General features: G+C 37.3%; 1 long non-coding RNA gene across 1 annotated transcript; it reads left to right on the forward strand.

Moving 5' to 3' along the window:
- Positions 1 to 6,025: 6,025 nt before the first annotated feature.
- Positions 6,026 to 179,225, forward strand: LOC122241469. Its single transcript, XR_006221638.1, has 3 exons — positions 6,026 to 6,110; positions 151,097 to 151,218; positions 179,161 to 179,225. It is a non-coding gene; the product is annotated as an uncharacterized LOC122241469 (long non-coding RNA).
- The last annotated feature ends 109,133 nt before the right edge of the window (positions 179,226 to 288,358 follow it).

Consider the following 288,358-nt stretch of genomic DNA (forward strand, 5'->3'; position numbering starts at 1 on the left):
CAGGGGAATCAATGAAACCAAAAGAAACGGCCACAGGAAAATAAAAATTAAACGGGAGATAAAGAATGATGTCCTCAAATATTGGAAATACTCCTCACCCAACAAAAGCTCCTTTGTATTGTTTTGCTAAAGCTGACTGTAATTTCGATGTTTCATAAAAATTTAAGTGGAGATTTTCTTTCCGTGGTAGACATAAATCTCCTGGAGGAAAGATTTTATATGTACTTCCAATTTTGTGGTGCTAAGAAAACAAAGAACAGGTGAAGATTTTACTGCAGGTAATTTTGTAAATTATTAAAGAAAAAAACCTCCCACAGCCATGCCATAAACACACTCTCTATCAAAAACTAAAATAGCAAATCAACAATACCTTTTTTTAGGTACGATACTCAAACCCTAAACTAGAAATAAAACTGCCTATAAATATTTACTGGTGAGATGACTCTGTGATAATAAATAGCTCTTTCAAACCAATGCAGAAAATATCAAAATACTGAAATACACCTGTGACTAAATATGTAAAAGAAGCACAATCTAATATATGCAGCTCATATCAATGTGCATGCTAAGGCTTTGTTGAAAACTGCATCTTTGAGATTTTAAATTATTTAAGGGGCATAAAATAATTCATTACAAATCTGCTTTTAAGAAGTACAGAATTAGATGTGTAATGGGTTCATTCATAAAGTTTAGGAGGCAAGTTTAGGAACATTTTTATTAATTTTTTTAATATGGCATATGCACAGCTCAGGGAAGTTCTTTTCCATGTGTGGGAAACAATATCTACACTTGGCAGTTTGCTGGCTTCCACCAAAGAAAGAACACTTGGCAAAAAGAAATATGGCTTGAAAGAAATGGAAAGGCTCTGTGACTGGTTGATCAACATTTTTATCTTTTGACACAAAAATTTATTGCAGTAGATTGTTTATTCCCTCAAGTCTTAGAGAACCATAAAAGGAAATTATACTTGAGCTTCATTTTATTGCTAGGAATAGTTTAATGCTGAGAGTATGTGTCCTACTTTGGTCAAGAACCTACTGGCGCTTTTCTATCAAGTGGAACTGTTATTCCAATGACCTAAACCTAAAACATCTTATAGGACTGTGGCAGAATTCTGGAGAAACTGGACATACACCGAGTGTGAGAAAGAGAGTCAAAGGAAGGCAGTGTAACAGAGAAAAGACACAGACCGGGAGCGGAGGCAGAGAAAGGCAAGGGGGAAGAGATAGAGACAGAGAGAGACAGGGGTGGAAAAATCTTCCTGGTGAGCTACCAAGGGTCTAATTGTTGCTTTCAAAGTTAATTTAACAATCTTTGCCAAGGTAGCATGAATTTAATGTAATTGGTGGCCTGATTCCCATTTTTGGTTATCATACAATTATGAATATAAGTTTAGGAATTATGTCAGTCTCTTGCTCACCATTTTTATCTTTGGATTTCTCTGCACAGCAGAAGAGCTTAAAAGACAACAGAAATTTCAAAAGAAGCTCACTCTGCACCTCCCTGCTATCCCTCCCCAGAATGAAGCACGTTACTCGGTGGTTTACCTAAAAACCCAGCGGCCAAAGCTTATTAATGTGAAATCAATCTAGTGCCTGGCTCACTCATGCCTCTGGGAATCTCATCAGATGTTGGCAGTCATGGTATTTGAAGAGAGTACTACAGCTGCTCTGGTAAGGATCCCACGCAGCCTGGTGCCAACGTGAGTTAATCTGTCTGTGGTTTCCTCCAATCTAGGGTTACCTTTAGAGCATCCTAATTGGGGTACTTCACCTCATTCTTCCTTCCTATTACCTGCCAATGCATAGGTTAGCCAAAAGACCAAGAGGAAGTCCCACAGGCTACTCCAGACAATCTATGTGAAGCTGGCTCTCGTGCACGTCACAGAGTAGCTAGTGTTACACTGAAATGGAATTGCTCTTTGCGTGCTTTAGAGGAAGTGGTTTAGAGTCTAGAAATAGGAACTGCTACACTCTATACTGTCCTTATGGATATTCCCTGGTTCCAGTAATATGTTCATAAATTCCAAGTGACACCCCTAAAACCACTCGGTCCTGCTAAAATCTCAGGGTACACTGATGCTATGAGTAGGGTACAAACAATAAGCACAGTGAGGAGATTCATTTTCACTATGAGAAGGTCAATCCTGTTCCATGCTTTTCATATAGACAATGCCTTTTAACTTTATTCTCTGACCAGTTGTATTGGAGGATTGACTTTCTTTGGTTTTGCTTTTTCTCACACAGATTTCACTGGTTTATGAAGTCTCCTTTATGTGGGAAAGGTATTGGGAAATTTTCTCATGTTCCCATTTAAAAAATGGCACCCAAATTCCACACTCGTCTTTGAAACTTATATTCTAGAAATTTCTCCTGTAGTTAAAATTTCAGGCTAATCTGTCTTTGCCCACACTGCTCTGTCTACAAATCCTTCTTTTCTTGGCATGTCTGGCCACACCTACTCATGTTTTAGACTTGGTTTTGGTTTCGCCTTTTCCTAACATCTGTTCTGACTAGCCTCCTCTCTCTACTTCTTACCTGCTAGCATAGATACTTCTACCTCCTATACACTTCCCAGGATGGAGCTTTTTTTTTTTTTTTTTTTTTAATTTTATTACTTTCTAAATTTACCTCCAAATTAGTTAGCATAGAGTGCAACAATGATCTCAGGAGTAGATTCCTTAATGCCCCTTACCCATTTAGCCCATCCCCTCTCCCACACCCCCTCCAGCCACCCTCTGTTTGTTCTCCATATTTATGAGTCTCTTATGCTTTGTCCCCCTCCCTGTTTTTATATTATTTTTGCTTCCCTTCCCTTATGTTCATCTGTTCTATGTCTTAAAGTCCTCATACGAGTGAAGTCATATGATTTGTGTTTCTCTGACTAATTTCACTTAGCATAATACCCTCTAGTTCCATCCATGTAGTTGCAAATGGCAAGATTTCATTCTTTTTGAAAGCTGAGTAATACTCCATTGTGTGTATATATATATATATATATATATATATATATATATATATATATACCACATCTTCTTTATCTGTTCCATCCATTGATGGACATTGGGCTCTTTCCATACTTTGGCTATTGTTGATGGTGTTGCTATAAACATTGGGGTGCGTGTGTCCCTTCAAAACAGCACAGCTGTATCCTTTGGATAAATACCTAGTAGTGCAATTGCTGGGTCATAGGGTAGTTCTATTTTTAATTTTTTGAGGAACCTCCATACTGTTTTCCATAGTGGCTACACTAGTTTGCATTCCCATGGAGCTCTTGATTCCTCAAGGCACAGGCTGTTATCTTATAAGTATTTGCATTTCCATTATATGACCAGGAACATAATAGGTGTTCAACAAAATGAATGGATGAATGAAAAAAATGGGAAGAGTTTAGGCTTGGTGTCAATCAGATCAGTGTGTGAAAACCTAACTTTTTCTCTTATTAGCTATGTGACTTTGAGCAAATTACTGTATGTTTCTTAGTTTCATTCAAAGCATTTTTGAAATGGGATTAATAATAATACCTGCTTCCTAGAGTTCTTCTAAAGATTAAATAAGATAAATATATCAAGCTTCTAGCACCTAACAAGCACAAAAGTGAAGTCCTTCTTCTCCTGTGAATATATAAATGTGTGAATTTGTGTTTGTGGGACAGATATTGAAATAACCACGGTCAGTGGAAGGAAGCATCTATAAACCTGGCATTTTGGTCTTTTTAGGAAATCTCTGCTCCTATCTTCCTCTCACCATGGGGGTCCTTTTCTCATGATTATGTGCAATGTTTGTGTAGTTGAATAAACTTTTGGATTTAGTGACTTATCATTAATGCTTGAAAGGGCTCTGATTGGCTTTCCCATTCCTAAACTGGTGAGTTAAAAATTAATGTACTTAACTGTCTTTAGTCATTTATTTCAAAGATGATATTTGACTATTATGTTTTTAATTTCACAAATGTCACGATCAATTTTCTTGTCATCTCCAAAACTTATTCTTTCATGGGTGACTTCTGGAAATGTTTATTATTTGACTGACGGTATTTGGAAGGTAATAATAATAAGAAATAATCAGTAATACTCAAAATGAAGCTAGAGAGGAAATGTTTTAAAAGTAAAAATAAAAAAAATGTGAATTTTAAAAATGTTTTATTCAACAATGAAGGCATCCAAACTATCTGAGAGATTTAATGGCTCATCTTATATCTACTGAGAAGAAAGAAATAATCTATTCAAATGTGGCCCTGAATGCAGAATAGGAAAGATACAAAGCTTTATAATATTTCAAGCATCTTTAGTTTGTGTTCTGGAAAGCAGAGATGGGGCTTTAAATTGTTCATTGAAAATGGTTTTTTTTTTCTTTTTCTTTTGTATTAAAAGAATTTTATTTAATTTATTTGAATTAAAAAATCTCAATTCACTTCCTACCAACCTCTACTCCTATCCCTGCCTCTTGCAACCACCAGTCTGTTTTCTGTATCTAAGAGCTTATGTGTTTTGTTGTTGTTGTTTTAGATTCCATGTATAAGAGAGATAAAACAGTATCTGTCTTTCTCTGTGTGAGTTATTTCACTTAACATAATGCTCTTGCTCTTGACGTTCATGCATGTTGTTGCAAATGGTAAGATGTTATTCTTTTTTATGGCTGAATAATATTCCTGTGTGTGTGTGTGTATGTGTGTGTGTGTGTGCATGTGACTGTAAGATACATATATCTCACAGTTTCTTTATCCATCCATCCTTGGATGGACACTTAGGCTGTTTCTATACTGTATTGTTTGCTCTGTGACTTTTATTTTTAAGTTTATTTATTTTGAGAGAGAGAGAGTGAAAGTGGGGAAGAGAGAGAGAGAGAGGGAGAGAGAGAATCCCAAGCAGGATCCACACCACCAGTGCAGAGCCAGATGTGGGGCATGAACCTAGGAACCTGGAGATCACGACCTGAGCCAAAGTTCAGCGCTTAACCAACTGAGCCACCCAGGCGCCCTTTCTCTGTGACTTCTATTTGGTACTTTCTTATATTCCCCACCTCTGCTGAAGTTCTCACTGCCTTTATACATTGTTCTCCCCCGTTCAGTGAGCACCAATCAGGGCTCCAGACCAGGGTGTAGAAGCTCCTTTCTGGGACATACCGGTGAGCTGCAGCAGAGCAGAGTGCCAAGATGGCATCCACAGCCTACATCCCTTTACAGCACCTCCAAATGCCACTGGACGTGTGCCATACCTGAAGCATTCTTCTTAGTCGGACGCTCCAGGACAAGCCAAGTGGCCTCTTTCACAGAAAGACTGGAGTGTGCCTCAGTCCGCTGTCTGTGCAGTGAGTGCCCTGGCGATGGCAGCCTGCCGAAGACCAGTCCTCTGATTGCCACAGTCCGGTGGCACCCAGGAATGCAAGCCCCTTCAGCCGCCAGAGCCAGGAGATCCAGGGTGCCCCCTGGGGCTCAACCTTTGGGGAAAGCTGCCCTCCAGGAGAGGCTGTCATTGTGGCAGGGCAGAGGGTGAGCGGAAGATAGTGCCTGCCCCTTGAGCACTCTGGAACGGATTACAGTCAGCCCGGAGATGTTTAATAAGAAGCCTACCCCTCCGGCCACAGCCAGGGTAATTAGTTCACAGGTCTCCTTCACAGAAAGACCCACCTCCTGGGTCTGTTGCCTCTTGCTGTGCCTCACTGAGACCAGCTGTTAAATCTCTCTCTCTCTGTTCGGTACAATCTTATGAGACCCAGGAGTGTAAAAATCCTGCTGGCCGCTAGAGCCAGGCAACGGAGAAGTGTCCTCTGGCAGCAGTCACAAAAAATGGGCACAACACCCAGGGGTATAAGTTCCTTTCCCAGTGGCACTGGTTATTCCAGGGTTGTTACCAGGAACGCAAGCTCCCCGGGCCTCCAGGAGATAAAAAAAAAAAAAAAAAAAAAAAAAAAAGCGACCCCTAGCGGGCAGGCGCTGTAAAGCCTCCTTCCGCGGGAGGCGCCAGTTCTGGCGCAGGCTCGCGAGCGCGAGCGAAGATGGCGCCTGCTAGCGTCCGCGTGGAGAGTGTTCGGTCCAGCCGCCGCCCGGAAGTGGAAGTATGTGTTGAATTACAGGCCTGCCCCCTCGGACCATGGATTTCATAGAAGCAGGTGAGCCTCCTTCGCTTTAAGTCTGGGTGTGAAATCGATCAGCCGCCTCTGAGTTGGGCCCTGCGGTGGGTGCGTCCCAGCATGGGATGTGGGAACCCTTTAAGAGCCCTTACTCAGATTGCCACGCTTCTGTGGCACTTGGGGCAGGAGACAAAGGCCTTCACAGTTAGATGTTTTGGGCAACTTATCTCTCAAGTGCATGTCTTAAATTTGGGGGCACTCCATGTGGTGTTCAAACCCTTTGCTCCTCAGGGAAGAGCTTGGGGTTTTGAGTTTCCTCCGGGTGGGGGTCACTGCTCCAGGGGTGGCGTTTATGGTGAGATTTTGTTCCAGCCTCTCCTACCTCCTTTGAAGTACTTTTCTTCTCATGTGTTCCATGCGTATTCATCATTCAGCCAGAATTTAAGTTTTTATTTTTTTTATTTTTTTGAAAAAAAAATTTTTTTTTAACGTTTTTTTATTTTTGAGACAGAGAGAGACAGAGCATGAACGGGGGAGGGGCAGAGAGAGAGGGAGACACAGAATCGGAAGCAGGCTCCAGGCTCCGAGCCATCAGCCCAGAGCCCGACGCGGGGCTCGAACTCACGGACCGCGAGATCGTGACCTGAGCTGAAGTCGGACGCTTAACCGACTGAGCCACCCAGGCGCCCCAGAATTTAGGTTTTTAAATTTAATTTTTATTTAATTAATTTTTTTTTTTTTTTGAGAGAGAGAGAACCAGTGGGAGAAAGAGAGAGGGAGACAGAATCCCAAGCAGGAAGTGGGGGGGGGGGGGGGAGAGAAAGAGAGAGAGAAAGAGAGAGAGAGAATCCCAAGCAGGCTCCAGGGTCTGAGCTGTGGGCACAAAGCCTGACACGGGGCTCGAACTCATGGACCAGGATCATGACCTGCGCGGATGTTGGACGCTCAACCGACCGAGCCACCCAGGCGCCCGTGGCGTTTAGGTTTTAAAGAGGACATTGTTCCATTTGTAGCTGTAGACTCAGCACATCTGTGGGAGAAGTGAGTTGAGGATCTTCCTACATCGCTTCTGGAACTTTGCATCTACAGTGGAAAATATTGGAAAACAAGTCTGAATAATAAGAACTAATAATAAATACTTGCAATTACAGAGCATCTTTCATCCCAACATCTTAAGGAGTTTAGTATTTTTCCCAAAGGCACTGTTTAATGCTCCTTTCATGCAGTTGACTTACAGCACACTGACGTGGTGAATCAGAGGCAAAATAGCACCTAACATTGAAAAGATTGAGCCACTGTCTCAGGCGCCTGGGTGGCTTAGTGGGTTAAGGGTTTGTGGGTTGGAGTCCGGCATGGGGCCCTGTGCTGACAGCTTAGAGCCTGGAACCTGCTTCAGATTCTGTGTCTTTCTTCTCTCTCTGCCCCTCCCTTGCTCGCTCTCTGTCCCTCAAAAATAAATAAACGTTAAAAAAATTAAAAAGAAAAAAAAATGAGCCACTTTAGCAAGACCAAACACAAAGCTCATTCTAGTAAACTCTGCTTTTTTTTTTTTTCTTTTTAGGAAATACTGTTTTTTTTAGAAGCTAATAAAGCCAGCCAAAACTTTTAGCCTCTTCCTACAGTCAGTGCTTTGCAACTTGGACTAGTAATTTTTGTTGCCATGTTGAGTCAGATTCTTCATTTTTATGCACAATCATGGCCCTTCTCTTTGGTGGCCCACTGGGACATATATTAATCATTTTTTAATAGCCCATTAGGTGTAGTCATATCCTGTGGCAACCAGGTCTCTATTAATTTCAAAGTCTTTAGCTTTATGCAGCATATCTAATACATCTGCTTAGGTAAAGAATGAGCTTGGAAATAAAGGTGAAAACAGTGTTTTTTAAGTTTTCACTAGATCATACGACTTTTTGGGAGTGAAAGGCAATACCTTAAACTGTGTGTTAAATATATAGACTATAATAGGATCATTATTACAAGTAAATGCCAGGAGACTATTGAAATCATAGTGGCTAGTTCACCATCTATGTAATAGATACAAAGTATGAATAAATATACATACATTATGGTTCCTATTTAGACCTCAGTAAACCTGTTTCTAATAAATAACAGTTTTGCTACATCAAGATGGCTCCCTTTTTTCTGAAACCTGATTCCTAGACTGCATAATGCTTAATATTTACAAATGGGATATGGTATATATTAAATTTGGGCATGGTAGTAACAATTGGGTTCTAAAGAGAATTGGCATTTATTGGACATTGCCGTGCCTGGCACATCATTTCAGATAATTGTCACAATGAGACATTGGAATTATTTTCGAGATTTGAGATAAGGAACTTGAGTTTCAGAGCAGCAAATGATCTAATTGACTGTATGATGTGTCCAAGATTATTCAGTTAATACATTAAGACTAGCTGAAATTTTTCTTTGTGATCAAGGAATTTTCTAAATGTAATACAATCTAAAAGAAATAAAATTTAAACTTTAAAGTAATCAAAATTTAAATTACTTTAGCGTTTTGCTCTACAACTAGTCTGGAAACTTCAAAGTGGCAAGGACTATGTCTGCCTTATTTATCATTGAATCCAAATGCCTACCCAGTACCTGGCACAGATTAGGTGAATAAATATATGTAGAATAAATTAATGCCATCATTTATGGTCATGCCTGTCACCTTATAAATGACCACACATGCAGATATTTTCTAAGTTGAGTTATGCCTTGATTTTATCCTCTAGGGAGAAATAAAGCTCGTATATTATGCTAGAAATATCAGAACAAATCAATCTTCATAAATTAAATGAAACATTGTTGCTCCTTTTGAGAAGGCTCACCATGTTTCTGATGGATTGCACACTAGTACAATTTCAATTTCATGAAATCAGCAGATACTGCTTTGTTGCTATGCCGGATGGTAGTTACATAAAGATGAATAAAATAGTGGTCCTATCCACAGTAACTGGCATGACATAAAGGAAAACAATTGGATACAATTGGATACAAAACAATTGGATACAAAAAAAAAAGGTACTATGAACCTGTGACCTAGGACATATTATTTAGCTTATTCCAGACTTAATTTTCTTATTTTTCTTATTAACTGTTTACTTTCATTATGTTAGAAGTGTCTCTTATAAGTTGCATATCTCAGAATTTTGTTTTAATCTGTATGGTATTTTAATTTTATTTGGAGAGCTTAGGCAGTTTACTTTGGTATAGTTGAATTGTTTCTGTTTTTTATTTTGTGCTTTCCATTTGTCCTTTTTTTCTGTTACTTTTTTTTATTATGGCTTTTTTTTTAGAGCAGTTTTAGGTTGACAGAAAAATTCAAGGAAAGATGCAAAGATTTCCCGTATACCTCTTGTTTCCACACGGACATAGCTTCCTCTATTATCAACATCCTCCACCAGAGTGGTACATTTGTTATAATTGGTGAACTTAAGATGACACATCATAATTACCCAAAGTCCACAGTTTACATTATGATTCATTCTTTCTGTTGTGAATTCTATGAGTTTGGATAAATGGACAGTGGCATGTATCCCTCTGTTACTTTTCTCTTGCTCCTTTTTTGCCTTAATTAATTTATTTTTTGTACTGGATGAGTTTCCATCTGACGCTGCCCTCCCTCTTCATCACCAGTCTCTCTCCCCAAATCTTTCTCCTTTCTTCCTTCGTTAGAAATTGTACAGTTTATATTTATTCCCTTAGTGGTTTCATAACTGTTTTAAAATGCATACTTAACTGACTCTAAAGTTATTTAATATTTTACCCGTTGCTCAAGCAATAAAAAGATTTTAGAAGGCATTAACTCTTATCAGCTCCTTCCCAACTTAACATGCCTTTGTTTGAAGTATTTTCCACTTAGCTTGATTCTTGATGCCTCCACATTCAGCAAATTAGTCATTATCATTTTTTTAATATAGTATTTTATTAGCCTGGGTTCCCCAGGAAACAGAGCCTAAGACAAAAGTTTACAAGCAAGTAGTTTATCTGAGATGGTGGACCGAAATAAGGAAGGCAGGAGGGACAGTATAAATACAGGTTATTGAATTAACCACTCTTAGAGGTGAGTGGGTGTGCAATCTCTTAGTACCATAGGATGAACCTCACTGAATGAGTGTCAGATTGTCCATTTTGGGGAACAAGTGGGGGAAATTATTCATGGGTTACTAGTCCCCATTGGTCAGAAGTTCTGTTTATCCTTTGAGGCATTAATTACTTGCTAGCCCTGGGTTAAGCATGGGTAAGAATTCCCAGGGCAGGAAGTGAAACGTGCAGTGTTGTCAGGCTACAGCTGTGTGAAGTTGATTAAAATCTGCATACATTTGGCTGGTGCAGCTCTGGCTTGAATAAAAGGTTTGCCCAAGAAAATTTGAAGAGGCACACAAGAAATGTCCAACTCAACATTTCTTCTTCCTTCTTGATCATTTCCTTCTGTTTGAAGAAGATCCTTTGCAGTTTCCCTTAGTGAAGGTCTTTTTGTGGTAAAAATATCAGGTTTCATTTTTCTAAGAATGTCTATTTCTTCGCCCCTTCCCAGTTCTTGAAAGATTGCTTCCTTCCATATTTCAACATAGATAAAACTCTATGCTGAAAGTTAGTGTCTCCCCAAACTTCGAAGATACTATTTTACCGTCTAGATTCTATTGGTGATATAGAAAAGTCAGCCATCAGTTTAATTGCATTGTTTGTTTGTAGTAGAGCTGCCATTTTTCTCTGGTTGCATTTAGATCCTCTTCTTCATTTTGTACCCTACAGTTTCATTCTGATTTATCTAGGTGTGATGTCCTTATAATTTCGTGTATGGGGTTTTCCTGCATCTGACTGCTAATATTGTTTTTTTTTAAATTTTTTTTTTAAGGTTTATGTATTTTTGAGAGACAGAGAGACAGAGCACAAGTGGGGGAGGGGCAGAGAGAGGGAGACACAGAATCTGAAGCACAGATTCTGTCAGCACAGAGCCCGATGTGGGACTTGAACTCACGAACAGCGAGATCATGACCTCAGCCGAAGTCGGATGCTCAACCAGCTGAGCCACCCAGGTGCCCCATGACTGCTAATATTGTTTCATCAATTCTGAAAATTCCTCTGCCATTATATCTTTGAATATTGTCTCTTTCCATTTTTTTCCATTAATTCTATCTGGAACTTTGATTAGATTGTCTCATTTTTATTTTTGTGAATCTGTTTCCATATTTTCTATTTCTTTGTTCCTCTAGAGCGTGTTCTGGATGCTTTATAAAAAAATGATCTCCAGTTCACTAATTCTCCCTGCAGTGCTATCTATTCTTCTGTTTAATGCATCCATTAGTTCCTTTAACTTAAGTAATATATTTTTAATTTATAGAAGTTCTATTTTGATTCTTTTTCAAATATGTTTGGTCATTCTTTTTAATCACTCATTTCACTGATCAATTTTCATGATTTTCTTCCTTTTTAAAAAAAATTTAGGGGCACGACTTCAGCTCAGGTCTGATCTCACTGTTTGTGAGTTCAACCCCCACATCAGGCTCTGTGCTGACAGCTCAGAGCCTCTAGTCCACTTCAGACTCTGTGTCTCCCTCTCTCTCTGACCACCCCCCACTCACACTCTGTCTCTGTATCTCTCTCTCAAAAATAAATAAACATTAAAAAAAATTTAAACAGCAGTGTTATTCACTTTCTATGTTGTATATAATTGTCAATTCCTGAAGTCCTTCTTCCTGAAGGCCTATATCTTATTTCTGCTATTTCTCCTGATTCTTGTCAATGGTGTCTTCTCTTCAGGTATGTTTTGTGATTTCATTTTTTAATTTTTACTGTGGGTAGTCTATTTTCCTTATATATTCAGTGCTATTTTCCAAACACCTGGTTGACATCTTTTAGAGAGGATATATATTTGCTTCTGGCAGTTATTTGTTGGCACTAGCAACTCTGGATCATTTTATATTAAATTACCCACTTTTGATATGTTATGATCATATAGGTAAACAAAAAGTTGGATCACCAGCCTGTATGTGGGACAGTTGCATTTACAAATGGTTAGGAGAAATCTATTTCCTCCACCCAGAGACAAGTTGATGGCAAGAAAGTCTCTTTGCTAACTACCACCATACAGCATATTCATTGCAAGTTTACTCTTGCGTTGAGGATAGAGACCTTTGGGATTCCATTCAATGCAGGCATCTTCTACTAGATCATTTGCCTTGAACCACCCTCAATTTTACTTCCTATCTGCATCTGTGAAAGATGAAGCCCAAGATTTCCAAGGCTTGGCAAAAACTCTTGGGGCAAAAGTGAACTTTTGGATCTACTTTATTCCAGGGTTCTTTTACTTTGTTTTTATGGATTTTTTATGGATTTTTAAAAATATTATGCCTGCTTAATAATACATTAAGTCAATAGGGTTTTATATTTTCTCTAACATCTTAGTTGTTTCAATCAGGAAAATTTAGAGATAGGAATATATTCTTTATATTGTTATAAATAATTGTTGCCTTCCATTTTTTCCCCCTAAATGTATATTTTAATCATTGAAACTCAATTTAATCACCCCCATTCTCTTCTATCTGGTACACTTTCTTCTCCAGGTTGTTCTTCCTTTCTTTCCCTTATTCTGTTTCTCTGCTTTAACTATCCTTTCTGTTTCCTAGTAAAATAAAAATTGGAAAGAATCTAGTATCAACGATTTACACTTGGTGATAGATTGATTTATTACATTTTAATGTAGTTTTAATCTTTCAGTCACTTACCTTTTACATATCCCTTTCTGTTATATAAAAAGAGGACTTTCTCTTGTTTGCTGACATTTAAAATTCTTTTAATAGGGGACAAATTGCTTTTGGACACGAATACTACTGAATCTCATTTTCCACAAGTCTGTGCTGATGGTAAATGTAATTTAATATTTTTTTACTATAATAATAACTCCCTTTTGTTGAACCCTTGGTATTTTCTGGGTACCATGCTACATGCTTTACCTACCTAATCTCAGATTTTCAAACCACCTGGTAAATTAAATACTATTGCCTTTATTTTTTTGATGAGGAAGACTAAGGCTCCAGTGGGTGAGGTCATTTAGCTCAGTTTTTTTTTTTTTTTTTTTTTTTTGCCAGGCTTACACAGTTAGTGAGATTCCCCCTCTGGCTAGTCTGGTCCCCAAACCTGTTTTCTCTTTTCACTATCCCCCACTGTGTCTCTTGAGTAGCTGTACTTATAAAAACTGTCTCATGATCTCTCTCCCCTTGGATGACTGCTAATGTTTATGGGAAAAATGAGAGGGCTTAGTTTTAGTTGTTTCTGGGTGACTTACTTCTAGGTTCTGAGTAGAGCCTAGAAGTTTTGAGATGAGGATATTGGGCCATATATATCTTGGCTATACATGTTTCTTCCAATGACTGGAAGCCTGTGTGATAAGTTTTCTGCTTTTAGACTCCCTCAAACCCAAATTTTATCCTCCTTTTGCCATAAGATCTTTGAATCATAATTTTTTTTCTAGAACATGTAATATTATTTCAGTTAGTGTTGTTGATATGATCAGACCATAATTGGCTCCTTTACTGGCATACCAGAATATATCCCTAATGTCTCATATATTTTGGGCTCTGGTAATAAAGTTTCTGACGATAAAGTGTGCTGTTTGAGCCTAACTTCTTATGCTTCTTAATAGAAGTATTACTCTGCTTCCCTAACAAAATCCCTTTTGTATGAAAGCCAAGATGGACTGGCCCTGTGCTGAAATCTGCTGTATTCACTCCAGAGTGGTTCCAGAGCATTGCTTTTTAAATTCAGTCATTGACTCATGCTGTCTTATCCCCTCAGGCAAATGAGGGCAGTGCCTAGCTTCTCAGGGTAGATGGGAAAGCCAATTAAATGCTTTGTATTTCTAAGACAAACTATTGTAAGTCAAGCTACCTTGATTATAAAGAAGTTTATTACATTTTTCAAAGAACACACTTAAATAAAGAGTAGAAATTATATTTAGCATGTACAGTTTATATAAATGCAATATTAAACTATGTGTATGTAAACATCTGTATAATGGAAAATACCGTATGGTTGCAACTCCCATCTTTTGGAGTAACATCTTCTAAGCTGGTTACCTACTTAGCTATTTTCTGTTTTCTAAGGAACGTGAGACAGACAGAAAAATCAAAGGTGGGAAAACTTGAGATTAGACAATGGAGAGCATTCTCTGAGGGGTGACACATGTGCCCCGTTGTGTTTTCAGTGATCATGTGCAAGAGTACTGGGACAACTCTCAGAAAAGGCAGTGATTAGCCAAAATGGCAAATTTGGCTCTGCGGTATTTTGGCTGTTCAAAATGGATGTTATTCATTTAATTTATGTTATTCATTTAATGAATGGTGTACATATTCTGTCTTGGCAACTGGGGATTCAAAGATGATTAAGATGCAGTTGTTACCAAGGGAGAGATATGGCACTAAGTTACAGTAAAGCGGGGTAAGCTCTTCACTAAACTACAGACTGAAGAGTGGGATGAAGGGAAAATTCTGTCTAGGGATATTAGGGAAGGTGAAAGCAGATTACTATGAGTAAACATTTACTGTAATACTAAAATAAAATCCGCTGCTGTTTGTTGTATGATTGGGTGCTGTGCCTAGCAATAGACCCACATTTAATTCCCTTGGTTTCAATTCAGGGAAAACAAAGGAAACAAAATCCAGTGCAACCAAAACCGTTAAAATTCAAACCCTAATGTGTGTGTGGAAGGAGGAAGAAAACTCCATTTTGTGTTCCACCCTTTTCTCCTCTGGCCCTCAAACCTCTCAAGTGGGAGTTCAACCTGCGACATGGCATGCTTGACACTGATTCTAACCAAGCTGTAAAACAGAGCATCACAGGCATTTGATTCATTATTGGCATGCTTTCTGTCCTGTTTGCACAAGGCAGTTCCTCTCATTAGGGTGACATCCACCCACATCAAAGGAAAGAAGAAAGCCCATGACTCTTTACACACCTTCCTGAAGGGCATCTCCTCCTTTCTATTCCCTTTCTCGGTTCTGTTGAGCTAGGGCACTTTGAAGCCTTGCCTCACTGACCAGAATTCCTCAATTTGGTGGATCATAGGAATTTTTCTCCATTCAAATGTCTGGCAGGAAATGCATTAAGACTTTATGGGAAGTCTGCCAAAAATACCTTTTTTAGTGTGGGGTATTTCAAAGAGGAATTGAAGCTGCTAATTTTAGCCCATTCCCAAGCGAACATGTTTGCATGGTCCCAGGTGATGGCCTTAGTTGTCTGTTGATAAAACAAAGGCAAGAGGCTGTTAGTGGTCTGAGTGTCAGGATTTTGCTGCACTTGTGCTGTGGCCCATGCTGGGTGGCCGTCTTCCCTTAGATGAGACTGATGTAGCATCTTGTATCTCTGACTGGAGGAGACCTGGAACAGGAAAGGACATTATAGGATGTAAATAAAGGTCCACTTATCAGATATTTATTTTCAGAGGGATACGTGAGACAGTTCATTGCTTGTCTCCAGAGTCTCAATGTCTTCTTCTAACAAAAGCTGGGTGTTTGGATGAACTTTAAAGCTTCCTGAGTTTTGATGTGGTGCTGAAACAGAAGCTTTGATGCTTCAAGCTGCTGACTGCAGAGGAAATGTAGGGTTTAAAGCTTATCAGCAGATGTACAGAACATATGATATCCAGAAAATTTTCTCTCCATAGTAGAAACACTGGGGATTCCTTAGGTTCTGTGGAAGCAAAGGGCAGACTCAATATGTTACACTGAGTACTTAAGGGCTGGTGTCTGACCCCCCATTGTGCCTCAGCTCCCAGCATCCCCTCCCCTACTCCCAGGTTTTCACCAGCGATGGGGAACATTGTGTACCAAGGCATTTGCCCGTTTGATTTTCCTTTGTTTAAATGTTCGTTTGTTTGCTTTGGTTTTTGGTTTTTGTTTTTTGTTTTTGTCCTGGCATATTAGGTTTGTAGGGCTGCTATAACAAAGTACTGCAAACTATATGGCTTTAAACAACAGAATTCTATTTTCTCACAGTTTTAGAGACTAGAAGTCTGAAATCAAGGGGTTGGTAGGGCCCTGAGCCCTCTGAAACCTGTAGGGGAATTTTTTGCCTTTTCCTAGCTTCTCCTGGTTTGCTGGCAAGTTTGGTGTTCCTTGGTCTATAGATGCATCACTCCAATCCTCCATGTTTCCATGGTGTTCTCTTTGAGTGTCTTCACATCTTCTCTGTGTGCCCATCTGTCTCTATGTCCAGTTTCCCCAGTCACACTGGATACAGGTCTACCTTAATGACCTCCTTTTAACTTGATTATCTCTGTAAAGACTCTATTACTAAATAACTCCAAACTCTGAGGTAGTGGGTGTTAGGACTTCAAAATATCTTTTTTTAAGGGGATACAGTTTAACCCATAATACCTGGCTGGTATCTCCTGTGACTACTCAGCTTCTAAGCAATCTTTATGATCCCTCAAGCTGAGGTTAAATATCTTTTCTGTGAACTTCTTTAGTGCTTCATATGTTCCCTATAATGGGATTTAGTATACTGTATTGCTTGCTTAATTGTCTGTCTTCCCCAATAAGTGGTCAATGTCTTAAAGCCGAGGACTGTATTCTGTATCCCTAAGAGTTAGCACTGTGCCTGGCATGTAGGGAGCACTCACTGAACTCACACCAACATGATAGGAAGCGAGAAAAAAAATTCTACAGTTGTGAGTTGGCAAAATATTTAGCATTTACAGTGATATTTGTATTAAATAAGAAAAGAGCCTGCCAATTTCCTAAGTAAGTTATTTGATCTGAAAATGACCCAGTGACTATAATTGGGGAGGTGACTGTGCAATGAGTCAGAATCAAATTGGAGAAGTGAGAGGGGTGGATTGAGCATTTCCATAGCCCCTGTTATAGAAGATGAATTGGACAGGGCTCTGGGACAAGTGTCTCTGTAATAATGGGGTGTGTGGGAATGAATGCTGTTGGGGTGGTTAGAGCATGGAGCAGCTAGTCCAAACAGCTGGCTTCTATTCCCGACTCACCCTGGATTCACTGTGACCTCCGGCAAGTCACTTACCTTCTGACGCTCTTTTAAGTGAGCTTTAAAATTAGGGTGGCAGTTGTGACCATGTAAACATATGGGATGTGATGAGAACTGATTTTTAGGATAGGCTTTAAAGAGATTTTCCTGAAAGCTATTATATACTTTAAATGTGATGAACAGTGTGAACTGGTAAACTGGTAATGTGAGCTAAAATTTAAAAAGGTAAACTAATTTGAATGAGTAGATTCAACTTCAGTGAGTTTAGAAGCAAATGTCTCCCCCACCCTCTGGTTAATAAAGCCAAAGGTATAGAAGGCAAACTACTTTATAGGAAAAAAAAAAAAAAAAAAAAAAAAGATTCATCCCAAACTTCCTTTTTTCCCCTTGATCTGTTTGGTTTCTTTCTATAACAAGTTAACTGGAAAGTTGATCCTTGAAGAGAGGCTGGATGGAAACCAAAATAGCAGAAGTGGGGAGTGTAAGGGAAGCACAGTTGACTTCCCCATTCCCTGGAGGATTTTGGCCATGAAAATAGAAGTAGACACTACACTCTATTCTCTGCATGAATTTCAGAGGAAAGTAGCAGAAGCAGTTCCCCAGCTTCTGTTTGTGAGTTTCTGTGGTGGTACTGTTGTCGGAAAGGGTGCTGGCAGCCAGGGTGTTCAACGTTGTGCTTGTAGGGAAGTTTATGTTAAATTATTAAATTAAACCTAGACATTTGAGAAGATGGTGGGATGGAATTGGTAGAAATTATAGAAGTGTTCCTAAAGCCTCCAGTTTCTCTCTCCTTAGACCTCCCCTAAGCTGCCAGTGGGTGCTAGGGAGGATAAGAGGAATATATGCAACAGAAACATACATGTAGATGCATCCCAACTGAGAATTGATGCTCGCTCGTTCTTTTGGAGCATTTGGAAGGAAATAACCAATACCCTTGAATTCCTGCAACAAGGTTGCTGATTTCCTCTAGAACTAGAAGTCTAGTCATTTGATCCATAAATCTAAATGCAGCCATTGACTAACCACTGTATTCTCTGCAGTGTGTTAAGTGGTGTGGGACTAGTCCAAAAGGGAAGAGTAAGAAAGTATGAGATGTCAAACTGTTTATAATTGGTTTATTGTGACTAGCTGTAATAGAAAGAAACAATTGTAGGATAATCCAGGAAATATAAATTCTGTGATAAATTATGAGATGGTAGTAAGTTTGTAGCTGGTTAGGAAAGGAGAGACGTATGGAGAGACCTTTATGGATTTAAGAAGAGTATGGAAAATGTGAAACTTCAGCTGGACCTTGAGGGAGATTTGAGTAGGCAGAGGGGAGGGCTAGGCCAAGGATGGCAAACACAGGTCTTTGCACACTTATTGTCTCCTCCTCCGTCCATGGCAGACATTGTTAATCAGTCACCCCATAGTAGATGCGACTTTCCTTGGAGAACTATTCACATGCTGCTGTCTTAGATTAATTTAACAAATTGATTAATTTTCCTTCCATACTATAGTCTACTATAAAGGTTAAGCCTTGTTTATCTCTGGATCTAAAGGACAGGGAAGAGGGTCATTGTGGCAACCTAGACGTGCACTGCTGGGTCGCACCTCAAGAAAGAACTACCCCATCAACTGTGAGGAGTAGTTAGCTGATAATTTCCAGTTGTAATGCTTTAGGGATCTGCCTGCACATATCATTTTAGCCAAGGTCAAGCTCTTCTGTGCAGTCCCCAGCCAGGGACTGAGCATGGTGGGGACTCTTGGGCTTGCCCATATCTGCTGTATTCCAGACATCTATAAAGGGCAGTGTTTGCCCTGGAGCTCCCCATTAGGTTAGGTTGGCTCAGGGTCAGGTCTGCAGTGCAGTCTGAGACTCTCTGCCCAGTCCTGCTTCCTCCTCCTCCATCTTTCACTGGCAATATCTGCCAGTTAACCTCTTGCATTCCCAATGCAGTTTCAGTGTCTGCTGGCAGAAGGATTTGCATTGACTCCGCAAAAGTCTATGGGATTGAATCGAGTTGGTAATAATAGGTCAACCATTTTGTTCCATCTGGTTCCCAGTTAAGACTTCATTCTTTCATTTAGCAAACATTCTGAGTCCAGTGTTTTGGAATCTGAGATACATGTTGGAAATTCAAAGATGACTAAGGCTTTGGATAAGATAGACTCACATATGTAGAAACTGGGACATAAGAGATGAGCAATTTGTTCAAGACCAGTCTCCTAACTGGCCAGCTGCGTTTCTAATCCTAAAAGGGGTTTTGGTTCCAGAGTAGCTATCTGTAACAGACACAGTGGAACTGGTGAAGTTAAATGCCTTGTGTCTTGTATTACTTTGTTCTAGTTCAGAACTCCCAGTAGGGAATTCTTTGGAAGACTAATCCCTCAGGTGTGCTTCATGGAATGAACATGTTAAATATATTAAAATAGGTTTCTTGATTGTGAGAGTCATTTATATTCTAAGATACCCTATGCATTTGTTAGAGCAGGTCAAGTAGCCAAGGTTTCGAAACTTACGCGGTTCAGCAATTGTTTTACAGTATACCTTTGAGGAATGCTGTCCTGCCCAGTTAAATCAATTGATGGTCTATTACTACCAGCAAGAGCTAACATTTTCTATCTGCTAACCACTGCAATCCTGTGAAGGAGGCATTAGTATTGATCCCATTTTTTAGATGAGGAACTGGGGCACAGAGGATTAAGTAACTTGCTGAAGCTACACATAGATGGGCAGTAGAGCCATGCCCTGCCCTACTACCCTGCACTCTCCTGCCTCCCAGTGTCTTTGATGTGCGGAGACCAGTGAGTTGGCCTCTTTCGGAGAGGAGGGGACATATGACTGAAATTCACCAAGGACACAGAAGAGTGCACGTGAAAGAATTACAACTGTTTTGCTCATTCAGAGGGACTGTGGGTTTTGGGCAATTAAGTGAGACATATGCACAAAAGGTCTGAAAAGAAGGTTGGTTTGGATGATGTTTAGTGGGAGGGCTGAGCAGGCAAGCATTAATGCTTCCATCTGGCAGTCTGGCAAAGATGGGTTCTCTCTTCTGAGGGCATGGCTAGGGCTGATTCTCTTTTCTCCATTGCCCCTCCCTGACCTGTTTCCGTCCTCTCTTCTGTTTTACAGTGCCCCGACCCTCTGTTCCTTGTACCCCAGCACATACAGTAAGATAGAAGCTGACAGATATAGTAAGAGCAAGGGCTTTACAGTTAGACACCTGGATTTATATCTTCACTGTATCACTTGCCAATTGTTCAAGTTACTTAATCTTTTTAAGCCTCAGTTTTCACAAGTAACAAGGTGCTATAAAAAATGTCTACATCATAAGATTATTGTAACGATTCAGGAAAATAATATATGTAAAGTACTTAGTACATAGTGGCACTTAGTAAATGGTATTTGGCTGTAAAGTCTTATCGCTCTAGCTGTTTCTGAAATTAAATAGTGACCTCTTAAACTGAATATCCTTCCAAATGTAAGAGGGAAAAATATCTAATTTCAGGCACCATGCAGGTAGTAGGGAAAGGAGGGAATATTTTGCAAGGGGGTGGATGGCTTTTAGACCCTTGCCAAATAAACTCCTTACATGCATGATTACTATATATAACTCTCCCCTGTAAAGGGGTGGGGCAGCTTTGGTTTATTTTGTGGTGACTTGAGGCACCACAGGACCAGGTAATATGCATATGCTTAGTGGGCTTGCTGGTCCTTGGCTTGTGTTTTCTTAAGACTCTCTACTGTCACCTCAATACCTTGCTGGTAATTTGAGTCTTTGAAGAGGCAGACAATGAGGGTTTTAGTTAGCTCTAATGTCTATTCTGTGGCTTTATTTGCCTCTTTCCCAGAGATTGAGCATTTGTGTCTACGGGCATAAGATCGATTGCTGCATTGTGTGGCGGAAATGAAAAGGAAACATTCTTTCTTTCCTCTGGAGCTTGTGCTGGGCATTGGCTGTAGTCAGTGGCCTTGTCTGAGTGGGCACATGCCATGAGCCCGTGAACATGGCAACTGTAATTGCACACTTATCTCAGAGACAAAAAATAAATGAAGTTTCTATCAAATTTATTCAGATGGCTCTCAAAATGCCACATTTCATGTACCAATTTGATGTGTAGAAACTAGAAAGTAACTATGAATGCTTTGTTAGGGAAATTGCTTCAGCACAAATTGAGTCCTCTTTTTTTTTTTTTTTTTTTTTTAAATCCAGCCACAGTAACTAATAGCTTAAGATATAAGATAAAAATAACGTATTTTGTAATTAATATTTTAATTTACTAAGAAGGGAACTAAATGGTGACTAGACTTCTCTTCCCCTTGATAATAATGAACCCAGGCAATTTCAAACGAAGGAGAGCAGCCAGGAGTTTAATACCTTTGATTAAGAACATGTTTCCACAGTGGCTATTATGTTCCTATTTAAAAGAGCAAAACAAAACTCAGGCTTATTTTATTTTGGAACTGCAGGGGGTCTTATGGCATCAAAAGAAGAGGAGAAAATGTTTAAGGATAATTAAAGGCAATTTGCCTCATCAGGCCTTTTTCCTCCTCCTTTTTCCTCTTCTCCCCACAATACTTGTAATTGCTGCTTCAGTGACCTGAGGATTTTTTTTTTTTTTCCTTCAAGTAACTTGCCTATTTGGCTGTTGCCCACACTTATAATTGACTGCATAAATCAATGAATCTCCATTAGTTCATTTAAAAAAAAAAAAAAACACAACAGAAAAACAGAACATGAGTTACTCCCTGTCTTATCATGTTGGCTAGTTAGACATCAGGAAAGCCAGAGGCAAGAAATGAATTACACGTGTTAATTCATTTCATGTCCGGAAGAACGCCATGCAGTCCCTGAGATAGAATGGGAAACCAGAGCAGCTTGCTTAGGGTCCCACTGCTTAGGGTGAGATGGGAACCCTAAGCTTTGTTTTCACTTTATTACCTCTGCAAGTTAGGCTGTCTGTTTCTATATTCATTTAAAAACTTTCCACTTAGAATTTTCATTGGTTCCTTCAATTTGAATGCCACTGGCATGCATTTAAGCGTATAGCACTTAGGTTGCAAAAAGTGAACTTGGCGACTCCTAGAAAAGGCGAAAAGGCATTGTGGAAAGTCATTCACAGCAGCTCCCCTGGGGACTGAGAAAACTCAGTCACCTCTGGGAAATTTTTAGCTAAAGTTTTAAAATAACAGGACCCAGGGTAGGAACTGAGCTCCAAAGTGTTTTAATTCGAGATTATGTTTTCGACTCTGAAAATGGTTAGAAAATGGCATCACACTCCCAAATAAAGTGACCTCCTGGGAAAAAAATGATCTGCAAACTTTTGACCTCAAAGTTTGCACAGGTTTCCTTTGAACTCAGGTAAATTGAACAGTGTGGACCAAAGTGTCACATGCTAAGTAAGTGCCAGAAAAATGCTAAATTAAGTTAAGGATTAAGTTGTATGTTATGATAGGAAAACCCACAATGGCCACGGCCAATGGTAGTTGTACTGCTGGTTTGCGGAAGGGGCAGCATAGGAGATGTAGGGGCAAAGAATAATGGTTGCATATTAATTCTTCAACTAGATAGAATATGGAAGAAAAAGGGGGCAGGGTGAATCTCAGTCTCACCAAATATGTGAGCCTCAGAGAAGAAGTAGTATCATCCTTCTTCCAGAGTTATTTTCTGCCAGCAACTCCCTGCCATCCCCAAACACACAACCACACAAACTTCTGACCAATGGGGTGCACAGTTTGAAGTTTCAGGGTTTTCTATTTTTGTTTTTACTGCTTTGATTTTCAGCTCCATTTTATACACAGAAACAGCCAACTATTTGCATATAAAGCTCATTTATTCCAAATTCTGATTTTGAAAGAACTTAGAATATTAAAGATAAAGGAAGGTTTTGGAGAGTAAAACAGACAAGAGGCTTGGGGGAATTCCTAGAATGCCCTGGGGTCAGACCTTCCTCCTTAGATTCTAGGGATAAGGAGGTAGGGGCATGTTAGCTGTGGCATCCTCAGAGAGAGAGAAAGCAGAGTGAACCAGAATCTCTGTTCTTCCACTGTCCTTTATTCTATGCCCTAGGAGATGTTTTCAACCCCTACAATCCTGTAAAACATTTTATATCTACTGAGTTTCTGACTGCTTGGATCAAAGTTAACCCAGCTGTATTTTGAGGAAACAGTCAAGACGCTAAGATGAGTCAGAATTGTAGGTAAACTTGTGGGTTGAGAAGTTAAGATACTGTTTGAATGATAAACTGGAAATGAAATAGAAAATTGTAAGACTGAATTAATTTTGAAGTTCCATGCTTCCTAAGTTTCATGTGGTGTTGGAGAAAAGTATCTTTGGGCAGAGTGGTGGATCCATTCCTGCAGACTGACTGTTTTCTGCCCCGCCGGCCCCATTGCCTAGGATTCTCCTTTTTGCTCATCCAGTCACATTGGCCATCTTTCTGCTCCTCCGACATGGCAGCCTCCTGCACATCCAGCCCTGGCATGCACTGTGTCCTTAGCCTAGGACATTTCCTCTGGATCCTTGCAATTCTCTTTTGGGATCAATTTCTGCTCATCTGTCAGGTGACTAATTAAAATGTTTCTTGTTTTATTCTTGGACCTTTTAATATTTTTCTTTATAGAACATATAAACGTAATTGAAAATCACTTGTGAAATTCCTACTTTAATATCAGTCTCTCTTTATAGATTATAGGAGTTGTGAGGATAGAGGCTGTAATTATCTTGTTTACCATCATATAGTAGTTCTAGGCCAGAGCCAGTTCTTGGTAAATCATTACTGTATGAATTAATGTATGACTGGTATTAGGCTTCAAAAATAGGATGAAGCTGCCGGAGGCAACTGACATGGAAGCCACATACCGGTATTGAGGATGAACTAGACTATAGGATTCTAAATACTATAAATGGAGGAATATGAGTGTTGAACATATACTGAATAGTGAAGAGTACTGGGGAGAAAGAATACGAGCCATGCTGACCCTCTGATATTTTTGGCAGAGAACAAAGACTAAGGTTTACCTAGGATCATTATGTGGAAGGTAATGGGAAGGGGACTGGTGGGTTGAATCAGTTTAATGCTACCTTATTAAAAGTCTGTGCTATCAAACATGCTATTCATGGTGACCTAAGTTCTTCAATTTCTTGACCTTCTAACAAGACTGGGAGCTATGGATTCAGAGTTATCTGTCCACACACATAGAATGCAATACTTCTCATCCTTCTGGATTTCTCTGGTACCTAAGATTCCATAACCTTCTCCAGGAAATTTTCTGAGTCATGTACCCTTTCTCTGGAACCCCATATATCTGTAATTGCATGTATGTATTTGTTTGTTTCCTCTACTAGACTGCAAGCTTCTTAATGGTAGTGATCTTTTTATTTACCTATATGTTTTCATGACTAGCTTAGTGCTTAGCATTAGATACCCGAGTAATGTTTGGCAAACTCAATGGAATTAAACTCACTTTATTAATTAAATATTCATTTCCTTTTGCTAAGTACATAAGTTGGTCGGGAAATGGTTAAATATATATCCATAGAAGGGTACCTAGCAGAGCAGGTCATGTGGTCAAACTTCATAAAGTTTGTTGTTTGGCTAGTTTTAGCCACAGATACTTTGGTGAAAAAAATCACCTCATCATTGCAATGTGTTTGTATAGCATCTTACATTGAGTCTCTTTACCCAATCCTTGAATCTTGGCTGGTTTTGGAATTTGCTTTGGCTAATAGAATGTGGCAAAGATGATGGTGTGTCAGTTCCAAGTCTATATCTTCCCTCTGCTCTCTTGAAACACTGTGCACTTACTTTGTGAACAAGTCTAGGCAGCCATTCCAGCTGAGGTCATCCTAGACCAACTGGATCCCAGCTGACCTGGCAGCTGAGCACAGATGCATTGATTGAATCCAGCTAAGACCAGAACTGCCCACCTATGCACAGCCCAAATTGCTGACCTACAGAATTGTGAGCTAAATAAATGGTTGTTTTTAAAAAACCATTAAATTTTGGGGTTACCATGCAGTAGAAGTTAATTATCATAGATGTTACTTTTAATTTGTGAAATTACAATAACTGATGCTATATTTTGCTAAGATGATGGGTAGTGAGATCTGACTGATGCATCGGGCATTTTTTAGAAAGCAGAGTCCCAGATGGAATGACCTGGGCAGTGGAAGACATGAGACATTAGATACCATGAGTGGGAGTTGGAAATTGGGGAATGACCAGTGACTAAATAAATAGGGAGAACTCATGAGGCATCTCATAAAGAGTGCAAGCTTCCTCAAAATTAGAGGTGATTCCAGGGGACAGATAAACCATACAGGTAAAATGATTGATGACTTGGCACTCAGTGTAGGCAAGCCATGCCATGCACAGTGCTGGAAGAAATCTATGTGACTTAGTGATAATTGTAGCCTGGTAGTATTTGGAAAGAATAAACATGGTAAGCATATCATTAAAAGCATGGGATAAAAACTAGGAGTGATTTTAAGAAAAGAGAATTTAGGAGCAATGTTTATAAGGATGAAGAATGTCAATAGCCCTTTCAGTGTGGAGTGTGGAGGTCTGAACTTTCTGTCATTATCACTGCCTGGCTTTGAGAAAGTCAGTGAGCCTCGGATTCTTCAAATGGAGATTTGGTTCCTGAAACTATTTCATAGAGTCAAATAAAACAACAGACAGGAACACAGTTACTTGTAGAGAGCTAGAACAATGGTTCTTCATGTCTAAAGTTGATATTGGAAATTATAACTAGGTAATTTTGAATGATCAGCTCATGGAAGGTCATAAAGGAATTTTTTTTTTTAAATCCACGACTTCCATCATTTATGTCAGCCTCCCCCATTGTCCTTCCCTCACCTCTTTCCAGAACAATCTTGCTTACTACAGAGAGTGGCAAAGCCTTCGTTTTGCTGAAGTTGAAATGTTCAGTCACCCTGTGAAACAGGGTGATGATGCACCTTCACCTGTTTTTGAATGTTTTTGGTTTTATATTCCTGTGACATGCTCAAGGCCACAGGATTGCAAAGGTATGTTAGAGAATAGAAGTGTTCAATGCTGTTTTATTACCTGATCTTTTGGGGTTAATTTCTTTTTAAAATTTTGGGGCAAAGAAGGCATGATTTAGAAGATTTCTCCTCTGTATTTTTAATTCCCATTAGTTCATTGGCTTCATGGTTCTTCTGCCCCTTGAGTCATGATATCCATTGCTTCAGGGGGAGGGCAGGACCCTGCTAAGAACAAAGGAGACAATGTTCAGTTTTTTGAATTCCAAAACATGCTCTTGAAGCTAATTTCAGAGACAACAGTTGTGAAAAACCAAGGCATTTGCTTGCAATACCTAGATTTGTTGAAAGAGAAATCAGAAGCTTTGCTTTAAATATTAACTATTCCTTTAAAATATTAAGAAGTTATAGGACTGAAGGGAAAAGATTTACTATACGCCACAGAATACAGAATATGCAGAGTGTAACACAAAGTTAATTTTCCAGTATACTGGAAAGAAAAAAAAAAACTGGTGGGGGGGAGAAGCGTGGAGGGAAAGAGTGAGAGGAAAGCAAGAATCCTGAGCCCTGAATTCGGGCTGGTTCCTGGGCCTGCGTGGGCTGGAGACCCCAGATGACTTTAACATCATTGACAAAAGGGAGCTTGGTTCTCAACATCTTGCCTAGAACTCTGAATGGAGATGATTGCCTTAAAGGGGGCATCCTCAGTAGAGCAGAAATTATGGTGTTATGTGTGTTTCAGATGACCAGGCCTGAGTTAGCCCATTCTCAAGTGTCCCTTGAACACAGGACATACAGGAAAGTTCCTAAAATTCTTAAAATTTGAAGCAAAGGACAGTATTAAGAATTAGAAAATAGCATGTCTACCAGGAGGCTGCCACAGCTTAAATTGGAAACTATAGATTGGATAGGCCCCAAAGCAGGGGCCACATGTGGATGGATGTAGCTAAATCTTAGAATGTCAGTTGTGTATGTTAGTGCTAACTAAGGTGAGTGATTGAAGCTATTTGCTACGTGAAAGCTTTCACCTCTATGCTAAGGAATCAGACCACAGATATTGGCATCACACAGTTTGGTGCAGTGATGGATATGGTTGGTTCTTAGACATTAAGCAAGAGCAGGATATCCTTTCTCTAATTACAGGACAATTAATAAGCCCCTTAGAGGTAGGAGAATGATGTTGGAGGAAAACCTTGAATTTGACTATCCAGAAGATATTAAGCTTAAAAAGGAAGGGTCTAAGTTACTTTGCAATAGGAAGATCTAGTTTTTGCTGCTGTCATCAGTGGAAATGAAGCCTCATAAGTATGATGAGTCAAGTTTTATATCATATATAAGTTTTGATTCCACAATGCCACTATTCAGAGGCATTTGGGTGCATGGATCAATTTGGCTTCCTGATGTGGGTTAACCCCTTCTTTCCTTGTACTCCTTCTAAAACCACTCTCTGCATTGCATTATGTGTGAATATGTCTGTCTCCACCACTTGACTCTAATCTTTATGATGGCAGGGATCACATCTCCTTCTTTTTATATTTTTAGCTGCTGGCACAGGGTCTAGCATGTAGTTATCTCTCAAGAAATATCTGTTGAATAAGTCCATAAATCCATGAGGAGAAACCAGTTGGGTAAATTGTGAATATTTTTACAAAAAAACTATCTAGGATTCTAGAAGTTCTGATGATTCTTGCTTTATCAGACTCAACTGACTATTTTGTCTGTGTTGTGAAAACATACCCTGTTTATTAATTATGGAATGCCTACTATGTGCATCCCTCTAAGCACCTTTCATGTAGAAACTGTTTAATACTCCCAAGGATCGTATGATGTTGGCCTTCCTGTCCTCATTTTATTGATGAGGAGACTGAAATCTGAAGAGGTTAAGAACTTGACCTAAGATTCCAGAGCCACTAAGTGCACCAGCCAGGATATGAGTCTGGCTCTAGCCTGTGTTCTCAGCTACTACATAGATATGTCTCTAAATGTATATGAATGTCCTCATATGGAAGTAGTTAGAAAATTTGTACAGATGGTCCTCAACTTACAATGGTTTGACTTAGGATTTTTTGACTTTGTGATGATGAAAAAGCTATATGCAGTCAGCAGAAACTGTATTTCAAACTTTGAATTGTCACCTTTTCCTAGGATAGTAATACACAGTATGACACTCCCATGATGCTGACCAGCATATGTCATACTGTCACACTTTCATACTAAGACACATTGCACCAGATGGACCTAATAGATATATTCAGAACATTCCATCCCCAAACAGTATAATATACATTCTTTTGAAGTGCACATGGAACATACTCCAGAATAGATCATATATTAGGCCAAAAAATCAAGTCTCAATAAATTAAAAAAAGATTGAAATGATATCATGCATGTGTCCAACTATAATGATAGGAAATTAGAAATCAATCACAAAAAAATATGGAAAGACACAAATACATGAAGGTTAAACCATGAATGAGTCAACCAAGAAATCAAGGAGAAGATAAAAAAATACATGGAGACAAATGAAAACGAAAACACAGTAGTCCAAAATCTTTGGGATGCAGTAAAAGCTGTTCTCAGAAGGAATATTATAGCAATACAGGCCTACATCAAGAAATAAGACAAATCTAAAATAAAAAGCCTAGCCTTATATCTGAAGGGGTTAGCAAAAGAAGAACAAAGCCCAAAGCCGGTAGAAGAAAGGAAAATCGTAAATATTAGAGCAGAAATAAATTAACTAGAGACTAAACAGAAACAATGGAACAGATCAGTGAAACCAGGAGCTGGTTATTTGAAAAGATAAACAAAATTGATAAACCTTTAACCAGACTCAACAAGAAAAAGAGAGAAGACTCAAATAAAATCAGAAATGAAAGATAAATAACAACCAATACCACAGAACAAAGGGTTTTAAGAGAACACTATCAAAAATTATATGCTAAAAAAATGGACAACCCAGAAGAAATGGATAAATTCCTAGAAACATATAACCTTCCAAAACTGAATCAAGAAGAAATAGAAAATTTGGACAGACTGATTACTGGCAGTGAAATTGAATCAGTAGTAAACAACCTCCCAACAAACAAAAGTCTAGGACCAGATGGTATCACAAGTGAATTCTATAAAACCCTTAAAGAAGACTTAATACTTATTCTTCTCAAACTTTTCCAAAAATTAGGTGGAAGGAGAGCTCCCAAATTCATTCTACAAGGCAAGCATTATCCTGATACCAAAACCAGGTAAATACACAACAAATAAAGGAACTATATAGGCCAATATGTCTGATGAGGATAGATGCAAAAATCCTCAGCAAAATATTAGCACATTGAATCTGCCAATACATTAAAAATTTCATTCATTACAATCAAGTGGGATTTACAAGGGTGGTTCAGTATTTGCAAACTAGTCATCGTGATATGTTACATTAACAAGAAAAAGGATAAAACCCATATAATCATCTCAATAAATGCAGCAAAAGCATTTGACAAAGTACACCATCCATTCATGATAAAAACTGTCAACAAAGGTTTGGAGGCAATGTACCTCAACATAATAAAGGCCGTATATGAAAACCTCACAGCTAACATCATGCTCAATGGTGAAAAACTGAGAGCCTTTCCTCTGAGATCAGGTACGAGACAAAGATGTCCACTCATATCTCTTTTATTCAACATAATGCTAGAAGACCTCATCATAGCAATCAGAAAGAAAAAAAAAAAACCAACATCCAGATTGGTAAGAAAGAAGTAAAACTTCCACTCTTTGCAGATGACATGATACTATATATACATACATACATATATATATATATATATATAACCCTAAAGACCCCACCAAAAACCTATGAGAATTGAATAAATGATTTTAGTAAAAGTCTCAGGATACAAAGTTTTTGTTTTTTTTTAACCTGAGTTATAATTGATTTTTTAAAAAATATAATTTATTGTCAAATTGGCTTACATACAACACCCTTTGCTCATCCCATAAGTGCCTTCCTCAATGCCCATCACCCACTTTCCCCTCTCCCCCACCCCTCCATCCACCCTCAGTTTGTTCTCTGTATTTAAGGGTCTCTTGTGGTTTGCCTCCCTTCCTCTCTGTTTGTAACTATTTTTTTTTCCTCTTCCCTTCCCCCATGGTCTTCTGTTAAGTTTCTTAAGATCCACATATGAGTGAAAACATATGATATCTGTCCTTCTTTATCTGACTTACTTCACTCAACATAATACCTTCAGTTCCATCCATGTTGCTGTGAATGGCATGATTTCATTCTTTTTCGTTGCCAAGTAGTATTCCATTATATATATAAACCACATCTTCTTTATCCATTCGTTAGTTGATGGACATTTAGGTTCTTTCCATAATTTGGCTATTGTTGAAAGTGCTGCTGTAAACACTGGGGTACATGTACCCCTATGCATCAGCACTACTGGCAGGATACAAAGATAATAGGCAGAAATCTGTGCTATTTTTATACACTAATAATGAAGCAGCAGAAAGAGAAATTAAGAAAACAATCCCATTTACTGTTGCACCAAAAATAATAAAATACTTAGGAATAAACGTAACCTAGGAAATGAAAGACCTATACTCCAAAAACTAGAAAACATTGATCTGATGAACTGAACATGACACGGACACATGGAAAGATATTCCATGCTCATGGACTGGAAGAACCAATATTGTTTATGTGTCTATATGACCCAAAGCAATCTACAGATTTACTGCAATCCCTATCAAAATACCAACAGCAGTTTTTTTTTTACAGATGTAGAAAAATAATACTAAAATTTGTATGGAAGAACAAAAGACTCCAAATAGCCAAAGCAGTCTTGAGAAATAAGAATAAAACTGGAGGTATCACAATCCCAGATTTCAAGATATACTACAAAGCTGTAGTACTCAAAACAGTATGGTACTGACACAAAAATAGACACGTAGATCAATGGAACAGAATAGAGAGTCCAGAAAGAAAACCACTATTATATGGTCCATTAATCTATGACAAAGGAGGCAATAGTATACAGTGGGGAAAAGAAACTCTTTTCAATAAGTGGTACTAGGAAAACTAGACAGTTACATGTAAAAAAAAAAGAAACTGGACCACTTTCTAATACCACCTATGAAAATAAACTCAAAATGGATTAAAGACCTAAATGTGAGACTTGAAACCATAAAACACCTGGAAGAAAACATAGTAATTTCTTTGACATCAACCATACAAGCATTTTTCGAGATATGTTTTTTCAAACAAGTAAAACAAAAGCAAAATTGAATTATTGGGACTATACCAAAATAAAAAGTTTTTGAAAGTGAAGGAAACCATTAACAAAACAAAACAAAAACCAACCTATTGAATGGGAGAAGATATTTGCAAATGATGTATCCAATAAGGAGTTAATGTCCAAAATATATAAAGAACTCAACACCCAAAACAAATTACCCAATTAAAAATGGGCACAGGACCTGAACGGACATTTTTTCTAAAGAAGATATACAGATGGCTAATAGATACATGAAAAGATGCTCAACATCACTAATCATCAGGGAAATGCAAATTAAAACCACAGTAAGATATCACCTTCTACCTGTCAGAATGGCTAGAATCAAAATCACAAGAAATAACAAGTGTTGGCAAGAATATGGGGAAAAAGGAACCCATATGCAGTTGGTGGGAATATAAATTGGTGCAGCCACTGTGGAAAAAAGTATAGTTTTTAAGTATAGTTTTAAAAGTATAGGAAAAAAGTTACCCCCAAAATTAAAGATAGCATTATTACATGATTCAGTAATTCCATTATGGGATATTTACTCAAAGAAAACAAAGATACTAATTTAAAAAGATAGAGGCACCCCTATGTTTATTGCAGCATTGTTTACAATAGCTAAGATATGAAAACAACCCAAGTGCTCATCCATAGATGAATGGATAAAGACAAAGATACACACACACACACACACACACACACACACATATATACACATATATATATGGATATATATATATCCATATGTTTTTATTCATATGTGGAATTTAATAAACAAAACAAAGAAAAAAAAGAGAAAAACAAAAACCAGGCTCTTAAATATAGAGAACAAACTGGTGGTTGCCAAGAGTGGAAGTGGGTTGGGGAGGGGTGAAATGGATAAAGGAGGTCAAGAATGCACTGAGTAATCATTGAATTGTTGAATCATTCTAATATAACACTGTGTATTAATTATAATTAAAAAAAGGAGTGGGAGGTATTAAAGTAAAAAAGTACTACTGGGATTAATGTCAAGGTTGGCTTGTTCTTTTTAAACATTTTTTTAAAATTTATTTTTGGAGAGAGAGAATGTGCATGATTGGGGGAGAGGGGCAGAGGGAGTGAGAGAGAATCCTAAGCAGGCTCCATGCTCAGTGCAGAGTCAGATGTGGGGCTTGATCCTGCAACCCTGGGATCATGACCTGAGCCCAAATCAGGAGTCAGATGCTCAACCAACTGAGCCACCCAGGCACCTGCCTTGTTTGTTCTTTCAAATGTCTTTATGAGGTCTGACAGGGGCACTGAGCCCTGTTCTGTAGTCCCTTCTGTGTGTTTCCTCTTGCCTAAAAAGTGGCTGTGGTCTCCTACACCACCACATTCTGGGAAGAGCCCTGGTTCTGTTCATTTAGTAGGGCCCTTTAGGGGAGAAAGAAGGAGTAGGGAACCCATGAAGGTGGCACTACAGACTTGGGTAGCCTGCCCCTGCTCCAGTACCTTTTGGGAATGCACCTATCAGTGGAGACGGGCTCAGGATGGGGCTGGGCACTTGGATCATCTGACTTCTTTCCTCCTTAGCAGAGTGTGGAGTAGAGTGAATATCTGTCTGTCTGCATAAGTCCAGGGGTAGCCTGTCATTCTGAGGGACTGTTCTGATTTGTGTGTGTTGAGTCTGACTGAGACAATGAATGGTTGGCAGAGGATTGGGAATCTGTATATGTATTAAGAGACTATAGGGATCTACAGCAAATTTTTGAGATGATTCTGGAAAACACAACTAGCTCTTTGGATTTACTCCAGTACAAAGTAGAAAACTGGTCTTTAGTATTTGGGGGTTACCTCAGTATGGCTTTGGGCTGTGCTATGCCAATAGGCACCAGTGTGAGTGTAGTTGATTGTTATGTGGTTTGCTTGGTCTGTGTGAGTGCCATATTGCCTGTGTCATGTGTTGAAGGTCACCCCTGGCCTTAGGAAAAGAATGAATGTTGTCAAAACTGAACTAGTTCTATGAGAATATATTGAGAGACAGTCTTTGTTTTGCTTCTAATTTTTTTTTTTTCATAATTTTTCTAGTTTCACTGTAGGAAGGTAATAAACATCAAAGCTGGCACAGTCAATGATCCCTTTCCAGAGATATGACCAGACAAGCCTCCTTTCATTGGGCTCTTGGGGAAAGTACATTCCCAGGAGGGGGAGAGGAACATTAAACCATGTGTCACTCATTCTACAGGAATGGAAATGTTGGTTCCTCTGGTTATAATAATTCAGAGATTAAATGTTGGACATGTGACTGCAGGAAGGCTATGATTTGTTTCTTAAATCATAAAATCTTGTTTCTATTTCTCATCCTATATGCATGTCCTTTGGAAAGCCTTCTAACTTGTCCAGTGTGCCGTTGTATGGAATTGTCAGTGAGTTTGTGGGTTTCTCCATAAATCATGTCACATAGAGACTGCTTTCATAAGCCAGTCTCCCCACCTGGCCACAATGCCCTGAAAAAAGAATGTGCTTTGTTACCTGTGATTGGAAGCTTCCAAATCGGTCTTGGCTATTTTCTATTACTTAGGTCCTTCTAACTTTCCCTTAGCTATTATAAAAAAGTTGCCTTTACTAGGCTCACCAGCATCTGGTGCCCTGCAACTTTATCAGATGGAATACTCACTAATCATTTTCAATTGTGTAAAGGTTTGGGACCTGACTTCTGATAACCTGTAATACTCAGGGCCACAACTGCCTTTTATTTTCCTGCCTACTTGTCACATCCTACTTGTTGGAACATAATATTTGTGGCTTGCAGAATCCCAAACCTAACCAAGTGATGGATGTACTTCCGATGATTAATCCACATCTCTATGTAGTTTTAAGTCTATTGCTTTTCGATTGATTTGTGCTGAGGTTTAAGCAACTAACTGAATGGCTCCTAAGGCTTGATTCCTAACCGTAATACTTTTCCTGGGTGTTTGGGTCTAAATTCTCTTGAACTCTCTGCTGTCACCACAGAGCCTGATGTGGGGCTAGAACTCAGGAACCATGAGATCATAACATGGGCTGAAACCAAGAGTTGGATGCTTAACTGACTGAGCCACCCAGGAGCCCCTGTTCCTTTTTTTTTTTTTTTTTTTTTTAAGGATCTATGCACGTTGCTTTGATCAAATCTCTTCTGTTGTTTCTAATTGCCACACGATGCTCCATATTGTGCATTCAACATGTTGACTCATTCATTTCCCCAGTGATGGACACAGGTTGCTTCCAGTATCTCCTTCCCCATTCACACCTATCACTGCAATGAAATGTCCAAGGTAAATATGTTTACTAATTGAGTGACAGGTTTTCTTCTTTAACATGTCTTTTGTATGCTTATGAAAAACTGAATTTATGAGATAAATTTTAGTTTTTGTTTCAATTCCTTTTTACCCTTTAAAAAATCGTTTAATATTTTACATAATGCTCCAAGGTTTAAAGGTTACTTATAGATTAGTTGTGCCCTTTGCTCAAAATTGATCTGTTTTCTCTTCTTGCTTAAATTCACAATTATCATAGTTTTCTGTTGTGTTCACTGGATGACCTGTATGTTTGAGAGAATAATTCAGTTTGCATTTTTGTCATGGTAACAGTACCATTTCTGTAATAATTCAAAATGTAAATTAACAAAATCCAATACTACAATAAACAGTCAGTGAAAATCTGTAGAAGGTTATAGATACCATTAAAAAATTCTATGAAAAAAATTCTTTTCATGACAGAGAGAATGGCTAGAAGATGTGTTTTTTCACATATTTTTGTCTTAAAATTTTTGTCTTAAAAAACCTATCTGTTAGCTATGCCATGGGTGGCTAACCCTGTGGTTCAATATTTTCCTACTCTCTAGAATACCAAGCCCACAGTAAACTGAAAATAATGAATGTAGCTCTATTCATGAAAAAAATTTTTTTACAATTCTATTTTGGAGAGGAATCCATGGAACTGTGAGATTTTTGCCTCGTGCAAAGCTATCTTCTTAGCTAAGCTGCTAGAGGTGAGTTATGGAGCACACAGTGTCTTATGATCTTCAGCAGCTCTGGTTTTGGCAGGTTGTATTAGGATTATGTGCCTGACCAACCCAACTATGTACAGACTGAGTTGTGATTTGCAAAGGAACCCCAAAGACCTGCTTGGTTTGGTTCCAGAGAGGTGCTACCGTAAATGGTTAGCTGGACTAATTAATTAGATCATCTGTACAGGGGTTCTTAAAACACAGAGAAAGACTCTCATAATGGAATAAAAAGAAACAGCTGATAAAGAAATAAAGTTGTTTAAAAAAGAGAATAATAGGTTCATTTAATTTCTGTGGCATCCTAAAGAAGATTCCATCTTTCCTTAGACATATTAACATATTGAGACAGTTTTCTGTGTGTGATTCTATTCTTAGAACATGCATTTAACAAAAAACCAAACACAATTGTAGATAATATCATATAAGAAGCCAAAAACCAAAGTTAAAGTGGTAATGAGAACAAAGTAGATTCTAATTTTAGTTATTTATATTGTTAAGTATAAGTAAATAAAGAGGTTATTGAACTAATGAAAACATATTGGAACTCTGAGTGGCTATAAAGGAAATGACATATTCAGCTCTGATTATGTCCATGTGTTTAAAATGGAAGGAACTGACTTTTTGAATACAACAGCTATTGAACTCTGCACTTGGGACACTATAATATGCTGATGGAAAGTAAGGATATTGCCTGAGGTAGAAAAGCTTGAAAGTGGTGGAGGTATGTATCACAGACAGTAATAGTAACCAAATATCTCTGTATTCAACTATATTTTACAGCCTGCTTGTAGTTACATTTTGTGGTGAGTTCTGGTCAATGGCCTGGATGTGCATCGATGTGACATGTGTCATCTCCAGACTCTGATAGTCATGATCAGTTGTGAATTCTTTCTGCTCTTTCTTTGCCTATCTTGGAGATCCTGGGAGCCATGTAGTGAGATATGGAACCACAAAATAGAACTTGGGAAGTGAACTTCCCTGGAGAGTATCTAGACTGGCAGAGAGTTTGTGAGAATGGATCATAAACTTTTATATAGAGAGTGACTGAGATTCTTGAGGTTGCTTATTACTGCCAGGCTCATACTGGGTAGGATTTGAATCCTAGGAAATCTATTTTACTAGAAATGTTATGCTCTTACACTGCATTATATTGGTTTAAACAAAGTGGAGGTCTCTGAGATAGAGGAGTTTCAGCTTTGTCATCTCAAGAAATGGGGAAAATGAACTAAACCTAATAGGAGTGTTGTAAAAGCTAAATGAAGTAACTTTTAAAATGTAGGTTTTATGGGGTGCCTGGGCGGCTCAGGTCATGATCTCATGGCTCATGAGTTTGAACCCCATGATGGGCTCTGTGCTGACAGCTTGGAGCCTGGAGCCTGCATTAGATTCTGTGTCTCCCTCTCTCTCTGCTCCTCCCCTGCTTGTGAGTGCACTCTCTCTCTCAAAAATAAATAAACAATAAAAATTTTTTTTAAATGTAGGTTTTTATTTTTACTCATTTGCCGTGGGGCCAATGGATCAGGATCTGCCACTGAAAAGATAGTTTGTTACTTGCAGTTCCCAAGAGGAGCAGGTGCCCACCATGCATGGCCACATGGGGAAGCGCCAGGGCTGGTCAGACAGTGGAGGGGGTGAGGGGCAAGAGACTTTATTTATGGGGTGTACTATCAATGTAATCTATCTCTGTATTGTGAAGAGATTCTTCAAAAATATGTTGTTGATTATACTTGCTTCTTTTTTTTAAAGTCCTAAATTTAGGGGTGCCTGGGTGGCTCAGGGGGCGCCTGGGTGGGTCGGTCAGTTAAATGTCTGACTTTGGCTCAGATCATAATGTTGTGGTTCCTGAGTTCGAGCCCTGCATCAGGCTTTGTGCTGACAGCATAGAGCCTAGAACCTACTTCGGATTCTGTGTCTGCCTTCCCCGCTCATGCCCTACCCACCTCCAAAAAAAAAACAAAAAACAAAAAAACAAACAAACATTAAAAAAATTCAAAAATAAAAAAGAATAAAGCCCTAAATTTACTCATGCTTTTCATGCTGTTTGTGTCACTCTAACCTCCACGTTTATGAGAATTTATCCTATTTATTTTGTAGGTCTCTGTGAATGATATTTCTTCTGGAAGATGCGTCCTTAGTCCCATGCATCTCATCCCCATCCTGCACTCCTTTTCCTATCAGGCTGGCGTGAAGGGCCTCCTACGCATCCACACATATTTCTGCTTTCCACTTCTGTTGAAGTTATAAGCATATATGATAGGAAACTTAAGCTTCTCTGTTGACATCACTCCTACCTGGTGTTGGAATTTCATATTTGTCTGTACACACTCATTAGCCAGGAAGCCACATGATGGTGGAGAGATTTTGAGGACTCTCTCTAGTCAACATTAATTCCCCTACTGTAAGCACTCATAGCTCCTATACTTCTCCATTATAACTCTGACCATTTTTCATGATAATTTTCATCCTGTCTTCAACTGTTGGCTCCAAAAGAGCCCCCAAAAATCTTTTTTATGGCTACAATTCTAGCACTGGTGCATATGGTCCATGATTAGTGCATGTTTGAGGCATGCCTGACTAGCAGGACTTGAATCTTATTCTTCATACTTAAAAACAATGCCTGGACCACTAGTGATGCATAGTACAAGTTGTTTGAATAAAAGCAAGTATAAATATTCATAAAAATCCTCCAAGGCACATACCTTATAAGGACTTTTTAGGGTGAACAAATAGATGCTCAGGAAATGAAGACTTACTTGCCCAAGATGCTCAACAAGATGGAAGCATAGTTGGCTCCAATGCTTCTTTTCCCTCTGATGATGCTAAGTCTTAATGAGCAGGCCAATTTGACAGCAGTGGAGCATTTCAGTGCTTGTCAGATTTTAGTGTGCATACAAGTCATCTGAGAATCTTGATCAGATGCAAATTCTGAGTTAGTAGGTCTGAAATGGGGTCTGAGATCCTGCATTTCTAACAAGCTCCCAGGTGATGGCCATGGTGCTGGCACAGTGACCACGCTTTGAGTAGCAAAGATAAAGATCACCCACAGATTAATTTTCCTATCATATATGCTTATAACTCAACAGAAAATAAAGTAGAAATAAAAAAATAATCAGTGTAAAGGCTTCTTGTTATTAAGGGAAGCAGTATTGGGGCGCCTGGGTGGCGCAGTCGGTTAAGCGTCCGACTTCAGCCAGGTCACGATCTCGCGGTCCGTGAGTTCGAGCCCCGCGTCAGGCTCTGGGCTGATGGCTCGGAGCCTGGAGCCTGTTCCCGATCCTGTGTCTCCCTCTCTCTCTGCCCCTCCCCCGTTCATGCTCTGTCTCTCTCTGTCCCAAAAATAAATAAAAAACGTTGAAAAAAAAAAATTAAAAAAAAAAAAAAAAAGGGAAGCAGTATTTAAGCAAGATTAGTTGTCTAAATGGATAAAATTCAATAGACAATTGTTCAACTCTATGTAATTTTGCTGCTGGGAAGAGAGGGTATATAATTCTGAAGCCAGGTCCTTGTTTTTGTTCCATCTTCAGTAAGAAGTTGAAAACAACACAATTTCAGTCTAGATGAACTCTAAGTTTTATAATGGACTTCTTCTGTGGTGGTACAGTCTCATTGTCTTAGGGTAGCTGCCCTGGAAAACAGATTTTGAGACAGAATTGTCTGTAGGAGGTTTACTGGGAAGCAAGGGAAGCAGGATGGCTATAGGGAGAATTGCAGCATAATGCATTTGCAGCAGAGTTCTGGCTAATCTTTTGGGCAACTTTGGAACTGCAGTGGCCCTCATAGCTGTCCCAAATCATGGCAAGAGGGCTGGGTCTTCATACCCCTAGTGAAAAAGTCTTTGGGTGCAGACTGCCACCCCAGGAGAGGTATCACTTTGACCAAGGGTGATTCATGGAAAGGTACTCAGAGTGGGCGATCAGCAGCCTCACATCCAGAAACAGGGAGTGGGAGCTTTGGCACAGAGGGGGGTCCCACAGCATCACACATTGTTTCTAGTACTTAGGCAGATATAATAAATATCTTCAGTCCCATCTCTGGGTTTTATAAACATTGCTCTGTAGATTCTCCAGAGAAATAGGCATTTTTGATGCAAAGAATTGGAGGTCACTAGAAAAGAGTAAGAACAGGGAGACTGAATTAGACAGCAGTATTCTACTACTTAGCTCTACTGTTAGCCATATTCAGAGCCCTCTGAAATAATTACAACTACAAAAATTTCATTAAACTCACACCATGTCTATTGGATCCACCCACATGTCTGCCTCTTATATTTTTCTAACTTTTCCCTTCTCAGTTTCTCCATTATAAAATGTGGACTTTCAAACAGATGATCTATAAAATCCCAGACAGTTTTAATAAAATTCTGATTATATAACTTTTTCATTCTAAATCCCTGCCCTTATCAACTGGCTCAGAGAACAGAAACTTGGCTTAATCCAAAAATGTTTTTTTGCCCACAAATGTCTATTCCAAGAAGCAAGAAATACCTAAAAAGAAAAGAACGATTGGAATAAATGTGGATCCTTTTATATCACACATCTCTTTTAAATTAAAAAATCAAATTAAAATTTATTTTAACTTCATAAACAATTTGGAATATAGAGAAAACAAAAGAAAACAATTTTAAATTTACACTTAATTATATTTTCTCTTTCTACTTTCTATATACTTTATATGGATGCAAATTTGCATCCTGTTTTCTTTTTTTATTTAATGTTGAATGTCCAAAGAATTCCCTTATGTACTGAATGGTTTTTTTTGTAATTAAATTTAAATATATTTATATTATTTTACACAAAATAAATTAGAATTTATTTAACACTTCTAGCTTGGGAGATTTCTCTTTTTTAAAAAATTTTGCTTAATGGATATGGTTTTGTCCACAACTTCTTCCTAAAATTTAGATGATGTCTTAAGATAGAATCCCAGAAGTAGAAAATGAAGCAGGTTTTAAACTTAAGGGAAAACAGTGAAGATGATCAGAGCACAGAAGAGGTGAAGCCCTAAAAGATACTGTTTTACCAATAGGGTCTGCCTTCTTCTCTATGTCAGTTTGAGGATGACATTTATTAATGACCGGACCACAATCTGATTGTTTTACATGGTCCAAGAATGGCAGTAAATATAAAACTATTTTAATAGAGAAGAAAAGGAAAGAAAGAAAGAAGGGAGGAAGAAGGTACAAAAGAATACACAAATCTGGGTTATCCTTACACATTTATGGGTTTTGTAAATTGATCTTCCAGTTTCCCCTTAACTAAATGACACTTACCTCATTTTGGGGGAACATAGTCAAACAATATTGCTTTGTACTCTATTTTTGCAAAAGTCTTTGTGTGGTGAACAAGGAGGTGGATTATGGGAGTCATTCTATACCTCAGGCAGAATATTATTCTAATATGTGGTTTGGAACTGGGGTGTGAAATTCTCCTTCATTGGAGAGTTACAGGAGAATGGAATGTTATTTCTCATTTGGGAACACAATTTTGGAAGAAGAATGATCCACTTCTCAAAACAAAGCCTCTTCCACTTCTAAAAATTAAAAAAACTAAAGCAAAAGGGCAAACTCTTAGATTTCATCTTCTATTTTTCTTTTTCTCTTATCAAAACTCCCTTGTGTTCTACTAAATAATCTTTTTTTTTCAGTATATCTGTGTCCCTATTTCTCAGTTCCCTTGTTTTTCTCCCTCTTTTATTTCTATTTGTCAAAGGTGACCAGCAATAGCAGCTAACCTTTGAAAAATAGCCTGGGAAAATTTCCAAGATGCCTAGCCATAGGTAATTTCATGGGTTCCCTCTGCCTACCTGGTAGAAATAACAAGTTAACCCCAGGGCCACTGGGTGATGTCTAATTACTTTTTGGCATAGCTCAACCAAAGCATGAACACTCTTAGCAGAATTTGGACTTGGTATTTGTGGATGTACAGTTTACTGTTCGTAAATGTTCTTAACTTAGGTCAATGCAAGTCAGCCCAGAGAAGTAAAATTAGCATCAGAAAAGATATATATAATAGTAAGCTAGTGGTCATCCTACCATTGGCTGTCATTCTGTGGCTCTTAGAGGGAGAGTAGGCTTAGGAGGGCTAAGACAAGCAGGCACCATGATTGTGAATTTTTTTTCAGCAGCTGCAGATAACTTCCTTTGAGCAGAGCATGTAAGCCCTTAGAGTTTCAGTTTATGGCTCTGTAAAAATGAGTCCAACAATACTAACTGACCTCTCAAGTGATCTAGTGGAGTACTAATAAAAAATTATGGAAAGCAAATATCAAGTACTAGACAAACATTTAGGGGATAATTTTCTTCTGTTTAATGGTTTTGAGTTCCTGGACTTTTCTTTTTTCTGACTAATCTTTTCCTTCTCTGCATCCACTTTTGTATGCCAAGGGCAGTGCCTCAACACTGACTGAACCTTTTGTAATGGAGGTATCTGCTCTTCTTCTGTAATGTTTCTAGCATGCAGCCTGTAACATGCCCACAAGTGACCTAATTCACTATTATGAAACTCAGGAGTGTGCATTTTCAATAGAGCAAGTAGCACAGGAACCAGTGTCCACACACCTTGCTACTTATATGAATCAATCCAGAAAAAATACTTGAAACTGGTCGTATCACATTTGAAATCATTTGGATTCTAGGAAATGCTTATTTCTGAAGTTTTCATTGATTTATTCATTCAACTATTATATATTAAGCTTCCGATTGTATTCTTTGCTTTTCAGTTATAGGAATTTCGGATGTAGCAGTAAAGAAGAGAAGTAAGGTCTATGCTCTTAGTTGAGAAATGTATACATTAACAAGTAAACAAATTCTACAACAGTTAAAAGAAAGCTATAAGTGCTATCAAGTTAGTAAAATGGGGTTGTATGAGACCCTAAGAAAGGGGAGAGCTCCTTGGATTAGGTGTCAAGGAAGATTCCTTGAGGAGTGGTGACAGCTGCTCTGAGACCTGAGTGATAAGGAAACAAACCATCAGATGAGATATTTCCATCTGCTGCCACCACCGCATCTATCCACCTAGTGAACTCTGTCCTCCTTCCTGGTGCTGTGGATGAGCTCCCCCTGCTTGTCTCCCTCACTTGTCAACTGGATTATATCCTCTTTCCTACTCAAGGGAATCGTACAGCAATCATTTCTTTGATGTGCTGCAAAACCAGATTTTTACTTTCTCGTGGTTCATTCCCATTGATAACATAGGCATATTGTAATTTTTTGTTTTCTATCCTAAGAAATGCTCTGACTCTGCATCCCTCACCAGTTACCACCTCAATATCCATTCCCTTTTACTGGAGATTTCTTAAAATCTTTCCTCTTTGTCTTTGCCACTCTACTTTTGGAGTCATTCCAATACTGTTTTCACCTCCAGCACTCATTGAAGCAGTTCTTATCAGGTTCACTGATAATTACAACCTTGATAAAGCCTGTGATTATCTAAACTTGACCTATCAGTAGCAGTTGACAGAGTCCATCACTCTCCTTTTCAAAGTACCTTCAGCGGACATACAGGATACTGCACCTACTAGAATTCCTGTTCCACACACTGCCTGGTCCCTTCCACATCCTTTGATAGCTTCCTCTTTTCTTCTCTAGATTTTTGAGTTCTCTGTTTGCTCAGCTCTCACATTTTTCCTCTTCTCCATCTATACTTACCATTTAGGTAATTTCATAGATTTAAATTCTATCTCTGTGTTGGTGACTCCAAATATATCCCTCCAGGATGGAGGTCCAAACTCTTATATTCAAGTGGTTGCCTGATATGTCCAAATGCAAGCCTAATGGTATTTTAGCTTAGCATGTCCTCCCCCACCCCCCAGAAAAAAAAAAAAATCCCTGTAGCCTTAGAAACTGATTTGTCCCTTTGACCAAAAGGGGAAAGATGGGAGAAGAAACAGTTTTGTGATAGACACCAAAGCATTCAGTTTTGGACTACTGTATCTGGAGTCATTAGTCATGTTGGGCAAAATTTCAAATGATTGCCAGGGCCAAGTTAAAGAATTGGGAGAATGTGTCTGTAACATTCATGCAGTATAGCTGTCAAAGATAGGATTTTTGTCCTCCTCTGACAAGTATGATCTTGGGAATCTAGAAAAGAAAAAAAGATTTGTTGTTCTTATAGTTGTTGTTTTTGGTGTATTTATATACTATTTTTGAAATAGCCTGTGTCATTTGGTGCAAGAAATATATGATAAATAGATTTGCATATCTTATTACAGTATAAGCATCTATATCATTCATATCATTTTAAGTATTTGTTGAATCCAAATAATCATTAACATTTTGATAGATACTGAAATATCAAATACTATGATGTTGTATCTGATAGCAAAAAACTTACAATCTCTTAAGAACTATAAAGCAAGTACCATTATAAACAGAAATAGTAGTAGGTATTTCGACCACTTTGACATGAATAAGTTTTAGCCCTAGATACTGATAAATATCAGGAGGCAATACTCTTATGTTACTCGAAGGGTACGAAATTTGCTATTTTAAGTCAGTTTAACTAAAACATCTCCTAAAATAATTCAACAGAGACAAAAACTGTCTAATAGGCCAAATTTAGATAGTCTCTTGGTTCATTATAAAAATTAAATTGCTTTATATTGGTTAGATTGATATTGAATATGATAGTCAATTTGAAAATGTCAGGGGGAAATTCAGAAAATCAAACTTGTAAGGCATATATCCCATGCATTTCTAATTAGAGAATTATTGTGTATCCTATTTCTATTTAACACAAAACAAAACAGCATTAACAGTTTCCTGCATAAAAAGATTTAAGGTAAATAAAGAAATGAGAAATTTCTATATAGGTGAGCTTGCTCCTTTTAATTATAATTTTTAAAGGAAAAAGCCAATTAGAGTGCATTGAGCTTAGAAAAACCAAAACATTTGGATACCACACTTGTGTGTGTGTTTTAAATGTGTTAAGTTGCCCAAGTTTATGAGCCCAGAACAAACACAATTAAAACCACTGGGGAAAAACTCTTAAGGAGCTATTTTGAGATACATACAACTTTTAATAAGTCAACAGTTGATATATTCAGGACACTTTGCTTATAGGGACATATGGTTTCAAGGGGATGAAATGGGGACTGAGGAAATGTGGGGACAGAAAAGTTTATAACCATTGGCCAGCATGTGTGTCACTTCTGTCATTCTTGATACTGGGGCCGTGGCTTATATTTACAGTTTTGGCCACTTGGCTAAATAAACTGAGAATCACCAGCTGCTAAATCATATACACTGTCTCATTGATTTTCTGGTGGAATCCTCATTAGGTTTATTTTTGGGGAGCAATGTACCTTCCCCTTCTCCCTTTCTGCATCTCGTGGGTATGCAAACAACACTGAATTCTCCTGGAAATGATTCCTTAGCTCTGAGCCAGCAACGAGAACTCTCAACTTTCTCTTGTGATAAATATCTCCCTCAGTCCTCCTTAGTGACTTTTCATCTCTGGTGCTGTCCTGGCAGCCCTCTTGACATCTGCTTCAACACACTGCTTCCTGTCTCAGGAGGGAAGCTGGGAGTTTTGATTTGTAAAGGGGTGCTTTTCACTGAAGCCAGAGTTCCTTTGTGACTTTCCTGTATATTCTTATCTGTCTCTGGAAATGTGATCTGCATGATAGATGTGAACAAATGAGTGGAGTGATGTGCAATTTCTTCTCTCTGGATCATCAGTTTTTCCCTATTTGACTGGCAAATTTGCAGGTTTCTCCAGAGCTGACACTTTGAGTGGGAAAGGAAGAAGTGAGTCCCAGGCTGTAGCTGGCTGGAAGCCTGTAGTGGGCCAAATGTTACTATACATGTTGGAAATGCATCATGTAAAAGAAGAACATTCTTTCCAGGTTGTGCTTTTATCAAACTGCCATTTGCCTCTCCCACTGTCCCTGTCCCACTTCTGTTGGAAGCTCTATTTTTGTCCTTCCTCTCATTCGTCCCAGAGAGACCTAGTCAAACATCATGAAAAAGCTTTGGGAAATGAAAATGCCTTCAACTGAGAGGGCTAATCAGCAGGGATCCAAGATTTCAAATCTCTGCCAGGAAGTGGCTTCAGATGCTTGGAGCCTGAAGATGGAAAATCCTAACCCTTGGTGTTGCTTCAGGGTCCAGCAAGCAGGGAGGGAATTCCCATAAAACAGCTGCGGTCACTGCAGAGTGCACAGGGTTAACTGGGACCTGACTGCGATTGGCCAGCATGCTTCCACCTACCAAACTGGGTGATTGCGGGTTCTGACCTGAGTCTCTCCTCCATCCTTGTGACTTCCTGTGCTTAATTGTAAATTATCTTTCCTTCTCTCATTTTCCATTTTCCTTGTGTCAGTGAAGCGATTCAAAGAAAAGTGCTGGGACTGAGCTCTCATCGGAAAAACAAAAACAAAACAGTGCTCAGTGCGTATGAGTGCTTGTTCATGCCGCATGCTGGCGGGCACTGGGGCTGGTGACATTAGGGAGCTTGTTAACTTCAAATCTTCTTCGTTTTATATTTTTTTGGTGATACATTTTATAGAAACCCACCCCGGGGAGAGAAGGGCCAGTTGCCTCTTTATTACACTGTACAAGAGCCACATTAGCGTTCCAGTCTATATATTATGAAATTAAGTGGATACCCTTGGGGTTAATTCCTTGTTGTAATTGTAATGAAAAGAAACAATTTCTAACCCTCCATTTAAGATCTATAACTATTAAAATCCACTAGTCTTGGTGACTCCTGGGGCCAGTGGAGTGCTTCAGTGTGTATGAAAAAGGGCACTCCTACAGTGTCCAATATCAGTAATTTAAAAAGTAACAACCTCCAAGTGGGAAAACTAACAAATGAGTTTTCCATTTAGCCCCTCCCCGCTGTTTACCCATGGTGTGTTATATTCATCAACTGTGTGAAATTATATGCATATTAAAATTATGGGCCTGGGTTTTAGGATTTCGGTTGGACCAGGGGAGGGAAAGGGTACAGTGTAATTTTCTTCAGGATAAAATTTAGAGGGAATCATCATAAAGAATGGAATTGAAAGAATTGGGAAAAAGGACCATGTTCCTCCAAGGAAACCAGTACCTTCTTTGCTCTTCTGCCTCCTCCAGAGCCTCTTCTGCTTATCTTAGAGTAGTTTCAACACATGCTTTCAATTGCAAATGGATACATGTGTTCCTTTATCGTATTTAGCCTGCTAGAATTCAGTGTATTGTTAGTGGCAAAAAAAATGTACATTCTGCATATGACATCTGATTTAATTTCTTTATTAGAGCTATTACAGCCATTAAAACACCAAATTTACTAGTGTATTATCATCTGACACAGCGTAAATCACTGGTTGGTACATGCACAGGGGACGATGACAATAATTTAAAATAAAAGAAAGGGACGTTTCCGTTCATAATAGAGTTAGTGTATGAAAAAGAATGAGACTTTGTGAGGCTTCTAAGATTTCTGGTGGGAGTTCTTTTTAATAAATGTATTTGTTCAGTTGTGGTTGACATGATCATAGCTCTTTTTATTTCTCTCCTTTCACTCATCATAATATGAACTGCTTCAGAAGAAAGGAAAAGTAGTTGCATGCTTGACAGAAAAGGAGCAAACTAAGAAATAATTGTATTAAAAATTTTTATCTGTTGCCTCAAGAAATGTGATGAAAAGTTCCATTTAGAGATTTTTCTTTTTGATAATGCATTGCATTGCATGTCACAACTTATTGGTGACAAATTTTATTTTGGGCGAATAGTCCCTGTTAATTCATGCAGCATAGCTCCTGGTGACTTTATGTATGTATGTGTGTGTGAGGTGTCTCAGAATGCTCATGAAAAGTCATTACTCCTCTATTGTTCTCATTCCATTTGCAAATCTCGTTGTTCCCAAATTTGTCTCCTATGTAGTCATTTCAGAATGCCAGCAGAGGGCTGGTAATGGCCCATCATGTCTAGGTCAGTGGCTTGTATCCGAACCAGGCAGGTGGTCTGAGTGAAATTAGCAGGCCTGTCTCACAATTCAGTTCCCAGCTTTCCCAGGTCCATTTGATCAAAACATTTACTAGTTTTTTTTTTTTTTTTTGTAAGTTTATTTATTTATTTTGAGAGTGAGAGAGTGAGAAAGAGTGAGAGCCTGAGCAGGGGAGGAGCAGAGAGGGAGGGAGGGAGAGAATCCCAAACAGGCTCTGAGCTCACAGTGCAGGGCTCAATGAGGGCTTGATCCCACAACTCTGGGATCATAACCGAAACTGAATTCAAGAGTCGCGTGCTTAACTGACTGAGCCACCCAGGAGCCCCACATTTTTCCAGTCTTCTGACTGAACATCCCACTTGTCCCTAATTGGCCACATTGGAAAGAAGCTTTTAAGATGCTCAAACATGAATATGGCACTGTAAAGGAGAACTGCTTTGCCTTGAGGCTACTGGGAGTGCCTAACTCCTGATATGATAGATTATTTTTTATTTTTAATTATTTTGAAACAATTTTAGACTTACACGAATTTGCAAAAACTGTGCAGAAAGTTCTCATGCACCCTTCACCCAGCTTCCCCTGATATTAAAACTTACTTAACCATGGCACAATTGTTAAAACTACTAGCATACTATTAAATTATTTATAGTTTTTTTTTTTCAAATTCAAGATTATTCAGATGTCATTGGTTTTCCCCATAGTGTATTTTTTTTTCTGTTCCAGGATCCAATCCAGGATATCTACATTGCAGTTAATTATGATTTCTTCTTAGTCTCCTCCAATCTGTGACAGATCTTCAGTCTTTCCTTATCTTTCATAACCTTGATATTTTTTCAGAGTACTGCTCAGTATTTTGTGGAATGTTTCTTGAATTTGATTTGTCTGCTTTGAACTTTGTTTTTACATCATTAGATTAAGGTTATGCATTTTGGGCAAACATACCATAGACATGACATGTATGTTATATGCAGAATACATGATGTGGCTAAGTCTTGTTACTGGTGATATTGATCATGATCACTTGGTTAAGGTAATGTCTGCTGGGTTTCTCTACTGTAAAGTCACTATTTTTCCTTATATAGTAATTTCAGTATTCAAAATTTTAAAGTGTTTGCAAGGAGGTATGTGTTTGTATGTGTATTTCAAGGAGGAAAAGGAGGAGCTGCCCTTCTCTCTAAGTCTTATCTTTAAGTAATCCTAATATATTTTTTTCACAAGCTGCATTTTGCAATCCAGTTAGTATTGTAGAAACTCAAATAATTGATGTAAAATCATCCTTGGGCTGTGGCCCTACAATAAGAACTGTAATAATCACAGAGCATGTGAACAATGCAAGCTTGGCTTGCACTTGGAGGCAAGGACTCTGTGAACCTGGTCAGTGGCAGATGTTGGCATTAATTTCTGGGGTAGGTAGATGAGTGAAATATAGAGTGATTTGAGCTGTGTTTCTGAGATCACTTTCATTTCACTGATTTGTGTTTTGTTTTGTTTTTGTTTTTGTTTTTGTTTTTTTTTTTTTGTTTTCCCATATGTTTCTTTTTCTCACTCTGTGTTGTGAGCTGTAGGAGGTTGGGGATTGTAAACCAATATGGTCCATAACCTTGATTGGGTCTGCAAGGTTCCTTTAACCTTGTCACATAACATATTCACAAGTTCCAGAAAATAGAATGTGGACATCTTGGAGCCCTCCCACATTTGCTGGGATACTGAGTGAGACTAACATTGTTAGTAGGAAACTAACAATATGAGTAATAGAAAGAACAGCAGGACGCAGTGACCTCTTTCTACTGTTTTTTGAGGGCCTGTAACATGCTAGTTGCTTGTGCTTGGTATTTTATATGTTATATATATGAAGAGTTCTATTCTCTGTTTTTCAGACATGGAAACTAAGGATTGGAGGGCTTCTGTAATTTACATAGCTGATAGATGGCGGTTAGAATTTTATTCTTTGATTTTCCTACCTAACCTCTTCTCCCCACTTTTCAAAATTTTGATCTAATACTTATGGAAAAGAAAACAAATAGGATGGTAAGTTTTCCCTCTAGCTCAATCCCCATTCTGCTTCTCTGTTATCCATCATCTATTTCTATTATCTGCCTATCTATTAAACAATAGGCTTGGAAGCCTTGGAATGGCAAATCAGAACCCAAAGGTGAAAATAGTCATGGATAGGTCAAATGAACTATAAATTGAGAAAATAAAAATAAATAATGTTGTTAATATTTTAAGTGACAAGATACATATGAGAGAAATAGAAACATTGAACTTCCCTTTCAGGGGTTGTAAGTCTTCAACAGTCATGTTTGCCTCTTCAAATTACATAGGTCACCTTGGAGCTGGGATAGATCTGGAACTGAATTACTAAAGGAACTTAATTATAAAGTTAATGTTATTGCAATTGATTATTATTGGGCCATGGAAAGAAAAAATTCTGAGAGATCATAAATCCAGAGAAAGTTATAACCACATTAAAAATTTGCATCAAGTTGTTATGGAAACTCATAGAAATGCTCCCAAAGGAGGTTAGAACCATAGGTTCATGTAATTATTACAACTAAAGTTATATTTATCAGAATGAGCAAAATGTTCTTCCTTTTGGACCAGAGCACTGAAACATCAGGACTTCCCCTCTTAGTTTTTCCTGTTTTTGCTGGGCTATGCCTTCTATGTCTACCTGGCACTATTGACATCCTCAGGGGCTGGCAATGGGTAAAATCTATCCAACCACTGAATAAAGATCCTTCAGAGAGCAGCTAACAGATTATGTGTCAGATCATTCCTGCCTCTGATATTCTGCCAGATCAACTAGATAGGGAACTTTAGATATCTAAAGGCTGCCTTTCATTCGTGGTCCCTTTATTCAGGGCATAATATTTCTGACATATATTTCAGCTATTGGAAATTGTCTCAATTTCCAAATACTAGGGCTGCAAAGTTCTCTTGCAGTTTTCCTAAGTGCTTCTTACTCCCCAGTGTGTGTGTGTGTGTGTGTGTGTGTGTGTGTGTGTGTGTGTTTAATCTTCAGATCTTCTTCAGTGAAACTTTTGATAAATGACCTTTTTTTTATATTGAAATTTAAACACTGCTTATGCATAATTTAGATTAATCCCCTCTTCCCTTTTCACATGTATATGTACAGCTTGTTTGATCTTTAAACTGGCCACTCCATTCAACAAAATCAAGTGGTTGATGATTATGTTTTTCTAAATTGACTAGCCAACTCAGTCAAACAAGATTATGTTTACTGTACATGCAGACATCGCTCAACAAATCTATAAAATTAAGAGAGCCAAACCCTTCTCCTATGCAAGGGTGACTATATTAATCAAATTTCTCTGGAAAAAACAGAACTAATAAGATGTAAAATATAAAGAAAGAGACTTATTATGAGGAATTGGCTCATGTGATTATGGAGCCTGGCAAGTTCTAAGATCTGCAGGGTGAGCTGGCAAGTTGGAGATGCAGGAGAGCCAATGATGTAGTTTCAGTCTGAGTCCAAAGGTCTGAGAACCGCGATAGTGGAGGTTGTATTTCCTGTCCAAAGGGTGGTAGACTTAAGACCCAGGAAATGGTGATGTTTCAGTTTGAATGCAAAGTCAAAAAAGAAGCCAGCATTCTAGTTTAAAGGTCATTAGGTGGGAAGAATTTTGTCATTGAGGGGAGGGTCAGCTTTTGTGTTCTGTTCAGGCCTATGATTGAACAAGGCCCACCCACATTCTGTGGGGCAATGTACTTTACCACCCAGTCTGCTGATCCAGATGTTAATTTTACCCCAAAACACCCTCACAGACACACACAGAATTATGTTTGACCAAATATCTGGACACCCATGGCCCAGGCAAATTGACACATAAAATTAACCGTCACAGTGTCTAGAAGTTATTTTAAAGTGTTTAAAAACATTATGTTTTGCTAGTTATGAACTCAATCCCAGTACACTGTCCAGGGAACCCCTTTTTTTCCTGTAAACATTAGAATATGTGACAGAGTTCAGGTAACCACCAGTAATGGAGGGGACAATGAATGGCAAGATATTTGCTTCCTCATTCCACATGAATCTCAAGGACTAACACAAAATTTGCTCTGCTCTATTGAAACCCCAGAGGCAGAGTATCTGGTCCCTATAGGCAGTGATATTTCCTAGTTTATAATTCCTTCTCAGAGTAACCCTGTATTCTTGATGAGCCACATTTGCATGGTGGCTCTATCTGGTGCCTGGAAATCCTTTTGTGTATGCCTCTGCCTGTGACTCCACTGGCTCATACTGCTGGCTCTTTGTCATTCTGTTGACATCTGAGGAGAGAGCACCATGGGTCCTGTACCTAAATGCTGCAGAAATGATGATTAGAGGGAGAAACATCAGTGAGTCATTGTGGAAAATGATCTTCCTGTAAGTAATAAGGAGAAATGTGTTGTTGCAGCTTATAAGCCCAACCATAGCATCAAGACCCCAACTATTTAAAGTACACCTGATAGTTTTCAAAAGAAGAGATGAGCTCAGTGGGATTCCTGGGTGTTACGCATTTGATTTTAAATGGGTTTTGTGGGAAAAAATACCTTTTGGTTATTTTAAAGAGTTTAAGGTGCTAAGGAAATTACATCTTATTTGTAAATATTAAGCTTTTGAATATTCTGCCTACATTTTCAACATTTTAATTCATTTATGTTTGTCAATCAACTTATCTTCTTCCTTAGAGTACTTTATTAGTGATTATTTTAGAGCATTAAAACCCATATTCCCACAGTTCTACCACCTAAACACAACTTCTCTTTATGATCCTATCAAAAATTTTATTTGTATTCTGTATGATTCTGTATAACTGTAGTAAAAATTCATATCTTTTTAAGGCTTTTTTTTTTTTTTTTTTTTTTTTTTTAGTCTGGCCCTATTGAAAGTCTTTATTTTACCTTTGGAACAATTTTCTATTCCATCTCCAATTTTATTCAGTGTCAGCCATGATGATACGGTAAAACTGGTGTGTGTGATAAGCAAGGAGTCTCTGTTACTTCCACTATTTGAAATAACTATTAGGTGAAGACTCTGCTATTATAGAGGCAAACAAAATACTTTGAAGGACTCATTCAGTCAAATAAGTTTATTGAGCTAAGTAGAGTAATAGTCTTATAAAATATTATATTTATGCATATATACAATATAAAATATTTTAAAAATATACTTTTATGGAAAATATGTCATATGCTGAAATACCTTCTGGTTTAGCCTTTGGGATGGGCTATTTTAATAAAAAAAATAAGCTTTCAAAAATAGTCTTTTCGAAAGGAATATGGTAGACCCTGTATTCTATTTTTAAGGCAGTTTTAAGCTGTTCTCATGACCATTATTAAAGTGCCCAGGTCCAGTGATGTCAGTGTACCTAGTTAAGAAAGACAAGTGTGTTAATGCCTCTAAATTGGTAAATATATTTTAATAAAACATATTTAGATTTTGTAACTTGGTGCCAGAGGATGTCATTGAAGATGGAAACATATGGCCATCACTGGCATCTGGATAAGGGCCCTGAAGTTTTAAAATCCTCATGCTTCCTGCATAAACTGAGCTCTGAGAAGGGAAATGAAGGAATTATCCTTCCTTGATACCCCAGAGTATGGCACTATCAAGTGCATTATGGTGATTTTATACCTCCTCAAGAGGATCATTAGTCTATTTCTCTACAAAAATTTTTATGTTTTTTAATGTACATCAGTGTGGAAGGAATATCTAACTAACCTATTTATAAGGATCATAAAAATTGTTTTTCCTCTTAAAATTACATTATAAAAATGAATCTTCCCAGTGCTTTCTTGCTGGATGTTTTCAAGATTTTTTCCTTTTGTGAAACATTTATTTTCTCTTAAAAAAATATTTGCCACTTTACTTGTCTTTTCTCATTAAGGGAAAAAGAACAATTTTAAGAGTGGTTTGAAAAGAGAGCAAGCTCCCAAATTATCTCCAGACACAGTGATTTAACCCTCATCTACCTGGAAAATCTTGTACAAACTACAATAGGAACAGTTTTCCTATTCAGAACTAAAGATAAATCTCCATAGTTACAGTGTAAAAGAATCACTAAAAAGGTTTAAAAGTTCTAAATTGGCAGTAAGCTAATCACGTAAAAGACTCAGTCTTATTCCTTTTCCAAGCCTGCCTAAAATGCTTGATTTACTCCCATATTATGAGTACATTGTAATAAATACACATCCCCTAAGGAATTAACTTTCTGCTGTGACTTTTTGGGAGTTGCTGTGTTATTAAGTGATAGATAATGTGTATACATGTGTATATGCTAGGATGCTCAAGTTATGCTGTAGTAACAAACTATCTCGAATTCTCATTGGCCAAATGCATCAAAATTTATTTCTCTCCCAGTGCAGGGCAATAGGGAGCACTGCTCATTGCGGTCTCTCAGCAACTCAGGCGATGGAGCTTTCCAGTGCCACCAGTGCAGGATTTAATTTTACAGCCATGCCAGAAAGCAAGGAAATGCTAAGTGAAACAGAACAAAACAAAAAAACACAAAAAATGGTGAGATATCCTAAGGCTACACACAAGAGTTCCCAGTGGATAAAGGTGGAAAAATTTGAGCAAAAAAAGTGTTTTTTTAATTAAAAAAAGAGAATCTCACTGTCAGCACAGAGCCCGATGTGGGGCTTAACTCATGAATTATGAGATCATTACCTGAGCCGAAATCAAGAGTCGGTAGCTCAACCTACTAAGCCACCCAGGCACCTCCCAATTTTTTTTTTTTTTTTGTTAGCGTATTTCATTACTTTCTGGAGTATTGCAGAGATTAATCCTCTAGAAGATTGAGTTACCAGTCCAAATTTTCCATCTGCTGAAAGAACTTGAATTACTTCTTTCTTTTAATTTTTTAATTTTTATTTATTTTTGGGCAGGAAAGAGAAGGAGAGAGAGCTAGGCAAGGCAGAGAGAAAGAGAGAGAGAGAAGAGAGAGAGAGAGAGAGAGGGAGAGAGAGAGAGAATCCCAAGCAGGCTCCCCACTGTCAGCACGGAGCCTGACGTGGTGCTTGAACTCAGGAACGGTGAGATCATGACCTGAGCTGAAACCAAGAGTCTGATGCTTAATTGACAGAATCACCCAGGAACCCCTGGATTATTTCAATTATGTTTCTCTTTCTGTTTTGCTGGTTGGTCTTTACTTTCTGAGAAAGATTGGAAGGTGTGAAAGTGCCTGTCAGATCTAAGTTGATCATTTAAAACTGCCACTGACTTGAAGTGTAGTCAACAACAAAAGTCCTTTTCCTAGAAGAGACTACAGATACCAAAAGGGAAAATATTCTAGGAGAGACTACCGAGGGGCCCCTGGGTGGCTCAGTCGGTTGAGCGCCCAACTTCGGCTCAGGTCATGATCTCACAGTTCGTGAGTTCAAGCCCTGCATCGGGCTCCATGCTGACAGCTCAGAGCCTGGAGCCTGCTTTGGATTCTGTGTCTCCCTCTCTCTGCCCCTCCCCTGCTCATGCTTTGTCTTTCTCTCTCTCTCTCTCTCTCTCTCCCTCTCTCAAAAATAATTAAAAACATTAAAAAAAATAAAATAAAATAGAAGAGACTACCGATGCCAAAAGGGAAAAGTGCTGAAAGACCTAGTTTGGCTAAGATAGTTGTTTTCTCCCTGTAAAGACTACCTTCTAGCAGTGGCATTTGTAGGAATAACAATCTCTTAATCTCTTCCACTGTCGAGAATGTTTCCAGGCAAAGGAAACCTAACCTATATTAAGATATTAAGTGCATTGATTGCTGTTTTTCTGATATGGCATGTTATTCTATTAATTTAGCTTCTATGTAGGATGTATCAGTACTGCAATTCAATATATTATGAATAATAATGATAATTTTTATATTTGCTCTGGAGGGCTAAGGTTTTTTTTTTTTAATCATTCCTCCATTTTTGTGGGAACACCAGTAGAAGGCAATCTCTTGCTGTCTCTGTAACAAAGAAACTAATTGCTAAAGCTGTTCATATAAATGAAAGGCTCTTTATCAAGTATGCACTTCAATTGTGATTTGGTTTTGTTGCCATAGCATGGACTGTCACTATCAGCTTGGGTCATAAAGCCTTTGGATAACTGGTAGACAGTCATCACCACCAATCTGGGCTATGTTTTAATTGTCAGTTCAGGCCTAGAGAGCACTGACTTGCTCTCCATCTGCCAGCAGATCTCCTTAGGCATGAAACTATCACTGCTATTGGAATACATAATTTCTGATGCAAAAATATTAGACGTATACCAAAGAGGCATGAAATAAAGTGACTTTTATTTTAAGTGAGATAAGGGACATTGAATGGAAACAGTGAGGAAAGGTCAAAAACAGTAGGGTTTCTTGTTTACAGGCAAAACAGTTCAGAGCTACTTCACACTGGAGAGTGCTCTTGGAATTGGATGAGAAGAGACAAGAGCTAGGAATAGACTCTCAGGCCTGCAAACAAACATTTTCTGGAGAGATTTATTCTTCCATTTGTGCCGTAGAAAAGTGAAGGGAACGTGGCAGAATGTGTACTATCAGTTGGTTTCCTCCATAGCTGAATCCCACATCATTAAGGGCCTTGGAAATACAACAGCATTTTATATTGGCTGCTAAGTTGTACTCATAGCCAGCACAGGGAACAAAGGTTTTGGGTAAATGTGTTCTTGGCGGCATATGCTGCCTTGTAAGAAGGTTGATGTTTTCCACACCAGATAAAAATTCTCTGTGGCCACCTGTGCCATATGCCATTACCAATCCCCTCAGCTCTAGGACCCCTTTAGCCAGTACAAAAGACCTCTTTACTATCATTGGAATTCAAAAGACTTGAAAGGCCTCCAGGAGGCACTATAGAGAAACTGCAGTTAGAATTAAATACCTTTTAGTTGAGGAGAACCAGTTTCACACTGGTCTCTGAACTTGGAAATCTTAGCATTTTTCCCCCAGGAGATAGGGTATTGAAATCAGATTGCTGAAGCTGTGTTACATGAATGAGAGCTTAAAAAAAGATTAAAGAAGTTTAAGGCAAAGTTCAGATATATCTTTACTATCTTCCTCAGCACATTGACACAAAGGATTAAATACAGTTTAACAGAAAAGTGGAAAAATGATTTTAATAGAATATGGTCAGAATTTGGGAACTCAAGGATTGTTATCTGTATTCCTGAAAGTAGAATATTTTCACATAAAATTGAGAAGTCATTGAAGTTGTATTCTTCTGTAATGACATACAGAAAAATCCCTATTTATTTTGACCTGAGAAGAGTTAGGAAAAAAAAAAATCTCTCCTAGGAACCAATATCTTATTTCATTTTCTTCTTGAGTCACAATCACACCTGATTTACTGTTAACATCTACTGGTGGCCGAGGTTGTTACACAGCCCTGAGCTGTGCTTAAAGTATCTTTTATAGTAACCACAGACTTAATAAAATAAATATTCCTAACTGATATTAGTATAACTGGGTTGAAAAAAAATCCAAACTGTTGAAGATAAAACGCTTAATATCTAATGCATGTGTGATTGAGAATTTAAATGAATTTGCTTTCCTGGTACTTACTATTAAAAATTAAATTAAGACCAAGATGACACTTTAAGACATTGTACTTTGACGGTACTTGGTAGAGGGAAAAAAGGTCCCCCAAGTGCCTAACTTGAAGAGCCCCATGAGATTCTGAGAAATATACTTTTTGAATACTTCAACTTATAGTGTCTTTTCAGTACTCAATTAGCATAATTTGACACAATTATGGGTATAAACATTTTATAGGCACTTGGTAGGAGTGTCAAAAAAGTGTTGATTTCCATCCACTTATATTGGCAACACTCACCTAGTTCTAGCATGACACTTGAATGAGCAGTGAAATATGCTCCCTACTATTAATAAAATTCAAAGCATATTTCATCTTGACACCACATCACAAGTTTGACACTGCGGTTCCTCTCTGTGGAATTTGAGTCATGGAGACATCCCCTTGCTACATCCCCATCTCAACTAGATGATAATTTGATTCAGACTATTTCAATACATGCCAATATGTATATCTCCCATGCAAAATGGAGGCATGCCCACAGAGAAAAGAAGGTATAACTGACAGGTCAACATCATTTTTGTGAAGTTGTACCTTAGTGGTTTAAAAAAAATATTTAAGTATGACTTTTACCAATTCTCCTTTTCTCACGCTTTATTAACAGGACTTTCCAGAATATGAAGTTGCATGAAACAAATAAATTATTCTTAAATGTCTTAATAAAATTCTATTTTTTAATGGATTGCTTTTTAAAACTTCAATCATGGGAGAGATAAGATAAGCAACTGTAAAGCATTTCCAAATCCAGCAGCATGAGGATTTATTGACATTGGCAACTTTGTACAAGTGTTTGGTTTGAGTTGCCATTTTCTAAACAGTCAGACCTTTGTGTGTATGTGTATTACCAAAATGCTGGAAGAGAAAAAAAAAATGAATGTTAAGTACAAGAAATATGGGAGAGAAACTCAATTATTAGGAAAAAGAGGATAAAAATGATGAGTTATGCACTCTTTCAGCTCTGTTTTCCTTCGTGGTTAATCATTTCAGGTTTCCCAGGATTGAGATGAAGTCCATTTGTTTTGGCACCATTTTCCTTGTGATTTAGCAGCTCTGATTAAAATTTATGGCTAATAAAAATAATCTGATTCATCTTAATACTATTGAAAATAGAAAAGAAGCTCCATCTCAGTTAATAGTATTTTTGGTCAACATAATTTAACTATAATAGTCACTCTGATTTTTCAATGGTTTTTAATATTTGTAATTATTTTTAGAAATTGGGTTTTAGAGACACATTCTCTCATTTCTTCCATAAAATCAAATTTTGCCAGAATGAGGGAATTTTTTTTCTTTAATTCAAATTTACATTTCTTAGTCTGATATTAAGAATGAAAACATCTTAGGGATTGTTTTTATTTAGTCCTTTATTTTTATTTTATTAAAAAATTTTTTTTAATGTTTTATTTACTTTTGAGACAGAGAGAGACAGATCATGAGCAGGGGAGGGGCAGAGAGAGAGGGAGACACAGAATCCGAAGCAGGCTCCAGGCTCCAAGCTTTTAGCACAGAGCCCGACACGGGGCTCAAACTCACAAACCGCGAGATCATGACCTGAGCCAAAGTTGGACACTCAACCGACTGAGCCACCCAGGCACCCCTCTTTTTATTTTATTTTTTAAAATGTTTATTTATTTTTGAGAGAGACAGAGCATGAGTGGGGGAGGGGCAGAGAGAGAGGGAGACACAGAATCTGAAGAAGGCTCCAGGCTCTGAGCTTGTGAGCACAGAGCCCAATGTGGGGCTTGAACTCATGAACTATGAGATCATGACCTGAGCTGGAGTCGGATGCTTAACTGACAAAGCCACCCATGTGCCCCATGGTCTTTTAAAAGTAAGAAAAGTGAAATACTGTGACTGTTTCCTCATATCTATACAGTAATATATAGTTTTTGAAGTACTTTGATCTGTTATCTCAGTTGATATTCACAGTAATACATGTAAGGAGGGTAGTTCTCAGAGTATGTGAAATTATTTTTCAATAATTGGAAATTGAAATGTACTCTTGGAATTCTGACCATATTATTGAGCTATATCACATATTTTATGTACCTCTTAAGGTCAGAACAATTATTATCCCTACTTGACAGATGAAAAAACTGAGGCCTGGGTTAGTTAAAGTAAGTTGATCAAGGTCAGGAGGTAGTGAGTGTCAGAATTTGAATTTGAACTCAAGTCTCTCCGATTCCAGAGTTCAAGATTTCAACCTCCACTGCAAACTGTTTCTGAGAGAAGCTTACCCAATTCTTTCCTTAAAAACAAACAAACAAACAAACAACCCAGATTTTTTTAGAGAAGTTTTAGGTTTACAATAAAATTGAGAGAAAGGTACAGTAATTTCCCATGTATCTCCTGCCCCTACACATGCGTGACCACCCCCGTTGTCAACATACTCACTAGAATTTTTTACCAAGGATGCACCTGCATTGACATATCATAATCACCCAAAGTCCACAATTTACCTTAGGGCTCACTCTTGTACACTTTATGGGTTTGGGCTAATGTATAACGACATGTGTATCTCATTATAGCATCATACAGAGTATTTTCACTTCCCTAAAAAACCTCTGTACTCTTCCACCCTCCCACTGACCTCCAGGAACCACTGACCTTCTTATTGTCTTCATAGTTTTGTCTTTTTTAGAATGTCATACAGTTAGAATTATATAGTATGTATCCTTCTCAGAATGGCGGCTTTTACATAGTAAAATGCATTTAAGTTTCCTCTATGTCTTTTCATGGCTTGAGAGCTTTTTTCTTTTTTAGTGCTGATTATTATCTGGATGAACCACAGTTTATTTATTCGTTACTCCACTGAAGGACATCTTGGTTGCTTCCAGGTTTTGGCAATTACGAATAAAATCGCTATAAACATACGTGTGCAGGTGTGTGTGTGTATGTATATGTGTGTGTGTGTGTACATACGTTTTAAACTCCTTTGGGTAAATACTGAGGAGAATGATTGCTGGATTGTAAGAGTATGATTTGATTTTTTTTTTTTTTAACGTTTATTTATTTTTGAGACAGAGAGAGACAGAGCATGAACGGGGGAGGAGCAGAGAGAGAGGGAGACACAGAATCCGAAACAGGCTCCAGGCCCTGAGCTGTCAGCACAGAGCCCGACGCAGGGCTCGAACTCACGGACCACGAGATCATGACCTGAGCTGAAGTCGGACGCTTAACCGACTGAGCCACCCAGGCACCCCTTGATTTGTTTTTTTAAGAAACCACCAAACTGTCTTACAAAGTGACTGCTGTTTTGCATTCCCACCAGCAACAAATGAGAGTTCCTGCTATTCCACATCTTCACCAGTATTTGCTGTTGTCGGTGTTCTAGATTTTGGTCATTCTAATAGGTATGTAACTCTATATTTATTATTTTTTTTTAAGATAAACTGAGTCCTAGACAGGCAGTTTTTGAGACCAAAATTCTCAGCCATTTACTAGAAAAATTAGAGTTCAGGCCTTGATGTTAGATATCTGATGGTACTGAATTTCTGTGGCTATACTGTCTCTCAGTTGTACAGCTTTATACATGGATCACTGCCTGGGTGAAGTAGTTACTTAACTCAAATATGTTTGATAATTAATGGCAACTAGAGGTGATTTCTTACCTGTGCTTCATGAATGAGATATTTCAGAGCTGACAGTAGTATAGATTTATTCTCCAGCTCAGATGAGATTGGAACTTGCCGTGATCACTCAGCTGTATGGATCAAATCATACTTTCTAAATGCCATTCCCCCTTAATGTGCTATCCTTTACCGACACTGATCAATGGACTTCTGGTTATAAGAATAGGATTGGAAGTGGTTTCTTTGATTTCTCTTCATGATTTCAAAAGCATTAAAGGATACTACTCCTTTTGTGGGCCTCTGGGCTAAGGGTGAGGAGATGGTACATGTTATAATAGCCAGCCAAGGCCAATCCTGACCTTTTCTTTGCTCTTCCTTGAATGAGATTTTGAAATAGAGATAAAGTGGGAAGGACAAACCATAGAACAATATAGCTTTTAACATCTATGACACACTTTGGGAAGATCACAGGGGAGCTAATACTGAGGGAGGAATAGCAACTTTTTTTTTTTTTTTTTTTTTTAAGAATCAAAGATGGTAAATGTAGAGAATGAAGGAAAGGAGGATGGTACAATGGGAAGAGATGCCAGCATGATCACATAATTCACTGAGGGACTTCTTATAATTAAATGAGATGATCTTTTCCCATTTCCAAGTCTTTTTGTTTTTGTTCTTCTCTGGAAAAAGGTATGTGAGTACAAAACTGGTGTTGGAGTATTAGTCACCTCATAATGAGCCCCATTCCCAAATGGAATAAGATGACTTTTGCAACTGAAAAAGTTTGTATCAGTGACTTTAAAACAGATGGTGGACAAGAATTACAGAGTGCTAGTGGTTCTTAACTATTGATTGACTGATTGGATCCCTTTTGAAATTGTGATAAAAGCATGGGATTTTTCCCTATGAAAATCAACATATGCTCATGCCCCAATTTAACATATCATCTTAGGTTTATAGGCTCCCTAAAGGTGATCTCTGAACTCCTGTTAAAGAACCCTTGGTTTTGATAGTCATACCAGACTTCATGAGGAGAGCAAGAGAAAGTGTGAGAGGATGAGTAAATTTTAGATAGGTAACAGATTAAATGTGAGGTATGTAGAAAGTGCTCAATAATATTGGTGGAATAGAATGGATGGTTGAGTTGAGAGCATTTTCCCTCTGGCTCTTAGCCTCTCTACCTCTTTACTGTTCCACTACTTAAAGATTCAGTCACCTTGGTAAAGATTTGTGCTCTTCCCCAACCCTTTCTTCCTTTTCTTTCCTTTAGCAGTCAGACTGGAAATGCCTTGGAGCCTAATAGCTACTTATGTCAGCTGTGGCAGTAAAATGGTTATAGCAACCCAAGTTTCTGGGAAATGTGTATGCAGCTTTAACTGAACAGCCCATCTTTTAGGCCAGTGCTTCTCCACCTTTAACGTGCACGTGTCTCCCTAGGGCTCTTGGTAAAGTGAAGGTTCTGGTTCTGTAGGTTTGGGGTGAGTTGGGGTCTGCATTTCTAACAAGCTCCCAGATGATGCTGTTGCCGTTGCTGCTCCATGGACCACACTGTGAACAACAGTGCTGTGGTCTTTCTAGGAAGCTAGCAGAACTATTCTTGTTATTGTGGCTCGTGTGTGTGTGCGTGTGTCAAATAATCTAAGTTTACTCCCCCAGAAAATGCTAATTGCCTACTGTGGCCCAATAAAAGGAGATTTTGAGCCAAGAAAGGAAGTAGAGAATTATTTAATTTTTGAAAAATCTAAATTTTTCAGATCATTGAAAATCTATTATTTGACCTAATTAAATGGAAGCTGATATTTGTGTAACAACATCTCCTGTGACACAGTCTGGGGATTAAGTACAGTAGAAATACCTGTCCACTCTCCCCAGGAACATCAGCTAAAAAAACCAGAAGTTGCTTACTCTACTCGAATAATGATACATCATTTGCAGATACGTAGTTGTGCATAAAGGCTTAGTAAATTTTATAATGAAATGGAAGCTATTTCCTCATATTCATTTTAAGGGGTAAAATACAAAAAAAATTACTATATTTGTTTGGTTCCAATGCACTTTTTTGTTTTTGTTTGTTTGTTTGTTTTTGCATTTTAACATAGTTTGAATTAGGATGTGTGTTATACTTAATGGAGTTTTACAATTGCTGTTGACCAAGTGGCACTTGTAAGGAAGGTGTCACTGGGTATGCATGTGCAAGCTTAATTGTTATTCTCTGTGCCACGGCTGGACACTGGCAACCTCTTGACATTTTAGTCAAAAACCATCAGGCCTATTAGAGGAAGGAATATGAGCGCAGAATGGGAGTTAGCAGCTTGAAAGAAGAGGCTGGGGACAATTTAAGAAATGCTGCATCACCAATGCTCCTGACAGCATACAGGTTGATATCATGTAACATGATATCTATGGCTCTGAGATGAACTATACCTCAGGAAAGTTGGATTCTACATGTACAGAAGTTTTTAAGCTACTGTTAAAATATATTTTGCTTGTATTTTTATTTTAACCTATGAACAAGATAATACATGATAAAAATCCATATGTAAATGAGTCTGAAAGAACTCCTTCACAAAGTATGAAATAAAAACCGTAAGTAGTAAGAAAGCATTGTGTCCTAATTTGGTTGCCAACATTTGTTTGATTTCCTAGTGGTACATCTTACAGTTGTACGTGATATGATGAATGCTGCAGTTTAAAAATTACATATTGGAGAAATAAAGTTTCCCAAGTCATAAAATTATAGAGTCAAAGGTAAATTCAAGAAATTAACTAGTGAGTGTCTAAATCAACCAGGACACATGAGGTTCAAGGACAGAGTGCAGAATAGCGGATGTTCTTATGAATTAGAAAATCTAAGCAGTAGATATGGCTTTGATACTGAGCAGCTGTGACCATGGGCAAATCAATTCTCTGGATCTCTGTTTCCTAACATATAAAATGAAGAGTTTGTCTTAAATAATCTCCAGTGTACCTTTAAGATCTTGGATTCTGCATATTCAAAAAAAAATGTGGTGGATAAAAGATTAGGTTTACCCATTATCTCTTGTGTTATCCCCTTTATCACAATGGAATTTCGCCTGATGATCTTCCTTATATTTTAGTTGAAATTGAATCAGGGTTCATTTTAGCAGAACTCTGTTCAGCTTTTATGAGGTAGGGGGAATAACTAACTGGTCAGCCTCTTCTTAACAATTCTATGCATACTTGAAAAACTGTTATGAATAGATACCATGGATTTATCTTTCACAAAGAAAATAATCTTAAGTTCTTTTCAAAAAGAATAAACTTCTTAAATAGTTAATAAATTGTTAAATTCTATTAACAATTTCTCTTGTATCCGCTTACCATTTGTTTTTGTTTGTTTGCTATCCTGCAACCAGTTCTCTTTCTGAATAGTGCCTTAATTTCTTTCAGAAGAATGACCTCTCTCTAGTCTGCAAGGGCTGTGATTAAGGGTCTCTACACATATGTATATGTATATTTTGCATATATATATATATATTCTGCAGATATATATGTTGTTGTTGTTGTTGTTGTTGTTGTTGGAGCGGGGGTACTCTGAATCTAGAGCTGAGTGTTACAAAAATGTAAAAGACAGTCGTAGTTCACTGTCAAGCTGTCGTGCAGCCTCCATGCCCAAAGCTGACTGGTTGCTGATTGGATGTGAGGCTGACTCTAGACCTGGACTCAAAGTCTCTTTGCTCTTTTGAGCTCCCCAAGATTGCTCCAAGCAATTCTCTTTCTAGATTAACCAGAATGGGTTTCTGATGCTTACAATCAAGGAAGCCTAACAAATAGAGACAGAATTTGTGCGGGGCGCTCCAGGACGCCAGTGATCACCAGCTTCCCAGTGTCTTGGTGAATAAACTGGAGAGGATGGAGGGACAGGATTCTGGTGTCTCACACACTCTACATGAAAAGGATTCAAACTTCTTGACTGGTGTCAAATATATATATAGTGTAAAATACCTCTATATACTGTTTTTACTTTTCCTTTAGATTGCCCAAAGCCTTTCAGTCTTTATGATGGGCCTTAGTTTTGACACAAATTATATCTCCACGTAGAATTTTGAAATGCACTTTTTACACCTATCTTTCTGTCCGTAATTAAAGGTAATTGTGTCCCTTTCTTTATTGGTCGCCGAAAGTAGTATACAAAATATTCAAGAAGGAAGGCCATTAAAAGTCTGTATTATTCTATTTGAATATATTTTCACAGAAGAAGAGAAAACAAACTATGAATTGCTAAATTCTACACCTGAAACTAATATTACACTGTATGTTAACTAACTGAAATTTAAATAAAGATTTGGGGAAAGAGAAAAGAAGAAGAGAAAAGAAATTGATTTGTTTTTCTTTTTGTGCCATGGTGGTTCCATTTATTAGTTATAACATTTGTAAAATCTTTCACAGTCCAAACTGCTGTTCTTTTCTTTTGGAAATCCATCAACCTGCCTCTACCCCTCCAGATACTGGAAACATTGACTATTTAACTGAAAGGAAATACAGAGGGAAAAGACAAAACACTTATAAAGAAAGCAACTCATGGGGAGCCTGGGTGGCTCAGTCCGTTGAGCATCTGACTTCAGATCAGGTCATGATCTCACAGTTTTTGGGTTTGAGTCCCATGTCAGGCTCTGTGCTGACGGCTTAGAGCCTAGAGCCTGCTTCAGATTCTGTGTCTCCCTCTCTCTCTGCTCCTTCCCCACTCATAACTCTCTCTCTGTCTCAAAAATAAACATTAAAAAATAATAATAAATAACTCATGACTCTCTGAGTTACTTCTTTTGGAAATATAAACTCTGGAGGATTGAAAATGCCTTTCATGTTTCCCTCCCTTCATACCCTGCCATTTCCAAATAGTTTTCTCTTCTGCCATCTGAGATTCACTGGAAACATTCCTGTGTATGTTTAGGGTACCAGTTAATAGTTTGAGCTCTAGAATTGCATTTCTTGAGTGTTAATACTAGATACACTTATGATGTGACCTTGGGAAAATTAATCAATGTCTCAAAACTTAAATTTCTCTATCTGTAAAATAGGGTTAACCAGAATACACCCCCCCCCCCATTATTGTAAAGCTCATATGAGGTAACTGATACAACACACTTGGCAGAGGGCCTGGTACCATATTAGACCCTTGATGCTTGTTATTTGTTATGATTTTATATATATATATATATATATATATATATATATATATATATATATATATATATGGCAATGGACAGATGCAAATACATAATGAAGTCAGGGTTTTGAATGGATCTGATGGTATGGTGTGTGGTAGATTGCAGAGGGAGAGATGAGAGGCAACAAGACTAGTGGGCTACTTTTACAGTAAATCTGATGTGATGTTCAAAGGGCCAGATATGGTGGGTGGGAAGTAATGATACAAAAAGAGGGACAAATGAAATGAAGAAAGGAAGAGGTTTATTGATGATCAGCTGAGGATATCGAAGGGAAAAAGCATTTCTGGGTGATTGACTCAGGAAGGTATGGGGAAGTCAAGAAGGGGAATAGGTTTAGGAAGAAAGGGAAACATTTTGTTGAGTGAAGGAGAGGCATCCATATACAAGTATTCAGCCAAGACGAGGGAAGTCAGGTTGAAGGTTGTGAAGGGCTTGGTAAGTTTTTGTATGAATAAACAGGATATATTATCTTTTTATTTCCTGTGGGATATATCAGAAAGTTGTAGCAGACCAGTGGCTTTTGAAAAGCACATAGTGTTACGGAACCTCAGTTTTCTCTTCTATAAACCTGATGTTGAATGATCCCTATGGGACACCTCGCAATGGAAATTGATATGCAAAGAGTGAATTTATGGGTCAGCTGTGTGAGAATTATAACATAAAAGTATATGTCATATTACACTTTACCCAACTTGTTTTTGAATTTTAAGTTTGAATGTTCTAGATGTTTAAGATGTTTAAGGTACTATTGAAAAAGCACATTCAAAAGGCAGAGAACCTGTCTTCTCCCTTATTTTACAGTGCTCCCAGATCCGAAGCAGGGCACATAGATATAAAAAGAAGTTGACAAACAATAAATGCATAGTCCAACAGCCTAATGGTTTTATATGACATATATAATAATACAGAAAACAAGATTAACTTCAAAGGAAATATATACAAGGGGATTACTGTCTGTACCAGAAATAGAAGCCATAAGTGTAAAAATATATATGCATGAAAATTTTACAATTTATATATGTGTGTGTAAACCACCCTCAGTGAAATACAGTGTGATGATTAAGCATGTAAATTTGGATTGCAGACACAGACTCCAGTTGTGCTCACCTAATCATCCATTATGTGCACAACTTACTGATTTGCACGCTCAACTAGACAGGATCAAATATTATCTGGATGTCACTTAAATGTCCATGGTTTGTAAATTTAGAGTTGTTCAAAATAAAAAGGTTCACTTCTTTTACTAGCATACCGCTTTACCCTGTGTACATTTTTTTTTAAGTTTATTCATTTATTTTGAGAGAAAGGGGCAGAGGGGCAGAAGATAGAGGGAAGGAGAGAGAGAGAATCCCAAGAAGGTTCTACACTGCTAGCACAGAGCCCAGTGCAGGGCTCGAATCATGAACCATGAGATCATAACTTGAGCCAAAACCAAGAGCTGGATGCTTAACTGATTGAGCCACCCAGATGGTCCTACCCTGCATACATTTTAATGCAACAAAGTGTCTACAGATTATTTCTTTCAAGCTTCTTTTGCCTTTAATTCTGTAGAACTAAATTTGTTACTTTTGTGATTTACTAAAAAGAAAATTTATTTCAATCATGGGTATGCTGGTCATATTAAACTATTGTATCTCATTTTGTTTCACAGGCTATGGAGTTTGGAGTAGCCTTTGAACTCAGCTATATTTTAGTGGTATCCTTCATTTTGTGATAGCTTACTTTGTGGAATTTTATCTCTCTGTAGTGGGGCATTTGAAACTTTGAGGAATAGTTGTATGTTAAAGATTATATTTGAAATTTATACTTCTTGCCCGATTTTCATCATCAAATATTTACTTTGGTATTTATATTATTGGTTATGAAGTCCCATAGAACTGAGTGCATGGTTCTTGGCAGAAAATTTTGGTTGAAGAGATGTGTGCCGGAATGGATTTATGATTACTTGTAAAGATAAATAGAAAAAATCTGGAAACGGATATAAATTACAGTGTTCTCTTTAGACATTAATACAAGAACTCTCCTTTTTCTTTTGTTGTACCCACCTGATGTATTTCTTTGGCATTAATTATTCCTACCCCAAGTAGATGTTGGCAACATAGTGGTCAAGAGCTCAGTCCTTTGGGTTCAGATATGCTAATCAATAGCTAGATTTCATAATCTGTGTAAGCTGCAGATTTTTAATAAAAAAAAAAAAACTTTTAATACCTTGCTGGGTGTCTAGAGTTGATGATACAATGCATATGAAGCGCTTGGACATAACAGACATGTACTTGTTATTTTAGGGGTTGCCATTGTATATGTCAGTGCTTCATCAGAATTTTCATGGCTCAGCCAAATGGTACCTTAAAAAAATTTTTTTTTAATGTTTATTTATATTTGAGAGAGAGACAGAGCACAAGTGGGGGGGGGGGGCAGAGAGAGAGGGAGACATAGAATCCGAAGCAGGCTCCAGGATCTGAGCTGTCAGCACAGAGCCTGCCTTGAACGCACAAACCGTGAGATCATGACCTGAGCCAAAGTCAGATGCTTAACTGACTGAGCCACTCAACCGCCCCCAAATGGTACCTTTTTAAGTAAAGGCACACCTCTTAATGGTTCTCTTTTCATAGTTCCTAAAATGTTTCCAAAAATCTTAGAAATATTTATTTTCAGAATACTCATGTACACACACATGAAAAAAATTAATACTACTGGGGAGTCTTGATGTGGCACTAATGGTCCATTCTCTTAGAAATATCTGTCAGGAGCTTTTCATGAAATACATATTTTAAATCTTACAATAATCTGCAAGGTAGATGTTATTAGTATTCCCATTTTATTGATGAGAAAAGTAAGACTTATTGAGGTCAAATATCTTTCCCAATGTCAGAGAGGTAAAAATTGTGCATTCTGGCATGTATCCATTGTACAAAGTCTGGGATTTTGTGTGTGTGTGTGTGTGTGTGTGTGTGTGTGTGTGTGTGTGCTTTTTTAGTTGCATTAAAGAAAAAATCACAGCCAGTTTTGAATTAAAAAAATACCAGGAGTGACAACTATGCACTCTTAACTTCTGACAACTCTATGTTAAGCATGTTTATTGATCCAAAATATTTGAATGCAAGTCAGATGACGTACATGTGAAAACAATCCTTCATCAATTTTGAGAATATAAACATTCCTCTGAAGAGGGGGAGGGGAAACTACATTTTCAAAATTTAACTACTTCCTTTAAGGCATACTGGAATTTTCTTCCTTGGTTTCTTTTGCTCACTCACTAAAATGTTACTAGGTTGAATATCACTCAAATAAATAAATAAACCTATTTCTTCCCATTAACTTGCCAACATGTAAAAAGGCTAGGAGACTTATTTACTTTCAGGAATCAATTTAGGGGCAATTCTTCTTGATCTACTGCAACTTTTGATTCTTCTAGTTTCTCTAACTGTAAAGCCAATAAGGTCTGTTTTGTTTTCCTGGCCTTCAAATTCCTTTGCAGTCACCTTCAGTGACATGAACTGGAGATATTTCTACTATTTGTTTGTTTTAGCAAAAATATTATTCATGAAAAGGAAAAGTAGAAGATATAATAACAAGAAATCGTTCAATTTTCATTAGATTCTGCTCTGTGTGACATGTGGAAAAATGGAGAAAATATAGAAAAGTCAGTAGTAAAGGCTTTGAAGGTAAGTTTGATTCAAAGAGAAGTAGTGAATATATATAAAATCAGAGAATTATATGGGAAGAGCAAGCAAGAGAGAGCAAGAGATTAAGATTGAGAGAGAGAAAAGGAAGGAGAAAAAAGATAAAATAAATAACTATGTCCTAGAAACTGAACTTTATTTGTAGAAGAGCCCCTACCTTTATTACTCATTTATATGCTGGAACACTGTGGCAAAAAACTCTGAATGCGCTTGCAAATGGACTGCTTGAGCAATATAATATCATATAGCTATTTCATTTGATGTGTGAGTTAAAAAAAATCTTATGCATTTGAATAATCTTTTTGCAGCCATACCACAGATGTTATAAGACTCACTCAGAAGATGGCATCTTTTAAAATTTGAAAACATCAACTCTGCCAATTTACTCATTACTATTAACAAGATAAAATCATAGCAATATCTAACTCAGCAGGCATTTATTTATTGTTGCTATTAAAAATGTCTGGCACTGCAGAAAAAAATAAGGCTTGTGAAAACAATAATACAAAAGACAACAACTAAATGGGAACCTACTATGTGCCAAGATTTTACAAATGTTGTCCATCTTAAATACAACAACCTGGCAATGAAGAAGTTATTTTACAAAGAAATGGAAGCTTAGAGAATTTAACCTTTTTTTTTCTTTCTCTTTCTTTCTTTCTTTTTTTTTTTTCCCCACAATTATATAGAGAGTAAGCTCCTAAGTAAGGGTGTGAGGTCTTACCTATTTGGCTTCACAGACTTTGCTTCCTTGCTTTCTATACGGAGCTGTTGTACCTAAAACGAAGTTGTGGATATATGTAAAACTATATATAAAAAAAATCATGCATGTACAAAAATCATATATATATATATAACCATATTCATATCTGTATCTAAACAGACACCCACCTATACCTGCCTACCTCTATCAATTTCTGTATCTTCATATCTATATCTATCTGGGAACTAATGATATATTAGCATAGAAAATAGCTAAAAAATAGAGTATGATATGAATGAGTAAAGTACACTCTGAACTCTGAGTAGAATGTGAAAACTAGTCAAGAAGGAAAATGATAGGAACCATTGTTTGCATTTACGAGGAAAAAAATGTTACTTTGGACTTAGTCTTATTGGAAAAGTAGGGCCATTTGTGAACAGGAGAGAGAAAGAAAGGAATAGAACATGTATTTATTGAACACTTAGTATGTTCTAAGCACTGGAAAGACAGCCTGTTTTTTATATTGCATGTAATCACCTTATTATGGCCATTTTACACCTAAGGACAGTTATACTCCGAAGGGATGAAGCAACTAATCAATCCATAACCTGGAGGAGGATTTGAACCAAGGTCTGCAGGGCAAACAAATACTATGTGCTTTTCATATCACCAGGAGATCAACAAAACGATACTAAGTAAAAGTTGGCTTGGGACCAATATTCAGATAAATTGGAGGGGGAAAGTGACAGGGAATGAGAGGAATTAAAAAAAAAATTTTTTTTAAGTTTATTTATTTTCGAGAGATAGAGTGAGTGAGGGAGGGGCTGAGAGAGAGAGAGAATCCCAAGCAGTCTCCACACTGTCAGCACAAAGCCCTGTATGGGGCTCGAACTCACAAACCATGAGATCATGACCTGAGCCGAAACCAAGAGTCAGACGCTTAACCGACTGAGCCACCCAGGTGCCCTGGGAATGAGAGGAATTTTTGAGAATTTAGTAAAGTAAATCCAGAGCCAAAAAGAAGAAGCCTTAACTAAGGATATGACACTATGGTTAGACAAAAGAATAACATGATGTTATTTCTTCTGAGCATAAGTGGTGCTTTGTCTGTTAAGTGCTTATAGTTTCCAGAAGTTCAAAAGTCACCTGAGGTCTTTCATTCATTTGATAAGAGAATGTTCATCTAAATTAATCTTTGGAAGTACTTACAAGTGTGTGTAGACTGTTAGATCATTTGGGAGTTCAGAAATGAGCAAAGTTGGTGTGCGAATTTGCTGGATGTGTAATAGAGCAGGCTGACAAAATAGAATGGAACTCAGTGAGATTAGGTTAAGCATTTCTCACCGTGCTGAATTATGTTGCCGGTGGAGAGTGGAAGATCCCAGTATTTTTAAATGAGTTCACATGTACTGATTCAGTGGAATTGTGCTGAGTGATCTTGAGAATGCTCAAAAATGAGATTGCTGAGCAATTTTCAGTGATTTAATTGTTAAGGAATTCTGGAGACTAGGAATCAGCAAACTGGAGATAAGCAAATATCACTCAGTTTTGAAAAAAGGGAAGAAATATTTTGCAAACTAGAGAGCAGCCAGCTTCATTGATCTCTGGCAGGAATAGAATGAGCTGGAGGAAGGTCGTTTCACACTTTTATGAGAGGAAGTGGTGGTTGTTAGGACCCAGTATAAACTCACTAAGATCAAAGCACGTGAGAAGCATGCATTCCATTTTTGAAGGGCATTGATTTTCTGCAACAACAGACCAATCGGGTGATGTTTCTCTAGCCCTATGATCCATCTAGTTGCATGATTAGTTTACATCTGTCCTTAGATCTGCAACATTGCACCTGCATTTCTCACTCTAACTTGATGACCTTACATCTTTGTTTACTGAGAAAATGAAAGATACCAGAGGAAATGTCTATGAGCTTCCTCTGCCAGAATGCTGCCTCTTCCTGCATTTGTGCACACACAGTCTGCCTTTCCCCAGCTCCTAGGGATGTACTGTCCTGCTCCAATGTAAATTCACCTCCTCCCTTGTGTTCTGCATCCCATTCTCCTCTTGCTTATTCAGGGCCAGCACACCAGCAATTGCCCCTTCCTTCTCTGATGATATAAGCTGCTTTTCTGTTGACTCATACCCACTAACATATGGGTGTGTTATTCTATTTCCCATCTTAAAAGGCAAATGAAACCAAACACTAACCAAAGAAAACCTTTTGTCTGTGAATCTACTTCCAATGATTATTTCATTTATTCCCTTTAGGCTGGACCTCCTGGAAAGTGTGGCTTGTATTTTGTTTCTGATTCTCCTCTTCCTGTTTTCTGTTCAACCCACTTCTTTTCAAGTTGTGGTAGCTACACTCCAGTGGCACTGCTTTTGTTAGTATTATCAATACTAACAGAGGCTTTGACTTAATTAGTTTGGGATGGGGCATGGACTGGTTATATTTTTGTAAGCTGTCCAGTTGATTATGGATTCTGGCTGGGACTGAAAACTGGCCCACACCTTCTGAGCAGGGACTAAATCCCTTAGCATGCTCACTCTGTCATAGTGCTGGCTGCCTCTGAGGGCTTGCCTCAGACATCTAGTCGGTTTCTCTCTTTGGCAGTTCTGTAGATAAAATAGGGTGATTATTTTGAATTATTCTTTGTAAGAGTTATTGCAGAGTCCCTTTAAATAGAAAGCTTGCCATGCATTTTAAAATAAGATTATGATTTACAAAAACATTGATTCATTCATGAATTGTATGAAACATAGCTGTTGCATTAGACCAGGTATGTATTTATTTCCCAGTCTTTTGCAGGTGCTTGTAAGCCTTTATAAACTAATAATCAGAAAAAATATGGGACATAAGCAAATCATTATAATAACTTTATTTTGTCTTATGTGAAACATCCTCTTTTGAGCAATTTGAAGTATTTTACATCTTTGTAGGACAATACTTGACATGTTCTATTTCTGAATTGAAATATTTGTGCAGACTACTAAAAATTCATAGATGCCCTTAAGCTGAGGGTTCTTTTGTTTGTGTGCACAAAAACCTTTGAGGAGTTAAGTGTTATGTATTGAAAATGTAATAGTGGGAAAATTTTCTATCTATCAATCTTTGGGTCTGTCATCTACTTGTACAGTGCTTATCACCCTATCATCTATTTGCTACATATTTTCTCAAGATATATGGTTTGTAGTTTTCTCTATATTTATGGCAAATAATGATTTTTGATGTTTATTTATTCTTATTTCCCTTTTGAGAAAGATCAAGATAACAGTGCACAATAATGGAAAGAATGAGACAAATAGTTGACTTTTCAACATTCCATAAAAACTTTGAAGATCAAATCAGCAGTTCAATAGCCTGAGAAGTTACAGGCAATCACAGGAGTAAGTTGAGATCAGAACTGGTACCAGGCTGGGTTTCTAGGCTCAGGGTGGCCACAAATTAGCCTTGTGACCTTGGAGGAGTCTCTTAACTGTTCCAGACTTCAGTTTCTTCAGCTCTAAAAGGAGTTTAACTTTTAGATTACTTGAGAATACTTGGGATTGTATAAAGCTTTTTATAGCAATACCTGGGAAAACAATAATCTATTCTTTAATAAGGATTTTATTGTTTAATAAAAGAATGGGAGTAAGGTTATATGAGCTGTGAATAAACCCCATTTTAGTGAGTGCTAAAATAAATGAATTTGGCCATTTTTCTTTATGAAAATTGTCAGAGAAATTAGCTCTGTCTTTGAGCACAAACATGAGAGTCAAAAGAACAGTAAATGTAATTTCAATTTCATTCATCTTTTTTCAGAGACAAGAGACAAACTTGGAACTCTTCCAAAAGACCCAAGTAAACAGAGAGGAAGTTTTGGAAGATTGAATCAGAGCCAGAATAAACTAGGATTTCTGTTTAAGATGGATATTACAAAAGGAACTGAAAAATGATTCAGGGAGATACGTTTAGATCTGGAATCAGGCAAAGTTGTTTTAATTAAACTTTTTAGAATTAAGATATTAACTTGCATCAGTATTAATTTACATGAGAGACTATTAAGGATATACAGAAAAGGTATTTGACTAATAACACCTTTTTTCCTTCTTAGTATCAATGCCTATGGTCAATTAAGTGGGAAAAAAATCAAACTAATTTCATGTAGTTGCTAATATAGTAAAATAAAATTTGTGTTTTATAAAATTATAGTTGTTTTGGTTTTGTCCTTAAGAATAAATGAAATAGAAACAATTCTACTTTTTTTAAGTTTTCTTTCTTTAAAAAATATTTACTTATTTTGAGAGAGAGAGAGAGAACACACACACATGCACCATTAGCAATGAAAAAGAATGGGGCAGGGGCAGAGAGAGAGATTGAGAGAGAGAGAGAGAGAGAGAGAGAGAGAGAGAGAGAGAATTTCAAGCAGTCTCCATGAACCATGAGATCATGACCTGAGCCAAAATCAAGAGATGGACGCTTAACCAACTGAGCCAACAAGGTGCCCCAATTCTACTTCTTAGTATAATTTTAGAAAATGCGGTACAAGTGCCCCTCTGCATCAGCACTCCTGTATCCCTTGGGTAAATTCCTAGCAGCGCTGTTTCTGGGTCATAGGGTAGATCTTTTTTTAAGTTTTTGAGGAACCTCCACACTGTTTTCCAGAGTGGCTGCACCAGTTTGCGTTCCCACCAACAGGAAGACCATGAAGGAGGGGAAGGAAAAAAAAAAAGGTTGGAGAGGGAGAGAGCCAAAGCATAAGAGACTCTTAAAACTGAGAACAAACTGAGGGTTGATAGAGGGTGGGAGGGAGGGGAGATTGGGTGATGGGTATTGAGGAGGGCACCTTTTGGGATGAGCACTGGGTGTTGTATGGAAACCAACCTGACAATAAATTCCATATTTAAAAAAAAAAAGAAAATGCGTAGGTTGTGGCAAAGGCACTGAGGATAATTTTTTTTTAATTTTTTTAAACGTTTATTCATTTTGAGAGACAGAGACAGAGCATGAGCAGGGAAGGGGCAGAGAGAGAGAGAGGGAGACACAGAATCTGAAACAGGCTCCAGGCTCTGAGCTGTCAGCACAGAGCCTGATGTGGGGCTCGAACTCACAAACTGCAAGATCTTGACCTGAGCTGAAGTCGGACGCTCAACTGACTGAGCCACCCAGGGGCCCTGGCACTGAAGATAATTTAAAGGAAAAAGTGATCAGTAGGGCTAAAATACTGTTGAATTAAGTCTTGATGTCTGATGTTTAATTGGCACAGCAACAGCAACAACAACAACAAAAATAGATTGGTGAGATTATCCAAGCCATGGCGGAGTTCTGAAAGAGCCATCCTTTACTGTTGTAGTGAAAAGTCATGCTAATTATCTAGGTTGACTTTATTACTTGTTTCTGATTAGATTTGCTTAGAAGTCATTTCATATTAAGAATATGTTTTTTAGGGGCACTTGGGTGGCTCAGTCAGTTAAGCGTCCGACTTCGGCTCTGGTCATGATCTCACGGTCTGTGAGTTCAAGCCCCACGTCAGGCTCTGTGCTGACAGCTCAGAGCCTGGAGCCTGCTTCAGATTCTGGGTCTCCCTCTCTCTCTGCCCCTTCCCTGCTCATGCTCTGTCTCTTTCTGTCTCAAAAATAAGTAAAAACTTAAAAAGAAAAGAAAAATATGTTTTTTATCTTGTAGTCTGGTCAGTGGAATAGTAATCTCAATTTTATATGAAGAATTGAGTTGTTACCAATTTTTTTTTAAATTTTTTTTTTTTAACGTTTATTTATTTTTGGGACAGAGAGAGACAGAGCATGAACGGGGGAGGGGCAGAGAGAGAGGGAGACACAGAACCGGAAGCAGGCTCCAGGCTCCGAGCTGTCAGCCCAGAGCCTGGTGCGGGGCTCGAACTCACGGACCATGAGATGGTGACCTGAGCTGAAGTCGGACGCTCAACTGACTGAGCCACCCAGGCGCCCCAGAGTTGTTACCAATTTTAAGAATTGTGGATGGGTGGAATACTATACTTGAATGAGATCTCAGCTGGTATGTAATCTGATTTAAAAAGAATAAAAAAATTCTTTTGATTGTTAGGAAAATGATAGAAAATATTGAATAAACAAGATCCTAAACAACAACAGGAAACATCGCTCTCTCTCTCTCTCTCTCTCTCTTTTTTAATACCTCAGTATGTTAGGGATTATTCTGTAAGAACTCTAGTACTAATGAATAGCACAACATGGTTTGAATTCTGGAGTCACTGGAAAGTAACACAACTACTTTCAAATCTGTCAGCTATTCTAGGTAGGGAAGCACTAATCAGATAAATTGAAGTAGATGAAAATTATTTTAAGATATTAGAATTGTCACTTTTTAAACATTTATTTAAATTTTTAAGATTTTAGCTAGATTTTATAGTTATTTATAATAATTTTGATAATGTATGTCACAAAAGTTACCTTTAGTGAAATGTAGCCTATTTTATAGAAGCAAATGTGAACCTCATTCATTTATTCAGTAAATGTTTACTGAGTGCCTGCTATGGTGAAGTGCTTTATTAATTGTTGAGTATTTTCCTACTCTCTCCAGTCTTACCTTTGCCAAGTGTGAAACATATTTTATTCTCTATTACTCTCCCTCCATTAAATGTGTTTTGGTTTTATGCTAGTACCAAAAATAAATGCTTTAGGAACTTTTTTTTCAAGATACGTTCTCATTTTTTAACTTGTACTTTGAGCAATATATTGGATCATCAGTTTTGTTTGGGCTTTTCTAGAACTCTGCTTTTTCCATTGACCTCAGCATTGCTCATATGGAAACAGAAATGTGAGGCTCTGCAAGGGTCACCTGGAAGCTTGATTAACCCCTAACTTCTTCCATAATAATGTTAAGAGTTCAATATCCTGTCCTTTGTGTGTGTATCCATTAGCAATGAAAAAGAAATAAGATGGGAGTAAGAAATAGTTGGAGAAAACAATGTACACAAATTTGTTTGCCTCATACATATAATATCTGTATATTTGGTATTGTTGTTTTATAATTGTGCACCTAGAAATTAAGGACTAATAAAAACACAAAATTTCCCAGGCTGGACAGGATTGTGGTAAACCCAACCCAATATTGGGTTTCTTTTGGTGCTAAGACTGTAAGTTGAAGGTGCTTAAAACCGCAACAGCATTGATATTTATAGTAACACAGATACGGGTTTGAATCCTGGCTTTACCATTTGCCAGCTCTGTGACCTTAAGCAAGTTACTTAATTTCTGTAATACACAGAAAAGATTGGTATAATGGATATACTTTCTAACCCATATAATTATTGAGGATTCAATGGAATACTTAAAACAAAATTTTTACCACATTGTTCAATCTGTAGCTTTATAATTTATTCATCAAATTCTGTCTTTGTTGGTATTTATTCATAAATGTCATTATTAAAACTTTTTTGGCACCTTTTATATACCAGAGTCTCTACCATGTGTCAGAGGTATAAGGTCAAACACTGTTGTGGGGCAACAAGAGATAGATTGGTAGTTATGATTGTAAGTACATACACAGGAATCATACTGAATTTGTTGCATGCATATAATTCCATAATTATATGCATGCAATATTTATGCAATATTATATGCATGGAAGGAAAGCATTTCACCTGTGTTTTTAAATTTTTTTAAAAATACCTTTCTTGGTAAACCCATGCAAAACTTTGTTTTATACTATGATACTTACAAAAACAAGATAGCAAAGAGATTAAAAGCAGAGCTCTGAAATTAGACTGCCTTGATTTCTGTTCTGGATTTATCACTCACTAGCTGTATGACCTCAGGCTATTTATTTTTCTTTGTGTCCTTTGCCTCAGCTGAAAAGGGGGGGCAATAATATTAACTGTTTCTTGGGATTCTTATAAGATCTAAATGTTATAATGTACATAAAATTCTCAGAGTAGTTCTTGGCTCATAGTGAGCACTCAGTAAGTGTTGGTTATTCTTAACATTATGCATCACATACTATTTAAATATAGTTAAAGATGTGTGTGTGTGTGTGTGTGTGTGTGTGTGTGTGTGTGTGTGTGTTAGGGCTTAGAACTATGAAGTGTTGTATCAGGCAAAATAATATCGGTATTCTGTATTCCACACATTTGTCTTTACCAGTTTTAATAATATATCCAATAACTATGTTCAGTAATATTACGTTTAGTCATAGGGATAATATTGTCAGGTATAAATGGCGCAATTAAAAACACTACAGGAGCTAAGTTGCTCAGGAAGTTGCAATGCAAATGTTCTTTCCTAAAGCCTTGCAAATGCACGATGAGAAAAAAATGGGGTATCTTATTTTATTCCCTAGTGAGAATCTATCCACATCAAATACACTATATAACACTGCATATGGGCAATCTCTGCTGAGATTCCCTGCCTCATCACACAGGCCTTCTAGAGAAGGAAATTGATAGGTATTGATTTCATTTTGAAAAGAGTCAATCCATTACAAGTCTAAGTTAAAAGTAGGAGCATGTCATGTGACCTAGAGATATTATGAATATATCTAGTTTAAAAGGTACTAATATTGAAGCATGCTTGGAGTTGTTTATAAATCACTGTAAAATGAAATTACTCTTACATCCAAAAAATGTTTCAAAATGACATTTATTCAGTTTATTCTAGGACTATGAAATTCATTCATTCATTCATTCACTCATTCATTCATTGAATGAGTATTTAGTAGGTACTCATGATAAATTAAGCAGTCTACTGGGCACCGAGATACAAAGATTGGTTACATTTCCCTGACCTCACAGGCTGACTATCTAGTAGTGGAGGAAAGGAAATGAAAGAACTTTTTCTTTTAATTTTTTTTAATGTTTATTTATTTTTGAGAGAGAGACACAGACAGACAGAATGAGAGCAAGGGAAGGGCAGAGAGAGAGGGAGATACAGAATCCGAAGCAGGGTCCAGGTTCAGAGCTGTCAGCACAGAGCCTGGTGCAGGGCTTGAACTCAGGAACCTTGAGATAATGACCTGAGCTGAAGTCGGACTCTTACTCAACTGAGCCACCCAGGTGCCCCAAGAACTTTTTAATAGTAAGCAGTATGTTAGATTTATATAGAAGAATTCAGAGGATGGACGAGAGGTTTCCAATTAAGAACAGAGCAGGTGTCACCAAAAGCTTCTGAGAGTTGAATCTTGAATGCTGGCCTGAATGAACTGGTGGATGTGTGTGTCAGGCAGTGTGGTATATGTGAGTGGTAGGGGAAGACTGGTGTATTCCAGGCAAAGGGAACAGCTTGTGTAAATGGACAAAGGTATGAAAAAGCATGAACTATTTGGAGAACACAAGTGTTCCTGTGGGTGGAGCACAAGGATTGATGAGTTTATGGAGACATTTCTGTGTCCTCTTGCAGGGAGGTAGAAACTGGACTGTCTCAAAAATAAATAAACGTTAAAAAAAAAAAAAAAGAAAAAGAAACTGGATGCTGGGTGAGGCTAAGAGCAGAGTTAGGAGAGCCCAGATGAGTAATAGTGGCTGGAATGTCCCTTGCTCATGGGCCACAGTGTGCAACAGAGCACCAGGAGTGGTTAAAGAGACCATACTTCGGAGAGAATGAGAAATTGAGAGCCAGTAGATCTGACGTCTAAGGAGGCAACAAGGCAGCGTTTAGGTTGGAGGCAGGGACGAAGGAAGACAGGGACTTGAGACGAGAGCAGAGGCTCAAAGCTGTGACCTGGGTGCGATGTGGAGCTTGGAGAAATTTCCTGAGCAGCCGGAACATAGCTGCAGCAGATTTTTATAGGGCACTTGCAGCCTCCTGAATTGGTGAGGAGGGAGCTATTAAGGGCACTGATCTGGCTCAGGCAGAGGGCCTCCAACTAAACTGATGAGTTTGAACTGTATCCTGAAAGCTTTGGGGAATCATTGCGGGGGTTTAAGCAGGGCAATGGCATGATCGGATATGCGTTTTAAAAAGATCTTGTTGGCTGCTGTGTGGGGATAGATTGAAAGTTTGTGAGCCTGAGGGCATGGCGATCAGGTAAGAGGGTTTCCACACATGAGAGATGGTGGAAGCCTGGTGTAAAGTGCCACAATGGAAACAGACTAGAGAGGAGTCATTCTGGGGAGATCTGGAAGGTGGAGAAAAAGACAGATTTAAAGGACGAGGCGAAGAGGAAGAGCAGAGTCTAAGAATCTAATGTTTCTGAATGGGATACCTGGGATAGAATTGGGTGGGTATCTGCTATTCCTTGCAGCAGGGAGCCCCAGAGGGGTTGCAAAGCCGATTTCATGGATGGAGGTGTTGAGTTTGAGGGTCTTGCTGAAAAAGCTAGATGGGGCACAATCTGAAGGGAGGCCTGTGTAGGTCTAAAACTCAGAAAAAAAGACCTGGGTTCAGGATAAGGGTTTCGAGTTCCTTAGGATTTAAGGGGTGACTCAAACTGATGGATTTGAATGAAGAGCTTACAGTGAAAAAGGAGAGAGTTCTGGTACACACATTTAGGAGAGACTGAAAGAAAAGGATTCATGAAATTGAGAAATAATGGCTAGAAAGGGAGAAGGGAAATGAGACAGTGGTGATCTGAAAACTACAGGAGAAAATAATTTCAAGACCAAGAAGAGCTGCAGAAGAGTCAGCATGATGAGTAAATTTATTGTGAATATAAAGGGTAAGGCATCAGTTGTACTCACTTTGTTAGGTACTTTACATGTGGTAGCTCATTTAATCCTCATAACAAGCGTATGCTGTTACTATCCCCATGTTACAGATGAGACTGTTGACACACAGGTTAAGTCCTATGCCCTACGTGATAAAACAAAAATTCATACCCGCACAGTTTGAGTCCCTAGTTCAGATACATAACAACCAGCTTTGTCAGTGCCAAAGAACTAAAAAAACCAAAAAAGTAAAGCTGAATTGCAGTGAAATGAGGAAGGATAGGAGAAATTAGGAAGTAGAAACAATGAGTGAATCCTTTTCTCAAGGAATTTTCATCAAGTAAACTGGAAAGGTCCTGGTTAGAGGGGAGGTTGGGTTTAAGGGAGATTTTTTTTTTAACTGGAAATATGTGAAATTATTTATGTATTCAGTCACTAGAGCAGGTAAAGTTGTGGATAAGTGTGGAAAACAATGAAGTGGGTCCTTGAGGACATTAGAAGGGGTTAGGATCAGATATTAATAGTGAACAAATATTTATGGAACACATAGTACATACTTGTCCCTAATAGGTGATGGGTTTATAAAGATGTATTATATATATATATGTGTATATATATATATATATATATATATATATATACACATATATATATTTATATATATATACATATATATATTAAATATATATATATATATACATATATATATTAAACACATACACACACACAGCAATTTGCCCTTAAAGAGCTCAAAGTTGAGTTGTAGGCAGGTAATTAAAATAGTGCATCATGACATCATGTGCGGTAACGAAGGGGGCTGCTGATGGACTGACTTCAGGAGGATGGACTCCAGAAGTTTAGGAGTGAAAGCTCATGTCCCATCACCTTAGCCCATGGTTTTATGCTCCAATTCACACTGGCCTCCTTTTAACTACTGAACAGGAGCAGGCTGAGGTCATTTTGGTTCCAGGGCTTCACACACCTTGTCCCTTCTTTTCAGGAATGTCACTTCTATTGAGACTCCTTCCCTTACCACATATCTACAATCATACTTGCCCACACTTTATTCTCTCTCACATCACTCCATTTACTTTATGGCCGTTTTCACATTTTATAACAGATAAATCATTCCCAATTTACAGGTTCAACTTTCAACTTTTCGATTTAATGATGGTGTGAAAGCAATCCACATTAGTAGGAACCGCATGTTGCAATGCGAATTTTGATCTTTTCCTGGGCCAGCGATATGTGTGTGATCCTCTCTCATGATGCTGGCAGTGGCAGCAAGCCTTAGCTTGCAGTCAGCCTTGGGATCTCAAGGGTAAACAATTAATGCACTGACAACCATTCTTTACCCAAATAGTCATCCTATTTTTCACTTTCAGTACAGTATTCGGTAAATTACATGACATATTCAACACTTTATTAAAAATAGGCCTTGTGTTTGTTGCTTTTGCCCAATTGTAGGCTAATGTAAATGTTCTGAGCATGTTGAAGGTAGACCCTATAGGCTAAGCTATGATGGTCAGTAAGTTAGTTTATTAAGTGTATTTTCAACTTAAGGCATTTTCAACCTACAATGGGTTTATTGAGAAGTGACCCCATTGTAAGTTGAGGAAGATCTGTAATTATCTTGTTTATTTTTGTGTTTGTTTATTTGTTTCTTCTTCTGGACGTGAGCTCCCTGAGACCAGGGACTATCTTGTTCACCATTGTCTCTCCAGTGCCTAAACAATACCTGGCATGTAGGAGATGGTCAATATACTTTTGAATAAATGAATGAATAGAAGAAATAATGTTGGGCAGTGTCTGTAAGGGTAGCCTTAGTGTAGATGAGGTAGAGTGGGTAATTTTAAGTAAGCGGGAAAGCATGTGCAATGCCATAGAAGTATGAGCCAGGATGATATATTTAAATAGCAATCAGTGATTTGGTATGTTTATAGCATCCTGTGAAATGGGTTAGTGGCAGCAGTGGTGAGGGTGGAGGGGATAAGGAGAATGATTAGTAACAGAATGGTACATTTTGGCCATATAAGGAACGGCTTTATATGCCAAGTCAAATATTCTGTTGATATGGACAATCCATTGAAGAACTGAATACTATGGAAATCAGATCTTAAAAATCAATTCCATATGAACTTAACTATTAGCGTTTATGCCTGAACTCTGAATAATTAGAAAATATTCTGTTTATTAAGTTCTATATTAATATAATTATGATCACACAATACACACTATTGACCTAAATATATCATTAGAAGTTAGATTTCTGTGAAAAATTAAGGATTTGTGTTTCGTGTGTATCACATATTTTCTTGTGATCATTGCGTAGTAATTCTGCAGCCAGAGAATCAAGGGCTTTGTCATTATATGAATACGTCCATATTCATTAAAAGCATTGGACTGATCTTTGTAGGTATGGTAATGGAAATCTGCAAAGTTGTTTAACCAAAGATCAAACAACCTAATTAAATGTTAGTCATTAATAATAATAACCTCATTTTTTACTTTTACTTTTTTTTTTTTGGTAAGAAATGGCAAATGGTAGAAATATAGCACAAAAAGAAAGCAAGCAACATTCACTGAGAAAACTGTTCTTTGTTTTTTATTAATTACTAGATTAGGGAAATGACATTTACTGAAGAAAATAACACATCATTTAATGGAATTGCCAAAGGTCTTTTGAACCTCCAGAGAATTGAAGAAATGAGCTAAATGATCAAAACTAATGCTGGGAGCCAGGACTCTAATACTTGCTGACGTTTTTGCTAATTTGATAAGTTTTGTGAACTTCTAAACAATAGGATGAGAGCAAAGAAGGAACTGTAATGGGGAAAAACACCCCGTTTTACATTTGTTGTCCTAGTCACCTGAGGTTATTTCCATGAGACGATAGTATTGTCTTGATGGGAACTTTGGTAGAATAGACACTACTCAGTATATGTAAGGAGATAATTTCTATTTATCCCTTATTTTTAAAAATATATTTTATTTTATTTTAGAGAGAGAGAGTGCACGTGAGCAAGAGAGAGAGGGGTGGAGGGGGAGAGAGAGAAGGAGACAGAGAGAGAGAGAGAGAAAGAGAAAGACATAGAGGGAATCTTAAGCAGGCTCCACATCAGCATGGGGCCTGATGTGGGGCTTAATCCCACAACCCTGGGATCAGGACTTGAGCTGAAATCAAGAGTCAGACATTCAACCAACTGAGCCACCCAGGCACCCCTATCTCTTATTTTTAGTCACTTCCCTAGAATACTATATCAATTTATGAAAATATAACTTTGCGATTTGTGTAATTACTAACGAAAATAAAACTAAGTGCACAAGTAGTATCTTTTCAATTTTCTAGTGCATCTATTTCTCTTTTTGAGGTGTATGTTAAGTTTAGAAGCATGTAGCTGTTTAAAATTGGTACAATTATTCTAGTCATCTACTGAACTGAAGGCATCTACTTATTTTGAGCTGAAGGCTGTAGATATCTGAGCACTTGGGATGTCTTCTTTATTTAGCATAGTTGATAAAACTAGACCATCACTGCTGGCATATATCTTTTCATGTCACAGCAAAGTTTAAGGAAACTCCTCATGGTCATTGCTCCCTGAATACAAACCCTAATAGATAAAGATGGTGAATTGTCAGCTTCTGTTCCTGGGAGAATGATCTATGGCCCACTGACTAAATCTGGTCTGCTGTGTTTTTGGAAATAAAATTTATTGGATCGTAGCCTTGGTATCACACCAGACTAAGTTGTTTATCTCCAAATGGGCTCCCCTAATAAAACTTCATGTTTACTCCTACTGTATTACTTATACTGTTGCTATTCATGCCTGTTCCCCACCATTCACCTAGTAGACTGCAAATTTGTTTACTGTCATATCTGTAACACCCAATTGAATGTTGAGAGGACTGTGGATACTCAGTAACTACTTGTTGTCTTTGAGACATAATTAAGGAATGCACTGATGTTTTGATCTAGGTTGTAATTGTTTAATTTGCTTCACTACAACTCCACTTACTTGTGGTCTCAAATTATTTCCTAAGTTGACCAATTCTTGGGTGGGTCCAGTCTGATTTACTTGCCTTCTGTGCAGCCAGCATTTGATTCTTCTGTGTCATCATTTTTTCCTATTTTCTTTATACCTGTATGACCATTCATATTATTTATTTTCAAGGAAAACTCTTCACGTATTGCTTAACTGTAACTGTTCTACACAGTTCTTTTTTTAAAAAAAAATTTTAATGTTTATTTTTGAGAGAGAGAGAGAGAGAGAGAGAGAAGGAGCGCAAATGGGGAAGGGGCAGAGAGAGAGGGAGACAGAGACTCTGAAGCAGACTCTAGGATCTGAGTTGTCAGCAAAGACCCCGATGCAAGCCTCAAACTCACACAGACTGTGAGATCATGATCTGAGCTGAAGTCAGGCACTTAACCAACTGAACCACCCAAGCACCCCTCTACCACAGTTCTATCCCCAAATTTTGTATTTCTCTTCTTTGCATTCATTTCTGAATTATTTACAAAAATCCATGATATTACCACCTGTGTTTTTGGGAACCATATTAATCTGTTCAGACTCATCCCTGGAGCCACATGTCCATCTGTCTACTAACCATCTCTTCCTACCGGGCCACAGAACCTCAGACTCTTTACACCTCAATCATCTATCATTTTCCCCTCCAAATCTACACACACAATTCTGTACACCTTCCTGCACTTCCCTGTCTGGATTAATGATGTTGAGACCCATTCTTGTCCCACTTCTGTTGTCATAGTTCAGGTTTTTAGCATTTATTTTTATTGCTTTAGGTAGAACTATGACATTGGTAACTTACCCTGGAGTCTATCTTTCCCTTGTCTTCAGAGTAATCATTCTAAAACATATTCATTCTTTTCAAAGCACAGAGGACTTTAGTGGCTCACCAGTATTACAGACAAAGTCCAATATCTTTGCCATGTTATGCAAAGTTCTTTGTGATCAATGAATGGTGTTTCCAAGAGTTGTGCAGAGCATTACCTGTGTGGCTGTGGGCAGTGGTCTTGACATAAATGTGTAAATCCTGGAAAGAGATTTCTTGAGTTTAAATTGTAGATCCATTACCTATTAGCTGTTTGACCTTTCTTTGGCTTTTTTTTTTTTTCCACACATGAGAGAGAGAGGAGTAGAGGGAGAGGGAGAGAGAGAATCTTAAGCAGGCTCTGTGTTCAGTGCAGAGGCTGATGCGGGGCTTGATCTCGTGACTGTGAGATCATGACTTGAGCTGAAATCAAGAGTCAGACTCTTAACCAATTGAGCCAAGCACCCCAACTGTTTGACATTTGATAAGTTACTTTGTTTTCATCTTTCTTAATTTCCTTGTATATGAAATGGGGAATAATACTTGCCTCATAGAGATTTAGTAGAGATTATATCTTAAAATTAGTAGAAAGTGTTTAAAAAGTGTTTGGCACAGCATAATTGTTCAAGCAAATGTTACATACTATTAATTATATTAATTAATTATTATTATTAGCTTTATGCTTTCATGAAACTTTATATCTTTTATTATTTATTGTATACTTACCTGTAGTAAACATTTGTAGGGCAGTATCGGCTAGTGGAACAGAGCACGTGTTTGGGCATTAGGAAGATATGGATTGACATCTTTATCTTTAACTCTGGTACTTAATCTCTCATCTTTGAAATCATGAGAATATTATCTGTTTCCTAGAGCTGTGTGAGAATTAAATATGAGAATATATATCAAGCAATTATTACAGTATTTAATGAATATAGTGAATATCCCCAAATAGTACTTATTATTATTTCTGTATCAATAGTGCTTTGCATGTATAAAGTATTTAATGACTGCTAAGTAATTTTCTATGTTCTAATTTGAAGAAAACTAGTCTGGTTTGAGAATTCTTAGAGGGTCGTTCGTGTCTTTGTGTCTTAATAGAAGTAATCTTTATGATCCATGGGATCTAATATGAGACCATTATGAAACTCAATCAAAATAAGGTCAAGATGTTAAAGTAAGAGCAATCCCATACATCTTTTCATCTACTAGTTCTAGCTCCATCTTTACCTTTCAGCTACTAGTTTAAAATTTTCTTCAATTTGCTCAACTTCCCCATATCATTAGAACATTTTGATTGAAGGGGCACCTGCTTCAGTCGGTTAAGCATTTGACTCTTGATTTCAGCCCAGGCCATGATCTCAGGGTTCATGGGACAGAGCCCCGTGTCAGGCTCTGTGCTGACAGCACGGAGCCTGCTTGGTATTCTCTCTCTTTCTCTCTCTTTGTCCCTGCTCTGGTCATGCTTGTGTTCTCTCTCTCTCTCTCAAATAATAAATTAAAAAAATAACATTTTATTTGAAAATTTATAATTTTTAGGGGCACCTGGGTGGCTCAGTCAGTTGAGCATCTGAATTTGGCTCAGGTCATGATCTCATGGTTGGTGGGTTTGAGCGCCGTGTCGGGCTCTGTGCTGAATGCTTGCTCAGAGCCTGGAGCTTCGGATTCTGTGTCTCCTTCTCTCTCTGCCCCTCCCCCACTCATGCTCTGTTTTACTCTGTCTCTCAAAAATAAATGTGAAAAAAAATTAAAAAAAAGAAAATTTATAATTTTTATTTTATAATTAAATGAAATAAATTGGTGTTGAAAACCAGTTTTATTTAATTTTTGAATTAAACTGGATATTGTAGTTGATTACAGTTTGTTTGCACTAGTTATTTATTCATGTCTGTTTCACAAACTGGACTAAAATTCCCATGAGGCAGAGACTTGCTTTATTTGTATTATGTGCTTGGTTCCCAGTAGGATCTCACTAATATTTGTTGAATGAATGAGTTTCAGTTACCTCTTGTAAAACCCTTTTAACTGACCTAAATAAGGGAGAGATTTAAAATTCATCCTCCATAGGTAAATGTTTCTGTATATATTGATTTGATTTTGTGATCATTTTATATCAGGGATTGGCAAACTATGGCCAGCAGACAAAATCTGGTCTGTTGCCTGTTTTGTAAGGCTTGTGAGTTTCAAATTGCTGTTATCTTTTTAAATGTTTAGAAAAATCAAAAGAGGAGTAATATTTCATGATATGTGGAAATTGTAGGAAATTAAAATTTTAGTGTTCATGAACAGTTTTTTGGGACACAGACATGTTCATTCATTTCTATATTATCGATGGCTGATTTTGCTCTAACTGGCAGTTATATAGTTGCTATGCAGACTTTAAGGCCCACAAAGCCTAAAATATTGACTATTAGACCCTTTACAAAAATCTGCCAACATCTGTTCTAAAGAAAATAAAGAGACATTATGTTGATCTTGCTTTTGATTTTCAAAGAATCAAGAGATAACCACATGCATATTTTAGTCTTCTATTTAACTATATATTTAGATAATTTACTATCAGTCTTGATTGTAAAATGATAAACTATACATTTTTTAAAACGAAATCATCCTATAAGAATGTGAACCAGTATTGATGAAATATATGCATTGCTTAATATCAAATTTAGTAATTCTTATTTCAGAGTTTTGTGTTTCCACTTGACTTTCATTTATATACCCTTAACAATGACTCATATTTGTGTATAACTTTGAGTCATTTTGAGGGTTAAAGCATTTAGAACCTAATTTCTAAATTTAGACTTTGTTGAGGTATACTTATTCTATGAATTTCAGATACATTCTTTCTTTTTATATATTTATTTCCCCTCTCTATCTTAATTCTCAAACATTAGACCAGTAGCTACTACAATTTGAAAAATAATCTCTAGATAATAATAATGGTAATAATAATAATAACCCTTTTCATTTTGATAGTATCTTTTTTTTTTTTTTTCAAGAGCTTTCACATACATAAAGGAAATCTACTGAGTTTGGTCTAAAACCCTACAAGTGAAGGCATGGTATGTTTCACTCTTGGAATTGGTGTGGAGCTCAGCTCTAACAGAGGTAAAGAAGTCTTTAATAAAGAGAATCCAAAGCAGTGGTTTAAAATGATAGAACTGTCTGTTCTCTTACAACAATCCAGAGTTTTGAGATGCAAGGCTGGTAAAAAGAAGCTGCCACCCTCGCCCCATAGCTACCTTCTCTGGGTCCACGGTGGCTGCTACAGTTGCTATCATGTCCGAGCCAGAGAGAACAAAGAGCCTGGGAGCGCATGCACATTTTTTTTTTCAGGGAGAAAGCCTCAAACCGGCATATATATCACTTCCGCTTTCATCTTATTACCTAGCACCTAGGCAAATGGCCATTCTAACTGTAGATTATGTCATCTATAACTGAGAGGACCTTTGTTACAAAAATCATGCTATCACGAGGATATTTCTTCCTTTTACTAAGAGAAAAGCTGTGTAGATATAAATTTGCTCAGATTGAGTTGGTTTTCTGATGCCAATATTTCTAGGGTATTGTGCACAAACCACTGAATATCCTTACCTTAAACACTCTTTCTATAAACTATTAAGTGAACATTTCATAACTTTGAACCATTACTCATAAACTGATTTGAGTAGAGAACACATCAGACTAGAAAGTATCCATGACTCTAGGCCAGTTACTTGTGGGACCACGGATATGTGAGAGGAAACCTGTAGATTCTACTTTATTAGGGAAAATGAGAGTTAGAAATTCTCAAAGTTAAAAAAAAACTAAAAAAAATTTTGTTAAAACCCCTGACTAGTAATATATTGCTAAGTGAAACATAACACTTCAGTACAGTTATTTCATATAGTAAACAACCTGTTTTAAAATTTATTTGATAGAGAGTTGAATATTCTATAAAGAGTTAGTGACTGTGAATTCTGTTTGGTTTACTTTCAAATGTTATTTAAAAACTGGCTTGCAATATTTAAGAAACTTAAGATACTGTATGTCTAATTAATACACATTTTAGGTAGCATTTTAATAATTTTCAAGGATAAACTCGGTAGAACTCATTAATTTCTAAATTGTAAGTGATTTGCACTGGCTATGCTTCTTTCTTGGATGAGTAGTTCCTCTAGTAAGTACCCTAATATTAGACTGTCTCTTGAATTTTTAAACCGACTTATTAAAAGAGAAGGCTTGAGTGAGAAAAATCATACAATTAGAAAGCCATCCTTTCCACTTACTATTAAGCTAACAATGTAAGCCTAATATTTAATGTTATTAACAATGCCCACAGTCAAAGGTTTATGATTAAATGAAGGATACAAAAGGACTGCCATTTTTAAAACATCACTTATTTTTTTTTTTAGAAGAATGTAAATCAAAGACTAGAAGTAAAGCCCCAGAGAAAATTTCATTTAAGCAAATTTGAATTTCTTTTCAGTTCCATTTCACCCTCGGTTTTTTTTCTCCCCTTCTGATAAACTTTTGCCCTCTAGCCTGCCGTGAAAGGAACAATGAAGCAGCCACCAATGTTCCCTAAACTCTGTAAGTGACTCTTCCTGAGTTATTATCCTTCAGCTTCTATAAGGAGCATGAAAAATCTCCTTTCTACCTCTCCCACCAGGAATCCAGTGCAAAGCATTGCACTTGATGTCTTGTAGAGCGGAAATCAAGAAACATAGGGCCCATCTGTGTACATCTTGCATGCTGAATGGAAAAACATTATCACCCTTATAAATTAACGAGAAGCCTTTATCTGGCCAAGGCTCTTTCCCCACACAATGTAAGTAATGTGGCAGAGATCTGAGACTTCCATGAAATGCCTGCCCCAGTCTGGCCTCTTCTAGTGTTAAAGAAGAATGGGAACCTGGACAATTTTCAGGGATTTATTTAGGCCATGAATCTGCTTGCTGGGCTGGTGAAACCTTTGTGCTTTAAGTTTTCAGCTTTTCATCAAAAGAAGAAGAAAGGAAAAAAAAAAGAAAAAAGAAAAAATCTAAAGCGGCAGATTTAATTTCAGGATTGAAGATTTGATACTGATTTTCTCTCTGTCCCTCTCCTTTTTTGTCAAGAAGCCGAACTTATTTTCATATATTATTTCTCTGCTTTGTCAACTCATTAGCTTGTGAATCCAGAATAGATTTTTATCTAAGGAATCAGGCTTCAAGTCTTAAAGACATCAGTGATTCTATAAGGTGATAAAACCCTTATCCAAACCGTGCATACTGCCTTCTAATTAGCTGGCACTGTCCTTAGGAAATCCAGAGTTTTGCCACGCACCATTGGTGTGAGATTCCTAGTGTAGTATTCACTAGCATATGAAGTTATTCATTACTTGGTCAGAAGCAGATTCTAATGCACAGACGGAGGAGGAATATGTGTTTAACCTGCTTACTAGCAAAGGTGTATGCTTTACAGATGACATACCTGGCTATCTTGTGTGAAAAATACTTTCCCATTTCATCTGGTCTTCTACCCACATGCCTGCCTTTTCCTTTTAATTAGCCAAATTCCCATTCCTGACCTTTTCTCTTTTTGCTTTGTTTACCTACTCTAGATGCATCTTTTCTCTTGTGCTGCAATAAATCCTTGAAACTGCCTCCTAATTAACACATGGTAAATCTCCTCTATAAAAATATGTATTTACTAAATTATACACAGGCGTTTTGTTCTGTAAATCTCCAAGGTGGTAAAGGGTCTCTATTATCTGTCACTTATATATGACAGTACAGTTAATTACAATTGCCCTATCACCTGTGGCATTGTTCTGTCATTATTCGTTATTCATTTACACCCATGCTATAGATTTCTGTGGATAAGCCCATGTTGCTTTTTTTTCTGGAAAGGAAGGTGCCAGTACTCTGTTATTTCTCTTCCTGCTCCATCTTTCACCAATGTCTAATTGAGATAGAAATGAAAAGATAAAAAAAGGTTCTTTGAATAAATCTATTAATTTAAAAGCATTTCTCCCAGTGGGTTTTTTTTTTCTTTCCTTCAGCAGTGGGTCATGCTAAACATTGATTTACAGAAAAACAGCTGTAACTGCATCTGTAACTGTTTTGCGCCATCATTTTGGCTCTGAAATTATAGCTTCCATATAAGTTAATTATTAATATGGCAGAAATTGAGATGATGTTGCTTAATTAGTGAATGTGGTACAAACTAGCTTAGTTTTCAGATACCAATACTTCTACGACATAGCAATGCATAGGCCAGTGAATATCCCCAACCAGTCGTTATATAAGCTTATTGCGGCAGCAATGTAAACGAATATAGCATAATTGGAATTTCACATCATATCTTCATGATCCATAATTCCGTGGTTGCAGAAGCTTGGTTTCAGCATTATTCTTCTGTGTTGTTTTCTCTAACTTCCAAGGCATGAGTAACCCAAAATTAAATGGCAAGTGCCCAAGAACAGTGCAACCAAAATGAAAGAGGAAGGTGATTTCCATGTAGCAAACTCTGTAAGTGTGAAATTATATTATACATCTAGCTAGATATTTCTGTTGCCGAATTTATTCCCTCACAGCTAAGCTCGTCACTCAATGACAGACTTACTTGCAGATATTACCCTACCTTGGAAAGTTCAGTTAAGGGTGTTAGGGCCTAAAACAAATACCTTGTGAAACTCAGAGCATGTTCTTTTTCTGGTTGGAAAACTTGTAGTGATTTATCCCATTCCTTAACTTTAATATAAAATATTGCAGTCCAGGCGCCTGGGTGGCTCAGTCGGTTAAGTGTCCAACTTCGGCTCAGGTCATGATCTCACAGTTGATGAGTTCAAGCCCCGCGCCAGGCTCTGTGCTGACAGTTCAGAGCCTGGCACCTACTTTGGATTCTGTGTCTCTCTACCCTCCCCTGCTCACGCTCTCTCTCTCTCTCTCTCTCTCTCTCTCGCTCTCAAAAATCTTAAGAAAAAGATTCGAAAAAAATTGCCATTGAGTTTTAAATTTGGTTTAAAACATACATTTTTAGGACAAAAGATACATTTTAGCATGAAATAAATAACATTAACATTTGATAGGCATAAACATCCCATTTAAATTTTTAAAATTATTATTAAAATTACAATATTTTTATTAAATAAAAAGTAGCAGAGGAAGCAATAGTGTGATGATAGCATATTAGCCAAAAAACAGTTTAGAAGTTTCTCCTTTGTGTGTAGTAATATAACAAATTCTAAATTTATATTCATTTTCTCATGGAATTACTTCCAAGTTACTTCTAATTAAGACAAAAACTAAACCTACAAAACAATTCAGAATAGGAATGTGAAATTATGTTGCAAAATTAAATGAATCTCTTGTAGGCCAATAAGTTTGCCATATAATTAGATTAAAAAATGAATACCAAATATACGATGTCTGTTTTCAAGCAAAAATCCCAAGATAAATCATACAAACATAATTAAAATATGCATTGCCCAGAGTATACTGGAGGAAATTAAAATCTATTAGTTGTTAAGGATTTAAAGTATTGTATAGCCCTGGAAAGGAAATTCCATAGTTTTGAATCTTTTAACACAATGATAAAAAGGACGTATGCGTTGATAAAAGTTACTTGATACCAGAAACTTTCCCCAGAGAAGAATTTTATTATAATCAAGTGGATAATAAAGAGAGAGTCTTTGAAAATCCTGTGTGCCTCCTAACTCAGACAGCCAATAAAACTTACACAATCATGGGATAAGCAAGGTTTGGTCTAATGTAATTACTGTTACTTTCATTTGGATGGAAGGTTAGTGGATAATAATGGTATTATCATTGGCAAAAACATATCTGAAAAGTTCCAAATTAATAAACTTGTTTTCTATAAAAAAATAAGTCATATATGGGGCACCTGGGTAGCTCAGTCAGTTGAGTGTCTGACTCATGGTTTCATTTCAGGTCATGATCTCGCAGTTACGTGGGTTTGAGTCCCTCGTTGGGCTTTGCGCTGGCAGGACAGAGCCTGCTTGGGATTCTCTCCCTGTCTCTCTGCCCCTCCCCCACTCACTCTGTCTCTGTCTCTCTCAGAATGAATAAATAAATTTAAAAAAATAAGCCGTATATATATTTATAGCTATAGGTATATATGAAATTAATTTGTTTGCCCTGGATGTTTGAATTAAATAGTGTGTTTTCAAAATCTCGTAAAATCCATTTTAACTTCTCCTTAACAAGTTTTTCTGAAAAGATGAAAAAAAAAACCTCTTAAATACCTAAACTGTAAAAAAAAAAAAAAAAAAAAGATTTATATGTTAGAAAAGTTTGCTGTCTTTTATCAAGGCTGATTGATATTTGGATGCATGGGGTTTTCTTTTTATGAGCATGTGACTGAGTTTTGGAAAGCTCTGAAAAACTCCACAAATAATTACATAAGAATAATGAATAACGATGTGTTGCTCAGGTGCACATTTACCAAGCATCTACTCTGTACCAAACACGTTACCCCCTTCCAAGAATACAGGCAGTTACACACTTGTTGAACCATGTTCAAGACCAATATCTTTTGAAATCATTGTATGAAGATCAATCTTCGGACACTGAAGTTATATTTAAGCACCCTCCTTTAATAATAGGAGATAGTTTTCAAATCAGATATTTTTATTGATATAGTTCATACGACATCTTTTTACTTAAAAAATTTTTTTAACATTTATTTGCTTTTTGAGACACAAAGAGAGAGTGTGAGTGACGGAGTGGCAGGGAGAGAGAGGGAGACACAGAATTCAAAGCAGGCTCCAGGCTCCGAGCCACCAGTGCAGAGCCTGATGCAGGGCTTGAACCCATGAACCGTGAGATCATGACCTGAGCCAAAGTCAGATGCTCAACTGATTGAGCCACCGACATACCCTTAAAAAAAAAAAAAGAACATTTATTTATTTTTCAGATATAGAGACAGAGCATGATACGGGGAGGGGCAGAAAGAGAGAGAGGGAGACACAGAATCCAAAGCAGACTCCAGTCTCTGAGCTGTTAGCACAGAGCCCAACGCGGGGCTCGAACTCACAAACCTGTGAGACTGTGTCCTGAGCTGAAGTCGGACGCTCAACCGACTGGGCCACCCAGGCGCCCCAACATCTATTTACTTTTAAGAATTACTTATTTCTGTTAAGATTCTTAGGCAGCAGATCTAAAACCAAAGAAAGAAATCGTTCCCCTCTATGACTGCAAAAGCATTAGATTTGGACTTAAGTGCTCTGAGTTGGTGATATACAACTGCCACCTACTCCTAAGCAATCTTAGGCAAACCACTTAAACTCTACTCCGGGTTCCTTGTCCTTCAAATGAAGATGTGTCATTTACCTCCCAGGGTTGTTGTGAAGAGTTAATGAGAACACATATATTAGAGCCTTTTTGCAAGCTGTAAAGAGGCTATTTGAATGTGAAATATTTTAAGTGTCTTGGTTGTAAAAATGTGAAAGATTCCCAACATTTGTGGAGAAAAGTGTTGACTTTTCTGAGATAAGGGTGTGTTGAGAAAGGAGTATGTGGCTTTGCCAGTTCTGTAACTGGAAACGTGGATTGTGAGCCAAGACTTCTACGTAAGGGGGATGACAAATGTGAATGCAGCAACTGGCAAGAAAGAGACAAAATATAGTGATGAGATTTTATTTTATTGTTGATAGAATATTATTTACTTGGGAATTAGGTTCATATTCTCTCCATGAATGCCATACTCTCATAGAGCAGGTATTTATACAGATTGATTAAATTACAAAGACCTCATTCTGGACCATGAAAACTTAAACATGAGAAAGTTGGACAGATTTCTAAGGAGACACATAAATACAATTAAAGGGCTTGGGCATGGGACCTGTGGGGAAAAGGTTCTAGGATTATTCAGTTTGCTAGGGACAAGGCTAAATGTAGAAATGTGGGAATGTGTAATATACTAAGGATAAAAGAACATCTGTTTTTTATGTCTAAGAAAGATCTAAAAGGAACTGGGCTTAAACTATAGGATAACAAATTTAAATTAGCAACAAGAAAGAATTTCCTGACAGGGTTGTTGGGCATACAAGGACTTGCTGGAATCTCCTTTGCACATCTTTGAAAAAGTGTTTCCATTAAAATAGAATGGTATAGGTGTTCACCTTCCTGAATGTAGAACAATGAATCAGATAATTTTGTTTTTTTTTTAAAGTAGGCTTCATGCCCAGTGCAGAGCCCAATGCTGGGCTTGAACTCAAGACCCTGAGATCAAGACCTGAGCTGAGATCATGAGTCAGATGCTTAACCAACTGAACCATCCAGGTGCCTGGATCAGATAATTTTAAAATAACATTTCTAATTCCCTGATTCTTAAGTATTGTTACTCTGGTAAAACAAAAGAGAACTCTGGCAAAAATTGTCCAAGATAAAATGTTTTTATTTGCATAAAACAAAGAGAAAATGTATTTTGATCACAGTTATCCTATATTATATCATTGTAAAATGACTAAATTATTTCTTGGAATATTCTAGAATGTTTAAAAACATGTAATAGAAGACTCTTTAGAAATTCTGTGCATCTGGGGTACCTGGGTGGCTCAGTTAGTTGAGCGTCGAACTTCGGCTCAGGTCATGATCTCATGGTTTGTGAGTTCAAGCCCTGCCTTGGGGCTGTCAGCTGTTTTGACAGCTTGGAGCCTGGAGCCCACTTTGGATTCTGTGCCTCCCTCTCTCTCTGCTCCTCTCCTGCTCATGCTCTGTCTTTCTCTCTCTCAACCATAAGTAAACATTAAAAAAAAAAAAAGAAATTCTCTGCATCTGAATTCTTTCAACTCTGGAGTCACATGGAATAGGACATACAAAGTGTGGGAAAGATCTATTCATAAAATACCTATTTCTTATTTTTCCTGTGCTAGACTAAATTGCCCTCTTTTGATCTGATGTGTTACAGTATGTTCGAGTTCCAGCCAATGGAATGTGAATGGGATAGATGTTATGTGTGCCATTTTGGGGCCTTTTAAGGAAGGGTATGGCCACTTTCACTCTGTTTCCCTTTCTTCCAGCTGCAAGCAGACCATGATGAGCTACTAAGGGATGGCTGAGCCACAAGTTGTCAGGGGCCTGGGTCTCTGAGTTACCACATGGAGGCACCTGCTAACCTGGAACATCTGTCTCAGTCTGTTATGCAAATGAGAAAGAAACTTCTGTTTGAATCATTCTGCTAGTTTTAGATTTGTTTCTTCTGCAGACTTGAATGAGACATTGAGTAGCCAAGGCCCATCTTATTGTAGTTATTTCTTCTCTGATCTTGGACAAAGACTTTTCTTTCCTGGTTTTGGGTTCTCTTCCATAAAACAGTGAGAACAGTGAACTCATTCTGTGTGTGTGTGTGTGTGTGTGTGTGTGTGTGTGTGTGTGTGTCTTGGAATAATGAATGATGTTTCATCTTGAATTGTAGTTTTGTTATTTAACCTAAAGTATGAAAAGATTTTTCTAGTACATGAATAATATCAGAATGCATTTGTTATAATATGGTGATTTATAATTCACTTTGCTCTATCTTCAAAGAAAAACAAAGGAAAAAGCTTTAAAATTTAGGAAGAGGGCCAAAGATTTACTGCAAAGAATTGTTTGCAAATGAATTCTTCAAACTCTGTTAAAAATATGTTGTCTTTTTTACTGAAAAGATTTTCTTCAGTATTCAGGGACAATTTCCATTAATACCTTTACAGAGAAAAAACCATTTAAAGCATGATACTTAACTATGTTTCTGTGAAATTGAAATATAAACTACAGGAGATTTAGTGAATTTTCTAATTATTCTTCCTGTCTATGGACACTGGAGGTCACAACTATGTAGAAATATTTGTATGCTAATTAGTGGAATAAAATACTCTTCCGTGTCTTATTCTTCAGGATTTTGAAAACTGGTAACAGAAATTTAATAAATGTGGGTCTATATATCTAGTTCTAGATAATGATATAGGAACTTGTTTTAAGATTAAAGTATATAATAAATCATCTCTTAATCTCTTCTGGCTGCCTAGCTCTGTTTGAAATCAAATCATTCATTCATTTGGAGGTAATATTGTGTGTCATTTGGAGCTTGGGCTGTGGAGCTAGAATACCTAGTTTAAATTCTGACTCTACTGTTTCCTGACTATTGGATCTACAGAAGCATTTCACTTCACCTGTCTGTTCTCAAGTCTTTATCTTTCAAATGAGGGCTATAATGGTACCTACTTTATATAGTGTTGTGTGAAATAACACCTTAGGGCCTGGTACACAGTAAATAATCAGGAAATTATAACTATTATTCAATAAATATGTATTGATTACCTGCTATAGTAAAAACTACAATATATTAAATCTCATTGGTCAGACAACATACTTGACACTTTAAAAGTTGACTCAATAAATTCTAACAACTCCGCTGTGAGGTAGGTATTATTATGTTAATTATACCCTTGGAATAACTAAGACTCTGAGAGGTTAAGTAACTTGCCCAGAATCACACGGTTAGCAAATGGCAAAGCCAGAATTTAAAATCAAGTATGCTAAACTCCAAAGTACTGTACATTGAATAACAGGAGTAGGTGCAAAGATAGAAATGAAGTAGCCCAGAAGAAATTAGTTTAGTCATGGCAGAGATATTAAAAAGTATATATCTTGCTAAGTGTTAAAAATATCAATGATGTGCTATGGGAAGAAACCTATTTGTTTTTCCATTGCAATTATTACAAAGTGGTATATTCTCCTGACATTGGTTGGTTAGAGATTGTTGCTAATAAGATAATCGTTGGGGCTTAAATCATTGACTGGTCTACTTTGTATTCCTTGCGACCGTTTTCTGTGCTTGCCCTAGCCCTTCCAGTTGTTTCATGAGTATGTCTTGAATCCAAGAAGACCAATGTAGGTATCTATGGGTGGAAATGAGCAAGGGCATCACTGCTATTGGAAAAGCCATTCGATATGGACAAGTATGTCAAGAGTTGAATACTCATGCATATAGACTTGTCACTTGTGACCCAAACCTGACATAGCTTTGGCTGGACTTTACACTGGGACTAACGTGGATTCTAGATCAAGATGACAGTTATAGGTCTCTGCTTACACACTCCTGGTGTGTACAAAAATTTCCTGCCACTTAATTTGATCCCTCTGCATGCAGATGAGCTAAGATAAATTTAGTCATTTCTTTAGCTAAATTATTCAGGGAGGTGAAAGTGCTGGTGGCATTAGTTAATCATAAAATTATGAAGTCAGAAGAGACCTCAGGAATTGTCTGATCCAGTGTCCTCACAGTGAGGGTCCTGAGACCTAGTGAGAGTCGATAGATTAATTTGGGTCACACAGTCAGTTGTGTACAGAGCTGGATGCAAAAGCTAGATCTTCTCATCGTTTTGCTCACGTGCCATATCAAATTAGGCAACACGTCCAATTATTGATTCTATTTATTATTTCTGATATCCAAAACCTCTTCTACATTTTCATAGTTTCTGCCCTTGTTTTAGCTGCAACAGAAAAGCCAGTTGGGTGTGCGCTAGAGAGAACAGAAATGGCTAAAATTAGCAAGACTGTTTTTGTTTATAAAGTAACTCCAGTACTAGCTTCATCTTCAGCTGGCCTTAGTAAAGCAACTCCCTCTCCTATAGCAGTAAGATGTTTCTCCTTTGGATTGGAGCTGGGGCTTGGTTGTAGCTCCAGTCAGGTTCTGTGCTGGATCTGTTACCTCTATAAAAATTTGATGAGAGAAAGTGCTTTTGAGACAAGAGAAGGAAGATGGTGAGGAGAAGTTGAAACGAAATTTCAGAATTTAAAGCTATCAGGAACCCTAGCGATCAACTCATCTAGCTGTCTTATTTTACAGAGGATAAAATCAAGTCCTGGATAAGTTAAGTGACTTCCGAGGCTTTACAGAATATGGGCTAGAATTGGGTTCCTTATTCCTAGTGATTCCTTCAGTATAATAGAGCCATAGTTGGTAAATTTTTTGAGCACGTATTTTGTGCCTGACATTATGCTAATGCATGTGTTATACATTATGTAAGATAATATATATTACACCATATAGCAAGCACTAAACTCTTAAGGATGGTCCCACTGACAGTGGAGTATATTGAGGCTCAGAGAGTTTAAATAACCTTCTTAACATCACATAATTAGTAAAGGAAAGAACTAGGATTCCAATATGGGCCTTGTCAAGAGCTATGGAATCTGAGACTAACTTCCTTGCAAGCTAAACAAGTTAGTCTCTGTCATGGATGCTGACAGAAGACTTGAAACACTTGGATCAGAGACAGAGGCCTTTATTATTCATACTAATAATAGTACTTATAGTATCAGCATTTCCTTGAGCCCCAGTTCCTACAGAATGGTGAGAAGAGAGCCAGGTGTCACTTGCACATGCAGTGAGCTGCATTATAGGACAGGAACCCTGAGCCGAGGAAACTGATCTTTTATAATAGACAGTAAGGAGGGCTAGCCTTTACTCTGGAGAGAAATGCTATCTCAGTCTCCCAAGGATGTTTGCTATTTAATCATGCTTGCAAAGATAGCTCAGAACAAAGTCAGTCAGTCCCATTGCTTGAAAGACGTGCAGAAATATGAGAGACCCACAGAGAATTGTCTCCCAATATACTTTGACTGTAAGACTCATGTTATCAACCACTGTAACATGCTGACTCCGTCAGCAGGGAAATATATTGAAATGGTTTGCTGTTGAAATGGAAGCATTTCAGCAATATAAATTTCCCCCATTGAAGTGACATTGGTAATCAGGCCATTAAACCTTGAGATAAATCACACCGAGTGAGGTAAATGTAGAGCCACAGATGTATAATTGGGGCTGGGTTTTTAAAACTTCTCCTGTGTTTAGGCATCTTTCCCCCTTACTTAGCAGCCTACTTGAAGGAAGGAAGAAAGAGAGAAGACAGACTCTAAGCTCGGTTTGAAAAGAATAGCATCTCTAGGCTTTGCATTGTGCGCAGGTATCATTGCATGTCAGTCTTCATAGCTTGTTGCTGAGGCCACTTGAGTCTGTTCATAACATCAAAAGGGATGTAGCTACCAAGGTGGAAAGGGCAGTTGGGTCTCCTGAGTTTAAATAAATTCTGCTTACTCGCTGGTGTCCTTGGATAAGTTTCACCCCTGTCTCTGGGAGTTTCATTAGCTCTAAGATGAGGGTGACCCTTGTCAAACTCATAGGACAGTACCTGGCCAGTAGTAAGCAATCAGTCAACATTAGTTGTTATTATTAAAAGTAGCAGAAGTTTGACATGGCTAAAAGAAGTACTGAAAGATGCTTTTAATACCTGGAAACCCCACAAGAAATATCACTTTGAGCTAAAATCAGTACAAGGAGGAATTTTAAATTGACAAGGTGAATTTTTATTATTTAAAAATGTAGAAATAATATTTGTGATGATGATGTTAATGCTGCTGCCTTTAAATCCCAGAATGAAACTCAACTACCTTCATTTATGCATTCCCCCAAAAAGGAACTCTTTTGTTAAGCCTCACTTAGTCCGTCTTAAAGCACCTTTCAGTCAAAGAACAGCTTCTCATTAAGGGAAAAATGATTATTAACATCCTCATTTTGCTTCCTCTCGTGAATTATTTGCATTCAGAAATGGCATGGCATTAGTTTCAGGGTAAATGCAAATATTACAGCGGGATTTCTCACCAAGCTCTTTTTTATTATTAGCTCTTTTTATGTACTCCATTTATTATTCCCTCATCATTTTTCACATTGTATTAAAATGTTAGATTTCTTAAAATAATAATATTTCTTTCATTTGGTAATTGTCTCGGCCCTGTCTACAACAGTCTACATCACAGAGTGCCCATCTATAATTTGGAGTGGCTTATACTGACTGTTCGTCTTTGCTTCGGGGAGGTCCCAGAATTAGCTATCACGGTAACTGAATCCCCTCTCTCCCACTGAGAATGTGATTACTCCAGGTGAGGTTCATGGGCTTGGGAAAGAGGGCGGTGGTGTGAGAAAGGCTTCTGCTGTGAGTGCTGGCAGTATATTTAGTCTGGGGCTTGAAGATAAATTAAGATTTCTTTCTCCTCAGCTTTGAGCAGTGTCCATCTCCAATGCTTTTTAAATACAATAGCTCACACTTTAGTTTTCTCTTGATGTCCTGAAGTTGTTCTATGAGAAACCTTTGTTTGCTGCTTCCAATGGCCTCCCTATGAGGAGCGAATGAATTAGGAGACTAAATATTCTTAATCCAGGGGCAGTGGTTATAGTTTGGTTGGAGTGGAATCAGGGAATTGAGTATACTTTTCCACCAGGGTCTGCCTTGATAAACTGATTATAATTATTCTGTTTTTCTCTGATCATAAAAAAAAGGTAATAGATCTGACTAATAAAACAAAACTAATAAAATCATTTGATCATTTTGATTCACTGCACTTCACTGTACAAAGCTTCCCTGTTGACTCACAAATTGTTGCTGTCAAATCATTTTATATTTGTTTCTTTTGGATATGACTTAACGTCTCCTTTTCTCTCCCCTTGTTACTGTCCATCATTTCCCTTCTTCCTTCCAGGGAGCAGGGTGATGATCAATGATCAAGTCTTAAAGCAGGCTATTCAGTAGATCATACAAATGTGTCAGTTTTTCAGATGGCTTGCGATGTAGCATGTAGCTATTTCTAAGGCTCTTACCATAGGATCTGCTTCTTGGTGCATCACAAACTAGAGAATATAGTGATTAGCTTCTCCACTTTTGTTGTGTGATATGCAAATTTTTACTTTGTAAAGGATGAGATGAAACAGTATTACCTTCCCCGTGACCTAGAAGTCGGTAACAGAAGCAAGCGTCCAACTCAGAATTCTGCTGGAACAGGCCTGCAGTTAGACTAGTTCTTCTACATATTTAATAATGCCAACCTGGCACCAATTTTATTAAAAATCCTCTAGCGAGTAGTGGGTTAGCATATACCAGTTGCATTTGGCAGAGGAAAAATGCGGACAGTGTTTCTCACAACTGCTAATGGGCTATTATTGGGCAGCATATATCATTCAGCCTAAAGCAGATAATGTCAGTTTTGAGTGGTTATGATGTGCCCAGCACTTTGCTAAGTACCCTATGGACATTATTTTATTGGTTGAGAATCAAAGACGTTAATCAAAGTTGCCCAACTTTTTAATGTCATGGAACACCTAGAATGTTCTAGCAGTGTGGTGCACTGAGGAAGGTGGTTGAGGATGCTTGCTATTGGAGCCAATCAACCAAAGGTTCCAGGCAGGCCTAGGTCTGGGCAAACCTGGAACCCATTCACAGCACAGCAAGGTGCATATGATGGGAATTTGCAGATCACCATTATTGATGAGATTTCTTCTTTTTGGGGGGAGGTTGGTGGGGGCTATTTGTATTCTTTCTGAAATCATCAATTCATATGCTTGGCCTTTTTTTCTCCCTAAAGAGATGTTCATTTTTCTGTTCCCTAATTAATTCCGAAAACCAATTTTAGGGTTTAAAAAAGACAAGATGACAGATTTTGGATTCAAACTTTCTGGGTTCATGTACTGGGACTGTTCATGCGCTCCTCTCATGTTCATGTTCTGTTTCTTGTTAACTGTGACTACTGGCAAGTTACTTACCCATTTTTCCTTTAAGTGATCATTGGAATAGAACTACCCCTTGGGTTTGTTATGAAATAGTAACCTGTAAACCACTGAGAACAGTGACTATTACACAGGAAACACTCATAAATGTAAACTATTTATTGTATTATGAATCTTAGCATTTTGTTACAGATTTACAGATTTTTTTCCAATTTATTCTCTCCTTGTCAACTTTATTTGTGAGGTTTTTAATATATATAACTGTTGGTGATGAATGACTTTGAAACAAATCCACAAAAATTAAAAGTAACATTATCTGTATTTTAAAGTTTATTCATTTATTTTGAGAGAGAGTGTGTGCAAGCAGGGGAGAAGCAGAGAGAATCCCAAACAGGCTTAGTGCTGTCATGGGGTGGGGATTGATCCCATGGCTGTGAGGTCATGACCTGAGCCAGTATCAAGAGTCGGATGCTTAACTGACTGAGCTCCCAAGGTGCCCCAAAAGTAACTCTAAAATGCTTGTTTAAAACACGTATGCAGTTAACAGCAGGGATTAAAGTACGTTTGTAAAAAGACACAACTGTTTTGATGACATTTCATTTTAGTCTTGTATCTGTATATCCCAGTGATTCCCTACAATGGAAGAAGCAAATAATCCATGTACATTTACCAGTTAATTTCTTCAGGCTTTCCTGCCCTATCTATGTTCGTCTTTTGACAGTCTGAAATGGAAAAAGCATTTTTATCTCAGAGGAACTGCAGGGCTCGGGAATGTTTGACTTAGATGTTCTTACCGTAAAGGGACCAACTTCACTAAGAGGGACTCAGTGTCATCACTGAAAACCTTGGCCAATTGTATTAGGAACCCTGGAGCACAGGGGTTACAGCAACTATTTAACTGCCACCAGCCAACAACTCAGGGGGACTGGGTCACGAGATTGAGAGATGGAACTGCTGTTGAAGGATGGCCCCTCTATCAGTGTTGGTATATGTATTATATGAATGACAGGCTAATACAATTCCTCATCCACAGAGAGTTGGTGAGAACAATGTAGTGCAAATGCAACCAGTAAGAACCATCATTTTTTTAACCTGAAGTCATGGTCTGTTTCTGATTTTTTAATATATATGTATATATTTTTTGGAAGAATAACTCCTCAATTAAAAAGGCAGGCTTGACAGTATGGTCCTATTGTTTTATAAGCCATACTATAGATGATAATTTTCCTATTTGGATTATCTGGTGTTTGACCACTGAGGAGAGGTCCAGGTCCCTTCTCCCTACTCCCCCAAAAGAAGGAACTCAGCAACGAAAAGCATAGATACCTCAGATCTCTGCAAGTGGTGATCATGTTGGCTTGAATTTTAGTAAAATAGTTTATTCTTTAGGGACCCCAGGGAACTTAAAAAGGCTCATAGCACCTCAGTGTCCAGTAAGGTACACATGATTTGTATTAACAACTATACATGACAATAAAGAAAGCTGTACATGCCCAAGTTTTACATGCCAATAAAGAAAATTACCACATTGGGACGATTTTAAAATATGCCCATAATAATTAAATGTAGCTAATCAACAAATACAGTTAATCAACGTTTGGAAGCCCAGGAAGTTATCCGTATGTTCTCAGTTCTCTAGGTGATTCTGGCATTATTGATCAAACTCTGGGCCAAAGATTCTTTCAAGTCACATGCATCTGCCAGACAGGAACTGGCAAGGATCTCCTCACTTTGTCATAGCCTGGCTGAGGACCAGTGTGAAAAGCTATATGGATTAACATATGAATAAATCTACTGTTTATATCAAAAAAGGGTAGCTACCATCAGTATAATTTTGGGCTCTAGGCAGTGCCTTAATAGTATGGCTGGTGTTCAGAAGAATATTTGGCTGGTTGTGTGCTAAAATATAGTCATTTATATATTAAGAATGTAAGGGATATTATAATTATTGAAATAACTCAATAAACATTCATCTGGATTGATATTAAATGGTTACTGGTTTGTGCACATCTAAGTTAAATATAAACAGATCCCGAAACCTCTGAAAGCTTAATATGAACATGTGCATCAACAGATTAGAAGATACACGGACAAATGCCAACACCAACCAAAAAAGTAAATTGAACCAAATACTTATGCGATATACAATTGCTTGCATATTGCTTGGAAAGTGAAATTTGAGACACAAAATGTGCCTATCAGAACTGCTATTGAGGTGGAAATCATTTCATGAATTCCAGTTACTCAGAGAATTTTCTAAGGCAATAATGTCACTCTTCCCTTTTCTAAAAATAAATGTTTCTATTTTGACGGGCTAAAATGGCATCGAGGCTGTAGTAGACGCTCAGTAAAATTTTTGTAGAAGGAATGAAAGAAAGATAAGTTTGAAAAGAGAGAGCGTTTCAGGTATGTGTAGTGAGAAGATTTAGGACGTAGGAAAAAGGGACAATTTGAAAGTCCTGAGAAAATATCTTGGTTAAACAAAACAAGCAAAAAGCCATGCAAATAAGAAGAACCATAGAGAGATGAGAGGTGGAATGGGAAAAGAAAATTCAATGTTAGTTAGATGCTTCTCAGACTTTGATAGCATACTTTTCAGGTTGATTGTATAAAAACTTGTATTTGACAAACATAATAATGATTAGTTGATTAAGTATGATGGAAAACATGGAGTACTAATCTTTTATTTTTAATTTTTTTTAAGTTCATTTATTTATTTTGGGAGAGAGAGAGTATGCAGGAGTAGGGGAGGGGCAGAGAGAGAGGTAGAGAGAGAGAATCCCAAGCTGGCTTCATGCCATCAGCACAGAGCCTAATGTGGGTCTTGAACTCACAAACTGAGACCTGAGCCAAAACCAAGAGTATTCCTAACCGAGCCACCCAAGTGCCCCTAATTTAAAATTAAAGTGAATTCTCACTGGTTTGGAAAGCAAGAACCTTTTTGCTTAGGGTGATTAGGAGTGATCTCAGGACCTTTACATCCCCCTGTCTGATGTCATGCCTTTAGGAGAACCCATCAGCAGGAGTCAAAGAGAGTGAGAACCATTAATTTTCTCAGTTTTTACCTTTTTTGTGATGTGTAAGAGCTTTGTTCCACACTGCTGGAATCATGCACCATCGGGTCAGGGAAGTTTGAATTCCAGCAGGATTGTGCTCAAAAGGAAGTGTGGCTAATCATAATGCCGGGGTTGTCTTGAGTGTGATGTTGACACATTCAATCTGGCCAGACAATAGGGACAGTGAAAGCTCTGAACTGTTTGGTAGGCTCTTTTCAAAGCCCTGAAGGGACATAGTAAAAAAAAAAAAAAAAAAAAAAAAAAAGTGGAGGAAACCACCATAACCACTTAGAAGAAAGGAATCACAGAAACCACCCCATGACCCCAAACAAACAACAAAATCCCACTCCTCAAAGTAGTTATTTTGAAAACCATGTGTTTTATGATCTAATTTCTCACTTTCTGCTGCCTCTTAGATTAGGTTTTCAGTATTTTGTAAAGGAACTGACCATATAAGCTTTTCCCAACCCAAAAGAGCTTGTGACCTGCTCTAATTAAGAGAACATGGTTTTTGGATTCATATCTAAGTTTAAATTCTGGTTTTGTTTGTTACCAGCAATGTGACTTTAGGCAAAGCTACTTAAGAGTCTCTCTTTCCTTTTATTTTTATTTTTATTTTTATTTTTTATGGATATGATAGGATCTATCAAACAGGATTATTGTGAGGATTATAAAATCACCTACACTAGCACCTGCAAAATGTTAGGTTCCCCTCCAATAAAGTGGGGAATAAAGAAGAGTCTATATTTGAGAGAAAGAACAGATTACTTAAAGTTTCTATGCATTTTTATAGTTTCAGAAATACAGTGAAGCTGAATCATCTACCAAATCTGAAAATGCAGCCAAATGATACAATCATGGTATTGTACAAATATTTATCTAAGAGAATGTTATTTGTAGTTTTGTTCATAATGGAGAAAATTAGAAGTGATTTACATAGTCAACATGGGATTGCTTAAACAGAATATGGTAGACCCATTTGATATAATAATAAGCAGCCATTAAAAATATCTCATATCTGGATACTTAAAGTTCTTGGATTATTTACAGCATTTCACAAAACAAAACAAAACAAAACAAAAACCTAATTTCATCACTGGAGGAGTCCAGTTCTAAAATTGAAGATAATATATGCATTAATAAAACAGTAATACATCTACATACCTACGTGTAAAGCTGTTATATTTTGGGGGCGATATTATGGGTGACTTTATTTCTTAATTTTTAAAAATATTTATTTATTTTTGGGAGTGCACAAATGGGGGAGGGGCAGCGAGGGGGAGCAGAGGATCCTAAGTGGCTCTGTGCTGATAGGCTGACAGCAGTGAGCCAGATGTGGGGCTTGAACTCACCAACTGGGAGATCATGACCTGAGCCAAGGTAGGACCCTCAACCGACTAAGCCACCCAGTGCCCCCAATTCTTAATTTTTTGGGGGGGTCATTTTTGATGTTTCCTGATCACCAATAGTAAAAATTTAATTTTGTAATGGTAAAAAAATATTTAAAAATAATTAGTCTTTGGCTTATACTTTAAATAATAATACAACTGATTAGTGTCACAGTTCTCTCAATTGTTGAGTCAAAAGATAATAGTGAAATAATTATTTAGTGGATTATATTTCAGCATATGTCTCAAGAAAAGCAGGTGAATCTGTAGAGTTGATGATATAATAATGATATCTGGCTTATTTCTGGTTTATACAGATATTTTTATGTTATACCTTTCAGTAAGCACAAACATTTTCATTTCCATTAGAATTAAACTCTTCTAAATGGATCACTATAAAAAGCTTAGGTAAAATACTTCGTTTTCATTTGATCATTTATACAGAGAGATATTTTGGTTTTTTGACCGAGAATGTTAAGAAAATAGGTATTGTTTTTATTTAGAAAATAAATTCATGTGAAATCTCCTAACACAGAGGCTAAATGATTATTAATGCATACTATTGAATATGACTTTAGTAAAAAATAATAGTGGTCTCTAAAATGCATTAATCTATCTACTCATTTACTTATCCTCTCATTAGTTATACCTTTATTCTATTCAAAAGTAGCTGAAGTTTAAAAGTATCTAATAGAACAATTAAAATATAGTTCTAAGTGTAATAAAATAATCTGGGAACAACAATGTTCCTACTATGTTTCAGCCTCATTTTTAGACTAAGTCATACAACTAAAAGAAAAAAACTAGCTATGCATTTGCTTAAAATTGATTCCATTAATATTTTATAATAGTGGCCTTTGTTGTAGGGAAAGTATTCCATTAGTCCTATTAGGATAACTAATAATTTGGAGAATTTAGGGGACCAGACTTCATTATGATACTAAAATTATAAGATCCGTCTTTTAATTTGAATCTGGAGTTAGCTGATATATAGCATTATTTGTTAGTATCACTGGGGCAATATGTTACATACTTTGCCAAAAAACTTGTCTTCACAAGTTGCTGAATTGATTATTTTTAGATACTTCTTTTTCTAGGCAATCTCATGATTCATTTCTGCAAAATCACTTTTACCGACTGTGAAATGGATCTGATATGTCCACTTGGAAGACTGAAAACAGATGAACATTTTGAAATTCAGTACATTGGTGTAGACCTTAAGAGTAAAGAAAGTGATTCGAAATGCACATGACCTTAAAAAAGAGGCGGGGGCGACTGGGTGGCTCAATCAGTTAAGTGACTGACTCTTGATTTCGGCTCAGGTCATGATTGCACAGTTTCGTGAGGTCAAGCCCCTTGACGGCTCTGCATACTGACCATGAACGGAGGCTGTGTGGGATTCTCCCTCTCTTTCTCTCTGCCCCTCCCCTGCTCACACTCTCTCAAAATGATTAAATAAACTTAAAAAAAAAAAATGCACGTGGGCACTTGAGTGGCTCAGTCTGTTGAATTTCCAACTCTGGATTTCTACATCATGATCCCAGGTCGTGGGATCGAGCCCCACATTGGACTCCATGCTTGGAGCCTCTCTCTCTCTCTCTCTCTAAAAAAAAAAAAAAAAAAAAAAGCAAAGCGCAAAGCACAGCCAGGTATGTGGACATGGCCCCTAATAAATATCCTATCACATCATCCTTTGATAGTTGAAACAAAAAAAGAATTCATGGGGAACATAATTCTGACTACAGTTGATTTCAATAATCATAGATGTCTTGCTGCTGTCAGATGTTTAGTGGACAATTAAATGCATTCTAAAAATTACTGAATTTTATATATACTATATGTGTTTATATACAATAATTCATAACATTTATTAAAATTTAAAGTTTACTTTTGAGTTTTAAAACAAAATATTAATATTTGAGGAAAATGGAGAAATACAGTAAAGTATGAAAAAGAGAAAATATTAAAGGGAGAGAGTAATCATACAGAGGTAATCTATTAACATTTTGCACGTGCCCTCAATCTCTCCCCCTGCAAGTAAATAAATAAACAAATAAATACACATGCACATGCATGCAGATACACATATACTCATCAAACTCATATACACATTTTAAATAATTCAAGTTGAATAATTCAAGTTAAATAATTCAATATTCTATATAGAATAGTAATTCCTGTTTTTTATCCACATATTGTATCATATGATCCACTATATAATATCAATCCATACTATTAAATACTTCAATATGTTATTTTCCACTAATTTTTAATGGCTGCATATTAGTCCATTATATGGATAAACTAAAATTTACTTAACTATTATAGTTTGATATCAGTTATTATTTGTTTTATTATTACATATAACATATTCTCTTTGACATAAATCTTTTAATATTTCTAATGATTTTTGTGTCAAATTTTTTATGTGTGTATAAATGTGTTCAAACACATTCTCAGGGTCTAAATGAATCTCTCTTTGAGGATGACCAACATGGGATATGTGTGAATCACTTTAAAATAATTTTTTAAAGTCATTTGTGTGTGAATCACTTTTGAATGTACTTTATGTGGAATGATCATGCTCCTTCATTCATTTAGATATCTGTTGAGTACCTGCTGTGTTAGCACTCTTCTGGATGCTAGAGATCCATCTGTGTTTTTTCAGGCCCAGTTTATCCTGAGGCTCTTGAGACTGCTTTGTCAAGGTCATTGTTAACCTATATGTTGCAAAGTCCAGTGATCAAATTTCATATTTTTAATGGACTTATCAATAGCATTAGAAACAATTACTTAACCACTTTTTTCGGAACACATTCTTTTCTTTGTATAGGAGACACCATTCACTCTTGGTTCCCCTCCCTTTCATTGGAGATGGCTGCTCTTTCTTTGCTTATCTTCATTTTCCTGATCTATACATATTCAACTGACCTAGGGCTTATTCCTTAAACTCTTCTCTTCTCTAAGACATTCACAACCTAGATGATCTCATCTTCCCCATAGCTTTAAACACCATCTATTCCCTAGTAAAAGACAAATGTATTCCCTATCTCTGATTTCCCTAAGTTCCAGACATATACTACCAACTTGATTGCTCCTCATGAGTATCTTGTAGACAGTTTAAATTTGCAGTGTCCAGAACTGCACTATCGCTTCACTCTCCCACTAACAAAACAAACAAACAACATACCTCTGCAGTTATTCCTAGTCCCCTTCAATAAATAGTAACTCTAGTTTCTCTGTTCAAAACCTTGGAGGCACTATATTTGTTCAACAGACAGTTATTGAAGGACCATTATATTTGCAGTCTCTATGAGAAATGCTGGAGATCAATAAGTTGGACACACACACATCCATATGTATACACCCTCTCAAAGTGGAGTTTATGTTCTAATGAACTTGATTTCTGTCTCTCTTAGCCTCATTATTCCATCAGCAAATTCTCTTGATTCTCTTTTCATAATCTATCCAAATCTGACCACTTTCCACTATCTTTCCACCCAGTCCATGCCATCATCAGCCTTCTAACTGATCTTCTTTACTTCTGTCTTTGCCTCAGCAAAGATTCTTGTCAACACAGCATCCAGAATGATCTTTTAAAGCCAGATCATGTCAGTCTTCGATTTAAAATCCTTCCCACTTCCACCAGTTCAAAAAGCTATATGTGCCCCTAAGTTTATTGCAGCATTATTTACAATAGCCAAATTATGGAAGCAGCCCAAGTGTCCATTGACGAATTGATAAAGAAGATGTGGTATATATATATATATATATATATATATATATATATATATATATACACACACACATATATATACACATATATATATACACACACACATACATTATATATATGCTGTATATATGTATATGTATATACACACACACACACACACACACACACACATATATATATATATATATATATATATATATATGCAGTGGAATATTACTCAGCCATAAAAAGAATGTAGTCTTGCCATTTGCAATAGCATGGATGGATCTAGAAAGTGTAATGCTAAGTGAAATGTCAGAAAAAGAAAATATCATACAATGTCAGTCGTATTAGAATTTAAGAAACAAAACAAACTAACAGAAAAAAAGACAAACCAAAAAACAGACTCTTAACTACAGAGAACAAACTGATGGTTACCAGAGGGGAGGTTGGTGGGGGGATGGGTGAAATAGGTGAAGGGGATTAAGAGTACACTTATGATGAGCACTGAGTATAATATAATATAATATAATATAATATAATAATATAACAAAATTGTTATATCACTATATTGTACACCTGAAACTAATGTAACATTATTAGCTATACAGGACTTTTTTTAAAAAAGCATAAAAAAAATAAAATCCTTCCCATTTTAAACCAAAACCTAGAGTCCTTACCATAAAATCCGTGACCATAGTAGGAACTCAACAAATATCTAAGATGAAAGGCTGGATGTGAGGGTGAAAGGATTTGACCTGCGGGCCCTGTACAGACTGACTCTTCCCCCACCCCCAACTTCAAAAGCCAAGATTAAGCTTGTTAATATGGTTGTCTGTGGTGGAAGAGGTGGACTGCACGGACACAGAGGTCTGAGTATTTGATTGACAAATAGTCAATCTGGTTTTTGACAATTAAGACCAATCTGGTTAGACATGGCTATGGCTGCTCCAGGAAGAAGAAAATTCCCAAACTGAATCTTTTCAGTAGGAGGAGGGAGATTGATTTGACCTAAAGGTTTTACTCTTAGCCTTTTACCATCCTCTTTTATGTGGCATTGAAGAACTATGAATTCAGATGCTCAAGTTATGATTCAATCTATTCATATAAAATTCTTGATTTATTTGAATCATATGTATCTATTGCCCAGTAGTTATGGGTATCAGTCCCTCTGCACCCACCTCATCTGTTATCGTTAACAGTAATCAGTTGACCAAGCTTGGCAAGCTACCCAGACTTTAATCCATAAGTGGAAACAAGGAAAAAAAAATCAATTCTTTTTGGTTTATATGTGTGAAATTAAAACACTTCTAGTTTAAAACTCTGCCTGGGCTAAAAGAACTAAGTTTGCCTCAGTATCGGTTTTTTAAATAGAACCATTTGTTACAACTTTCCTGTTAATGTGTTGATCAGTAGCAAATTTCTCTTAGTGGTATTCAAAATTAATTTTAGTAGCTAAAATTAGTGGCTTTCCTTACTAAGGGGCTATTTGCTGCTTTCTTTCTTTTAAAAAATGGGAGCAATTATTTGTGCTTATGAGAGCGATGGGAGCAACCAAACACTAAAAATAGAAATTATGAAATTAGCCACAGGCAAATTACAGAGCAGGGACAAGCCATGAATGTTCCCTCCGACTGGCCTGCTGCTGACCTCCCTCGTGAAGTGGACAGGCTATTTACTTGAATGGATGACATGTTGGAGAACCATCATCTCTCACCTGGTTCCATGTCTGTTTAGCTCAAAATGCCAATTGAGGGCTTAGTTTGATGCTGTATTTTGGTTCCAGAGACAAACCTATTAGAACCATAGCTGAGAGTAGAAAATGCATTATGTCAGGGCCACCTGTTAAATTTGAGCCATAACCTTTGGACTGGGTGGCAATTTTTTGGTTTTTAATTCTACTTTCATGTCTTTGAAGTTAAAGCTGTTTCTGTACAGAGTTACTCTCAGTTGATATATTTAATGCAGGAAAATGTTTTGAGGTGGAGAAGTGCTATTTGTTATTACTACCAAAAAATACATATATCCATCCCCCGCTCCCCTGCAAAATAGCCAACAAAAAAGAATCTGATTCATCTTTGGAGAAGAAAAAGAGAAAAAAATAATACATCAGGGGAAAGGCTCTAAGCAAAATCACATTTAGTGATCAGATTCTCTGTTTTCTTGGCTGCTGTTGCCAAGGCATCTGCAATTATTATCTTTTTTGTATCAGGATGAACACATGGAAGCAAATAGAACTTGCACGTAGCGAATGAAATATAAGAATCGTTTGGGTGTAGGTGGAAAGGAACTGATAGGGTTCAGAGGAACAGATGTTCTAAGAGTTATTAAAACTTTTCAAAATGAGATCTCATACCCTGTATCTAATTATTGCATTGCTCTTCTCGTATCCTGATGAGTCAGACCTGTTAAAAATCTTGGGGAGAGTGAAGAGTAATGTCACATGGAGATGAAAGCAACTTGCGCCACACCACTGACAACTTTCAGCCCAAGCCATGTTGACCCTCTCCTCAGCTGATCATCTGCAGTGGCGTAGCACTGCCCACAAAAATGCCAGAAAAGAGCCCTTCTGGCTGCAATGTTTTGCATTCTTCGAGTACATTATTTGAATTCCTTCTCCGAAACCCCCCTGTTACGTTATTGTTCTCAAAATAAGTGCTCTTTGATTTGTTTGACTTTGTGTTTGCAATACCCTAAAACAGATCTCATTTTGTTCTCCCGTTGCAAGTTATCTGAGCATGCATTTTCTTTCCATGCAAAATTAGGCTTTCTGCACCCATAGATTGGAAGCTAAATGCTTCATATTTATTATCTTTAAGGTGCTGTGTTAATGAAAGAATTTTAATCATTGACATTGCTCTGTGAATTATGTATTACAAAAACCCCTGCTGGTGAGTTAGACAAAATTAACCTACTGTAAGGGGCATTAAAAAAAATCACAGCTAATTAGTAAGCCAACAGGAACAAAGAAAATGTAAAACAAAGATGTTGAGAGTAAGACATTTAGGTAGTAACTGCTGTCTCCCTTTCAGACGTGGCTCTTTCATTCAGGCTGCATTTGTAATACTGCCTGCCATTGCTGGAATCCTCCTCCAATCTGATATGTTCCATTAGACTTGAGCATTTTTATGTTTTGTAATTAGTTTTCTAAGCTACAGTCTCTTCACTCTTTCAAACTGTGGAAATCCAAAGGCTCATAATAGAAAATGGAAGATATTTTTAAATGCTTTTAAATTATTTCCCAGGCGATCTATATTAGAGATGTAAGGCAATTCACGGGGATTATAATGGGAAATGATTTCCATCGCTTTTTTCCCCTTAAATTACTCTGTATGCTCATCATATATCCCGTATCCATTCCTGTATTCTAAAGTAGCAAAGCTTTGTCCAGGCTCCCTTCCTGATGCAATTCCATGCAGAGAGGACAAAAGCAGGCATGGGTTTAAATCACAGGCCGCTTGCCTCCTCAGTTCCTCCTCATGCTGACATCCAGGGGCCATGCATCACTCTGCTGGTGCGGGGAACTGGGGAGGAGACAGTTGACCCTGAGAGGCTGGCAGAGAGGTGCTCACGCTGGGGCCCATTTGTTTATAATTGCTCTTTCTAAGTTATAGGTGGAGATAAAGCAACCAAAATGGGGCAGGCAGAGGCAAGAGATGACACTAATGTCTATTTCAATGTTTCTCTGCTCAACAGAGGCCCCAAGCATTAAAAGCAGTAGGACGATTCTTTGACCTTTCATTTTCTTCTGGATTATTTCTTTTCGTTGTCTCCATGTTAACATTTCTCTCCTTGCCTGATAATATCCAAGACCTTTGTTTTACTGATGAGAATCTGATCTGTTGTTCTTTAGGGAAAGCGTCATTAATCCTTCCTCTTCCACCCTCCTAGCTTACTGTTGGAGTAACCTCTGACTCTTGGAGGTTTTAAAAGAAAAAAACAAATGGAATAAATAATTTTGTACAAATCTTGGCTTTTTTTTTTTTTTTTTTGGCAAAGGGAAATGGTCTAAGAATGCACAATGAGGAGGGGTTCCTTCTTTAGAAGTGACATAAAGCGTAAAGGATGCAGGATGTCAACCGCAGGATGTGAGAGCTTGATGTGGGGATTTTGGCTCCTGCTACGTTCAACTTGGAGCAGCAGGTGTGTCTTTCATGTTATTCTTCTGGACTTTTCCCCCCTGGATTTAGAGAACTTCAAGGATTGTTCTACCTTCCAATTCAGATGAATTTTCTCTTTTATTATAAGCTCAGTGAAAACAGGTCGGGACACTGTAGTAAATTTGAATGTTCTTGAGAGTCTGAGAGAGCCTTCTTCCCACAGTTTCTACTTCCATATTCATGGCTAAAAAAGGAAGCCCTAGAAACACCTTCCCCACCACAGCCTCTCCACCACTGACTCCCTTGAACCCTTCGTACTTTTTCCCGATTATGTCAGTCACCTCAAAAGCCACCGGGGTGCAGGTCACCCCGTTCTAACCATGCTGTAATCCCCACAAGGTTCACCTGTGTCCCACAGCCTTCCTGCAAACACCTGGCCTTCTTCCAATGGGAATCTGATCTGATATTTGGGAAATACGCTGCGTTCCCAGCCTCATCTCTAAACATTCCTTTCACGGTTGCACTTGAATGGAAATCTGGTTCTGTTCTAAGGACAACGTTCCTTACATCCCTCTCATGGGGGAGCCCCCCCCCCCTTTTTTTTCTCTCCAAAGCCCCCTCCCCACTGGCCTGCAGGTAGAATAGGTTCTCTTGCTCCTCTTCTGCCTGCCCACATCAGTCTGTCTCTCCTCCCCTCTAAAAATCCCATGTTTGATCTCATTTGTCGCCACTCCCCCATCGTTGCTCACGTCTATTAACCTCTGGGTGATCCCCTTCTTAGCACAATGATTCTCGCCCCTGGCTCATTGCCACTCCTTCCAGTATTACCTCCAACTTCATGACTTCGTGATGATTTAAATGTGCACGGAGTTGATCTTCCTAACACCAGGCTCCTCAACACCTTGCCCCACTCTTGTTTTGTTGTATTCACTTGAGAAAAACCACAGTTTTGATTCTGTACAACTTTTGGCCTACTTTCTGTCTGTACCCATACAGCTGAATACGTTTAGAGACAAGCAGAACATCACCTAGAATGGTTTCACCTCAGACTTCTAATAAAGAACATCAAGTGGGTTTTTAGTGCTTCTGGTAAATAATACCATAATATTATAATACTGTGATACATTTCTAATATATTTACTTTCCCACTCTCTTGGGTGATTCACAGTCTCTTCCTCTGCTGTTTAATCTCATGCATAAGTATTAAATTACATCAGACCCTTGGCCAGTTCACAAACATGTTATGATTTTTTAAGCTTTCCTGAGAGTTCTGTATGATCTGGACACATTGTATGGCTGTATGTACCTGTATGATCTTGGACACATTGCTTGGCTTCTTTGTATCTCAGCTTCCTCATCTATAAGATAAATAAATATATTATACCTACATCATTGGATTGTTGTGAGGATTAGTTGAAATAATACCTGTAAAGTTTGTTACTTGACACATCTTTGGGGCTAAAAAACAATTGGATACTATTATTACTACATTTAATATTTCAGGCCAGTAATTTCCTTTTTCCTGCTTGCAGAAACTCCTACTTATCTTTAAAAGCTGGGGCATAACTTTCCCTTCTGATGAATGTGCCGTGTCTTGCTCTGTATTACCATAGCACCCTGTGCTGGTCTTTTGCAGTAGTTATTATACTGCATTATAATTGTTTCTTACATGTCTGGCTCCTCAGCTAAAGTGTTTCTTCCTTGATAACATTTCATATGTCTCATTTAAATTTGCATCTGGATGCTCTTGCCTAGTGACTGGCAAAAAAAAAAAAATATATATATATACACACACACACACACACACACACACACACACACACACACACACACACACTAGTTGTGTGAATAAAAGAGGTAGTTAATATTTTAGTATAGTATAATACTCCTCCTGTGTCTAGATATATTGCCAAAATTGTTCTTCAATTAAAAAATTCCTTTTAACGAGAGTTATTTGAAAACAAAGACCACAGTGAAATTGGAATCCTGCTCAACATCCACACACGGAAGAATCACATGTAATTATTCAGATAGTTGCATGGGTATTATCAATTAAATATGCAACTGGTGCCCAGCTCTGAGGCAGGACCAACGACTCTACTTTCTAACCGAAGGCCCTGTCAGACTGGCACAATCTTTTTTTTTTGTTTTTAAGTTCTTTTAAAATTTATTTTGAGAGAGAGAAAGCACGAACAGGGGAGGGGCAGAGAGAAAGAGAGGGAGAGAGAGAACCTCAGCAGGCTCCGTGCTGTCAGCACAGAGCCGGACCTAGGGCTCCATCTCAACGACTGCAAGATCAAGACCCAAGCCAAAACCGAGAGTTGGACGCTTAACCGATTGAGCCATCTAGGCGCTCCAAGACTAGCACAGTCTTGAGCCTGTGGTTGCTGAGATGTGTCAGAGCTTAGCTGTTCCTAAGTTTATTCTGCAACAGACCCGACACACCAAAGCACAAATTCCTTCTCTACATAAACTCAATGTGGGACGTCAATGTGAGAGGTGTTATCTGTTTTTCTTTTGGGGTTCTGTGATGTTCTTTCCTTGAAAAACTCTTTTCCTCCTTCAGAGTCATCCAGGATTATATGAAGCAAAGTAAATTAAAGGTTTAGTTTAAGTCTGGCTGGGAAAGGAGTGTCCTGCAGCTATTCTTTTTGATGCATTTGTCCTGTAAATTTTTATGTTTGCCTCTTTATGAAGATTAATTAATAAAAGTCGTAAGAATCAATGTTATTGTATGCATTTAGCTGATGAAATGTGAAAAAAAAGAGGGGTATGTTGTTTGCCTTCACATGGAAGTAAGCCATCCTTAGGTCTAGGGTAATTGTTCCAGAGCCTTGCCACACTTTGCTTTGGTGTTTTGAATTTTCATCACTTGGGGCTTGACTCATGTAAAAAAGAACTACTATTTCAAATTTATGTTTGGACATATCACTTTTTTAAAGGGAAGGTGGGAGAACAGCGAACAAACTGTAGATGTTGTCACCACTTATAAACAGTTTTGCTGAGGGCATTACAAGGTGCGAAGAAATGTCAGCTGAAAGAAAATCTATTGGTTCTCTGGCTTTCCAGCATCTGGGAAAGAACTGAGCAGCCAGTTGAAACCTCATACCATGCAAAATTGTATTAGATTTTTCATAGTTAGCTCACTCCCGTTTCCCTTCTGAATAGAGAACCCCTACAGGGCCTTTTCCCACCCCCTCCACATGCAGCCTGATGGATCATCTGAAACTCTCCAGGGCTACTTCCTAAGGAATTACACAAAGAAATATTGTCCAAGTAAAAATGCTAGTAGGGGACCATGCAAATATCTGCACACATGTCGGAACTTGAAAAGTTGGGGAAAGCTGCTGCCCAGACTTGAGTCTATTAAGTAAGTTTTAAGAAACTGACTAGTCCTTATGGTTGATCAGTTAATCTGTGCTTCCCAGTGAAAGCAGCCAAGGAGCAAGTAATCCTCTACCATGCAATCCTTTGTTACTTGTAAACTACTGTCTTTCACCTTGAAACTGCAGTCTGTGTACAGTGAACCACAGGGTGACGAAAAGACCGTGACTCCTAACATTGGCCAACAGAAATCCAGGGCGACATGCCACAGACTTCAGGCCACTCATCTCGACACAATGAGATTAACATTATTATTAGTGATCCCTGGTGTTTACTCACTTAGTTCCAAGTACCGGCCCCTGTGCTAAACAATTAAATGCACATAGTTATCTCATTTAATCTTTCCAAGAACCCTGAAAGGTTGCTCTCTGATTACTACTTTACAGAAGTGGAAATTGAAAACTCACAGAGATCAAGTCACTTGCTAAAGTCATGTAGAGAGTAAGGGTGTGTGATACTGACCCCAAAACTGTATTTGCAGCATTTTTCTCTTCCCATGTTTCAAATCTGTTCCCAAAGGTACAGAGTAGATATGCTCCGTGACCAGGAAATGGATTTGGAGAGCCCAAAGCAGCAGGTACCCTCATGAGACTGTACTTACAAGATGGTAAACTTTAATGTCCACGAACATTGGGACAGAATATATGTAGTGGATACTGATCACAAGCCCAGTAATGTGGTAAACTTTGGACGAGATTAAGTGCTTATGGGTGTGGAGAAATTTGGATCACTCTATTACTGTCTTCAGTCCTCTGCCAAACAGCAAAGAATTCAGCTTCCCTCCCATCCCCAACCATCCGATAGTACATTTCCCATCCCCAAAGACCTAAGCATTTGTTTGGTAGGGGGACCACAAATTCCAGTGTTGCCTGGTGACACTGACTTACACCCTTTCTTTTGGCATATTTAATAGCACCTGTTCGCACTCTCAAGAGCATCCTGATTTGGACAGTAAGTTACATAAGCATCCCAACTTTAGGTGTTTGTCCCTAGCGTAGGGAAACAAAAAACTCAAATCAGCCTAGCAGTGTTTACTCTGAGGCAGTGAGTTTTTCCCACACGTTGTCTTGTCCCTGGCAAACCATGTGGGAATGACGCTGTAGGTGTTTGAGGACTCATGGAGTCCCTGGACAGTCTGCCTTGCTGGGTCCTCTTCTGGCCTTGCACACTGTTCCCCTGGGGTTTACTCCTCCTGGGCTGATACGTAGGAGGGTGTAGGGAATCGCATGCCTTTTAGCTTTCAAAGATCTGTGGGAGACAGCTACTGCCCAGCTAAGGTGGGATATTTTCATTAAATAAAGTTCAAAGTACAGTTTCTGATGAACCATGCAGAACTCCAAATCAACGCTGAGAACTCTTTTGAATTTGAAACTTTGGCAGCATCTGTGCTCTTAGAGACAAGCAAGCTAGTCCACATTCCACCCCTTCCACAGAGCAGCTGACACCGCAGCTGGGAACACGCATCCTGCCTCGGCCTCCTGTGCCGGGCGGTGGCGGCAGATGGAAACACTTGTGGGGTTTTCGAGATACCTTTCTCCTTCCTTTCCCCGCTCAGCTATCCGCCCCTCGTTCTTCATAAAACTCTGAGGACGCTTGAAAGAGACAACAACTTCTTCTATTCAGAAGGAACATAGGATTTTGTACATTTAGAAATGACTGTCTGAATTAAAACTTAGTTTGTGAAACTCAAAATCGTCCTGGTTTTGCCAAAATGCCACCTTCCTCGGAGGCTTAGGCTGAAATGTCAGGATTCTGTTTGTAGTCCTCGTGCGTATTTTGAACTGTAACGAAATCACCCCTGTGACTGTTTCTAATGTGTTTTCGTAAAGCCTGGCAAAATTATATAAATAAAATGTCTTCAGATTTTCGTCTTTGCTCAGCTGTGTTGCAAAGGGGTAATCGGACCCGCTACAAGTGCTATGGAAAAACACAGCTTAGCTGACAAATTAGTGGTATTTGGTGCTAATATTACTAATTCAACATTTGGAAGCGTTGCTCACTGGGGAAAAATAACATGTTCTATAAGTCACAGGAGAAACTAGGGAGATAGTTAATGGGTGTTGGCCCCACTGCACACATTGCTCACAATACTCTTCAAACTGCTGCTGACTTCCTGCCAATAGACGTGGAAGTAATTGTCAACAAGATTTATTGTTCCTTTCACATTTACCCAGTGAGGGAGGAAAGGTTGAAAGAGTTCTGTGAAGTTCAGTACCGACTTATGCTGAACCATAGCAACGCTCCCTGATTATTGCTAATGTGTGCCCCAGAAAGAATTTTGCGTCATTTGAAACCTTAGAATCATTTCTTGTCGGGACCAAATTCCTCCATTGTCCTCAGTAATTTCTTCGAAGATCAATGAGCTGAGGGTCCGTTTTGTTTGTTTGTTTGTTTGTTTGTTTGTTTTTTCCCGTGGCAAAACAGTTGTTTTGCACGTGGTGAGGCAGTGTCCTTCAGCTACAGAATTAGGAGTTGGATTTAGAGTGTGACCAACTAACCCCACCCTCTGGAACCAACACAAAACCTAACTCAAGAAAGAGAAGGGGGATATTAATTTTGAAATGGAAGGTTTTGCTTGCCAATTTAGAAGATGTCCCTGAAGGAATATACTTGGTTAAAGAAGCTGATGAATATTCAGGAGCTCATGTAGTAACCCCTTCTTTCCATTTCAGTTCTACTGTAGGGACACCTGGTTTGTGTGGATTTATGAAGGAGTTTTTCTTTCTTCAAGTGGCATCTAGCTCTATAAGAGTGAAGATTATGAGATTACATTTCCTGTTACTTGGGTAGAGTTTTCTAAGAGCAAGAAGCAAGCCTATGAGGGTTAAGAAATGTGTCCACTGAGTGTAGACTTCTCAAATCATGCATGCAATGAAACACACACACACACCACTAACACACACAGAAGATTATCTCTTCCTTGGATTTCAGATGGCATTTCCAGGCACAAGGGGCACCTGTCGGCAAAATTTCTCTCTGTAATGAAGGTCATCTGGATGGGAGACAACAGTAGGATGTGAGGACTCCAGTAAGTGGAGAGAGAGCCTCTAGGACTGATTGAGGCAGCAACTGCTGTGAGGACTGTTAACAACTGTGGGGGGAACAAATACATTGGACAAGGAGTCATCTATCTAAGCAGTATTTACACAGGCAGCAGGCATCCGAAAAGGAATGGATTTGGATTATGAAACCTTTTTTTTTTCCTATGCAAAAAATAGGCGTGATGTGGGAAATCTGAACCTCCTGGCATCCTCCTTGCCATTTGGACATTTACCATGGTGCTTGTTTTCATACCATTGAGTGCTTATCCCTTGATTACTTTTTGGAGAGGGAGGAGAACAGATATAAAAGGGACCTATCATTTTTAAATGCCACCTTTCAAAATGTAGATAAAAACGGGGCAGAAGCAGTGTTATGAATAATGCCAGTAATATTAGATGTCAGAGTAGAACATAGAGCTTGCTGTACTGAATCTATGACGCAGCCTAGTCAGCTTTGTATTTTGTATCTTAGAGTGGCACAAAGAAGTATTTCCTGGGAGGCCACGGTAGCTTTGCACTACAGGAACCTTGATGTCGAAGTAAAACCCTCTGAGGATTAATTATCCAAGAATTCATGAACACTGTTGTTGTTTGTGTATATATATTTTTTTCTTACAGAGCTCCATACCTTTACTAGAAGATATTCATTAATTTATTTGACAAATATTTATTAAGCACCTGCTCTGTATCAAGAGCATTGTTCCAGGCACTGAGGAGACCAGGTAAAACTCTTCCCTCCTTGGGCTTATATTCCAAAGGAAAGATCATCATAACAAAAACATTAAAATAAATGAAGGTGAATGAGCTATGGGGCAAGTCAAGCAGGGAAGGTGGCATTTGGGGTATGGGGAGAGAGAGAGATGATGGTTCTACATTGGGTGGTCAGATTAAGCTTCATTGAAAAGGTGGCATTTGAGTAAAGCCCCAAGGAAGGTGAGGAGTAAGCCATGTATCATCTAGGGGAAGAATGTTCCAAGTTGAGGGAAGAGGAAATGCCAAGTTCCTGGTGATGGAGCAGGCCTGGTATTTTCAAGGAAAAGCAAAGAGGCTGCATGTAGTGGGGGGTACCTGGGGGCCTATATGCAGCGTCATGTTGGCCATTTAAAGGACTTTGGCTTTTGCTTTGTGCTGGAACTCATTTGAAGGTTTTAAGAAAAGAAAAGACAATTCACTTGCCATGTTGAGAAAAGTCTGTAAGGAGGCAAGATTGGCAGTAGAATGACAAATTTGGTTACTGAAATAACCCAGGCGAGAGATGATCATGACTTAGACAAGAATATGAACCATGGAGGTGGTAAAAAGTGGTTGGGTGTGGAGAATACTATAAAGGCAATGGGCCAACAAGATTTGCTGATGTATTGAATGTGGAGTGTTTACATAATGAATTGTCCTTAAATCATCCCTGTACAGCATCTACATGTGGACTCGTTTGCCTTTATCTATACTTTTCCTGATTTTGTAAGCTTTGATTGAATTTCCCACCAAGATCTTCACCTTTCTAGGCCAAAGACTTTGAACATTGTCCTCATACAGTGACCTTCTAACCTCACAGGCATTCTGTCTGCCATCCTCTTGACTTCAAGTTTGTTACGATGGTGTTTAGGTGAATGCAATGTCCCACGTGAGCTATACTGTGTCTTGATGTGCAAACTCATATTACATTTATCTAGAAAAATTATTACTACTTCTCCTTCCTAGTTCTATGTTCCCTCCTCCCTCCAAGGCATAAGCAATGTATCTAAATGTAAAGCTAATCTGTCAGTCTCAGTACTGAATATGCGTTAGTTACTTAATGGATAGTGTGGGCACCTCTGTCAGTCAGGATTCCTTCAGTAATTCTAATAATAGTAATTTTAAATTATATTTAAAAAGCCCTAGTGGTAGCAAGGAACTGTTTGAGTGCATCATCCTTATCTTCTCACTGAATTTTCACAGCCTTTCTCTGAAGGAGGTACTAATGAGGAAACTGGGTTTTAGAGAGAGTAGGTGCTTTGTCTAAGGTCAGGCAGCTAGTAAGTTTTATCTCTGGGATCTGCAACTAATTCTATATCTACTACATTTCTGCCCTCAAGTTTGGTATCCTTGGTGTGATAGTTAATTTTATGTGTCATCTTGGAGGGTGTTTTTGGATCATATTAGCATTTGAATCAGTGAACTTTGGGGAAAGCAAATTGCCCTCCATAATATGGCTGGCAGTCATTCAATCAGTTAAAAGCCTAAATAGAACAAGGTACTGGCCTCCCTGAGCAAAAGAAAATTCTCTAGCAGAACTGGAACATTGGCTCTCCTAGGTCTATGCCTATCTGCGTTTGGACTGGAACTGCACCATTTTCCTGGGTCTCCAGCCTACTGGCCCATACACAATAGACTTTAGACTTAACTAGAGTCTCTAATCAAGTGAGCCAATATGTAATTTCCGTGTATATTTTATATGCAAACACACACACACACACACACACACACACACACACACACACATCCTATTGATTCCATTTTTTTGGAGTTTTCTAATACACTTGGAGTTATTTTTAAATTTTGATTAGTTAAGAGTTACCTTCTAAAGTGCAGTTATCACCAGAGGTTCAATTTAGGACTATTGAAGTCTAATGCACGGCATCAGCAACTTGCTGGGATATAGGATTTCTGCTCACATAAGAACAGTATCTGCCTCCTCTCCATCTTGTCCCTGTGCTAATTTGGGTCCAAATTATCAAGCTCTCACACCAAGTATGACACCATTTCCATCCTTTCTAATGGCGACCACTCTGCATAGCACCACTGTGTTAATTAAAAACAACCCATTTCCTTTTATTCCTTTTTCTGCTTAATGACCTATTATGCATTTCCCTTTTCATCAAGTTGATAGAACATTTTCTAATAGTTTTTTTGAAGAATAATAAAAGTGTGGCTAATTCACCATTCTGGAAGTGTTGTATAATGTTCCAGCTAGAAAACTTAAGCCATGGTTTGTAATTACTGTTGGATATGAAACTGTAAAATTTCCCTTTACAAAATTTTTAGATAAAAACCAAATAAAACAAAACAAATCTCTACCCCCAGGGGCTATTATCCTTTCCACAGATAGGTATCTAGGTGAAGTTTTCCAGGATATTGTTGCATCCCACCCACCATTAAAAAAAAAAAATAGTTCAAGTCTAGATTTTCAAAGCAGATGTCTTTCAAAGGTGACCAACTCTGGCTTTCTCAAGAGAGATCAACAAGTATTGGAATAACAGAAATTAGTTGAGAGAGAAGGAGAAAATGCTAAGGTTCTGTATTGTTTAAAAAAATTTTTTTAGTGTTTATTTATTTTTGAGAGAGACATGTTTATTTATTTTTGAGAGAGACAGAGCGTGAGTGAGGGAGGGTCAGAGAGAGAGGGAGACACAGAATCCCAAGCAGCTCCTCTGTCAGCACAAGCCCAACGTGGGGCTCAAGCCCACGGACTGTGAGATCATGACCTGAGCTGAAGTCGGATGCTTAACCAACTGAGCCACCCAAGCAACCCTGTTTGTTTGTTTGTTTGTTTGTTTGTTTGTTTGTTTTAATGTTTATTTATTTTTGAGAGAGAGAGAGCATGTGAACAGGAGAGGGACAGAGAGAGAGGGAGACAGAGGATCTGAAGCAGGCTCTGCACTGACAGTGGATGCCCGGTTCTGTGTTGCTTTAAAAAAGATTCTGTTGGGGCTCCTGGGTGGCTCAGTCAGTTAAGCATTTGACTTCGGCCCAGGTCGTGATCTCGAAGTCCATGGGTTTGAGCCCCACATTGGGCTCTGTGCTTACAGCTCAGAGCCTGGATCCTGCTTCAGATCCTGTTCTCCCTCTGTCTCTGCCCCTCACCCCCCCCCCCCCCCCGCCCCCGGTCTCTCACTCTCTCAAAAACAAATAAACATTTAAAAAATTAAAAAAAAAGATTCTGTCACAGTTACAATTTTTATTTGCACAACTATGCAAGGAGAAAAAGCATTTTTTTGTAGTCATAGTTGATTAAATAATATAATGTCTATCAATAAATTGAACTTAATATCCGTCAACTATATAATGAATAAACATACTATCAACCAAATAATGAGTAAGCATACTTTACTACAACAAACAAATGAAACATACCTCATAGCTTTGAGATTAACAGTATATAACATTGCAATTTAAGAAGTCAGAATGTCACAAGAGAATTATCTTTTAAATGTACTAGTTAGAATTTAATTTCATAATATTGAGACACAGATTAAGTATAAAACTGATGGAACAGGACTTTGCACCCAGCCTAGCTATTAATTATATCCTTATTGTTTTGAAGTGTCAGACTGGCATGCTTTCTCCCATCTTCTTTTCTGTTCTCACAACACCATATCAAAGGCCAGCTCAGTGCTCTGTATTCTAAGGATATTGGTCAATATTTCAGCCTTCCATTCTCTCAAAGTTACTGTTTCTGAAACCAATTATCTCCAATTATCTCTTACAACGCATTTAAATGAAAAATGTTTGAATCTTTTTTTTTTTTTAATTACCATAAGAGCTCTGGCCTTGTGTATCAGGCAGAGTGAGATGCAGAATGAAAGCTGGTAAACAAACCCCTTGGGTCTGATTTTTTGCTAACTTCTCCATAACTTACTACATGTTTAAGTCTTGTCCAATTGGCCTACCCAAGCCCCCCTCCCAGCCCTTTTTTTTCTATCTCTAAGGGTTGCTAGAGAACTAAATAAGATAATTTATGTTGGGATAAAGTGGCAGGCAAATTGCGATGATTCAAAAACAATTTGGCTTGTAAGTTTGTGGACTACTGTAAACCTAAGGATTGGCAAACCATAGCTTGGGATCCAAATCCCATCTGCTGCCTAAATTTGTAAATAAAGTTTTATTGGAACACAGCCACAGCTAATTCACTTATGTATTGTCTATGGCAGCTTTCACCTCTTAAAAGCCAACTTGAGTAGCTGTAACAGAGACTGTCTGGCCAACAAAACCTAAACTATTTAGTATCTGACCCTTTATAGAAAGTTTTCTGATCTCCGCCAAAGCTGATCTTAAGATCACCATTAAGTAAATAGCTAGCATTCTCTTTCTAAGTCATTTGAAGATTTTGCAAAGTTGGAAATATACATTGATATTTGAGAGAAATTCTGGTCCTGTTTCTATACAAACGGCAGGGAAAGACAGATAAAACAATAACAGCCAGTAATAAACTAAGTGCTCCCGCCCCCAAACTCTATGGCAGACTAGAACGTGGATGTTGCTAGAGGTAAGGGAACACCAAACTCACGAAGGTTGGAGCTGGCTGTTAAATTTTGCATCACTAATTTTCAAGTGGTTCCAAATGCAACAAAATGCTTTCTTCCATAATGATATATATGTGTCTCTTTGCCTGAACTGCATAATGGGTATTAATTAAGATACTTTTCTGCACAAACTTGTTTCTCAGGGAGGAAGTGAACACTCCCACAATCACTTCACTATCCTGAGATTTAAAAAGGAAGTGGATGAACGTAAGGGTCAACAATCCATTTTATTAGATTTAAATCTGTTTTTTCCTGTACTTCAGACCAAAAAATCCTTCTCCCCCCCCCCCCCCACTTTTTTTTTTTTCTCAATCTACCATAGCTGAAGTACAGGATAGCAGTTTTTACCCAACACTCTGGACACAACTATCCTGCTTCTGTCACTCCTAGCTGTGTGACCTTGGGAAGTCACCTAACATCTCTCATTCCCAGTTCCTCACTCATTAAAATGGGATCATAATGGTACTTTCTTTGTATGATTGTTGAAAGGATTCCATGAGTAAATACATGCAGAGTGCTTTTAACAGCATTTGGCTTGTAGAAAGCATCAAAATGCAATTTGCTGTTATTACCATCATTGTAGTGCCTAGTTTTCTTCAGGAGACATTTGCTCCAAAGCTCGAGATGCTTCAAGTTGTGTTCTCAGGTAAGATATGGCTCACACTTTTAGTAAGAGAAAAACAATTACACTCCTGTCAGTTGATACAAATTCAATTAAATGAATATCCATACAGCGGATATTATTTACTTAATACTGTACAAGATTGCTGGAGATAAAAAAAAAGTGACACCATCCCTGCTTTCAACTAATTTACAGTCTAGTAGAAGAGATAAAACACACACACAGGAGACAACTAGAGGCCAACTCAGCAGTAGCATCATCCTCATTATCTCGTCATCCAACTTCTAGTTATTGATCACTTACTCTTGCCAGATTCCATATTTGCTGTTTTACATACATCACCTCTGTAAATTCTTACACACCAATCCTGCAGTGAGATGTTAGTTTTCCTGTTTAACACATGAAGGCATTGCAGTTCAGAGGAATTCTAGGACTTGCCCAAGGTCATACATACAGTGATACTCAGTACATATAGCCATTTTAAGCAGTATGATTTGAAAAATTCTTCCTCCCCAGGGATCTCAGCAGTGTTTTAAAAAACACTGTTAATTTTGTTTTAAAGATGATTCCTGTTTGTTTGAGTGTTGGTGAGGAGTATTGAAAACTGTCAAGGACGTGTAGCCCGTCCTTTTATATATAGACTTAGTATAAAACTGAATTTAGTCAGTTTCAAAATAAGTAATATGGGCTAATCCTATGAATTACATGCTTTGGAAGTTAAAAATAAGAATATGGAAGGGTGGGAAAAATTGGTGAGCAGACTTTGTGAAGGTTTTAGTGATAATTTTTGTGATTATTTTAATTCAGCACCATTGCTTTTTGTGTGTGTTCAAAGACCTGCTCTTGAAGATCAGACATACATTTAAATATACCCGAAAGAGCCTGTAATGTCACTCTGTTATCCCATGTGGATATATTTTGCTTTATACAATAGACATCTTTTTAAAATAAATTGAAACATGATCTCTTGGCATATAGTGGGTGCTTAATAAATACTAGCTAATAAAAAGAATGAATGAATATATTTACATTGAATTTACATTCTAATTTCAGAGCTGCTTTATTTTCCTTTCTGATTGATATTTAATTGGTCGTGGCCTTGCCACTCTAACTTTAATTATGTCTGTCCCAACAGACTCTATAGCAAGTAGTATTAAGTGAATACACACTCACGTGTCTGAGAACTCAGTATTCAAATAACTCCAAAGCATATCGTTCCAAAAAATAAATACTTGTGTAAAAGACAAAACAAAACAAAACATGTCTTGATTGTCTGGTCCCTAACTTCAGTGTTTTCATGAGTTTTATTTTTTAAATATCTGTTTTCTATAATATTAGAGATGAGATTGAGCAGGCTTGCTATTAAAATGGGGAAAAACAGAAAGGCATATTTGTGCATGTGTGTGTAAGAGCACAATTTTCCCTGCTGTAAAAGATGTATATAAGGAGAAGATGTGAGATTTTAAAGAATCTTCAATCATTTTTGTAATGTTATTGAGAATTTGATATGAAATGGAAACACAGTAGCTGCAATTGTTCCATTAGTCCTGTGCTTCTCCAAATGAGCTTGGAGACTTACCCCCATGGGGATCACCTGGGGCATCTATTAAAATGGGCCCTTTCTGGCCCCATCCTAGATATATCAAATCAAAATTTCTGGGGTCAGGCCAGAAAACATTTTTAACACGCATGCCAGGATATCTTTATACACATTGTGAGTAAGACCACTTCTTCAGTCCTAAAGAAGGCTGTAAAACAGATTAGCCAGACTCATTAAATTTTCTGAAACTGACATTTAAATAATATGTTTACTAATAGGAAATTTTTATTATACAAAAAAAATATATATATATGTATATATATCCAGAGCATCAGAAATCCTTCCTAATTAAACAGTTGACACATTAAATAGAATATGGGATAGTCAGTGAAGAATGAAGAACCTAATAGGAATGAGGACATAATGATTAACATTTATCTCAGAAATTAAGATATTGTCAAGTTTTGATTGGTGTGTCAGGATTTACATTGTCCTGGGGTAAACGTGAGGGGGTAAGGGATGAGAAATTTAGTTCTGGCAGGTGACAGAATTTGTAATCTCTAACTCCTATGAAAGCTGCTATATTACTTTCTTTTAAAAATCAAACATATTTGACTTCTGCCCAATATATTCATGATTATTATGCAACATTTTAAAGATAAAAATGGTTGTACTGGTACAAGTAAGGTTGCAGGTCAGTGTCAGCATACCGTATTCTTTCTTATAAGGCCCTACTTTGATGATTTGTTTTGTTTTTCCTCACTGACACTTAGAATAATTTTTGGCAACCTCCAAGAATTAAAAGAGACAATGATGCTATGTTTATGATGTTAATGTCATAAATACATATTGGGTACTTAATGTTGCATCAGTCTATCTGCTTTGCATATTTTTCCATTAATGCATATTTTTTTTCAATGACTTCTCAAAATCAGCTTCCAAGTAGCTATGACTAATAGGATAGCTGATGAAGAGATGGCTATTTCCAGAACTTAAATACCTCGTTCGATGTCACACAGTTCCTCAGAGGCAGAGTTGGGAAACAAATTCAGACACATCTGAATCCAGAGTGTGGGAGCTTTAAAATGCATCCTGCCACGTCTGATAACCTATTCATAATTTGGTAATAGGATAGCGGCATGGGACTTTAATGAGCTAAAGTAAAAAACCTATCTCCCCTTGTGCTTAGTCCCTTTGTCTGCTATTTTCACCTCATTAGTCTTCTTTGGCCAACCTGGAAAAGTTGTCATATTTGACTTACATATTTGGAATCTTACATGCCTGGGGTTTGCAGACATGCAGTGTGCATTTTTGTCATCTAGAACTATTTTAAGAAAGAATTGAAGACTAGGGCATTGACATTCATCAGGGCAAGCTGAGTAGACCATAAATGATTTTCAGGTCTGGGGTAGACTTTGGAATCTGTCTCTGCTACAAAAGTGCCTAAATTGTGGAAGGCTGAGCTTCATCAGAAGTGACAGAACGATTGTGGCACTAGGCCTAGTTCCTATGTCGTTCCTGCCTTGGACAGGCTCAGTGTTCTATTTCCTGTCACAGTGTTAAGAGGGAAAAAAAAATCTCTTTCTCAGGAGTGAAGTTTTCAAATGAGTATCTGAGTAATAATGCTGACATTTTTCCAACTGGAATGAAAAGCTGACTGAACTCCAAGGGAGTCAGAAGCCAATTTGAGGGAGGAAGGTTAGAGGAGAGGAGCAGAGAAAAGTCATGATTTCTGGAATGGATAGGGTCAGGACAGGCAAATGTGGTAGCATAGCTCCACATCATGATGAAAACCAGCTGAGTGTGTGACCTGGAATGGGGTTCAGGATATGTACAATTAAAATAAACATAATTGAATAATTAAGACAAGAACAATAGGTAAAATAATATCCAGAGTGACCCAATGGAAACAAAGAGAATGTTGCTTGAAAGACGTTTTAAAACAAAACAAAACACCTCAGAAAAGACTCAAAGGCAGATTTTTCTGAATCATCGCAGTGGGTAAAATGAGGTAGAAGCTTTCAGTGGCTTATGATAAAAAGGTTGTATACTAACAGAAATTAAGTGTTGGTGGCTTTCCAATGGCATATAACTGTTAAGTTGTCATCTCCTAGGACTAATTTCTGTTTACCAGAGAATGTGAATTTCCTTTAATGACACCCAGCAAAGACAAGGTCTGTCCTTTGGAAGACCAAATGAGAGTTTTCATTGCATCAGGGCATTCCAGAGAGGCAGACATGTTTTCTTTCTTTCTTTCTTTCTTTCTTTCTTTCTTTCTTTCTTTCTTTCTTTCTTTCTTTCTTTCTTTCTTTTTATTAAATATAATTTATTGTCAAATTGGTTTCCATACAATACCCAGTGCTCATCCCAACATATGCCTTCCTCAATGCCCATCACCCACTTTCCCCTCTCCCCCACCCCCCATCAACCCTCAGTTTGTTCTCAGTATTTAAGAGTCTCTTACGGTTTGCCTCCCTCCCTGTCTGTAACTTTCCCCCCCTTCCCCTCCCCCATGGTTCTCTGTTAAGTTTCTCGGGAACCACATATGAGTGAAAACATGTTATCTGTCTTTTCCTGCCTGACTTATTTCACTTAGCATAATACTCTCCAATTCCACCCACATTGCAACAAATGGCTAGATTTCATTCTTTCTCATTGCCAAGTAGTATTCCACTGTGTATATAAACCACATCTTCTTTATCCTTTCGTCAGTTGGTGGACATTTAGGCTCTTTCCATAATTTGGCTATTGTTGAAAGTGCTGCTATAAACACTGGGGTACAAGTGCCCCTATGCATCAGCTCTCCTGTATCCATTGGGTAAATTCCTAACAGTGCTATTGCTGGGTCATAGGGTAGAGAGGCAGACATGTTTCTATCAACTTCTCTGATTAGATAGTAACTTTAGGTTCAGGAGGACAGTTTAACTGAAAGACCATGTGTGCCTAGCACAAGTAAAGAAATTATAGAAGAAGAAGAAGAAGAAGAAGAAGAAGAAGAAGAAGAAGAAGAAGGGGGAGGAGGAGGAAGAAGGGGAGGAGAAGGGAGGGGGGAGGGGAAGGGAGGGGGAGGGGGAGGGGAAGAAAGGCACACAAACACATGGAAATATAGAAGAGAGGGGAATAGTAGAAAATGAATTTGGGGGAGATAGAGGATTGAGGAGACAGAGTCTGATTTAGGTAAGGGGTAGCAGAGGATTCTGCAGAACTCCAGAATGGAGGAGAGACATGAAAGAGGCATGACAATGAACACAGAGGGTCTTCATGTGAAACAGTTAGGCTCTCTGGGTCACCTTGCCATCATAGTCCCATCCACTGACCTTGATTCTGACTCTCCATGCCCCGACCACACCTCTAGGCCAGCCTAAAATTTCTACTCATGACTAGAGGTTCAACCTCTTTCAAAACTGGACTAGAACATGTCTGATTTCAGGTACTCCAGACCCAGTTGAGGATAGGGTGATAAAAATAGGATGACGGATTGACATCTGCATATTAAAAGATTGGATAGGGGTGCCTGGGTGGTTCAGTAAGCATCAGACTCTTGATTTTAGCTCAGGTCATGATCTCACGGTTTGTGAAATTGAGCCCCACATCATGCTCTGCGCAGTACAGAGCCTGCTTGGGATTCTCTCTCTCCCTATCTCTCTGTCCCTCCCCCCTTTCTCCCTCTCTCAGTAAACATTAAAAAAAATAAAAGGTGGGGTAACTAGCTTGTGAATTTGTTCTGATGCTCTCTCAATCTCTTTCTCCTTCTTTCATCTTCTAGAATGCAGAGAGTCCAAAGGACACCTCCTCTTATTTCCTATCCCCAGGTAAAAATCTGGAGAGAATTTCTCTGAGGAAGCAGAATGGCTCTAAAAGAATAGATGATAATCTTTAAATCTTGACATTGGTGGGACCTTCCACAAAAAAATTAAGCTTGTCACTCAAGGTTCAACACTTAACAAGACCTGCCCTAACACATAGAACTTCCATGAGTGTTTTAAGTATCTTACTCTTAAACATATAAAAATGGGGGCACCTGGGGGGGGGTGTCTCAGTTGGTTAAGCATCCAACTCTTGGTTTTGGCTCAGGTCATGATCTCCCAGTTGGTGAGATTGAGCCCTGCATTGGGCTCTGTACTGACAGTGTGGAGTCTGCTTGGGATTCTCTCTCCCCCTCTCTCTCTGCCCTGCTCCCTTTCTCTTTCTCTCTCCACCAAAATAAATAAACATTAAAAAAAATGTGCAGATACGGTCAACAGCTAATGGAGGAAAGTCTCTGACGTGAAAGAAAAAAAAATAATCTGTAAAGTAGAACTTTTAGGAAGCAAAACAGCAAAGGAAGCAGAAAACACTTCAAAAGAGACTCTGCCATAATAGTCTCAGAAAAACAACCAAAGATATTCTCTTAGAAGCAAAACAGGATTCTAAAAATAAAACAATAAAAGAAAAGGAAAGAGATTTTAGATATATAACATTTAAAATAAAAGTTCACAGGCCACCAGGGTGGCTCAGTTGGTTAAGCGTCTGACTTTGGCTCAGGTCATGATCTCATGACTTGTGAGTTCAAGCCCCGCGTGGGGCTCTGTGCTGACAGCCCAGAGCCTGGAGCCTGCTTGGGATTCTGTGTCTCCTTCTCTCTCTCTCTGCCCCTCCCCTGATTACACTGTGTCTCTCTCTGTCTCTCAAAAATAAATAAGAACATTAAAAAATTTTTTACATAAAAATTCAATCGTCTGTAAAGATAAAATTGAGTACATTGCTCTGCAATTAGAACAAAACGATAAAGATGGAAAATGGAGGGGGTGGATAACTAAGAAAATTGTAAGACCAATTAAGGAGATCCAACATCCAGTTCCAGAGAGAGAGAAACAGAAAATAGAGGGGAGGAAACTATAATATATATATATATACACACACACACACACACACACACACACACAAAGATAGATTTCACTATTGTTAAAGAAATGTCTCCATGTTGAAAGGGTCTACCAAGTGCTTATATCAATGACCATGAATAAATTTATGAGAACAGAAATATTACTTAGGATGCTGTTTTTCTTTTCTTTTACTGCAAAGGCTAAAACAATAGTGGCTAAAATAAAATGGAAATTTATTTGTCTCTCATATATTAGTCCAAACACGAGTAGTATGCTGCTTCATGGTATGGAGAACTCAAGCTTCTTTTACCTTTTGCTCTGCCATCCTTAAAATGTGGTTTACTCTCTTGGTTTGATGGCTGCTTGAGCCCTCACCATCACATCTATGTCACAACCAGCAGGAAGAAGAGAAAGGGAAAGTGAGGCCATTCCTGCCTCCCTCCCCCTTTTTAGGGCCCACTCCAGAAGCTGTATATAATTTCTGCTCACATCCAGTTGGCCCAAAGTTGGTCACAGGATCATCCCGCCTATATAGGAAGCATGGGAATTACAGTCCTCAGTTTGGGCTGCCCTGTGCCTGTTGAATATTTGAGCTCCTGCTACTCAATGAAGAACAGAAGACTGAATTTAATTAAGGAGCAGCTAGAGCCACTGCCACACCCAGAGATGAAGAAAAGAGCCTAGAAGCTCACACAGAGAAACAAGTGACGTAAAGGATTAGGGAAAATAGTATTTGATTCCTCATTAGCAACACTTGAAGCTGGAAGATAATGGAGAAAAAAATCTTTTGATGTATAGAAGGAAAAGAATTTTTGTCCCACATAAGAAGAAATAAACTAACAATCAGGTGTGAGAGTTGGAATGAAGACATTTTCAGGCCTGCAAATTCTCAGAAACAAATTCTCTAAGAAATATACTAAAAGCTGTTTCAGCTCAGTGATAGAAAAATTAAAAAAAAAAAAGTCACAGAATTTAGAAAACAGGGAAATCCAATACAGGAGAATCAGGAAGTGAAATCCTAGCTGAACAGGAGGACTAGAGAGTAATGAGTCCAGATTGGAGCAGGTCTGAGCGTAGGATTTATTTTAAGCCTTAGGTGGCTACAACTCAAGATATGATGTAAGAGGAGTTCCCACTGCCTATGAGAATAGAGAGTTCCTAAGGCTGAGAGTTAGAGCCTTGAGCAAGGGAGAGATTTGGTGGGACTGGAGCTGGAACATGCTTAGGTTCTTCCGGGATCTGGGACTTCATAGGAGGGGATGGGAAGATAACAGCAAGATAGAAACCTCAGCAGGGCTGAGAGAAAAATCTAAAGCAGAGAGGTCTTGTTTGGAATTTGGGAGAGACATACAGGCACATGAGAACAGTAGAAGAGTCAGAATTTCATTTGTGTAGGCAAAGATAGGACTTGACTCCCCCCAAATTTCCCTCCCATGGAGGGTAGAGTGGAAGAACACATAATTTTCATGCAATCCCTTTGAGGGATGTTGCAAATAGAGCTGGAGAGTGGATTTATCTAGATGGCTTGGCAAGGCAAGAACTGAAGTCCTGTGTGCTTCAAGGAGACTTCTCAGGCAGGGTCTTAACCAGAAACCATAGCCGGGCCACAAAGTATCTCTTCAGATTGAGTCAGCAGGGAATTTGCTGAATTCCTAGAGTGTGTGGCTGAGTTCCCTGGCAGCAGTTATCAAAATTACCTTTTTAGAGAGAATTGACCTGCAGCTGAGTTTGTGACAATTGTGTGTGTGTGTTTGTGTATAGGAGAGAGAGAGAGTGCATGTATATGGGAGAGAGAAATGACACTGAGAAATGACATGTTGAGAAATGATAGAAGTGGGGAGATGTGCTTTAACTTATTTGCCTTCATATTTCTAGTGCCTGCCATAGTGTCTGGACCATAAATATTTGTTAAGGAATGGGAAGATGCACAGAAGAGAGCCTAAGGAGAAGGACCTAGAAAGAATACTAAAGATGAGAGAAAATAGTTGGCCAACATATCCAGTTTATGATATTTTATGATTTTGTTAGTAAGAATGTATTATGATGTTGCATTTTTACAACATTAGGCATAAGTGGCAACATTACTATTTGATATTCGACCCACGAACTAGGTAAGTCCAGGCTTACCTGGATTCAACTTTTAAGAAGGTAATTTCCCATTCCTGCTGCGTATATGCTAATTAGTTGAGAAAATGTTTCTACTTCAATGTGGATTAGTGGTCTGTGAAAAATTACATAAATTATCTGTCATTGGATTAAAAAAAGATAGTATTAAAAGATAGAAGGAAAAATTTTGTCTCAGGTGTGAAATACAGGCCCTACAAAGCTAGGATATAAGCCAGAAAAATACTAGTCTGTGTGTCAAAACAATAGTATTCTCTTGAAAGTTTAAAGACCACAAAATAGTGTTGTGATTGTTGACTGAAGCACAAATTTCAACAATGAGGGTTTGGAGAGAATAGGATTTAAGCTAATAACTCAGCCTAGGCAATGATCTTAATCATATATGCCAGAAATAGAAAGAAAAATGTTATTACAGAATTTTTCTATCTGTGGAGACTAAAGAACCATAAGGATTTTATGAGAAGTCTGAATTTTTTTTTTTTTTTTTTTTTTTTGGTCTAAAGAGTTTGCAACTCCAACCCCTTGAGATTTGCTCATCAGTAGTTGTTAAGCCTTCAGTATATTTTGAAAATAGAACATAATAATAATTATTGTATTATATGTATTTGTAGCAGCCTCAACTCTGATATACAGACAATGGGGAAGAGAAGCAATCATTTTGTGCACTTTATTAACTCATTCATTATATGAGGTGACACTGGTTATATCAAGATTGTATAATAATAGTCTATTCTAAAGCGTGGATTTTTTTTTCATAAAACAGCATGAGTGTATCATGCCAGAGTAATATGAATGTGAAAGAATATCCATCATAGAATAATAAAGGAAGGATGAAATCATTTTACAAAATGAGACACAGAATTCATTTGCTCAAGTAGCTGCCAGTTGGTTGTCTGATAAAAGAGCTAATGCATAAGAGTCAGGTTATAGACCTATGTATTAATAGTAAAGATAGCATTTCAGTCATTGTGGGTGGTATGCCACAGGCACTACACTGTGTGTGGAGGGGTGGACTGCTGAATATATTAGCTCTGCTTGCAGTACCGGATGCTAATTCCAGCAGCTTCGTTGTGTGATCTTGACTATTCCTAGTGTTTTACCTCTCTCAGCTATAATGAGCCATAGTTTCTTCATCTGTGAAATAAGGGGGCTGGACAGAATCTTCTCCCACTTTGAAAATACTATCCACCTATGATTTCAACTAAAGGAGAGACACAGTTAATAACCACAGCTCTAAGGATTGACTTGTCTGCTGATCAATTTCAGGAGCTCAATCTCTGCCTAACAGGAAACACTGTGGAAAATGCTTACAAATGATTGTGTAAAGGATGTCTGTCTGAGAAGGGAAAAGGAAACTCACAGTGTCTCTGACTGCTGGATATATGGAGATAATGGGGAGTATTTGAATCTATTGGTTAACCTTGGCAATGTTCTACTGTGTGGAGGTCACTTAGAAAGCTTTCCCTGGATTAAAGAAGCAGGCGGGAGAGGATCTTGTCATAGAGAAAGCTGAGTGAGGGAATGAGAACCAGAGTGCAGACTGTGTGTACATGTGTGTGTATGTGTGCATGCACACGCAGACAACTATCTTCCTGTGTACACATGTGCATTTCCTGCTGAGAGAGAGAGAGAGATCTAGCTAATCTACAGTTCCTTCGCTTTCCCAGTATTGCTTGGCAGAACTTTTACTTGAATATTCAAACTTGAAAAAAGTTCAGGATTTTTCTGGTGAAGCACAGATGCAGATGAAAGTTTCCTGTTGATTTCAGAGTACTGTTATAATTGCAGGGTTTTAAAATCCTGGGTTTTAAGAATACAGTCTGAAATCTGTCGGTCTTTTAAAAAAAAAAAAATCATGTCTCTATGTCCTTTCTGCTACATTGGGCAGGTAAAGTATACAGTTGAAATGATAATACAGAAAAGCATTTTTGAAAATAAATTATAGCCTGTAACAGTGGACGAAGTCAGATGGAAAATTTAACTCCTGAAAAATTAATTGGTCAGAGATACAGTGAGCTAAAGATTATGCATTTGAAGGAAGAGTTGTGGGTTTTGAGTTATTAACATAGAATTTGTGTCATTTAGATATAGTTTGAAATCTCTTCCTATCCCGTTACCAACTGTTTGACTTTAGGCTATTAATGTTTTTAAACCAAAGTTTTCCCATATGAGAAAAGAGGATTATATTTCCTATCTCATAGTGTTGTGAAAAGTGAAAAGATTATGTATGGAATGCACTTAACACAGTGCCTGGCACATAGTAAGTGGCTGATAAATGTTGATTGCAATCTTTTTTTAACACTCATTGCCACACAACAGGTGCTCAAGAAGCATTTGTTTAATGAATATTTCCTGTAGTCCTGGATTCAGGAAACCAAACATGTCATGCTTAATATTGGCATGGCTAATTGAAACTTCATAAAAATTTAGTCCCACACCAGTCCAACACAGCATACAGCATCATGCTTTCTTCTGTTTGGTCCTCTGGGGGTAAAGACAAATGTTATTCATGAAGTGCCTAAGAGTTATGGGAAGGAAAATTACAGGCATATCTCCAGAATATTGCAGGTTTAGTTCCAGACCACTGCAATAAAGCAAATATTGCAATAAAGTGAGTCAAATGAATTTTTTGGTTTGCCAGTGCATATAGAAATTATGTTTACAGTATATTATAGTCTATTAAATGTGCAATAGCATCATGTCTGAAAAAACAATGTTTATACCTTAACTAAAGAATACTTTAGTTAAGTATCATTGGAGGCTTGCTTCAGAGAACCATAATCTTTTTGGAGGGAAGGGTCTTGCCTCAGTGTTAATGGCTGCTGACTGATGAAGGCAGTGGTTGCTGAAGGTTGCGGTGGCTGTTACAATTTCTTAAAATAAGAGAATTATTAAGTTTGCTATATTAATTGACTCTTCCTTTCAAAAATATTTTTTGTCTAGCATGTGAGACTGTTTGATAGCATTTTACCCACAGTAGAACTTCTTTCCAAATTGGAGTCAGTCTTCTCAAACCCTACCACGGCTTTATCACCTACATGTATATAATATTCTGAATCCTCTATTGTCATTTCAACAGTCTTCACAGCATCTTCAGCAGGAGTACATTCCATCTCAAGAAACCACTTTCTTTGTTCATCCATAAGAAGCAACTTCTTATCCACGTAAGTTTGATCATGAGATTGCAGCCATCCAGTCACATGTTCAGGCTCCACTTCTAATTCTAGTTCTCTTGCTCTTTCCACCACATCTACACTTACTGTCTCTGCTGAAGTCTTGAACCCCCTCAAAGTCACCCAGGAGGGCTGGAATCAACTTCTTCCCAACTACTGTTAATGTTGATATTTTGACCTCTTTCCATGAATCGCAGATGTTCTTAGTGACATCTATAATGGTGAATCCTTTCCAGACGGGTTGACTTTGCCAAGATCCATCAGCAGAATCACTATCTATGGCAGATATAGACTTAAGAAATGTTATTTCTTGGGTCGCCTGGGTGGCTCAGTCGGTAAGCGTCCGACTTCAGCTCAGGTCATGATCTCACAGTCTGTGAGTTCGAGCCTCTCATCGGGCTCTGTGCTGACAGCTCAGAGCCTGGAGCCTGTGTCAGATTCTGTGTCTCCCTCTCTCTCTACTCCTCCCCCACTCACACTCTGTCTCTCTCTCAAAAATAAACATTAAAAAAAAAAAAGAAATGTATTTCTTAAATAATAAGGCTTAAAAGTTGAAATGGATCATGGGCTGCAGAATGGATGTTGTGTTAGCAGTCATGGTGAAAACAACATTGATCTTGTGGTACATCTCCATCAGAGCTCTTGGATGACTAGGTTCATTGTCAATGAACAGTAATATTTTGAAAGGAATCTTTTCTTCTGAGCAGTAGTTCTCAACAGTGGGCTTAACATTTTGAGTAAAGCATGTTGTAAACAGATGTGCTGTCATCCAGGCATTGTTGCTTCATTTATAGAGCATAAGAAGAGTAGATTTAGCATAGTTCTTAAGGATTCTAGGATTTTCAGAATGGTAAATGATCACTGGCTTCAATTTAAAGTCATCAGCTGCATTAGTCCTAACAAGAGAGTCAACCTGTCCTTATGAAGCTTTGAAGCCAGGCATTGACTTCTCCTCTCTGGGTATGAAAAGTCCTAGATGGCATCTTATTCCAGCATAAGGCTATTTTGTGTACATTGAACATCTGTTGTTTAGTGTAGCCACCTTCATTAATTAGCTAGATCTTCTGGATAACTTACTGCAGCTTTGATATCAGCACTTGCTGCTTCTCTTTGCATTGCTTCACAGAGGAAGCTTCTTTCCTTAAACCTCATGACACAGCCTCTGCTGGCTTCCAACATTTTTTCTGCAGCTTCCTTACTTCTCTCAGCCTTCCTGGAATCGAAGAGAGTTAGGCCCTTCCTTGCTCTGGATTAGGATTTGGCTTAAGGGAATGTTGTGGCTGGTTTCATCTATCTAGACCGCTAAAACTCTCTGCATATCAGCAGTACGGCTGTTTTTCAATTCATGTGTTTGCTGGAGTAGCACTTTTGATTTCCTTCAAGAACTTCTCCTTAGCATTTATAACTTGACTAACTGGTGCAAGAGGCCGAGCTTTCAGCCTACCTTGGCTTTAAACATGCCTTCCTCATTAAGCTTACTCATATCCAGCTTTTGATTGAAAGTGAAAGACATGCAATTCTTCCTCTCAGTTGAACACTTAGAGGCCATCGTAAAGGTATTAATTGGCTTAATTTCAGTATTATTGTGTCAAAAGGAATAGGAGGGCCTGAAGAGAGGGAGAGAGATAGGGCAACAGCCAGTTAGGAGAATAGTCAAAACATACACAGTATTTATCAGCTAAGTTTGCTGTCTTACATGGGATGGTTGTGGAGCCCAGAAGCAATTACAATAGTAACGTCAAAGATCACTGATCACAGATCAGCATAGCAAATATAATAATAATGAAAACATTAGAAATATCGTGAGAATTACCAATCTGTGACATGAGACACAAAGTGAGCAAATCTGTTGGAAAAGTTGTTGCTAGTGGATTTGTTGGATGCATGGTTGCCACAAACCTTCAATTTGTAAAAAACGCAGTGTCTGCAAAGCACAATACAGTGGGGTCTGCTTCTACAAGCAGAGGTCAGGGTATGCAGGCTTTGACAAAGAGCAGGCCTAGTGGGAGGTGGACAGTATGAGAGGGAGGCTTCAGAAGCAGTAGAGGCAGACATTGAGGAGAATGTAAAGATGACCAATCACAGAGCACCAGTTCAAGACCCATTCTTTCTCTTCTTTCTCTCCTTTCTCCTTCCTTGCCTTCCCCTTATCCTCCCTCCTTCCCTCCTTTCCTCCATACCCTTCCTCCTTCCCTCTCCCCTCCATACCTGTTTTTCTCTCCCTTCCAGCTTCCTTTTCTTGGCCTTCCATTCTCCTTACTCCTGTTCTCAGCAGGTGATTGTACTTGGGATTTTACTTGGGAAATGTTGACAAACATTTTGACCATGTCTTCTAGTGGGCCAGGCATTTTTGAGATCTCAGTAACTTTCAAACTGCTTTCTGTGAAACCTGCATTTTCTACAAGATGCTTCTATTGAGTTTCACGTTTAATTCATCTAAAATTATACTTCATTATTTTAAAAGCTGTAGCCAAAACCACAGCAAAAACCCAAAACAAAAACAACAGACTCTATCACGTATTTGCCAATTTTTAGCACTTTAGAGACTATCAATTTTTAGCATTTTAGAGACTATCAAACCATGTACACAGGGTTTAACTTGTTTTCATGAAGATTTTGTGCTCTGGTTCCTTTTGTTTATTTACACATATATTGGACCTTCCTCCAAACATGTAATTTACCAGGAAGGCTGGAGCTTTTCTCTGGTCTTTCCTTGAATTCAAGCCTGTACATGCCTGCTCATGTAAAATGATATGAGTGAGTTCACTAGTTCAGCACATGTGTGCTGTGCTCCAGTAAATGCCAGGCAAAGCTCAGGCACATCTGCTCCCTCACGCTCTTATCATGGCTTATTAGACAATTGTGCAGTAACAGGTGAACTCTACACACTGCATCATGACCATATTTTACTAACAAAGTGTCAGATGTTACCTGCCTAAATTAAATATACACACAAGTGTAATTGTTAAAATTGGGGTGGGATAATTGCTGTTCAAACTAGACATCACTAATTAAAAACAGGAAGTTTCAAAAGAAAATAGAATTTCATGGTTAATTCCATGAAAATTATAAGGATCAGATGACACAAGTCAAGTTATACCAGCCCCAAATCTAGTGCCCTCTATACAAAGTCCTCATTGTGTTTGTGAAATTAAATTTTGCAAAGTTCTTTATTCTGTGAATTCTGACATGTTCTGAAGTTCTGGAATAAAGGTTGACTATAAACATAAGTCTTCCAACATCTTTTAGTACGATTTGAACCACCATTTAATGTTCTTGAAAAAGTATGCTTGAAAATGTAAATCGGTCAATAAAAAAGTATTTATAGCACCATTTGAAGTCATCACGTAAGTAAGAGGAAAGGCACAAGATATCAGGAAAACACTCATTCAACCCTCTGCTATTGATTTTGCTACAGTCATGGTGAATGAGCAAGCAGTGAATATACACTTATTGCCATTCCTTTAAAATACTGTGTGAAAAAGATACTAAGAAGCTGCTCATGAAGAATTGTTTATTTCAAAAAGTGAATTATGTGAAACCATTGCAATTCAACTGTTTCAAGGTATGAACACTATGCATTATACCAATTTTTTTTTTCAGTAAGATAGGACCAAATGAGTAAACACAAATGGTATATATTTACTGAGTAAAATCCTTGAAGGACATACAACAGGGAAAAGTGTTTAAGTTTTATTTTAATTTAAAAAGGTTCTATAAAATCAGTTGTCAAAAATGGATCAGTGTTGCAATTAGCTCATTGAGAAAGTAAGGGCGGGAAAAACTATAGGATTTGCAGTATAGGAGCAGTTGCCAAAATGAGTTCAAATAATTGTGGTGTATTGAGTAGACAGTCATTTGCTATTAAGCAGATTAATGAGCATCTTTTAAAACAATCTTTCATTTTCTGATAGAAATCGCCAAATTTTAGAGGTGTACTATCTGCAATGCAGAACTTTTGGTATTATGTGTGGATATATATATATGTATATATATATATATATCCACACATATCCACACATATATATACATACATACATATACATATATGTGTATATATATATAGTATATATAATATATATACTATATATATATACTATATAATATATATAGTATATATATATATAAAATTGAAATTACTTGGTTCTGCCAAGGCCAAGCGCTGATACAAATCTTTCAAATGAGACAAGAAGTCTTTTTTTTTTCCTCCCTGGTAATAGCACCATTAATAAAGCCTCTCTTAAAATATGGTTTTGCTTGCTGTGTCTCTTGTTGTCGACATTTTTAATAAGCTGAAGAAACCCAAAATGACAATGCTAGCCTGCTATGTTATTCTCATTTACAACTACCTGTAAAGTTTGTAATAAAATTGAAACTTAAAATTTGGATTCAACATAAAAAAAAGTAAATTTGCTTCTTATAAAACTCTGAGTAAATATGTGATAGAAATGGGCATTGAAATATATGAAATTAGTAACATTATTGAATGTCTCATATTTCAAGATATGTATATATGTATATATGCACATGTTTTCATATATGTCAATGAAATTTTAAACTTGTTGAGAAAACCATTCATCAAATGCTATTCTGAGATTTTACTAGTTATTCAAATTGCAAACACAAATTTCGTACTACTCTTTCAAGATTCTGTATGTATTTAATTGAAGATTTCTGAGTTTACAAAGAGAGATGTTAAAATAATTCATTCGTCATCTGTGTAAATCAGGATTTTCTGTAGCCTGTGCAACCAAAACAAATGCAGAAATAAATTGGATACTCATGCTGAAATCAGATTACAACCATCAATTGTGGTGCCTGGTTTCAAAGGTTCATGTATAGTCCAGTAATCTTATTTTCTTATCGATTGGCTTCCTGAGTTAGTATTATGGATTCAAACTTATAAAATAAATTCATACTGGAACATCATTTGTATATTTTTTATGTTGGAGTGATTTGCCCAATATTTCATTTTGTTTCACTTTTTTATTTCTTTTCACTTCCATGGCTATGCTGTCTTTCATTTATATTCATTGAACATCTATTCTATGCCAGACAGTGTTCTAGGTTCTGGAGATTTAAGGGTGAACAAACCAGAAAAGATCCCTCATTATGTGGAGACTACATTTCTTTAGGAAAATAATAAAACTGCTATTGAAATTTTGAAAACTAGGTCCTTAGAGTTTCATTTCTGCAGCAAGGAGGATCCAACCTGAATCTGCAAGTTCTTCTTTTCCTATACATGCTGTATGGAGCAGACTTCCTAGAGCAGTTTGGAACTAAGCAGTGAGCAGACTTTAGAATAAAGGCAGGAAGAGCCCTGGATACATTTGGTTCAGAGTGAGTTGCTCAGAACCTCAGCTTTAAAGTCTGAGGTCTTCTGTGTGGGGCCAGAAGGAAATAACAAAATAAAACTGTATTATTTGCAAGCTCTGTAAGTTCCCAAAGCACACACACAGGTGCTGCTGTTTGTAGTCTGTAGTAGCTTAAAAGTTCTGAACATGACCTAGAAGAACCAATCAACAAGTATTTATTAACCACCAGCACATTCCTAGGTATTCAATGAGAAATAAATAAGAAATATTAGATATTTTCTCTATCCTTTAAGAAGTTTGACAACTAACTCTAAAAGAAAACTAACCATTCATCATACCAGGCACAAATAGACAAAACTATCTGTGAAGCCACACTTAGAATGGAAAAATAAATCTGATGTTCCCTATCCTAGGGCTGGATGTAGTCAGGATTACTATAATACAACCTAGAATATTATATGGCCATAAAATAAAGACTTTCAATCAGTGTGCCATTGACTTTAAAGCCATAGGTATTTCAAAAACAGAAGAAAATGAGGTATAAAGTGTAAGAAAATTCAGGAGAGGTAGAAGGACACCATTTGAGTCAGTGGTATGCTAGAGCTGGCTCATGCAATCTCCCAAAGGTATTTTTTTTCCCAATTCTGCATTAAGGATTGACATGTTGATTGCTGAATACCGGTCATGATGGAAAATATTTATACTGTGAAAAATGGCAAATACTACAAATCATGGTTTTCTGTTCTTTCTTGATGTGCATGTTTGTGTGTATGTGTGTATGTTTCTTTAGTGGAGAGTTGCCTGATGAACATACTGCTGGTCTGTTTGCTTGCATAGTAGAAGGATAGGTAGTGACTGAGGAGTGGAGTTCCATTTGCTGAATAGGATCATGGATCCGTGTTTGCCACTGTTGCCTAATAAGCTTAGGAAATGTTTGTGCATGAAATGAATAACTTAGAAAAGTAGTAGGAAAAGAAAGTCTTAAGGCCAGACCCACTCTGAGGAATTCGGTTTCCCATGGAGATATGCCATTGTGCTTTTGTGTCCGTATAGTGCCTAAGAATAATCAAGAGCCATCTGCTCCCAATCTATGCGTCACTCAGAGGTGCCTTCCCTTCACTCTCCCTCATCAGTTGACCCTTTCTGAGTCTCTTTCCCTAAAACATTTGTTTCATCACATCTTATCAACATGTCAGTAGCTTGTAGGGGCTCAATGTGGAAAGCATTTCCTTGGATTATACTTTAGGATCCAATAGATTTGGGCTCAATCCTGGCTCTCCTTCTCATTTACTCTAGGACTATGGGCAACTCGATAAGGTGACTTGGCTTCAGTTTCCTCATTTGTTAAGTAGAGTTAATAATATCTTCTTCATAAGATAAAGAGATATAAATGAAATAATATATGGGTGTAGAGGACCTAATGGTATTCCTGGAGGAATACAGGAACTCTCATTATTTTATTACATATAAGTATAAACATATAAACACGTATTTCTAGCTCTTCTGGCTCCCTAGCTTTTTTCTTTTTTAGAATTGAGATATCATTACCATATAATATCAGTTTCAGGTGTAATGAATCAATATTTGTATATATTTTGAAATGATCACCAAGTAAATCTAGTTAAGATTTATTACCACACATAGTTAGTTTTTTTTTCTTGTACTGAGAACTTTTAAGATTTACCCTCTTAGCAGCTTTCAAATATATATAATGCAATATTATTAGATAGTCACTATGCTGAACATGACATCCCCAGGACTTATTTATTTTATAACTGGAAGTTTGCACCTTTTGACCCCTTCACCCATTTTGCCCACTACCCAACCATGCCTCAGGCAACTACCAATCTGCTCTCCGTATCTGAGTTTGGTGGTTTTGTTTGCTTGCTTGTTTTAGAGTACACATATAAATGGAATCATGTAGTATTTGTCTTTCTCAGTGTGACATTTCATTGAGCCTAACAGCTTTAAGGTCTATCCATGTTGTTACAAATAGCAAGATTTCCTTCTTTTTTATGGCTAAACAATATATTGTTTTTCACAGTGGGTGCACCAAGTTACATTTCCACCAACAGTGCACAAGTGTTTCTTTTTCTCTGCATTCTTGTCAACACTTATTATCTCTTGTCTTTTTAAAAAATTATTGTTTGAGAAAGAGAGAGAGAGAGAGAGAGAGAGAGCGTGCATGAATGGGGGAGAGGGGCAGAGAGAGAGAGAGAGAGAGAGAGAGAGAGGGAGAGAGAGAGAATCTTAAGCAGGCTCCATGCCCAGCATGGAACTCTAAGCAGGGCTCAATCCCATGACCCTGGGATCATGACCTGAGCTGAAATCAAGAGTCAGATGCTCAACAGACTGAGATACCTAGGCACCCTTTTGTCTTTTTGATATTAGCAATTCTACAGGGGACAGGTGACATTTTATTGTGGTTTTGATTTGCAGTGCCCTGATGATTAGTGATACTGAGCATCTTTTCATGTACCCGTTGGGCATCTGTATGTCTTCTTTAGAAAAATGTCTATTTAGATTCTCTGCCCATTTTAAAATTGGGTTATCTTTTTTTTTTTGCTATTGTGTTGTATGAGTTCTTCATATATTTTGGGTATTAACGATATAGATATAGATATAGATATAGATATAGATATAGATATAGATATAGATATAGATATATAGTTTGCAAATATCTCCCACTTGGTAGGTTGGCTAGCTCCCCAACTTTTAAGGAAGTGTTTATGCAAGTTTGTTATCTGGCTAAAGATTTCTTCTGTGTTATAAATATGACACAATGCCCTGTTTACCTCCATAGACTTTTGGAACAGCAGGAACAGTCTCATTTTTATTGAGATATATGTAGAGGGGGAGGCTGGTTGACAAAACATTTGCTTGACCAAAAAAAAAAAAAAAAGTAAAGAAGTTTAAAGGATAGTTTTTGAAATAGTTTTTCCAAGTTTGTGAGATAATATCTAGATAATGCCAAAGTGAGATAATATCCAGAATGAATGCGGTACTGATGTAAGAGGGTGCTGTAGTTTCTATTTTTGTATACAGTCAGATTTATATAGATGCTTATCCTTTGATGCTAGAGTTTAAGAGTGGTGCATGCACTGTAATCTGGCATCACTCAGAGCAGTAAAACATCATCATGCACATTAATGTAACTGTGATAGTACTTTTGTGATATTAAACCAATGTATTTGTCAGCCTAAATCATGTTTCCTTTTAGCATTCTATTCCTAAGCCTTTAGGGAATAAGAGAGAATGGTTCATTCCTGGAACCCATAAGGTCATTGATGTGCTTTGAATCTCAAGGCTGGCTGTTTTGAGTACAAGGCAGTAATAGTGATATCCAGACAATCTCAAAAGAGAAAAGCATTTTCCAAACTCCTTTGGCCCTTTTATTTACAAGATTCAGACATGGATTACTAGAGAGTAGAGGGTTTTTTTTGTTTGTTTCTTTGTTTTGAATATGTCTGGAGTAGATAAAATAACAGGATATAATAAAGAAATAGAAGATCTACCCTTTCCTGTGCTCAAGAGTTATGGGAAAAGTAAGACCAAGGTAAAGCAAAGAATTACACTTTGTGTTTTCTTTTCCTTTTTTTGGAGAGGAAATTCAAAGAAGGAGTATCAAAGAAGGATCTACATGTTGTTAAGGAGTCCAGGAACATGGCTGTGAGTTTATGTGTGTGTGTATGTGTGAGTTTGTGTGTGTGTAGTAGCATAACTTTCTTGGGCATACAACTAAAGATTACAAACATTTAGAACAGGGATTAGCAAACTTTTCTTGTTAAAACTCAGGTAATAAATATATTAGGCTTTGTGGGCCATGTGGGTTTTGTTGCAACTACTCAACTCTGCTGTTGTAGTACAAAAGCTGCCATAGACAATACATAAATGGATGGGTGTGGCTGTGTTTCAGCAAAACTTTATTTATAAAATCAAGTAGTAGGCTGGATTTGGCTTTCAGACTGTAGATCACCAATTTCCACTCCAGGAGATACTGCATATGTGGATATTTCCAACATGTCACAGGGTTTCTGTGAGGTTATGTAGGGGTGCTATGAGAACTGGTAGACCACCAGGGAACTGAAATCAAGACAGAGAGGCTACTGTTTTTGAGGGAATGATGACTGGAAATTAATGGCTGGGACCAGCATGCAACCCTCCAAAATGCCAGAATAGGTCTTAGTCATCAGTAGTCAAAAGACAAGCAAAAGGGTCCAGAGGACACCAGGGTATCTGAGGTCTCCTCCATCTACAGAACCTTGAGATCGTATAAACTTCATCACAGCCTTGGCCACCCAAAGTATTCAGACATCATCCTGGCAAGAGGCAGGGGGAGAGGATGCAATTTGAAAAACTGAACTGTTACTGAACAGACTAAGTGGTCCAAATGGAATCAGACACAATTTACTGGGTTGCATTATATTTAGTTCTGTACCCTTTGCTACCCAGCAGAGAGAAAGTAATTATGAGAATTTGGTGATTTATGAGAAAGTTGATGTTAATAACAGAGAACTTAGGAGTCTATTCTCTTTGCATGTCTGAGTATAGTGCTAGTAAATTCTTGTCTTGCTTATGGTGTCTTGGTGCTGAAAGAGGCCTGCTCCCCTTGATAGACATGGTCATCTTCTTCTTACCCTACTCCCATTCCCAAACCATACTTTAATACCCCCAGAGGAAGAGCATGGACAAGGAAGTACTAAAAATATCTTTCACTTATTCCCACCAATAATACTTTGATGAGGTTTACTTTTTATATTTAATATTGGAAAAAATTTTTTTCATGTTTCAAATATGAACACAGTTTTTTAAAACACACTTAGTTTTGATTCTGATACTCATCTGTAGGTATGTCTTTCTTCCATGATATGTAGTCGCTGCTCCCGACCACCTACTCTCCTCAGTGCTCAACTCATGGAGAACCACTGAGCTATCTGTATATTACTCAGTCAAGGGGAGGTGATGTTGCCTAGTGGAAAAAGTAATTTTTCTGGGAAACATACTTCTGTATGAATAGATTCTTAGTGTTTTTGAAAATAGTGTAATCCCTGTTATGGGTTGAACGTGTCCCCCACAAAAGATGTTTAAGTCTTAACCCCTAGTATTTCTGAATATGACCTTATTTGGAAATAGGGTCTTTGCCGATGAGCAAATTAAGATGAGATTATGAGGGTGGGTTCTAATCCAATATGGTTAGTGTTCATATAAAGTGGGGAAGTTTTGACACAGGCAAATAGCTACAGAAGGAAGACTGTGTTGATACAGGGAATGCATCCCCCATAAGCCAAGGAATATATAAGATCATCAAAAGCTAGCAGGGAGGCATGGAGTAGATTCTTCCTCACAGTCCTCAAAGGGACTCAGCCCTTCTGGCAACTTGATTTTGGACTTCTAGACTCCACAACTGTGAGAGAATACATTTCTCTTCTTTAAGCCAACCCGATATGTGGTACTTTGTTAAGGCAGCCCCAGGAAACTAATATGGTCCCCTTCAATGTTTCCCTTTGGAGAATATTCAAAAGTTAAAGAGCCAGTGCTTCCAAATGAGCACACATGGTTAAGATGTCACCCTAACTCACCCTGTAATTTCCAGTTAGTTCTTGCCAAGTATCTTATTGAACACACTGAACTAATTCTATAGATTTCCATCTACCTCTAGATAAAAATACATTTTTTTTAATCGGACTCTTATGCAAGTGTATACAAATCACAATAGAACAGTGTCATCAAATGCCTTCTGGTGTTTTTCAAGCCAGGACCCCTGGTCCTCAATCTGGCCTTTTTTTTTTTTTTTTTTTTCTTTTTTCTTTTCTGGCTAGATCTGGCTTTTTGATGCTGGCACCCAGGGTAATGCAGGAAGGTCCCAATCCTGATACTTTTTTTTTTCTCTATTAAGTTCTTAGAATTTTTTCCTGGAAGCCATAGAACAAAGACTTTTTGTCTTTAGAGTAAAGGAGAAATACAAAGTAGGTAATTATCCTGTTAATTTTAAGGGCATAATTTTAAACCCCAAGGTGAATACTTTTTATTGGAATTATCCACTTTGGCTGGGTGGAGAAAGCCAAAGAAAACAAGCATGACAGACTTTACTTTGGTTTCAAATCTGTGGCTTCTGCCCTCTCAGAGAATGATTTGAGTTTTGAGGCTGAATTTCTTGTGTTGCCAGGTATCCTGTTGGTGTACAGGATATTTTTGTGCTGTTCTTTAGCTTGTGTGCAATAGTATTATGTAAGCTGTACCATAGGGAGAAAGACATGATTAAAAACATTTGTGGCTCATCGTTAAATATAGAAATCATTATAATTGGATTAATTTAGGAAATACACAATGATGCCTGAGTTTCCCCTTGAGAACAAAATATACATTGAGAGCTACATTTTCAAGAAAGCAATTGACTTTCTTGCATAAAAATTACAGATTCTTAACTCAGACTCCCTTAATCCCAGGCCTCACTTAAAGAAAATGTAACATCTGCATGCCATGTTAGGTGATATTTTTGCTTGAGTCAAATCCATTTCTTGAAATGGTGAATCTGGATTTTTGCAGGTGAATGTAGCACTGCTGCATGAAAATTTGGTCCTAGAAGTACAACCGGAATTTAGCAAATGCCACTGGAAGCAGTTACATCAATCCAAGTAGGAGAAAGGAGAGTAGCAGATGCAGAAAATGTAAGTGATGGAATAGTCATATAACAAAATACTTCCAGCATATCTTTTGTTATGTAATGTTACCCATGACATGCCTATCAGTAATATTGTCAGAGGCTGTAATTGAAGAGATATATTAATTATTATCAGTCACCTCCAGCACTCTTATGGCTGGTGGAGTGATGTCTTCATAAAATAATGACACTGATATTGTCTGGTGTGCGGGAGGCTGTGGAGAGATTTTTTTTTTTTTCTCTTCTCTGTAGCGAAAGGTGCCTTGGGCTGGATTTCCTTTTCACACCATTCCTAAACTCCTGGAGAGAAAAACTACTGGAGATTCAATGTCCCATTTTCCTCTCTCTTCTCCCTCCTTTTGGTTCTGCTCTGGGAAGAGAAAAATTAAGAGCATAGCGTGGTTAACAAGCCTGGTGACATAGGCTGGAAGAACTAATGTAGGCTCCAGCTCTTGAGCTGGGACCCCCTTCAGTTTATTTGAGGGGTTTAGCTGCCTGCTTGTCAGTCTTCTGCCGCTCTCCAGTTGTGTGTCAGTACAACACCTCGTTGTGAATCGTAAAGGCAGTTCGAAGCCCCTGTTGTTACCATGTTCCCACTGAGAAGCTGCAATTTTGTAGACGAAGGTGGGGGGTTGTTACCAGAAAGCAATAGATTTCTCACAAGTTGGAAAAGGCATATATGTTTATGTCTGTGTCTATGTTTATTAGTATATATGTTAGTCTGTTAGTATATACTACTATCATCAATATCATCTATATAACGTTTTTTGTGTTTAAAAAATTTTTAAAAACACTTTTCAATGTTTATTTATTTTTGAGAGAGGGAGAGAGAGAGAGAGAGAGCATGAGGGGGGAGGGGCAGAGAGGGGGAGACACAGAATCTGAAGCAGGCTCCAGGTTCTGAGCTGTCGGCACAGAGCCTGATGTGGGGCTCGAACTCGCAGACTGAGAGATCATGACCTGAGCAGAAGCCAGACGCTCAACCAACTGAGCCACCCAGATGCCCCTATCTATATCTGTTTTTAATTGGAATTGGCAGAATATGTTCAGAATAAAACCTGATTATTTTCAACTTCATTTTTACCCCAACAATTTGAGAGAGTGCCTGGAGTTATAATAAACTCTCGCATCCCCTGTATGGGTCAGCGTCTATTTGGCCAAAGTGGGAGTCAAAACAATTCTTTCAAACCTGCAGCAACAGTGTGACATGAGCACTGCTAGAACCATTTCCCAAAATTATGTGAAATGATTCTAGCAGGGTGGGATGAAAAACAGAAAAGACCTGCTTCTAGAAGGAGCGATCCCTGGAGCAAGGAGTGGGAGGGCAGGTTGATGGGAAAAATCTGTAAGTTTTCTTTAGCAGATCCTTTCTCTTTAAGTAGAAGTGGATTTTTCTGGAACCACATTTATGTCATTTTCTTGGGGTTGCTCCTGAAAATTTTCAGTTATTGAAAAATGAGGTAAATACAATAAATAGATTGGAAGGTAAGTATTCACTTTTATCATATGAAAGGAGACTGGAGCCCCCTCCCCCCCCTCCCCAAAAATCATATAATAGTTAGCTCATGACTAGTTCTTGATAACAACTTTGTCCTGGTTAGATATTATCTGATTTCCCACTAATGGTACTTTTATTTTATTTGGTTATCACAATTACTAGTCTAAGTTGTTAATCTAATTATAAGATTATTATATCATTAAAATTTGATCTTCAACATTTCAGGCTATTTTGAACTGTCTGTCAGAACTGTATTTTGAAAAACTCCAATTTCATTTATTTTTGAAGGAGTAATTTTTATACTGAAGATTATGTGTAAATGTTGGAGATTCACAGATATCTTAGCAGTCATCTGTGTGTCCGCAAGTGGTCTTTGCCTAGAAATGTCATTCCCCTCAGACAGCTTTCTCTTTCCTGTGTCTCTGCTATCCCCCCCACACTTGCATGCAAGAACATATTACCTACAAGGGATTGGCATGTTTTGCTAATTTTGGCCTATAAATTTGGCTGATAGTCTCCCTGGCTGTAAAATGTTTTCATGTTAAAGTTCATCATCAGAGAATGGAGAGTTTGAGATTTTCCCAAGTATTTAGTATTGAGAAGTGTCTTTTGTACAGTCTTTAAATGTTCTAGTGAGATCTGTTCAGTATCATTAGAAATATTAATCCAGTACTATCTTTCATGTCTTCCAGAGGAATTTGAAAAGCACTTCTGGTCTTCAAAACTGCAGAACATTGCATGTTATAACTTTTATTTAAATCTTCACTGTAAAACTCAAGGAATTGAAAAATTAAGTTGCCTACGCTATTTTTTAAAACTTGTTTCCCCACATGAATGCCTCTTCTTTTCCACAGTACTCTTGCCTTTTATGGACTAATTCTTTCCAACACACAATTTGTCTTCACTTTATGTAACATGCCATTTGAAAAATTTTGAGCAATCAGAAATAGATGATTATAGGGATTCCTTCATTCTTCACTCTCAGCTCCCGGTTTCAGAATGTCACTGCCTTTCCACCTTCAAATTACATTATGACAATTCAGGAGGGCCAAGAGGGAGTATAGTGTAATGGTTAAGAAAATGGATTTTGAAGTTTTAAAGACCAATTTAGAAATGCTGCTCAGTTCATCTTAGGCAAATTATTTAATGTCTCTCTCTTTTTTTGTCATCTGTAAAAATGAGGATTCTAATACCCATCTCGTTGCCATGAGGTTTAAGTGAAATATCATGAGTAAAGTGTATCACCCACCAGCTGCACTCACCAATTGTAAAACATTAACAAGATAATGGCTTATCACTAAAAAGGTGCTAGAGATTCTGTCCAAAACTAGAGATTTCTTTGTTGGACACAGTATTTTACTTTCCAATATAGTTTACCATTTTATAACTATCATTCTAAATTATTCCACAGTTAATCTTGATTCCTGATACGTAACGGTGTTTTCCAACTGTAATGGGGGAAATTACAATGTGCCCAAAGGAAACTGAATTACAAGAGACATGAGAGATCTCTGAGGGAATATAAACATGTTTGTGTGTGTGTGTGTGTGTGTGCGCGCGCGCGTAGACGTGTGTATGTGTGTGTGTGTGTGTGTGTTTTAAGATTCTAACTTCAAATTCTGCAGTTAGCCTTTCATTCTTGAAGTGGGTGAGCAGAGACTTCTGAGACTGTTGGCACATGAGTCCGCACTAAGCCATCTTGCAGAAATGGGAGAGACCTCTGGAGCAGTGCAAGGCATACTGAGCTTAATTCAAATCCTAACCAGTCACTTACTCCATGTATGGGGACTTTGGGACAAGTTATTTGACCTCTCAGAGTTTCAGTTCCTAAATTTATAGATCAAGTAACAATACGTACCTCATGGTTCTTTTTAGAATTAAATTAAGTAATATGCAAAACTGGTCAGAACCATATTTGGCATCAACAAGAACTCAATTGATAATAGTTAAAAAAAAGAGTCTACTCCACAGGATCCATTGGTGAATTGCCTTATCTAAGATTTTACTAGTGAGAAGTGAAACTTGTAGCACCTCGTTGTGTGCAAACGCTTTGCAACTCATCTTTTTGGAACTCAGACTTGCCTTGTGTCATTCTGTGGGCACGGGCCTGCTTTGAATAAAGGGTATTCATATTTGGGTAGCTATTCAGAGAGTTCTTGTGTTAGGACTCTCTGCTGCTCACTCTGCCTTTGTCAGAGCCTGCAGATCTGTTTGGAAGATGTGGAGAAAGAATTTGACCCATGTGTGAATTGCTGTGCCAAGCTAAATTGATTAAAATTCATTTAATGGTTTAGTGGTGCCTGGGTGGTGCAGTCTGTTGAGCATCCGACTCTTTTAAAAAAAAAATTTTTTTTTATGGGGCGCCTGGGTTGCTCAGTTGGTTAAGCGTCCGACTTCAGCTCAGGTCACCATCTCATGGTCCGTGAGTTCGGGCCCCGCATCGGGCTCTGGGCTGATGGCTCAGAGCCTGGAGCCTGCTTCCAATTCTGTGTCTCCCTCTCTCTCTGCCCCTCCCCTGTTCATGCTCTGTCTCTCTCTGTTTCAAAAATAAATAAACGTTAAAAAAAAATTAAAAAAAATTTTTTTTACATTTGTTTATTTTTGAGAGACAGAGAACAAGCTGGGTAGGGGCAGAGAGAGAGGGAGATGCAGAATCTGAAGCAGGCTTCAGACTTTGAGCTGTCAGCACAGAGCCCGACATGGGGCTCAAACTCACAAACCCTGAGATCATGACCTGAGCTGAAGTGGGACACTTAACCTACTGAGCCACCCAGGTGCCCCACGTGTCTGACTCTTGATTTCAGCTCAGTTCATGATCTCACATTTATGGGATCCAGTCCTGCATCGGGCTCTATACAGAGTGGAGTCTCCTTGGGATTCTCTCTCTTCTACTCTCTCTCTCCTTCTCTCTCTCTGCCTCTCCTCCACTCTTTCTAAAAAATAAATAAATAAACTTAAAAAAATTCATTTAATCATTTGACACATTTTATCAAATCTAGGATGACTTTCATTTTAAAAAGACACCCTGATTTCAGAGAATATATATTGTAGACTCCATGAAATATGGTCAGTATCCGTTTTCAAGGATTTATTCTCTCTGGGAACTGAATATGCTTTGTAATTCAAGTTCTTCCACTCTCCTCATCACCGGCATAATGGGCTGATTGGCACTTACAAGGATGGGAGAGCCTAGGAAACAAGCTTTGACAAATATTTGCTGATGCCTCTGTTGGCCGAGCCAAAAAAATTCGCATTATTTTCAAGGCAGCTAATTTAATACTACATTGAGATAATTTTACTTTTTAAAAAAGGACAGTATAGTAACCCCTTCTATTAAATGTAACTGGGTGTAGTAATTTTTGTGTGTGTTAGAGTGTAGAATGACTCAAAATAATTGATAATACACTTAATAAAACTATATTTGATAAAAATGGACACATTGTTTATATACAAAAATTGTTATGAATATAATAAGCTATTTGTATAATCTTTGGAGTGCTTTATTGCTTTTTATATTACCATTAAAACCTATTATTTATTATAATTTTAATAAAACATATAATGAATTTAATATATATGGTATCTCTTAGCTAGCCTCATAAATGTATGAAAGTACATATATTTTTAACAGCTTAGTTTGATATGGATGAAAAATGCATAGCTTGTATGGAATCTGGGCCTTTGGTTTTCCCACTGCTTATTGGTTCCAGACCTGAAGCTCTTGTCGTACAGAGTTCCTTTCCAATTCATGATAGAAATCTGAGCTGTGGATGCTTTGGCCCTCAAATTCTCTATTCAGCCTTCTCTGATCTGCTGCTACATTTATAAATGAATCTGACAAATTGGCTAAAATCTGAAAAACAAATGCATAATGCATAGGGAATTAAACTTTTTTTGTAGAATTATAAGTTAATTTATTGAAAATTATCAAAAAGGATAATACTTGGCTATATATAACTACATATATAATTATATAACTATAATTACATATACATATATGTGTTTTCACACATAGCAAAAATATATTTAATATCATACATCAAATATATAACTATTTTCAGAAAAATAAAATATTAAAACAACCTTCATAGAGAGGAATCCTGTCAGATGGGTGTTAAGGTGTAGCATAGAGAACCTTATGCAGGCTTTAAGTCAGAGAGACCTACTGAAGAATCCTACCTCTTGTTGAGAATTAGCTATGATCTTAGACAAGTCACTTGATCTTTCTGAATATCCGTTTTCTCACATGTAGAAAATTAGTAAATACCCTTCTTACAAATTTGTTAAGAAGTTGATTGAGATGAAGCATGCGAAAACAATTAACAGCACATCTCAGACTACTCAAAACATTGCTTTGGGGCGCCTGGGTGGCTCAGTCGGTTGAGCGTCCGACTTCGGCTCAGGTCATGATCTCGCGGTCCGTGAGTTCAAGCCCCGCGTCGGGCTCTGTGCTGACAGCTTGGAGCCTGGAGCCTGTTTCAGATTCTGTGTCTCCCTCTCTGTGACCCTCCCCCATTCATGCACAGTCTCTCTCTGTCTCAAAAGTAAATAAACGTTAAAAAAAAAATTTAAAAACATTGCTTCTGAAAGGAATTCAGAATCACATTGATGATTCTGTAAAAACATCCACATACGTAAAAATGAAATGTACTTGCTAGGATTCTCTCATCAAGAACATCAAACTGTAATTTTATGTACATAATGTGAGCTTTCCGTGCCCCTCCCATGTTTTATGTCTCCAACAACTGTAGTGAAGAGGGGACCACAGACCCCACCCATTCTCCAACTCTCGGTCACTCCAGTCTCACCACCATTACCTGCTCTGAGATCACAGATCAGATCAGGTTATACCTTTCATTTGTGTTAGGTTTGTCTCCATAAAAAGCCCCAGAATCCAAGGCTACCCTTCATCTCCTGTACTTTAACACCCTGTATTAATTAGTTCAGGAAATCCAGCCACAGGGTCCTGGGGAAATCATGGATAACCATCCACAGAATCCCCTGTACATTCAGCACCTTCTTGAATGTTCACCTCACCTTCTTCCTCTCCCTGGACACCTGATTCTTGACAGGGCTGCTTCTGCAACTCTAAGTGGATGTTCATTTTTCTCCCACTCCACTCATATATCTGTATGGTAGGTATCCACCCTGTTCCTCAAGACTGTTTCCTTTTCTCCTTCCAGCTTTGAATCCCATGTTATCTGTCATTTACCACCTTTCCTTGTTGAAGTCACCTACCAATCTCGCATTCACTCTCTTTTCATTACTTAAAGACTTCTGCTTCTGGCTCATTACTTCTCAACCTAATGCCATCCTAAGTCTCAGTGACTTTAGTATTCTTATAGGTGGTCTTTCCCATAACATGGCCTCTCATTTTCTTAACCTCTTCCTTTACTGATTTTGTCTCCCACCTGACTGCAGCTATTCATTCACTCCCAGGGTCACATCCTAAACCTTCTTGTTAGCAAAAGCCTTTCCATAATCCCAACTTCATGTACCCCACACAGTAGGCATCACCTCCCATATTCTCAGCTCAATTCTTCTAGTATCTTTATTCCAACAGTCTTTAAGTCCTGATAGAATTTATATCCACTGATTCTCCTGTCTTTACTGTCCATTACATATCTCATGTTTTCACTTCCCTCCCTAGACAGCTTAAATTTCATGTTCAATTAATAAAATTATCTCCTTTCATTCACCCTCAGCCTTTTCACTTTATGAAAGATTGAAAAGACTGGTCTGGTAGGCTTGAAGAGATATGTTGCTCAGATCCTCCTTTGAGAAAGAAATTGTCAAACAGTGGGGAATATGGTTGACTGATGGTCTCCAGCTTTTTACACTTTGGGGTCTTCTGTGAGTGAACTCCTTGGAGAGGTCCAGTGACTTCAGGCAATGACTGAGTAAATGGTGCTGTCAAGGTCTAGCCATTTGCATTTAATGCAAGACTCCTCTAATGGGTTTCCTATCCCACTAGTGGAGTTTGTCAGTCTGTATCAGGGTCTGCCGGCTGCCTCTTTCCAATCTTGCTTCCTCCTCTTTGATTTCAGAGGCATTATTTCCCAATAAACCTTTGCACTCCAAATTCTGTCTCAACATATGGCACAGCTGGAAAAAGTATAGCCATAGTTAAGCAGGTTTCTCAGCTGATTATACACCTACACCTGGACTTTGCTCTCCGTCTCACTTTCAGTTGATGATCAGGTAGATAAGTGAGTGCTTTGTGTTGTTAGGCAGTTGTAGTAAATTTCCTTAGTCCATTTACTATTTAACTCTCTTACATCATTTCTTCATATTCTCTATTTTTCTCCCACTGTCTATATATTGACAGCTCTCAAATTTGTATCTCTATCTCAATTCTCATTCCCAAATTCTGGACTCCTTTATCTAACAGTCCACCTATCATCTCTACTGGAACTTTTTTTTTTTTTAATTTTTTTTTTTTAACATTTATTTATTTTTGAGACAGAGAGAGACAGAGCATGAACGGGGGAGGGGCAGAGAGAGAGGGAGACACAGAACTGGAAGCAGGCTTCAGGCTCTGGGCCATCAGCCCAGAGCCCGACGCGGGGCTCGAACTCACTGACCGCGAGATCGTGACCTGAGCTGAAGTCGGATGCTTAACCGACTGAGCCACCCAGGCGCCCCTCTACTGGAACTTTTAACAAGCACCTCAGTAGACCCAAAGTAGAACTGATTGCTCTTACTATCTGCTCCAAACTGCTGCTCCTGTAGTATTTCCCAGCTCAGCTAATGGCAACTTGACTATTCCAGTTGATTTACCAAAAATGTTATAGTCGTTCTCAGTGCTTCATTTTTTTCTTATAATTTACATTCAAGCTGTTACTAAATGCTATATGGTTTTAGCTTCAAATAAATCCCGAATCTGTCTACTTCCTACCGTATCTTCTGCTGCCACCCTAGCACAAACCACCATACCTCTTTTCTGGATTATTGTTTCAATCCTTCTGCCTCTGCTGTGTACTTTTAGCACAGATGCCATAGTGATGCTCTAGAAGTGGGGGAAAGAATAGGTTAGATTATGACACTTCTCTGCTCAATTCCCTTCAGTGGCTCCCACTCAGAATAAAAGCTCATAAAACCAATGGTCTAGGTGTTTGGCCTGATAGGGGCACCCATTACCTATCTGACTACTTTCCCCTTGCTTTCTTGACTCTCACACTAGGTCTTTTTGCTGTTCTTTGGGCACCCCTCTAATCTTTCCACTTTACAGTTTTGGCTTCTGCCCAGAATTTTCTTCCCTCAAAAGTTTACAGTGCTCACTCTTGAACTTCCTTCAGATTGTTGTTAAAATGTGTAGCTTTGTTGTCCACCATATTTCAAATTAATTGTCCCAGTCTGGCATTTCAAATTCCCCTTTTCTTTTTCACTTTACTTCATATGACTCATCACCGTCTAGCATTCTTTCTATTTTATTTATTTATCTTATTACATGTCTTCCCCCTAAACTATCAGCTCAAAAAGAAAAGGAATTTTTGCCTATATTCTTTACTACTCAATTTTCACTGCGCAGAACAGTGATGACATATAGCCAGTACTCAAAACATTTGATGAATATTAAAAAATAAGTGAATCATATATATATATACACATATATACATATATATATATACATATATATATATATATATGTGTATATATATATATATATATAATTCATTGCCCATTATATGTCTATTAGAGGTTCCCGTCATCCTATTCATAGTTCTAGGGTTTAAAAAACAAATGCATATCTAGTTTATGCCTTTGATCTTTTTATTACCTAGCCAGACAATTTTTTTTTATGAAGACATTAATTACATTTATTTTTTTTCCAATATATGAAATTTATTGTCAAATTGGTTTCCATACAACACCCAGTGCTCATCCCAAAAGGTGCCCTCCTCAATACCCATCCCCCACCCTCCCCTCCCTCCCACCCCCCATCAACCCTCAGTTTGTTCTCAGTTTTTAACAGTCTCTTATGCTTTGGCTCTCTCCCACTCTAACCTCTTTTTTTTTTTTTTTTCCTTCCCCTCCCCCATGGGTTTCTGTTAAGTTTCTCAGGATCCACATAAGAGTGAAACCATATGCTATCTGTCTTTCTCTGTATGGCTTATTTCACTTAGCATCACACTCTCCAGTTCCATCCACGTTGCTACAAAAGGCCATATTTCATTCTTTCTCATTGCCACGTAGTACTCCATTGTGTATAGAAACCACAATTTCTTTATCCATTCATCAGTTGATGGACATTTAGGCTCTTTCCATAATTTGGCTATTGTTGAGAGTGCTGCTATAAACATTGGGATACAAGTGCCCCTATGCATCAGTACTCCTGTATCCCTTGGGTAAATTCCTAGCAGTGCTATTGCTGGGTCATAGGGTAGGTCTATTTTTAATTTTCTGAGGAACCTCCAGCTGCTTTCCAGAGCAGCTGCATCAATTTGCATTCCCACCAACAGTGCAAGAGGGTTCCCGTTTCTCCACATCCTCTCCAGCATCTATAGTCTCCTGATTTGTTCATTTTGGCCACTCTGACTTAGCCAGACAATTTTATATTGCCTTTGCATATACAAGTGAATTCATATTTTATTATAGCCCCTATTAACATGGGTTTGGAAGTCATAAGTATGTTAGACTTACAGGCATATTGTCCACTTTTTATACACAAAGCAACACTTATTCTTTACTGTCATGACTATTAGAACTCAGTAATGTTTAATTCAGCCTTTCAATTTATATGTTTTGTCATGATTATTTAATAGCTTCATGTGGGTAATTCTCAATTCCAAAACAATAGCATAATAGTCTAGTTGAAATCTAAACTGTGTGTCTTAATCTAGACCAAAGGATATTGCAGTTATCCAGATTCTTGAGTATTTGAGTTAATTAAAATGATTTTCTGTAGTAGCAACTCTGATTAAAGCAGAAGGTCTAAATAATTAGCTTTCAGCATGGAAGTTTACACAGAAAACAATTCACGAACTTCCTTATTGAGCTATTGCCATTTATATAATTATGACTTTGTAACCTTTCTCTCTAGCCCAGATCCCTCCTAAATGCCTGAGTCAGACTCATATACTCTTCTACCTACTATATATTTTCATCTGAATGTCCTTTAACATCTCAAACACGTAGTCTAGCTCCACATGCCTGTGGCTCCCTTTATTTTAGTTTCACTGAATAGCATCATCATCTACTCAGTAGCCCAAGACAGAAATCGGGTGTCTTCATAGAATCATCTCCATGCATATAGTACTATGCTAGGTGCTGACAGTGCAAAGTTGATTAAGATACAGATCCTGTCCTTGGGTAGGTTGTATCTAGTAGGGGAAATTGACATAAAATTATAATTTCACTTTTATTGTGGTCAGTGCTAAGAATGATATAAAAAAAATCTTTTTAAATTGGGTTAGAAATTTATTGAAAAATTCTTTTTGCTGAGTATTGAAGAATGGATCTGGAAGTTGAAAAGTAGGAAGAATATATCAAGCAGAGAGAGCAATCAAAGCAAAGACACAGATGAATTACAAAGCTTAAAGTTGAAGTGTGGTATAAGCTAATTGTATAATAAGATCGTGTCACACAACAAATACAATTTTTATGGCAGTAAGGGTGGACTGCGAAGTTGTGTGGGTAGATATGGACATACCATGCCAAGAAGCCATGGACATGGGGAACCACTGGAAGAGTTTAAGTAGAGGAATAGATAGTCAGACTTGATTTTAGATCTATCACTTCATTGTTGTGGAGAGGATGCAGCACCAAGTAGGAAAAACCAGAGGGAGTTGAATTAGAAGGCTATTACTTTAGTCCGGGAAAACAGGAGGGACCGATCTAGGTCAGTGAAAAGAAAAATAGAAAGCAGGTAGTATATACAAGAAATAATCAGGAGAAAATTGTAAGTATTAGGTGATTAACCACATGGTGAGTGATGAAGAGAGAGGCAGGTTTCTGCTTTGGAAATTGAAGAAGATTTTATGTTAATATCTAAGAGGAGATTGGAGACTTACTGGAGATTTTATATGTATTATATATATATATATATATGTATTATATATATGTATTATATATATGTATTATATATATTTATATATGTAAAGTTAATATGCAAATCTGAAACAGAGGTAAGGGGAAATAATTGTTGAGATGGAAACCTGAGGACAAACCTGGATTTGAATAAAATAGAAGCCCATGAAGGATATAAGGAAAGAACAGTCGAACAGATATGGAGAACGAGGAAAGGAACTAGAATGTTTGATTACTCACTAATCAAACTAATAGAGCTAAATTGCAAGAATAGGTTCACTAAGATGTGGGCTAAAATATGTCCACTGAGTCTGGGGTTAGAGTTTGACTTGGCCAAGAGTAGTTTTAGTTGTGGGGGTAGAAATGAAACTAGATTTTTCATACGATGGATTGATTATATGAAAGTATAGAAAAAAATGAATGTGGACTATTCATTCAAGAGGCTTGGTTGACTAGAAATTATATGAAATTGAGTTTGGGTTAAGAGGGATTCCAATTCTACAGATGAAGAAACCGCTGCTTATTAAGGTCAAATAATTTGTCCAAGAATACCTGATTGTGTGTGTTACATCCAAAATCATAACTTGGATTCCAAAGCCTGTTCTTGTTTTGAGCTGAATAGATGGAGCAGCAGCATAAATGACATAAATAACAAGGTGCTGAATACTATCATCCTAGTGTCCTCTCCTTTTCGACCATACCACGTTTTCTTGCAGCTGTATTTGAACCTCATTTTAGAACGATGATTATGGCAACAAAGGAGTGGATGGATCGAAGAGGAGAAGTACTGCAGGCAGCAAAATGGAAGCTAGGGAGGAAGAGTTGTCAAAGATGACTTTGGGGTTTGTGTCTTGGTTGGCTGAATTAATAATGCTACTGTTGAGAGCAAAAGGCAGACCCACCAAATGTTGGGAAAGGAAGGCAGAAGCAGGTGCAGCGGAGAAGTTGTGAGTTTGTACAGTTCCTTGGCACCTGCCAGTCTCAATGTACTGAACATTCACAACAATGCATTTGAGAGCTCTGCAGCAATTGACCAATTTTTCATTAACGAAGTGAATTTCTGTATTCAGTGTTGTATCAACTAAAATATGAACAAAAACATTAAGACTTACCAGGAGCTAACTAATTTGAGACCAACTTAGCTGATTGTTGGTCTCACTTGTTAGCTAAAATTTTAAGCGGGAGGTGGTCCCGAAGAGAAAAAAAAAAGTTAAATGAAGTGGTTTTTGTCTGCATTTATCTAAAGTGATATTTGTACAAAGTAACAAATGACTTGGTTGAAATCACTGGGGAAAATTGTATGTTGCCTAGTCATATGAAAACCCTGTTTTTCCCTCTAGAGGGAGGACCTTGATACTTTAATTGTCATGTTTATCAGAGTCCAACTATGACATGAAACTCCTTACCTGGAATTAGGCTAGGTGGCGGTAGGAAATTTGCAAAAAATAATTTAAAAAGAATGACAGAGAACTGAAACCAGGTAATTCGAATCCACTATTCCAGCAATACAATTGGAAGACAATTTTAGAGTTTATACCCATTTCTTTTGAATCTTGAACCTTGAAAAATAGTTATACATTCAGACGCTTTCAACTAAAAGGCTAAGGAGAGGAAGGCAAAGAATATACACTGCCATTAAATTTAAAAATAATTTAAAACTTACCATCTCAGACTTCACATCAACAACTCTGTTAATAGGTGCTTCAGAAATCACAAAGTAACAAACAACCAAAAAATACAACATTAAAATTAAGAATATTTGATGAGTGTACTTTTTGCACTACTAACTTTAATCAAGGAAATGGCATTTGACTACCTAGTTCAAACATCTTATCAATTAGTTTGAATAAGTCTTGATGTTTCCCTTATGTTTGTAAAGTGTTTATATATCCTGATAGCAACATCTGTACTCATGACCTTTATTTCTACTGCCCTAAACGATCAAGGTCAGAACAGCGGCAGAAATCCTTTGTAAGGCAAAAGCCTGGGTTTTTACAACTTTAAGTATGCATTTGTTCTTCTGATATTCTTTCCTAAAAATTGGTATGAGAGCTACCAGTAAAGGAAGGGTCAGTATTAATTACAGAAGGTTTAGCTTTCCTGCATATTGCATGAGACACGAGGATAATAATAGTCTCCTATCTTCGTACTTTTGCATTATGTTAATGATCGTCAGGAAGGCAATGTGCCAGGAAGACTACCCAGCCTTCTACTTCTGCCCGAGGTATCTGCGTTTTAATCCAAAATATCTATGTTTAAATTCAAATCCCAGAAGAGACTCAAATGAGTCTACCTTGTCTTATGAAACACTTACTTGTGCCAGTGAGTGGATTTTCATGCTGTGGTGCAGTCAGACGTACTTCAGTTTTACAGCAAGTGTTTCTTAAAGAGATGCTTCTGCTCTTTGCTTCCTCACTGGAGATAGCTTTGGCAGTGGTCCAGTGAGACTGAGAAAATACTCTCAAATTAGGCACGGACTGGTGATAATTGCTAATTATTGAATGTCAATGGGTGAGAAAAGAAAAATCCATGAAATAGCAGAGATGGCATGTAAAAGTGCCAAGCACACTGTCATAGTATTCGATCCATCAGTCTTTATTAAAAAAGGGGGGGGGGTAAATTCAATTAGGCTAAATAGATGGTTATTTAACAACAGTCAATAAAATATTTCTTTACCGTATAGTAAATAGGCTTATATTTAACCACAGCTTAGTATATTCCAATGTTAATACCAGGGCAGTTTGTTTTCATAGCTTGATCTAAACAGCACTCTATGTTGACACTTCTATTGCGTATTTAATGAACTCATATCAAATATGCATGGCAAATAAATACTATGTTCCTGGTAAACCTTTATTCCTTCCCCACTCTCTTGATCTTTTCAAGTGAAGTAACGTGCTTTTCACAATATATTTCTTCTCTCATAAAAATGCGTATCACAACAGTGTAACTAAATCTTATTTCAATATTTTTGCAAGGCAGAAAAGAAAAATCTAGATCATTTTAAGTGCAGACTTGCTGCTGTTTTAAAATGCAGCTCAGAACTCTACCTCAGTTGGCCTCTGAGCAACCAGTCTGCTGAGAAGTACCCTTCTGAAAGAAAGGATTAAGGCTCCCTGAAAGTCCTTAATCGGCCGCCTCTATGAAAAAAACACTGTAGCAATGTGTGTGATGCTGCTGATCAGAATCAAGGCTGGCAGTGATGGCTGCCCTTAGCACTGTATGTGTGAGAGCATAGAGAAAATGGAGCTGCAGTGGGGCTCTGCATCGGGCATGGGAGCAAAGTATTGGTAATTTCCCCCAAGAACAAAGTCAGGAATGTTGGAAGCAAGAAATTAGGGTGGTTGGGGGTGCGTCTTTACTGTTATGAGATTGATACAAAATAGTATTGAAGTGACTGGGATTTCAAAGATTTGAAAGTGTCACATAACTGGCAGGTCCTGAGTCTCCTATTTAACCTATGCATAAAACACAGATAAAGGCTGCATGCTGGAAAGAAATAGATGAATACATGCACAACCTTCTGCCTCCTGATTTCTGACCAAGTCATGTTTAGATTGTGATGCTGCCATGAGCATCCCTTTCACTGAGGGAAGAGAGGAGGGCAATTTGCTCCCCCGGTTTTTAGAGATGGCATGTGGTTCAGCTCAACAGAGAGCAAACTAGTGATTTCTTCCTTTTTCTGTAGACACATATGAAGATAGAAACTGCTTTGCAGTGTTTGTCTGGCCCAGAGTGTGCAATCTGTAAAGGGTTTCCTGGTAATTAAATTTTGAAAAGGATATGAATCCCTTTATTTATATTGGGTAACTTTGAGACCAGAAATAACAAATGTTTGATTCTTTAGCTCAATGGACTTTGAAATAAATGCTTATTTTTGTTCATCTCTAGCTTTGGGTATTTTTTGAAATGCAGCTTTAAAGCTAGCCTTCCTTGTAATTCACTATGGGATGTCTTTATACACTGCTGACAGTAATACAACTCATTTTGGGTGATTAACTTAACCCCCAGTATTGCAAGTGTCGTGCTGCATTAGCATATCTTTCAAGGAATAGTTGCAGTGTGAGAAAATTGCCTGTAGGATTATTTGCAACTAGGAACCTGTGAAATGTAAAATAAAATTGAAGACTATAAAGTAAAACATCAAAGCTACCTAAAATATTAATAGCCAGCACTCTAAAAAGTAATTTAGAAGATTGCATGAGGTAGTGAAAATTACTAATTTAAAAACAGTTAAAAAAAAAAACAGGCAGGAGTTTAGAACAAACAACAGACAATAGAAATTCATTTTGTTCATACGATAAAAGGAGTTCAAGAGATACTGAAACCTTATCAGTTGAGAGGGTCTAAAGTTCAATATTTGACCATCCTGAACTTAAAGAAATATGAAAGCAAGGCTGACATTTTCTCCACTTCAAGATTGAAGAGAAAATATACTGTACCCTTAGTAAAATATCGTAGTGTATCGAAAGAGCATTTTCAGTCCCTCTTGGAAATTTTGTTTCACTGAAGCATTTCTTTTTTTAACTTGTTCTGTGATATCTCCCTGTGGTTCAGAGGTCATGTGATTGGCTATTTCTTAGGCATTTTCCAGGTTCGAAGCCAATTCTTCAGTACTCTGTCATTCACACTAGGTGTTTTGTTTTGAGAGGAAAAATGTCAAGTGACATGGTGAATGTACTTCCTTTTCTTAAAGGGTAGGATCGGGGTTAGGAGCAGAATGCATGGATTGTGGAGTCATATGTGTCTGGGTTCAACTGTGCCTGCCACCTTCCAGCTCTATGACCTTGGGGTAACTTACTTAACATCTCCAAGTCTGTGCAAGTAGGTCATAATATCTATCTGAATGTGTTGTCAAAGATTCTATGAGACAACACTCATAAAACTCTTAGAATATTGCTTGGTGAGTAGCAAACATCCAATAAATGGTAGTTTACTTTGATGATTCATTATTCGAGATGATAGTTTCAGAAGTGGCAGGTAAGGCCCTGTGAAAAGTGGCAAGAAGCTCCACATTATGCTTGTGGCATGGCAGACCTGAGGTGCCTTTTTATGGTACTTTTTTACACTGGGAACAATTTTCCCCGCTTAGTTCTGTGATGGAGCTACGGGGAGAAAGGGGAATGTGTAAGGGAAGGAGTGCATGGTGGAGGAGAAGAGGGTTGCATCTCCTGCATCTGGAGAATGGGCACTCAGTGCTCATGCTGGGTGCTTATATTTGTTGAGCATCTTTGAAGTAATACTTACCTAATACAGGTAAAAATAAATTAAAACTGGGCATTTAAGTAGAGCCCATCATGTTACCAAATATTTCAAGATGTCTGATGAAGTGAGGAATTGTACTCACAGTAGAAGCATGAAGTTAACACAAGATTGGAGCAAGTGAGCATATTAAAGAAAAAAACAATAGGAATAATAAAAAAAGGGAAGAAAGGTAGAAAAAAAGGAAAGGAATCACACATGTGAAAGATGATAAAAAAAACTGAAAGAAAGAACATGGAACAAAGATGAAGAGATACTCATAATGATGATAATAACATTTTATGAACATTGGCTATATGCCAGGCTGTGTACTAGCATTTTAGTTTCAGGGTTTTTTTTTCTTTCTTCTTTTTCTTCTTCACTTCTTAATTCTTGAATTTTGAACAAAGATCTTATTATTTCCATGTATAGCTAGGGGAATGGGTTCAGGAAATTAATTTGCCTAAGATATACAATATTTAGAAAATCAGGAGTTCAAGAAATATGATGAAAATTATTTTTTAAACCATAGGCATCAAATAAGATTGTGTCATACCTTGAAGAAATTAGAATATCATCATAGGAAAAGTCACTGTTGAAGTCATTGTGAAGTTGAAATTAAACCATGTAAAGTCCATTGAATTATGGCAAGAATACTGTTGTTATAAATTGTATATTTATCATTCCATATTATGCATATGTCAAATGTATATGCTATTAGATTTTTTAAATTATTGTAGCACAAAGAAAGCACATTTTTAATTGTTAAACAGATAGCCACTTTTTCTAAAATTATTAATTGAGCAATGATTAGAAGCACACCGCTTAAAAAATGCTGAGGAATTAATAAGATGGAGAACACAATACCTTCCTTTACACCTTGGCATCAACAACTATTCTTTGGCGGGTTATAGTCTGTGTTTAGCACTGTACTAGGACTTTGTGTTCATGAAGAAAGACAATTTGTGATCCGTGTTGTCACTGAGCTCATAGTTTAGCCTGGGACCATGACAAACATGAAACACCATAATACAAAAATACTAAGAACGCAAATAATAAATGAGGTGAGCCAATCATTGCTGGAAGAATTCAAAAACAATCCATCATGGCTGGAATAGTTGGGGAAAATTGTTAACAAATTGTAGAAACTAATAAAAGAAAACAGTAAGCATGTAAGAAAACAATAAAGAAAAAAAACAATAAAAGTACTAAAATAAGACATTGGAAATCCTTCATAGGAATATGAAGTCTAACTATGATGGAAAATGTAGAAGTCAAAAAAGAAAAGGTTTCCTATATAAAAATGAAGATCATCTGCTGTAAATAAATAAATAAATAAATAAATAAATAAATAAATGTCTTAACCCAAGGTAAAACTTAATGAGCAAGCAATTAGTCAATGTAACTAGTATATGAGACAAATGGGTTAATCTCTCAACTACAGAGAGTGCTTATAGAAAATGTTAAGAAGTTTGGACCCAGAATATGAACTGACAGTTCATTGAAAGGGAAATACAAATGGTTCTTAAGCAAATGAAGATTTACTTAACCTCATTTTTATAATACACACACACATAAATGTAAAATACACTGAAATACTATTTTTCAGTTATTGAATTATTGAAACTAGGAATGGAGTCCCAAATAAACCACATGGACTAGTCAGAAAGGCAGAATCTCCAAAGAAGTTTTGATGTAATGTCATAGGAAAAAGGGAATGGATATTGAGTAGAAGAAAAAAAACCAAAAAAAAAAACCAATCTCATCCATCTAGTGTAAATGCTAAAACTACACCATATCACTATTTTACCAGGAGCACTTTATGCCATGGTTGTTTCTAATGAGGAAGTTCTGTATTCTGTAAGAGTTCAGCATATTTTGTGTATTAAAATATGTTTTAAGACTGTTGCTTTCAATCAAGATGGAGTAATAGGACATCAGATTTATCCTCTCCACTTGAAATAGCTGAGAAAGTAGACAAAATATAGAGTTTTCAAGAACTTGAACATTAGAGAATGAAGGGCAGTGATTCCTAAGAATCAGGTTACATATGGGGTGAGTTTTATAATTATCCCAGCTTATTGGTACCAGAGGATTTCCAGGCTGCAGTACCTGGATGGGGACTCTAGGCAATGTATGGTAGACTTCTTGATTTGGGGGTAAAGGAGCTGTTTGGGAGTGTTGGGAGACTGAGGTGCCCAAAAACTCACCAACCAACCAAATAAAAAAAACCTGTAGGTATCTGTAGGGGGTCTTTCTTGAGTAATTAGGAAGGCACTGTTCAGCAAATATGTGTGAGGAAACTACTGGAGGCCAAGCGAAGAACTAGCTGATAGCATTAAAAGCAACAGTAGTCAGAGCTCACACTAGGCCAAGAATATTGCTTATTTCCCAGACAGACTGGAAAATCATGTAATTCAGAGAATTGGGTAAATACTCAGAAGGGTCTCGCCTCAGCAGAGGGGAAAAATGAGACATCGACTACTGTTTATACTTCAGCCTAACAAATCTTAGGAGCAAGACCCAGAAGGATCAAACGGTTTCCAAGTTACTTAACTAGATCCCAGAAGAAAGCTCAAGAAGTTTAGAGGAAAATAGAAATATCCAGTGCTTAACAAAGTATGATTTACAATTTCTGGCATGTAATCAACAAATTACCAGTTATGAGAAGGATCAGGGAAATGAAATACGTAATGAGGAGAAAAATTAATCAATGAAAAGCAGCCCAACTCTGAAACAGAGGTTAGAATTAGCAGACAAGGACATTAAAACAATTATTATAATCGTACTCCATATATTCAAAAAGCCAGAGGAAAATTAAAAATGTTATATAGAGACATGGAAGATGCAAAAAAGACCCAAATCAAACTTCTGGAGATGAAAACTCTAATGTCTGACATGAAACGATACGCTGGATAGGATTAATGATAGATAAGACATTGCAGAAGAAATGATTAGTGAACTTTCAGATCTAGTAGCAGAAGCTATCCAAAATGAAAAACAGAAATGGAGAAGACTCAAAGAAAACAACAAAAAAATCAGATCGTTAGGAAACTGGGGACAGCTTCTCTGGCAACCTCACACATATGTAATTGGAATCCTGAAAGACAGGAGGACAGAAAATGTTTGAAGAAATAATGGCAAAACTTTCCAGAGTTGCTGAAAACTACAAACCCACAGATCCGTGATGCTCAATGAACTCCAAGTAGAAAACTGTACTAAGGAACAAAATAACCTGTTTACTCAAAATGAGTGATAAAATGAAAATCTTAAGGACAGCCAGATGATTTCTGTGATCTACAGAGGAACAAAAAAATAAATATTGAGGCAGATTTCTCTTTAGAAACAATGCAAGTGAGAAGATAGTGGAGTGACATTTTGAAAGAAAAATAACTGCCAAGGAAGAATTTTATAACCAGGTCAGCTTCTATTTCAGCTTAGAGATGGAGAGACTTGGAAATAATAGGGACATGTAACATGCAACAGGAAAATACAAACTGCAAATTAATGATGCTTCTTGAATTTGCCAGAGAATTGAAATGTGAATTATTGGGAGTAGTGAGGCAACTAGAGAGAGAAATAGGATCCAAGCATTTGTTTACCTGGGGCAGACACCACTGGCTGTTTAAAAGGTGGTAAGAGGATATAGCTAAAAATTGTTAACAAATTGCTAAAGATGGAATGAGGGCTGGAATAAGAGTGAAAAAGCTCCTGAGGACTTCAGATAATACAACATTCTCACACTCTTGGAAGAAAAGCCTTAGCCCCACAAGGCACTAAGATGGATGATGGGAAGAGGCCTGAGATAGGTTTTCTCATGGTTCTCTTTGGGAGAAAGGAAAGACAGTCACTGCCATAACTCTACCCAGAACTATTTTTCCTATTTCCCTTTCTGATCAAAAGCTTTAATTAACCTTTGAGGGTGGGTGTTGGTGGTAAAGAACAACACAAATGTGTTGCTTTAGGGCACTGGTGGGAACCCACTGCAATTTGGAAGAGGGAGTTTTTTTTAAAAACATCACTTGAGGAGGAACAGAATAAGTTCCAGTTTCAACATTACAATAAGAAGAGAGGCAGTGTCCTTTCTTATGAAGGACACTAGCTGGGCTCATAGACACTGTCCACCCAGAATTAAGGCAAACAAGTGTTGAGTAAAAATAACAGTGGAATATAGCTGAGAGAGCTGCAAAGAATAGATTCTATCTGGGGAGAAGTGCAATGAGAAAACACAGCACTAATACCAAGGGGAGAGCAAACACTTTAAAACCTTCCTTGGCAACCATCCCATCTCTAAACCCAAGGTATCACTCAGGGAATTTGAATTCTGTGGTGAACCGAGACCCATCATAGCAACAACAAATCTCAAACACAGTTCAACTCCTGACTAGACCATCATAAACCCTTCACTAATTGGCAATAATAATAATAATAATAATAATGATAATAACAAACAAACAAACAAAAACTCTGCTTATTTCCAAGCTTAAAAATATTTATTTCAATATCTCCTGTCCTACACAAGATGTCTGGCTTTCAACAATAACAACAAAAAACTGTGAGGCATCCAAAAAGACATGGGAAAACATTCTGAAGACACAAATCAATCACTAGGACTAGACTCAGTTGTGACACAGATGTTGAAACTCTTTGACAAGAATTTTTTTTTTTTAATATTCAAGTTAGTTAACATACAGTGTAGTCTTGTCTTCAGGAGTAGAACCCAGTGATTCCTCTCTTACGTGTGACACTGAGTGCTCATCCCAAAAAGTGCCCTCCTTAATGCCCTCATTGACAAGAATTTTAAATATGATTAATATATTAAGAATTTTAATGGAAAAAATTAGATTGCAGTGCAAGATCAGATGGGTAATATCCACAAAGAAATAGGAAGTAGGAAAAATCAAATGGAAGCACAAGAAGTGAGAAACATGGCTAATAGAGATGAAGAATGTGTTTCATGGGCTCATCAGTAGACTTGATACAGCCAAGAAAAGAATTAGTGAACTTGAAGAGAAGGCAACAGATAACACAAATTGAAACAGAAAGTACAAAGAGTTGGGGGATTAAGAAGTCAAACACCATAGAGCATACAAGAGCTGTGGGACAATATCAAATGGTATAATAGAGGCATAGTTGGAATTCCAGAAGGAAAAGAGAGAGAATGGGGCAGTAGAAATATTTGAAGAAAGTTTTCTAATATTATTGACAGATATGCAAACCAGTCCAAGAAGATGAGAGAACATGAAGTAGAATAAATATCATAAGACCACACCAGACATTTTATATTTAAGCCACTGTAAATGAAATACAAAAGATGACTTGAAGGCAGTCAGCGGGAAAAAGATACATTACGTATGGTAGGATGAGATAATAAATACACCAGACTTCTCATCAGAAATCGCGGAAGCAAGAGGACAAGTAATATCTTTAGAATGCTGACAGAAGAAAAACAAAAACCTGTTAAAACGAAGAAACAAACAAACAATAACAACAAAAAACCGTGTTAGCCCAGAATTCTATGCCCAGCAGAGGTATTTTCTATAAGTGGAGGAAAAATACTTTCTCAGACACACAAAAGTGGAGGGCCTTCGTTTCTAGTAGACCTATTCTACATAGTGTATCAAAGGAGGCAGGTTATTATGTTTTTTTAAGGAGGTTTTTCAGGCAGAAGTATTATGATATCAATCAGAAAAACTGAGGAATATTGAAAAATGAATAAGGTAAAATGAAACTTCTATTTTTGTTATAGCTTGATGTCTCTAAGAGATCCTGGTTGTTAAGTCAGAAAGAGTAACAATATAATGTGTGCTTAGTGTATATGTTTTAAAAATAACAGTGGTGCAAAAAATATCAGGGAGCGATTTGGGATGTATTTTTATAAATCATAACATTACAACTTAAGTGGTATATTATTTGAAAATAGATTCAGATAGTTTAAAAGTGCATATTGAAAAACCCTATAGCACCCACAAAAATGGTTAAAAGAGACACAAATAATAATTCAATAGAATAGATATAACAGAATCATAAAAACCGATCAACTAACCCAAAAGAAGGCAGAAAAAGTAGAAAGAAGAACCAGAGGACAATACGATCCAGGCATTCCAGCTTCACGTATTTACTCAAGCAAAATGAAAACATATCCCCATAGGAATATTTGTGTACACATGTTCATAGCTGCTTTATTTGTAATAGCAAAAACCTGGAAAAAATCCAAATATCCACCAACAGGTAAATGGATAGGCAAATCATGTTATATACATACAGTGGAATATTCAACAATCAAAAGGAAAGAACCGTTGATATATACAACAATATGGATAAATCCCAAAAACAGTTATGATAGATGAAAGAAGTCGGTCAAAAAAAGACTGTTTTTATTTGTGTAAAATTCTAGAAAAGGCAAACTAATCTAAAGTGACAAAAAATAGATTAGTGGTTGCCTAGAAATGGGGCATGGATGGATAGGGTATGGAAGATAGCAATGTAGCAAGAGAAAACTTTTGGGGGTGTAAGATATGTTTCTCTTGATGTGATGCTTTTATGTGTGTGTGTGTGTGTGAGTGTGAAAACTTAACCTGTATCCATTAAACACATGAAGTGTGTTGTATGTCAATTATATGTCAATAAAGCTGTTAAGGAAGTATGTTTTGTTTTGTTTTAAAGCTTATTTTTTTACTTATTTTAAGAGAGAGAGAGAGAGAACACATACATGTGTGAGCAGGGGAGGGGCAGAGAGAGAGACTCCGTGCTGTCAGTGTGGGGCCTGACGCGAGGCTTGATCCCAGGATCTCAATGCCTGAGATCATGATGTCAGTCAAAACCAAGAGTCACATGCTTAACCGACTAAGCCACCCAGGTACCCTGATAAGGTATGTTTTAAGCAGATTTATGATAGCATTTTCCAGTTTGCAGCAACTATATTTTAATTTCCACGTAACTTCACTGTGCTTCCATAAATTTATTCTTATACTTTCCTGGCGCCAGATCAGAATATCATGCCTAACTAACTAATTTATGCAAACATTATGGCCCCAAACTATCAAAACATTATCCTACGTCACACACTACTACTAAGTGCTGCAAAGTCTAAAATTCTGCCTTTTGATTTCCACCCACTGTTCTTTCTATGAAGTCATTTTGTGGCTAGCTGCTCATCAAATCCTTTCCTTCATCTTCCTGGGCACACAGCTGTATTACATTTTCTGTCCTTCTCTTGCAGTGAGATGTGGCCATGTAACCCAATTCTATCTAAGGGCAAGTAAGCAGCAGAAGTGATAGGCACAACTTTCAGACCTGATCCTTAAACTTCTCTTGTACATGATCTTTCTCGCCTTTCCCCATCATCTGGCTGCCTGAGGACCCTTCCAAGACCCTACAAGAAGGCACAGCTACAATATGAAATGCCTTTGTGTGTAAATGAAAATGTAGAAAGCTGCATGCTCACCAGGGACAGCGGAATTAGACTGTTATGTGAGTCATGAAATAAATTTTATTGGGTTAAGCCATGAAATTTGGCATTTGGGTTGCTACAGCATCCATATTATAATAACTAATATACATTGCTTATTTTTACCAGCATTAGTGGAGATGATAAAGGTGACCCTTAACATAAATGTGTCTTTCCCTGCACAATTCTTTTTTTAAGGCTGTCTTTGTACGTTTACTCTGGTGCCAGATTCACAGTGGATATTTAATAAATGCTTTTTAACTTTCTTGGACTTACTTTTTCCATTGTCATTTTGGAATATAGAAACAACAAAAAGGAAAATACATTTATTTGTTTCAATTAGCATGTCTTTATGAAAAAAAATTAAAATGTAAGTTTTAGAAGTTTTGTCAAGACAGATATCTCACAACCGTACTGCCACACAGTAGCTTTCTCTATTATCTGTAAGAATATGAGTCATAAAACATTGTGATTGAGAGAAATAATTACTGTTGAAATAGAGTGCACGTAAGGGTTTGTAGTTACTTGCAGAAAACTTATTCACACTTTTGATCAAAATTCCATTATACAATTCCAAATTACGTTTTGAAAAACAAGTTAGAAAGCAAAACACTTTTCTTTAGTACAAAATCATCTTGTAAAAGGATTGTGTTCATGAACAGTGATATTTCATTTCAGCTTGTGGGTGTTATTTCTAAAGAAACTAAGTGGCTCTATTTCTCTATAGGATTTACTAAAACAAACTTGACTACATGAGTAGGGAAGGAATATGGCCATTTGTCTCTACTGTTCAACTAACTGGTGATTGTTAAAAAGTGCTACCCATGTCATTCCTTTTCTGAGTAGCTTCAGAGGATGTGATACCACCTGCACAAGCCACTCACTCCACCTCGCTCGTGGCATAACCACTGGCTCTGAAGTGCACATAGCCCAGAGGAGGGAAAAAGGGGGCTCTCTTCTCAAATTGCAAGAAATAACCTTTCTAGAGAAATTACTACAATCATAGAAGAATTGCTGTTTCTTTGAGGAATAAGAAAAGAAATATGTGGGCAGTTGGGCGTCTGAGGGGTTCAGAGTGGGAGATGTGAAATGGCTACTCTACGATGTAGAAAAGCCCTTTCTTGCAGCACATTTTTGAACCAGGCTCTTACTTGACAAGTACAGATGGGCCAGGAAAAAAAATTTGAGCTCACTCGGTTCAGAGGGTAGTGTTACCTGGGGGCTATGTACTTTACACACTGAGATCACAGATGTTCAGTGAACATGGAGGTGTTCTTGATGAAGTTCTGTCCTTACTGCTTTATTTGCTTATTTATTAGAGATAGCTGTTAATTAGTGAAGTAGGCACATATTTACTAATGGATAGACTTTATCCCATAAATACTGAAAATAAAATCTTCATCCAAAGAGTGGAGAGCTTAAGAAAGAGCTTGAAAAGGTTGGGAATACCCCAAAGAGAGGTTGAAGAGAGAGCCTTGAGGCAGTTCACGGGTCACAGACCTTCAGATGAGTGAGGAGTCACTCAAAACCCTCCTCTCTACCTTATTCAAAATATATCAATGGACTTAATGTGAATAAATCAACTCCATTCCTCTGCCCTGGAAGATCATAAATAGAAAATCAAAGAACTAAAATCAGAGGGCTAAGAAGGACTTAGAGAAGTCACAGAGTTCACCAGTTTGCCTCCCAGCATAGGATGGCATCTAAGTCTAACAAGGCAGGTGATGAATATTCTTAAAGGTGGCTGGTGGTTCACACTGTTCAAATGGATGTCCAACTACCATTTATTAAAGGAAAGAGCTTTTGTTCCCCCGCTGATATCAGTGGCAGAGCTGTTCTAACTAAAATATGTGTTAAATATCAGAAGCCATCAATGCACTTATACAGGATTATATTTCTTGGACTTCAAAGTAACGTTAGGCAGTGTGATTTAAAATTGTAACTTTTAAATTAAAAAAAATACAAGTTTTCACCACTGATAAAATTGTGATTTTATTTTATTTTATTTTATTTTATTTTATTTTATTTTATTTTATTTTATTTTATTTTATTTTATTTTATTTTACTTTACTTTACTTTACTTTATTTTACTTTACTTTACTTTACTTTACTTTATTTTATTTTATTTTATTTTATTTTATTTTATTTTATTTATTAGCTGCTCAGTTTGAGTCTTCTTGGCTCATCTACACTCAGGCAGAGGGTGCACAGGGGGTGGGTCTGTTGCTCCCTCAGTCCCGCCTCCCTGCTCCCTTGGGTCCCTCCTTGGACCCCAGCACCTATAGTAGCCTAAAATTGTGACTTCTTAATCATTGTTCTGTGCACTTATGGTACAATTTTTTTTTTTTTTTAATGTTTTGCCTTTACTTTTCTCCCTGTCCTCAAGTAGTTGTAGCTGGATTGTTTCTAAAATTTTCCTATTTCCCTTACTTCTCCCTCTATCTTAATCCTAGGGTGTATGATTTGGATTTCGAAAAATCTGGCATAATGGAGAGAACCCTGGACTCCTGAGAGTTGTCTGAGTACAGGATGGGAGCAAAAGCAGTTTTAGGATAGTGTGGTAGAGGCTCTGGTGGAGTCATGGCAGCAAGCAAATCACCACTGGGCCAGTTAACTCTTAACTGGAGAGTCAGGGAAAGCTTCTTCGAAGTGATTTGGCTGGGAGGAGGGATGGGGGGCAAGGGGTGGTGGTGTTCCACTGAGGAAACAGCATATACAAAGTTGCAATGTTGCAAAGCTGTTAAGTAGCATAGTCCATTCACTCTGTTTGTAGTAATCAGTTACTCATTACTGAAGTCTAGAATGAATAGCATGGAGAATCACGAGATAGGCATAAATAGGCCAGGTCATAGAGAGGCTAACATCATTAAGGAGAAATTTCTGGATACTACCATTGACATGTTATTAGATTTTCATCTTTATGGATGTTCCTTCTTCCCATGAGAGTAATGAAGTAATTTACTAGCAGGAGGCCCACAATGGCTAAGAACAGCTACTACGGATATAGCTGGAACCAGAGTGGTAAGGCTACTGAGAGAGGAGCCTAAGAAATAAAGACTCTTTTATAACCCAGCCCAGCTGCTTTTTCTTGCAGCGATGCATTCTGATGAACCATCCTGCTGCCCAGAACCACCATTATATCTGTAAGGCTTAAATAGCTATGTTTATAATTTATATTTTGGTGGTAAGGCCTACTTTAATTCAAGTCAAAGACTGACCTGAATTTAAGAGGAGGAAGCAAGGTTGTTAGGTAACCAGAAGACAAGCTGGCACAGTTCTGTTGTCATGCAAGGAAGTGTCCATTGCTTTAGATCCTCAGCCTTTCAAGAGACTGTGTTCTCCTTCTACTCCCTTCCAGTCCAATGTGGCTTAGTTTTGCACCACTTCCTTAATTTGCTGACAACGGTCCCATAGCCCTGATGTATTGTCTGAACTGTGCTTTTTTAAAGCTGATCTGAGCTACACAGTAAGTTCCAACATTACTGGATCTCATCTCATGTTGCAAACTCAGTCTCCCTTTAATTATGGTGAATTTGGACAGCATTTATTCCATAGATAAGAATAAAGAAAGTTGAAAATGAGTTTCTGAGAGTTCATGTAGCAAAGAAGTGGAAACCCAGATGGATTCCTTCATTGTTATTACAGCAGCAAACATGCTGAAAGTTCAGGTCACTCTGTGAGTTGGTTTCCACTTTGTATTCATTCATTCATTCCTTCATCTTGTATTCCAGGATGGTGTAAGATGGAGGGCTCTCTTGCAGGCTAAGCAAGAACCTTGAAGAGCAGTGCGATGTCAAGGCACGTCTGAATCTTCCCAAGATTTGCATTTTTATAAAGGTGTGTCAGGTTAGTCTGGTTTCAAGCATAATAGTAAGAATAAGACTAACTCTTTGTCCTAAAATACAAATAAGTAAATAAATAAATTTTAAAAAGAGGGAAAGAAATAAAGGGGGGAACCAGTCTCCATGCTGGATCCCAGCTTCTCAGAATTGTGCGAGCCCCAGTTTAGGCCTGAGTTTGTGCTTTACCACTCATCCCAAAGTTGCTGTTGTCAGTGCCATCTTCTGCTACGTGTTGAGGGAGCACTTTTTCTTCATCTTGTACTGTCCATAAATGTCTAAATCATGACTGAACAGAAATGAACTTTAAGGCCAATGGAGTTAGCTGGTGTAGTGAAATGTTTATTGCCAACTGACCTATTAACATTATTCTTGCTCAAGTAGTACCCAACTATGGACTCTTCCTCCCTATATATAAAGCCCTTTCTGTGAATATCTTCCAAATACCTTTGAGTCTCTAGAAATAACGTGTGCAGCAGTGCATCTGAGAAAGGGAAAGGTCTGGTTTGCATGGGAAGGTGCTCTAGATTAAGAGCCAGGTCAAGAAGGCTCGGTTTTACTTTTGGCCATGTGAACACCAGGTCAATGAATTTTTTTTTTTGAAATAAAAATTTATGGTCTGAAATCTATTCCATACAAAATGATTCCATTTGAGATTCTATTTTAGAGTTCATATTATCAACTTTAATAATTTTCTTTAAACTTTAAACTTTTTTAATGTTTATTTATCTTTCAGAGAGAGAGAGAGAGAGCTCACATGCAAGCAAGTAGGGGAGGGGCAGAGAGAGGGAGACAGGATCTGAGGCAGGCTCTGCGCTGTCAGCACAGAGCCTGATACGGGGCTAAAACTTACGAATCATGAAATCATGACCTCAGCTGAAGTCGGATGTGTAACTGACCGAGTCACCCAGATGCCCCTTAAATTAATAATTTGGAGATGATTTTTTAGCACTGTAGTTTAAGAAACACATCCTCTTAGCTTTTAATGGGTATGTTGTCTTCTATGATATTTGATTTGTAAGAGGTAAGTTATTTCCCATATCATTGTAGTTTTCTTCTTCTGACATAGGATCAAAGTAAGATCCGTTAATTTTTAAGATTGTGGTTGGTGCCATAAAGATTTATTCAGTTAGCTTTCGGGTTTTCATTTTTGTTAATATGAATCTCACAGACTAAGTGGTATGAAAATAACTAATTATATAGTGTGACAAAGTAGGTTTGTACATTTCTCACCAAAAGTATTGTGCTGAAAACACAATTTTCATTTTGTTTTTCATATGTAAAAATTAAAGGAAGATTTTAGGACAAATAACTGCCTTGACTTCAGATAGCTTTCTTCTGTGTTTGGGACTCTCATTGCCTATGACAGATGAAGCGATTTCAGTGGGACGATTCTATTGTTTAATTTGATATCCTGACATTCTAATGGTTGCATCATGACATCTAGTTGTCCCAGATCTCTTTATGCTGTTTTGTGGGAGTGACAGTGTAAAAAAAAAAAAAAAAACAATACGCATCTTTAAGCTGCCATTCTGCTTAACTCCTCCTCTGCAATAACATTTGCATGCATAATACATCATAACAAATTAGATGTCGCAAAGACACACAACAGGAGTTATGTGAGTGTGCGGTAAGAGCTTGGCTGATGTAGCAGGAGAGGAGGAGACTGGAGGGTGAGGGAAAAGAGAAGAAGAAGAAAAAGACTCATGAATGAAAATGTCCATAGAAGATGGCAGCTGAAATTTATCTTCTCATCTTTTTAAGGCCAGTAATCAATTGCGGAAAAGTAAAGGAAAAGGGAAAATTCCAAACCAATCTGGTTACCACCAGTCTGATAGAAGATTGGAATTAAACAATGCTATTTTGTTCTAGAGGGGAACATATTCACTGGTTTGAAGGCAGTTAAAGTAACTATGACACCGAGGAAATCTCTTTATTTCACATGTTAACCTGGAAAAAAAAAAAAGGAAGATATTGAGGTTGTAATTCAAGCTTATTGGAAGTGTTTTCTAGTAGACTGGAAACAATCTTCTTGACTGAATGAGCCTAGGCTGGAATTACAGCTGTACCCATAAAGACCTCAGCCACTCTGCTTGGCTTCTACCTTATAATGACTGGATTAAAGTGTTTTTCTTATGTGATTGTATGTCTTCTGGCCTCCTGACACACAAAATTGGTCAATTTAGAAGCACTGCTACCTGATGGTCATTGAAAGGCCATTGTCCCTGACGTGCTATTAGTACATGTCATACCTTGGCCAATAAGTGGCACGAGGACCGGGTCCTTTTCTAAAAGGTTGGAATAGCAACTTCCAAAATGATGAGAATCAGTCAATATCTGCTGATGATTTTAAATGTTTTGTTTAGTCTGACAAAAGCACAAGAAAGAGGAATTGGACTCCTGGTTCCCTTTATTTTTGTCCCCCCCCCCCGCCATCTCTTTCCATTTTTCTTACTCATTTTCTGTCTGTTTTCCACAAATACATAAGGGAAATAATAAATTTTCAGTATCATGGAAGTTGGATTAAATTCAGGAGAAGCCCCAGATATTAGTGTGGTTACGATACATGCTGTAAATCTTTGCTTTCTGTCCTGCTCACCTTGGCTTCTATTTCCTTAGCTTGCCCCCTCCCAGCCCTCTTCCTTCTCCTCTGATCTCAGGCCAGGCGTCCCACTCTGCAAGGAGGCACGTAACAGATTGCTTCAGTGAAGCATTTGCCATTCTCCAGGTTTTTTCTCATCATTCTCTTGCAGCCTTTTTCCAATGCTCCTGACAATGTGGAAGAGCTCCCCAGCCAATCATTTTCTGGCATTCCATTGGTTCCATGGCGAGATCCGAGGAAGCCCATCAGCCTCTGCTAGGCTGATAACCATCATTGCTTCTAATGTGTGCTTCGGCATTTCTCATCACAGCATGCATCTGTTGGGCAGATAAAAGGAGAGATTTACAAATATATAATCAGCAGATGTATGAAGGCTGTTGAAGCAAAGTAGACTAAGAAGGAAGCATATCCACATTTTCTTGGGGGCAAGAGTAGATAAATATGCTGGCTTTTGTATGATTAGGTCATTACTAACACCTGGAGGCTGTCTCGGTCCTTGGAGGGAAACCATGGAGAATATTTGGTAACGAACACATTTGGTTCACAGAGGGGGTTATTCTAAGCCAGATTGGAAAACATTTTAAAATGGAATATTGCCTGCATAAAAGAGGCAGATATTTCAGCTTTGCTTCATAACAGGAGTTCTCTAGTGGATCCTTCTGCATAATGGAGCCGTATGGTGGGTCTATGGAATATCACGCTCTGATATCAGAAAAGCACACATATCTTCAGCCAAATGTTTGCATGTGCGTTAGAGCACATATAGTATTATTTAATCACTTTCGCCCAGGCCCTTGTGTATTAGCTCCCCAGCACCAATTGTATAAGGAGCCTCACTTAAAACCAGTGGGGTTTTTGAATACCAGTGAAGAGATTTCAAAACTATAGTCCTTGAAATATTATTTCAAGTCTGTCTCTTATTGATCTTTAGTATTCTCTTCCCCTACCCCCTAAATTTCCTACATAAGAAACATGGAAAATATTGGAAACTTAAAATAAATATTAAGATAATTTCATATTTGAGGCTTTCCTTTCACCTTAACTAGTATAAAACTGATAGATACCATCGTCTCGCTTCATAACACACACTTTGTGGATGAATTTCTCCAGCACATCTGTTAGAAGCCCTAATTTTTTAAAAAGAGAAAAAGGACACATCATAAACTTGTGGGAAAGGAAATAAATACCAAGAAATTAATTACTTAGCCTTTGCTTGACAACAAGAAAACCTTGGTGTAGTGATTTCTCACCATGGACCCAGATTTCTAGAAAACTGTACATAACCAAGTGAAGCTCTGTGGGTCACACTAAGTCATCAGGATATTGGGAAGTTGCATTAGGATGACACTGTCCGACAGAGAGGAATTGCTTGCTCTGGTAAGAGATTAAAAATTTAATACTGTAGGATATTATATCATTCTAGGCCTCTCTATTCCTTCTCAGTTTCTTTCTCACACTGTCTAGTTTTTTTTCTCCTTTCTGCTCTATCTATGGTGAATACCTCATGCTTCAAAAAAATTTTTTAAGGGGATCTTTCAACTTTTTCCTCTGTAAACTTTAATTTGTGGGTTACATTTTCTTAAACATGAAGCTTTCCTTTTCTGTGCCGGAATTAGAGGAAAGAAGTAACATGGGTGCTATATGCTGTGTCTTCAATAAAGATAAATGGTAGTGGTTTTTGGATAGAATTAAATGAATAGTTAGAGACACTAAATTAAGAGAGGCACAGGGGTGCCTGGGTGGCTCAGTCGGTTGAGCGTCCAGCTCTTGGTTTCGGCTCAGGTCATGATCTCATGGTTTGTGGGATCGAACCCTGCCTCGGCTGACAGTAGGGAGCCTGCTTGGGATTCTGTCTCTCCCTCTCTCTCTGCCCCTGACCTGCTTGCATGTGCATGCTCTCTCTCTCTCTCAAAATAAATAAATGAACATTAAAAAAAAATGGTACAGAAAAATGTCAATGCCAGCCTCACACATGTAGGCTTCCTTGGCTGAACATCACCTAAGCTATTTTAGAACACAGATACATGCCTTTAATGATTACAAATCTTCTTCCATCTCCAAGTGAGATGAAAAAGAAATTGTATCTGTTTTTCTTCATTGTCTAAAAGATATATGCATAATCTGTATGATAAACATGTGGCAAGCAACTGGCGCATAAATAATTCAGTGATGTTGAACAGGGGATTTATTACAGAATGCCATTCCACATATCCCACCTCACCCTTCTCCCTTTCTGTGCTACTCAGTACCCGCATGACCTCCATCGAGTAGGTATGTTCCGTTAAATCTAGGAACTTCTCAATTTCTGTTATAACTCCAGAAACAAAACAAAAGAGAAAGAAACAAAACTTGGTATTTTAAGGTACTAAAATACTAAAATGTATTCCTTTTTTAAGAGATAAGTTTACCCCCTCTCCTAGTAAAATGATTTTGAAATTCAGATAAAGCTGAAATTGGAGAGGATTTCTCTCCCCCCACTTACATCCTACTTCATAGAATTTCCATGAGTCATATTGTTTTAAGGGTTCATAAAAGAACGTACTTGGTATTGTACCAATTTAATGTTCCAAAGGAAACATTTGCCCTTGAGATTCTTCTAATATGCTGCATTTGGATTCAATGAAAGAGTTTATGTGCACAACTTTTGCTGTCTAATGGGAATTTTTTTGTGTGGTCTGTCTGATGGCAATTTGGGGATGAGAGAGGAAATGAGAATCAATATTATATTATCAATTTCTGTTCATCGCCGTCAGCTTTCTGTCCCTCCCCCTAACACATTCTCACCCACCTGCACAGTGTTCTCCTTTTATGGTATTAGTATATGATAAAACTTTATTTCACAGCCTTAACATAATATTGTGGAAAAAAAGAAAAAAAGGAAGCCATTTCAGAACAACTATTGGTTTTGTAGCCAAACTTTTCTTCAATTCTTGATGTAAAAATACAAATTGTAACAATTCTAGTTTTCCCATACAGTCAATAGCTAATCACATTACTATTTTATGTGATAGATATGCCTATTCTGTGTGATCAAATGACTTTTCAATTCTTAATTTGGACATATCTTTTGAACACTGAGAATAAAATATTAAAAATATTCAGAAGTTTATAGTATTGTAACATCTTCCATGCATGCAGCTTTCCCTCTGTGTTGGTATTGGTGAGCAGATACTAACAATAACACTTGGAGAACTTTATTATCAAATTTTGTGTGCATTCAATAGGATTATGAGTTTTTGATCATACAAATGCAAAAGAGATTTGGCAGTAGCAGGAAGCAACATAGTTCTAGAAGCAAATTTCCATTTTATTAATCTGAGATAGAACTACTTTTTCCAAATTGCTACACAGCTTGAATTATCCGTTCAGCTTTCTCTGTTTATTCTTTGCACCACTAACCTCAGAATGTTAGTGGTTTACATAAATTCACAATCCTATGAAATCTGGGGGACTAGAAATCTTTGGATGCTATCCACACGACTAAGATGCAGCCAATAAAATTTTTAGCTTTCTTTGTAGGTGGTCTTTGTTAGTCTTGGTTAGTGACCTGTGTAAGTTAGAAGCAATGAAGAAGGCTCTCGAGATTTATTTAAGGTAAATAATTTTAGCAGCTCACAAATTTACTAGAAATTTCTCTAATGTGCCTTTGAAATCTATGCTGAAATCCTCCTTCTATATGAGAAACTCTTAAAGTGTGGTGTCTCAGTTGCTTCAGAAACCCATCCAAAATTTTTTTAATTATTTTATTTTATTGTTTTTTAATATATGAAATTTATTGTCAAATTGGTTTCCATACAACACCCAGTGCTCATCCCAAAAGGTGCCCTCCTCAATACCCATCACCCACCCTCCCCTCCCTCCCACCCCCCATCAACCCTCAGTTTGTTCTCAGTTTTTAACAGTCTCTTATGCTTTGGCTCTCTCCCTCTAACCTTTTTTTTTTCCTTCCCCTCCCCCATGGGTTTCTGTTCAGTTTCTCAGGATCCACATAAGAGTGAACACATATGGTATCTGTCTTTCTCTGTATGGCTTATTTCACTTAGCATAACACTGTCCATTTCCATCCACGTTGCTACAAAGGGCCATATTTCATTCTTTCTCATTGCCACGTAGTACTCCATTGTGTATATAAACCACAGTGTCTTTATCCATTCATCAGTTGCCCATCCAAATTTTAATCTTCTTACCCCACATTAGTTACGTGGCTGGCTAGGTTCCAGTAGTAGCCGTTACAAAAAGGTGAAGATCCAGAGTTCTTCCACCTTCTCCTGGCTTTCCCATCGCCTCTTTCACACCAAGCCACCTTTCCACGAAATACCCTAAGGCTCATGCTGCCTGGATGAGACTCTGATTGTCACCTTCTGTGTTCCTGTTGCCACATCTTATTGAGGAAGGTGGCATCATCTCACAGTTCCTCTCTACACCCCCACCACCGATAACTTCAGCCTCCATGTGGATAATGCACCTGACAACTAATTTCAATATTAAAAAAAACCAAACACTTTTTTGGCCTTTTAACAGTCCTCTCCCATGGCTACAACTGGTCTTTATCAGTACCCATGACTCTTGTACTTCATGAACCTACTCATTGGCTACAACAGAACAACCTGTGAGCCTCCCCAGTTCCTTTGATCCCTAATCTCACTAAATTTTCTCTTCCATCTCATTAATGTTTTTCAAGAGTCTATCATTAGCTCTTTGGCTGCAACCTCATGGTGCAACAATCTGTTTTTGGTGCAGGCCTGTTTTGCTAAACCCTCAAGTTTTGCTCATCTTGATCTTTTGCCAGATCCATTCTATACTTCTTCAACCTGAGGCAGGGGTTGTATCTGTTTGACAGCAACATTGCTGATTGTAGTGTGCTTGCTTAGTTACTCTTTTACTAAGATGAACTGGAATGAAGATACGAGCAGGAGATTTCAATGAATGAAGCTTAATCGTAGGCTTAATCGTAGGCTTCAATCGTGACTGGGAAAGTTTCTGGTAAAAATAGAAACTTTGGGAGTGGGGTGGAAGGTTGTGGCGGAGTGGGGTGGAGAATTGTTAATTCAGTTATTAGAATTCAAGGTGAATGTGAAGGTTCTGTTTGAAATGTCCCTTGGAAATTAAGAAGACTGGGCATTGCTGGGCACTGAGGACTGTGGACAGTGATCTGAAGTTGTTTGAATAGTTGTCACTTCACAACAACAGCAATAAAGGAGATTGACTCCACAACTCCTATGGTTTATGTTTTGTCACCGATTCCTTTATAAACACGATCTCATTTCATCTTCATAGCAATTGATTGTCATTCCTATTTTAAAGATTAGGAAGCCAAAGCTTAATCTATGGATGGAGCTACAAGATAACTCAATGGGAAAGTAGAGAGGGAAGAGAGTCCAAGTGACACAGATAGTTTTAGGGTATTGCTTGACAGACACTTGTTGTTTAATCTGACAGAGTTACAAATATATAGGGAAATGAGAATTTAAAGAAAAACAAGGTGGTCTTCATTGCTGAATGCCAAATGTTCCGAGGAGATTAAAAGATGATGACTAAGAAGAAATTGTTAGTTTGATATTCCCAGACCACTTACTGGTCATCCTGAGGAAGCAGGCTCAGAAGAGTGATGAGGACTGAAGTCAGTCACTTGACACAGAATGACAACTTGGAGAAATATGGCAGTGAGTGGATGGAGAGCTTGAAGGGTCAGAAAAGGTTTAAGGGAAGTTTTGCCTTAAATTAGTTTTGTGGATTATTATTATTATTATTATTATTATTTTAACGTTTATTCATTTTTGAGAGACAGAGAGAGACAAAGCATGCGTGGGGAAGGGATAGAGAGGAGGAGACACAGAATCCGAAGCAGGCTCTAGGCTGCGAGCTGTCAGTACAGAGCCCGACGCAGGGCTCGAACCCACGAACTGTGAGATCAGGACCTGAGTCGAATTCAGTCGCTCAACTGACTGAGCTACCCGGGCGCCCCAGGTGGATTATATTATATTGTGGATTATATTAGTTGGTGCAGAAAAGTAGACTTGGTGAAATCTTATTGGGTATCACAGAAAAGTGACCCTTTCAAGAAGTCACTTCAGATGGTGACACCAGGCCAGGCTTCATCCTTGCAGCCTCTCAGCAGGCCAACCAGCTTCCTGGTTGCTCAGGAAGCAGAACAGAGATTGTGAGGAACTCATATCTCATCATAAGTGCATCAGACCACAGTATGTCTTCAGCTCCCAGCCTCATGCCCTGAAGAGTCAGTGGCCCTAATGTACATTCAAGGGAGGCTGAAAAATATCGGGGAGCGTGTGCTGTATTTGGTGAGCTTGCCTCTCTTTACCACTTGAGTGAAGAAGGCCATGTTGCCTATTGAGATATTAAAACAACAGCTTGCAGGTTAGACTTTACAGCTAGACTGTTTTGTTAGAACCTGGTGATCCTGGTTCGCAAGTTCCATGTGTTAGTTTCTCCAAGTTAGCCATTCGTACAACCTTCTCCCCATGCTTTCCTCCTTTAACAGGTTAAAACTAGGAATAGTAATTTTGAAAGAGTTTTCTCCACAAAATATATGGTAGCATTTAGCAGCTTTGTAGATGCATGATTTGGCCTGGGATTTCCAGCTTGCTTACTGTGTAGGGAGAGGTTAAAAGGTTGCATTCCACCAGGAGCAAGAAAGGCAAGTAGAAAATAACAAATGGAAGCAAGAGTGGCTCCCTCTGAAGATTCAGGGATAGAATCCTCTGGCAATGAAGGCTTTCCTTTACCCTACTTGATTACCTTGTACAGGTTTGCCGAGCCCTGTATCCATTTTGTATCAAGGTCAGCCTTCATTCAACTAAGCTAAAGGACAGAACATGAGGTCGGTGGGGGAGGGCAAAGCCCTGCCCTTCCCACTTCCGGTGAGCCAGTGGGCAGGCGCTCACACTGTTTTTTGTCTGAAGACGGAGCGCAGTATCCAGAGTTCTCTGGTGGGTACTGTGGTTGCTACTCCTCTCTCCTCAGATTTCGGAACACCATGAACCATCCTGAACAAAGCCCTGGAAGCTGCAATAAATAAAAAGTTTTAAAACCTCAGAAAGGAGAGCCTGAGGAAGTACCGCCACAGTCAAGGTAAATTAGTATCACCCAGTGGAAAAAGAAGACTCTGTCTTCCATAAAAAAGGTTCTCATAGCCTGCCTCCTGAGGCATCAAAAATATCCTGAGGCCCTGTGGACTAGTGAGTTAGGCCCCATTTTAAAACAAATGATCTGATACAATATGATGGTCCATGTACAAAAAGTCAGCGGAGAAAACAATGATAGGCTTTCAGAAAACAAAACACAAACTGCTGGCTGGGGGAGAAGAAAATGTGGATGAAGGCCGCATAAAATAACCTTACTGCTCATATAAGATGGTAACTCTTTCTCTTTCTGTCCCCTTGCCTCCCTGCCTTTCTTGACTTTAGAACCCTTCCTACAATGATTCTTGTGTAGAAGCCAATATGTACACCAAGAGTGTGCCTGCTCTGGCTTAGTGGCAGGGTGGTTTGTGGGTGGAGCGATGTGATGCTCTTGGCAGGGACCCTCCTCCCAGCCTTCCTTCCTGTACCTAGCTCACCTCAGGTTCCTGCTCAAGCAGCTCTGGAGAAGTCTAGGCCTCCAGAGAGCATGGTGCAAACATCACTGATGCAGAACGAAAGAGTCTAATATTAAATAACACATTTTTCATTTTGCTGCAGTGACACATTTTTAATTTTGTACTCGGATAAAAAGAAATCATAAGTTTATGTTTATAATCTGGATTACTTTCTGTCCATGTTAAAGGTTTGTCTCTCTATCCCAAATCCCCGATGTCTCAGTTCCTGTGTGATCCTACCTCTGCCTTCATTTTTGATGTTACTCAGCTCTTTTCTGCTCCTTATATTCTGTGTGTCAGTGTCTCATCTGCTCTGCTTTCTGACTGCAGTCCTATGTTTTGCATTTATCTGGATAACTCTTACTTGTCCTTGTCATCTCTTTAGAGAACTTCACCAAACCCCAAAATACACTTTAGGCCTTGTTTTACACTCTCGAGATGTACTCTTCTCTCATAACGCTTTATCATGACTTCAGTTATCTGATTATTCATGAGATTATCTGCTTAATATCCAGCCCCCCCACCTCCCCGCATTAGACTCCAAGCTCCGTGTAGGAAAGTTTATATATGACTTATTCATCATTTTGTAACTGGCAACTAACAAAATAATTGAGAAATGATTGAGTGGCCAGTAAAGATTTGTTGAATGAATAAATGTTACAGCCAGAAGAGGCTTCCCATTAACTTCTCTCTCTCTCTCTTCTTAATTTGAGAGAGAGAGAGAGAGAGAGAGCAAGTGGGGAAGAGGGACAGAGGGAGATAGAGAGAATCTCAAGCAGGCTCCATGCTCAGCATAGAGCCCGACATGGGGCTTGATCCCATGACCCTGGGATCATGACCTGAGCCAAAATCAAGAATCGGACACTCAACCCACTGAGACACCCAGGTGCCCCATCTATCTCTCTTTTTTTCATTGAGGTATAGTTGACACACCATGGTACATTAGTTTCAAGGATACAACAAAGTGATTCTATAAGTTTATGTGTTATGCTATGCTTACCAAAAGTGTAGCTATCATTTGTCACCATGCAGTGCCCACCAGCTTCTTGTTAAGGTCAAATACAAAGGCTGCATTTCAAACATGCTAGTATATGTTTCCAGTTCAAACCTCATGAACACTGGGTTGATGGTCTAACAACCAGATTTTTTTTGGGGGGGGGCGGGGTCATATATAATGGTCCTAGGAACTTGGATGGTGCTTTTATTAAAGTAACTTTCCTTGTATGGCAACATTTAATCCTTACACCAACCCTGTGAAGAACGTAAGAATGAATAATGGTATCATTAGTATCTTGCGCATGAGGAAACGAATAAATCACTGAGAAGCTCTATCTTGCCTTGGCTTCTCAAGCTAACTCGTGACAGAACTAGAACAAAACCCACAATTTCTAGCCCAGTGGTAAGGTTATTTTGGTTTGTTTTTTGTGTTTTTTTAAAAATTACATATATTGGAGTAGCTCAACTGGGAGCTTATTCTATGGACAGTTCCAAGAAACCAAATACATATAATACATTTAAATTAAAGTCTGCACTGTTGATTCATATCTCCACTTTAGCTTCTGGCTTATCTGAGTGAACAAATGCTTACTCTTCAGGAGGGTCTCTGGATATCCAGTGAAGCTGTCATTGTATAGACATCTTTACGTATATAGAAGTAGATTGTTATCTCTTCACAAATTTCACTGTGGCTATGCCAAACTGGCCTACGTGACAATAACAATTGGGAAATCTCATTAAACAGCTGCATTCCAAACTCTTGGACAGAAATAAGATTGAGGTGCCTCCTGTAAAACTACTCTGTTAAATGGAATTTCAGTAACCAAAAGGGTTAAAAGGAAAATTATTCAGAGGAAACCTCGTTAAAGGAATTAGTAATGGGATATGGGAGCATGTTATCTTTAATTTGCGGGCGTGAATCCAAACTCAGTTATTAGTAACCAAAAATCTATTTCATGTGGGAATTTTAGAAGCTCTGGTGGAATAATTTAGGATGGAATCCGTCTGTTTAATGGATCATTGTGCACTGACATTTTTATTTTAAAAACAACATTTCCATGTGCATGTGGTTTTTTTTACTCCTTTTGCTTATTGCTGAACAGGTGCTTCTCATGACTTACTCTTCTGACATTGTTTCATGCTAAAGATCATCTGTTCGCAGTACATTGAAACTCCACTTTAAGACTGTTTGCTTCTGAAAATACTTTCATAATTAAAGCAAATCCTTTTTGGATCCCACCCAAGAGAATTTAATTGCTAAGACAGCAATTACTTATTATTTCACACAGTCTTATTTCAAGAAGATTCCAAAGTCTTGGGACTCCAAAGAGAGTTTTGTAAGAAAGTGCCATCAAACTCTCATAATGTTCTGGAAAGGCTGTATCATGTCAAGATAGAGGTGACTTTGAGCTCTCTTGTATCACTGGTCCATCCCCCAAAACATTCACTGTGAGGTGGGAAAAGGGTGCATTCCGCCAAAGTGAAGGTCAGAAAGAGCCTGGAGAAAAGTAAGGTAAGACCAAGAGAGTGCTGTTGGCATTGGCCTTGCCCTTGCCATCCTCAACAATCTCTGTTTTAGTTGGAGGGCATTGAGGAATCCCTATACTGATGGCTCTGGGCCAAGTACAGAAGGAAATGAGTCAAAATTGTATGAGGTAATACATTAGAAAAATAATATGTTTATTTCCAGGCGTAGCTGATTCTGAAAAAGTACCATTGTAATTGGTTGTTTTAAGAGTAATGTCAAAGAATAGACCAAGACAGGTTACAGGGGCTCAATGTTATTAATCCTTAAAAAAAATAGAGCATCTAGATTAAGCTGAAGGCATACTTGTGGAATTTGGAGCAGTTTGTAATGCCTTAAAAGCCACTCCCTCTGGTGCACCTGTTCACTGGTGAAATAGAGGACTTCACTTAGGAAAACAAGCACCTTCCACCAGCGCTCAATATAGTTGTTTGAAAAAGTAATTGGAGAAAAACAAAGAGATTCTTGTTCAATCTGAAATTCAGAAGAAACTCTTGCCAGCTTTATGAATGATGGGAGTTCTACTCTCCATGTCAAAATCACTGGTCCTGTTGCTGATATCCATAAATTAAGCAGCTGGGTTTTTTTTTTTTCCTTTCCTTTTTGCAATTAAGCACACAGTGCTCACAATGCACAATAGATCCCTTAGAAGTGCGTCTAATCTGTCTACTCCTATTAAAAAAAAATACTGGATACAGGATCATAAACAAAGAGTCAGTTACAGTACATCTGTACAAAGCTGGAGAGTTGAGTTCCAAGAGGATTTACATTGGGAAAATCCCCAAAGCAATAAAAAGAGACAAGCCGAAACGTGTCCACACTCCAAATAGTGAGGTAAAGCCTGCTCCCAAGCCAACATGCTCATTCAAAGGATTGGAAAGCTTGTGTTTAATAAAACACAATTCAAATAGCCGTGTTCACAATATCAAGGGTTGCTTATAACAACTATGCCAATGAGGAGGCGGGACTACTTAAAACTATTTTCTAAAGCAACTTGCTAATTTAAAATGTTCACCTTCTTGATCTACTGGCATCATGATCTGAAGACCATGTCAACCAGCTGAATGTTGATTCCCCCCACTCCGCGAAAGTCTCTGAACAGACCTTCAACTAAAGCTGTGAGACTCTGGCTCCTTCGTGATAATGATAGGCCTTAATCACCAAATTATTCCTTTAAATTTTAGAGTAGCAGGCACCATTAATATCCTCCTGCAGGTCTAACCACTTATTTAGGAAAGAACTTTACAGCAGTTGGAGTCGTCCGGGCTGGGACTTGTGGCACACTCTGGTTCACCTTCACCTCCGCATGACAGAACAGGCAGCAACCTGGAGCATTCACTGGGGGATGAGGCTTGGCTGTGTTTATAAGTAACACCTGTGTTTATCTGCGCTTAGAGGTGCCAGATACCCCTTTGTCAAAAATAGCAAAGCTTCCACCAACATACTAGTCGTTTCTGAGGAGGGCTTATGGTATCATTTTATTTTCCAAAGAATCTTTCTTTCTCCAGCTTTCTACATTTAGTTGGATCTGAATAGAATTAGAAGTGTTTAGAAATCATTCAGACTAGGGCTGAGTTTCTAAACCTAAGTGATAGAAATAACAATTTAAGAATGATAATCCTCTTAATTTATTATGGAAAGCGATTCCTTTCTTCTTTATCCTCATTTTCTCTCTTTCTTTATTTTTCCCTGAGCAATCATGCACATATTTTTGGAGGGCATTACAGCTCTAACCCATCCAGAAGCAGACACATTGAAATGCTTCACCATTGTGATTGCAGTTCAGGGTTTACTTTGGACCTTGAGCTCATTAGGGAAATATTTGACATCTCAACTCCAATTATTTAGTAGTCACCAAGCTGCAAAGGCCACACATAACTGCCTGCAACTGGTTATAATTGGAGAGGATCAGAAGAATGATAGCATAGGACTGCATTTCTCTTAATCTCCAAAGACAACAATACCTCAGGTCATGGTTCCTTTCCAAAGTATACTGAAAGGCTGGAAAACAATAGAGGCCCTTTCAGATGAGAAGCAACCAAAATATTTCTTTCTGCATAATAGAAATATAGAATCCTCTCAGAAAAGTTGTATAGATCTACAGTTGTCTTTTTCTTCCTCCCTCCCTCCCTCTCTTTCCTTCCTTTCTTTCTTTCTTTCTTTCTTTCTTTCTTTCTTTCTTTCTTTCTTTCTTTCTTTCTCTTTGTGTAGAAAGCATTCTTATTTTTTTTTTCTGAAACATTCGGTTATTGAATAGCTATCTGGTTTTTCCTCTCCTTTGTTCTCCCCTATCTCTTCCTTGTCCACGTTCCAGTCTTGATTCTGAGTCAGTCTGTCAAGGTGTTTCATTGTCAGTGGCAGATATCTGTTTCCCAAGGGTTTTGTTTGTGAAAAGAAACCATTTCTTCACTTATAATATTTCTCTAGAAAATTATTCTTTTCTTCTAGTGTCCTCAGTTGAACTATTATTATCAACATATCAGCCTTCTTTATCTTCCTGGAGGTTTTATTTGATCAATACCTGCTTTACTTTCATGGAGGAATCCTCATGGTTTCTAAATATTTATTTTTGAGAGTGACAGAGAGAGAGAGAGACTGGAAGAGGGGCAGAGAGAGAGGGAGACACAGAATGCAAAGCAGGATCCAGGCTCTGAGTTGTCAGCCCAGAGCCCGACATGGGCCTTGAACTCACGAACCTCAAGATTATGAACTGAGCTGAAACTGACCCTTAACGAACTGAGCCACCCAAGCACCCCCCTTCATGGTTTCTATAGGTCTTGTGCAAAGGGTAATATTTATGTACAAAGAAATAGTTTTTCGTTATAAATATAGATCCTAATGAAAAAAAAATTGATGTTTATTATTGAAAGAGAGAGAGAGAGAGCGCGCAGGGGAGAGGCAGAGAGAGACAGAGACACAGAATCCAAGGCAGATTCTAGGCCCTGAGCTGTCATACAGAGCCCGACGTGTGGCTCGAACTCATGAGCCCTGAAATCATGACCTGAGCCAAAGTCAGACACTCAACTGACTGAGCTACCCAGGCGCCCCTAGATCTTAATTTTTTTAAAAAAGTATTCATTCTATATGATTTCAACTATATGGTATTTTGGAAAAGGCAAAAGTATGGATACAATAAAAATATCATGGCTGCCAGAGGTCAGCAGGTTGAAAGATGAATATGCAGAGCACAGAGGATATTTAGGGTAGTGAAAATACTCCTCATGATATTGTAATGATGGATCTATGTCATTATACATTTGTCTAAGCCCATTGAATATACAACACCAAGAGTGAACTCTTAGGTAAACTCTGGGCTTTGGGGGTGAGTATGATGTGTCAGTGTGGATTTGTCTTTGGTAAAAAAAAAATACAATAGCGAATAGTGTTGATAATGAGGGAGACTATACAAGTGTGGGGGCAGGAGGTTACTGGAAAATCTCTGTACTTTTCTCATAATTTTATTGTAAACCTAAAACTGCTTTAAAAAATTAAGGCTTTAAGAAATTATTCACTACCAGTGTTTTGCTGTGTTTCTGTACTTTTTTCCTCCCAGCACAAAGATGTGTTTCCTTTCTTTTAAAACTGTAGTTTAAGAATTTCCCTAATTCTTTTTTTTTTATTTTTTTAATGTTTATTTACGTTTAAGAGAGAGAGAGAGACAGAGACAGAGACAGAGTGTGAGTGGGTGAGGGGCAGAGAGAGAGGGAGACACAGAATCCGAAGCAGGTTTCAGGCTCTGAGCTGTCAGCACAGAGCCTGACATGGGGCTTGAACTCATGGAGCAGAGCACAAGATCATGACCTGAGCCGAAGTCAGACACTTAACCAACTGAGCCACCCAGGTGCCCCTCCCTAATTCTTTTAAAAGAGAGTATATTGAACTCATATATATCACTCTACTTCTACAGTTAACCCCATTTGGCCAATCTATTTTCATCTCCTCATTTTGAAACCTTATAATACAATGTAGTCGCTATAACGCCACTTATATACCTCTTCCCCTACTGTTGGATGTTCGGTTATTTCTGGTTTTCCAATATTAGGACAAATGCTGTGATAAACCAATTTTTAAACATGTTTTGCCTCTCACATTTAGGTGTATTTCCTTGAGTTCAAAGGCTACTTTCCCTAGCCTTGACACATATTACTAAATTACTTTTCAAAGCTCTGGGAAACTTATGCTATCAACCATGGTTTCATTTTCCATAATTGAAAGTGATTGGTTAAAGATAGTTTTGCTTTGGTTTACTCGATTTTTTTTTTTATTATTATCAATGGAAATCCCAAACAGTTTTAAACAGCTTTGCTTTGTTTTCATTCTAGCTGTGTTTCCTCATTTCTGAGATGTTTTTACTCTCTGCTCATCTGTTTTTTGGGTTCTCAGTACTTCTCAGGTTTTTCATATGAGATATTTAGAGGATGATAACTATTTGAGAGGAATGATTTTTTAAAGAACAAAACCACATTTCTTTTAAGTGAAACATTTTTAAACCTGTAGAAACTTGACCTGTCATGGTTTGAGCAGATGTGGGTGAACACAGTGGATGGTTTCATGGCGTCAGCAGTGTTCTTAGAATAATTCTTAGGACTGTTGATAAATCTCCTATTTCTTGACATTGGAATGCAGATATATGAGAATATGTGGACAAACTTAGAGAAAACTATATAAATTTAACCCCCCCATCTTGAAATTGTTATTAAAATGCATTTTAAAATAAGGCATGTTCCAAATAACTATCCTCTATTTTTTTCATACTCTATTTAAATATAGGGTGGTTCAGAAGGAGGTTCCAGAGAAGAGTCTGTGATAGGTGGTTTGTGGTTGCAGGAGCTGTTTCAGGATGAGCTATGCTATTATGCTGGCATCAGTCCTAGACCTGCCTTTGATATTTAGGTGATTGTTTACCCACAGATATACAATTATTGTTTATAAATGAATGATGTACCTTTAGCTGCCATCTCTGCTTCATTTGCTCCCTGTTAGAAGAATAATGGAGAATGGAACCTGAAGGAAGGAAGGGACACGTGCTCTGTAAAATCATGTATGGTTGGCACCACGAGAAAGAGCCCCATAGGACTGAAAAGTCTAGTGCCGTTGTGAGAAGGCAGGGCTCTGCTGAAGACAAGCTGTTCCATACATTGCAAAAAGTGAAGATATCTTCTTGATTGCAGTGTTTGTGCATTAATGTGTTCAGTAGCCATTTCCACGAACTCTGAGAAGAACCTGGTAGAATAAATTCAAATGTGTGTTTTAGGAATACAAAACTTAATGAAAGCTCTTAACCTTTCCCTCCTCCATCTTCTAGGATCAAACTAACCTGTTCTTGTTCTGGGCGATCTAGTTCTTCAAGAACCTGCTAGATGATTATAGTTAATTAGTTGAACAGGATTGTAGAATGGTATTAATGACTTATAATGACTGAATGTGATACACCCCCAGTCTCACCCAATAGCATAGTAGGTTTAACAAGAGTCTTTGATGCCTCAACTCAAGAATATGACTCATGGTGAAAATTTAAGGAACTGTGAAATACTGGTGATGGAGTATAGCGATGGTGGCAGTGTGGTCAGAATTTTGACAGAGGATTTATTCTAGTCTTTGAGAGTTTCTACAGAGGAAGTCACCTACTTATCTATTAAGCAATGATTTGCTTAATGTATACACATTTATATAGAGTTTCTCAGATCCCCTCCACCTATATATATGCAAAAACTTACGTAGGCTAAAAATGCCTGTAAGAAAATTTAGTTGTAACTTTTTTATTCCAGTACATATAATTTTTAAAAAAGATTCTATTGTTAATTTACATTAAAATAGAACAATTCATTTATTCTCACTTCCATTCTAAGGCCAATTCTCCATCTCTATGGAAAAATAGATTTTTATTGAAGTGGGAAAAAATTGGTCATTCTGCCAATACCTAGCTGTATAATCTAGGCATGTCCTGTAATGTCTCAGCTTCAGTTGACCTATCTGCAAAAAAAAGGATCAGTAGTACCTATCATAAAGGATTGTTTTGAGAATTATCAACATAGTAAATGTTATTACACTATCTACATTTTAATAGGCTGCTGATGACATAATTCATGGTAGAACTGGAATGTGAGAATTGCAATTTAAAACAGAATAATTTGGAAGTTCTCACACATTGAATTCTTTTTTACTATTTGCTAGAAATAGTTACATTGAAGGTGCTAAGAACCATGAGGTTAGATTTGTTAAACATACTTAGTTGATGACCTCTAAAAGGTACATTTACTAAGTTTAAAGGATTGAAGGAATAGTTTTTGAGGGGATTTCATTTCTTGTATTGTGTTCACTGGAATATTATGAGTTTTTTTTCCTACTATCTCCCTGTCAAGAGAACTGACTTGTTAACAAATTTCAGGGGCAGCTGTGAAGACGAAAGCTGTCAGTAACTTCCCATTAAGTTCCAAGCTTCAGTCTAGCATGGAGAATGTGCTAGTCTCTGTGATGGATGATCCTTCCCAAATGCTGCATTTGAAATGGCTTTCTATTGTGAATGGTTAATCTTATTGAGTTTAAATTGAGACTTTCTCAGAATTCGCATATCATTTCAGTTTTGAAAGCTTATCCAACTATAGCTGAGATATTTAGGACTCAATTTTTAAAATCATACTTTTTACACTATTATGGGAAGAGGTGTTTGTATAAGGCAGTATTTTCTCATTTCTCATTTTGCAGAAAAATAAATTATTAATGGGATTTTAGATGAGGGCTCTCTACCAGATCAGTGAATCGACTTTGAGGACAGAATTATTTCATTGTAAACCCTTGAAATAATGCCCCAAATAAGTGGAAATTTAATATTCCACTTTAATTGATTATTGTAGGTGTGGGCCTCCTTAATTGTTTTGGTTAACCATTTGGCATTAAAAACAATCTCTGCAAAGAGCTGGTTTTTTTTTTTTCAGGGAATTGGTCCTCATTTGAAATTACATCAGTGGGATATTCCTGACATAAAATTGTGAAGTTTTTCTGTCATAGCTGTGGTTTAAAGAGTGAAACTTTTCATATACTGGATGGTTTGCTGTGGTCTGATTCTGTTCACCAGGTCCATGGAGTTACAGTCTTTTTATTTGAGTGCAACGAGCTCATCATTCGGGTCTTTTAGAACTTAACTGGTAGAAGAGGTGGGTACAGCTCTGGTAGTGAGTGCCCTTTATAGGCAAGTTCTTAATAACCACCTAGAGGTCAGCTATTTCCCTATAGCATACATACGGTGGAATTCAAGGTTTTCTAGATAATATTTGCTTAAGTGGGTAGATGAAATGATAGAACTTACTGGAGATGATCCCACAACTCTTGAGATTTAATACTGGGTAGAAATACATGATGGTTGAAGTGTGGGGCTTTGCACTCATCAGGTTTTGGTACAACCTTGCCTCCATCACTCAGTCACTGAATGTCTTTGGGCAAATGGCTTACCATTCTCCATCTTTGTTTTCATGTTTACAAAATAGAAACGATAATTCCTACCAATGAATATTTTAGAATTAAATAAATTCACATAAAGTGCCTAGTAGAATCCTAAACTATATTGGCATGCAATAAACTGAAGTTTCTTTTTGTATATATTTTCTTAGGTAAACTTTTTTCCTCGTTTAATAATTCTCTTCCTTTTCCCCACTATTACGGACTGCTAGAAAGAATGCTATTTGGGGTATAATAGAAAATCTTTCTCAGATTTTCCTCCCACAGAGAACAAAGAATATAGCAAAAGGACCTCTATTCTTGGGCCATCATTATCCTCAGTGCCTGACTGACGTGGAGCAAATGCATGGCCATATTTGAATGCCCCGCTATTTCCTACAGCAGCAGTCAAGGTCAGAATGATACTATTGGCCATCAAAAAGTATAATCTGTTGGATCTTGAAAGGCTTTAGCTAGAAATTCTTCCCCTTCTCATATGCACCATCCTAAAGGCCAGTCTCAAAGCTTTTTAGTTTCTCTTTAGACTTTTATTTTTGGTCCTGCATGCTGTAAGTGTGCCTTGCCTTGAACTATTTGAGTTTCATTGTTTACTTTCTTATTCTTTGGAGTGTATTTCAAGCATGTTATTCTTAGTGGTGCTTTGTTAAAGCTCTCAGAGGCCTTCACACTCTAAGACAACAATGAATTAAAAGTTAATGTGTTATTATTTTTTGCTTGCTGTAATTCCATCTTAGTATTTGAAATGGCTTCACCCAGGAGTGCAAGGCTTTCAAATACCTGACTCTAAACCTGCCATAACACTTCAAATGTCTCTCAAAATTTACAAAGATCCCTAAAGGAACCAGCAGAATGATTTCCCCAATGTTACAGAGTTTGAACCCTAAAGCTTTTAACCCCTGAAAAGTTGTACAGGTAAAGCATAGACAGAATGGTAAATGTTGAACTTTCCTGGCACAATAATGTCATTTGACAAATGATGACTTCTCCTAGATTACTTACATACCTCCTTCATTTTAGTTTTAGTAAACTTTAACTTCCTTATCCTTCTTTCTTAAGAAAAAATAAATATTCCTTCTTTAAAATTTATCTCCAGCTACATGTGACACTAAAGAATGACTAATTTTTAAAAACTTATAAAAAGTAATGATTATCATTTTCCTTCTAGTCTGTATATAGCCAGTAGCCAAATAATTGGTGTTGAAGAGATATCTAAACTCAATGTGATACACTAGGTATAATCAGAGCTAAAACAATATAACTCAGTCTTAAATTATTTATTTATATATTTTTTAATTTATAAGTTAAATTAATGCCCTTAATAATGCTACCTCTTGATTCAGTTTCTTGGATGATTGCTACTTATTACTGATCAGTTACATTGTCTACTCAATATTTAAAACCTGTGCTTGGGACACCTGGGTGGCTTACTGGGTTGAGTGTCTGACTTTGGCTCGGGTCCTGATCTTGTGTTTCGTGGCTTTGAGCCCTACCTCGGGTTCTCTGCTGTTGGCGTGGAGCCTGCTTCAGGTCCTCTGTTGCCCACTCTCTCTGTCCCTCCCCTACTCACATGTGTGTGCTCTCTCTCTCTCTTAAAAAATTAAAACCCGTGCTCAAAATTCTGTTGATGGATTTATCCTGTGTTGTTATGGATTGACAGAAGGGACGATGAGACCCAGGGTGTCCAGTTACCACAATGTTCTTGGCAAAGCAGGAACTGTATGCATGGCCATGCATGAGAGCATGCCTTTTGTGTATCAGTTTCACTGATGGATATTTCGATTTCATTCTCAGGGCTTTCATATTGAAATTTAGATCTTGAGTACCAGAAGGAGTTTCAAAGGTACATTTGTGAAATACTTAGGAATTATTGGATTAAGTTAATTTCTGGATTCAATATTGTGCATTTTGCTAAAAGAATCTATATCCACAACATTGACTACTTCACAACGAAGGGATTGTAAATTATGAAAAAATCAATTTCATCTCATAGCATTTTACCTTACAGAAAACTATTCCAGGTTGGACTATTATAGCATGTTTACATTATAGGGCTTTCAATTCTAATGGAAGATGGTTCAGATATTGTGGATAATTAATTCTATATACTAAAAAGTTAGAGATTTTTTTTTTTTTTTTGAGAGGGAGAGAGAGAGAGAGAGCGTGCAGAAGAGGGGCAGAGGGAGAGGGAGAGAGAGAATCTCAAGCAGGCTCCACACCCAGCAAAGAGCCCGAGGAGGGGCTTGATTTCATAAGCGTGAGATCATGACCTGAGCTGAAATCAAGAGTCAGTCTCTTAACACTCTTAACATCCAGTCACCCCAAGATTTGTTTCAATGTTAAAAAAAAAACTCAGAAAAGGGGAAGAAGAGAATTTGTTGTGACTGTGGAGGAGGGTGAAGAGTTGGATTAAATTGTAACTGGTTATAATTGTAACTAATTGTAACTGATCTATTTGTGTTCAGTGCAAGGCAACTGTGATTAATTCTTTGCTCTCTTCTATAATTGGGTGCCTTCCCCACTCCACTTTATTTCCAGATCTAGACCAAAATGTTCTAATGAATCTTCTTTTTATATTATGTAACTATTAGCATACAACCTTTCAATGGAGTTTTATAAAGGTCTATAAATTGCAACCATCGGTATTGGAATATTAATTATTCATTCACTTAAGTAGTTACCTTAAATGCATCCCCCTCCTAGTTTTCTTTATTGAAGTGTTCAGGTCTGTCTTGGTATGGAAATTTAAGTGGTAATTTTGCTTAATTTTGTACAATAGAATACGGTATAGGTAGAGTCAGTAGACCAGAGACCAAGAATCTTTGAACAAAGAAATTTGCAAATAATGTTTCGTTTTGTTTAGGTTGTTTTAGAGAGCAAAGAAAGGGAATAGTGATACTTGAAAACATTACTAAATAATAGTTTTATGCAATCTTATGAAGAGTTGGGAAAACAGTTGTATACTCCAAAGGGTTGTTTACATAAGATTGTTAGTTGGTCTGTTTTTGGTTTTTTTTTCCTTCAGTGGTTATATATTGCACTACACTTTATAAATGAAACAAAACACTTAGAGACAGACATAAGGGAAAAAGCATCGCTCTCAGCTTTTACAGCACTTTCTAGTTTGAGACTTTTTTCTCTACTCAGACATTGGTCATTTGAGATCTCTGCCAGGTAAGTAAATTAATTGACTGAGTATAAATGTATAAAGCTTTTCTATCACCTCTTGAAAATAATGAAACTCTAGAAGACAATAGAACTTGCAGCAGTAACAGCAAAATGGCTTACTAAAGTGAATTAGAAGGTTGCACCAGATTTCATCTAGCTCTTTAACATATGTTTATCTATCCAGCTATCTATTTATCTATCTAATGTGTGTGTTTACACACAATGCATAAATGTTATGCAAAATGTATATAGAAGCAGATGCCTTACGAAGATTAAATGTTATTTTTTATATGTCTCTAAAGTCTGTGTCTCATATTAATACAATGGATTGTCAGATTTTTCCATTGTTCCACTTCAAAGCATGCAATTATATTGCCTTAATTGGAAGCACTGATGTGTTTTCACCAAGGATGTTTATTTGTATTCTGACTACTGAGATATAAATATGGGACCATTTGCTATTTTTAGTTTTCCACTATCATTTTTTTTTTAACTTTTTATCTTTATAAACAGACACGTTGAGTTTATTGTCAGTTCAAAACTCTGAATTTGTAGTGGATTCACATAAAGAAAATCTTACTGTTTGTCATACTGAAATGAATCTTTATTCAAGGGTCGTGATAATACATAGCAGAAAGTATAACAGACAAATCCAGGGACTTGCTGACTTATGTATTACCATAAATCCAACTGGCATGGATTTTATCCAAGAAGATTTGGTGTCCATTTGACCAGAATATCCTTAAATATGTTGTTATCTCTCATCAGTTTGGTCAGCATGGATTTAAAACACTTTTTGATGTCACATGTTGCTAGTGAAAATAGTTTCCTCCAGAACTTTTTGAGGATATAATCTCTGCAGGGATTTGAGTGGAAAAAAATTTTCATTTTGTCAGGTAATATAAGTATTAAATTACACTAATTCTTACTAAATAGAAAGTACAGATTTTCTTTAACCTTGGGTATGACAGCAGGGCTCTGTTGATCAATGCTGCATAGATTCTGCCTTTTCCTATATCTGTGGCCTTATGGAGCCTGAACTTATTAATTAGTTGGCCTGAAATTATCTTTGCTGTAGACTAAAGTATCAAGTCTGGAAATGCCATTTTTAGCGCTGTGTTCCAGATGCCATTTCAAGTATTTTGTAGGTATAAACCTATTTAATCTTCGTAATTTACACAATGCACATTTGATTGGTTTCCTTATTTTACAGTCGAGGTAGCTGAGGCAAAGGGAGGTGAAGGTACTATGTGCTCTTATAGTATTGAGGCTACTGTTCTTTAATGAAAATATTACCACAAATTATTAATATATATTGACAACTCATTAAGAGACCATGCCAGTGCTAACATTTCATTTATTTTTTCACAATATTTTTTTCAAAGCTAAGAAAAGAATCAATGCCTACCAGTACATCATCTGAATGGGAGTGCAGCCAAAAGAGCTTCTTAAAAACATAGATAATAATGAAACGATAATAATTTGTTCACATATTTGTTCATTCATTCAACAAATATTCAACAAATATATTTAAAAAAACAAATATAAATTATTTATTTTGGGGGCGCCTGGGTGGCTCAGTCGGTTAAGCATCCGACTTTGGCTCAGGTCATGACCTCACAGTTTATGGGTTCGAGCCCCATGTCAGGCTCTGTGCTGACAGCTCAGAGCCTGGAACCTGCTTCGGATTCTGTGTCTCCCTCTCTCTCTGCCCCTCCCTACTCACACTGTATCTCTCTCTCTATCTCTCTCTTAAATATAAATAAGCGTTAAAAATTCTTGAAAAAAATATTTATTTTGTATCTACTGTGCACCAGCTACTTTTCTGGATGTATACAAAAGATACAAAGATCTTCAGATAGACTATATTATAATACCAAATAAATAAGATCATTACATATTGTGGTGTGTGTTCAGGAAAAAAAAAACAACAGAGAGATGCTGGAATAAAAAATATCAAGGACTTCCTTCAGATAAGGATAGTCAGAAAAAGCTACTCTAAGGGGATAACATTTCAATGAGACCTAAGGACAAGATAGTCATAAGAAGAGCCAAGAGAAACATATCAGCAAACGTTTGGGGAAAGTAAGAACTCAGAATGTTCCACTTAGGGAAGGCCAATATGGCAGGAACACAGCCGTGAGCAAAGGTTCTACATCTACAAGGAAGCTCAGAGGGTGAAGCAGCTGTATCTTGCAACAGTAGTGGAGGCAGCTTGATTCAGTACTCGGTCAACTATGTGACTGGATCCATCAGCACAACAAAACCTCAATGGCATTGATTTTGTTCTTGGTTCTTGTCAGTGGCAGGAATGAAGACTTACTAGATACGTCTTCTGTGGTAGTCCCAGTTCTGGATATTTTACGTATTTTTTTTCCTCATTTGATTCTTACAATCCTATAAATACAGTGCACCTAGTGGTGCCTGGATGATTAAGCGTCCAACTTCGGCTCAGGTCATGATCTCACGGTTTGTGAGTTGGAGCCTCACATTAGGCTCTGTGCTAATAACTGAGAGCCTGGAACCTATTTGGATTCTGTGTCTCACTCTCTCTGCCCCTCCCCTGCTCATGCTCTCTCTCTCTCTCTCTCTCTCAAAGAATAAATAAAACATAGAAAAAATTTTTAAAAAATAAATAAAATGCACCTATAGTTACTTAGGTAAACAAACAAACAAAAACCATCCAGCATAGTTAAGTAACTTACCTAAGGTTACATGGCCATGAGAGAGTAATAGAGTCTAGACTGACTCAACCTCAAACTTGAAGTCCTTCTACTATGCTGAGTTTCTTCCCTGTGATAGTGACAAGGCAGAATGGAGAGGATGATCAAATGATCCCCCCAAAAGTATCTGATACAGAGGAGCCAGAAAGTTCCAAGAGGCTGTGTTGGCTCCCTAGCAGAGATTTGTTGGACACTGGAGAGGTGGGGACTGTATTAGACATTTGTGGAAAGGAGACACCGAGACTTAGAAAGCAGGAGTCAGAACTTATTTGGATGCAAGTGGAGGTTTGGAGAGGACAGTCCCTTTGCTTATTTCTCTGGGGCATATGTCCCTGGACAGTGTTTGTTAGCAACCATGGGGAGGAGTGACAGGTAGAAATGGGGTATTATCAGTGCAGTTTCAATCAGACTAGTCTAGGTCTCAGCCTGAATTTCATGTGTCTACTTTTGACCATGCAAAGCTATGACTGACATGGATATAGCACAAGGCTCAGAGCATGGTATAAGACTATGACATTGGTCTGTGTGTAATGATATTCCGAATAGATCTAAAGAATTAAATGGGGATTTCTACTTGCTTTGGGACTAAAATGATGGAAGCTTTGTAGTTTCCCCTTGGTATTAACATAATCTCCCCTTTTGTATTCAAGTTACATATTCATTATTATTTTTTAAAAGTAGGACCACTGCTTTCTCTCTCCTGAAATCTGAGCACCGATATCATATTGTACTAGTTGTTTCATGGGAAAAGATGGATTACAAGACTGTGAATTCAAATGGTGGCCGGTTGCCGTTTTTTAAATCACCAGGATCCCAAATATTAATTTCACATGTGCACATCTTAAGCCATAATTAAGTTGAACAGCAATCTGGTGGGAGATTCCAACTTGTAGTGCACAGACCTTATTCTCAGACTCCTCAGGGATGCTATATTTTACTTTTCCTATTCAACATTTTTTATTTGATATATTTCTTTTGGATTATATTTTCCCATGAAGTTATTCTAATTCAGGAGCTTTGTTCTTTATGGAAATAGGTTATACACTTTTGGGCCAGTCTAATAGGAAGAAAAAAGTTGTGTAGAGAAGCAGAGTAAGAGGTACAATGAGACTTTTGTTTGTTTGTTTTTTGTTTTGTTTTGTTTTGTTTTGTTTTTTAAACACAGTTCCTGGCTGGTGGAATAATGTGTGGGTTTATTTTCTTGATTCTTGTTAACTGATGGAGTCCTAATAGAAGAAAAGAGAGAACTAGAAAGAGAAAGAAAATTTGTGTCATATTTCTATATTTTTTTTAAAAAACAAGTGTTTGTGGAGCTGTGAAGTGAAAAAGCTCTTCAGGCAACTACAGTTTCCTGGGGCATTGGCAAAGGAAGACAGCAGGTGAAGATGGTTTAGGATTTGGGATGAGCATGTCATCAAAACCTTCAAGTAGCCCAGCCACATCTAGTAACATCTGAGAGATTTCTAAATACAAAGTCATGAGATCTGCATGCAAAAATCAGATTCAATAGGAATGACAGCTGGCGGGGGGAGGGGGGCACAACATAGAAATCCATTCAATTTTTAAAGCTTTCCTACAGATTCTGAGGCAGAGAAGGTTTATGAATTACTGAGTGGAGGACTACAGTGTCTTTCCCTCATTAGGGAATCCTCTGTTTTTGTCACTCAGCTCTCCCATAAAAGACAGAGACCATGGTCCACCTTGTAGATGAGAGGTTGTTCAGGCACTGAAGAGGGTATATCCTTTTTTCTACTAGGACTTCTTTGTGGATTTCTCTTTCTTCTCCTCCTTCATTTTTCTTCTTTTTGCCTTCCTGACTTCATCCTGGTTATTTTTGAAGACCGTAAAAGGGATTTTGTTCTATGGGAGATTATAGAAATATTGTGAAATTTGGGTAGAAAATGTACCATGTAGACCAACCTAAGACTTATTTTTAAAAATAAAAATGTATTCTTGTGAGGTGATTCTTTTATTCCCTCACTGAATTTATCCCACAAAAGCCTGGTCTGTTCATATCCTTTTTGGCCTAGGTGGGTAGGGTGAGCCTGTCCCTTGTCTCTAGTTGACAGATAATATACCACGAGCCAACTCCTGTCACTCTGCTTCTCTTCACTTGAAGCCCAACATTTCTGGACCTTCCAAATCCTAAATACTAATGTCTACTGCTTTCAGAGAGCCACTGCACTGAGGTTGATAATTTTGGCACCAGCCTAATACCTTTCCTGTCTATACCATCTCCTACTGTGGATCTCACCAATTCTACCATCACTTGTCCACCTGACACTACCCTTGTGTTTCAGTCCCTTCCAAGAGTCTACTCTTTTCTGTTTAGTCCCTGTGGTTATAATCACATTCTGGACTTCATTATCTCATTGATATGGAAGCTTTTGCCATCTCTAAATACAGCCTATTCACAGATTGTTTCCCTTTATTTTGATAAATCTACTGATATCTTTTTTTATTAGGGCTCCTGGGCATTAAAGATCTTTCAATAACCTCAATTTAGCAGTCTGCATGTGCTATACTTGAGTATCTATTTAATTTGGGTAACTTAGTTGAATTTATTTAGTTCAACAAACACCAATGAAAGGCTGTTTGTGCAGTGCATTATGCTGGGTGCCGTGAATCAAAGATAAATGCCACACTGTCCTTGTATTTGAGTATTTAAATTCTAGTTGGAGAAACATATAGGTGGTTTTAATACAACACAAACTATACCATGACATAATTACACACAGAGAGCTATGGAAACACACACACACACACACACACACACACACACACACACACACACACATTTAGTCCAGCCTATGCATCTAAAGGAAGGATTCCTATAGAAGAATGGTGATTAAAATGAGTCCCTAAGGATATGAAAGAATTAGATGCAAAAGAGGTTAGAATGTACTATTGGCAGAATTTAGTGCATCAATATTTGTGTGGAGATGTGGAGGGTAGGTTATGGAGGAAACTATGGGAGGGCTGTGGCAGATGACATTAAGAAATGGGTGGGAGTACCATGAAGAACACCATAAGCACCATGCCAAAGTGCTTGGATTTTTCCCTTGAGTTTATAGGATTCTGTTGAGGGGTATATGCAGGGGAATTGTTTGGTTAGATTTGTGTTTTAGGTCAGTCAGTATGGCTGTCTATAGTTAATGGATTTCATAACAGCAGAGCTGGAAGCAGTGAGACCAGTTGGAACCCAATAGTGACAGTCTGGGTCCTTGATTAGAGCAGGAGTTATTAGGGTAGAAAAAAGTCAATTTGAGAAGTGTTTGGGAGGTAAGTTTGTGAAGTTTAGATCGCTTATGCGTTAGGTTTTTTAATTAATATTCATGGAGTACCTATGTGCCAGACATCAGTCTGGGTACTTGGATACAGGAGGAAACCACACAGGCAAACATCCCTGCCATCATGGAGCTTACATTCTGGTGGGAATGATAGGCAATAAGAAAAAGGTAAATGTGTAGTTACATGATGATAAGTGCTAGGAAGTGGGGTAAGGGGAGAGAAAGTACGGGGATAGTTACCAGATTTAACCATAAAATATATATATATATATATAGGACACCTGGTTGCATTTAGATTTCAGATGAACAATGTATATATTTTTTACTATAAGTGTACTCCTTGCATTTGGGGAGACATATTTATGTTAAAAAATTACTCACTATTCATCTGAAATTTAAGTGTCACCAGGTTTCCTGTATTTTATCTAACTACTCTACATATGGGTGGAGGTACTCTTTATAGAGGATGGTGAGTGAAGTCTCTCTAATATGTAATCTTTGAGTATTGCCCAGAAGGAAGTGCAGAGGGAGTCCTGTTGCTATGTCTGGAAAGAACATGCTGACAGGGGAACAGCAAGGGCAAAGGCCTGAACAAGGAGCATGATGTCTCCAAAGACAGAAAGGAGGCCAGTTTTCAGGAAAGGAGAAGTAATCATATCTGGGGAAAATTCCAGGTTTACTAGGGGCTGAAGTGAATACAATTATGAGTATCGTCTTTCAAAAAAATAACAAAGTTGCAAAAATTAGTTGTGATAAAATAGTCTACAGAAAATCACAGAATTAAAAACACACAAAATACTGCAGACATCACAAAATCCAGAGAAATAAAACATTACTTATATTAACTAACTGCCTGACACAAACCTCTGTAATACATTTTTCCTACCCTTTTGGCTATGTATTAGGGTATTTTCTTCTTGTGAACATAATATTGTAATATCATTTTCTGTACAGAGAGGAAAGAAAGATTTTTCAGTCTCTCCTCAAAAATTGGTGCTTTATGGGGCACCTGGGTGGCTCAGTCAGTTAAGCATCGGACTTTGCCTCAGGTTGTGATCTTAGTTCGTGAGTTCAAGCCCCATGTTGGGCTCTGTGCTGACAGCTTAGAACCTGGACCCTGCTTCAGATTCTCTCTCTCTCTCTCTCTCTCTCTCTCTCTCTCTCTCTTTCTCTCTCTGTGTCCCTGCCCCACTTGTGCTTTCTGTTTCTCTTTCAAAAGTAAATTAATACACATCAAAAAATCTTATTCATTAAAAAATAGTTGCTTTATTATTGATAATTGATAAAATCTTTTATTTAAGCAACTTACTAACGATGACGTTAAGTTTAAGATTTTTGTCAAATTTGGGAAAAAATTTGTATCAATCTTTCTTCATATATTAACAGTAATATCTCAGGACATTTCAAATTTTCTGAGGCAGAGACTGGTCTTCAGTACATGGATTCAACAATTCCTAAGCAGTTTGTCAATGATGTCCTTACTGTAGTAGCATATTATAAATTATGTGTTATATTTGTGAACACCAGGATTGTACTGCATTATAGGGTATGTTTCTAAAATTTTTTTTAACATTTATTTATTTTTGAGACAGAGCATGAACGGGGGAGGGTCAGAGAGAGAGGGAGACACAGAATCTGAAACAGGCTCCAGGCTCTGAGCTGTCAGCACAGAGCCCGACACGGGGCTCGAACTCACAGACCGTGAGATCATGACCTGAGCTGAAGTCAGCCGCTTAACCTACTGAGCCGCCCAGGTGCCCCTATAGGGTACGTTTCTGAAAGAAGAATAGTATTGGGCTGCCTGGGTGGCTCAGTTAGTTAAGTGGTCGATTCTCGATTTAGGCTCAGATCATGATCTCAAGGTTCATGAGATTGAGACCCGCATTGGGCTCTGCGCTGATAGCGTGGAGGCTGCTTGGCATTCTCTCTCTCTCCCTCTCTCTGCTCTTCCTCCGCTCATGTTCTCTCCCTCTCTCTCAAAAAAAAAAAAAAGAAAAAAAAAAAAAACAAAAAACTTAAAAAAAAGAAGAATAGTATTTTGAGTAGGCTTTAATGAGAACTGAATCCTCCATGTGTGATTTACTAATTTCAGGCTCCATACATTTCAAACTCTCTCCACCATATATTCTCAGTGGTTGGTGCCCTAAAGCCTATTTCTATAGCAATAGGACTTTACCCTGCATTTCAGGTCATGATGCCTGGTGAATTAAGGCAGTAAGCAGCACCAATAACAACTTAACAGGGTGGCTAGCACATGGAAGTGGCAGCAAACTACATAAAGATATTCCTCGAAACCCAAACTCAAATTATCTTCATGTCAGTTTCTCCTACAGATATGATTATGCCTAACCGATCACGAGGAGTAATGTAATAGATGATACATGTAAACTCAGAGTGGAAAAGCCCTGTGAACTTAACTGGTTTCATTAAAATACCTTACTTTTGCAATTGTTACAAAAACAAAACAAAACAAAACAAAACAACAACAACAAAACATCATCATGCAAATCCATTTCTGGGTCTCCTCCCCCAGACTTGAGAGTACTCATCCCAGTGAAGGGTCCTTTACTAACTTCACAGTAAATTCACCTATGCAGTGATTAACATCTATATGGATCTAATAAGTAAACATTATATATATATATATATATATATATATATATATATAAAATACATACATACATTATATATACATTATATATATATAATACGTACATACATACATATATATGTGTATATATATGTGCGCGTGTGTGTGTGTGTGTGTATATATATATATAATACATACATTATATATACATTATATATATATAATACGTACATACATACATACATATATATGTGTATATATATATGTGCGTGTGTGTGTGTGTGTGTGTGTATGTATATAACCAAATGATAACATTTTAAAATTTATTAATTCAAACCTTAAATTTTAGCATATCTAAAAATTAGGAGCATTTTACAATAAATGGTGTTTTATAAATGTTATTGGTCAAGGAGTAATTCATAATAAGATTGTCATTACCTCATTTTAACCTAATTAGGTTTTGAAAGACCTTGCCTGTAAATGCAAACTCGTCCTGAGGTACTAGGAGTTCAGGCTTCAGCATATGAATGTCACCCATGAATTATACTCATAACATACCAAACAACTCACCTAAATGAATTAAAATTTCTTTTGACTCAGGAAGAGCATATAGGCTAGCATTGTTTTCTTAACAAATTTTACTTATCATGTAAAACTTTGATAAAAAATAAATACAAAAATAGGCATAGAGGAAGAGAATCCAAAAAACAGAAATTAGAGACAGTGATTAGACTATCCTTTGAGGAAGGATTGTTTTAAAGGGGATGGAGAAACAGCAGTAACTGGAGAGGTATGCAGGGAGAAGCCGCAATTATTTCTTAATAGTAGAACGTATGTTTATGGGAATAATCTGAGAGAGAAAGAGAGAAAAAATGGATGATGTAGGTGACTGAGCCCTCCTCTTAAAAAAGGAATGGAGGCTGGATGGGTACAGAGTGACTGGCTTCAGAAGACACAATGAAGGTGAGTTTGATGCAGAGGGCAGATGTGGAGGCAGATGTAGAACGTGGTTGGAACTGGAGGGTATTATGCTAAGTGAAATAAGTCAGTCAGACAAAGAGAGGTATCATATGTTTTTACTCATAGTGAAACTTGAGAAACTTAACAGAAGACCATGGAGGAAGGGAAGGGGAAAAAATAGTTTCAAACAGAGAGGGAGGCAAACCATAAGAGACTCTTGAATACAGAGAACAAACTGAGGGTTGAAGGGGGTCGGGGGAGAGGGAAAAATGGGTGATGGGCATTGAGAGGGCACTTGTTGAGATGAGCTCTGGATGTTGTAAGCAATGAATCACGGGAATCTACCCCCAAAACCAAGAGCACAGTGTATACACTGTATGTTAGCCATCTTGACAATAAATTATATTTAAAAAAAAAAGTCTTTTCAATTGCTTCTATTTCTTAGTGACATAATATGCAGTTACCAGCTGAAAATGAAGACCAGAGATGGATATTAGTAGTTTGAGGAGAAGGAGAAATAGTGAAATAGTCATTTAGGAGAGAGAGTGAACTGACTGGCTAGGTGCTGTAGGGTTGCTAAGAGCACACTAGAGTTTAGTGGTCATAAATCTAAAATGAAGCCAGTCAGTATGTGGTAATTAATTAATGCAGGGGATGAGAAATGTGGAGTGAGGAAAGGAAAGCACCTAGAATAGCTCCCGAGTCTTGCCTTGAGCAATGGTATATTGGTGCATTGAATCAGGGGATGCAGGTGAAACAGGCATAGAGTAGGGAGTAGAGATAGTGTGACTTCAGTTTTTAAGATGTTAACTAAAAAGTGCTTATAGGATATGTATATGGACTGGTATTCGGCCATATTTTAAATATGTAAGTTCTCAAAAGCAAAGGAAAATTTTAGGGTTGGTGATATCAATTCACATCACCACCACATGTAAATGTGAATTAATTGAATGCCATTGGTTAGATGTAGGGTTTAGAATGAGCCTCATTGTGATGTTTGTTAGTTGTAGAATGTTTGTGGGGGGCTGAGTTATTAAGGAAGAAGACATGAGGACTGGGGAGGCACAGAGAACTTCACTGTGGAAGATGCAAACATAGAGGTTTGTATACTACCCACTAATGAGCTATGCCCAAATGTTGGACTGAGGGCACCATGCCATTGATTGGGCCCATTGATCTGACAACTACTCTGTACTTGTGCTGCTTTATTGTTTTTTTGAAAGAAAACTACTTTCATTTATTTAGAAATTTTTTGTTGGAGTCAGATGTCATTTGAACTGAACTGAATATAACTGAAACATAACTGAATATTCTTCTAGCTTTCAATGCATATAGAAATATTTTATTACAGAGAAGGAACTTTATATACATGCGGTAATTGATTGTTTGAAAGTACAAATAAAAATGTCAGCCAAATCTATTATGTTAAAAGCCTCTGACTTTGTTATTATTTTATTTTAAATTAACTATCTCTTTTGAATGTTCCACTATAGATGTTTAAAACCTGATTCCTAAATATACCATTTTCTTTAAATTTCTCAGATTTTTAAACTTATTTTCATCTCATTTTTTTAAAAACATCTGATTTAGAATAAATTACTTCTTTGGTTTAATTGTAGGGACATTCTAAGATCTCTAACATAGTCTTACTAGTTGTGTACCACATACTTCTTAAAACTAATATCTTGAAATATTTCATAGTTAAATAATCCAAAAAACAGTTACAGAAATCAATAGTGTCAAGATAATGTTTAGGGAATAAATTAAAGCATTTGGTCATATGCCCAACAGCAGAGAAAAAAATGCTTTTAAGGGAACTATGTTAATACATTTTTAATGATATTCTACATCATAATATGTAGTATTATGAAATTGATCAGATTGACTTCATATGGTAATGCATTTTGCATACTTTTATTAAATTGTATTCAAATTCAATGCCTTGTAATCATTTAAAACAGAAGTGTCATTTTAAATTTTATAATACACTAAATAGTTAAATAATTTAACATGAAAAATTTAATGTACCATTTTGATAATGTATCAGGATTTATAGAGAATTGGTTTCTTTTATCTTTTATTCCTGAATCCCTAAAATAAAGAGTGTCAGCATATGAAATTCAATTTGTATTTTCTCCTATAAAAATTTATCTACACTAGATTTAGAATACAATGCTTTGGGGAATTAAATAAATTTTTCAAATTTGAAAATTAAAATGTGTGCACCTAATTATGGTTTTCTGATCAATATATGCATTTATCTTTTTGTGCCATCTTGAGAGAAGGACTTTATTCAACCTCCAGGATGGGTCGTGCACAACAAACACAGTATTGGAATAAACTGAAATTTCTTGCTTACTTGTTATGTGTTTGCTTGCATATAGTTTTTTTTTTTTTTTTGAGTTTTTATTTTTAAGTAATCTCTACACCCAGCATGGGCCTCGAACTCACAACTCCCAAGATCAAAAGTTGCATGCTCCACCCACTGAGCCAGCCAGCCACCCCTGCTTGTGTGTTTGTGTGTGCATAAGTATGGTTAATACAGCTTCACATAATCTTATTTACATTTACCCCTTCACTATTATTAGACAGAGATAACCCCCACTGTATTTTGTAGACATCTTTTTCTTCCTCCTCACATGCTACCTTTGTACACACTCGGGGATTAATTACTGGGCAGATTCTGTCCTTTGTGTTTGTGTCCTGATAACAGCTAATCATCTAGTAAATTTTGGCTCACTTTCTATACACAAATAGCTTTGCTATTAACAAGGCAGGATTTTTAGCAGATCAGAACACAAAACCAACTTTAGAGTTAGACAATTTTGAGTTCATTTTGCATTTTCTAGCTATGTGATTCTGAGTGAATGGCTTAAGCTCCCTAAGCCTTAATTTCTCATTTGCGAAATGGGATAATGATACATATAAGGATCCTTACCTCACAAGATTATCATCAATATGAATTGAATACCATAAGCAAAATATCTAGCCATGATTTGCTTATAGTACTTGGTTATTATATTATCATCATTTTAATTCAGTTCATTTGGACTAGTTTCTGAGACCTAGTCATGTATATCTACTTAGATGTTGTGGTGGATATGATAGAGTGTCTTCTTAACAAAGGGTAATGTTCCCCTTTCTCAGAATGGTCCAGATAGTCAGAAGTGCATCATGATATGGCTTCTTTGATCAGAATCAATCAGAGTATGAATAGGACCTGATTCAAGTCATGCCGAACAAGATCCCAACCTAGACACTTTCAAAGTAAAGCAGGAGAAAGAGCTTTATGGAATCTGTCTCTGAGGGCAGAGCTAAAAGATGTGATGCTCAAAAAGTACCAGCAGTTTGCACAGTTTGCACAGTACCACGTGATGGGATCAGGTTGTTAATTAGAATACAGTTGAAAGTAGGAAGAAACTACTTTGTTTTTTATTGTTTGTTGAGCACCTGCTTGCTGGATAGTGATAAGCACTAAGGGCTCACAAAAGTGAGCAGAACCAGTCAAGTCTCCTGCTTCTTGGAGTGTATGAGCTAATGAAATGTCCAGTGTTGAAGACAAGGCACTGAAGGAGTAAATATAACCATGAGTGACTGATTAGACACTAAGTGCTGTGAAGGAAGGAATAGGGTCCAGGGACAGGATGGACTAGAGAGTTAGGAAAATCCTCTGTGAATAAGTCACACTTAAGCCAATACAGTGAATCCTAGAAGTGGCTATCTAGGCAGAGATGGAGAGGAGGGTGGCTCAGGTAGGGGGAAAAAAGATGTGCAAAGAAAATGAAGAGGAACAGGAAGCATTTAAAAAACTAAATGAAAGCTCAGTTATGGAGTGGTGATTCACAGTGTAGACTATGGACCCATACTGCTTGGTTTTGAACAAAGAGCTACTAGTAATTAGCTGTTGCTCTTTGAGCAAATTATTTAACCACGTTCTGTATCAACTTTATCAAATATTTAAGGGAATCACAAGTTACATAGTAACCTCGGAGTGGTCTGTGAGGGGACTAAGGGAAATGATATATGTAAAGCACTTGACACAATGTGTTCAGCATGCGCTAAGAATTCAACCTATAAAGGGTAAATCTTAGAGGGTAAAAACTCAAGAAGAGGCTGAGAAGTAGCGAAGAGCATGAGAAATTATCTGGTTTCCATTTTGGAAAGCTCTCCAAGTCTGTAGAGTAGAAAATATATTTGACACGTAGGATTAGATGTGAGGAAGCAATTCCTATGCTGCAGGGTTAGGTGATGAAACTTTGATGCAGCTGGTGGCAGTTGTGGGGACAGATTTTAGCGTGTTTGGGAAATAAGATCTATAGGACTTGGACAAAAATTGAAAATGAATGTAAAGGAGAAAAGGTATCAGGAGTAGCAAGGAACTTCTGAGATCAGAAGCTAGAGGGACAGGAAACACACCTAAGAACAAAAAACAATGCAAGGTATTAAGTCTTATTGCCAAGATAGGAACAAATTGCAAACTGAGCTCAGAGGAGGGGATGTATTTGTAAACAATCTGAGGATCTTTGGGAATTTCCATTTATAGAGTTTGGAAATTTGTTGCTTTATTTATTATTATTATTATTATTATTATTATTATTATTATTATTATTTTTACACAACCAAAATAGGGAGACTGAAAATAATGGTGAGATTATTTTTCCTATGCTTCCCTCTGAAAAAAATCAGGTGGTTACTCACCAAAAACACAAATTTTAAATAGCTGTTGAATGATCTTTATGTTTTATTATTTTATCAAAACTCCCATATACATTGAAATCCATTATTCAGTGCTGATTTCCAAATACAAAAACAGAATTAGAAAAGTGAATATTTTTTATAGGCACACCATAGATATTGGACCCTCTGATCTCACCATGCAGAGAAAACTTCTCTCTTCTGTGGGGGATGTGTGCTGATGGGGAGAGGGAGAATAGTGTTCACTCCATGCTCTTTGTTTTCTTTAGGGAGAGAAGAATTTCCTCTCTGTCTATGGAAGCTTGAGAAATAGGGATGAGCTTGCTGTGGGGGCACAGCTGAATGATGCAGCAAGTTGAAACTGAATAATTGATTGAAGTTTCTGGAAATTGAACTTATGGGTATGTGGGTGCCATATTTTATTTTGAATAAAACAACAAAGATATCTGGTATAAAAATACTTTCTTCTTTAAGGATTAGAGTCTACTCCTGCAACCAAAATGACACTGTATGTTAACTAACTTGAATTTAAATAAATAAATTAAAAAAAAAGAATTAGAGTATGCCAACAAAAATCAATGATCAATGCAAAGTTCTAAAATAAAATTTTTTTTGGTAATAATTCCACAGTTTTAGGTAAGGCTAAAAAAACAGATAGAAGTAAAGTTGAAGATCAAAACAGAACAAATTTATGGTAAGTATATTAAAAGACAGAACATTTTAGTTTTATTATCCAAAAAGAAATTGTCAGATGGATAAAAGCCATGCTATTTAACTATCATGGCTCTAGTGGCATTAGCCATATATATATTTTTGTTTGTTTGTTTGTTTGTTTGTTTGTTTGTTTGTTTTTAAATTTGAGAACCTACTAGGTATTGGGCGAATGCTTATAGACTCCAGTCGGACAAGAAGTTCTTTGCATGTTATAAGACAAAGAACACACTAGGAAAGATTTTCATTTTTTATTTAATCAAGTTAATAAACACCCCTGAACCTATGTCTCCTTCTGTAAAATGGAGTATTAATACCTAACTGTAGAGTATTAAAAGTTATTGAGATAATATATATTAGATATTATGCTTTTAATAAATAGTGGTTATTATTATTATCTGATCTTCATATTTTATTTTCTAGAAGATTGGATTACAGTCATAAAGCCAAATCATATTTTTGGTTCAGAGTAAGCCTAAAATTAATTAAAATTAGAGCATCTTTCACATGAGCTGATTCAAATATTTCTTGAAATTTCTTAAAATTTGTTTATAAAACTCAATATAAATGTATTTATTTATAAAATTTTAGTATTTCAAAATTCGAGTTCATATTGATACCATGAGGTTCTGTGAAAGTGAATTCTGATCATTTTAACATCCACTTACTAATAAGTATTTATGTTGTAGATGTAAATGCAACGAGGTATCCGTTGTTTATTGATGCCTTAACAAATTATCACATACTTGGTAGCTTAAAACAACATACATTTCTTGTCTCACAGTTTTGTAGGTTAGAAAGCCAGCATGGTGTCATTGGGCTAAAACTATGGTGGCAGTTCAATTGCTTTCTATATAGGCTGCCCCAGGGGGAGAATCTGCTCTTTCCAGGCTCATCTGGGTTCTTGGTAGAATTCAGTTCCAAGCAGTTGTGGGACTGAGATCACCACTGTATTGCTGGCTTTTGGCCAAGAGCCCTTCACAGTTTCAGGAAGCCACCCATACAACCTTCATCTTGAAAGCCAGCAAAGGTGGTTGGGGCCCTTTTGGACTTCCCAATTACCTCTTCTGTGGCTTCATGTCTTTGGCTTATTCTTCTACATCTCTTTGACTTCATCTGGAGAAAGTTTTCTGCTTTTAAAGGCTCATATGATTACATTGGGCACACCTGGATGATCCAGGATTATGAGAATCTTCTTGTTTTAAGGTCCACAACCTTAATTACATCTGTAAAGCCCCTTTTGCAGTGTTCCGTGTTCACAGGTTCTAGGGACTCAGGTGTACAAATTTTGAGTGGAGGCATTATTCTGCCTACCACAAATAGTATTCTCAAATAGTAATCTGTGTGAATTTTCGGTGTGCCCATAGAGTCTTAAATTTTTTACTAGTAAAGAATTAAGAAAGATATGTAACATATGTACTGCATTTTCATAAGGAAATTTGTAAATCATACTTATATTAGCTAACATTGTTTTATTTCTTCAATTACCATCAAATTACACGTTTGGTAACTCCCTTTGAAGTAAATGAGCAACATTTATTCTCAATAAAGCTTCCATTTTAACTAGGCACATTAAATATCATTAGCACAAATTCATTATAAATTACATTCCAGATTTCATACAGGGTTTATTTACCCAGCACTTGTTATATAGGAAAAGTTAACTAAGATAATATTAATATTAGTTTTAGCAGATGCCCTACAGTTAACTAGAATCTATTTAATACAAGAAGAAATTCTTGCTTTCTTTTGTAACGGACAAAAATCAAATCCATGTTTAGATTATGCTTATTAATCTCACCTTTCTACTTTTATTTTTATTCTAATGATACATGTAAATTCAGAGGCATATTTACAATAGATGGACTTTAAATGTAAACTTCACTGTTTTGTATCACTAATTATGTTAAAAGATACATAAATTCTCTATAATTACCCTAAGCTTATTGCTATTTTAATGTAACATCTTTTTTTTTTAAATGTAACTTGGATTTTTGACATTAGTCCTTGATTTGTATTTTATCCAAGCACCACAGTCTTGGATATCCCCTGCAGAGATAGATCCATTCCTAACAAGGGTCTTTTTTTTTGGAACTTGGTAATGATTATAATACAGATGACAATCCCTGCCACTCTTTTTAGGCTGTAGCTTTTCAAGACAGAGTGGTGCTCCCTGATCCTTCTTAAGCCCCTGTTTAAATGTAAATTAGAAGAGACCGGTTTATATTACTTATTCCCGGCATCCATATGCAACACCAGATTGCAAAAAAATATATATGTATATATATATATTTGTAAGAAGCTATCCCTATATTATCTTATGACACTCATCACTGACACTTTAGTGCTTAAGCCGCCAGACTAGAAGCATTTCAATTATCTACCTAAGGGAAAAACCATCCCAAACAGACAGACCTTTGTCTGTTTTAGAGCTGGATTGAGTAAGTGGAGAGCAAGTGACTTTTTAGTGCTCTTGGTCTAATTAGATAGCAGTTTGGTCAAAGGGGTTATTTGCATCTTTTCCTGAATAAGAGAAATTAAATGCCCTTAACCGGATTTTGAAAGGCAGATGGGACCTTAGACGGCCTAATATCACCTTTTCTACTGAAGGTTTTAATTTTAAAAAAAGTTCCATCTTTAGGTACATGAGAGGACAGTGTCGTGGACAGAAGGTAATTATTAGCAGCATTCAAGGGCGAAGAAGAAAGAAAAGTAGCAAGACCCTTCCCTTAGCCTTTTAATAGAAGGTGAAAGTGGGGGGGGGGTGGGAAAGAGCTTTACCTATGAAAGGAGAAACTTCCTTTCTCTGAATTTTCATCGAGTTTTTTTACTTAAACTTTGGTGATTTGGTGTCCTGTTTATTTAGCACTTGACTGTGGAAATTTTTTATCAGAAGTACAGTTACTATCACTAAATGTCATTATCATATGAAAACAAAGAGGCTAGAGGAACAGAACAGTCTCCTTGTTGGTATTCAATGAATAGATAAAGTCTCATTCATATCACCTACATAAGATGTCACTTAAAATCCTTGGGATCAGGGGCGCCTGGGTGGCTCAGTCAGTTTAACATACGACTTTGGCTCAGGTCATGGTTTCGTGGTTCATGAGTTGGACCCTCACATTGGGCTCTGTGCTGACAGCTCAGAGCCTGGAGTCTGCTTCAGATTCTGTGTCTCCCTCTTGCTCTGCTCTTCCCCAGCTTGGGCTCTGTCTGTCTCTGTCTCTCAAAAATGAATAAGTGCTTAAAAAAAATAAAATAAACTCCTTGGTATGAAATCTCTCTGCTTCCATTTATAATCTGTAGGATTTTAATTCCTTTGGGCCTAACTATTCTCAACTGCAAAACTGGATCAATATTGCTCATTTCATCGGTTTGTTTTAACGGCTAATTGAGATAATGCTTGTGAAATCTTTTGTATGTTTATTATCTAAGTGTTCAATAAATAAAGATGCTGTTATTTATTTTATTTCATGCTCATGGCAAACCTGTGAAGCAGGCAAGGAAGGTATTATTATTATCATTTCACAGTTGAAGAAACTGAGACAGGACTAGTTGGAGGCTTTCTTGTCCGTAATGGAATGTTGATGATTCTTTCCACTACTCAGTGCTGCTTCTCAGCCCTGCAGTTGCCTGTCTAGATGTGAAGGAGACCTAATTTAGAGTATCTTCTTGATTTGAAGATGTGCAGTAACCTATCATGTGCACAGCACACTGCAACAGATGCTGAAGGAAACAGAGAAGTATGATTGCTGTACACGCTTCCTGTTCAGTAGACAAGAGGTCTATCCTACTTGGTTCTGGTCCTTCTTGGCTCAGAGAGTTGACTCAAAAGCACATAATCATAGAGTTGAGGTCACCAGAAATATAATGCTGCCCGTAGCATATAGTATCCCTGTACATGTTAAGGACTTGGTATTAAAGCTAGCTTCCTTCTCTATTTGATAATCACTTCTCCTTGCCCATTATTTCCCTCCCCTCCTTTCTTTCCTCATCTAATAGACTTGTATTAGAAGACAAGCAGTTAGGGGCGCCTGGGTGGCTCAGTCGGTTGAGTGTCCAACTTCAGCTCAGGTCATCATCTCGCAGTCTGTGAGTTCGAGCCCCACGTCGGGCTCTGTGCTGACAGCTCAGAGCCTGGAGCCTGCTTCAGTCTGTGTCTCCCTCTCTCTCTGCCCCTCCCCCACTCATGCTCTGTCTCTCTCTCTCTGTCAAAAATAAATAAACATTTAAAAAAATTTAAAAAAAAGAAGACAAGCAGTTAAGCCTGACCTCTCTAGTAGATAAATGCATTATTTCCTCCATGTGTTTAGTGTCTCTAAAAAACAGATTTTGCTTTAATGATGGATTAAATTAAGGGGACTGTAGATGGCTTTCTGGTAAAATTTTCCTCGTATATAGTTTTTACCACACTTAAAAGAAGCCTAGTATGATCTTTTGAGTGACACAGGGAGGTAACTGGAAGTTCCCTGCAACCTGAGTATGTTGTCTTGGATCACATAGCATGCTGCGATGTGATGACTGGTTTCAACAACATAAGGATGTAAGGAAACAACAGGCGGATTGAATTAAATGTTTGTGTGTTGGAGTATTTCATGTGTGAGTGTGTGTGTGAATTAGGTGAATTAGAGCAGAAGGGATTAAGAGGCGGGGAGAGAAGAAAATCAAGATGACATGACTCACACAAAGAGTCCAAATGCTTCCAAACCCTAAGCCCTGATTGCGGTCAGGATCCAAAGGAGCGCACACTTTTTATGTCTCTTGCTGTGCTTTTTCTTGCCCTGCTTGTCATTCTCCTGCCATTCCATTAGATCTGGTTTAAATCTGTTGGGTAATAAGACAACTCTACTGAGCTGTATTTTTTCCTCCAGTTTTATTTCAATATAAGGTCTATGTAACTGGAAAAATCTGTTTGGAGGCAAATAACATGACCCATAGTATGAGAATATTTCTGAATGATGGAGAACCAGATTTGTTAGAGCATATTCCAACAGCTGTCTTTTCTGAGTTGATTCCTTATAGCTCAGTCTTAAAACATTTATCTGTCTTGCCAAAGGGGCAAGGTCTAGTTGTCTTCTTGTTCTCTCTTTTTTCTAAATTGAAATTATATACGAATGAGACAGGAAATGGCTAGAATGCCCATCTAGCATGTAAAAATGGGACCAGAAAACTAAAACTTATTGCGATACACCTCTGCAAAGTATTGTGAAAGTCACATGAGATTGTCTTTATTCCTAACGCTAGCTGTTTTACAATCCAAAAAATATGACAGAACACAATGTGATAGTTTGTCAAGGTATCTCCATGGGATCATGGGGCACATTTTCCTCTTGTGATACACTGTGGCTGTATATCTGTGTTTTAGAGCTGGAGGATGTCTTATAGACCACCTAGTTTAACCTCCATTTAATAGGCACAGTAACTAAATCATAGACATGGGAATTTGCCTAATTTTACACAGCAGGTTACTGAAAAGTTCTGAATAAAGACAAATTTAAACTTCCAGGCAATCTCCTATATTTGAGAACTCTAGGTATTTTGAGGGGGAAAAACATGATAAACAATCCTAAAGTCATCGTTGAATGAATGACAACGCAGATGCTCTAATTTGACTCATGTAACAACAGAAGCAATCCAACTACTCTTTTCAGACCTGAGTGATGAGTGGCTTTCTGATAATCCAGTTCTTTCAGCTGTACCTACCCAACATGCCTCTTTATGGTGAATGTCACCTCACAGCTGAAGCAAGTTTATGGGGCACTGCAGTTCCCCGGGCGTTCTTTGTTCAGTGGAGAACCAGAGAACTTCAGTCTCGGGGACTGTGAATCCACCAGCTTTCATCAGTCTGAAATGCATTTTAAATCCGTGTCAGGCTGGCTGCAAAATTTATTTCTCCAACTTGATAGTGAGTCCAGCTGCCCCACACTCCTGTGAGTACCTATACTAATTACATACAATGAAACATAAGAAATGAGCAAAAACAATGATTTGGAGCTGTGTTTGAAAGGAGAGGTGAAAATGCAGACTCAAAAACAATAATCCTAATCAGTGCCGTAGAGAAAGCAAGCTTCTGGGTACGTTATCATGGCTGTAAGGAAAATGTATACATAGAGAAGCTTTATGTTACTGTATAGACCAAAATGAGACTATTAATGTTGGTGTCTTCCCTTGAGAATGCTGACAGTCTTTCATTTTCTTTTGTCTGGTATTTCTGAAGCTGTCTTTTCTCACATCTGAGTTTGGTTAGTCACTATTTCAAACATTATTATACTGAAAACGTTATTATACTGAAAATTCAAATAAAATGATTTTGCCTTTAGGTCTCAGATTCCACACAGGATTCTTTAATTATTAGTGAAGCAGGTTTGATTTTTTCCATATTGAAACCAGTCTCCTCAGTGCTTCTAGGACTGAAGTATTTTTGGTTTTAATTTCATGTCACTAATGTAGTCATCAGAATTGGCACATTTGTTTTTCTTCACAATTTCCCTGATTGGTAATTACCTGACCAGAAGTGGTCAAGCACTTCATGAAGTAGTGCTTATCAACAATTTGTCTGAACGTACCATTTTGCAAAATGTAGTTTTGCTATATTGACAAATTTGAACATGACTTGATGGCCTGATAATGTCCGTTGGCTAATTGGCGTTGCTGGGAAAGTTGTAGACAGCTGGGTGTGTTGGGAGATGCTTTAATATTGGGCTAAGTGTAGGGGAAAATAAATTCTGTTTGTAACCAGAAAGGGAATGAGGGGAAAGTGATAAGTAAATAAATCAAGAGGAAAAAGAAAATGTGACTATCTGAGAAAGGGAATAGAAGCCAAGTTTCACAGCCTTCTGTCAGTTGCTTGGGAGACAAAGGGAGGGGAAGTGGGGAATGGAGTTTTGTTTAAAACATCAGGAAGCAAGAGAGGGCACTGATTAAACATGCAGGTTGTGGAGCCAGAATTCCTGGGTTTAAAACTTATTTTTAGCACTTCCTGCTGTGAGAATAATGTCGGACTGCTTAATCTAAGCCTCAGTTACTTAGTTCTGCAATGGGGCTATATAATAACACCTACCTCATAAATCCATGGGGAAGATTCCATGAGATAAACCATGTCTTGATCCTTAGTCCAGGGCATGACCCACTTTAAATGTTAGCTGTTACTGTTATTAAACCTCAGAAGTTTGTTGTGGTTATGTATGGGGGAGTGCTGAGGAAAACTGTAAAGCCAGAGCCAAAGAATATAAAATTCGTTTTGTTGATAAAAGGGATTTGATAAGACATATATGCTACCATAGCTACAATGTAAACTTGCTGGAAATAGCTTTGAAAGAGTGTGGAATTGCGACAGCCGATTTTATGTTGGAAGAAAAGCAGCGTTATTATTTTTAGGTCCAAATAGAATTGCCTAATGGATTCCATACATTAGTAATGTAAGACTATATGCCTGACTTACTTTCCCTGGCTCCATTTGAAGGGAGGGGAATGAGAGATCTAGTAGAAGGTGACTTGGCATACAGAGCAGTACAATCTTATGCTCATTGTCTCCAGAGATCCTGGTGAGACAAGGAGATGCGGAAGTTGTTGGAAAGGAGACAAGTTTTTATTCATTACTCTTAGGCCAGAAGAATCATGAGGGCATGATTCATCACCAGACTAGGCTTAATTTAAAGGCAACTTTGGATCTCTTTGCTTTGGTAGTTAAACTGTTTTGTGGCGACTAAGTGGTAATATACAGGGGCATGTATAATAGAGATACATGGGCAAATTTCCTTATGGGTTATAGTTTCCATTTCTTTACAACTGTTAGACTTTTTCACTGTCTGTTGTGAGAATTAAAGGATACCACTTATTAAAAAAAAAACTACCTAACAAAATGTTTGAGGCACAGTAGTTGTGCTACAATTGTTAATTTCCTTTCCTTTATCTATTTCTTTAGAATTTCTTCTATTATTCCTTTAGATACTTTCTTGCTTATACCCTACTATGACATCCAGTTGAGAGCATGATGACTTCTCATTCATTTTTCTTGCGTATTTACTTGGTAACCCATTGCTTTCCTTTGGGCATTTTACTTTCTTGACCCTCTGACACATGTCCTTTTCAGTTTTCTTTTGTGCTCAATATCTTCTGTTGGCTCCTGTAGATTCACTTGCCTTCTCCTCTCCTCTGCTCTGCCTTAATAATGGGCTACATCAATGATCCCCATGTTTTCTGGCTTCTGGATGGGTTTGGCCAGTGGAGAAAGGGTGCTGGGGAAGATCCTTGAGAGCATGTGATGACTGGCTGACCTGTGAACTGGACCCCAGCAATCAGAAGCTCCTTACCCCCTCCTCTGCCCTTGGAATGTGTGTTCCATTTGCTTTCCCTTTTCCCGGAAGCTGCCCCAAGGACATAGCCTTTGAGATAATGATGTGGTATTGAGACCACCCAGGTGGTATATGTGACTGAACCTAGGTAAGGGCTGTACATAAACTTTCAAGAGTTGGTAGGTGGGTGTGAAGATCTATCAGCTGCCCAAGACAAGCATCCTAGAGAAGTCCCCTTACTTATTAAACCTGCCACCTACCAGTCTGGTGCGGTCTGCCTCTCATTTTTTCTGGTCTCTCTTACCTTCTGCAAACAGGGGCTGGTTTTCGAGTATATTAGGAGAGCATCTGAGGAGTTGTGACCAACAAAGGAAAAAGTGAATATGAGGAGTTTATTTCCTCAACTCCCTTCCTATGGGGTCACCAGGACTGGATGCATGAAGCTAGGTGGTTCTCTCCACATGGCTCTGTCTCTTCATTCAGGCTAATACTTTCTTTCCACTTCCCATCAGACCAAGGAATAGCTCCTCACTGTTACTAGGCCAAGATCTTTATAAATATCTCCCTTTAAAACTCTTCTTTAATTACCCAATTTCAACGTGCTATCTCTTTCAAGCTAGGATGCTTGGAAGGATATACTGCCTCTGCTCTTGGATTCTACCACTCTTGATCTTTTTTCCTCTGTATTAATATAAGCACCTATCTTACATCTAGAAAGTTTCAAATTTATAAGAAAATCAAAGCACATTTAAATAATACATATCTCAGTATAGATCACTCAGATTTCTAGGTTTCAATCATCTAATTATTAGGAGTTCTAGTGGGTGAGTAATCTGCAAATACATTTTTCATGTCTTAATATATAAGCTGGAATCTGGCTAGTGAAATAATATATATTTTGGAATTTGATACATAATGGTTTTTTTTAAGATCTCTTATTTAGAAAGTAGTGGCTGATTGTCAATGGATTTTAGAAATAAGATGCTCTCAGTTATGGACCTCCAAGATAGAATTATGGTGAGGTTTCATGTTCGATGTGTATTTGTTTAACTATATAATTATATCACTAACCCAAACATTAGATAAAAGGGTAGGTTATTTTAGTAAATTGTAAATGGAATTTGTTATTGTTTTAATTTTTGCATCACTTAAAATTCCAAAGATCTGAAATCAACACCTGAGCAGAAATATATTCAAGAACATAAAACATACAAAGAAAGGAGGTTTATTAGAAATTAAATGTACTCTTTAATTAGGTCTGGTGTTCACATCTGAGTGAAATCAAATGGCCTTTAGCAAATATTTTACAAGCATGGTTTTTGTATAAGGAAAGGTAGGTGACATAATGATCAATTATGAGACTGACATGCTATTTTCTTTTATCTTTGGCTGCTCTGCTAAAATTCAAAGTACTGGGTTATACTACAGCATATCTTTTAGGAGCCCTATTAGATGTGTATTTTATTTGCTAATTAGTGTTGGTAGTTCCTCAGTTTGCAGCCAAAAGGGCACTAGGCATTGGATCAGAAAGATATCTGATATGCAATGACATGTAATTTTGTAATGCAAAAAATTATCATATTTTATATTTTTATAGAGAGTAAAAATTTTTTTTCTTTGATTTCTATGTGTTCTCTGTGAAAGATAAATTTTAAAACAGTCTGACACTCTGGTATACAAAGAACTGTATGTCCTTGCTTGTATGATCTCAAATAACATCGACATAATAAACTTTGGTAACATTGCACAGAGTTTGTCCGAATGCTATCTTTTTTCTGAGTGCACTACTGTGTATGTGATATGATATTTGTGTAAATCAGTTATATATTAAATTAGCATATCCATGATATGTCATACACACCTATTTATCCTATTTAATGATTTTCAGCAAATATGTATTGAGAATCTCTGATGTTGTGGACGCTAGAGCTGCAGCAGTGAGCGCAACATGGTCTCTCTACCCTCGTGAACAGTACACACGCTTAAGCATTTGCTGTAGATGTGAACAGTTTTCTCCACAAAGAATGCAACCATTTAGGACAATTTAGACAGAAATGGAAAAATAGAACTCCTGTTAATCAAGGTCTTTTTAAAACAGTGGACTGCCTCTTTAGTTTAGAAAGAAACTAATCTCAAATAAATTTAAATACCATGCCTGGGCATCTTTTTTTCATTCCTATTTTGAATCAGCATCGTTCCCTACTGTTAACAAAAGTTAAACTTCTCCTTTCCTCTGATCCTTAATTTATAATTTTAAAAATAGACCTCAGCTGCACTGTTAATGTTATTACCACCAATGGGTTAGCTGTTATGTGGTTTAACGTTCTTTAGATGTCATTAAGTAATATCTTTGAGGTATCTAGTTTTCACACATATCTTTATTTTTCCTAGAAACAATAGCCTTTTTTAGGTTGCCAGGAAAAATGGTTTCACTTTATAAATACCATCACCTGGCTGTTAGATTTATATAGTATGTACAATTTACAGATGAAAAAAATAGTAAATTGAGTGAGTAACCCATTGTTCACTGTTAAACATACAGGAGATGCCCACATAAGACCTAAGCAAGGTATGCAAAATGGCAAGCTTGCAGAGGGCAATTCATGGACTACTGACCTCCCAAGACAATGTCAAAGATTTTATTAATCTTACAACCATTATAAAAAGAAATGAGAAAACAATAATGGAAATGTAACAATTATCATAATGTGATGATGAAAATAAAAAATAAATTTTTAATGGCACAATAAAAGGAAAACATGGTAGAAAAATGTAATAGAACTACATACAATATAACCCATAACCATACATTTAAAAAGGCATTAAATTGCAACTCTTCCCAGCATGGTCACCCAAGTTGAATATCATGAAATGGCTAATGGTTCACTTGATACTTCCCAAAGTTTAGAGAGCAGCAGGGGTAGAAAAATTCATTTGTCATTTGAGCCTTTATGAACGACTAAGAGAATTACGTTCTCCACATTCACCGTACAATGGCAGGAAGAGTGGGAGGCACCGGGTAGAGCCTGTGACATCCAACGCAAGAATTGAAAGATGTACAGCTGTTGGTGAAGGAAGGGAATGTTGTCATTTCGTGTTGGCGGAGAAACACTATCTTCTGGAAGGAAAGACAGGATCCTGGCAGGAAAGAATTTTAGATCACACAATATTGAAATCACTGATGCTGAAAATAGTACCGAAGTAGCCTTGAGTCTGTTCAGCAATAACCAGCCCAACATTGGTTCTCCCCATTCCTCATGTGTATATTCGCAAAACCACAGTACCACAAGTAGGAATTGGTTATCAAACGTGGCTGTGCGTAACCACTCACAACTATGGGAGATTTCCTCTAAAATAATTTTGCTTCACTCACATGAAAGGCTGTTTTTGAAAAGCTTTACATGCAAAAAAAAGTTACAGGATATGATTGATGAAAACTTTAACAGAATTTTCATAAAGCCCTTAGAGATCAAGTAGTGAAAGAAGATCAGAAATTGAAGGTACTATTAGGGATTTAAAAACCACTTATTGAAGAAAAAACAAGATGCTTTGGGCCACTGTGTATGTGATACAAGGTAAATGGATACTCTGAAGGCTGCGGTGTGAGTAAAGTGGTTCAGGATATTTATGACCTGGGGGCAGGGGGGGGGGTGGAGAGAGAAGGAGGGAAGAGAGGGAGGGGTGAATTGCAAAATCTGCTAGTGATACAAGACTATTTAGATTGAGTATTGGTAGAAGCCCAGAACCCAATTTCAGATTTAAAATACATATTTTTAAATTCCTAAGATATGTAAGGAGTTTAAAAATTATTGAGAGCGCATACACATAAGAATAATTTTACTGCTTACCTCATTTAGTAGATACTATATTCAGTCTCAAATAAGCCAGGGTTTTAGTCACTGGCCAAGAAATTTCTGTAAAGTTTGTGAGGTACTGAAATCCTTGGATGTATTTTACCGGGTGCTTTAAATGTAATATATAAAGCATTACTGAGGAGAAATTATAAAAATTATAACCCTATAACCCTTTCAATTTTAAAATGAGTTATCTGTATATTAAGTGCTGATGGTATAAGTTAAAAGTACATAGAGAGAGTTTAAATATATGAGTAGGGCACAGAATGAGTACCCTTATTTTTCATTTTCTCTGGCCACTTTCAGGCATAATACAGATCAATTAACTTTCTAATCCATTAATAAGGATGGGTTCTCATCTGAATGTGCTCAAATGAAAGCCTAAAAATATCCCAGTTCAAGACTGCAGTGGTTTCTTTTTTTTTGCCTATTTGTGTCGACTGACATTTGATTGCTGAAATCAAGTCATACTCTATCTAGGTGTAGCCTTTCTGTACTGTATGCGAGGGTGTAAACTTTGTATGTCTTACTGAAAAAAAATGTTGTTTTTGTGATTGTGTACTTTGTGACATTGGCTAATTTATCCAGAAAGTTTATAGTAAAAAAGCTGCTTAGGTTACTGGGTGTCTGATGGAGATGTGACCCGATGTGGAGCGTTAAATGTGCTGGTATATAGAAGAATCTGAAAATAAAGTACTTGTCTCCATTAGAAAAACAAAACAGGTGATAATGTGCTAAAATCATGGAATTGTCAAATTAAACAGTGTTAGTAGGAACAAATGATAAAAGGATTCTCTAATATGCAACTACTAGGGCATTTCTGCTAGCTGTTATGGGAGAGATACTTGAAGAAATCATCTGATCCTCTTTGAAAATATAAATAAATTTTTTAAAAGGAAAAAAAGAAGAAAGCTAGGAGAAAAAAAAAGCTAGGGACTAGTACTTTTTAAGATTTAAGTTTAGGAGCTAAGCCTTGTCAGTTTTTATTGGTTAATAAGATGGAGGAAATAGGTGCCAAGGATAGGTGGTAAGGAGACTATATTCTGGATACAGCCCTAACGGCCTTCCAAGCGTATATCTTTTTCATGATATCCTTTTTCTCCCCCTTACTTGACATTCTCTCAGAGGATTTAGTCCAATGTTTCCAGTTTACTTGCACCTAGGTCCTGATGACATCTAAATAAATATTTCCAGCCTCAATATCTCTCAGAAACTCCAGCTCTGAATTTGACTGGACATATGTACTTAGATGTTTTAAAGGCATCTCAGACCTAACCTATTTGTTGCATTCCTATTCCCTCTATTTCAAAGCTTCCTGTGTTCATTACTGTAATTAATGCACCTGCCATATACCTAATCGCCCAAGCTAAGAGTATCAAAGTGAAGCTTAACTCTTCTCTTTTCATAGTTTGCTAAATCCAATTTATCAACAAATCTTTTCAATTATATATTTTCATTAAAAATTACCAAGCCAAACTCTTTCTGGGTTTTTTTTTTTTTTATGACATTGCTCTAGAGACCTTTGCCATTTATTTTCTAGACACTTGCCACAGTTTCTTTTTTCTTTTTTTTAAATGCTTACTTATTTTTGAGAGAGACAGAGACAGAATGCAAGTGGATTAGGAGCAGAGAGAGAGAGAGAGACAGAATCTGAAACAGGCTCCAGACTCTGAGCTCAGTATAGAGTCCGACATGGGGCTTGCACTCATGAGCTGTGACATCATGACCTGAGCTGAAGTCAGATGCTCAACCGACTGAGCCACCCAGGTGTCCCGCCACAGTTTCCAGTATTCCAGTTCCAGTAACTGTATTGAGTCTCTTTCCTTCTTATGTCTGTGTTCCACATTTCTCCCAGGAATATTTCCTAAACAGACATACACATCTCTACTCATTCTTTGCAAAAACTTTTCATGGTTCTTACATTATTAAAGAAGTAGTCCAAAATCCTTAGCTTGTACTGCACACTCCAGGAACATTGAAGTTAGTGGTTATTTCATGAGAAAGGCATGATTTTATGCCTCATTTTCTTGCTCTAGAAATTCCTTCCTCTTAGAATTACCTTCTGTCCAATCTCTTCATATGGAACTTGTAAAACATATGGTTATCTTTTAACTCCCAAACCAAATACCATGTCTTCTGTCAGACTTCTCTTCTTCTCCTCTTACAGAGTTCTTTTTTCTTCTACATTGATTTAATTTGCTTAATGCCTTTGTTAAAACATGAACCAGTTTGTATTAGATGTTTTTGTTTATTTGATTCTGTTTATTCTTTTCTCTTCCATTATTTCTCTTTGACTTTTTCTTTTAATCCTGTTCTCTTCCTTTTGATCCTGTAAGATCTTTGAAGTCAAGGACCTTTGTATAACTAGTGCCAAGCACCAAATTGAAAATGTAGCAGGGCCTCTGTAATGGTAAAATGAGTGAACCAAATAATCTTAGAATGAGAGAGAGACATGAAAATGGAAACCTAAGAGATTTGAGCAGTCACTGCAGACTATGGGGGAAAAATGTTGAATAGGAATAAGTTCAACTGAGATTGGAGACCTTTCTTATGGGTATAACCAGTGCTGGAGGTAAGTGTGACCTAATAAAAAGGGGAGAAAAGAGAATTTAAACTTTTGGTAACAATGATTTGGTCAAAGTGATTGTCCAAAGGGTCCCAGAGAGTAGTCAGATAAATGAATCAAGATTGACCAACTGATCAAGGTGAGCCTGAGACCATGAGCATTCTTCACTTGTGTAAATTTCTGGAGAAGAGGCACCATCTTGGGAAAATCAGTCTTCATGCAGAGTAAAGAGTAGAGGTAATGTTTTAGGAAAAGATTCTCATGATTTCCAAGTTTGTTAGCAAAAAATGGGAGTGCTTGTAAAATTGGTATGCCAATGCTTTGGCTTTGGACCTTTGCTGATTGGACTGAATAAATTAATAGGTAGATAGGAGCAGCAGTAAAAGTGTAGTTCACAGGGATGGGATGGCCTCATTGATTCAATTGGAAGTAAATGTTACTGATCTCTTCCTTTCTTTCTTTCTTTCTTTTTCTGCTGGACCCTTCCCATTAGCAAAAAATTCTTTTGCACAAAAAAATTTAATTTTTCTTTGTTTACTTAACTCTCCATCTACCACCCCATTTCTTTCCTTACTTTTATAACAAACTCCTTGAAAAATTTATGTTCATTCTGTTTAATTTTTCTTTTCCATTGTCCCTTCATCCCAAGATTTTGTTTCCATGACTCCATTGCAAATTCATCTTTTCAAGTTCACCAAAGACCTTTTAGTTATTAATTCTAACTCATAATTCTTGGTCCTCTTTCTAACTAACCTATTTGATGAAGTTGATCACTTGATGATCACTTCCTCTTAAAATGATTTTTTTTTCACTTGACTTCTAGGACACCACATTTCCTTGGTTTTCCTTCAACTTCACTGACTGGTCCTTTCCAGTTTCCTATGTTTGTTGTCATTTCTATTGTAAACCTTTGAGCACTCCAGGGATCAATGCTTGGATATGTTCTTTCTCTATTTCATTAAATTATGCTCACTTCCTAGATTATCTTATCTATTCTTGTGGCTCTAATTGCTGTATATCACTGATAACTCCCAAGTATATATTTTCAGTCTAGTTATCCCTTTTAACTCTAGACTCAACTGTGTACTTTACATCTTAATTCAGAGAAACAGTTGGCATCTCACACTTAATATATCGAAAACCACATTCCCAATCTTCCTCCTCAACCTATGCCTCTTATAATGGTTCTCATCTAATTTAATTGCAATTCTGTTTTCCAGTTGCTTAGGCTAAACTTCTTATAATCCCTGGTTCATCTCTTTGCCTCACACCTCACATTTATTCTGACAGCAGACTCTATGGACTTTCATTTAAAAATACATCTCAAATCTTACCCCTTGTTACCACTTTGCCATTCCCTGTCTGGTCATACCCATCAATGTCTATCATCTGATTATGTTGCAGTAGGCCTCGTAAGTAGTTTGTTGCCTCATTTCAAACTATTTTCAGTATCACAGCCAGAATGAACCTGTGTAATCATCAATCAAAAAGCCTAATAGGCCTGTGCCCCACCCCACTCTCATTTCCACTCTGATTTGTCTAATGGGACTCTTACCTTTTCACTGACCTGACCTCCTTAGAGTTCCTCAAACATAGCAGGCAAACTCCTGCCTCAGTTCTTTTGTACTTGCAGCTTTCTCCCCCTAGAATGTTTTTCCCTAAGACAGCAAAACAATTTGCTGTCTGACTTCTGTCAACTCTGCCCAAATTTCACCTTCCCAGTGAACCATTCCCTGGCTACCTGATCTGCAGTTCTAAAAACTACTGTCTTCCCATCTTCCCTGCTTTATTGTTTCACTTAGCACTTACCTAGATAACAAGTCCTTAGACAGGACTTTCCATGAGCAAGGCACTGTTCTAGGCTCTGCAGAAAATATTAGCTTATTTAATGATCATAATAACAACCCTTTGAGCTTGGCAATATCATTAGTCCCATTTTAGATATGAGAAAACTGGAAACTGGATTGGTTAAGTGACCCATCCACTGTCTAGATGGCTTTGTAAGTTGTGCTCCTTACCACCCTATTAGGCAGCCTCTCGCCATGTCCACATTCTACATCTGTTACTTATTAATCTTTTAGATTCTCTGTCTCACAAAGTATTGGCCAAAATGATGTAGGCTCAATGTGATGAGTAAAACTTGTAGGGTGTGTCCAAAACGAAAACAGAACCAAAACACAAGGAAATATAAAATTCCTACTCAGACTTTATATTCTTTCCTTTCTCACAGAGGATCTAGTGAAGAACTCTGAGATCTTTATGGATGGAGTGGGAAAATTGTGGGAGAAATGACTCAGTGACTGACCAGGAACACCTTCATGGGATCATTGCATGAACAGTCCAAAAATTTAGGGGTTGGCCTTCCATGAATAACACAAGAATCGTTCATATAGAGGGGATAGTTGAAGATAGTGATTAAAATCAGTGAAAGATTCAAAAAAAGATTGAAGAATAAAGAACTCAGGGCAGGGTCCTGAGAAACACAACTGAATGTAAGAGATTGAAAAGCCAATCAAAGAGATAAAAGTAGACAATAACTTAAGATTGTTTATTGTCACTGAAATCAAAGCACAAAAAAATCTCCATAAAAAGTATGTTAAGATCAGTCAGAAAATGCCATTTAGAATTACTGGAAAGAGGTTACTGCTAAATTAATGGAACATAATTGCTAGAAGTTTATTTAAAACCACAGTAACCTTTTAAAATTAGATTATTTATGTGGGGTTTTTTTGGTGTTAAGTTGTATGAGTTCTTTATATATTTTGGATATTAATTCCTTATCAGCTATATCATTTGCAAATATCTTTTCCCATTTCGTAGGTTGCCTTTTCATTTTGTTGATGATTTCTTCCATGTGCAAAAGCCTTTTAGTCTGATTTAGTTGCAGTTGTTTATTTTTGCTTTTGTTTCCCTTGCTTGGGGAGACAGATCCAGAAAAATATTGCTAAGGACAACATTCAAGAATTTACTGCCTATGTTTTCTTTTAAGAGTTTCATGGCTTCAGATTTTACATTTAGGTCTTTAATCCAGTTTTAGTTTATTTTTTTGTGTTTGATGTAAAAGAATAGTCCAGTTTCATTCTTTTGCATGTAGCTTTCTAGTTTTTCCCAATACTTTTTATTAAAAAGACTGTCTTTTCCCTGTTGTATATCCTTGCCTTGCCTTGCCTTGCCTTGCCTTCTTTGTTGTAGATTAATTGACCATATATGTGTGTGTGTATTTCTGGCTAGAGGACATCTTTCCAAAGAAGATATATAGATGGCCAACAGATACACAAAATGCTCAAAAATCATTAATCTTAGGGAAATGTGAATCAAAACCACAATGAAATATCACCTCACATTAGTCAGGATGGCTAGTATCAAAAAGAAATAACAAATGTTGGCAAGGCTTTAAAGAAAGGGAACCCTTGTGTACCATTGATGGGAATGGAAATTGTGTAGCCACTATGGAAAATAGTATGGAGGTTCCTTAAAATAATTAAAAATAGAAATATCATATGATCTAGTAATTCCACTTCTGGGTATTTACATGAAGAAAATGAAAGCATTAATTCAAAAAGATGCATGCACTCCTATGTTTATTGCAACATTATTTACAGTAGTCAAGATACGGAAATAACCTAAGTGTCCATTGATAGATGAATGGAAAAAGATGTGGTATATACAATGGAATATTATTCAGCCATAAAAAAGATTGAAATTTTGCCATTTGTGACTATAGGGATGGACCGAGAGAATATTATACTAACTGAAATAAGCCAGACAAAGACAAATACCATCGGATTTTACTTATATGTGGAATCTAAAAAACAAAACAAAGAGTCGTAAATACAGAGAACGAACTGATAGTTCTGGGGCAGGGTGGGAGGTAGGTGAAATAGGTAAAAGAAATTAAAAGGTACAAACATCTAGTTACTAAAAAACAAACTTTTGAAAATGGAAACACAAGAGCCAATATGGAGAGGTTAACTGAACAAACAAGGGAGAGAACTGTGATATTAAATCATCATAAAAAATGCAAAGGAATAATGTTTATAGTACAGGTAAAAAGTATAAATTAGGAAGAGAGAAACTTTGAAGAGAAAGATAAGAAAAAAGAGAACCATCTTGATGCAGAACATGTTTTATGTTCCTTTTTTTTTTTCAAGATAATAAAGAGGCAGTGTTCTGACTGAATTTGGGAATGGAAAATAACACATTGGTCAGTATGGATTAGAGCTCTTCTGTGAAAGGGTCACGAGGGAATTCTAAAACCTTCTTGATGTGAACTGTGACCATTTCCAATTACAAATAGAAATGTAGAATCAAAGAAGAAAATTTATATGTACCATAATGTATTTTGGAGCCATTTAAAATACATCCATCTCTTCCAGTTGTAATTAGACAGCTAATTTGACTTGGGTAGCTATATTGGTGTGAAGAATTGTGGACAAATAGCATAAAGACATATTTTCTTTTATCAAGTAAAATGTCCAGTAAATGGCAATGATAAGCAATTCTTAAACATTTTTTTTTTCATTTTTTCCCCACATATTTGATGTTTATTTATTTTTGAGAGAGAGAGAGAGAGAGACAGAGTGCAAGCAGGGGAGGGGCAGAGAGAGAGGGAGACACAGAATCCAAAGCGGGCTCCAGGCTCCGAGCTGTCAGCACAGAGCCAATACAGGGCTTGAACTCATGAACCATGAGATCATGACCTGAGCTGAAGTCGGATGCTTAACTGACTGAGCCACCCATGCGCCACCCCCCACCCCCTTTTTTAAAACACTGTCTTTGATTTTTTTTTTTTTTTTGAGAGAGACAGAGTGCGAGCAGGGGATTCAATTTTTTTTTTAATGTTTATTTTTGAGAGAGACAGAGCATGCGGGGGGAGGGGCAGAGAGAGAGGGAGACACAGAATTTGAAGCAGGCTCCATGCTCTGAGCTATCAGCATAGAGCCCAATGTGGGGCTCGAACTCATGGCCGCAAGATCATGACCTGAGCCAAAGTTGGATGCTTAATTCACTGAGCCACCCAGGAGCCCTAAGGAAAGCAATTCTCTTAACCTATGTGTTCTTATTCAGCCATAGTAAGTTGGTGAACAATAATTGACCATGTTTATCACTTCTTGTTTTTTTGTTTGTTTTGTTGTTGTTGTTGTTTTCTTGGAAAACCTCTTCATTAAGCTGCTAGTGAGATTAGGAAAATCATGTATTTGGTAAAATAAAGGCAGAATCAGACATATTTGCCCTCTGGATCTTAGTTTTCCAATGTAGATTCACTAATCACCAAGGTCCACTCAAGGTATGAAAAGAACTCTCTAATTCCACAGGTATAGCACTTTTCATTTATTTTAAACTTACAGAGAAGATTACTCAATCAGACAAAAACAGGTAAGCAGGTGACCATTCTCTGATGTTAGAGGAAAGAAGTATAATACAGATTTTCTAGACTAAGATAAGCATGAGCATTGGTAAAGTCTCCTTCTCTTCTCTTCCCCCAGACAAGGACTAAAGGCTACTTCCGTCATATCTTAAAATGTCCAGCAACAACCTAAATGCTAATCCTGATTTTGAAAATGTTATTATTTTGTTTCTCTGGTTAATGCTGAATGACATTTAGGAAAATGCTGTTGTGAGGAAAGATACAAGTTCTTTGTTTATAGACAAGGATCAATATGATAAATGATGTCACATTTGTTTTCTAAGTAACCCCTGTAGTGTCTTGAGTGATTATACAATTTGTGTGCAAACTTGGGGAATAATAGTATTGGTATTCATAATACAGCACAGTGTCTTCTTAAAGCCTAATAGAATTTCCAGTAATATTCTGCCTGGCATAAGGACTGTCTCAGAAACTGACTCGTCTTTTACCGTAAGCTAGCTATGTCAACTCCAAGACTCTTGAGTATGTTGAGATAGAGGTCAAACCATGTTACTACAAGGTAGAATTTTAATTGTAGTCAGTTAACGTAACTGCTGCAACGGGTTTAAGAAAAACATTGTTTAGCCGAAATAAAGGAGCATTTTGTTAAGAGATTTTGTGACAATCAGCAGCAATAACCCTGTGGTTTATTAAACAGAAATCTTCCATGATTAAGCCGGGAAAAACTGCAAAGGGGGTGACTTCAGCCTTGATCACCTCATTTTACTCTTTTTTGCGGTTTTGAGGAAATGAAACAAACCTTGGCAGGGAGCAGATCAAAGGTTAGCAAGAGGAGATAGCATCATTCTCTTTCCTGATTAGTCCATGAGGGCAATTAAGCAAGAGCCGTAAAGTAGAATTATTCTTTTGCTCATTTTTTGGGGGGAACAATTTGGTATGTTATATAATCACAATCCTTCTGAATGCTATTTTACATGTTCACATGCCTAAGGTCTCTTACTAATTGGGATACCTTTGCGTGGGACTCCTGTAGGGATGACATATCTTGCTGAGGGGACCATGTTGGGTATAAGACAGGCGGGAAAATACTTTTTACACTTTAATAATTTCTCTGCGCTTTTTAAGTTTTGCATAGGTCAATTAACTCCTCCATCTATTATTAAGCATTGGCCAGATCTGCTTTTGTTTGTTAATTGTGCTTCATATCTGACATTATAGATCATGTGCAAGGGGGTGGCTGCCTGTCAGATTCCTGAGTCTGTCTTTTGGTCTGGTGCCGTGGGCGAGGGACTCACATGGGCAGGACACAGGAATTTTTTATTCAGCTGAAAATTACTAAATCAAGCCACGGGAGAAAACCACCTCTGTTTCAAAAGGTGTTAAAGCCTGGGCTGAGTGATTCCATCTCAATATCATAAGGCAGAAGAACACTGGTTTGTATTCAGGAGACCCTAGATTCAAATCGTGGCTCCATTATGTAAAAGCTAGACAAGTCCCTTAATCTGCCCGTGTCTCGGTTTTCTCATTTGTAGAGTAAGAATCGATTGCTTAGAATTGTTATGAAAGTTAAGGGAGGAAATTTGTAGAAATTTATTTAACACCATACTCATCCAGAAGATGCTCGGTCTGAATCCTGAAGCAGTTCAGACTGAACTTCCACTTTCTAAAGGCTGTATAATCATCTAGTTCTGCTAAGACAAATGCAGAGAGTTAATGTGCCAGCAGAGGACCTGTTTATACTGTTGGAGACACTGGGGTCTGTGGCAAATGGATGGGAAAGGCTGAGGCCAAAGTGGAAGCCATAAACAGATTTTGGTTTAACTTGGTGGGGTTTGTTCAGTAAGCACAAGTTCAAGCCAGGGAGAAGGGTGTAGTTAATAAGAAACAAGAGGATTTTGACTAGGAGCCTGGATACAGATATAACTAGGACTTACCTATTTAGTGGATCTATAAAGATGCAGAGATGTCACTTGGGATGACGATAGGGGCTTTCTAACCTTTGTTCTGGTTATGAACAGCTTTCTTGGTATGAGAGGTTAAAGGCTGTGGGTTTAGGCTGTGCGGAGAGAGATGGGATCCTGCCAGCACCAATAATAACAATAAAGGGCTGTGTACTCTGAGTGGTTTTCCCAGTTGACACAGCTTAGCTAGGTTCTCCTAGCTGAGGGAGATCTCTTTTTTTTTGTTTGTTTGTTTTCATGGGATCTTATGTGATAGAGATTTCTGAATTAGGGGTACTAATTCTGAATTAGAAGCCAGTGACTTCTAGAGTTGTCTCACTAGAACATCCTTTTATCCCTGCTGTTAAGTGGTTATTGGCCACATCTCAGGAAACAGTCTGACCTAAAGCTTAAACAATAAGCATTAACTTAATGAACTAAAATCAGTAAGTATAAACTAGTACAATTTGGGAAGTGGAGCAGACATTAAGAAAAATGACTATCCATTTAGTATCATCTCTTCCTTTGGATTCTACAGATTATGTCAAGTTAAGATATAGGCATTCCAAGAGATAGAAGATGCTTTCTCACATTGTTCAGTGTTTATTATTTAATGATGCATAATATGTCATCTCAACTGTATTTCCATTTGCCTTCGATAACTCTGTGTACTACATACAAACATACCCATAGAGCTAAATTGTACTTGTCAGTATTGACGTTATTTAAATATTTTTTCAATGCAATTAATATTGTTTATCAATGAAAAAATGGATTGGAAGGGTGAGAATTACTGACATATTTTCTCTCCTCTTTTCCTTTCTTCCCTCAGAAGTTTCGTAAGCATTCCTATCAGCACGAAACAGGTGAGGATCCCACTGGGCACAGGGTAATCCTTGTGGATAAATGGTACATATCGAAAAATCTGTTGACTTATCATTTAGCGACAGCTGCCCAACTACCTTTCTCCCTACTGCGAGAGTCCCTGGCTGAATCATCAGAAGTTGATTAATAATCAAACAAGTAGAATCTGCTAGGGTGTAGGAAATAGGCGCTCACTTACACAGTACAGCTGAGAACAAAATTGGCACAATTTTTTTCTGGACAAGAGTTGGCCTATATATTAGCAGCCTTTAAATAAATGGTTACTCTTTGACCTTGCAGTTTCACATTTGTGAAATTATTCAGAAGAAATAATCAGATAAATGTGCAAATATAGAAGTCCAAGGATGTTCACTGTAGCATTGTTTATAATAATGGAAAATTGGAAACCTACCTAAATGGTCAGTAAAAAGGACCTTATTATGATACTTTTCCATGACAGAGTAATATGTACACATTACAAAATTTTATAAAAAAATGCATAATCATATAGGAAAATATTCATGAACTAGTATCAAGTGAAAAAAGCAAAATGGAAAACTGTATGTTTAGGTAGCATTCTATTTTTGTAACAAATATGCAGATTTAGATACTTAAAAAAACCCCACAGTACCATGTGTCAAAAAGCACAAGAGTTACATTAGTGCTATAATAGGTGATTTTTTTTCTTATGCTTTTCTGTCATAAACAGGTGTTAATTTTGTCATCACTTAAAGGTAATTGTGATATTGAGCACATCCCTTTTTTCTAGAATTGTAATGCCATCAGCAGTGATTTTTATCTCTTTTGTTCATTGCTGTGTGTTCAACACCTAGAAGAATGTGTAACTATAATTAGGGGCTTAATAAATATCTGTTTAATGAATGAATTCTCACTCTGTTCTATTATTCTCAAACATTACCATACCAGAGAGCCAGCACCTTCTTAGGACAGTTGTGTTGAAATGAACAGAAGCTCAAAATGATCCAGCCCCCCAAAATAGTCTTAATTTCTAGAACAGTCCTAGAGACTGAAGGTCATATTTTAATGCTCTAAGATTCCCCAATTTATGCTCTAATACCCCAGTTTAGTTTATATTATTATTATTTTTAACATCTATTGTATTTTTGAAAGAGGGAGGGCACGTGAGCAGGGCGGGGCAGAGAGAGAGAGGGAGAGAGAGAATCCCAAGCGGGCTCCATGCTGACAGCAGCGAGCCCAATGCGGGGCTTGAACTCACAAACTGTGAGATCATGACCTGAGCCGAAGTCAGACACTTGACCAACTGAGCCACCCAGGTGCCCCTAGTTTATATTATTTGTATAATTTGGGGTGGGAACCAGGATTTAAAGAAATAACAAATGGCCGTGCATAAAAATGAAGTTCCTCATTTCATTTATCTTTTTTTATGCAACAAAAATTATCACATGCATATTTTTATTGTGTGTTGAAAACATTTGGGGTGGGGGGGGTATAACAGCAAAGATGTAAACACTTGTAGTTTAAGTTTGTTGTATTTTTGGTTGCCCACCGTCTTCTGGGTACCCTTTTTATGCATGGGGAGTCTCTCCCTTTATGAGATCTCAATCTCCAAGGCAGACACCAGAAACTTAAATTTTAAACTTCGTTTACAGCTATAGCTCAAGAATTTTTTGTAGATTTCTCCCATCAAATGTTCCCAAGCAAGGTTTTGATTAGGAAACATACTGCAGGAAGAAAGAAGCACGGTGCAGTATCTATTTTTCTGGTGAAGGTGACTGAGAAGTAGCCAGTGTTATATGTCCCAGTTCTAACAGTTAGGCCTGGGGATTTATAGGCAGGAAAATCTGGGGTTCCCAGCAGCGGAAAACTGTTCTGTGAGCAATTATGTCATTGTAATTTGGATATTGTCCTAGTTAGATCACCTCCAGTGATTCTCTGACCTTCCCCAAAATCCTGTGAATTGCCTACTATTGTTCCATAGTATGTTTCTCCTTCTAAGAGTAACAGAACACCCAATAAAAGGCTTCTTACGATCTTTTCTTCTCTCTCCTCTCTTCTCCTCGTCTACAGGATGGCTATATAGTTATATCACAAAGTCTACTACCCCACTGGCACTGCACTCAAGTATTCTGCATCTCTGTCCACTACAGTAGTTGAACTATATGTCCCTGGCCCACAAAGGCCATCTCGGTTTTTTTTCATCCTGGATCCCACCCTCTCTCTCCTACTAAAGGACATGGCAGTTAGCCCCTCTCAACTCCACATCACCAGCATTCTTTCCCATTGGCATAATGTATGTTGTAATATATTGTAACGATAATTATCCATTGCCCTCACTGCCCTCTCCAGTGAATTAACCATTTCCCTTCTCTCTGCTAAAACAAACTCCCTCAAGAGTTGCCAGTATTCATAGTTTTCACATCCCTGCCTGTGCAGCCATCCCAGGACAAGCTGCCACCACCAGTTTCCATCTGGACTACCGCGGTAGCCTCTTGTATGTCTCTTTGCTTTCTCACTGACAAATACGTGCTCTACTCAAAGCAGCTGTGGTGAGATTTTAGAAATAAGGTCAAGTCACATCTTGCTCAGAATTTCCCAATGCTTTTATCTTAACTAACATACAAGTTGCAAGTCCTTGCCATTTGGCACCAGGCTGCTTTTTTGACCTTATCTCCCATTTCTCTCACCCTCTTCCACTACCTCTGTTCCTTCTTTTTTCTCTAAACTTCCACGAATGCCTTTACATCCAAGCCTGTGCGTTCACTGCCCCTTCTTCCTCGGATCCTCTTCTTCTAGGTAGTCACTTAATTTTGAGATTTGCTCAAATGCTCTGCTCTCTTGGAGGATTTTTCTCCTTACCTTACCTGCAATGGTTGTCTTCTGCCCCTAACACCCTTTCTTACCCTGATTTCTTTTTCCTCAGAGAATTTATTACCTCTTCTGTTTTATGTGTTTATTTGCATATTATCTATCTACTCCCACTACAATATTATCTCTATGAGAACAAGAATGTCGCTTGATCACTGCTGTGTTCCCAGTGCTTAGAGGCATTAGGTAAATATTTGTTGAATGAGTGCCTGGGATCTTATGAGAGCAAAGAGCAGGGAGTGCCATATATTCCCTAGGAGATTCTTTTCAGCGGAGGTGGTTCTGAAACAAGTACTGAATAATGGGACATATGGCAGGCAACAGGTAAAGAAGAGAAGAGAGGACATTGTAGAAGAGGGAATGGTATGTTCAGGTGCACAGAGAAATGGAAGTTTTAATTCTAGGGGAAAGAGCACTTTCTTTATAGCTAGTGCCCAAGTATGGATGAGTAGGGAGTGTGATGGAGTTTTCAGAGATAAACCTTGAATGGTAGACACCATGATAAATGTGTTAGGTTTATTCTTGCAAAGTTTAGCAGTATAACTGTATGAATACTGTACCATTCCAAGGATTTTTTCTACATTTTTCATATGCTTATTTTATTGAGAAAGAAATTTTATTGGAAAGAAAATTAAACCACTCTATATTGCTGTGGACGAAATGATGCAGAACCAAAAATCCAATTGCCTAATTTATGTCTTCCTTTCTTAAAAAGCGTCGAATGCTTTTAGTAGTATTTTTCAGACTCTACCAAGTGGTATAGCCTCCTATATAATCTATGTATATGAGCTATGCTCATATGAAGTGGCAAATCAGAGATCAAATCCTTCTCTATTTGAATGAATGGTTGTTGGCTTGCGTCAATCTGATTCAAAAATAGTAAGGGAAAAGATTAATTTTCTCATACATAGTGGCTCTTAATCCTTTGAGACTGATAAATGCTATGGACCGTCTACCTAGAGAAATATGTGTAAACACACATAAACAGTTTTGAATAAAATTTTAAAAAGTGTTAGATGCACCCTGCGGCCATTCGTGTCTCTTTTATGTCCATTGGCTCGGTTACACATATATCATGTTTCTCACACATATACCACGTTACTCAAAGGGCAGTAAGTCAAAGTAGTATGAAATGAGTCAACTAAATATTTTCAAAATTACACACTTCGGAGATATTATTAGCATATGAATGCGTTTTATACATTGGATGCCATTATTTATCCAGTGTGTCTCTGAATGATTTATAAAAACATTGGATTCCCTGAATATATAAAAAATCTTGGAAAATAGTCCCTCAATAAATAAACCTAATAGGTGTAGAATAGTATTTTAGATTAACTGGATTAAAAAAAAACATAGGCAAAATTAGAATATTCCTAACTTACTGTTAAAGTGGTAAACAAAAATCAGTTAGGTGGAAACTTAAAGTATTTAATCTCAAAAGTTTGCCAAATGGATGGGGACTTTTAGTGATTAGGATGTGTTTGGCTGCCAGTACCAAAAACATATCTCAAAATGTTTAACTCTAGAGAAAGTTTATCACTTCACATGTAAGTCACTGGCATGCAAGATGACTCCAAAGTCAAGTAGTTAAGCAGTTCAACAATGCCAGCAGAGATTAAGGTTCTCTGCATCTTCCCACTCCCACGATTTCAGGGAATTGCCTTGGTTGTCAGGCCAGCTGCTCCTGTGGTCCCAGTATGGATGCTACAGTTCCAGGAGGCATTCAGATATGTGACCATCCAGAGGAATAAAATGACAGTCTCTTCTCTGTGTTTCTTACTCTAAGTCCCTCCCCTTTGATGTAGGAGACCTCTCTTCGCAGCCCATTGTCCCGAATGGGTCATATCCATTTGTAAGCCAATCATTGTTAAGGAGAATTGTATAAACTTGATAGAGTTAAATTGTTCATGATTTGCTCTTGAGCTGAGAACAGAAATATATTTTCTGAGGTATAGGTACATGCATAAAACTGGGGTCTCCTTAGCAAATAAGAATGAGGAAATTATGGGTAGGCAACTATTAATCTATCTTGTAAGAGTTGAACAAAAATATGAAGGAAAAATATTTTCTTAGCAAAATAGGGTTAGATTATGTGTCTACAATATTGGCTTCTGTGGGTGATGGAGGAAAAATGTCATGAGATCATTAGCTTTGTAGGCGTTGATTAATGTGATTATTGAATACAAATGGAAGCAATTTTTTTTCAGAAATATCTATTAATATTTGAGAAGTGTTAATGTTATGATTACCTAGGTACATTTAACGTCTCTGTGATTGATTTCCTCATTTGTAAAATGTGGATAAAGCAACCTTTCCTAGCTATCTCATAGACTTCCTTTGTGAGCCAAAATGATTACATCTGTGAAGGTTCATTGTAAACAATAAAATGAAATTCAAAAGTTGTTAGTCTATTTCTCTCAGATTTCAAAGCACTTGACATAAGTGGTCTTATTAAGTTAATGTTAGTGAGGTGGTTTACAAGTGCTATGGTATTTCTTGTTTACAAATAAAGCCATTTGGAAATCTTGATTTTCATGGAACCAACATTGTATAGGTAACCAAGCTAGAAATAGAATCACACCTCATACCTGGCTCAGTTTTCTTCATAAGATTTGACTACCTTGACATTAAAAATAAATTGTAACATTTAGCTATAATTCCTTTTGTCATGGATAACAGTGGCTTTACAACTTTTTGATTGTGAAAGAAAAAATAATAATTTTACATTATAAGCCAGTACATGCATGCAGGTGCCTGTACACACAGACTACATATACATCTACACAAATAGAAATATAGAAAACAGATAAAAAACTATTAAACGTACTTATTCTATGTGCAATTAGTTCTGACATTTTTTTGTTAAATTTGACTAAAACCTTTGTTGCAACTTATTAAATTGATTTTATGAGCAACCAATAGTTTGTGACCCATAGTTTGTAACACACTACTACGTTCTACCAGTGCTACTCCTTCTACTAGTATAAAAGCAGTGAGGGCATCTGGGTGGCTCAGTCAGTTAAGCATCTGACTTCAGCTCAGGTCGTGATCTCATAGCTTGTGAGTTTGAGCCCCACATCGGGCTCTCTGCCTCACGCTAGGTTCTCTGCTGTCATCACGGAACCCACTTTGGATCCTCTGTCTCCCTCGCTCTCTGCTCCTCTCCCACTCTCTCTCATTCTGTCTCTCTCTCTCTCTTTCAAAAATAAACATTAAAAAAAAAACACAGTGAAACAGGGATAGCCTAGAGACTTTGGGGCTCTATCCAGTGGAAATCCTACAGATGTGTTTTGTTAGGGCTGGGCAGTGTTTTGTTGCTGTTGTTGTTATTATTATTGGTTTGCTTTTATTAGCCTAAGCTTTACCTCAGAAATACTGAATCATGATATCTAAGAAAAGGCATGGGCATACATATTTTAGAAAATCCTCACAATTGAGAGCACAATGTTTTAAACATTTCGTGAGTAATTGCAGTCAATCCTGTGATCTTCCAACCATCAGTATTCTACTGGACTATCCATCAGACTCAACATGTACCAAATTGACCTTAAAATCTCCAAACAAACTCATCCAGTCCATCTTTTCCTTTCCCTTCAATGTCCCCACCCCCATATGTATATGTTTTGTTCTGTAAGAGTTTCTAGGTTCTACATTTGTATCAGTAGAGGCTGTCACCATATACTCAGCAATAAGCTGGTTTCTCTTCACTCATTTCCCCTCCACAAATGAATTAACATTACTCATTATTTCTGCTATCAAAGTCCCTGCCTTAATGCAAGGCTTCCTCATTCTTTACCTGGACTATTGCATAATCACTGTTATTCTCATCTCTCCTTATTCTCTTCAAATCAGTTCTTGATGCTACCAGTCAGGAGTCTTTGCTTAAGGTGTTTAATGGCTCTGTTTCCCAATAAGATAACTCTAAACTCTTTTTAGCAGCAAAGAGCAAGGTCTTTCTACCCAAGCTTCCATTTATTTATTTCTCCCACTGTAATCACTGCAGCTCCCATTCATACCTATCTTTAATTTATCATGTTCCCAATATGTACCAGGCTGCCTCATGCTTCTGCACCACTGTGGCCCATGGACAGAGCTCCCTCATTTGACGCCTAGCTCCAATCTTTTCTTTTAATTGACATTCTGTACACTCTGCCTGATTTAGGGAGACACAACTGCATTCGAATTCTGTCTGTGTCTCCTAATCTTTCTAGTGATCTTAGGCAAGTTACCTTCCTGTACCTTGGTTTGCTGCTTTGACTTGTAGGGCTCTTGCAAGGTTTAGACTTAATACATGTAAATTGAACAGCACAATTTCTGGACATCTACACAGGCATCTTCAAACCCCGATTTCATGTTTGTGAAGTTATGACTAAGTTTTTGTATGGCAAAATGAACACACTTGGAATTATTTGGCTCTGAACAAATAATGGACTTATTTAAAAATACACATTTAATTTTGTGTGTATTTATTGAATAACTACCTTGTGCCAGATCTGGAGGTAAAAAGTGAATAAACTATTGGCATTTAATCTATATTTTTTGCATCACTGACACACTCTAAAACATTTACTAAAATTTATATACTTTTGATAATAATAATGACTTCTGTAAAGTATTTTGTAGCATGATATCTTCTTTTTTTTCCTTTTTATGAGTGGCCTCAAAGCCAACAACTTGAAAACTGGCTTAGCTTTGCAAACAAAACATCACAATGCTTTAAAATGGCATGAATTGATCAATTTGAAGAGGTAGTTAGTAAACTGTAGCATTAACTTCACTCGCAGTGAGAAAATCTTTAATGATCTATAAAGGGGAGCAGATAGCATTTTAATGGAATTTGAAGACGATGCCAATATTTGCAAGAAAAGGAGACTCTTAAACATGGACCACACTGCCTTAGACCAGGAACGGGGCTTACCACTAGGTAAGTTTTAAATGCAAAGTGGGACAAATTCATCAGAAACCTAGATGTGCAACAGGCAGAAATGGCTTCTGGGGAGAAGAGAGTTAGCTGCAGGGGCTCGTGGCCAAATCTCTCCCTAGTTTTGTAAGTGCTGGAGTCAGGGTGGCTGAGAAGAGGCATTGCCTTTCACAAAGATCTTCTGGACATTGTCCTAATCTCACCTCCCACCCTTTTGGGAAAACAGTACACACAGATCAGTAGGCATGAAGGGTGATATATACTTGCTATATATAACCAGCCACTGGATTTATCTTGGATAAGTAATAAGAACCAGGGAATAATCCAAGGCATATTAGAAGAGTACAAATACACACAACAGAGAAAATTTTTATACAGATTGCGGGGAATTCGAATGAGAGAGGGAGAGAAAATTAGGAAAGTCAAAGTTAAGTTCAGGCTTTAAGGGAAAACAACTAGAGTCTAAGAACTCTGCTTTCTCAGAAATAAGCTGCTAGGAAAAGCAGTTGAAAGCTAAGACACAGAGAAGGCACTCATTTCCAGATGACAAAACCTAAGATGTATTATTGCTCTAGACTGATCCTCTGTCGGAGCAAGATTGAATGGATAACCAATTTGGTCTTTCCATCTCTAGCTCTTTTTCATTTCCACTTCCATTATTCTATGAATATACAAGAAAGGGAAATATAATATTGTTAAAGCTCAGGTATGATTTATTGACTCACTGTATCTTTAAGATAACACATGTACATTGTGTTGTTATACTTGATAGCACGTTTTTTTTTTTTTCATGAATAGTCGTGAATAGAGTAAACAGACTCATAAAGCCTGTTTAAAGTGTCAGCATGTAAGTTACTGCCGATGGTGTCTTGGGGCTGCGTTAACTTAGACATGTAATTTTTCTTTCTTCCTCTTCCCTCTCGCCTCCCCTTTTTAATTAATAGATCTTCTCATTCATGAGCATTTAGCATCACCTTGTTTGCTTGATGCAATTCCCTTTGGGGGTTTCCTCTGTGGATGTAGTAGAAGGACATAGGGGAAACAGTTTGATGAATTACAATTTGTTGAAGGCAGTAATGGTAGCAGCGATAGAAAAATGGAATATTTGCAAAATGCCAGAGGTGAAGGAATAGGACACACATGATTAAAGTTGCCATAAAATCAAAGCTGTCAAAGCAACAAAAGCCGTAAAAAAGAAGTATTCTGGCAACGTCAGTCTCCCCACACATCCAGGGGTGCCATGAAGCATATTACTAAAGAAAGTCCGTTAGGAGTAGAGGAAGACATTTTTCCCACTGACTATGAAAACATATGCTGAACTATAAATGTTCTCTGCCCCAGGAATTTTAGCTTGAGCGTCTTGGGACTGCAACCTTAAAACACCATTCGGAAAGCAAACATTAGCAACACTATTTCAAGGGGCTGAAAAAAGAAGGGAGGAGGGGATGTAGTAGGAAAGGTGATTTGGGGAAGCATATTCAAAGGCTGAGGCTGACTTTGGGGAACCACGGTAGAGGATCTAGAATCTTGCATTCAATAGTACCTGTGTTGTCTTTTCATAAAGATAGTGTTACCGTGGAGCTGGAAGCATGGAAAATGCCTCCATTTCCTTCCCAGAATTCACAACTAGGGGGCAGGTGGAGTCTGCTGAGTGATATGCAAAGTGTATGTCTAGAACCAAATGGTAATTATTCCCTACCTGATGAGATCCAAGCTACTTTGGCATATGTGATTGGTTAGAAAGGGAAATGATCTGGAAACGTCCTAGAGTAGCCTAAAAACCTAAAGGTATACCATGAAGGGATTGCACTGCTTGCTTTTGCTGCCCGTGATGGAAATCTCTGCCTGACTGGAAGGTAGACTCTTAACATTAGAAATAAATTCTAAAGTTATGGGCAGGGGTGCCTGGGTGGCTCAGTCGGTTAAGCATCCAACTTTGGCTCAGGTCACCGTCTCACAGTTCGTGGGTTTGAGACAGCTCAGAGCCTGGAGCCTGCTTCGGATTCTGTCTCCCTCTCTCTCTGTCCTTCCCCCACTCGCACTCTGTCTGTCTCTCTCAAAAATAAATAACCATTAAAAAATTAAAAAATAAAGTTATGGTCTGGGTTTGAGTGAGACAACAGATTTGGAGTTTGGTTTTAGACAGAAGCAAGTTGTTACATAGCTCCTTGTATGGAAAATATATGCATATTTTTTTTAAAAAATCACACTATTTCTGCCAGGCTATTAGTGGTATAGTTTAAAATACTTTTGTGAATACATAAAAGTACAGTAGTCCCCATATATCTGTTCCAAGACCTCCTATAGATGCCTGAAACTGTAGATAATACTAAACAGTATATATACTGTCTTTTTCTTACATATACATACCTCTGACAAAGTTTAATTTATAAATCAGGCACAGTAAGAGATTAGCAACAAGTACTAATAAAAGAGAATGATCACAATAATACTATAAAAAAGTTAAATGAACATGGTCTCCCTCTCCCCCCGCCCCCCCCCCAAGATATTGTACTTCTCACTCTTCTTCTTGTGATAACGTGAGATGCCTCTGTGATGATGTGAAGTGAGGTGAATGAGGTAGGCATTGTGCTACTATTGACCTTCAGGCCATACGTCACAAGGATGATCTGCTTCCTGGCTGCAACTGACCACAAGTGACTGAAACCAAGGAAAGTGAAACCATGGATAAGGGGGAACGACTGTATTCCTTGGAGGCTTGCTGAACTTGATTGCATTCAGAAAGCTTTCAGAAACCATGAACCCATGACCATTTTCTAATGAGGAGCTCATTTTCCTTTCCTACAAACTTTTTTGAAACCTCCAGTAGGAGTGGTAATAAGGGAGTGAGGGTGAAAATGCAAAGCTGGAAGAAATTGAAGAACCCACCTGCAGTTCATGTGCTCTCCTCCCAGAGGGGCATTCCAGAAGACTCAGGAAACACTGTGCTGAAAACCAGTTATTGGGACACAAGATCTGCGTCAAAAGACCCTCAAAGGCTTTAATCGTCTATAGATTCTTTTTGTTAATTGCTGTCTATACTTTCCAGGAAGATTTCTTTTACTGACACTCATGGCTACTTGGGGCCACTTGGCTGCTTCAGATCTTATAAATAGTGCCCAAGACATAATAAACATACCTTTCCTAAGACTGGCTTTATTCCTGGTGTGGAGCTTATGTACCGGAAGAGCCCAGCTGCCTACACAGCTCTCTGTACACAGCAGTCAGGAGAGAGGCTCACCACTTACTAGATGTTTCATCGTGGGAAAGTTACTTATATCAGATTGAAGGTACTGGCACCAGACATTTCTATAATGCCTCTTCTGATTGGAAAACTTAAAAATTTTAAGTAAATCAACTTCTCTGAATATGTTTTCTTATCCACAAAATAGGGATATTGAAATTAATCCATCTTTCTTCCTAGGGGTGTTGTAAACCATCCTGTTGCCAACTTTCCTACATTATATAATTAAAAGGAAACATTATCATCAGTATCGTACTTATCATCACCATTGAAACTTTGTTTTTGACATCTTCCTATAAATATAAAAAGTTCCATTTGGAAAACCGTTCAGTTTCTTTGAATGGATTAAAAGAGAGACGCACAATGACTGAAAAAAAATTGTCAGAGTTTGCTTTAATTTTTTTCTTTATAAATATCTGAGCTCATCTTGCAATAAAATATGTACTCGTGTGATTGTAATCATTTCCATGGTAGCAGATCGGGGATGACACACAAAGGTCTGAGACTTGAATATAGGTTCAAGCAGCAGGAGAAACTGGTTTGGGACCAAATAAGCTCTTATTCAAGTAAAACTGTTGAAAAACACTGCCAAGGGAATACAGAAAATAACTGAGGAAGGAAATTGCTTTTGGGATAAATGTTCTGTTCTTTCAAGTTTGCTCTGGTACAAAAGTGCCCCTTTGAAGAGACTTAATAGAACCATTAGAAGGACCAAACATGAAATATCTCATGAAATCTTAACAGGTTTATTTTATAACCATTTTTCCTAAAGGTGTATATAGAGGAAAAAGAAACCAAGGAGATAAAATTTGCACTCTTGTACAAATGCACGACGCTATTTGATGTAGAACAATTACTTATGTCTAAATCGATTCCAAATTTGCTGTCTGATCTCTGCTTTGCTGTTACTTATGCATTCTGTGCTACCTGTATGTCTGGACACCAAACTGAAGTGCTTGATTTTTCCTTCACTTGCTCATTTTACTGAACTTTTGCAGGTACTTGTAGCTCTTTAACAACAACAGTCCGTTGACGCTCTCTTTAGTTTTGGTGAAAGTTTTGATATCCTTGTCTTCCTCTTACTTTTTAGTTATTGGGCATCCACTGTGTGCTGGGATGCTGTACAGATATGAGGAGTTGCCTGTTCTAGGCCCTGAGGATAAAAGAATGTATCAAATACTTTCCCTGGTTGCAAATAACTTGCAGTTAGAATTTTAAATTTAGACCGTTGAAATACAACAATATGGAGCTACAGTGTCTGTAATCTACAAAGAACAACTAATTCAGTGTTGCCTAGAGTCGCCTGGGTGGCTCAGTCGGTTGAACATCCAACTTTGGCTCAGGTCATGATCTCGTGGTTTGTGAGTTCCAGCCCCGCGTCGGGCTCTGTGCTGACAGCTCAGAGCCTGGAGCCTGCTTCAGATTCTGTCTCTCTCTCTGTCTCTGTCTCTCTCTGCCCCTCCCCCACTCACATTCTGTCTCTCTCTCCTTCAAAAATAAATAAACATTAAAAAATTAAAAAAAAATTCAGTGTTGCCTTAGAGGGGGGGTCAAAATTGTTAAGTGTATTAGTAGTTTCACTGAGGCATGGAAGACCAGTAGGAATTAGCCTGTCCAGTGGAGGGGGGAGGGGAGGCCATAGGGGATTCAGAAAAGGGGAAGTGGGGTATTTCTAGGGTCAGAATAGAGGAAGGGTGTATTAGTTTGCTAGGGTGACCATAAAAGAATACCACAAACTAAGTGGCTTAAATGGCAAAAATTTGTGGGTTTTTTTGTAGTTATGGAGACTGGAAGTCCAAGTTCAAGGCATCGCCAGGATTGGTTTCTGTGAGGCCTCTCTCTCTGGCTTGCAAATGTGTCCTCACATAACCTAAACTCTGTCTGCATGGACTTCCTAGTGTCTCTTCCTCTTCTAAGGACACCAGTCCTACTGGATTAGAGCCCTACCCTTATGATATTATTTTAGCTTGATTATCTTGCTTAAGTTACATTGGGAGTTAGGGCTTCAGCATATGAATTTTGGTGGAAGTAGGGGTGACACAGTTCATCCATAACAGAGAGTAAAGGACTCAAGTCTAGTGAATGAAGTAAAGGAATGAGAAAGATCATATAATGCTTGAATGTCAGACTGTGTGTCTAAGTTAATAAATTTTAGGGCACTGGGGAACCACTGAGGATTTTGTCAAATGGGCTACTGTGATCAGATTTGCCCTTTTTAAGGATCGTTCTTACTGCAGGATGAGAGAGCAATGAAGGCGGGGTCAGTGGCAGAGACAAGCTCAGATGCAGAGAGACAGGTTAACAGAGCAGGGAAGCCTGCCAGGCCAGGGACAATGATGGCCTGAGTCAGCAGTGGATAAATTAAGGAGACCTTTAGGGAGTAGAATTGATAGGAAGTGATGGTTAAATTGTGTATAGAGAGTGAGGAAAGGAAAGTGGTTGGTGTTGGCTTTGCAGTATTTGGAGTAACTAAGTAGATAACGAGATAAATACAGTAAAAGTACTGGGATCTAGGGGTTGGGCAGGAGATGACATGATCAGTTTTGACATGAAGACTTTAAAGCCTGTAGAACATCCAGATGGAGATGTCTAGGTGGATATATAAGCTTGAATGTCTCAAAAGAGTTCTTGGACGAGAACAGTTTGAAGTTATTCAGGAATATGGGCAAGAGTTAGAGCTGTGAGAGAAATTACCTAATTAATGTAAACTGTGAAGATAGCAAAAAACACCTCATACAAATAAAAGGTAGGAAGCATTGTCATTTAAAGTATGAGTAGAAGAAGACAGCCCTTCCTTCTTATTGATATATATAAAAATATAATTCAAATAATACACTAGTTGTGAGTTTGACTCAATTCTCTAAATAAATAGTAAATTATGTTTGTATTGTGATTTACCAAATAAATCTCATTGCAAAGATTTATCCCCATTGTACGTAAATATTTTATTCTCTTTGATTTCAATTTCAATCTGTGATTTGATTTTCGGCTTAAAGTCTTCTAAAAACTAATCATTATTTTGGTTGCAATAATTTCCCAAGTCTTCCAAGTAGTGTTAAGATTAAAACCTAAATCCCTGTTAACTAGTAATGGAGTTTTGAAAAATGTAAATAATTCCAATAATACCTTTAAATCGGGGAAAATCTGACTTAATTCTAAATATGGCACCGTTCTGTGCTTTTGATTTCAAGTTGCATAACTTTAACAGCTGTATCTTAAAGCATTATCAGCAGATGCTAATTCATATTCTTGCTAATTCATATATCACTGCTGTGTCCCATTCATAATAGTCACATGCACGCAGTATATCTACCTGAGAATATTTACTGTGGTTGTATGCTTGGCTTCAGGAAATTGACCTGGAGAATTGGAATTCATTGCAATTCTTCCCATGAGGAAAGAAGGGACCCAAACAGCTGGTAACAGAAATTCTTGAGCCTTGCTGCATTTTTTTTCTTTGAACGTCTATTTAGTGTCTCAGGCACTGTTCTAGGAGCAGTGATTACAGAGGATAGCAGTAAACAGAACTTAGCTGAGACCTCCTTGTTTCAGAGCTTACAGCATATCTTCTTTTGAATTCACCTGAATATATTGCTGTAAAACCCTATCCCTGCATATAAGAATGGGATGGTGTAGCGCTGTTGCTGCAGCTGTTTATGGAGCAGTTCATTATAAGTTGGCTCTTCAATTCCATCACCTGTTCTTGGAGGTAGCTATTCTGTATTCCAGAGCTTCCCTCACAGTGATGGAAGTAATGACTTGGACCAAGATGAGCAGCCACGAAAATCATTTGCTATTGGGCCCAATAGGGTAGGAAAAAAGATAGTCCTTGGTCTCGGTTTTCTTTGAATCGTCATTGCTTCCTAATTTCTGTTCATGGCTCTTCTTCTCCAGCTTGAATATTCAAGAATATAGGAGGTTAATTAGTTGAAGCAGAAGAAGTATGAGGTTGGTTTTAGTTAAGTAAAAGTGACAGACTTTTGAACTCTGCAAACCATGACAAGAATTCCAAGGCATTCACTACCACTTGGTTATTGATTTCCACAGATTTTTGCATCATTTAAAAAAACCAGACTAACTTAAGGTAAGCAACATTATCTATATGACAAACTTGTCTTTAAGGAAATCTAATGGTGTTGACACATAAAGTGGAAAAGACTATTTAAAAATGTGTATTTTAACACTGTGGTTGAGTTATTAAATAACATTTATTGTGCTTCCATTTAGAACATTTGAATAAAGAAAAGCCTATACAATTTCGTATGTTTTTCTTTCTTAACATGTGAAAAGAGAGAACCATTAAGTAAACATACAGTCACTTTAATGAGAAGTATTTCCAAATATCAAATGCAATAATATTTTAATTTCTCATTATTTTTCATATTTACCATGCAGTAGATTAAAAAAACACAGAAAATTTAGAAATGATTGAAATTTGAAATGAATATTATTATTATACTGGCCTAACAATGTCATGATTCTTCCGCAGGGGCTCAGTATCACACTTCAGTATCTTGATAGATATCATAGATGTTAGGTTATTATCAAATCTGACAGGAAAGGCTGTGATTTGAAAGCTTCCTTAAGAATTCTATCTGTAATTTCTGTTAACATTTGACAGAGTTTCATGACATTAGAACCACTAAGCTCATTGAAATTCAACACTGGCTGAGTTTCTTGCATACGCTTCTCATTTACAGATAACACTTCTATTTCCTGACACAGAGATTCAAAATGAATACCTCAAGCAGGAAAACAAAACAAAACAAACTACAAAAAAATTCATTTCAAAATAAATTCAAACACACCAGAACAAGTACCATACTGAGAAACATTTTAAGGAGACGGGGGGGGGGGGGGGGGGGCGGCGATGGAAAGGAGCAGATTTAATTGATAGAAAACAGACTTTTATACTCAAGTTCAAACAACTCATCTTTTCTGTCCTGTCAAGACAGTACCAAATAAATTTAGAAAGTAAATAGTAATAACTCGCATTGCCCTAAGACTGTTTTGTCAATCTCAGTAGTTCTAAAATTTGTGATTAAAACTATATCTCACAAATATTAACCTTTCGATAGCTTTTGCAACTTGTTTCAAGATACATATATGTAGGAATTTTCCAATCTATTGATTTTTTTCCCCTTTCTATCTCTATGTGGACATATTTATTCAATTTGTATAAACAGCCACTTTAAGGTAAACCGGGAAAGTTGATTCAATTTGACAACTTCTAAGTATGATCTTATGTACCTTTGATATCAGACTGAAAAATAATCAGAAAGCTTTTCCCTACTCCATAGGGGTTTTGGGGGAAAAAAGAAAAAAGAAAGAAAAAATATATTTGTAGTTCCTTCATCTTCTGAACTAGTCACATGGCCATAAAATAACACAAAAACTCACTGGACCAAGATATGAAGTAGACACTCAATGTGCTTGTTGATTTTTGGAAATTATATTTTGTTAAACAAAGATAGACAATATTATCCAAAAAGCTAGGCAAATATTTATTTGATGGAGCTTATGAAGAATAAAACATCAATAGTTAAATAAGGTCCTCTTAATGAGATTCTACCCCTTAAAATTGCTCAGAACATGTAAAGCATGTTAATTAGTAACATTTTTTTTATACTTCCTAAAAAATGATAGGGTTTTCTCTGCTTTTTCTCTCTTGAAAATTTATGCAACAAATACATATCGCACACCTATAATGTGCCAGGCATAATTGTCATAGTGTGTCAACATAATTGCTGTTTTTCTAAGTAAAAATTTTAAACCGGACACATAGTCTGGAAGTAGAATTTTTTGTACTTTCCATGGTCTTGCAGTTTCCTGTATATCATCTGTAATCTCCAACCTCTAAATATGCAGTGAATGGTAAGTTAATTTTCAGGTCACAGATACCAACTGATACTTGTATTCTGAATGTCGAACTTGGAATTTCCAGATGAAATAATGGATTATGCTCTGGGAACAAAAGGATAGAACACTTGGAGTTGTGATTGTCCTACACAAACTGAAATTCACAGACCTCATCCCATTAAACCCCCGGAAAAAAAAATGCCTTTTAATTAGTGTGCGTCCCCCCACCCCCATCCTTTATGAATGTTAGAATTGTAACAAAAAGGCCACTGCACCTTTGAAATGTTTCACGTGAAAGAGCCCAGTTTCTGGTTTCTATTTTGCACTTCTAAGTGTTTTCTAGATCCTTTGGAATGCTTTGCCTGCAATGGCTGTGCCATTCTTACAGCTTAATGCGTGTGCCTTTCTTGCAACTTTATTTCTAATTAGTTGTTGCCTTCTTAGAGATGAAAGCCCTTTTGCACCTTGAAGGGCGATGTGAACTTAATGAAAATATGCTGATACAAGTTAAAGATGTTTCTTTATGCGAGTAAGGGCGTTGAAGGTTAACCCTGACCTTCTCAGAGGAAAATTGCTGTACTATGTTTCAGTTAAGATTATGTATTACCATATTTCTTTCAGCTAAACCAGGCACATAATTTCAGGGTGAAAAGAGTTGTTTTCTTTAGAATCACCTAAACACAAGTTGGCTTAAATGGATAGCTGCAAAAATAAATCCTTGGCAGCAATAACAATACCAGGAGAGAATGTGGAGTGTTATCAAGAGTCGCATCAGGGCAGAGGATCCGCCTTCCCATTTGTTTTTCTTTGGCTGGGGAAATAACGTCCCCTCTGGCAATAACTTCTGAAGTTTCTTTGTGTATTTTGAAGTATTCAGAGTGGACACTGTGATGTGCTGCCCAGATGCCCCTATAAGGGGCACTTGTTAGCCCAGCTGCTGGGAGTGCTGCCGACAGAAAGCTTTCAGGAATCCCCTTCCGGGACTGCCTCAGGTGGAGAGTGACCCTGCTCACACCAAGCTTTTTTTAGGTCAGCCCCCATCAGATGACTGATGATATGGGTGGAGGGACATAAAAGCCTGGATACCTTAGCCCAGCTTGGAATTTTGAAGGGCCATTCTAGTCTTAGAGTTGCCTGTGAAAAGATGAAAGAGAAGTACAACGAACAGGCATATAAGCATCTCTTAAATTCGCCCATTTGCCACGTTTATCTTCATATAGATACGTACACGTGCAAATTGCTAAACTTTGAGAAGAATGTTTCAGAAATTACGATACATCACCCTGAAATATGTCAGCAGTTATTTTCCAAGAATAAGGACACTCCGCTGCATAGCCGTAATAATATTGTCGCTCTCAAGGGATGTAACGTTGATACTATACAACTGCCTGATATACAGTCCATATTCGAATTTCCCCAGTGTCCTAGTAATGTCTTTGATAGCTGTTTTTTTCTCACTGGGAATCCGTCAAGGATCACAGATTGTATTTGTGTCTTTAGTCTTCTCTAATTTACAATAGCTCTCCCACTTTCCTCTTTCTTAATCATATTTTTTAAGAGTTCAGAAAATTGTTTTGTGGAATGCCACACAACCTGGGTTTGTGTGAGTGTTTCCTCATGAGTATGTTCATATTCAACATTTTTGTAAATAATACTAAAAATGTGATATTGTGTCCTCAGTGCATCTAGGTGATACTAAGTTGATGACTTAGTTAAGGTAGTGTCAATGAGACTTCTTCACTGGTAAGCTATCTATTATCCTTCCTAATTAGGGAACTCTGTTTCACCAAGGCTTTAAAACTTTGGATTTTATGTTCTCAATAACCTTCTCTAATGGTTTTAACATCCATTGAAAATCCTTGCCTAAATCTATTTTTATCCTAGAGTTTGCAAAATCGTTGTTTAATTTTTTCCTTCTATGTTTATTAGCTGGAAGTCTTCTGTAAAGATGTAATGATGAGCCTTCCTTCTTTCCTTTTTTCTTCTCTGCCTTTTTTGGGGAGAGGGGCAGCAAAGGGTAGAAATCAGGGATTTTAAAAATTTGATGTGTAATTTATTAAAATTATTTTAGTTTTATATGTTTATGATTCCCCCAATTTAGTCAGTGGAAACCTCTTAAATCCTTTGATCGTTTGCTTTCAGGCATAAAAAGGTATTTTATTTCTTTGCCCACATTTGTGATCAGTTATGTCCTTCAAATGGTATTTACAAACCAAAATGGCATTTACAGGCCAAGATCTGGTGCCACTTTGTTCATTGTTCCTGGGATTCATTCCATTTCTAGGGCTTTTCTTTGAACAGATCCAGGAAACCAACAAAATATAAAAATCACGTGTTCTTGCAGGGACCTCCAGTTTCTTCCCATCCTTCTCTCATATACTTCTTTCCTCAGTGAGAACTCTGGTTCCCAAGTAACATTCATCTGTTTACTCATTGGCCCTGTATCTATCTAGCTATCTAGCTGTCTGTCTGTCTATCTATCTATCTATCTATCTATCTATCTATTGTCTATCATCTGTCGATTTATCTATTGACTTATCTATCATCTATCTATCACTTATCCGTCATCATCTCTTCCTCCTCCTCCTCCCTCATCATCATGATCATGATCATCATCTTTCACTTATTAGGAGGCTTAAATAAAACCCTTCAAAACACACCCCTGCTGAGTAAAGATGAAGCTATTCTTGCTGTTTTTGTAGTTAGAATATATCCAGGGTGCACAGCTGAAATACTATGGTCAAAGATATTTAATTAGTTCTGTTATTCCTATGTAATTATATTTTCCATTTGATATGGTTGTCTCCATTTGTCTCTGTGTATAATTAATTTTGCTGGTTTTAGTACATCTTTGTTGATTTCTTTTTGAAACTATAAAATGTTTTCATTATTCAAAAAAAAATTTTTAATCCCTTCTCCTTTTCTTATTTTATATAAGAATAGTTGGCTTAGGTTACTTAATGTTCAAGTTTACTGTGATCGCCTTTGGGGGTAATTAACATTGTCCAGAAATGTATGTCTATACAATGAAGACTTTGTGTTTACCTTTTTAGGGGAGAAAGAGGGAAGATTCATATTTGAATGAAGGTTTAGGTACATAAAATTTTAATACATTTTATCAAGTTCATCAAAGCCTAAAATTATTACTTTGTTACATAGGATATCACATGTGTATAGAAATGTGTGTAAGGCTGTTGAGTAGCCAAAAACGTGGGCTGTGCCGGCTATTGTCTCTCAGTTCCAAATACCCCCTTCATGTTCTTCTCTATGATGCTGGCACTCTCTAAACTGTATTTCACCCTTGCCACCCCCATTGTCCTGTTAGGTTCTACCATAGGGCATCACGGGAGACTAGAGAAAAGAAGGAAGATGGAGAAAGGACTTGCTTCTTCTCGTTTACTTGATCCTTTCTGAGTTTCTCCAGCAATAACCCTTTACCCAGACAGAGATCTTTCTAGTAGTAGTTGTTTCAGCTTATTACTTATTCCAATACTTTTAGACTACCACTAAGAACTCTATTTTTTCAGTGGTCTGAGTCCGGGTTTCATGATGCCCCTCCTCAGAGCTCCTGAAGTTCTAGCACCATCTGGGGAATGCTCTGTCTTCAGAAAAATGTGTTCCAACTTTGCGAATTTCCCCCTTCAGTTTCCTTCCTTTTATCCCAGCTTTTTGGGTAGGAGCTGCTTCAGGCAGTTATAATCTCTATGTTACCTAAGTGTTCCATGGTTGCCTTTTCATTCTTCCAACAATCTAGACAAGCTCCTAAATTGTATTGTGAATATAATTTATGTGGTTTCTGTTTTCCTGACAGGATGCTAACACATAGGTATACTAAGAATAGTCTTAGTCATTCCCTAACGTTTTTATATCCACACACACCTATGTAGGCACCTGTAGGTAACCAATTTACTATATTTCACCATATCCTTTCTATATTTCATTTCAAAAAAAAGATGTTTATCTATATTTATAATTAAATCTAAACCTGTGTGTAAGAAGTGATGTCTTTTCATAAGGATTTTTTTTTTTTTTTTTTTTTTTTACAAAATCTGTAATGTATTTCATCATGTGAATTACCATAGTCATTCAGTCATTCTCCTATAACCAGACATTTGGGTTGTTTCCAGTATTCTTTATTACAAATAATGCAGCTATGAAAAACTGTGTACATAGTTTTATTCCCACATTTTTGGAACTATACCTTCAAGAAAAAATTTCTAAAAGTGAGATTTCTAAGTTAAAAGGTAAACATATATAGAGTGTTGTTAGATATTGCCAAATTCTTTTTATAGCAATTGTCTCATTTTGCACATTTTCCAACAGTATAAAGAGAATCTGTTTACCCAAAGTTTGCAGAAATAGTGTATTCTCAAGCTTTTGAATATTTTGCTCAATCTGACAGATAAGAAACTGTATCTTTACAGCTTAGTTTTAATGTGAATTTCTCTCATTATGTTTGAATATTTTTTATATGTGTAAGGGTAAGCTTTACACCTTCCCCATGAACTATTTGTTTATTCTTTTCACTCTTTGGTTTTAACTATTTGTCTCCTCAATTTTTAGGAATTCTTTATATATCAGGAAGATTGTTTTATTTGTTATGTATATTCAAGTGTTCATTCCTTCTTGGTTATTTTTCTTTTGAATTTGCTTATAATGTTCTTTTGTGGTTGTTTTTGTTTTGTTTTGTTTTTTGCTATGCAAAATGTTGTAAGTATTCAAAATTATTAATATTTTACTTGTATTATATCTAGAGCCCAGATATTTGGTTAGACATTATTCTGGATGCTTCTATGAAGGTGTTTTGGGGATGAGATTAACATTTCAATCACTGGATTTTGAGTAAAGCAGATTGCTCCATAGTGTGGGTGTGTTTCATCCAGTCAGCTGAAGGCATTAATAGGACAAAGACTAAAAAACAAAACAAAACAAAACAAAACAAGACTAAAAAATAAAAACAAGCAAATAAATAAATAAAAGAACAAAGACTGACCTCCCCCAAACAAGAAGAAATACTCCCAGCTGACTGTCTTTGGTCCCAAACTGTAACTTTTCCCTGAGTCTCCAGCCTGCCAACCCACCCCATCATATCATCATATCATCATATCATCATATCACTAAGCCTCCACAATTGCGAGAGTTAATTCCTTAAAATAAATCTCCCTCTATGTATATAGACATACCCGACTGATTCTGTTTCTCTGGAGAACCCTAACATACATACCTTATCCGTTTGGAATTTATTATGATGTTTGGTGACATGTTTCCTGTCTTATCTGTTACTCAAATGGTTATCTAGTATGTCAGCATCATTTGTTAAAATGTCTATCCTTTCTCAATGATTTGAGAGGTCACTTTTATCATACATATAAACTTTCATCTCTACTTAAGTCAATTTCTAGATAGCCTGTTCTATTCTACTGGCATATGTATTCTTGCAACAATAAGACCTTACTTGCTAAATTTTAGGAACATTATAATACGTTTTCATTTCTGATAGGGCTACTGCCCTTCACTTCTGTTCTCCCCTCGCCCCCAAATTTGGTCATCTTATCACTTAAAAACTTCAAATGTTTAGAAAATTTGGAAGAATTTTACAGTGAGCACTCATACAGCAGCGCACATAGTATAATATTAATTTTCTTTTAATCTTACTTTATTACATATATGTTCATTTATCCATCCCTCTGTGTATACATCAGCCCATCTTATTTTTGGGGTGCATTCCAAAGTAAATTATAGACATCACTATCATCCTCCCAAATACTTCAGTATCTATAATATCAAATAGAATTAAATATTGGTTAGAGTCTTATCTTTAAAATAAATTTTCATATAATGAAATGCATAAATCTTTAGTGCAGCATCCATTAAGTTCTCACAAATCCATATGCCTTGTGATACAGTAAAGTTCTCTCATTGTCTTTCCCAGCAAATGCCTAGTAATGTTCTAAAGATAATTGCTATTTAGATTTTTTCACACCATAGGTTAGTTTTGCCTGTTCTTGGACTTTATGCAATTGAGTCATACACTATGTAAACTTTTGTTTCAAATTTCTTTTGTTTGGCAGTATGTTTTGATAGTCATCCATGTTGTGTGCATGAGTAAATTATTTCTTTAAAAAAATTTTTTTTAACGTTTCTTTATTTTTGAGACAGACAGAGCATGAATGGGGGAGGGTCAGAGAGAGGGAGACACAGAATCTGAAACAGGCTCCAGGCTCTGAGCTGTCAGCACAGAGCCCGACGTGGGCCTTGAACTCACTGACCACGAGATCGTGACCTGAGTTGAAGTCGGCTGCTTAACCGACTGAGCCACCCAGGCGCCCCTAAATTATTTCTTTTAATTGCCGAGTAGTATTCCATTGTATAATTATACCAAACTTTGGTTATGTATCTTTTACTGATGGACACTTGGATTGTTTCTAATATTTGGCTATTATGTACAAAGCTGTAATGAACACTGTTAAATAACTATTTAGGGGATATATGTTTTTATTTCTCTTATGTAAGTACCTAGCAGTAAAATTGGCGGGGGGGCATGAGACAGGTGAATGGTTAGTCGTATAATAAAGAACTGCCAATTCTTTTATCTAATGTATGTGAATTTCAATTGCTTAATTTTTGTTTTTGTTTCTAAATTTTGGTTAATCTGGTGAGAGTTCAGTAACAGTAGGGTTTTCTTTTTTGCCAGTTTTTCTTGCATTTATTTTTCCCAAATGAACTTTGGAATAAACTTGTCTATCTTCAAAATAAAAGCCCAAACAAAACTGGTGACATGTTTTTGAGATAATTTTTAATCTATATTATTTGGGAAAAATACATTTGAAAAGTAATCTTTTTTTTTTAAGTTTATTTATTTTGACAGAGACAGAGACAGTGTGACTTGGGGTGGGGCAGAGAGAGAGAGAGAGAGAGAGAGAGAGAGAGAGAAGGAGAGAATCCCAAGCAGGCTCTGCACTGTCAGCACAGAGCCCCATTTGGGGCTTGAACTCATGTACTATGAGATCATGACCTGAGCCAAAACCAAGAGTTGGACACTTAACCAACTGAGCCACCCAGGTGCCCCCCAAAATAATATTTTCTAATGGCGAGGAATGCTTTCTATTTGTTCTAGTCTACTTTTGTGTCTTCAGGAGTGTTTTTACAGTTTTCTCTTTTGTTCCACATTTCTTATTCAGCTTATTCCTAAATGTTTAATTTTTGTGCTATTATTATAAATGGTTTTCTCTTCAATTGGTTATTTTATATATCTCTATATAATTTTGTATAGTAACATATAGTAAGTATATATTAGTATATATATTTACATACTGATTTTAATCCTGTCATCTTAATGAATTCCTGTTCTGTAAGCTAGTTTTAGCATTAATTCTCTTTGATTTTCTAGTTATATTGTCATACCATTTGTATAGAGATAATCTAAAAGCCTTATTTCCCCAAGTCTTACGATTTTTAATAGTTTCCAGTTTTCTGATTTGCTTTGACTCTTTTTTCTTTTTGCCCTGAATGTAACCTTGTCTGGTTATTAAGATTGCTAATCCTGCCTTATTTTTCTTTGCGTTTACTTTATATGTCTCCCTACCATGTTATTTTCAATTTTTTTGACACATTGTGTTTTTGTTTGTGTTTCTGTAAGCTTTGTTCAACCTGAAATTCTTTTTCTTTTAATAGGAGTGCTTAGCCTATCTATATTTCTTGAGGTGACAGATTTGTTTGGGCTTAGTTCTTTCATAGTCTTTTATATGATACTTTCACTTCTTTCATAGTCTTTTATATGATACTTTCACTTTTTATGACGTCTTTGATTTTTTTTTCCTGTATTATATGGTGGTTTTTCTCCTTGGCTTTGTCTTGTATGTAGATTCTCTCTGGTAAGTTGTAAGTTGTATCTGTATTGTCAGTTCTTTTAGTGATTACATTTATACCATCATTTTATATAACATACTTACTACTCTGCATCTTTAGGTGTAACTATTGAATCTCCATTTTGTGCAATAACAAAATTGCCATAATTCCCCAATCTCTTCTTTTTATTTCCATTTGAAATTATAGGTAAACAGCATTTTTTCTTAGTCTGTTCTATACCTTTATATACTTAAACACAATTGTATTTCTATTATATTTTTATCCATTTTAAAAAATATATTTTAGTTACCAGCTTAACAATGAAGAAATAAAATACTTATATTACTCCTTTTCTTATTTCTTCCTTTCGTGTTGAATTTTTTGCTTATATACATTTGCTTTATTTTTTTTCTTTATTTTTTATTTTTTTAAATTTTTTTTTCAACGTTTATTGATTTTTGGGACAGAGAGAGACAGAGCATGAACGGGGGAGGGACAGAGAGAGAGGGAGACACAGAATCGGAAACAGGCTCCAGGCTCTGAGCCATCAGCCCAGAGCCTGACGCGGGGCTCGAACTCACAGACCATGAGATCGTGACCTGGCTGAAGTCGGACGCTTAACCGACTGCACCACCCAGGCGCCCCTACATTTGCTTTATTTTTGTGGTTTGTTATATTTTCTTTTGATTTTATAACTGTAATTTTATCAAATATTTGGTCTTATTCTCAGTTGTTTGAATTCAATGTACTAACCAATCATTTCCCATAGTTTCTTTATTAATCTTTTCCTTGGCTCCATTGGTTTCCTTAAAGAAGGACTCATGAGAGTTGGAATTCTTGCACATGTAAAGATGCCTGTCTTCTGGCTTTGTTTTCATTCACAGTTTACTGGTTATCAAGTTTTTGTGTTATACTTTTTTTCCCTGAAAACACTGTACACGTTTGCCAATCTCAATTACCATTGGAGAATGCTGAGCAGAAGCCTCTAAGGCTGGCCTGAATCTTCACTTAATGTGGTGACTTTGTACTTTTGACTTTAAGCCCAATAGAATTTTCTGATTTGTTTTGTTTAGAGAAGACTGACACCTTTATGGTCTGTGTTTCAGCATTGATCATTCTGTATCCATGTTTTCCTGGAGAGTGGCTCTACCCTTTTACTCTGTAGGTTAGTCTTAGAATTCTAAAAAAATATTCTTGAATTACATTTTAAAATATTTTTCCGTCCCAATCATTGCTACTGCTTTTGAAAGTCATCGTTTCTATATATAGCACATTTCCCCCCCCTCAATCTTGACCTCCATTTACTTCTTTTGTCTGGTTAGCGTGATGTTTTCCATTTGCGGTGTGATCAGTGACACTTTAGCAATTGTTGGTTGTTTTTTTTTTTTAACTCAACTTTCCTGAGCTCTTTCTGCTCCTTTTTCTCTGTACCCATCATATATTTTCCTTAAGGCCTACGTTATACTTACCTTGAACTCTTTTGGCTATTTTGTTAATTTTGAAAAATTGTTTGGCATTGTGATTATTATTTTTTTCTAGTTGTTTCTAGCCTTCACTTATTACTTTTTTGTATTTGGGGGAGGGGAGATTCTGTACTGGTTCAGTTTGATTGTTTGAATGAATTCTTCTTGGCATGGCTTTTTGCAAGAAGCTTTTGTGAAAAAGGGATCATGGTAATACTATGGGGTGGTAAGAATTCACCTTGGTACACAAGGAAACCCAAGATGCTTTGTTGGATGTGTGAGAGATTTATTTTAGTCGTGACTCCAGAGCCAATAAAGATCAACAGCTATAGGAGACTCTTAAATCCCAAGTTTCTCTCCTCCAATCTGTCTCCAATCTCTCCAATCATGCCAAATATGTTTTTGTGTTTCCTTGAGGAGTTCCTGATACATCATGGTACCATATGGCATTTTCCCACTAGCCTGGGCATTCCGTTTCTTCTGTTTTAAAACAAATGATTTTAAAGAAGATCATTGCTTTCACTCCTCAGATGAAGTTTTTACTTATGAATAACTATGCTCTGCTGGCTGTGTTTGGGATCTGCAGACTTTCTCATTTGGTGTTTTCCCATACCTGTCCCTCCTTTGGTACATTTGGTGGTTCTTCAGCAAATATTAGAGTTTAGGGTTACAATGTTCTGTAATTTTGGAAAGATAAAAGTATTTTTAATTGTGTTTCCTCAGTTATGCTCATTGTTTTTTAGTGATTTCTAAGAGAAGATAAAGACAGGACTGTAAGTTCTCTGTTCATCGACTTTCAATCCTGGGGGGTACAATAAATGTATGAATCTTTACTTACATAAAGAATCCAATAAGGATGATGCTGGGATCCTGAGGTATCTGTAGCATATGAATCTGCTGTCAGCCTCAGAGTTGCTTAAGGTATGTAGCATAGACTTTGAGGAATAAATTCAGTTTTGGCCTCTTGTATGTGTTTGGGAGGTATAATTTACGTACGAGGAAATTCACCAAGTCTTAGTTTTTTTCTTAACTTTTGCTTTTCACAATTTTTCTTTATCTCTCTTATCTCATAATCCCCATTTATTTTTATCTTACTTGCTACTGGTGTTGTATCAAATAGGAAGTTTGGTCACAAATAACGGAAAACCCAACTCAAAATGATTTAAACCAGTAGTTATCAATCTTTAATATGCCATCAAGATCACTTACCCAGAGTTTCTGATTTAGTAGGTTTTGGGTGGTGTCTGGGAATTTGCATTTCTGACAAGTTCCCAGGTAATGTGGATGCTGCTAACTTGAGAATCATACTTTGAGAATCACTGAGGTAAACAATTGGATATATTATCTTGCAGTAAAGGATGGAAGGATGCCTCAATGGTTTGCTCATGCGATATTTCAACAATACAATTATTATTTCTTCACAAAAACATAGATGATCTACCCTCGTGGAGCAAGCTGGTCGTAGCATCTCAGAGCACAACAGCGTTCAGAATCGGGGGTGGGGGGGTGGGGAATAAATACCTGATCCTCTTGTCTCTTCCAGAGCTACTTTTCCATGAAGCACTCTCATTGGTAAAATTAGGCAACACAATCTTTTTAATGCCTATTTACTACAAGGAGGTTGTAACTAGCATTCATTGTTAGATAAGACTAATCAGGACTTCCCTCCTATATCTAGCTCCATTCTGGATAGCCAAATCAGACCAGCGCTTGGGGCTGAAAACAGTGGGGGTTAAGTTGCTCGATGGGGAAAGTGGCTGTGCTGTTAATTACTGTATAGGAATGTTTCCTTAGGACTTTTACTGCAGTTTGGGCCCAGTCTTTCGTAGTTTATTTTCATCTGTTTAGGAGTTAAAATCTAAGTGTTAAATGCCACATTAACACCTCCTTGTTAATTAGTATGAACAACAATGTCTCAATTGATTCTTTTAAATTCTCTAGTTCTATTCTTCCTGTCTTTTAGAGTAATCAAACTCTGTACCGTTTTTATGGTATAGTTGTGCAAAATGTGTCCTTCAATATTTACCTTAGTTTTTATTTTTCTTCCCTGTTTCTTTAACAAATATAATTTTTTTTTTCTGATTCTGGAACAAACTTGGAATAACCTTTCTTCCGCTGAGATTCTAAGCTGCTGTTTTTGTTACTGTTATAGATATTTCACTGCTTCATTTGCTGATGATTGATTCACAATGACCTGTTTTCTTCAGGTCATACAACTTGTTTGCTTTATAATAACAGGGTCAGAGAATTTTGTAATGGAACTTAACATATGTGAAATAACTATCATATGTCATACTATTATTATTATATAGACATTTTATCAAAGTACACACACACACACACACACACACACTCAGAAGTAATTAGCTTGACAAAAAGTGAACATTCTCATTTTACCACCAATCAGATCCATAAATTGAACAATCCATAGAAGCTTCTTACATATGCCCTCCTAACCGATATCCCTTCTTTTCCACACCAAAGGTGACATAGATTCGTGTTGCCTATTTTTGAACATAATATAAGTGAAATCACATAGTATGAACGTTTTGTGTCACGCTTCTTTTGTTCCATCTCATATGTGAGATTGATCCCCTGCCTTTTCATGTGGCTAAGTACTTCCACACATGTATACTCCTGGTGGTAAGGGGAAGTTGCAGTAGCTTCATATCAGGCAAATACTTAACTATTTTCTCTTCTTAGCTTCAGCAGTTCTGGTGGGTGTGTATAGTGCTAGTTGTGGTTTTAATCTGCATTTTTCTCATGACTAATGAGGTGAGGATTTTCATTCCAAATTCATGTCTTTAGTACATATAAGACTATTCAGATTTCTGGGTTTTTGTCATGTTTTACTAACTTATGTTTTTATAGTTACCTTTCTTTTCATCCTAATTTTCATGTATATTGGCTTAAGGTTGTGCATAATAGCTTCCTCTTGTATTCTTAATCTCTTTAAGTTCTGTTTTTATGTCTGTTTTTCATTCCTGATATTATTTATATTATTTTATTATTTTCTGCTTATTTTTTCTTTGCTAGAATTTTGCTACTCTTATTTGTCCTCCAAAGAACATAATTTGGATTCATTTTTTTTTCTTTTGAGGTTTTTTTTTAAAACTTTTCACTCCTTTTTTCTTTATTCTCTTCTTTTCACTATCTTTGGGTTTAACCAGCTGCTTTTTTCCTACCTTTTTGTGGTGGATACATACATAGTTTATTATCAGCCTTTTTTTATCTCTTTCAATATGCGTATTTAAGTTTTAAATTAATTTTGGTTTTCATTTAGTTAAAAACAGTTCTAATATTGAGATTTATTCTTTGCCTATGAGTTACTCAGAAGTATAGTGCTTAATCTCCAAACATTTAGGGATTTTTTTGTTAACCATTTGATGTTATTTTCTAGCTTAATGCAATTTTATTCCAAAAGCAAATGATATATAATTTCAACCATTTGAAATTTGTTGAACTTGCTTTATGTCCCTGCATATGGTCGATTTTGTAAATGTTCTACTATTGTAGGATGCAATGTTCCATACAACAATTATATCATTTGCCATTCATGTTGTGCAGATTTCTCTATTTTTACTGATTTTTGTTTGCTTGTCTTATCAAGTATTGAAAGAGGTGTATTAAAATATTCTTTCCTGATTATATATATGCTTATATATTTTTTAATTTATTTAATTTTTAAAATTTATTTAATTAATTTAATTTAATTTATTTCATGATTATATATATGCTTATATATTTTTAAATTTATTTATTATTTTTTCTTAGAGAGAGCATGAGCAGGGAAAAGGGGCAGGGGGAGTGGGACGGGTGAAAGAGAGAGAGAGAGAGAGAGAGAGAGAGAAAGAATGAATTCCAAGGAGGCTGCATGCTCAGCAAGGAGCTCTAAGCAGGGCTCCGTTCCACGACTCTGGGATCATGACCTGAGCTGAAATCAAGAGTCAGATGCTCAACCAACTGAGCCACCGAGGGGTCCCATGATTATATATTTTTGAGTTCTTCTTTTATGTATTTCAAGTTTTATTTTATATATTTTGAGATCATGCTCTTAGGTAAATACAAAGTAATATTTTATATCTTCCTGGTAATGTAACCTTTTATTATTAATAACTCCCTACTATTACTTTTTTCTATAAAAATTTGCATGCTACATGCCAAATAATTGGGCTATAAACGACTTTCATATTATATAACTTGGGTGACATTCCACAATTTGCCAGGATTATACACAAAAGAATTTCTGTGCTCCAGGTCTCTGGTGATATTCAGCTGTTTGCTGGATTTTCTGATTACAGAAGTACTTAAGTATTTCCTTTAGTAAAAACTTTATGATGAATATTTGCCCTTGGGACCTTCAATTTCAAATGAGTCTCATTATTTCATAAGAATCTATCTTAGTCTCCTTGGGCTGCTATAGTGAAGTACCATAGACTTAAACAACGGAAGTTTATTTTCTCATAGTTCAGGAGGCTGGAAGTCCAAGATCAAGGTGTTAGTGTTTGATTTTTTCTGAGGCCTCTCTCCTTGGATTGCAGATGGCCATCTTCTCACTGTAGTCTCACATGATCTTTCCCTTGTGCGATGTATCCCTACTTTCTTTGTGTGTCCAAATTTCTACTTCTTAGAAGGACACCAGTCCGAGGGGATTAGGGCCCATCCTAATGGCTCATTTAACCTAATCAAATCTTTGAAGGCACTGTCTCCAAATATTGTCACATTCTGAGATACTGGGGGTTAGGGCTTCAACATATGAATTTTGGGGGAGCACAGTTCAGCCCACGACAGCATCATGGCATACTATATCCATGACTTAAATTAGCAAGTAGAATGAAATTTCACTGTGCACTTTCTTTGTTGTTATACATCTTATAAGCTGGTTTATATGATATCCTTTCTTATGTAATACTTTTATGTAATTAAGAAATTTTTGTCTGTATTTTAGGTGCATTTTAAAATTTACAATATCTTATATCTGGATATTCCATGTATTTACTCTTTCATATTTAGCAGCAAATGTTTTCTTTAGCAATTCACATGTAAAATTCACTGATATATTGAAATAGTTCCTTGTATCAAGACATTAAGATAGACCTAACTAATTAGAATATATTTTTTTAATTTTACATAGTTTAGAATCCAGGCTATCACCCATCTTGATTCAGATCTACTTGTTAAAAAAATGAAAATTGTGGTGTTTTCTTACGAGGCTGATAAGTCAATTCTAAACAGAAATTATACCCGGATGAATATAGACATCAGTTTTCATCTTTTCTTGTTCATATGTTTATCAAAAGTTGAGTGCTATAAATTCCAGCCTGAACGAAAAAGACATCTTAGATGGTATGTCAGATTACTCTGTAGTTTTAAAAAAGAAAACATTTTTTTCTTTCTTCTCAGCCTCTCTTTCAATTGGACGAGGCCCATGTGATTGAATTCTGGCCAGTGGAGTTTAGACAAAAATGATGAACACTGCTTTCAGGATCAACCAATTAAAACCTTCTATAGTAATCTTCCTCTTTCTTTCCCTGTTTTTTGGCAAATAGAGAGTGCCCTATGGATCCACAGGAGGGCAAAACTGTAATTGATTGGCTCCATGATTGACAATATGGAAGGCTGTTCACTGACCAGGAACATATCACTTATGTGAATGAAAAATAAACTTGATTGTCCTAAGCCACTGGGATTTGGGGTCTGATTGTCACAGCAGCAACCATTTACTTAATAGGTACAGATGGTCAAAGTGCAACTTGATATAACTCATGTAACATTCATTGCTGAAAAGCTTTCTTTTTGAATATCTTATTATAAAGCACTTCAGAGCACTTTCCCTTAAATTCTTTCTACTTGATTAAAATGCCATCCATATTCTATGTGATGTTCATGAAAAACTCGATATTTCTCCAACCACCTTTTCTCCAGTCTTAACATTCTTCATTTTGTTTTACATTATTTTGCTTCTGGTTTGACTAATTTTCCATTTATTATTCCTCAGACATTCAAATAATTCCCTCCTCTGTACATTTACTTTCCTGATGTGTCTTCTCCCACATTCTTATTTAAGCTCTGCATTATTGGGAAAGCTTTTGTCGCTGCCTTAATCCTCAATGAATTTCTGCAATACTTATTTTTTGAATGATTATTTTGGCACTTACCAAATTGATGCATATGGTGTAAGGAGAAAGGAACCTAGTCTTTATCAAGGACACCTAATACACTACCAAGTATTTTAAATCTACTTAATGGCTACAATTAGTTGAGTGCATAGCATATGCTAAATGCTTGATAGACTCTCATTTAAGCATCAGAATAACCTTATGAAGTAGATCTTTTTCACTCCCACTTTATACAGGAAAAACTGAGGGATTAAGGAGGGGAAGAAATTTACAAGCTGGTTGGAATCTAACTTCAAAGATTAAGCTTTCCCCACTCTACCCTGTGTTACTTACCTTTAATGAATAGTGTACGTTTTTTAAATTAAACTTAAAACACATCTTTTATTTTCTATAATCAGAAAGTGTACTGTGTACTAAAGTTACTTAATAAGTATTTGGTGATTAGTCACTACATGTCGGTTCATTTCAGAAGTGATCTTTATTTTAGGAAAATGTGCTTAAATTTATCCTTGACCTCTGGGTCTACCTAGGTGAACATCTGTGTTCAAATGCACAACACTGGTTCTTTAGTCTGGAATCCTGAGACTCCCACCAGGAATTTCCCTCCATTGTAACCCAAATTCTAGGTCAGACACTGAAACATAGATCTCCTGGGATTATTCCATTTTTAAGTAAAGGGGTCAGTGCGCACCCAGAGCAAATCTAGACCACGACTATACTGTTAATATTTGTTGAAGTTTGAAGTTCCTATGTTTACTGGTGGGAATCCATCTTGATATTCCAACCTCTATGAAATAATAAACGCTCAGAATTTGCCTGCTTGATTATATAATCTTACACCAATTTCAAATCTATGTTTTTTCTGTAAAAAGGAATTTAGAAGATGTTTAAATGAAGATCAAAATGGAGAGAATCTAATTAGGGCTATATCCAATTACAATCCTACTTTACTTATTTAACATTATTTGAAAGCTCATCTCATATATTTTGGTCGCTGAAAAATACTAAATTATTTTAATTCTTAATAATATCATTACACTCACAATCTGTTATCAGGTTTTCATGAATTTTACATATATTTATTATTTTATGACAATTTATATATTTTATGCATTCCAGTTTTCAGCAGAAAAATGGGTTGTAAATAAAGTAAGTTAATTGCTAATATATATTCCATGACTTTAATGGCCTTTTCTTCCCTGTGGACTATTATTAGTTTTCTCCTAAAACCCTTTTAATTAATCAAAAGAAAATGGGAGATTTCCATTAATATCTGAGCATCTTTTTTACCTTAATTTGTTCTGAAGTGCATATGTGTCGTGAATTGTGAGTTTCTGGGCAGATAGGGGGAAAAGGAACCTCCATGTTTTCTTACATAAGTGAGTGAAAAATGGCCACTTCATGATCTGACAGCTTATAGTGTTATTGGCCTTTTTTGTAATAAAATGTTTATCCAGGCTTCTTTGCTCTTTTGTTTGATAGTCCCTGGGAACAGAGTGCTCATAAATGTGGCAATATCAGATTCACTGACAGATTTTTAGAAATTATCTAAACCAAAGTTGTATCATTTGAACATTTCATTTGGGTGGAAGGAAGAAAGTAAGCATGTATCACCAAGAACTTCACTTCGCACTGTATACTCAGCCAGCAGAACTGCAAGTCAAAAGAAATACATGTCATTAACCTATGGATTTCAGAAAAAGAAAACAATAAATGGTCTCTGGGGATTTTGTTCATGGGAAGGATGCTCTATTTAAAATTAATATTCCTGATGCCAGGAATTACAAAAAAGATATAAAGAACCTATTGAGATCCTTGAGAATACTGAAGAATCAAATTAAAACACTAACTTATGTGTGTTTTTTTTTTCTTTCTGATTTTAACTTGTATCGTTCTCCACATATAAGAGATATTATCACTCAAAAACGTAAGTTTTCAGGTGGAGCAGAATCCCAAATGAAGGGAGGCTACAGAAACATCAAGAGAGTAGAGTCCATTGTCACTGGGTATTGTGCAACCCACAAACGAAATTACTACTAACGGATCATATCCCAAACTGAATTCACTGGAATAGCAGAAGACAAGTGATAGTCTTTCTGATATCCTGACTGGAAAGATGAGTGTGAGTCTGTACCCAGAATCTAATTACAGGCAAGCCACTAATAAAACCACTAGATACTTGACAATATGAGAGGGAAAATTGTACAAACAGAAAATTTATGACAGTGATCCATAGCACCGCTGCAATAAAGGAATCTAGTTTGAGTGACACTTGCTGAATAGTAATAAAAAATTAGAAGCCCATTCAACCACCCGGGATACTATCAATATTTACTTCTTCTTTGGTTGTCAGTTTCGTGTCATGCCCCCAAACCTCCTTTAAGAGAGAGGGAAAAAAATGTAGGATCTCCTCCCTACATAAATTTAGAGCATAAGTCTTTTAGCTTTTAGGATTTTTTTTTTATTTTTCTGCAGGCAAAGGCAAGGGATTCGCTTTTGTCACTCTTAAGAAAAGCTGCTCTGTAGTTAAGAACACAGTTTTAGAGCCAGAAGGCATAGATTTTTATTCCAAATTTTCCATATGATAGAATAATGTGGTCCTACCTGCTTATGTATTGATTCTCTCATTTTTAATATGAGGATGACCATAATTACTTGAGGAAGTACTAAGAGAATTAAAGTAGACATTAACTGTAAAGTACAATGTCTTACAAGTAGTGAACACTCAATACATGGTAGCTAAAAAAGAGAGAGACAGAGAGAAGCATTTAATTCTGGTTCTGTAGTAACTTTTAAACAATACGGTCAAAGCATTATCCAAAATATCAGGTCTATTTAAAGCAGAAGTAATAGATTACTTTATGAAAAGATATATGCAAAAAATTATTTTTTCTACATAGAATTCTAATTTACTACTGGTTTAATTGCATAGTTTTAATTTAACAACGCCATAATTGAAGATTGACCTTTACTTGTTATTGATCATCAAGGACAAGATTCCTAAGAACATTTCCTAATTCTCACTGTAACATATAAAAATAAAAAGTGAAATACACTGGATAAAATATGATGTAAAATACATGTGTTAAGCAACGAATAATAATTTCTTTAAGAGCAGTTAATCATTGGTTAACATTTTTGTTCTTGAAATAGTAACATTTTTTTCCCCCAAGTGGATTTGTAAATATGTATCTTTTCCCATTCTTGGCCAAGGATTGAGACCAAAATCAAATTATTACAAGAAAATGGCACTGGTCTGGAACAGTCCCATCATTTTAGGTATTGGTAGAATTTCAGAAGTCTTTACTGACTGCTTAATTTGGGAAAGTAATATCACTTTTGATGATTGATTGAATTTTAGAAGGCTTTACTGAGGACTAATATTATGGGGTGGGTAAGAAGCGCAAATCTCTGGTCAGTAGCAAAAATCTAAAATAATTCAAAAGTAGCCTAACTGCAGGCTGAAGCAAAGGTACTTCCTGAACATACATGGCATTTAGCATGTAAAAATCAAACAAAGCAAAAACAAAGTGACATAAATTTGACATCATGCTCCACTTAAATATAAAAGCCATTCCTACAAACTTTCACATGACAGATAGATATATACAATCAATTAGTAAGCAATCACAACTTGTTTTTCCTTTTATATGCATTGTGTTTTGCTAAGAGAAGGGAAGAAATATGAAGAGGAAGGAAAGACTTTGAAAGAGCAAAAATTCATAATTCCACCCTCTTACTTTTCCTTTTTTCTTGTCAATGGATGGAGAATGAGGCCCCAGAAAATCTCTCTCTCAAGGAATCTAGTTAAGACCTGACTTAGTTCTCATTGTTAGATATGAAATTGGTTATAGACTATGTCCCTGGAGCTCTGTTTTCCTCCACACCATCCTTGAGTGCCAAGTGGGCCACTGTTATCTTTCCAATTGCATGGAAAAATGAAAGTAGTAAGTCATGTATTTAGTTCTTTTACTGAATGCCTTGCAATTCCATACACTATTATTCTAAAGGAAATTGGGCTATTTACTAATAAAGTATTGAGTTTTTAAGGAGCAGCAAAGTTTGACATCTTTAAGCAAATCTTCACATTACTGGAACAGGAAGACCCCAGTTCAGTGTTCCCATAAGAGATATGGCTTCCACACAATCCTTGATAACTCTGTAAATCTCTTATTCTATACATGTACATGAAACTCCTACAGTTTGGGGGAAAAATGCTACATCTTCAGAGCATCTTCATATGGTGATGACTTTCAGTTGCTCCTTTTTTTGGAGTCTTATATTAGTTGAATTATTTTTAGGTGTGTCTTTTAAAACTTTTATTCATTCTGCTGTTTTGACATTGATTTGATTTTTTTTAATAATTTTTTTTGACGTTTATTTATTTTTGAGACAGAGGGAGACAGAGCATGAACGGGGGAGGGTCAGAGAGAGAGGGAGACACAGAATCTGAAACAGGCTCCAGGCTCCGAGCGGTCAGCACAGAGCCCGACGCGCGGCTGGAACTCACGGACCGCGAGATCATGACCTGAGCTGAAGTCGTTAACCGACTGAGCCACCCAGGCGCCCCTACATTGATTTGATTTTTATTTTACTTCTCTGTACATTCTTTATTAAAACTGAGAACCCCCCAACTTCCAAAATTGGAATGTGGGATGCAGGTTTGGAAACCACTTCTCTGAAATTTCTTGTTCTTCTTTTTAATGTTAGAGGAGAAAATGTTTCACAGTGCAGACTGACATAAACCAATCTCAAATTAGAGGGATTTCTAGAGATCTAATCTCTAACTAGACCTTCTTATACAAGATGGCCTTTCTCTGATGAGGGAAGGATTCTGGCCTTGCCCTCCTCGTCCTAGATTATTGAGCTGGGTGAAAATCTGACCAGGTTAAATCAATCAGATTTGACTGAGAAGACATTTGGAATTGGGATTCAGAGACTTTAGTTGGGCTCTGGTAGTGCGAGTTCAAAAAGATGGAAAGGGCAGCACGCTATTTTTCATTGGAACATAGGTTCTTTACCTTGCTTTTCTAAAATCAGAGAAAATAATCCTAAGAGTTTTGGAAGTATTTATATTTTGGTAAGAGCTCCCAAGTTCTTGCATGGATAAAACATGCTAAACAGAAAATGGGTCTGTATCTACATAATAGCCATGATGTATGAACACTGGCAATGGCTAATGTCAATCCACAGGAAGGAGGGATGATCATTAAAGTGACAAACCAGAGTACTGTTTCTACTTGTATTCTTAAGAGTCACATGTTAAAGAAGGGTCTTTTGCTTTTTTTAGTACCATTCACAATGCCCATGCAAAAATAAACTGATTTCTATTTACAAAGAGTCAATAATGGTATAAAAAGGCAGATAAAGCCTTCTAAGGACGGAAGTCCTCAAAGTCTTACGTTAGAAGTTTTATCTTGCTTATGCTCAATTTCCACAGATATGAATGTTAAATTAAATATGGCCCATGAGTTTGATAACTATTCAGGTCATTTGCCTTTGTCTCTGATACAGCATAAGCTGATATAAACTCTGATATAGCATAGATGTTAGTAATAAACAGCCTGCATTATATTCGATACATATACCCCCAAAATAGCTGTAAGATGTATAGATGTGTATATAGATGTATAATATATGTATTTTAAAGTGATACATATATACATGAATATAGATAATATATCTAATAATCTGGATAAAACACATGGACATAGATAATATTTAAATATATTTCTAAGAACACCTGGGTGGCTCAGTGAGCCAAGTGTCCAACTTTGGCTCAGGTCATGATCTCACAGTGCGTGGGTTTAAGCCCCGCGTCGGGCTCTGTGCTGACAGCTCGGAGCCTGGAGCCTGCTTCGGATTGTGTCTCCCTCTCTCTCTGTCCCTCCCCACTCACGCTCTGTCTCTCTCTCTCTCTCTCAAAAAGTAAATAAACATTAAAAAAATAAACATAAATAAATATGTTTCAACTTTTTTTTCCTATTAAAGATATAAGAACTTGAGATTTTGGTGTTTACTCATAAAATAGGACTTGGGAAGTCTGTAGGGTAAAACAACAGAAGGTGAAACATGCTATCCTCCTTTCTTAAGAACTAGCAGACTGAACTGCGATAAGAAAAGTTCTCTGGCGTGGCCTGATTCAAACTGACTTAAGCAGATGGAGTCAAACAATTCAAGATACACCATGATAAAAATAAAGATGCCCCAGCACTGTGTTTTCTTCAAAAGTAGTTAAGCATACCCAGCTCCCCTCTTCAACACCTTTTGAAAATATGATAACTGAAAAAACATAGCCTGGTGGCAGATGAACAGAATTCACCAGTGGAATTCAAGGAGGTGATTAAAAAATATAAAGAAGGAATGGAAGCAACAAAGGGGAATTCTACTGGGAAATTGCCTCGTCGAGGATCCTGACAGAATCTGGAGGTTCTCTTCTGAGTTGGGGACTGATTACCAATCCATTCGATCACACCTTAATCCGCCACCGCTGGGTTGGACCTAGAGCAACACAGATTTTTCTGTACCCCCTGCCAAGAGTCTAATAATCCACATCCTTTCTTTTGAAGGGTAGAAATCTCAATAGGATTGGAAACAAGTCTTGGAAAAGGTGCCAGCAGGGGGCTTGTTTCATTATAATAACAAACCAGCTCCTGTTCAGAGAGAAATCACACTGAATTCCTTGCTGTCTTGTCCTAGTTGATTCTTTTTTTTTTTTAATCCTAAATATTTACCTTAATCCCTTTAAACCAAGGCCCTCCCAAAGGAATAGCTACACTTCTTCCAGTATCTGGAGACCATTCTCTTTTGTGGCATTCCTTTCCTTGTTGCTATGGGTTCACTATTCTCTCTAGAGAGGATTTTTTTTTTTTTTTTTTTTTTTTTTTTTTTTTTTTGCTTCCTTACTTCCTGGCTCTACATTTCATTTTCATTCTAACCTGATAACTTGAATTTACTTTTCTTCTTCATGTGGGCTTTTTTTCAAAACCTGAATATGGAATCCTTTAGATATAGACAATCTGAAATAGCTAAGTAGGGTAAATATTTATCTATATTATTGATGTAGATTGTGGTCAAATCCTGACAGAATAAGACATTCATACTGGGCTTTCTGCTTACATCATCCTTGATTTAGCCACAGAATCACTGTCATCCTCACACCAATCAAGTAGCAACAAACTGATTCTAGTAGTTCTGAATATATAGCATTCTCTGGGCAACGCTGTTTAGACCAAATTGCCCTTCTCTGAAGATGAAGTGAACCCTGGCCTTGCCTTACTGGCCCCAGCTTATTGAAGTGGGTAGGCATCTGACCCAGGCTGGATCAACCAGATTTGATGGAGAAGACATTTGGGGTTCAGAGATGCTAGTTAGGTTCTGATGGTATTTGAACTGAGTGGGAATGCTGCCCTTAAGGACAGCTGTGTTCTGTGCCTGGTGAAGCAGTTGAGAACTGATGTGAAAGGAAAGAAAAATTAGGCTGATATTGAGGGACTAACAGGGAAGAATGCAGGGGTCCCTCAGAGACAGAGAAGAAATCAATTATAAACTTGTGATAGTATCAGTTTATAGTCCTAGTTCCTAGTGAAGCCCCCATACTTCTTTACTTTGGGATCTATCAGATAGCCTTGTGTCCCTATAATAAATCTACCTTTTTAATTACATTTGCTTGATTGGGCTTCTGTTACATGAAACAGAAATACCTAGGAACCAGTCAGTTGGTTTCACGATGGTCATTGAATCATACCATGTCTTAGCTAGATTAAAGATACCTAATTTGGGGCTCCTGGGTGGCTCAGCCAGTTAAGCCTCCAGCTTCAGCTCAGGTCATGATCTCACAGTTCATGGGTTTGAGCCCCACATCGGGCTCTGTGCTGACAGCTCAGAGCCTGAAGCCTGCTTTGGATTCTGTGTTTCCCTCTCTCTCTGCCCCTCCCCTGCTCACACTCTGTCTCTTTCTCTCAAAAATAATAAACATTAAAAAAAAAGATAGCTAATTCAGCTCACTCATTTTGCACAGAGAAAACTGAGACATATGAAAAATGTGCTTATGGTTGAAAAAAGGTAATTAATGGCAAAATGGAGGGTAGAAATATAATGAGTGCTAAGAAGGGTTGGCAACACGCAACGAAAAACATGATCAGGGAAGAGCCCTGGAACTCAAGTCAATGTGAACACTAGTCCCTTCTTAAAGACTAACTAGCTGTGTTAACTTGAGTTTGTTTTTTGGAGCTTTGGGTTTACATCTGTTAATAAGGAGTTGGGACATATGTTCTATCTGGTCCTTTTTTTTTTTTTTTTAAATGTTTATTTTCGAGAGCGAGAGAAAGCATGAGTGAGGGTGGGGCAAACAGAGACGGGGGACTGAGGATCCCAGAGGGCTCTGCGCTGAAAGCCCAGTGTGGCATTGGAACTCATGAACCCAGTGGATCATGGAAGTCAGACACTCAACTGACTGAGCCACCCAGGCACCCCTATCTAGTCCGTTCTAACTCTAAAATCATATGATTCTTAGCAATGTCCCCAAACACAAAGTGAATTGGGTATCATAAGTAATTATCTAGAAAATGTGAATATGAACATGGTTGCTTGGGGAGGAAATAAACTAGTTCACATAGGTGAGTGTCCAAGTGTTAAAATGGAAGCATTATTTTATAGTTCAAAACTTCCTGCTCAAGTCAATCAGGGGGCCACCAAGGTAGTAGTTTTACTTTGTGAGTTTTTTATTTTTCATATCAAATCAAGTAGTAAACTGACTAGATGTGCAGCCAGTGGGTTTGTATTGAGAATCTGTCTGGAAAGCATCCAGAATCAGCTGCATGCCAAAATGACATTCCTTCTTCCAGATAGTAGGGACATTGAAAGGTTAACTGTAAATGATTTTGGGCTCCTTGCTCTTTGAAGAAATAGAATAAACGAAAATAAACCAATCTCTCGCTCTCTCTCTCTCTCTCTCCCCTACCCTCCCTCCTTTCTTTCCTTTTTTATTTCTTCTTTCCTGGCTAATGATATGTTTGTAGAATGAGTGAAAGTATGAGGGCTTTTCTTATTTTTCCTTATGAAAGATAAAGAACAAAGAGATTGTCAATGGAGTGCAAATTTTCCATCTCCAAAATTTTAAACTCCTGACAACACATAAAATACATGCTTATCAGCATATACATGGGACCTGAAACAGCATAAAATTACCTCCATAATATATACCATATACCATCAAATCCCCTCTGCTAGCGTATTGAGATAATTTCCCAGTGGGTTACATCTCTGTCTGATTTCCTCTCCCTGCCCCTTCCCGAAGCCCTTCTCATCTGTCTCACGCTTTGACTAGTCTACTGAATTGTCTCATTTGTCAGTCGGTAATAAATCTCTGTTACCACATTCAGTAACCTTTCCTCAGGTTGAAATTCTCTTCATCACATTTGCCAGTTTTGTACATTTGCCACTTTTCCTTCTTAGAACTCTTTAGTTTGTGCTTCTTTGTAATTTCATACTTCAGTTAAATCTGACCACTCCTCCTTTCTGTGCTCGTTGATTTGTCCTCCTCTTCTTATTCCCTAAATATGGCCATTCTGAAATGTCTTACCTTGTTCTTTTCCACCCCTGATAAGCTTTGTGGGTGTTTCATCATCTCCTGTGATTTATCTTAAACTATCATTCAGTGAAGTGTGGAGGAGACTGGGTGTCCCTGGGAGAAAAAGTAGTGAGGAATCTAGGGGCCAAATATCTCGCTCTTGAATTTAAAGTCTTTGGGCATCTTTCTTCAGCTAAGTTTAAGTTGTATCTCCTGTTACCTATCCCCTATTTTAGAAATTTTATCTCCCTTTTTCATTTCTCTAATATGTCTTGTGTTTTTATACATATTGCTCTTCCTTAGAGTCCCCTCTGTGTCATCTGTAGTTGAGAAATCCTACCTGTTCTTGAAGATCCAATAAAAATAGGTTTTTTATTCATTCTACAAACTTTTTCAAAAATGCTTAATATGTTCCAGTCTTTGTACAGCGTGCTGAGGAAGCAAATTAATAACATAGTCCCTATTAAAATGGAAATATACTATGTGATGTAATATATAATATGTAATATATAGCTATATACTATAGAACATACCGTTGTAAGGAGATACAGTAGCACACATACTAATCCAGCCTGGGAAAGGTCCTCTGGAAGGGTTACTCTGAAGCCTGGTACTGAAGGAAAAGTAGAAATCTGCCAGGTTAGGAGCACCTGGGTGGCTCAGTTGGTTGAGTGTCCAACTCTTGGTTTCAGGTCAGGCCATGATCTCATAGTCATAGCTTAGGACGCTCTCTCTCCCTCTCTCTCTGCCCCTCCTCCGCTTGCATGTGCTTTCTCTCCCCCCACCCAAAAAAAAGTCTACCAGGTTAAAAAAATGATTGGGGTGTTGGAGTTTTTCCATGCAAAGAGACAGCAAGTTTATTAAAGCACACAGATTATGTGAGAGAGCACAGGATTCTAAGAGTATATTAAGCAGTTTGCTCTAGGCAGAAATGATCTTTTCCCTCTCCAAAGTATTATTCATGCTATACATAGGGCATTTTTAACGTGCTCCTTGCATTTTGGTTTTGTCTGTTTCTCTCTAATTCTTACAAAAAGCAACGATTATGTTGTATGTCATTATGCACGTTTCTCTTCCCAGCGGGGCAGTATAAACTTCATAGATGGTCAATATGAGACAAATGCCAGCTGAATGATGCAAAGGTGGCATTGACCGAGTATGTTAGTTCTCATTCACAGGTTTAGTCCTCTAGACTGAGGCAAATAAAAAACTGACCTTTCCAGGGGCACTGCATCACTCAAACAAAAGTGTGAAACTACAAGCAAACTTTATAAAAAGAAAGGTGGAGGTTTTTGATGGATTTTTTACTTAAACAAAAGGGCACATCAGGATCTGTGGATTTTTACATGGAGCTTTTTGGGTTTCTTCAGTACAGGAAAATGAAAAGTTATGCAGAAATTCAAAAGTTATTGTGACTGGCGTCTTGAAAAGGAATGACACTTACAGGATTCTCTTAAATGTAGGAATGTCATAATAAAATTTCTATTACTGGAATGCTATAATTTTAAACTTCTGGAGTTTTAAAGGTTAGGAAATTCATACAGAAAGCTGACCAAGCACCTTAATTCTGCCACTTTGGCCACTGTTTGGATTACTTATAATCCACCTTTGGGGAAGTCCACACCTCTAAAAGCTTATTTTTGAGTGTTATGAAAGCGAACTGAGGTCCTCCTGATAATATTGTTCTGTTAGGTATCTGACATTTTCTCTTCAGACCAGAAGAACAAAATGTGATGAAAGCAGAACAAAAATGGACATTTTATTGTGTTCACATTTTTCTCAGTTCTGCCCCCGACCCTCTTCACCACCATCCCACTGAAGCTGTGAACCCAGTGTCAATCAGGACCATATCCTTGCCTTTTGGCTAGTGTTTTTTAAGGCTTTCAGGGTCCTAAAGGGCCCCAGGTATTGGTAATTGGTGGCCACTAGCAAAGGCAACTTCCTTTCAGAAAAGAAATATAAATTAGAAATTCATGAACCCATGAATTGGTAGACTAAAACCCAAAACGTCAAAGGATATAAATGGAAATCAAATTCTGTCAATGATAATCTTTGCCTGTTTTCCTCACATACATACCGAATCTTAGCAGCTAATGTTATGACTGCCTAAAATTTCAAGTCTGAGAGGTGGGTATGTAAGAATCTGAAAATATATAATGCTATTTTAGAGTGTGTCTGCTTTTCAACATCCTATAGCAAGTTTTATCGTTGTTTATTTCTTTAAAATACTATCCACATTGTTCCTGCTCTGCATTTGCAGTGAATCAAGAGCTCACTCTATTGGATTTTTGATTGTTCATTCAAAACCTCTGTTCTGTGGCATAAATTAAGAGCAGCGTGTGCAAGTTTGGCGGTTTTACTTGTATCCTGTTTGTATTGCAAGTCAAGGTGTGCACTGATCAGCTGCCATCACTGTTTAGCATCTCTACGAGGCTAGGTTGTCAGGTTACTACCATCTGTTATTTCATGACTCCCATTCTCCAGAATGTTCTGATTATCCAAGACTTAAGTTTAAGGTATTATGAATGGCAGGAGGGCTTTACCATTTCCACTCCAGGTTGCTAACCGTGGGGACTCTAACTGTGCGACTCCAATTCCCTAATTGCTTGGCATATTACAACATTCCCCTTTATTTGTTATTTAAAAATTAATCCTCACTGATCACATTGGAGTTTTTCTTATAACGTTATTCATAACCGTGGTTGGAATGCAAAATAACATAATCATAATTTCTGTTTCTGTTTTTTAAAGAAATACTAATCAGTGAATAAGAGAGAAAGGAAAGAAGGCCCCCAGGTAATGGATAGAGTAAAATTATAAACGTTTCAAGAGGATAATCCTCTTTATGTCTTAAAAGATGATAAAAAAAAATAATATCCCTTCAGGTATCTGGTGTGTGTCATCTACTTCATCTCTAATCCTTACAGCAGCCCTTCAAGTTCAAGGATTATTACTACTATTCTACAGACAAAGAACTCGGGCTGAGGGGTTAGTGGTTTGTAAGGGGTTAGGGCACTGAGTTGGGTGTGCCAGAATCTCAATTTATTCTCAGGTGTGCCTGACTCGAAATTTTGTTCTCTTTCCATCATGGCATACAGCCTCCATATATCTTATGTTCAATCAAAAAGACCTCAAAAATAAGGTCTGACCCCATCTAAGCTCTGGGTTAGGGACATGTTGACTGTGTGTGTTTCTTTGTACCATTTTCATCATTACCAGACATACAAAATTTATATGTATATATATAAATATATTTGTGTATATATATATAATATATATGTACATATATATATAAATACCTTTAAGTTTCATAAATTAATATTTTCATTAATAAAAGCAAATGGTGCCAGAGAGGAAGAAATAAGAGAGTTGAAATTCTGTGCTATGACTTCCACTTAATTTAGTAAAACATATTACAGAACGCTGTGTAATGGAACCAGGCTACTTTTGGTATGTTTAGAGATCAGGATTAAGATTTTGAGAGCATAAAATTATGAGACAACCATCCCACTTATCTAAACATATTACAGAACGCTGTGTAATGGAACCAGGCTAACTTTGGTATGTTTAGAGATCAGGATTAAGATTTTGACAGCATAAAATTATGAGACAACCATCCCACCTATCTATATATATATATATATTTGAGGGGCTCCTGTGGGGGGCTTAATCATTTAAGAGTCTGACTTCTGCTCAGGTCATGATCTTATGGTTCACAGGTTCAAGCCCCTGCATTGGGTGGGTTCTGTGCTGACAGCCCAGAGCCTGGGGCCTGCTTCAGATTCTGTGTTTTCCTCCCTCTCTGCCCCTCCCCAACTCGTGCTCTCTGTCTCTCAAAAATAAATAAATGTTAAAAAAATTAATATAAAGAATATATATTTGGAATTCTCCTTTCTTTTCAGAGTGTTTAACATATTCAAGTTAAAAACAACAATAACAGCAACAGCAAATTTTGCCAAGAGGAAACTTGGAAGTTGAAATGATTTGGTGAGCATATGGCAAAGTAAACCCTCCCAGGCTATGAGCAGTTATTACGAAAAGGAGTAAATAATTTAAAAAAAAATTATGAGCAGAAAGGCATAACCCTAAAAGTGGCATAAAATATTGCATTAAGTCAATTTTTGAGTGTTAGGAAACCTGAAAAATAATAAGTATTGGAGTAATCCACAGGAAATAAAAATATCCATATACTAAAGCAAGGATAACTAGGCTTAAAACCTTACAATCTTTTTTCCAGGTGTTTGAAAACTAAATCTGCATAGTAATTATGAATAAGGTTTTGCAACCTCTTAAATAAACAAATAAATACCTTTAAGTTTCATAAATTAATATTTTCATTAATAAAAGCAAATGGTGCCAGAGAGGAAGAAATAAGAGAGTTGAAATTCTGTGCTATGACTTCCACTTAATTTAGTAAAACATATTACAGAACGCTGTGTAATGGAACCAGGCTACCTTTGGTATGTTTAGAAATCAGGATTAAGATTTTGACAGCATAAAATTATGAGACAACCATCCCACTTATCTAAATCAGACCCTTTTTCACAATACAATGTTTTCATCTATGGCTCTGGGGATCAGAAGAGTTTCATGGCACAGTCAGGAAATGACATCAACTGTATTCAGTGAGAGGGGGTCATAAGCTAAAGAAAGAAAAAGTTATTCAAATTAATCTCTCTTTTCTGAGGTTAGTACAGTACCTAGGGACAGAGTAGGTATTCCTTAATGAATAGTGGACATCTATCATGTGTTTGTCACTATTCTAGGAATTGAGACAAATTAGAAAGACAGTTACTGACTCCAGAGGGCTAACAGTCCACTTTAGGGAATAAAAATAAACCATAAAACATGATGCAATATGTAGTTTATGAAAAAGTTACTCACAGGATACTAATGAAAGAGGAAATTTAAGTAACCCATATTGCAGAGGGAGTTTTGGAATGGTTTTTCTGTGTTTGATCTGAGTGTTAAAAAAAAAAATGTGTAGGTGTTAACAAAAGGGAGGAAGTAAGGGGAAAGCTGTCCAGATGGAGACAAGAATGATCAAGTGTTTTTGTGTGACTGAGACATAAGTGTATGTTGATGAATGACCAGAGATGAGCTAGAAAGGTAGACAATGATTACATCATGAAAGAAGTTACTAAAAAAGGAGGGGGGGGGGGAGGATTTTATTTTCAATATGATTGGGTAGAATTGAAAGTTGTAAATTGAGGGAACATAATCAGATTTGTACCACACATACATCATTCTCAAGGCTGGCTGTGGAATTATGAGTTCAAGACTTGAGAGTGAGGCTCTTTAAATGACCTAAGGGAAAAATCATATGAATCTTCTACACTAGGACGATGACAAAATGTAGACAGGAAGAGCTAGATTTTCCCCCTATAAAGAAAATAAAAATCTTCATGTCATCATTTATTGAGATTCTGGGGATCGTTTTTCACTCCGTTTAGACTAGCACACCTTGAATGCTCCAGAAGTTAGTATGAAGAGTGGAGAGATACTGAAAGAAATAAAAAATTAAAAGATGTGGGATTAATTTGATGTGGGGGGCCATTTTCAGGTGTCAGGGAAACTGATATTAGAGTCTAGAAGAAAGGAATCCATGTTTTGTGGTGATGGAAGTCTGATATGTTACTTGGAATACGAAGGAAGGAAGACAATGGACCTAATCAGTTTGCATGACATGACTATGAGATCATGGCCTGACCTGAAATCAAGAGTTGGACGCTCAACCAACTGAGCCACCCAGGTGCTCCTAACCTGGCAGATTTCTACTTTTCCTTCAGTACCAGGCTTCAGAGTAACCCTTCCAGGGGACCTTTCCCAGGCTGGATTAGTATGTGTGCTACTGTATCTCCTTACAATGAGGAGATACAGTTCTATAGTATATGTTCTATAGTATATAGTTCTATATACTATATGTTCTATAGTATATAGCTATATATTACATATTATATATTACATCACATAGTATATTTCCATTTTAATAGGGACTATGTCATTAATTTGCTTCCTCAGCA

The sequence above is a fragment of the Panthera tigris genome, chromosome C1 (genome assembly GCF_018350195.1).
Source record: "Panthera tigris isolate Pti1 chromosome C1, P.tigris_Pti1_mat1.1, whole genome shotgun sequence".
NCBI classification, from domain to species: Eukaryota; Metazoa; Chordata; class Mammalia; order Carnivora; family Felidae; genus Panthera; species Panthera tigris.